The 288,358-nt window shown below is 39.8% G+C and overlaps 2 protein-coding genes across 8 annotated transcripts; one reads left to right on the top strand and one right to left on the bottom strand.

Annotated features, from left to right (window-relative positions):
• Nucleotides 1–47,547: 47,547 nt before the first annotated feature.
• HTR4 (5-hydroxytryptamine receptor 4) lies at nt 47,548–217,855 on the top strand (the record flags this gene model as incomplete). 4 transcript variants are annotated; one of them, XM_080698408.1, is made up of 6 exons in its annotated part: nt 47,548–47,573; nt 116,605–116,730; nt 118,149–118,349; nt 145,133–145,286; nt 156,075–156,643; nt 217,768–217,855. In XM_080698408.1, 6 exons carry the CDS (start codon nt 47,548–47,550, stop codon nt 217,853–217,855), a joined length of 1,164 nt encoding a protein of 387 aa, XP_080554534.1. The 4 variants fall into 4 exon arrangements, with proteins under 4 accessions (XP_080554534.1, XP_080554536.1, XP_080554535.1 ...); XM_080698410.1 differs by lacking the exon at nt 217,768–217,855 and adding an exon at nt 196,344–196,383; XM_080698409.1 differs by lacking the exon at nt 217,768–217,855 and adding an exon at nt 196,323–196,383.
• An 8,153-nt stretch (nt 217,856–226,008) lies between these two features.
• FBXO38 (F-box protein 38) lies at nt 226,009–276,088 on the bottom strand (the record flags this gene model as incomplete). Of its 4 annotated transcripts, none has more annotated exons than XM_080698924.1 (21): nt 226,009–226,187; nt 227,022–227,135; nt 227,500–227,603; nt 228,365–228,510; nt 230,083–230,249; nt 233,024–233,126; nt 233,360–233,460; nt 237,839–238,573; nt 240,154–240,333; nt 241,812–241,931; nt 243,840–244,047; nt 244,907–245,049; nt 246,727–246,897; nt 254,032–254,162; nt 255,388–255,481; nt 258,085–258,222; nt 262,917–263,054; nt 267,842–268,007; nt 268,212–268,375; nt 271,520–271,653; nt 275,943–276,088. In XM_080698924.1, the coding sequence occupies 21 exons, from the start codon at nt 276,068–276,070 to the stop codon at nt 226,009–226,011; spliced, it is 3,564 nt and encodes a 1,187-aa protein (XP_080555050.1). The 4 variants fall into 4 exon arrangements, with proteins under 4 accessions (XP_080555050.1, XP_080555048.1, XP_080555049.1 ...); XM_080698922.1 differs by having other exon boundaries at nt 237,839–238,576; nt 275,943–276,070; XM_080698923.1 differs by having other exon boundaries at nt 238,064–238,573; nt 275,943–276,070.
• Between the last annotated feature and the right edge of the window lie 12,270 nt (nt 276,089–288,358).

Here is a 288,358-nt window from a genome sequence, read left to right as displayed (position 1 = left end):
GTCCTTTGCAACTCAGTGAGACCTTGTTCCAAAATAAAGAGTAAAATAATAGACCTGGGGGTGTAGCTCGGAGGTAGAATGCCCCTCAGTATCGGGGGAAAAAAAAAGCCTCGATGAGATTTAGTTTTAAGAGTATCTTTTTTGGACCCCAAATCAATGAAGGCCTGGCTATGTTTAAAAAATCTATGTGTAGCTGGGCGTGGTGGCGCACGCTTGTAATCCCCGCACTTGGGAGGCAGAGGCAGGAGGATCACACAGGTTCGAAGCCAACTTCAGCTGGTTTAAGAGACCCTGTTTCCAAATAAAATATAAAATAGGTCTGGGGGTGTATCCCGGAGGTAGAAGGCCCCTGGGTTCCATCCTCAGTACCACCAAAAAAAAAAAGAAAAAGAAAAAAAAATCTATGTGTATGTCAGATGTGGTGGCGCACGCTTGTAATCCCTGCACTTTGGAGATAGAGACAGGAGGATGGCGCAGGTTTGAAGCCAGCCACGCTGGCTTAAGAGACCCTGTTTCCAAATAAAAATGTATAAAAAAATAGGTCTGGGAGTTTAGCCCAGAGGTAGAAGGGCATCCAGGAACCCCAGTACCACACATACACACACACACACACACACACACACACACACACACACATCTGCGTGTATGTATATGTGTGAGGGTTTGTTATGCACGTGCATTTTTACCAATGTGCATGCATATATACATGAAGGGTTTATATACATGAAGTGCATATATACATGAAGGGTTTATGGAATGTAAAAAATGAATAAAAAAGCTGAGTTTAATATCTCAACAAATGATTTTGCAACACAGATAAGGAAACAGAGATTCAGAGCAATGACACAAGTTGTGTAAGGTGAAGCACCAGTTAATGAGAGCAATGAGTTTAGCCCTTGAGCTCTTTGGCTCCATAGCTTGTCCCAGTTTCCTCAGACTTAGCTACAGTTACATTCCTATAGTAATGATAAAGACTGAAAATTTTACTCAGAATTCCCCAGATTTTCATATATTTAGCTATTTAAAAACCAGAAGGATAAATGCCAAATATCCCTGTTTTGCTTTTTCTTTCTTTTCAGCTGAATCTGAAGTTCTGCTGTGGCAGAAAAACAACTTTAGTTCCTAAGTAACATAAAAACCGTGCAGGTCAAGACTGGTGGAAAAGCCGGGCGTGGTGGCGCATGCTTGTAATACCAGCATTTGGGAGGCTGAGATCAGAGGATGGCAGTTTGTGGCCAGCCTCAGCTACTTAGTGAGGCCCTCTGCAACTTAGTGAGATCCTGTTTCAAAATAAAGAATAAAAAACAGGGCAGGGGGTATAACTTGGAGTTCAAATGACCCTGGATTCCATCCCCAGACCCGCAAAAACAAACAAACAAAAATTGGTGGAGACTTTTTGGGATCATCTAACTGTGGTTTTGATTGTTTTCTATTTCTTAAAAGCATTGTGCTAGGTTATTTGCCTTTAAGCGATAAAAACCTGCTCTGCATGTATGCCAGTGAGGAATTTACTGGGAAGATGTGTGGTAACTCACTGACCCCAAAGAAAGTTGACATGCCAGGTCTCAGGAAGGGCAGGTAGGTCAGGATATCTAGGGAGCAATATTCAATAGTCAAGTTATATTCATCTCCCATGGCTGTCAGAACAGAATACCATAGACCTGGAATCTTAAACAACAGACATTTATTGGCTCACAGGCTGGAAACTACAAGTTAAGATGAAGGTACCTGCAGAGCTGGTTCCTAGGGAGGCCTCTCTTCTAGGTCTGCAGATAACTGCCTTCTCCATCCGTCCTCACCTGGTCTTTCTTCTGTGAGCACACAGCCCTGGTGTCTCTTCCTTTGAACAAACAAGCACAGTCCTATTGGCTTAGAATCTCACTTTTATGACTTCAGTTGACTTTAAATACCTCTTCAAAGGCTCCATTTACAAACAGATGTTCTCCAATTACAGTTTGACTTCACTATGGGCAAAAATGATACTCATTCAGTAAAAAAAAATACTTTGGATTTTTTTTTTTGTCTATTCTAAAGCTAGTAATAGGCTGTAATGTACTCTCTCAAGGTGCTGGACAGTGATGTGAAGCGGTAGCTCCTGGTCAGCCACGTGGTCCCCAGTTCACCAATACTCAACAGTGGACCGCGTTGCCATGCTGTGATGGTCAGGAGGTTAGGCGCATTCAGAGCAGTTTTGGCTTATGAGAGTGTATGGTGGGTTATTAGAACTGCGAAGAACATCTGATAGTCACATGGGAAATATGAATATAAATTTGAGGAGGGAGCACAATTCCCAGTTCAGTTCATTACACCAGTCTTTTCAAGTATCTTTTTGGGGGCTAAATAGGCTCCAGTTTTGTTCTCATCTTGACTCCTAGGCTTTGAACTTATGTTTTCAGAGAATCTTTTTGCCCTCACTGACACCCCCACTGAGCCCATGGAAAGTAGAGATGGGAATAGAAAAATAAAGGAGCGTTGTGAAAAGAAAGGGGATTGTGAAGAGGGGAAGGGATTGATGGTAGCTAGGCAAAAGCAACACTTGGCTATTTCTTCAAATGACAATATCATTACAGGTAGTAGAGGTGTTTTGTTTTCCCTGGACACAGAGGACCTTGAAGTTTGCTTACTCTTCCTCTACCTCTTGCCTAATTTGGAAGTAGCCAATAAGCATCTCTGAGACATGGAGCTTAAAATCATATCTTACTACCGTATCCTCACTTCACAAATCAGAAAAGTGGGGTTGAGAGCAGAAAGGAGACATTCCCAAAGCTGCCAAAGCAAGTCTGAGCAGAGTATGGATCACAACCTTGGGCTTCCAACTCCAGTTCTGGGAAGCACCTACTTCTGATATTATGATTGCTGTGTATTCTGTTCCAAACAAGTTTATATTTGGAACTGAACTGCATAGCTTACTAGGGTATTTTTAGGTGCCACGCACTTTTACAAAGATTTCTTATAAAACAACAATATACAGACAGTCAAGAAGAAAAATTGCAAACATTGTGGGTAGAGATTATCATTCGTCAACTGAGATCAGACATCTTGCAAAACTGTGTGGTGTGGGACTGATCTGCTGCCTGATTCCGAATGAGTGAAACCTGGAAGCCTTTACCCATCGCTTCCCCAACTTGGCTCCACGTCAGAGTCAAGTGTGGATTCTGAAAAGTGCTGGCTCTGGAGCTGTTGGGCTTGAGCTGGATCCCAGCTTTGCCACTACCCAGCAGCACACCCATGATAAGGTTGCTTACGGTCTCCAAGCCTCAGTTTGCTCATCTGTAAAGTGGTAACAACTTGACTTGTAACTTGATAAGGTTATTTGGAGAATTAAGCACAAATCTTTGTGAACAGTGTTTAGCATAGTGGCCTGGCAGCTAAGTACACAACTAGATTGGTTTTCCTTTAATGTAGCTCTTTATATATTCAGAAATGCTTTCACATATATGCTTCTAAGCTAGGTAAGCACAATAAGATCTCCCATGCAAGGAAAAATCCCATAAGAACATAAACCAATACTTTCATAAAAGTAGAATTTCAGAAGTAAGTTGATGCACTCTTGGAAATAAAAGTATTTGATACAGAAGGCTCACTATTACATTTAAATCATCAGTGCTTGAAAGAGCAGCAGAATCCCATTAGTGAATGCAATTTTTATGTATCATTTAACACCCCCTCTTCCCCCCCACACACACACTCCAGCAGCAGAGGGCAAAGACAGCCCTTGGGGCTCACAGTACTTGTTCCTCTTTGTGAATGAAGAGTCTACAAAGCTGGAGGCTAAGAAGTAGAACAGAGAGACAATTAATTGTCTTCCTCCTGCTTTCACTGAACCTCCTCCTGTGGCCTCAGGGTGAGAAGAATGGACCAGAAAGGGGACAGAAAGGGAATATGTAGCTGGCAGAAGACACTCCTGAAAGCCAGGTGTGTGAGTCATGCTTGTAATCCCAGTACTCAAGAGGCTGAGAAAGGAGGATTACAGGTTCATGGCCAGCTACTTAGTGAGGCCCTCTGTAACTTCGTGAGACCCTGTTTCAAAATAAATAATAAAAAAAATAGGGCTGCAGTTATAGCTCAGAGGTAGAATACTCCTGGGTTCAATTTCTAGTACTGCAAGGAAGAAGAAGAAGAAGAAGAAGAAGAAGAAGAAGAAGGAGGAGGAGGAGGAGGAGGAGGAGGAGGAGGAGGAGGAGGAGGAGGAGGAGGAGGAGGAGGAGGAAAAGGAGGAGGAAAAGGAGGAGGAAAAGGAGGAGGAAAAGGAGGAGGAAAAGGAGGAGGAAAAGGAGGAGGAAAAGGAGGAGGAGGAGACACCCCTGGAACAATTCCCAGCCAGTACTTGGAGAAACCTTAAAATTGATCTCAAACTTCCTGCTATTCCAGTAGGGAACTGTTTCCAAGAAAACAGGTTATGATGAGTAAGATAGCAGTTTCTGATCAAATTTGCATACAGATTGGAATGTGAATCATGCTAGGGTTTGGGAGAAAATGACAATCTGTGGACAGGTGTTCCTTTCTACTGACTTTTTTCTTTTTCTAGATAGGTAAAACTATATATTTTCATATAATATTCATTTCTTTTTTAAAATTTCCATGGGTACTAACCATGATTTGCCTTGCCAGATTTCTTTCATCCCTTCTTAAAGCACCTCTACCTCTGAAAAGAAGAAAGATAAAATTATAAATTCTGTTAAAATGCCTGTTCAAATGCCCTTCTAGGTTATGCTTTGAGTTTATAGTTTATAGTAGAAGGAGTAAGTCTATTGCAGTGGAATTAGTGATGTTGGGGAGGGGTTCTCATGTTAGGCCTGAAGAGGGTCCTAAATGGTTAGGTTAAATACCAAACGGGAGCCGGGCATGGTGGTGCATGCCTATGATCTTAGTACTTGGGAGTCTGAGACAGAAGAATCGCAGTTCAAGACCAGTCTTAGCAATATAGAGAAACTCTCAGCAACTTAGCAAGAACCTATTTCAAAATAAAAAATAACTCAAAAGGAAGAGCTGAAGGTGTAACAGCTCAGAGGTAGAATGCCCCTGGGTTTAATCTCCTGTGACACACACACACACACACACACACACACACACACACACACACACCACAAAGGAGAAGTCTTATCAGTTTGTAGTCTAAGAAATAAATAAAAGAACAATGTTAGAGAAAACACATGTTCCTTTTTCTGTGCTTGGCTTATCTCACTTAACATAATGTTCTCCAGGTCTTTCCATCTTCTTGTGAATGGCATGATTCTGTTCTTTTTTTTAATGCTGAGTAGAATTCCATTGTGTGTATTTCCCATAATTTTGCAATCCATTCATCTATTGATGGAGACCTAGGTTGGTCTCATAATTTTGGCTATTGCGAATTATGCTGCTATGAACATGGGTATGCATATATTACTGTAGTTCTCTGATTTCAACCCCTTTGGAAAAATACCCTGGCGTGGTATAAGTGGGTCCATTCCCAGTTTTCTAAGGAATCTCCACACTGATCTCCATAGCGGCTGAACTACATTGTACCCCCACCAACAGTGTAAAAGGGACATATGTTTTCTCTAATATGCTCAAGTTAGGGAGTGTTAGGGATAGCTGAAGGACTCCAGATAATGGAGGGGAAACCTCAGCAAAGCCACAAAGGAGGGGTAGGGGAGGAGGAAGGCTGAGGTTAATTAATGGAAATGCTACATTGGAATATGTGTATACATGTGAATATAACATTGTTAACCTGGACACAGTATTGGGAGGGAGGGAAAAAGGAGAAGTGGTGGTGGGGGGACTAAGTACTGCGTGAATACCTATCGTTGTCATCATAATCCACATTATGATGTGAGACTATAGTGCACCGATAAAAGAAACAATAACAAAAAAGAACAATGTTGATAAGAATGAGTTTTAGAAAACTTAGATTTTTAGGTGTTTAGCCTCTTGTTCTGGTTATCTGTTGCTATATATTTGAATTTCGTGTCCTCCCCAACCCCCTAGCAAACTAGTGGCAGAAAATGCCACGGACCATTTTATTGTGCTCATGGATTCCGTGGGTCAGGAAGTCAGGGGACCCTTGCCCCTGCTTCACAAAGTCTTGACCTTGAGCTGGGAACCCTGGAGGTCTGGAAGCAACTCAGCAACTGCGGCTGGGCTCTCTCGAGGCTTGCCCACTCCCGGGGCTGCAGTTAGTGTCTGCTGTCCCCTGGAGCCTCCTTGGGCAGCACATCTTACGTGGCTTCTCCACGTGGCACCACCCCCTCCTCAGATTGGGTTGCAAGCACAAGATCCTAGCAATCTCTTTCTGTAGTTCAGTCTAGAAATTCAGGTGGCATCAAATTACAGTCACAGCCAGATTCAAGAAGAGGAAATACAGACCCCATCTCGCAGTGGAGGAGACTCTATTTCACAATGAGAGAAGGGTGATCGGTCCTAACTCCTACGGGCAAAGATGATTAAGGTCAATGTCCTCACGGGGCCCAGCACAGCCTGCCTGCAGCTCCTCTCTGACCTCCTTTGGCTCCTTGTGGGAACTCCAGCCACATCAGCCTCCGCTCTTCAGCACGTCAAGCATGCTGTACCCTCTGCCTGGGATGCTCTTCCCCTCTCAGTGCTGTTCCTCCCAGAGGGAGGACAGAAGCAGTGCTGCTTTCTGTGTTAACACTTCCCTTCCCTATTTCTGGAAGCTGTCAGTTTCTCATGGAGGAAGCGGTCAGCCAAGCATGTACTCTTTCATTGCTCACACCCCACACCTGTGAGCCAATGATCCTAAGAAAGGAGCAGAAAGAGTTTTTAAAGGCCAAATAACACATCCTTCTTTTACCTCTTCCTACATCTGTGCAGCAGGAGAGAAACAAGGACCGGAGATGCCTTGGTGTTTCAGATGCTGGGTGGGTGTTTGCTCTGCTCAGATGGCATGTCCCCAAGACTGTTTTTTTGTTTGTTTGTTTGTTTGTTTTGTTTTTGATAGCAAGGTCTCTGTAACTGGGGCCCAAATGATCCCATCCTTGAGGCTGTCTCATTTTGGTAGGTGCAAAGTGGCTGTGTTACGTGGATTTGAAGGCTTGCGCAGAAGCCCCAGTTATCTCTTAGGGACATCTGGAGCCACTTAGGAATTTTAAAGACAAGATTCCTGGAACCAGCATAATTCCACTACTCTAAATATTTAGATTCTTCAGTCGCCACTGTACCTCGTCTTCTCTAAAGAAGTAGGTTTCTATAATCCAGAGGTGGGAAACTTTCTGTGAAGGGTCAGATAGTGAATATTTTTCGGCTTCACGGGTCTGTGTCACTGGGCCTCAATTCTCTGCTAGGGCAGGAAGAGAGCCAGCCAGGAACATTACACAAAGGAATGGCTACATCACTAGCTACATTAGGTACTGCAGTAGAAATTTGCCCATGTTGTTTACAAGTTTCATTTGTCATGAAGTGTTACTTGTTTGATTTTTTTTCCCTAATGATTTAAAATGTACAAAAACAAAATCAGGCAGCAAGACTAGATTTAAGTGGTTGGCCTAAGAAATTTAACTTATTACTTCCCTCTAGTTCACAGTTTAAATCATCAAGTCACAGGATTTGCCTCGTGTTATTTTTTGTTTGGTTGGTTGTTGATTTTTTTTTTTTTTATTGTGGCGCTCGGGGTTGAATTCAGGGGCATTCCACCTCAGAGCTACATCGCCTAGCCCTTTTTATTTTGAAACAGGGTCTCACTAAGTTGCCGAGGCTGGCCTTGAACCTGCCATCCTCCTGTCTCAGCTTCCTAAGTACTAGAGTTACAGGTGAGCTCCACCATGCTTGGCTGGGGCTGTTGGTTTTTGCAGTGTGGCTATTAGGGCATCATTGTTCTCTGCTTTGTTAGTTATTATATATTCTTGAAATATCAGCGTGAATTTCAATCCTGAGGTATGCTTTTTTAAGAAACTTAAATGGAATTATGTTCTTTAATAATTTCCTGTACATTTTAGTACTCATCGTTTGTGTTCAGACCTTTGTTTGATCATGTGATCACTGTCCACCTCTCCTACCTGACTGTAAGCCTCAGTAGGGCAGAAATGAGGTCCCTCCCATCCTCCCCTGTAACTTCAGCTCTAGCCACGTGCCTCAGACATAGAGGAAATTCCATAAATCTAGATTTTCTTTGTCTGTTTTTGTTCTTGCTCTGAAGAGGAGAACCCCCTAGGAAAATGGCATGCAAAAGTAGAGGTAGCAGAATTAAATACTCTCTAGGGTTTTAATATGGAAGCATCTAAACTGAACTCAGAGCTCCAGCATAGAGAAACACATGAATGGTGACCGATCTGAAAGCTAGACTTGGATTCAGGACAGATATCATGGATGCTCAGTTCACGTGCTCCACGTGACTCACCTCTTTTATAATTATGCATTTATTTGTATGATCACTTGACCACTTGACTATTATTTGTCTCCCCCCACCCCATGATTGGAGAGGCTATGTACCTTTTATCTAAAAGCTGTCATAGGAAGATTTTTAAAGACAGACATAGAATTAGGAAATTGCATGAGATAAGACAAATGAGGTGAAAAAATAGTTCATTGGGCACCTTCATTTGGAGTACAGGTTTTGGTCAAGTTAACTTTTAAGCTCTTAATTTTGTCTAGTTCTTGAATTTTTTTTCCTTTTTTTCTTTTGTGGTACTGGGAGTGGAATCCAGGGGCTTTCTACCAGTGGGCTATACTCCCAGGCCAATTTTATAATTTATTTGGAAACAGAGTTTAGCTAAGTTGCTGAGAGCCTCACTAAGTAGCTGAGGCTGGCTTTGAACCTGTGTGATCCTCCTGTCTCAGCCTCCCAAGCGCGGGGATTACAAGCGTGCGCTACCTCGCCTAGCCTGAAATTTTTTTTTTTTTCATATGGTGTATTTTAAGAAGCCTCTGGGCAGGGGTTTCTGTGTGTGTTAATACATTATTTAAGGGTAATGCCAGAGAAAGGCTAAGGATTTATTCAGTTATTCAACAAATATTTAATAAAAAATATACCCCTTTCCTGAAGGAAGCACAGTGTAAAATGTGCTCAGCCTTTCCTTTTTCTTCCTTCTTTTCTTCCCTTCCAGTCTGTAGCTTTCTTTTCATTTTACAAATTGGCCTTTTGGTTTGACCTCATCTCGACTAATCCAGGAAGACAATGACCAGTCAGGGAGTTTGCCTGGTTCCTGCCCATCCTGCCATACCCAGAGGAGTGAGAGTGGATGAGAGGTGCTGCCTTTGCCTTCGTTTTTGCATACTTGAGAATCTCCCTTCTCTGCCCACATATGGAATGAGATTACAACCATAACACTGCGCTTCCACTTTTTCTGAGGATCTTTTGCCAGCAGAGAAAGGAAATCTGAGGGGCACTGAACTGGGGCTTGGAAACCTTGGCTCAGCCAAAACATCTCCACAAAACCCCAGGCAAGTTGCTTCTTCGTTCCACAGCTTAATTTCCCAAAAGAAAAGAAAAATTGAAAAGTTGGATTAAATGACCTCTAGGGTATTTTTCAGGAACCACATTCTTATCATTGTACACCCGCAGTTAGGAAATAGCACAGTAAGATGTATGATCCTGAGTTTAATAACCATCCTTTGTTGTGAAAATTTTCAGTGTTTCAACGAAAATGTTCAGCTTCTTCAAAGAATCGTTGACTGGAAACAACTCAAAACTAATTGCCTCTAAGGTGTCAAATGTCAATGAATTATTTCAAAGGGGAATGTTTCACCTTGACTTTGAGGATAATTTTTTGGGGGCTTCTCATTGAGTGGACCCCATCAGGTACTAGGTAGTGGGAGAAAGCCTTTATAGTTCAGGACGGTTATCATTTATTGAGCATCTGTTAATTACTAGGCACTGTCTTAATTGCCCTGCATGTGTTACCCTGCTTAATCTTCTCTATGACGAGATCCTACTCAAACTGAATATTAAATGACTTTTCTTCTAGTAGGCCAGCTCAGAGCAGGATGTTTGGCATAAGGATGAAAGTGTGAAGGGAGTGATTAAGGATGCATTTTTATTAGTGCATGGCTCTGTAATTAAATGCTAGCGTTTATTTTACTCACTGAAGACTTTCTAGCAGCCTTCTTGGCCCAAAGGAAAACTACTAGTTCTCCCATGTCAGTGCAGCTTAAATTCCATGTTTAATTATAAGAAACAATGGGAAGGAATGAGACAGGACTGCTAAGGAGGGAGAAGCAAGCCTGAACTCTGTGTGGAGAGGATTATGTGTTTGGTGTAGATTTGTTAGTCCAAGTGATAGTTCATGGAGTTATAGATGCATGGATAATTTGTGATGGGGAAAATTTGTAGACAGATTTATTCTAGGATAAGGTCACTGTTTTGTTTTTCAGGTGATCCAGAAACCAGATTCTAGTGACAGTCATAAGCAGATGCAAGAGCTGTTGGTGGGAAACAAGAAAAAGAGATGGGACAGTGTACTCGCCAGGGAGCAGGGTGGAGCTGGGAGCTGGCTTCAGAATGGGGATGGCACAGGGGAGCACATGGTAGAGGGAGGGTGCAGAAAGGACCAGATCAATGAACAAATCTCCTGTCTCTGTAGCTGTTCTACTGAGGTCTCTCAGTGTCCTCCAAATCAGTGTTCTCACTTTCTTGAAAAACAAGTTCAACTCCATTTTATTCTGAACACTCACTTTATCATAGAATAAAATGGAATTGAACTGTTTTTATTATACAATAAAATTATTTCTCTTCCAGATTTGCCCATCTCATAAACATTATTTATTATTATTATTATTATTATTATTATTATTATTATTATTATTTTGCAATCCTGAGAATTGACCCTCTTGCATGTGAGGTCAGAGCTCTGCCATTGGGCTATATCCTCAGCCACCCCCCAAATGGCCTAAATATTTGTGACTGAAACCTACAAGCCATCCTTGATTTTCCCCCTTATCCCCTCACTTAAAATACAGTTTGTTGAGCTGCTACCATGTCCCAGGTTTTGTTCCATATTCTAAGGATCTCATGGGAGTTGCCCATTCAGGTGTAAAAAGTCAGACAGTGGGCAAAATTCAAAGCTACCACAGCATGTTGGAAGGTGGTTAGTGTTAGGAATGAAGGCGGGAAGAGTTGCAGGATTTCTGGGGTGAAAGATTCAAAGAATAGGATTGTTAAGGTACATCTAGGCCAACTCGAAGAGTTGAGGGGATGAACTTCTTGAGAATCTCCTGTTTGGCTTTCCCAGTTTTTCATTTGCCCTTTTCAAACTGATCTCTTGCAGCAGGCAGGGGAAGCTTTGAAATATACATTGGACCATTACACATCCCTGTTTAAAAAGCTCTAGTGAGTTCTGATTGCACCTTGAGCAAAATCTAAATTCCTCACCATCATCTGCAGTCCACCTCCTCCTGTTCTGGTCTGCCACAGCCTCCATCCCTCAAGCCCTGGCTCTCTCTGCCTTAGGCTCTCTGTAACTTGTAGTTCTTTTTTTTTCTCTGGAGCAGACAGACCTTCCTCCTGCTTTTCACGGAGCAGCCAGGCTCTTCCCTGAGGTCTCATGCCTGATGCCTCTTGCTGCCGATTGCCCTTCCTAGCCTTCTTTCTACAAGTCTCCATTATGGAGCCTTGCAAGTTCCTGTAGGTTATATGCACAACTCATAAGACTAATTTTTGTTGTTTGCTTTTTAAGTTTTCTGTTTCTCCTTCTAGACAGTGTATACTATGCAGGAAAGAATATCCTGGCTCTCTTAGTCATAGTTGTATCCCCGGAGCTTAGACAGGTTCCTGCCATATTTTTCTTGGCCCTCAGTAAAAATGACTAAAGGGATAAATCAAAGGAAGAGGGAGGATCATAGATATATCTAGACCCTGAAGTGATTATATATATGAATTGCATTATTAGAGTCTATGAGGGAGCTTTGTAATTAACAAAGAACCATGAATTTATAAGATCTTTTAAACATTCTTATAACAGAAAGGGCAGCAGGTATAATATGAATACTTAAAATGGTGACATTCTTTCACTTTGTAAAATGATATTTTTAGTGTATTCATTTCTCCTCTAATTGTTGCTGCATTTCAGTTCCCATGGGAACCTAGAGAAGGCTGTTCCCTGTTTTTCCCGCACCTCTGGGCTTCTGGGAAGGAAAATGGACCATAAGGGAGTCTTTGCGAGCTGCTTCAGAATGTGCCATTCATCAGGTGGTCTGGCCCAGCAAGTCTCCCTGGGACTTGCCCTGAGACAGGCCCTGCCCTCAGCATCAAGGAGAAGGAAGTGAATGAGGAGTGTGCTCACCTCGGAGGAGAGGTGGCCACAGAGCGTCACTTCAAGGCAGGTGATGCCTGGAGTGATGGGCTTTGTCTTGGGGTTTATTGGGGTAGAGACAGAAGTGAAGCCACTTCCTGGAGAGATAATGACTCAACTGTGTTTAAAAATTGTTCTGGAGAGAGGGGTAGGAAGAGTGGTAAGAAATGAAACGTGTGCTCAATTATCTTATTCAATTCAAAAAATAAAAAAGAGTTGAAACACAAAAGAAAAAATAAGAGAGGAATTAAACTTTAAAAAGTAAAGATACATACATAGACATATAAGATACATACATATGTATACATATATATCACACACAGTCTGTCCTCTTCTTATGTCCATGTGTTAAGAATGAATGTGAGTCTAGATAAAGGAAGCTGTAAACTATGGAAGAAAAGGAAATTCTACACTGTTGTCATCTGGCTTTTCCGAGGCATCAGGAGTCACATATTCATGGGAGGGATCTATTCAGTGTAATCATGCAAGTGATTTTATCTGGACATGTGCACATGGGGTGCTGGGGAGCATGTAAAAGAGGCATGCCAATCTGGAAGGGAATGAGCCTGACCACGTGGCTGATTGGCGTCTGCCACCAACGGACACTGATGAAGCCACAGTCCACCTGGCTGGTCTAGGAATGGTATTTTCATTGAAAGAACACAGTCCAGCAATCTGTGGACATAGCTATTTCAAAATAACCCAAATCACCAGGAGTAGTAGTAGTGCATGCTTCAAATCCCAGTATTTGGGAGGCTGAGACAGAAGGATCACCGGTTTGAGGCCAGTCTCAGCAACTTAGACAGACCTTTAGCAACTTAGTGAGACCCTGTTTCAGAATAAAAAATAAATAAAAAGACTGAGGATGTGGCTCAAAGGTAAAACACCCCTGACTTCATTCCCCAGTAACAAACGAAAACAAAAAAAATCCCCTTAAGTCCTTTCTAATTATATCTCAAAAGGAAGAAGAGAAACAGAATTCCTAGGAAGAAACTCTCTGTCCTTTTCTGCCTCCACCCGCCCGCCTATTTGTCTGCAGGTGTCCCCTCAGTTTCTCCTCATAACTCTCCTCATTTCTGTCACTCTCACCCACAGCATTTCTTTTTATCCTAAATCTTACTGTCCCAAGAATTGCAGGGAGGCTTTTTCTTCTAGGTTGGGGGAAGATCCTCAAGCCCTATTTTAATTTTGTCACACGCTCAATAATAAAATGATTGGGGCCGATAGTGCGACAGTCAGAGAGCCCTAGGATGTGAGACACAGAAAGAAATTGGGTGTCTTAGATCAGTGCTGTCACTTGACAGATTAAGGATGCGAAGTGCAGAGGAGGGAGGCAGGGCAGCTTCTCAGCACGGGATCTGCCCAGTAAGGAAAGAGGGATGTTCACATTTTAATAGTTAAAGTCCCTCAAAGGAAGCTCAGGACTTAATTTCCTTCTATTAAATTCCTGCTCCAGAAAATTCTATTGTATCCCAGCAGGATCACAGTGCTACCTCAAAAACTCTCCTCCTGAAATTGGAACACAGTTTTCCCTTCGATTTAAAAATTGTCCTTCTTGTTGGTATTTTTATTGATTTTTCCCTCCAACCACACAAAATAATTAAACGTGTGATGTGAAGCAAAAATGTTTGGAATCATCTGAATGCTTATTCTTAGTTATGCTCTACCAAGTTAAACAAACTTTCTTTTGGCAAAACTAAATCCTCAGGAAGAAAGTTTAGAAATAATCATGATGAAAAAGTGCCCTGCACTGAGCCAGGCAGCCTATATGTACCACCTAATGTCATCCTCGCGTGTTCTGACAATGAGAGAACTTTGGTTTCCCCTTTGCAAATGGAAGATTGCAGAGGTTAGGCTCCGGGGCACACGGTGGAGCCAGACCCATGCCCAGCTGTGGTAGAATTAAAGTCTGAGCTCCAAATCTCTCACCTCATCAGAAGACAAAACAAATTGATTTAAAAGTGTGGTCATTCACATCCTTACTTCCATAGTCCAGCCATCGACGGATGCATTGAGAAGAAGCAATTTCCATTGTCTTGTGGAAAGACTTCGCAGCCTCAGAAAGATTTCATTTCACGTCAGCACTCCTTGGCTAGGCTAGATCAACCAAGGAGCCACCTATGTCAGTTCTGACAGCTTATTTATTATCAGTTACTGACCTGCAATATCATATCTGCTAGTTCTTTTCTCCTTTCAAAATCTTTTTGAGTTCCAGAGAAAGAGCTAGGTTAGTTATTCCTTATATTATGTGGCTTCACTGGTCTGCCCGGTGTATTTCTTTCTTTCCTTTCTCTCTTTCTTTCTTTCTTTCTTTCTTTCTCTCTCTCTCTCTCTCTCTCTCTCTCTCTCTCTCTCTCTCTCTCTCACACACACACACACACACACACACACACTAATTTTCTTGTCTTTCAGGCTTAACTACTAGCATAAACCTATTGCTGCTGGAGATTGAACCCGGGGCCCCGGGGCAATTTACCTTTGAGCTATATATCCAGCCTAATTTTATTTCTTATTTCAAAACAGGATTTCAGCAAGTTGCTAAGGGTCTTGCTAAGTTTCTGAGGTTGGCCTCAAACCTGCGACCCTCCTGCCTCAGCCTCCAAAATGCTGAAAATAGGTGTGTGCCTTGCCCAGCTCTGTCAATTAGCTTTAAACCACTGTTGTAAGTTGTAACTAAAACTACAGTCAGTATTAATTGACTTCTCCTTATTCAGGAACAAAAACATAATGTAATTTCTCTGGCTCTCTCATAGATTTATAGAAAAACAAATATAATGTTAAGAATTATCTATTTGAGGTAATTTATTTTCCTGTAAATCCTTTCTGGACATAGTGCCAAAACCCAAAAATAGCTCCCTAGGGAAGATTCCTATCTTGGTGTCAGCCACTCATTCAATGGTATTAACAATGCAAATCACTCCTTCATCTCCATATCTGATCCAGATCTCTTACCCCAAATCTAAATGCTTAACTTCCAAGTGCTTTTGAGGTGGTACTTTTTGGATAGCCTTCTGCTAAAGCAAACTGAATGTTTTAACCCAAACTGGTCCTTCTAGTACTGTGCTGTTTAATACGGTGGCCAAGAGCCAAAAGCAGCTACTGGGCACAAGAAACAGCTAGTCCAAATTATATGTGTTGTATATGTAACAGATGCTCTGCTTCACAGATTTAATACAAAAAAGGAGCTGTACTTATGGTGATGTAGCCTAGCGTTTTACACATATTATGCCATTTAATCTTCACTACAATCTTATGAAGAGAGGAACTCTAGTTCTACCCAGGAGGGGAAGCGTGTGTCCAATCTACATAGCTAGTAGCTTAGCTATTCTGGACAGCATCAATTACTATGAATGATGTAATACACAGATATAGCCCAAGACACAGGTACTGCGTGTATGGCTCCCTGGTTTTCTCTCTCTCTGAGTCTCCTTTCCTCTGGCAGTCACAGGACCATGAACTTACTTCCCAAATACCCTCCACTCCACCTCAGATGTCATTTTCTCTTTGAAATAAAGTTTGCAAAATTTAAAGAAAAGGTCATTTTGTTGGAACAGTGGCCTCAAAATTATTGCAAAATCTATTTTCTTAACTACAAAGGCAAGAGAAAGTGGTGAAAACAAAGTTCTACAATGAAAAGCAAATTTCCATTCTTCCTGAAGCTACATTTCTGTCATGTCAACATATATGTGAAAAATCACTCTCTCCAGACTCTGCATATATGGGCAGTGCAAGTCCATCTTAAACTGGATCTCACAAGTGAGGTAAAAGGGAGGATAACCATGGACAAAGATTATGGTCTCAGTACATTTTCCTAAAAGGGATGATTCTGGAAACCACTCCGCCACTTTGAAATAAATCCAACTTAGCTGATTTCTAGCTTGGAATGTATTTTTATTTCTTTGGTTGTGGGAAAAGGATAGCACTAGATTGTATATGGAGGCAATGTTATATGAAAGGTGCGCTGCCTGAGAGACTGGGATCACACTCAGCTCGGTGACACGCTTACATCAGGACAAACACGTGAAACCTGGAGCCAATGAAGGAAAACAAACTTAATCTTCCCATATGCTAATCTAGGGCTTATAGTCAGTGAATGGAATAAAGAACTGAATTGCCCCTACTATCTGAATTAATTTTATCTGTATATCATTTGACAAAGATGTATGATTGAATTTGTAAAAGTTAAGTAAAAATGCCTATTGCTCTGCAACCTCCAAGTCCCTCTGATAAATATTAGTTTCTTAAGACTTACCATGTATGACTTTTTCCAAGAAAGAAGATTTTGTGATAGTAAGGTGTAAAGCATTTGTCTTTGGTCGACTTGAAGGATTATTTGCTCATTCATTTATTCTTAGAACAGCAACTGGGTGTCCTTTAGGTACCAGACGCTGTCCCAGGTGCTGATGAATCAAGACAGGGACTAAGACACCATTCTCATTCCTTTTTTTTTTTTTTTTTTTTTTTTTTTTTTTGGTGGTACTGGGGTTCCTGGAAACCCTTTTATCTCTGGGCTATACTCCCAGACCTATTTATATTTTTATTTGGAAACAGGGTCTCTTAAGCCAGCACTGCTGGCTTCAAACCTGCACGATCCTTCTGTCTCCGCCTCCCAAGCTCGGGGATTACAAGCGTGTGCCACCACGCCCCGCTCCATTCTCATTCTTAAGCCACTCTGAAATGTTAGAGGATTTGTCCATTAAAAAAAAATAAAGCCCCACTGGGCATGGTGGCGCATGCTTGTAATGCCAGCGCTTGGGAGGCTGAGACAGGAGGATCACACTGGTTCAAAGCCAGCCTCAGCTACTTAGTGAGGCTCTCAGCAACTTAATGAGACCCTGTTTCCAAATGAAGTATAAAATAGGTCTGGGAGTGTAGCCCGGAGGTAGAAAAGCCCCTGGTTTCTACCCCCAGTATCACAAAAAAAAAATGCCCCCAAACCTTATAGACATCATCAAAGGGTCAGAGGAAACATCTACATCTATATCTATTTATTCTAGAATATAAATAGCTAAGGGTTGGACCTAGGGTCATTTTACTTCTAAGCTATATCCCCAGCTCTTTTTATTTTGAAATATGGTCTTGCTTAGTTGCTGAGCCTGGCCTGGAACCTGAGATCCTCTTCTCTCAGCCTCCCACATACTGGCATTATAGGGATACACTACCATGACTAGCTAATAGTTTATATAGTCATCAGCATCACTTTTGTCAACATCATCATTATGAAAAAATGAAGGAGAATGAGGCTAAGAGGAAAAGGAAGGTTAAATGATTGCAGAACTTCTTCATCTGATGATCTCACTTTAGAAGGCAATGTGGCAGAGTGGAAATAAGTTTCAGCTTCAGAAAAGACATGAAACATACTGTGGATACTCGAGTGCAAAAGAGAGGCTGGAATGGTAAAACGTTGCTTTTCATCATTTAAAGCATCTCTGAAACTGCAACGAACAGATGCAAACAAGAGGTTTAATCTGCTAATCAAATAGTGTGAATCTTATACCAGAATCTTGCTCATTTGGCAATTCTACTGTTTATCTTTCCAAAGTATTACAACCATTGATCTTGTCCACCTATCTTATTTTTAAGCTCAGAGAAGGGACATGGAATGTTTAGTTCTTTTGTCACATAAATGTTTACCTTTTGTTTGATTTTGCTGTTTTTGTTCTCCCCTAAGATTGTGACATTTTTCTTAGTCTTTAAAAGCTGATGGCATAACTCATTTCAAAGGTATCTTTTTTACTTTATATTCCTCATCCAGAATTTATTATATTTACTAATGCCAACCCGAGAGGCTCTATTTACATCCACTTTGTACCTTTTCATTTTTCTCCCCTTCAAGTTACTTTGTGACCTGGACAGCTTTCTGGGTCCAAAGTATACTGGCAGTTGTAAAACTCACACAAAGCCAGTCTTTGTTATCACCTGAATACACTGAAGAGCACTTGCTCAGGGCACATGGCCTCTCGAGCCTGCACCCCATGCTCCTCCAGTTTCTCCACTTTTCTTTTCTGAACCCACTCTGCCATAGAGGATGGAAGAAACCAGAATGAAACCTGGATGCTGGGGGACCCAACTGCTGTCCCTGGAGGTGAGTTCCTGTGTTCCCACAGAGTGTTTGTTTGGAGTGTGTGGATAACTCTTCGCTTTAGCAGGTGTTCTCCCAGGCCACACCTGCCGCTCTGAGCCTTGAGTGTACAGCCCTTGGAAGGGCTGTGAGGCCAGCACAGTGTGCTCCTGACCCAGGTGCTCCCGTCCCATCCCTTTGCTGAGCCAGTGTGGCTTTATCCTCTGCTCTGGAGGTCTCTCAACACAGCTGACATTAACTACTGTCCCCAAATAGCTGTGCTATTGATGACCAGTATTCATTTTTTTCAATTAAAAATTGTATAGAAATATTCAATAAAGTATATTGCTTTTTTCCTGATTGTGAAGAAAAACATACTCTATGTAGAAAAATTGAAAAATACTAAAATGTATACATAAAAAGTAGCTGTGACCTATGATGTTACCACTCAGAGACAAGCGCTGACAGTATCTTGTGAAATTCTTCTTAGATTATTCAATATTACAGGTATTTCTACAATTGGAATACTATTAAATGTTTTAATAGGCATTCCAATTTTTACTCTTTTTTTGAGGTAATGAGAATGGAACCTAGGGCATAGTACCTCTGAGGTACACCTTCATCCCTATTTTTTAGGCTTTTTAGTTTTGAAACAGGGCCTCCCTGAGTTGCAAAGGGCCTTGCTAAGTAGCTGAAGTTGCCTGAGAACCATAAGCATGTGCCACCACACCTGGCTTCCCACTTTTTACTCTTAGTAATATATATTTTTTGTGGTACTGGGGATTGAACACAGGGGAGTTTTACCTCTGCCCTACACCCAGTCATATTTTATCTTTTTATTTTGAAACAGAATCTCACTAAGTTGCTGAGGCTGGCCTTGAGCCTGCAATCATCCAGTGTCAGCCTCCTAAGTACTGGGATTACAGGTGCGTACCACCACATCTGGCTTTTAGTATTTTTGTTAATATTGCTTCATATCATTAAATTATCTATAGGACTCCATTCAGATGTGTTTGTGTTGCATATACACGATGCCCTCTAGCATTTCCCTCCATTGTTTACAGTTGTTCTTAGGGAATTTTTTTCCTAGATAAGGAAATTAACTCCTCTTTCTATGTAATATATTTACATAGCTATTTCTTCATTTGTTGTTTAGTGATCTCCTAACTAAGTTGTTCATGTTTATAGCAATATATTGTTTCTTTCTCAGATCACTTGTGTAACTTTACTTAGGACAGTTAGACCTTTATTTTCTTGTTCACTCAAAGAGGATGGACACATCCTGACTTCTGTTTGGTGTGATGAGGACATTAACGTTCTTTCATCCACCCATCACACTTTTCTACTTTTACTTCCCGATTACATTTGCGAGTTATACCACTATTTTTATAAATTGTGACTGAGAATTATATGTTCTGTTCTGCTGTACTAGTTACATTTTTTTAAATATCCATGAACTGATTCTGAAAGTTCAAAATTGGGAACTGACATTTAAATCATTATGACATTATAAATATTGTTCCTTTGAAGACCCAAATAGTTATCCTTCCCTTGCAGGTGATCATAGACACGAGACTGTGCCACCCAAGTTTAAATGGCCTCTTTCTTTTGTTTTATCTGGTACTTGGGGTTGAATCTAGGGGCATTTAACTCTGAGCTACACCTCCAGCCCGTTTTTATTTTTTTTTATTTTGAAACAGGGTTCTCTAAGTTGCCAAGGGTCTCACTAAGTTGATGGGTTGCCTCAAACCTATGATTCTCCTTTCTCAGGGTCTGAAATACCTGGGATTACAGGCTGGCCATTACACCCAGCTGGTCTCTCTGTTTTTAAGCACCATTAAATACCTTTAGCATTCTGTAAGTGTTTTAAGACCCTAGTTAAACTGATTCAACTCTTTCTCTCTCCCTCTTTCCTTCTTTTTATTCTTTCTTTTCCTAGGAACCTCGTCCAGACTGAGTTAACCAGGTAATTCTGTAACCAGCAGCATGGACATCTTATATCCAAGAGGTATATCTAGGGCTCAAAAAAAGTACTGCTGGTCCACAGTGCAAAATGTGGGACTCATTAGCATATAGATGATAATTAAAGTAATCATCATGAATGTAATAAATGGGATTCTACACAGTAAAAGAGAAAAGGGAGTCCTTGACATTTTAGCATTAGCAACGAATTAGCTGGCAAATGAGGCTGAGCTTTTCAAATCCCAGCTTCTGAGAATCAAGGAGATGGGGGAGAGCAGAGGTACTGTTGAACCTCTCACCTGGATCAGAGATTCTGCTTCTGCGTTCCTGGCAGGTGGTGCCCAGCCTGTGCTTTGGTACCTGTGGTGCTAGACAGCTCCAAATGTTGAGACAGTGTTACACCAAGCTGTATTCTGTTTCTCCGTAATATCCTGGCCTCAGTTCTACCTTCTCATGCATCAGAAACCCAACCTCACTGCATCAGTTCTCTTTCCATAAAAGCTCTTCAAATAGTCTGAGATGGTTAAGTGCCCAATCCACTTAATGTAATCAACCATTAATGTTGTTTTGCATTGTTGTTATTGTAGAAACTTTTATTTCATGGTTGCTCACACTATGACAGCCTGGATTCTAATCCTGGCTCTGCTTCTTTCCCGCTATGCCATCTTAATACAAAGTTCACTACTCTTTCAGTTTATCCCTTTAAACTTTGTGAAATCATAATAGTTTCTCCTTCACAGAGTTGCTATGAGATTTACTTACAATAATGCATGTAAAGTGTTTAGTGCATGGACTAGAAAATAGAATGAGCTCAATAAATATCTGTTTTGTAATAATAAGATAGTAACAATAATGAGCTTCATTTGCCATGGATGCTTATGTCATTAACCTTCACAATGTGTTGAAATTATATACCCAGCCTCATCTCTTCTGGTTGACTCTGAGTGCTTTGAAAAGTGGGCTCCCATCTTCTTATGCTTCATTTTCCTGGCATTAAACATAGGGACTATCACATAGAAAAGTAGTAAAACGATTGTAGGATACTGACTAATGTATCTTCCTTCCTTCATTCCTTCCTTCTTGGTACTCAGGATTGAACCCGGGGTGATCTGCATCGAAGCTACATCTCCAGCAGTATTTATTCTTTACTTTGAAGCAAGGTCTCACTAAGTTATCATATACTGCTGGCCTTGAACCCACAGTCCTCCTGTCTTAGTCTCCCAAGTACTTGGATTACAGGTGTGTGCCACCACACCTGGCTTGCCTATCTTTAAACATAAAATGATAGCTCTAACCATCCCATTGGAAGTTTCTTTTGTCAACTGTGGGAGATCCCATAGGGATCAACAAGCATCCATGGCTGGAATGTCAGCAGCACTCACTTTGTCCCTCCATGCTCTCAGCATCACCGTTGCCCACCATGCTGCCTGCTCCACTACCCACAAGGCACCAGTGTCTGGGTGAAGGTGTTGAGTGAGCTGGCTGAAGGCCTGCTCCAGACCTCTGCCCTGAGTCTAAGCCCTGCCTCACCACTTGGGCCCTGGACACTTGACTTGTTCCTCTTGACCACTGCTATTGATTTTTGTTCTCCTTCTGTCTATAGCTCAAACCAGCCCAACAGATCTTCTGGGGCCAGAGTCCATTCCTTACCCACTTTTCTTTCCTCTCCACTGTAGCCCATCTTTCTTTGGGGTTTTATTGCCTTACTACATGACAAAAATGTCCACTTTTTTTTTTGAAAGGGATCAAATGAAATGGGAAAAGGGGCAAAGGAGCAGCATAGAGAAGGAATTTGTATATACCAGCTAGAGCCAGTCAAAAGTGCTCCTCGAAGTGTATTATTTAAAACTTACCTCCAAATGCGCTTTCATGGTAAAGTTTAGTTTTGCTGTATCTTGAATATGGTGGCAATTCTCTATGTGTCAGTTCTTATGGAGTTATTTTACCAAAAAGAGTAAATTTCACTGCATATAAATTTAAAAATAAATCGTAAAGTTCCAGGTGGGTAAGTATTATTCCCAGCACGTCATTCTCCTGATGTCTGTCTCCTTGACTTGTATGCTTTTGTCTGGAAGGGCTGACCTAGGACATTTGTTTTCTAAGTTTCTTTTCTGATAGACTAAATATTTATTTACGTGATTTTTCTTGCTAATAAAATATTAGTTTATTAATTAGTTAACTGCCATTTTAACATCGATTAAACCAAACTACATTAGGAAAACTAGAGGACAAAGAACAGCTAGGTAGAAGGGGTCAGGAAGCTCTTATCTGGATTGAGATAACTCTGATTTACTGCCCTGTATCTGCCTTGATTCCTTATAGCTTTAGGGAGTTAGCTTTTCTGTACTCCAAGAGCAGACGAACACAGAATACATCAGATAGTAAGTTAAGAACACACTATATGGTATTGTGATGCCTCAGGTAGGCATAGTTCTTGTTGGTGAAAATTGCTTTGGCTATTCTGGGTTTGTTGTTTTTCCATATAAATTTTGGGACTGATTCCTCTAGATCTGTGAAGAATGGTTATGACATTTCAATAGAGTTTGGATTGACTATGTGGATCTCTTTTGGTACCTGATTTCAAATTATAGTACAGACCAATATTAATAAAAGAACATGGTATTGGCACAAGACAGATATATCGACAAATGAAACAGAACAAAAGACTCAGAAACAAAGCGTCATATTTATGACCAGGTGAATTTTGATAAAGGTACTAAAAGCATATGCTGGAGAGAATACAGCCTTTACAACAAATAGTGTCGAAGAAAATGATTATTCATATGTAGAAGAGTGGAATTAAATCCTATCCTTCTACCCCGCACAAGAGTCATCAACTCAAGATGTGCCAAAGACCTGTAAATTATACTTTAAACTGTTAGAAGAGGGCATAGGACCAACACTCTAACATATAGGTACTGGTAGACACTTCCTAACTCAGACCTTAAATCTCAGGAAATTAAAACAAGAATTAATAAATGGAATGGTTTACTTTTAAAGCTTCTCTGCAGCAAAGTAAACTATCAAGAATCCACTGAAAGAACCTACAGAATGGGAGAAGATCTTTGTCACCTATTCCTCTGATAAAGGACAAATATCTAGAATATACAAAGAACTTAAAAATATTAACAATAAATACCAAATAGCCCAATAAAAATGGGCAACGGAACTGAATAATCACTTCTCACAAGAAATAAAAATGGCCAGTAAATATATGAAAATATGTTCAACATCATTAGCAATCAGGAAATGCAAATAAAAACTACACTGAGATTTCACCTAACTCCACTTAGAATGACAATCATCAGGAACACAAATAATAATAAATGCTAGCAAGGACGTGGGAAAATAGGAACTGTAATACACTGTTGGTGGGACAGTAGATTAGTACAGCCACTGTGGAGATCAATGTGGGGGGTTCTCAGAAGATTGGGAATGAAACTACTATATGACCCAGTGAAACTCCTATATTCCCACTCTTGGGAATCTTTCCAAAGGAACTGAAATCAGAATATTATAGCAATATTCACACATCCATATTGATAGCTGCACAATTTATAAAAGCCTAAGTATGGAACCAGCCTAGATGTCCACCAGCAGATGAAGGGATCACAAAACTTTGGTATATACACACAATGGAATTTTACTCAGCCATAAAGAAGAACAAAATCATGTCATTTGCAAGAAAATGGATGGAACTTGAGAATATTATACTAAACAAGATTAACCAGGCTCAAAAAACAAATAGTTGTATATTTTCTCTTATATGCAGAAGCTAGATAGAAATTTGGAAACAAGGGTAACACCAAGAATGATAGAGGGGGTTTAGAGAAGGGAGGAGGGGGATAGAGACATAAAGAATGTGACAGTTGAAATAATGCTACATTATTGGTAACGGAAAATTACCGATTCCAATCTCAAAGACACGTATGGGAACAGGGAGGAAGGAGGGTGGGCCATGGAGGGATGTGCTCCAAGAACATGCCCCCCTGGTACGAGGCCAGCCTCAGCAACTTAGCGAGACTCTGTTTTGAAATAAAAAATAAAAAGGCCTGGGGGTATAGTCTGGAGCTAGAATGCCTATAGGTTCAATCCTCCTTAGTACCAAGAAAGAAACACCCTGCTGTCTTGGTCTGATGTGGTCTCCCGCTCTTTTGCTCATTCCCACTGATTTCTGTTGCAGTGGTCAGACCTCTGGGAAGCTGTCTCCTGCTGGAGGCAGCCTGCAGCTCCTCTCCTCCTCTCCTCCTCCCCTGGCTCCTCACCAACCTCTCACTTGGAGACACGTGATTTCACTGCACCTGAGCCACCTGTTCTATTTACATCTCCTCCTGCGCATGGGTCTATTTCTTCCCAAGTCACGTCTTCCTGGAGAACTGAGTGGTCATACCTCCATCCCCCGGATGTGGCTTTCTTTGGCCTCTCAGGGCCCTTGCTTCCTGGGTGACTCTGATCTCCAGGTGAGGACGGATCCTCTGAAGCCAAATCCAATTGTCCACATGTCCATATTTCCAATCATTTGACTCTGGGTGTACACTCAAAGCCAATCACCTCTTGGAGGGGGAAATCTCTCACCTTCAGAAGTTTATGTTTTAGCGAGGGAGGTAGAGGGTAAGGAAGTAGAAAATACATTAATGAGTTAATTAAACAGAAGTAAGTGCTGTGGATGCTGAGCAGAGTGCTAGGACAGAAAATAATGGAAGGGGATAAGTGGTCAGGGGAAATTTCTCTGTAATAAGAGATATTCAAGTAGAGCCAGAAAAGCAAGCATTTCAGATACAGGGAACAGCAAGGGCAAAGGTCCAGAGATCAGAAAGAACCGTGAGTGACTAGAAGCCTAAAGCCCAGCATGGCTTGGGCACAGCAGGTGAGGAAGGTGCTGATGGGGAAGGAGAGGAAGTAGAGATCAGGACCTGAGCTCCCTGAGGCCCAGGTGCCACGTGATTGCAGCAAGACTGGCTCATTTGGTCTGATTTGGCTCTGGGGGAGTGGGAGATAATCATTCCAAGACAAGTTGCAAAGGTTTGACATGAAAATAACAAACTGCAAAGTCTCCACTTGCCACCTTATTTGGAGGAGATTTTGAAAGAAGTTATTTGCTGACTGAGGATGATGGTCTATAATGTAACACAAAGTATTTGGGAATGATCCACGTGCCCATATGTGACACAGTGTCTTCTTCCAATATCTTAGTTATTCTGTGGAATTACTTAAGATCCATCCATCCATCCATCCTGAATTTATGATAGGAAAAGTGTTCACAGTTTGGTTTCTGTTTTTCTGAAGCTGCATTAAAAATATTTGTCCAACTGTTTAAATTTTTAGCAGCTCTTAAGTGGATGGAAGGTACGTAGGCTTCCAGCTTGTGTGTTCAAGAGAAGCATTGATTTATTTCAGTAATTTAGATGTGAGATTTAATTTCCATCTTCTTTGTTCCTTTCTCTTTGTTCTTCTCTCTCTCTCTTTCTCTCTCTCTCTCTCTCTCTCACACACACACACACACACACACACACACACACACACACATCTATTTTGTAGCTAAGGCACCCCCTAACTAAAACAAGTTTAAAATAAGCTTTGAGACTTTCAAGATAACCCCATGACTTGATGCTGATAACATGCTTTGGTCTGCTAGGTAGTAAGTACATGACAGGATATTTGTGCCTGTTAAGCAGTATTTAACCAAACGGAAGTGCAGTACTTGCTTTTGTGGATCAGAAAAGAAACTAGAGATAGAAAATCTTAACATGTTCAACTTATAAATGAAATGATAGAATCAAAGAGCTCCATCTCCCCTGAGCAGTGCCTCTGGCCCTGTGGATCGGCTTAGCTGGTCCTAGAGGAGGCTCCTGGCAGAGAAGCTGGCCTGAAAGCTGAGCAGCAGGATCTCTGACATGTCTATGGGGCTTGCAGTGGACATTTACTCCTTTCGGGCTGCCAGGTTCTATTTTATCTTTCTAACAGCATCCCAAATTTGCTGGGGAAATAAAATAGCTCCCACTAGGTGTATCCTTGGTGGCAGAATCAGGTCCTCTCCCTCCTCAAACTCTCATTCAGAATGCAAAGAGGGAGACACATAGCCAACCCTGGCCACCTGGAGTGTCCTCCGGCAACCGTGAGCATAGGTAAGAGACCCATCCAAGAGCAGAGGACTGGTGAGGCCGTCCCCTGTGCCAGGAGTGATGGAGGCATTTGGACTCATTGCCGTGTTGTGCTTTCTGTTCTCTTGGTTTTCCAGGGCTCTCTTGGTACCTGCTTTTCTAAGCCTGGCTTCAGGCATGTCAGTGGTTCTGTGAGCCCCTAAGATCAGCCCAATAATTTCTTGTTGATTGAGCTAGCTAGAGTTCACTTTTGTTGTTTTCTGTCATAGGCTTTAATGGAGATAGGGTATGGTAGTATTTCTAGAGGAAATGAATTAATGAAAATAGGCCCAGATTTTATTTCAAGTCTTTTTTGACTTCTTTAATCATAATTTATTTTATTTATTTATTTATTTTGGTGGTACTGGAGGTAGAACCCAGAGGCTTTCTACCTCCGGGCTATACTCCCAGACCTATTTTATATTTCATTTAGAAACAGGGTCTCACTAAGTTGCTAAGAGCCTCACTAAGTAGCTGAGGCTGGCTTTGAACCCGTGCGATCCTCCTGTCTCAGCCTCCCAAGCGCGGGGATTACAAGCGTGCGCCACCACACCCGGCTTTAATCATAATTTAAACATTGAATCTCATCTGTAGATGGGTTTTCTTGGAAGTTGCATATGTAGTACATAATACATATTTTTGAAGGCAAAGTGGTTTTTAAAAATATTTGGAAATCATTTAAAATACATGTTTACTGTATGCTGGTTAAAATTTGGAGAAGCATAAAAAGAATGTAAACATCTTCACACATGTCATCCTGTATAATAAAAAATTGTGCTTAATGTCTGAGTGGTATCTTCTGGGAGGGACAGTACAGTTTATGCAGCTAATCCCTTCTTGTTAGGCATTTGGGCTCTTTCCAATCATTCACTCTTATAAATTACCCTGCACTGAACAGTGTGCTAGTTTAATCCTTTGTTATATATGAAATATATCCTACAGATATGGTTCAAGAAGTAAAATTGTTGGGCCTAAGAGATTGCATGTTTTTAATGCTTTTACTAATGAGAATAGCCCTTTTAAAAGGTGGACCAAGAAAAATGAAGAAGCTAGGCACAATGGTGATGCCTATAATTCCAGTACTTGGGCGGCCAACACAGGAGGAACCCAGGCTCAAGGCCTCCATGTGGTTAAGAGCCTGTTCTAAGATAAGAAAAATAAAAAGGCTGGGGTGTAGCTAAGTTGTAGAAAATTTCTGGGTTCAATCTCTAGTACAGAAAAAAGAGGAGGAGGAAGAGAAGGAGGAGGAGGAGAGGAGGAGGAAGAGGAGGAGGAGAAGGAGGAAGAGGAGGACGAGGGCCATATTTTTATTGTAGGCCTCTTAAAAAATCAACAACAACAAAACAAAACAAAAGCTAAAAAGGCCTATGCTTCAAGGTATGCTTCATATAAAACCATATTGCATTAACTGAGGTGCTCAACTGATCAGTTCAACTACACAGAAACAGATGGTTTGAGAAAAAATTATTAATAGCCCTTTCTGTTCAATACAAACAGACATTGCACCTGCTCTCTTCATCCTTTTTTTGTTCAAAAATTACTTATAGAATCCCTACCGTATGCCTGGCATGGTTCTAGGGGCTGTAGTTGTATAAAGGAAGATGATACCTGGTTTTCACCTTTGAGATACAATCCAGTATATACGGCCATGTGGACCCATAACTGCCAACACGGTGTAGTGGTCACTGCCACAACAAAGGTGGGAACACAGCATTTTGAGGGCAGGGAGGCAGGAGCACTCTTGACTTGAGCATTTGAGTCCTCCTGCTCTTTCTCTCCCATTAGAAACACCATTTAAAGTAGGAATAGGAAATGCACCTTGAGAAATACATACAATGGGTTCTGCAGAATCAAAGAAAGGAGAACTCAAGAATACCTCTGAGAAGTCAACGGGCATTGGTAAGTGTCAGGGTTGGCAGCATTTCGAGGTGGCCTTCTGGAGGAGAGAACATTGTGAACACTGGCACAGAGGAGAAGCTGTGCTCAGAGAATGGGTTGCTTCAAACACTAGGTTTAGGTTTAGGAAAATGGCTGATCTGGGCCACCCTGATCACTGTTAATGAGAAAGAAGGCATTGGTGTAAAACTTCTTAGGTAAAAGAAAAGTGTTGTATTAGTTTTCTATTGCTATTGCAGCTTATTTGGTGGCTTTAACATGACACAAATTTATTATCTCATAATCCTCTACATTAGAAATCTGGCATGGATCTCACTTTATTAAAGTCAAGGTATCTGCAGGCTACATTCCTTTCTGGAGGCTGGAGGAAAGAATCTGTCTCCTTACCTTCTCCTGCTTCCAGAAGCCATCTGTATTCTTTCTCCCCCTTTTTCCATCACGAAGCCAGAAACAGCTGCTCATGTGTCTCTTGTGTCCTTTCATTCTGAGCTCCTCTTCTGCCTTCTTCTACTTTTGAGGGTCTTTTGAAGAACCCATGTATATAATCCATAATACTCTTACCACATCTGGTCTTATTTACATCTGCAGAATTCTTTGGGCCATGGAAGACAGCATATTCACAGGTTCTCGGGATTAGCACAGATGTCTTGGGAATTTGTTCTGTCTTCCACAGGCATTCAGGTTATAGAGCAGGAGAGTGACAACACTGGGGCTGCCTGATGCAGACTACAGTGACATCAGTATGAAGGGAAGAGAACAGTTAGAAGACTTTTGATGAGTCCAGAAAAAACACAACTAAGTGCAGTGGGAATAAGAAGGAAGAGACAGATGCAAATGACAGCCTGGATATAGCCTCCCTGGGGACTGGTAAATGGCTCCGTGGAGAGTGAGGGGAAGGGGCACAGAGATGGCGCTGTCAGTCAAGATCTGGGCTCAAATTATCCACACCTGTGAGGCCCGGGGGCCACTTAGCAGAAGTATTTGGTTTAGGAGAGTGGGGTCATGGTAAATTGAAGTTTGGATCTTATTGTTAGAAAAAATAAACTAAAGCTTCTATTTTAAAATATTGGAGAGGGGGTATAAGAGGAACACAGATTTAAGATATATAATCACACTAGGGAGAGAGGTTTATAGATGGGAATGGCCGACTGTGAGATCATGAGAGAGACAGGCACAGTGACCATGAGGAAGAGGTACAGGGGATGAGGACAGAAGGAGATGGGAGAGGGCAGGAGAAGAAAGAGGAAAGAGTAAAATGAGAAAGAGACACGGGCCGTGAGAAAGACAGGGCCCTGCAAAAGAAAGGAAGTGAGAGATGAAGCTATCAACAGAGAGAAAATGATAAATGAACCAGCTCAGAGGTTTCTGGTATAAAATGGGTTAGCCAATTTATTTTAGTGTGTGTGTGTGTGTGTGTGTGTGTAGTACTGGGGACTGAACTCAGGAGCTACATCTGAGTTATACCTGCAGTCTTCTCTTTCTTTCTCTCTTTCTTTCTTTCTTTCTTTCTTTCTTTCTTTCTTTCTTCCTTTCTTTCCTTATTTGTGGTACTGGGGATGGAGTCCAGGGGCATTCTACCTCTGAGCTACATCACCAGCCCTATATTTTTTTATCCTTTATTTTGAAACAGGGTCTCACTGAGTTGCAAAGGGACTCACTATGTAGCTGAGGCTGTATGGGAACTGTGATCCTCCTGTCTCCGCCTCCCGCCTCCCAAATGCAGGGATTACAAGTACTCACCACCATGCCCAGCGATTTTCTTTTATTTTGAAACAGGGTCTTGCTAAGTTGCTGCGGGGCTTGTTAAGTTGCTGAGGCTGGCCTCGAAACTTCAGTCTCAGCTTTTCAAGTCCTGGGATTACAGGCATGTACCACCCACCAACACTCAGCTGGGTTGGTCAATTTAAATTTTGGGTTCACTTGAGTTGTGTTCACAATTGTAAGTTAAGAATTTTTTTTAACACTGTCGTGGAAGATGCATTTGTTTTCCGAGATCAAGCACAATGCACAGCTTCTGTTCTGCCAGGCTCCAGGTAGCCTCAGTGGTCCTTGATGGGTGAATTACTTACTCAGCAGGCCCTCACCTGTCTGACTGGAGGAAGGCTCTGCTCTCCCTGACCCCTCCCAACATGCCTCCTTTAACTCAGATTGTTCTGCCCTCGGAGTCTGGGGCCGAGCTAAAGCGACTCGCTGGTGCTCAGTCGGGAGCTCTGGGAAAGCTCTATACAGCTGCGCATTTACAGCCCCATTTTACAGATGGGTGCACTGGGCCTTGGCTCCGGTGCAGCCATACCTTCAAGGTCACAGCGAGGCACAGCTGAGATATCAGGCCACCTTGGGCCAGAGAAGCAGAGGTAGACTAACAAATACGGTCTGGGCCACGTCTCTACAGAGCCCCCTATTCAAGGTGCTAGGCTCACTCTGAACCCTGCTCCCCAGACTACCCCTGCCCTGGCAAAGCCCAGCCAGAAAGGGAAGTGTAAGTAAGGTGATAGGATTTTCCTTGGCCCAAACCCCACAAAGGCTTTCCCATTTATTATCTCTGAGTAGAGGAAGCGGGTACGCAGAGAGGTTAACCAACTTGCCAAGGTCACCCAGGAGCCCGCAAGGAGGCCAGCGCTAGTACCTGGCCTCCTTGGGATGCGCAGCGCTCTGGCCAGGGCGAGCGCAAGCCGGCCAGGCGGAGGGGCTGAGGCTCCTGCGCTCGGGCCAGGGCTGCGCCCCCGGGTCTCCTTGACAGCGACAGCGGGCAGGGCAGCGGGGACTGCCCGGCTGGGGGCTACTGAAGCCGGGTTGCTGAGCTCAGCCTGGAGGACGACGATGCCCTGCGCGCCCAGGTGAGCCGGGGCCGGGGTCCTGAGCCAGCGCCCGCAGCCCGCGCCAGGCGCCCGCGGGCCCCCAACGCGGGGGCTGGAGCCCGCACCCGAGGGGGCGGCGGGGAGGGCGCCGGCAGCGGCGGGGAGCGCGGCGGCAGCGGCGGCGGCAGAAGCTCGGCTCCGCGCAGGGGGCGGCCGCTCCAGTCTGCCAGGGCGCCTGGCTCCCGCGCCTCGGGCAGCCGAGAGTGCGGTAAGTGCGGCGGGATCCGGATCCGGATCCGGGATCGCACGCGAGCGGTGCGGACGCGGAGGGGCGGGGCGGCGCGACCCGGCCGGGGGCTTCGGGCTCTGTCGCAGGGATGGATTGCGTGGCGGCTCCGGCGGTTGGGGGCTGGCCGGGGGGTGTAGGACTCGTCCCCGGCGTGGGAACACTAGGTTGGGGGCTGCTGCCTGGCACTTGTGAAACTGCATGTGTGTTCACTGATTATAGAAGGTGTGTGTGTGTGTGTGTGTGTGTGTGTGTGTGTGTGTGTAAGAAAGAACCCAGGCTGCACACCCCTAGCGGTGTGTGTAACTCCATGCTGTGTGCACACTATGGTGGTCCTCAGAGCGAACCAAGAGTGTGTTCTGCGTGACAAGATGTGTGTCTTGAGCATAGAAGTGAGTGTGTGGATTCGCGGTGCTGCATGAAGCTCTAGCGGTCACCGCCTCCTGCAGTTCCCTTTTACAGAATCCCAGTCCCCATCTCAGAACCTTTTTTTTTTTTCCTCTCTCTCAGCTGGCTACCCTGTGTGTGCACCACGCTGTTAGGTGCCTTTGGTAGCGGTGGCTGTTGATAGGCTAGCCAGGCGTGAAGAAGTCAAGGTACTAGCTTCTCTTCCTAGAGTTCAACGTTAAGAGGAAATCCGTGGCTTGATTTCCTCTTCGGTCCGTGAAAAGGAGCAGCAAATGTTTCTCAAAATTCAGGTTTGACATGAATCGAAGGTGGCTTTTGATGGAGGGACCCTGGAACAAGTTTGCCCCCTCTGTTTCAGTGTTGCTGGGATGAATTCTCTGGGTCATAAAGCTGTCACCCTGGCTTGTATAGACCATGTTTTCCTGATCTCCTGGGTGAAACTTGAGCATCACTGACCGAGGGAGAAGCCGCTGTGCGCTGGTGGTGATGGGAAAGGACGTGGATGATAGATGTGGTATCCCAGAAACAAGAAAAAAGCTCAACAGGGTAAAAGGCCCACAGAGTTCTGAGAAGCAGCTCCCATCCGGGAAATAGATGAGTAAAAAGTAAGGTGCTACAGCTTCGGCAAGTCATTTTTCGTTTGCATCTTATGTTTACTTTAAATTCTCCCCTATCTTTGCATCCCTCTCTGGGAAATATCTTTAAATTTTAGAATTGCAGTACATCCCAGCTCTCAGGAGCTTTGGGGAGAATTTAAGTCCAGCTCCTATGAGCAGATGGAGGTCTCTGGGCTCAGAGGCCAAAATGGATGTAACAGGAGCAGTGGTACCTTTGGTCCTTCTGTTATCTGGGTTTCATGCCTGATGCTCTCACTTCTCGGAGTCACGGTGGCCTTGTTGTCAACAACAAATCAGAAGTGTTTTCTTCCACCCTCTTGCCCCAGAACGTCCCTGATTCTGTTCATGCCCTGGTTTCCTTCTCCAACTCCACAGACTAAAGGATAGCACCTGAGAATTGTCATGAGCACCTGAGAACTGTCATGAGCAACTTGCTATCCCAAACCACATCCTGATTTTTCCATCTGTTGTTGAACACATCATCCTCTAAGTGACCCAGGTTGGGAATTGGAGTTACCTTTTATTTCTTCTCTGGGAAATATCTTTATTACTATCCACTAGAGTGATAATCATCATTTAAATTCCTTCATCAGCAGCTGCTACAATTTAATCAATTGTCAGGTTTTGCCAGTTTTCTCTTAATAACTCCTGAAACTAGTACCCCCCTCATTTTTTTTTCTCAATTCCCACTGTCACTATTCTGTTCAGTAAGACCCATATTTAGGGATTTCCAGAAAACACCCATAGAATGTAATCACACACATACACACACACTCACACACACATACACAGACACACACAATATATGTATATGTTATGATCACCTGTCACATTAAGGATTTAAATCAGCTCTTGGGAAGAATCCAGACCTTTTGATGGTTACAGCATTCTGTGACCTATATCAAGTCTCTTTGCCTTTTTAAGTCCCAGTTTCTTTGCCTGTGAAAGGTGATTAAGTATTTCAACTAAAATCTAGTCACTGGATCATTTCTAAGGTTGTCTCAGCTCTTAAATTCTCTGGCCGTCACTGATGTTTTTGTTTTGGCAAGAAACTTTCCGCCTAATGCCATATGTTTACCTTCTGACATTTACCCATCTCTTTTAAAACTTCAGTTTGTCTTTAAGAAAAAGGTATAGATAAAGAGGGAAAGAGTGAAATGCACTATTGACTTGGGTGTGAGGTTGAGGGTTAACTGCACTCCTCAAAGCAGGGTCAGAGGAACTTTAGAGATCACTCATTCTCACCTCCCATGAAGTGTCATCATCTTCTTTGTTGAGGTAACTTCGTATTATGTTGTAATTCAGGATTTTCAAGTCCTGGTACCACTGACATTGGGGATAGATTGTGAAGAACTGTCCTATGCACTGGTAGGATGTTTGGCAGCATCCATGGCACCCACGAGATGCCAGTAGCAACCCTTCATTATGGCAACAAAATGACCCCAGGCGTTGCTACATGCTTCCTCTGAGGGGCGAAGTTCCCCCATTCCAATTGAGAATCACTGCAGAGATTCAGACACAAGCCCTGTAGCCTCCCTTAGAAACACTTTACAACAAAAAGATTGCTGTGGAGCCGGCCGTGGGGCGCACGCTTGTAATCCCCGCGCTTGGGAGGCTGAGACAGGAGGATTGCGCAGGTTCGAAGCCAGCCTCAGCTATTTAGTGAGGCTCTCGGCAACTTAGTGAGACCCTGTTTCAAAATAAAATATAAAACAGGGCTGGGAGTATAGCCCAGAGGTAGAAAGCCTCTGAGTTCTACCCTCAGTACCACACACACACACACACACACACACACACAAAGATTGCTGTGTTACTAGCTGCCTTTCCACACCCTTCCAAAGTGGCTACCTCACGCATTTACCTTTATTTTTTTCTGGCTTTGCAGAGCTTTGTTCCTGTGCCTGGAAATGCTCAAGATGCTGCTGAAGGCTGAGAAGCATTTCAGAGGCAATATAATAATCATCTTAATAACTCACATTAATCCAGCCCTTGATGTGTGCCAGGCACAGTTCTAAATGCTTTATGTGGATGATTTCATTTAATCTTTATTAAGAATCCTATGAGGAAGACCTTCCCATTACTCTCATTTTTGATATATGGCGACTCAAACTTAGGTGAAGTAATGCGCTCAAGCTCTCTCAGCTGTTGGGTAGTAGACCTAGGGTTGGTTTGTATATTGTCTTATTCCGGAGTCCATGTTTTGAGCCTCCCCACTAAACAGGGTCTTATATACTCTTTAGCCTAATTGCAGAGCAAAGACTGCCTCTAAGAAGGAGGCTACAGACTAGACTATGAGCTGTATTCTGTTGAAATAATATAAGTTCTTTTCTCTTTAAAATGCCTTCTCTTTCTTTCTTACTCAGAAATAGCTCGAATGCATGTGTAGAGTAAGGGGATGCAGCAGAGTTATGGAAGAGGTGATGCACAGGGGAAAGGAAGAGTGGTCATAAGGACCACATGGTGAATAAGACATTATTTTTCCGTTAACTCTATCTTGTATTTTCTTTATGGACTCTATTTTTTGGTCTACCATTGTTTCCTTCACTCTGCATGTGATTGAATATTTTTCTAGAAAAAGTCAGTAGAAAGGGGTCACATTTGGACCCAGGGAAATATAAGTAAAATGTAAATGGCTTTCAAATAGGCTAATTGATAAGACTAGCTTTAAATACAGCCCAGGTAAGAAGGACTATCTTAACAATTACTAACAAGCTTGAAAATTCAAGGCATGTCTAAGAAGGTTGACTATTTTCTTTAAGACCTTACATTAATAAAATCTATATGTTTGGTAGCTACCGGTGAATATACCTTGTGGGTTGGTTAAGACAGTAGCTCTCAAACATTGATGAGTCAACAATGAGGATAATCTGTAGGATGGTTAAAGCAGATTGCTGGACTTCACCCCCAGAGTTTCCAATTTGGTGCATCCAGGTTGAGGTTTGAGAATTTTCTAACAGGCTCTAAGTTGATACTGATGCTGCAGTAGTCTGAGGACTACTGTTTGAGAATTACTAAATAACCAAAAAGAAAGCCCAGATCTAGTCATCTGATACCATGTCTTTATGATATTTAAAATTTTGAATTAATGAGTATTAACGAGTGGGGCAAGACTGAAAGATAACTACTTACAGATAAACTGACATCTCTCACCAAGAATCTAAGTTTTGCCTCCCACTTTGAATTTCAGACAAATCTTTGCCTTTTCTTAGCAATTGTATTTCCATGCTGCATTCATTCCCTGTCTTTACCTACCTCCCAATTACCTCAATTTGGATAATAAAATCCCTCAATATTCACAGGATAATCCAAATAAAAATTCTTAATATCCTGTCTAGTGTCAAATAAATTTGGATGAAAATTCTGATGAGTTTCTGGAAGGTTGGGAAAAATATAATATCTATCGACCTGGCTTTTCTTTTTCTTCTGTGAAGCTGCTTTGTACTTCTTTCCCTTTCAAATATATATCAGCACAATGAATTAACCCAACAGAAATTTAAGTCTGCACATTTATGTGTAACTGATTAAAGTTTTGAAGTTCCAATCAGAAAGTTCTTTTTAAAACCAAATTTTGAACACAATTTAACTCCTTCCTTCCTCTTGACTATCAGAATCAGATTTTGTTTCTGTTTTTGAATGATCGCACATCCTTTATCCAATCAAGGTGACTCCAAGTACTTGCTTGTAAAGATCTAGCTATTTTGAAAAACTTAGATTCAATTAAGTAATGTTTATTTGCTATTGAATGTTTATAATATGCTATGAAGTTTTATATACTTAGCCTTCTTGGATTTTTTTATCATGCCCTTAGTATTGTTTTTCTCATTTGTAGATAAGGAACCAAAACCTACAAACTTAAAAAAAATGTTTGTATTATTTAGAAGGTTGTGTTGAGCATGGTGGTGCATGCTTGTATCCCAGCATTCTGGAGGCTGAGACAGGAGGATTTGGATTCACACCCAGGCTCAGCTACTTAGTGAGGCCCTCTGCAACTTAGTGAGACCCTGTTTCAAAATAAAAAATAAAAAATAGGGCTGGGGGGTGTAGTTTGGAGGTAGAAAACTCGTGGGTCCAAGCCCTAGTACCATGGGGAGGGGGAGGTTATATTGGCAAAAATACTTTATTTTGGCTATACACAATGAAAACCAATGCTGGTTTAAGTGAAAGTTGGAATTTATTGGAAGGACAATGGGGTCTTTCTTATGAGTTTGAGTCAGACCACAGGAAAGATGGGGGAAAGGCCGTTTTCAGAGAACTCGGCTTCAAGAGCTTATGGCTCTTTCCCCAGTGCAAAGATGCTGTTTCTTTTATTTTTGTAATGGGGAAAATGAAACCAGAACACATCTGATATGACTTTCTCAAGGTAATTCATGAGGAGGTGATGGAGTTGGGATTGAATTCTGTCATTCTGACTCTGCAAATCACCCTGCATCTCTGTCTCCCCTGGAAGGGAAAGGGAAAAATACATTCCAGGTGAGGTAGTGCAAGGTAATGGCAAACATCCAGGTCATGTGATCCTCAGGCTTCTACATTTCTATTACATCAAGTCACCTACTAAATACAAGTAGTCTTTCCTAACTCCCCAGGGTTTGGTAACTTCCAACCTACCACAGATCTCTGGAAAATCTGAGTTTTGACATACTGACTTTATGAAGCCAATATGCTTTTTCTTTTGTCTCTCCACATTTTATGAGAATTTATGAAAATTTCAGGCTGGGAAATGACTATTATAGATAACATTTTATAATCTCTGGAAGACTTTCACATATTATCTTATTTGAATTTCATGAGTAATAGCAGATCTGCAAGATAGGTGGGCTGGGTATCTTAACCACATGGAACAACTGGAAACCTGAGGCTTTACAGAAAAAAAGTGAGGAACTCAAAATTATATGATGCCAAGACAAAAGTTGAGCTTTGGTTAAAGATATGCCCTCTTTCAAGTGCCAGTAGACGTTGGAGGCTTGTGGACCTATTCAAATATAAATGAGTAAAATTAAGCTGGGATAATTGAGGTAGAGTCAGAGAGATCTGGGTCCTTTGCGGGGTAGTTAGTGGGCCAAGGTCTGGAGTCTAAAGCCACGACCTGGTGTGGTCTTGGACAATTCGTTTTATACTTCTGTTTCTCCATTTACAAAATGGGAATGACTGTAGTGTTCTCCCACAAGGTGATGTGAAGATGAAGTGCGGCAGGTTTGGTACTTAGTGTCACCTGTCAAAATGCGTTGTTAAGCTTCTCCCGCATATTTCCCAAGACTCTTCTCCTTTGGGTTAGATGGGTCCCTCTGCCATCTATTGCTTTAGTTTCATTTTCTTTCAAGTTTTTTTTTCCCCCCCCAGAAACTGTCAGGAGGAGATTGCGGACAGCCGCTTTTATGATGTGACATTTTATTTTTCTAGAATGTGGAACCAGCTCAAGAATTTCCATCTAAGAAGCCGTAAATAAGTCTATGTCCTTTGCTGTTGCACTAACATGTTTAATTAGTTTTGGCTATAAGCACATGATTTCTAAGGTAGGGAATTCCATATGAACAAGTTTCCGATCCAGGAGGTTCAGAAGAAATAGAGGGCTGGGGATGGAAGAGAGAAACATGTTATGAAGACCTTTCTCTTGGCATGCACAGCAAATACTGAAATATAGCTCTCCCAGGCAATAAGGCATTTAAACAAGTATGAAAAACCTATTAAAGAGAATATCAGCAGGGTGTGGTCACCTGGGTGGATTGCGTGCCACCCCTGCAGCATTTCCTGAGCTGCTCCACTCCCCAGTCCCCACTGCACTGATGCCACGTATCATCTGTAGCAGATTCCTGGATCTACTGGATCTACATATTTGCAAGTGATTTTTAGATATACTACTGCTTGAGAAATACTGTCATCAGCCACATAATTCTGCAAGGTTCAAACCACCAATTTTAAGGACTTAATTTAAACGGGATGCACATTTTGTGTTGAACTGCTGTCAATCCTAGGCCTCTGAAATCAAAAGACCCTTTGGGCATGTCAGGCTCAGCCTTCAGGACCTATTCTGTGGAGAAGAGGACTGATTCCTCAACTACCTCTGTGAGTAGGGAAGGTGGGTCCCCAGATGCTACCTTTGAGGATAAGCAGAGTAGGAAATACTCTACCCTTAACAGTTGAGACCCTGACAAGGTAGAGATCACCTTGCTATGACAGCTGGGTAACATCTCATTGTAAACTCACTGAAAACTGCTTTAAAAGTATTCATTTTCAGGATTTTTTTGCATTAATCTTGTGAAAGTGATATCATGTATGGCCCCATTATGGAGATGAGGCCACTGAGGCTTAGAAAAGTTAAATAACTTGCCCAGGATCATATTGGTGATTGAGAGAATGAGGCCAGATTCCAAGGTTGTGCTTGGAGTCAGGGACTGGAAAACTCTGGCGGACTGCCTGTTTTGCTGTGGACTGCAAGCTAAGAACCATTTATGTATTTTTAATTGTTGGAAAAATATCAAAATGAGAATATTTTATGACAAGTGAAAATTATATGAAATTCAAATTTCAATGTCCATAAATAAAGATTTGCTGGAACACAGCCATATCCATTCATTTGTGTATTGTCAATAGCTGTTTTCACACTATAGCATCAGAACTGAGTAGTTGTGACACTGACCTTGTGCTCCTCCCAAAAGCCTAAAATATCTGCTAAGTGACCCTTTATGGAAAATCAAATTGTGCTGACCCCGGCTTTAAACCACTATGCCGTTGTTCCCCAAGTTTTGATGATTTGGGTACACCCCTTCATGATTCTTGTCACTTTCTTGTGCCATCTGGAGTATTATCTGTATAGCATTTTTTCTTTAGATTAATTAATCTTCCTTAAATACATTATTTTGTAAAGAAACAAAAATGCAAGTGGAAATCAGTACCAGTTGCAAGAAATAGAAGACTACTGTAAAAACAAATGCAGCATACACAAAATGGTATAATAGATTTCAGATAAATATCTGACACAAGCAATATTCCATCTTCCTATAGATTCCTTCACCATTTCTGTGTAAATTGTCTGGCTTCCAATGGCAAGCCTGATCATTTTTGGAAGGCTACTCTCATTCTGCTGGAATCCCTTTTGCCAACAAACACAACAGATTAGAGGAGCCTGGGAATGCACATACCCTAGCACACAGCCATAACTAATATATTCTGAGTATGGGAGTATCAATACCTAAGTCCCCTCCTTTGCTTGGAACAATTTGAGAGTATGTGTTTTACCCCATTTCCAAAGCTTCCTGGCTGAGGAACACATTTCTCAGTGGTTGCTTCACATTCTTCTTTTTGTATTAAAATCTCTCCCACCCCTCAACCTGCACCTGACAAATTAACCATGTGTATTTAATCCTTGCCTCAGGATCTGCCTTTTGGAAGCCCAATTAAGACACTAGTCTTTCTTTCCAGAGACTGTGAACTTTAAATCTGTGTTTCTTTACTATAAAGGAGAACTTAGCAAATAACATGATGGCTTTCAAAGATAAGCTAGAACCCGTGTAAGTCCTTTTCATCAATGTAAATTTAAACATCAACGATTAAAATAGAAAATGAAGAGAATACACTTTCCACCACATTGTCTGATAGCACTTAATGTTAGACATCTATTACCTAATACCATATTCTTTTTCCACTAGTAAAAGAACCACACTTGAGGACCTGATGTTTTACTACATTGGTTCTCAAAGAGTGGTTCGTCAGCAATAGCTAAGAACTTATTAGAAATTGAAGCATCCTAGGAGTCTTTCACCTCCTGAATGGATAAAGAAATTCTTGTTCTAACAAGGTTCCAGGTGGTTCTTACTCATTCTTAAACTTGAGAACCACTGCTCTTCAATACATAGCCAAGATCTTATTTAGTTCGGCGCACATTGCATTCCCAGATTTCACCAGAATTGCTTCCCCCTCGAATGTGAATGACTGATGGTTTTCTGGCCTCTGCCTGAGCCTCCACAGAGGCCAATTCTTGCCTGGCCTCACAGGCCAATACTGGAACAGCTTTGGTAATTGGAACGACCTACCTTAGGGTGAGTCTCAAACTCCTCTCTAGACCTCTACCCATCAGTCCCTTGGAGTCACAGCAACAGGGCTGATTCCTACCCCAATTATCAAATAACACTTTCACACGATGCCATGTAATTCACTCAACAAATGCTTGCTGATCTAATACATGATTATTCTCTGAAGAAAATGATATAGCAATGGTCCTTATAGAATCTGTAGTCACATAGGGTCAAGCTATTACAAAAGTTCATAAATGAATGATTTGGAATGTTCTTTTATTCTTCATAAAATTCTCAGATTCATACTGACTTGGATCTGGTTTCCTGTAACCTCACCATCCTCATTACATTCTTTGGGTGTGAGGAGGAGGAGACTCTCTGCCCTTAAACAATTCTGGTTTCTAGAGATACTCTAGGTACCTTCCATTCAGTGATACATGAAATTGAAGATCATTTTTTTTTGTTTTTCTGCAATTTCTTTTTCCCAAAAGGCATACTGAGTATGCCTATTAAATATTCTTCCATTAGTTATGGATGGGATGTTTTAAGTACCATTTTTTTCACAAAGGTGCTAAAATTCCCAGCTGAGAAGTGTTTATTTACTCAGGAAGAATATTTTCCTTAGTTATGTTGAAGAAGAGTTAAAAGGTATTTTGCATCTTAGCACAGTGGTGCCTGAAATGTAATAAAATCAGCTTCTGTGTGGAATTACAGTTATGGAAATCAACTGGTTACAGGTTTTCTGTTTAGGACTAAATCTTTCTAGCTGACTCAGCTTAAGTGGCATTTTAAAGGTTAACCCTAAGAATATCCAGCTCATGGAACACAGGCTCTTGTATTTGTTATTGTTGTTAAATAGGTTGTGTACATTTTTGCCTCTACACTGCAATAGATGTCTAGATAAACTAATAAGACAGTTTAAAAAAACGAACCTACAGAAGAAATTTCTTTTAAAGAGCACATATCATCTTATTTCGGTTCAAAAGAAATTGCCAAGATGGCATCCTACAAATTCAGAATGTTTTCCAGGAAACAAAGACCCAGTGGAGAGGAGTTTTTCTTCCATTTAATGAGAATTTACACAGTTGCTATTTTTCAGATGACTCTGTAATTTTTCCACAGGAGAAGTGAAGAGAATTTGCACTACTAGGAAATCACAACCAATGTGGAATTTTTGAGACTGCTCTTAGGTTGCCTGTTTGTGTGCTTCTGGTGGGTTTGTGTGTTTTGGTGCAAACAGATGTTAGTAGGTTAGGGCAGGAAGATGAGGAGGCCAACAGCAAACATTAATTCTCATCAAAGATCTGCACTTATTTTTCTTTTGCTTACTAGGTAGTCTCTCTGAGATGTGTATGAATTTCTTTGAACTTTTGGGAACTCCTAAGTACTTAAAATATTTCCCTGTGTTCATGCTGCCCAAGACTCTCCGTTCCTTTCCATTCTAAAGCTGTGGAAATTGAGACTGAGATTAGTGAATAGACACAATTAAGACTAGGAACACTGAGTTAGTAGCAAATCCAGGCTGAGGATGCAGGTCCAGGCACTTCTTTGTTCATTGCTCCCTCCCTTATTTCAGCCTTTCACCTCTGATATAGCTATTAAGATAAATAATGCTTTACTTATTCCTGTCCCTTGTCTAAAACAAAGGTATTGGGCTATGCCCTATGTTGTAGAAATTTAACCCACATAGGCATATTCAGTAAAGAAGCATGGTCAATCCAAGCATAGTTATGCATAAATATCTGCCCAAGCAGTCCAAACCAAACAAAGTGCAGGAAAGTAAACTTGGGTTATGACATAGCTGCAGCTCACCAGATGTTGGCACTGCACCAAACTACATCAATCTTTCATTCTGGTAGGTGAGGATTATTTACAGGGGAATCCTGTGTGTGCACTTACTGTTATAGAGATGCAACTACACACCTTCTCTTAACCATTAACAACTGTTTCCACAGCAGTATTTCAGACTTTTCTGAATAAACAAAACAAAACAACAACAACAAAAAAAACAAGGGTAATGACTGGGTGCACGCACCTTTTGGGTTTGCCCTTGAGTTATTTAAACCTTTTTTGTGTGTGTGGTACTGGGGATGGAACCCAGGGGCATTCTGCCTCCAAATTACACCCCCAGCCCTATTTTTTATTCTTTATTTTGAAACAGGGTCTCACTGAGTTGCAAAGGGCCACGCTAAGTAGCTGAGGCTGACCGTGAACACACGATCCTCCTATCTCAGCCTTCTAAATGCTGGGATTATAAGAGTGTGCCACCATGCCTGGCTTTATTGAAAACTTTTAAAACAGAAAATTGAGAGTTTGAATCAGCATTGGGTGGCATAAACAAGATGATCTCTTTTTCCTCTTCTTAATGTGTGTGTGTGTGTGTGTGTGTGTGTGTGTGTGTGTGTGTGTGTGTGTGTGTTTTACTGGAGATAGAACCCAGGAATATTCTGCCTCTGAGCTTCACCCTCAGCCCATTTTACTTATTATTTTGAAACAGGATCTTGCTAAGTTGCTGAGGGCCTAGCTAAGTAGCTGAGCTAAGTTGCCTTCAACCTGTGATCTTGTCTAGTCTTCCAAGTCCTGGGATTACAGACATGCACCACCATACCAGGCCTCTTAATTCTTTTAAGGAAAGATCAGAGCCTGAATATATCCATCAGAGAGAAGAAGGTCAGGGGACTCTGATAGATTGTATACTGCTGTAGTTTTATGACAGATGAAGCATCTTGAGTAACTTATAAGCAGGCTTGAGCTTATCATGGTCCTGAAGGAAGAGTGAGTCATTCATTTGTTCCTCAGATGAATGGGAAAAGGGACTCTTGACTCAGCTCCAGCCTTTTCCCAGGACTTGCCAGGTTATAATGATCAGGCGTGTCTCCCTCAAAGAGATTTGTTTGGAGGATATAGTTTCTTGTCCCTTAGGTTAGGTGATGGGATACAGCATAACTGTCATTAATCCCCTTCCCCCACACAAATATACTCCACAGCCAGTCTTATTGAATTTCAAATTGGCACAATGTTTAGAAATGACACAAATTATGTGTGAGCAAAAGAGATCCTCTGGGTCATTTTTGTTTTTAACTAATTAGGTAGTTAAAGTTTTTTTAAGAAGCCAGAAATATAAGGGTGCAAGATAGAAGTACTGTTTTCTCCCACACCCCCTCATCACATGCAATCTTTCCTATAAGAGATGTCACTGCAGCTACAGTGCTCATTAGTTCCCCCTGGAGAATGCCACAGAAAATAATGGACCATAATTGATTAATCAAATCAGGATCGGTACTAATCACCAATTCCTATTTTGCTACTATTCCTTTCCTTCTGATAAAATGTATACCATCTCACTGGTTTGTGGAGTGACAACATTTTAAATTTCAATGAGCAAAATATACCAGTTTATATTGCCATAAATATATAATGTTTTCTTTGAGTTGTATCATTTTTCAAATGCAGTTTCAATGAAATGAATTTCTAGATTTTGATTGATTTTCTTCCTTCTAACCTGTATACAAACCCAATATTGATTTTCTTTTATATTACTTAGGATTCTTTGGTTTCAAATGATAGCTAAAACTCAACTAAAACTAACTTTAGGAGAGGAAAAAAGAAGTTTGTTGGCTCACATAATTAGGAAGTCAAGTGTAAAACTGGATCCTAAGCCTCTGATTATATAATCAGGACATTGCCATTTTTGTGTGGAAACTGTTTCATTTGGGTTAGTGCCATTGTCAGATAAGCTTTTCCATCAGGTAGCAACGACAGCCACCGGCAGCTTCACATGGCTTCACGATGCCAGGGGAAAGAGAGACTCTTTCTAGCAAAATCCCAGGGCTGGTTTCTGTTGGTTGAGCCAGTGAGCTGATAAAGCCTATGACCAGGGATGGGCTGCTCTGATTGGCCAGCCCCGCTGATGTGCTCATCAGGGAAGGAAAGGTTCCTCAAATAAAAATCCAGACACAGTTCCTAGAAAAAAGTGACATAGATTTTTAGCATAAAGTTAGAGCAGATGTCTATTTCATCCAGAGTCGCCCTTGCTGTAGTGGGAAGACGAAGTTTGAGCCCTGGAACTCACATCCCTGGGTTCTATCCCTGAGTTGGTCCACTATGACTTTGGCAAGTCACTTAACCTCTCTCATCTTAGTCTCCTTATCTGTAAACAGAGATAAAGATTCAGAGGTTAGAGGAAGAGGGGAAATACAATGCCTGGCAAACTCTACCACTTATAGTAAAGAACAGTGAACTTAAATGAAATGGGTTGGGCTACTTTTTAACTACAATACTGAATTCTAGGATGCCATCTTTTAATTCCCAGTGAGAAAGTTACAAACTTCCAACCCTTAGTTTTCACATTTGAACTCCTTGGCGGACTCCACAAATATTTATGGAGACAGTACAATCTGCCAAGCCTTTCCCTAGGCACTAAGGATATAACAACCATCTAGAGTGTCCTATTCCCTCTTGAAGCACATGTGTTAATGAAGGAGACAGGCCACAAATAGAGAAACAGTTGTACTAGGATGAAAAATTAGAGCAAACTAAAAGGATGGACATTTAAAAAAAATGAGGACCTGCATGAGATTTTTTAAATGAGGGCAAGTGAAAGAGCCCTGAGCTGACACCACCCTCATGGTTAAATAAAGTAGTGACATCAGTGAGCTGGTGGGCAGTGAGGAAGGGGCATGACCAAGGGAGATTGGAGAGGACAAATCATGTGGGGGCTGGTTGACCATAATGAGAAGTCTGGATTTTAACCTAGGTGTGCAGGAAGCCATTGCAACCTTATGCAGACAAGATATGATGAGACATCTATTTTACAAATCGTTTTCTGGCCACTGAGGGTGAGAAAAACTGAGAGTGGGTGAGCAGGAGGCCTGCTCAGGGGATGTGGTAGTATTCCGGGGACAGAAGATGGCACCTTGGGCTAAGGTGAGCTGGTTCTGGAGGGAATGAGAAAGGTGAGATGAAGGAGTCATTCTCAAGCTTGAGAGAGTGAGTGTGCTGATGGTTTTATTGATGGATTAGAGGGAAACACATGTTTTGGTCTCGGTCATTGGGTAAATGGTGGGGTCATCGACTGAGATGGAGAACTTTGGGAGAGAAGCAGGTTTCATGTTGAAGGTGGGGAAAAAGAATTTCAGTTTTAAATGCTTTTTATCATGCAACTTGAGATAGTAGGTGAACAGTCTGAGTCTGGGAAAGGCCCCGGTTTAGAGATAAAACTTTGGGAGTCTTTGGTAAATAGTCTATATTGTAAGCCACCCAAATGGATGGAATCAACTTAGGAATGATTTTAGAGAGAGGAAGAGAAAATAAAGCCATGCCAATGCAAGTTAGAGCTCTGTATTTCAAATAAAATGTTATTCTGAATTTGATATGTAAGATAGATGTTGAAAGAGCTACTTTGCTTGAGATCTGGGGAGGGGGATCAGACTCCTGCAGGCTGAGCCTTCCCCTCACCTACCGCAACCCCAGAAATCCCCAAAGAAGTTCAGGTTATACTTAGAGGCCCTAAAAACAAACATGAAAACCATGAAGCATGCCCTGCATTCTTTCCATCTCTGGTTATTGGTTATTCTCTTCCTGGCTGCAGGCATCACATATGTGCTCCTTCTTGGCCAAGGGATTTAATGGCCCAGGGTGTTTCATGGGTCTGTTACATGGATTACCAGATTGAGAGTTTCTTCTCGGTAAGATCCAATGAGCAACTAGATCTTATAAACTACGAGGGCTGGAAGTGAACTCAGAGATGATCTCTTCTAACCTCTTCCATTTACTAAAGAGTGAATGACGATACTCAGAAGGAAAAGGGGCTTAGTCAAGATTGCCCCTGCCTCCTTTGATTTGCCATGTTGAAGAGCATATGTGATGGAAAACGTAGCAATTCTTTTTGAAGAAAAATCAAAGAAAGAGGAAGAAGGAAAGAAGGAAGGGAAGAAGGAAGGAAGGAAAGTATACACTGCATAATTAATAAAGAGAGCCAGTTTTCCGGGCATGGTGGCGCACACTTGTAATCTCAGTTTCTGGGAGGCTGAGACAGGAGGATCGTGCAGGTTCAAAGCTACTTAGTGAGGCCTCTGTAACTTAGTGAGACTCTGTTTCCAAATAAAATATAAAATAGGCATGGGGGTGTAGCCTGGAGGTAGAAAAGCCCCTGGGTTCCATCCTCAGTACTACGTACACACAGAAATAAATACATAAATAAATGAAAAGAAAAAGAAGAGGGCCAGTTTGTTGAGATCACTGGGTGCCTGCTCAGCAAGGAGTGTGCCGCCCTCTGAGGGTCTATGCTACTTTCTGCAACCACGAGAGTGAGCTCTCTCTCAGGGCCCTTTCACTGGCCTCCTCTCCCTGGGGTGCTACCACACACACACAACCATTCTCTCACTTCCTTAGGAACACAGCAGCTCAAATGTCACTACCTCTCATCCCCTAACTAAAATCGCAGGCAGGCTCTCATTTTCTCAAAATTCTCATTCTTTCTTATTTGCTGTTTTTTTTTTTTTAATCCAAGTACATATTACTTTGAGTAATTTTGAGAGTACTCTCCCTCACTTGTGATTTCTTAGTCTGAGGTTCCTGGATGCGCCCAGGATTCCTGGGTTCAAGGAAGCACAGACTCCTTAGGGAGCAGAGAGTTCTCAAGAGTTTACTAGCTTCTCAGAGTAGTCTATGATTACCCACCCTCAAAATAGTTTGAATCAAGCCTGAAAATCTTCATAGAAAACAAACTAGCTGACCATTTTAGGCAATGAACTATGTTAATCATGAGAATATAATTATCTACTTTTACTAGTTAGTGTCTTTATTCAGATCATAGAATTGAGCTATGCTTCTAGAAAGAACAAAAATAGATTAACAAAAAATTAAAAGTTTTAATCTCCTGAAGATCATTACAATATAAAGAGACATTTTGTAACACTCTGCTGTCCCATACATACTTTAATATGCCAAGAGCTCTGTGCTATAGTGCTACTTACTAAATATTTGTATGAAACAGAATAATAAATAGAAAGCAATGCTTATGTGACATGTTTTCCTTCATCAAAGACTTACATTTTCCTATATTATTTTTTTCTGACATCTCTGAATTCCTCCATTTTAGGACCCTGTGGGCACTGAAATCCCGCTCACTCATGCCTATTTCCTGTAATGGACAAACTTGATGCTAATGTGAGGTAGGTTACATTTCTGCATATATCGTGCTGTAAATTGTGAACTTGGAAGCCTCTAAAAATCTGTTGTAGTAGAGTTATAAAGCTAATGAGTATATTTTGCTATGCTGTTTCATCTATAAAAATGATACCATTTGATCATTCATATTTTATCATTTCTGCATAAATGATAAATGTATTATGGCTGTGTTTCCAGCTGCTTATACCAAAAGTCTTAATTATGGAAGTGCCAATTGAAAATAGGTATTCACCTTTCTGTAGTAGGAAAAAAGCTGTATTTAAGTAGGAGTAAAGTGGCATTAGAATACTTATCCGTATATCTAAAGTTTAGCTATAATTTCAGGCAGCTTTCCTAGCAGGTTTTAGTGTGTCTACTTCCTTTTATCAACTAAAGCATCAGATTATGTGACATGGTAATGTGACATCAGATGGTTGCATGGTATAGTTACATAAAGTTAAATGGTTTTTGTTTTGTGTTATTTTCCTATAATGTCCTCTGAACTTTGGAGATGAAATTGTAGGATGGTTCCTAGTGAAATTTTTTTCTTAAGGCTTACTGCATTTTATTTGGCTTGACCAAATGATGTAAAATTTTGTATTAAAAAGCTTAAGTGGTATATATATTTTTTAGTATTTGAGACTGTGATTATCCATAGACATCAGTAGTAGCTCTAAAATGAGCTGTCAAATATCCTGACAGAAACTCTAGTGTAATACAACTTGAGTTTCAGAGAGGTACTAGCACCCCTGCCAGGGAGTTTCTTGAGGGCAGTAATGTGTCTCATGATGCCAGGCATAATTCCTGGCATATGATGGTATTTCATAAAGATTCACTGATGCTTTGCATACATTTCAAACAAGGTTGTATTCTAGCACACCTACATATTTAAAAATACTGTATGCGTACCAATGAAACACTTAACACTGTCAATAGAAAGTGTTGTGGACTTCGTGGTTTACCCATTGTTCTGACTTGGTATAGTATCTTGGGCTTTTTTTTTTTAATCTTTTAGATTTTTTTAGGCTAGTAGCATGTGCTTAATTTTACTCTAAAAGCTTGTAAAATTATTGTACAGAGAAGTCACAGTGGAATCCAGCTAATTTCAATTTTATTTTTGTTAATTAAAAGTCCAAAGTGAGCAATATAAGTGGTGATATGTTATGAAATTGTTAAGATACAGACGCTATGTCAAATGAGTTGTAAAAATGCATGTTTTGGGGGCAGATAATTCAGGTATTATGATCTCTCACATTGCTGGCTTTTAAACATTTATCTATATCAGCGTTAGAGTCTAACGACAGACTACAATTCAATTAGCCATTCTCCCGGAGTACTAGAACAATGGCACAGGATACAGGATGATATCACACCCCAGAATCTTGTCTCTGGACCATCTTCTTTGTCAATTTTCTAACCGGATCCATCAACATATGTTCATCCTCACCCACTCCTCCTTTCTACCCACAATATTAAAACAGGCAAATGTCACAGACTTGCCATTCATTTCCTCTTCAGTACAGCCTCTGAGTGTCTGTCCATATAAAGGATGTCCTGGCTCACATATACCAAATTGTGATGCATATATCATTAGACATACATAATTTAGGTGATATACCATTGGCATTTTTATTTTAAAATTACATATTTATTTTAAGGTTAATTTCTTATTATGGGGAGTAATATTTTGCCTGTATAGTACTGAAATATTTTTCCTTTTAATATGAATATAGTGAGAGTCTAAGAAACTGCGGGTCTAGGTAAAACTAGTAAATTGCATTCTTTTGTGAGCAAGAACCAGGGACTCTTCTTTGTGTAAGAGATTGTGAAAAAATGTTTATAAGATATGAGCTAAGCACCCAGTTCCCTGGCACAGAGGAATCCTTTGACTTGTTCTTAAGACAGAGGGAAATGAAGGATCAGAAAAGGGAGAAGATTGGAAAAAGAAGATCCAGAGAAGGAGAGATGTGCTTGAAAGGGGGCAAAATAACCAATGGTATAGTGGCTATTACGGACTTGGAGAGTAGTTAGAAACACCACACACACACACACACACACACACACACACACACACACACACACACATTTAGTGGTATGTGTGCTGACCTCTCCCAGGACTAAGTTCTTCAATGAAATTTTCTAGGTTGTCTATGAATTGGGTGATGAATGCTTACTATGCTGAACGTACAAGGCTATTGTGGGCTTTAACTTGACTCACATTATCTAGTTTGATTTTTAAAACTATGAGCCCATTATTATCCTTCATTTTGCAGTGTGTGGCAACTAAGACACAGAGGTTAAATAACCCGTTCAATATCACATAACTACTCTTTTTCCTATATATAAATATAATATAAATATTTTGTCCGTGTGCGTGCATTTGTGTGAACACATCTGTGGACAAGTTGAAGTGACGGGCTACCGTTTCTGTTTGGGTGAATGTGGTTTAGAAGAGGATAATGGACCCCCAAAAGAAACAGGGTGGTGGAGACTTTAAGAGCAACAGGAAAACATCAGAAATTTGAGTGAAGACCTCATATTTCCACGGGCTGTAATCTTGAGGAGCTCCAATTTTTCTCAGATACCAAGAGACAGAGAAGTCTTGGTTGACACTTAATCTAAATAAAATGTCTTCCTTTAAGTATTTTTTCAGACTATAACGACCACTTTATTTCTTTGTTTGTCTTTATTTAAATTAGTTCCCTGATTTGGCTGATCCTTGCTATTATATATCTTTCAACATTCTTGATCAGAGAATCAAAACCTGCCTCTATCTTAACCAAAAAGTATGAGGGGAAACTATCACGGATAGGCTCAAAGAATTAAAGTGAAGGAGAACCTTGTTTGGAAATAAACAAAGACTTTGAGAGCTAGTACATAGGACAGTGGCTGACCCCAGGAAGAAGTACTCAGTATGTGTCTTTCATTCATTTAATATACATTAATTAAATGCCTAAACCATGCATCAAGGCTAAAAGATAAGTTCCCATTCTTAGGATCTTATATAATCACCCCAATAGAGGCTTAACACAATGATACAAGAGTCATGGTAGTGAGATGTACAATGAGCTGTGTTCTTTGTGAACTATAAGATTTTTGGTTTTTTCCATAAAAGACCAGTCCTGTGTGTGTGTGTGTGTGTGTGTGTGTGTGTGTGTGTGTGTGTGTGTGTGTGGTACTAGGGATTGAACCCAACCTAAGAGATTTCTACCTCCAAGCTACATCACAAACTATTTTCTTTTTGTTTTTGAAACAGTGTCTTGCTAGTTTGCTGAAAGTCTCACTAAGGTTCTGAAGCTGGTCTCGAAGCTATGATCCACTGGTCTCAACCTCCTGAGTACTGGGATTACAGGGGTGCACCACCATCTTATAGAAATCTGAGGTGTATTATAAGCATCTTCCTTTAAAGGGTCCCCACCAGAGAGAGAGCAATGGATGTAGGATAGTTTGAGTCATGATGAAAAGCCAGCAGTGAATCAGACTGTAGCTGGAGAGGCAGGTTCCCAATCAGTTCTGTCCTTTGGTAAATAGCATCTCACAAACCCAGTCCTTAACAGGCTGCTATTTCAGAATAATCCAACACCCATCTGATTGATTTGTTCAGTCTGTTTTCTCCTTGTCGAGGCTCTGGAGAAGACAGCTGCCTTCTTTTTGAAATGGAAGCTGTGGCTTTGATGACTTTGCTGAGCTACCCTTGCAGAACGATTGGCTTGGGCTTGGGGATCAGCTTGCTGAGGCACCCCACCATCCCAGTACTGTGGCCTGAGGTCATCCATTGCCCAGCTTCAGACAGATCCCACATTTTGCTTCAATTAGCTATCAAATTCTTCCATTGAATGTGGTCTTCCTCACCTTAAGTGTGATTGCTAGAAGCAGCACAGGTCTCTGTCCCTTTCTCCTTGCTGTCTATTACAATTAAAATATTTCTGATTTCTAAGAAGTTTTTCTATCAGTTTCTAGTTTCAGAAAGTACAGGGTTTAGGCAGGACATGAATAGGTGAGAAAAGTCTATATATGTATACCTACGTATATGCATACACACACATACCTTTGCACTCTGGAGTTATCTCAAGATAACTCCAGATTTTTAATTTATTCTTTTTATTGGTGCATTACAATTGCTCATTATAGATTCACAGTGACAATTCATATATGCACATAACATTATTGGTTCTGTTTACTTTCTCAAAACTTCCCTTTACCCTCCTTCAATCTCCTAAACTTGGACTTTCCAAGCCAACAGCAAACTAGAAACGACCCCAGACATTGAGCAAAGAAGGTTTTGTATCTTCTTTGCTTGATTCCTTTTGATATAGCTTCCTCCCACCCTTGACTCACCCCTCACCTGCTGGGCTCTCTCCACACCCCTACTTCACTGCTCCAGAGTCTCTGGGGTTTTTTCCTTCTTCAGTAAGGAGACCCTCATTTAAGATTCTCTTTCTTCTCTACAAAACAATTCAATACTTTCTTATTAATATTTATCATTAGCAACCAAGAAAGCATAGTACAGGAATCATGAATCATATAAATGGCAGTATTTTCTGCCTTTCTCTGGGGTTCTAGGAAACTGGAAACCAAATTTGTAGATACTACTAGCAAGGGTAGATGATGTCTAGGTGGGAATTATGACTCTGATATGCCTTTATTTTAGTATCCCAATTCTTTGTCTCTCTTTTGCTTTCTTGATCATATCTTGTTCAGTTTTGCAATCTGCATTACAGAAGAAAGGAAAGAAAGGGGAGGATAGAAGGAAGAAATCCAAGAAAAGATAACACTTTTCCAGGGGAATAACATTTCTTTATTCTCTCATTGGTGAGGCACAATGGCAGGTCCTACCTAGAAAGTCACTAAATATTTTATATTATGATCATAAGATAAAAATGGAAAACTTTCACATATAACACAGAAAATCTGAGTAAATACCTAAAGTAGAATATTTTACATATAAAACACATAATCTTTCCAAGCATGATGGCACATCCTTGTAATCCCAGTACTTAGGAGACTGAGACAGGGAGATCACAAGTTTGAGGCCAATGTGCAGTAATTTAGCAAGGTTCTGTTTAAAAATAAAATTAAATAAATTAAAAAAAGGCTGTGGGGCATAGCTCAGAGGAAGAACTTCTCTGGGCTCAATCCCTAGTTCCACAAAGAAGAAAACACATAATCTAGCTATAAAAGCAGCTCTTTGCTCTATATATGTGACAATATTAATTAAGAACTATAACAAAAGTGAATTACTGGCTTCAAATTAATTACCCAGTTACCTTCATTCTGTCATGACATTAAGTTGCATTATTACTTCAAATCAAGAAAATAATTAGGCTAATTAGGTAGCAGTGTGACTACAACACTTTACTGAAATTATCTAATCTTATTCAAGAGAAAAATAGTCATTTTGAAAGTAGAAAAGCTGACTTTCGGATTGATTATTCATATTGGCAACAATACATATCATGTTTCATTAAAGTCTGAGAATAGGGTTGGAATTTTTATTGCTAAATAGTCCAAAGTTGTGAAATAATTCACTTAACTTAAAATCAAGGTGTACAGGTTGTTGGCCTTAAAGATGTCTCAGTACGGAACTGATTTGGAACCAGAATTAACTCGTATTTGTAACCTGGCAATTGCAATCGTGAACAGGTGCAACTTTAAGGCGGTGAAATGTTGTGCAGAAAATCTTTCTTCAGGCTCTGAAATTGTGACATGCATTAGCATATAAGGAGAAACTGAGTGGGTACCGTTTTAAAAGGGTTATTTTTATGTTACTTTAGAAATGTAAATGAGAATAATACTCAACTTTATTGCTTGAATGACAAAAATGGTAATTATGCAGTTAAGTCTTCTGATTTTCTGATTAGATTGAGAACACATGAATATGAGCCGGAACTCACCCCCTGCTGAAAACCCCTGTGCCTCATGGGGTCACAGGGGCCTTCAAGCTAGAGATGGCACAGACTACCAGAGCCATGAAGGACATGTTTATATTTTCATAGCCATGGTCTCCTGCAATGTGTAAAAGGTGCTGGTGGAATTTAGCCAGCCAACTTGTACATGCATGCGACACTAGGTAGCTTGCAAAGTGCTGCTGCCAGGCAATCTAACCAGCAGCACCGCGGGATGCTGGGAGAGCTGGCCGATGGAAACATGGCAACTGGCTTAGGTCTTGACTTTTCCACTCACTGGCTGAGTGACCTTGGATAAGTTACCTAATCTCTCAGCAGCTTCTGTTTCAGCAACTACAATGGGATTTAGTGTGTGTGTGTGTGTGTGTGTGTGTGTGTGTGTGTGTGTGTATGTTACTGGAGATTGAACCCATGAGCATTCTACTCTGAGCTAAACCCCCCCAAGCCCTTATTTTTTTACTATTTATTTTGAAACAGGGTCTCACTAAGTTGGGGAGGACCTTATTAAGTAAGTAGGTGAGGCTGGCCACAAACCTAGATCCTCCTGTCTCAGCCTCCCAAGTACAGGGATTACAAGTGTGAAAATGGAAACTTTATAGGGATTTTAAGTAACATACATAGAGTCTTGAAGATCTTGAACATAGTATGTATAGAGTAAATGGTAGATGGTTTCTTGAATCATTACAAAAATCATGAGAAGTGGGACTGATATTTAGTTGCTATGTTCTTTAAGTTTCTTGATTGCTTAAATTCACTGTCCATTTAACTGGTTGACATTATTAATCAGATGATGAGTCTTTTTAAACATTTGTCTATGATTAAGCCCATTAGCCTATTCTCTAGTGAGGAAATCAAGGATCCCAAAGGTGATAGAAGACCCCAATCTTGAGGTTAATCAGTGACTCAGAATAAGACCATTGGTGGTAGTCTTTTTCTTCCTTCCTCCTGCTCCTCCTTCTCCTGTTCCTCCTCTTCTTCCTCCTCCTCTTTTCCATCCTTCCATCCTTCCTCTTCTCTTCACACTAAAAATTGAACCCAGGGGCTTTCTACCTCTCAGCTAAATCCCCAGTCCCACTTAATTTTTTTATCTTCAAACACGACCTTGCTAAATTGCTGAAGCTGCTTTGATCCTCCTGTCTTAGCCTCCTAAGTACTGGGTTTGCAGGTGTGACCCACCCCACCCAGCATCACAGGTCTTCTATGCCCTATTCAGCAGTAATTTCTCTTTATTCTGTAGTATCCATGGACTTGAGCACATTTTTGTTTGGAAATTAAAAGATCTAGAATTAAATTCTGTCTTTTTCGCTTCTAGTCTTGTGGCCTGTTCAGTGCAGCCAGCTCTTCTATATTTACAGTTAATCCCTGGTTGACTCTGTTCAGAGAAAAGTACCTCGAACTCGGTTGTTTCTGTTTTACTATCAGTGCCCAGTCAAAAAAATGGATACCATTGTATGTATTTCAAGCAAAGGGAGATTTAATTTAGGGATTTGATCAAAAAGCTCTCAGAAAGGAAAAGAAGAAGGGGATGTTAACCAGAGGCTGGGATGCCTCATGCACCCCGCTGCTGCCATGGCTCTGCTGGGGGGAAGGGGGCTGCCATATTCCAGTTCTTACTTCTGGAACCATCTACACTACTCTCACTTCTGAAAACACCTCCCGCTACCAAAACAAAGTGATTCTTTTTTCTTTTCTTACTCACCACGTTTTCCCCCCAAAATGTCTAGAAAATGTAGCTTTCAAGCTTCCAGCCTTCTCTGAGATGAGTATGTGAAAAGAATGGTGACTATCAGGTAGAGTGTGACCTTGGTTCCTCCTGAAAGGTATAGCTGTGGAACTTGATGTATTTGGTTTCATGAGCCTGAGTGCTCACATAGGATCTCATTAACATATACCTCTTGATCTTAGTCAAGCTCGATCTTTTGCCCAGTTCACCTTGACCACATGTTCTTTTTTTTTGTGTGTGTGGGTCTGGGGATGGAACCCAGGGGCATTTGGCCTCCAAGCTACACCCCCTGCCCTATTTTTTCATTCTTTATTTTTGAAACCGAGTCTCACTGAGTTGCAGAGGGCCTCACTAGGTAGCTGAGGCTGTCTGCGAACCACGGTCCTCTGGTCTCAGCCTCCCGAATGCTGGGATTACAAGCATGAGCCACCACGCCTGGCTCACATGTTCTTAGATATTTGAATAATATGTGAAAGGGGTGCTTAGAAGTGCTTTCTGAGTGTATTCTGCTTGTCAAGTTGAACTTCTGTGCCTCTAGACTATAGGTCCGCCTAAGCCATACTTTGAATTACAGCTGCTGAATGACTGGTTCCTAAGTCTGGTGGGTTGCACCTTGACTTTGGTAATACAGAAACTTCTTGATAATGAAAGCCCAATTGCTTCACAAGGGAAGTGAGAAGAACCTGGCTCTGTGCAATACCTGATCAAAGCAGGCCCCATGCCAAACTTGTTTGGGATGGAATTATTTAAGAAACCAATATGGCAGAATTTCCAATTCTCTGACCTAATCTCCTTTCTCCTGGGGCATCCAGAGGGGCTGGGTTGATGTATTTTGGTATCAACAATTACATGTCCTCATGATCACCACTCATATGCACAATTCTGGGCTACTGCTCAGTCAACCTTGGCTCCTATTTTTATGATGCCTCCTTATCCCTCCCTCCAATTTGGTTCTAGTGGAGATTTGCCAAATTACAAGAAGATTTCTCTAGATAGTTGCTGAGGAACTGTATTAATCAGTGAAGGCAAAAAGCTTGATGAGAATGGAGTTAATTCCTAATTTGCTTGTTTGTTTGTGGTGCTGGGGATTGAACCCAGGAAGATTCTACCTCCAAGCTATGTCTCAGAACTTTATATTTTTTGTTTGAAGCAAGGTCTCACTAAGTTGCTGAGGCTGGACTTGAACCTGCAATTCTCCTGTCTCAGCTTCCCAAGTACTGACTGAGATTATGGGTGTGTACTACCATGTTTGGCTAATGCCCAAATTTACCAAACATTTTATATGGCTTACATATGATTCTCAGCTCTCACTCAGTGAGATGTTTTTCTATGCTTAACAAGATTAGAGCATAATCTGTACTGAAGCATCTCCTGGATTTCAAAAAGACAGAATCTTTTTGTCCTTTTAAAGAATAAGCTGTTAGGAGACCCAAGAAGTATGTTAGTTGAAATATCACACTATACTCATAAATATGTATAATTATTAAATGCTAATCAAAAATCCAAAAGTATTAGACAACGAAATGTTAACTAACTAACCTGATTTGATTATTACACATGGTAAATATGTATTGGATCACCAGATAGTACTTCATAAGTTTGTATAATTAAAATAATTATACACACATCATTTTTAAAGACACATATAACTGATGTTGAGAATCACTTGAAATTCTTTCCAAGCTCTTTTCTATAACTTGGAGTCTTGCACATGACTTAGTTTCTTGTAGTCCCACAAAGCACAGTACACAAGAGAAATAAAAAGGCTTTCAAAGAGGTTGACTCTTTCTAAGCGCACACAGTTCAGTAGTTAACCTGAAATTAAAATCCAAGTCTTTTCTTCCAAACTCATTGTTTATTTCAAATTATCTTCTATCAAAAGAAAAGTTATGTCCTAAAGAATATATAAATTATGTTAAAATATGGCACAGCCATAAATCATTATAAAAATGAACTTGAACAATAAAAAAACAATATCAGACTGGGCATAGTGATGCATGCTTGTGATACCAGTACTTGGAGGCTGAGAAGGGAGAATCATAGGTTCACAGCTTTAGGAACTTAGTGAGGCCCTCCATAATTTAGTGAGATCCTCTTTTAAAGTAAAAGAATAAAATAGAGCTGGAAACATAGCTTGGAGGTAGAATACACCTGGTTTCAATCCATAGTAATCAATCAATAAATACATAAAAAAGAAAAATAAAATTTCAAATCACTTGTTATTCACTTTCTTGAACATTTGGCAAGAACCACCTTTGATGGTTCAGACACTTTGCCAAATGTAAACCAATTTAATTCTGACAACCCTGGGCCTTTCTTACCAATGAAGTAACTAAGGTAGAGAGCCATCACTATTGCTCATAGCTACTTTGTTTAGGAGGAAGCAACACCAGTATTTTCACCCAAGTTTTCTTGATGATCAAGTCTATCCTTGAGATTTGTAGTTTACTTTTTTAAAATTTTTTGCTATTGAGAATCTATCATTTGACATTTTAGGTTTGGATTCCCAAACTAAAGTCCTGGTGAATTCATTAGTTTGACTTTTCTGGCATTTTAAAAATTGATAAAAAAAAATTCTTTTAGGAAGGATGGGCATTCTCCAACTGAACAGAGTAACTATGATTCCCCACTGTCTGAAAAAATTCCACTTTGAACTATTATAGTGTCTTCCATAGCTACAGGGTATAGTTTGGTTAGGACTGGTAGCCTTCCTGCCTGGCCACTGAGGGCTTTTTAATCACTTAAGTTTGGAAAGCAGTGGTGAGAATTATCTCCAAGCTTATAGAGTCATTTCATGACATTTAGTGCCTACTGTGTTTTTTAAAATATTGTTTTATTATCATTTAGCAAATAGGTTTTTGTTGAATTAAGATCTTTTTTTCAATTAAGAAATTGGAACAGGTTTCTAAATAAGTATCTGTTAAGCGATTACCATTTTTATCAGTCAGGTAATAATGTTCGGGCAATGTTCTTATTTGCATTTCTAAAGAACTGTAAGAATAATCTTTTTCTTCTTCTTCTCGCCCACTCACTTGCTCCTTAAGTTATAATGGCTTTGTTAATTTCAGTGCTCGCGAAAGTTTCATACAAAGTACTCATTTTTCATTGTTCAGTACTACCATGCCTTTGTGCTTATCAGATATAGATGCATATTTACTAAAAGCCCTCTCTCTTAATGATGTAACTGATATTTCTATCCTTATCTCAAATGTCATCATTCTTCATTGAGTATAATTACTAGGGTTCAAATCCTCAAAAGATGAATTTTAGAAAAATTGCATGTATAGATATATACAACTATAGAGTCACTTTTTTATGTTAAGGAAACCCCAGACTTTTAAACTTCTTAGCATTTAAATATATTGGTAATAATAAGTATAAAGATATTGTAGCAAACTAGATTGAAAGATCTGGAAATATGATAAGTCTGCACAGAAGAGGGAAGAGTCATGGCAGACATTTTGGAAGGATGATGTTGATGAAGCCCAGGTTGGGTTACTGTGGGTGAGAGGAGGTAGGGGCTGGGAAGGCTCAGAGGCTACAATGCTAGTCCAAGGGAGATAGAATGAGGACCAGAAGAATGATTCAAAAAAGAGCATAACTTATGAATCAGAATTCCTCATAGAAGGTGATCAATTGCATGAGAAAGAAGAGGAAAACATTTTGGAGGTGACTGTGGAGAAGGAGTACACAGAAAGCAGAGCTTAGTTGTAGAGGTAGCTGAGATGAAGAATCCTGTGCCACATTCAGGTAAAAAATGTCTAATAGAAAGTTGGTTAGATTAGTGGGGATCTCATGGGAAAATGTTTGGGGGAAGGTTCTGATCACATCTACTATAGTATGCCTGGAAAAGAGGTTGATTTTCAAAAGGGCTAATGATCTTCTAGACCAGTAAAAGATGAATATAGTTCTTCAAGTATTGATAGCAATTAAGACTGCCCTTATATGAAGCCTTTTTTGTTTTTCTTGAGACATCAGGGATCATTTTATTCCCTAACATGTAATGACTCAGGGTGTTCTGCCCAATTAGGATATGTAAAAAAGCCAGATCTTTGGTCCTTCTAATCTAAACTCTTTTCCCATCGAGAACAGGTAGTTCGCTGAAGTTGAGAGCTTATGGAAGTAAATCATAAGGAATCTTGGAATTACTGAACTGTTTCCTTTGGACTTTTATTTCTACCTGTGTAATTGTGAGATTGAGTCCAATACTTTACATAGTAAATAAATTCTTTATGACTCATGAGGTCTATGCTGTAAGAAATATACAAGTATTTGGAAAATAAATAGTGCATTGAGTTAGTGTGATTTTTTAAAAATATGACAATAAAGGGTTTTAACTAATCTAGTACTTTAGTAAAGGGTAACCTAAAGTCCTCTCTCCAAAAAGGAAATGTTTTGATGGTTTGTCCTGGGATTGAACTGAATTTTATAATTGCACTATTTTGCAAAACAAAATAGAGAATTCTGAGAATCGGGAAAACTGTGGCTGATTTCTGTTTGTAATTTCAAACATTATTTTCTACGGTGGTGCTACTGGCAAGTTATCACTCAGTTTGATGCTCCTCATTGAGAGTGAGAGATGTTAACCAACCAGTCTTCTATAATTGAAAAATTTTAAGGTTGCTCAGACCAGTTCTCTGGATAGGCAATTAGCCTGAAGCCAGGGTTATAACTTCCTACTCTACTGAAAGGAGATTTGAGACCAGACAGAGAATCTAGGTAGACTGTTTGTGTAAGCAAAATCAGAAGGGGCAAAGTGCAATGCTCTTCAGTAAACACAAACAAAAACTTCACCTCTAAGAATTTCATCTTAGTTGTTTGCAGAAAAAGCACTGTTGCTTGCTAACTAAGATAGGGAAATTGACAAGTATTTAAAATATCTCATCTTGTCAAAAATAGTCCTAAGCACTTAGTCATATTTTAAAAAAATTTTGTAATTCATATTTCATTAATTTTGACATGCTTCTAACCAATTATGTTCAACTGATGAGATTTTACTCTCTCTAAAAAAAACTAATATCCTTTTTACACCAGCTTAATTTTAGCAGTGTTTTATCTAGAATTATGTAACATCGACTCTGCCATCCTCTTGTCATTGCTGTCCTTAGGCTTGAGTATCTCTTTCCCAAGTGCTTGGAATCATCTCCAAACTCTTCTCTTGTCCACCGCCCCCTCTACTCCAATTCATTTTGCATATGAATGACTAGCCATCTTCCTAGAGCCCAGAGTCCAATCCCATCTTTCCCCCTCCTTCTTTTGTCAGCCTCCTCTCCTGCTCATACTTCAGATGTGAACTCCTCTGTCACCTACAAGCTTCCAAGATGCCCTGCTTCCCCTCAAGCCCCCCTGAGCTTTGCTTAAATATTGCTGTTACCAACTGCAATGATCACAACAGTTTGTAATTACTTTTATTTTTTTTTCAGTACTGGGGATTGAACCCAGGAAAAATCTACCTCCAAGCTACACCCCCTGACCTATTTTTTCTCTTTCTTTCTTTCCTTCTTTCTTTCTCTCTTTCTTCCTTCCTTCCTTCCTTCCTTCCTTCCTTCCTTCCTTCCTTTCTTTCTTTCTTTCTTTCTTTCTTTCTTTCTTTCTTCTTTTCTTTCTTTTTATTTTTTTTGGTGGTACTGGGGATGGAACCCAGGGGCCTTCTACCTCCAGGATACACTCCCAGACCTCTTTTATATTTTATTTGGAAACAGGGTCTCTTAAGCCAACACAGGTGGCTTCAAACCTGTGCGATCCTCCTGTCTCCACCTTCCAAGTGCAGGGATTACTAGCATCCGCCACCACGCCTGGCTTATTCTTTATTTTGAAATGGGGTCTCACTGAGTTGTGGAGGGCCTCTTAGTGAGGCCCTCTTAGCTGAGGCTGTCTGCGAACTACAATCCTCCTGTCTCAGCTTCCCAAATGCTGGGATTACAAGCGTGCATCACCACACCCGGCTGTAATTACTTTTTCAATATATGCATCTTCTCTATTTAATGTCATATGCCCAGGATGTAGTACACTATCAGGTATGTCATAGTACTGGAGGAATTTAAGTAAAATTGAAACAAGTCTTTATTTCAACTATTTTTCAACTCTTTCGGCAATATCTCATCATTGAAGGTCCATCATAGAAAGGTTTGTGCTTTGATGAATATTAAAAACCTCTCTCTCTCTCTCTTTCTCTCTCTCCACACACATACACATACACACACACTCACACAGACACACATTGAAATAGCCATGAATTCTGAGGCTAAAGGGATTAAAGGATGAAAAGAATACAAGTTCTTGAGCCGGGCGTGGTGGCCCACGCTTATAATCCCAGCACTTGGGAGGCTGGGACAAGAGGATCGCGCAGGTTCGAAGCCAGCTTTAGCTACTGACTGAGTTTCTCAGCAACTTAGTGAGATCCTATTTCCAAATAAAATATAAAATAGGTCTGGGAGTATAGCCCGGAGGTAGAAAAGTCCCTGAGTTCCACCCCCAGTATCAAAGTATCAAAAAAAAAAATACAAGTTCTCTACTTGAAGTTAAAAATGCCTCATCCTCTGGGGATGATTTCAGATTTCATGGCATGTGACCTCTAGTGACAGGTTCATGGTACCCTTTATTTTGTATCTTTATGATAATGATTTTTTTCTTTTTTTTAATGGTACTGGGGATGGGGATTGAACCCAGAGATATTCTATCTGTGAACTATATCTCCAGCCTTGTTTTATTTTTTATTTGAAACAGGGTCTCATGAAGTTATCACATGCTGGCCTTGAACATGTCCTCCTCCTGTGTCTGCCTCCCAAGTACTGGAATGACAGGTGTGTGGCGCCAGGCCCAGCTTGGTATTGATTTCTTTGCTAGTGCTGCCACCCCTAACTCCTGCTATTATTACCTAACAAGTAGTGAGTACTCAGTAAGTGTAGGTGCTTTGTTCAATACTTCACAAGTATTTTCTCATGTGACAAGTCTGTAAAGGGCGTGTTCCTATTATGTGCAATATTTATTGAGGCATAGAAAAGTTATTAACTTTTCCAGATTCAGACAGTTTAGGGATGAAGCCAAACCTCCAAATCTAAAAAGTCTGAGTGCACAGCTCAGACCCTTGATTACTACACTACAGCCACACTCCTGCAGTATTTGTGGATGCTGGCATTATTCTACCAAACCTGACACCACTATTACTCATTTTACGTCCATAACCACTGCTGCTGCTGCTGCTGCTGCTACTACTACTACTACTACTACTACTACTACTACTACTACTACATTATAACTATTAGTTATATTAAGTTTACTTTCAGCTGGGCTTGATGGCACACACTGTAATCCCAGTACTTGGGAGGCTGAGACAGGAGAATCACAGGTTTGAGAGCAGCCTCAGCAGCTTGTGAGGCTCTCTGCAACTTCATGAAACCCTGCTTTGAAATAAAGAATAAGATAGGACTAGGGATATAGCTCAGAGGTAGCATGCTCCTGGGTTGGATTTTCAGTACCATACATACACTAAAGTTAATTGCCTTTACTACCATGACTGAGTTCCTAAGCTTTTTTTTTGTTCCAAGTACTATGTTTAGGGTTTTACAGAGAGTTCCTCCTGTGACTGAGTCAGCAGTTCAAATAGCTCACTCTGAAAGGATGCCTGTGACCTCTGAGATAGGTGAAATCTTGTGCTCTGTAATTCAAAACCTCCTTAGAGTGGGGTCCTTACCAGTAGCCTGTTTATCTTTGACTCACTCATTTTCCAGGAATTCTTCCCCCTTTCTGATCAGAAATCCTTCAGGGGCTGTTATTACTCCATCTTCTCTTACCATCCTTGCAGGTGCCTGTGCTCAGCCAAGCACCTGGGATGTCAGCACAGAAGCCTCCACAAGAGGCTGAATCCTTCCTGTGCACTGAGATCCCCTTGCAGTCTCCTACAGAGCTGACACCCTGGCTCTGCTTGAGAATCACTGTTCTCTTTTTTAAGTATTTTCAGGTAATTGATTGAATTGGAATTAATATAAACTAAACTCTGACTGTTCAGCATTTCAGTGTGTGTACGTAGGGGAGCAATAACAAAGCCGGGCGTGGTGGTGCACACTTGTAATCCCAGCATTCGGGAGGCTGAGACTGGAGGATCACGGTTCGCGGACAGCCTCAGCTACTTAGTGAGGCCCTCTGCAACTCAGTGAGACCCAGGTTTCAAAATACAGAATAAAAAACAGGGCAGGGGGTGTAGCTTGGAGGTCGCATGCTCCTGGGTTCCATCCCCACACCCACAAAACAAAAACAAAAACAAAAAGAGTAAGAGTGTGTTAGATTATGTGATAGGCTTTGTTTTAAAGACTAAGTTCATCCTCTGGCCCTTTTCCCCGTCTCTCATTTTCTGGGGTGGTTGTCCTTGCGTTTTGTTTGTGCGGTATCCTCCTCGTCTCTTCCTATGGAGAAGGCATTGTCAGCCTTTGTGGACAAGGGACAGCCATTGATTTTTCAGGGTGGCTGGGCTTTCCATAAGACAAGATCGAGTGCTCAGTTCTTTACCTGACTGAGGTCCACTGGGGATCAAAGCTTGAGTACCACCTCAGTCCCTCAATGTTTTCCAAGCAGATGCTTGGCTTCAGAACAACCGATGTTTCTCATGTTTCTTGTTCCCTGCTATCTTCTCTTTCTCTATTGCACTTGTCCTGGTCATCCTGTGTCTTATTTGCCTGGGCTTCCCTGGTTTGCTTCCCCTCTTGCCTTTCCACTCTGCCCAACACTCCCCTCATCCCCTCCCTCTTTTCTGTCTCTTCTCTTCTTTTCTTAATTTCTATCTATCTATCTAGCTATATCTATCAATCTATCATCTATCTATTTAATCTTCTTTTTTTTCTTTCTTGTTGGTACTGGAGATTGAACCCAGGAATGCTCTCCCACTAAGCTACACCCCAGCCCTTTCAATTTTTTTTTTTTTTATTTTGAGAGAGTCTTGCTAAATTCCCTGGCTGTCCTTGAATTTGTGATCATCTGATCTCAACATTTTTCAACCAATTTTTTCTCTACATATTTATCTTCCTCACCCTTCACTGAGTTCATTGGAAAACATTTCCCTTTTGTTTTACAAAATTTTTTTCAGGAGTAATTTCATATATATGTATGAATCGGCAAAGTTTTCTCAACCACAAAATGGTTGGCTATTTGTGTTTGAAGGAAATATGAAATAAAAGTCTGGCTAATAAAGCATCAAATTAATAATTTATATATATATGGTATTTCAACATTTATAATGTGCTTTTACTTGCACTGTTAGAGAATCCTCACAATATACAGCAACACAATGCAAGTATTTTTTATTTATTTATTTATTTATTTATATTTATTTATTTATTTACTTATTTATTTTTGTGGAGCTGGTAATTCAGCCCAGGGCCTCACTCATGCTAAATAGGGTTCTGTCATTTAACTATACCCCTAGACTGGGGTAAATATTGTTAATCCAACATATAGATATAGAAAAAGGCAAATCTGAGAGATTATGAAAGAGATCTTTTCTCATTTAGATCCACACTGTTAGTAAAAAAAAAAAAAAAAAGAAAATCCAGATGTTTTGATTCTTAGTCCAGTGTTTTCTTATCATACAAGTGTCAGCAGGTGAATAGAGGAGCATTATTAGAATGTTAGAAGGACAACAGTGGTGCCATAAGACACTAAACCATTCATGGAGAGACACACTGGTTTTATGGTGTTTGTTCTCAGTTGGGATATACAGAAAGGTTAATTAAGGTTTGATGAGAAGTAATTGGAATCTGAAGACAAATTCAGGGATGGCTATGGAAAAATCATTAGGTGATGTTGTTACAAGAAGTGGTCATCAGGCAAATTCAGGAAATAGAAATATTCTGCCCAGAGCAATGGGTAATCTAGAAGCTGAAAAACTTAAACCATAAAGAAATTTCTTAATTTCTTTACAAAAGTGTCTCAAAAATGTACGAGAGACTGATCCTTAGTTCCTAAATTGGGAGGAATGATCAGGGAGACTCCTGATCCTGAAGTTTGGAGCAATTATTACAAGAGGCAGACAAAACTGTAAGCATGCATTTGGATACCAGTCAAAGTTGGAATGCAAATTGGCATCTGGGTTGTAGGATCCACACAGAAGCCAAGAGCCTAGAGCTAGGATATAATCCAAATGAGTCGCAAGGATGACTTGATGCTGAGTGCTGTCAGTAATGCAGCATGAAGCATTGGATTAACCTTTGGATTCCCTTATTATGGGTAGACCAGATCTCCACAGCAAATTCCAATAATGACAACTATGCCCTACAGATCATTTTTGAAAAGAACAATGAAACACAAAATTTCAGGGTGAACTTACATCATCAGGAAAGACTTCATGAGAACTGACTCACTGAAGAATAGGAAAAATATGGGATTATGTATCCATGGAGTGAGTAAATATTTGAGGAGTTCTGTTAGTCAGGATTCTTCCAGTTTGAATGAAGAAGAAATAAATTCTACATATTTCAAGTGACAATGATAATTTATTAGCTCACCTAATTGAAAAGTTTAGTAGCACAGTTTGCTGGCCCAGGGACCCCATCCTCTTAGGCAAAGCCTTCTCCTGTGACGATGCCTTAAAATACCAAGATTATATCCTATCAGCTCCCTAATATAGGTAAAACACAGGTCTTGCCAATAGTTTCAACAAAGTCCCAGATTGCACCTATGCAATTATATATGAATTAAGACAATTGCAAAAAAAAAAAAAAAAGAATCAGTTCCACTAGGACCACAGGGACTAGAAATAGGGGCAAGATAGTTCAGGGTTAGGGGCAGGTGAATGCTTGACAGCCTAAAATGTGTATATCCAATACAGGGGCCAAATCCTTACACAGAGGAGACTCACTTCAACATTTGGTACTTTGAAGTTCAGTTGCGGTAGAAACCTTTGTTAGCTTATGTAAGCTTTGCAATGGGCACAGTGGTATATACAGTACTTGAGAGGTGCATTCCAGTACTTGAGAGGCTGAGACAGGAGGATGCAGGTTCAAGGCACAGCGATTTAGTGAGACCCTATTTCAAAAAAAGGGGGACTGGGAGCTGGGCATGGTGGCCTATACTCATAATCCTAGTACTTTGGAGGCTGAGACAGGAGGATTAAAAATTCTATGACAGTTTTAGCATCTTTACCAGATCCTGTTTCAAAATAAAAAATAAAAAGGGCTGGGGTATGGCGTGGAGGGGGAAATGAATACTCCTGGGTTCAAACCCCAGTTCCAAAAGATTGGGGATTTAGCTCAATGGTAGAACACCCCTGGGTTCAATTCTCACTGAGTACCACAGTAACTTGCACACACATTTGATTTGTAACATCATTATGAAAAATTATTGTTTCACCATGGTTTGACCAATCTGCAGCTGCAGTTTGATGCAACAAGCAGATACTGAGAGATACGTGCACTAGGTGGTAGATCCTGGAGAAACTAACATGTCAGGAAGAATCAGGTGGTGTTCAAAGTGTAGAAAGTACAGAAGACCAACAAAGATAGCTCAGAGAGTGGGCCTGTGCTGCTTGGCAAATTACACGAGAGAGTTTGAACTGGAGGCAAAAGCTTAGTTTTTACTCGCTGTTAGCACTGGCCGCCTTGGGATCTTAATGACAGGTAGGAGCCTTAGGCTACAGTCAACTCTGAGCTAAATGGTTTCTTGTTAGGAAATGGAAGACATGAAGTTGAAATACTCTCAAATTTCAAAGAATCTCTTTTTCTAATTAACAAACACTAATGACTCTCCCTAGTTCAAACAAATGATTACAGTTGACAGTAGAAATGTAAATTTCGCTGTAACAAATGACTCTGCTAATATTCTTTCCCTATTTATGGGTATTATTCTGACACATACAAATTGGTTGTGTGCATACATGGTAAGTGGGTGTACATGTGAGGAGGCGGTGCTGACTGTTCTCCTAAGTGAGAGTGCATTCCCAAGTGGGTGTGAGTTCTCGTGTGGATATAGCAGCTGTTGAACCTCAATGTAGTTCTCTTTCAGTCATATGAAACCAGGATCTGCTTGACATGGGAAAGACAGTGAGGTCAAGTCTTTCTAGTGTATAACATTGCAGGAGCTTAGAGATAAGAAAAGGCATTTCAAAGAGAAGTTCTGTCCAACAGAATTATAATATAAACCACAAATGTAAGCCACAAAGTTGATTTAAGTGTGTGTGTGTGTGTGTGTGTGTGTGTGTGTGTGTGTGGCACTGAGGGTGGAACCCAGGGGTTCTTCTACCTCCAGTCTATCCTCCCAGACCTATTTTATACTTTATTTGGAAACAGGGTCTCACTAAGTTGCTGAGAGCCTCACTAAGTAGCTGAGGCCGACTTTGAACCTACGTGATCCTCCTGTCTCAGCCTCCTAAGTACTGGGATTACAAGCGTGTGCCACCAAGCAAATTTTTGCATATTTTAACATAGTTACTAAAAAAAAACTTTAGTGGGGCTTGGCTTGAGACCCTGTTTCCAAATAAAATATAAAATAAGTCTGGTAGTGTAGCCCAGAGGTAGAAGACCCTGGGTTCCATTCCTGATACCACAAAAATATGCAAAATAAGACAGGTAAAATTAATATTAAGAATTTATATGATTTAATTCAACATATCTAAAATATCATTTATGCATATAATCAATATAAAACTTATTATCAAGCTAATGCATACAGCACAGTTGCTCACCTGTGGCTTTCTCTCCATGTCCTCCCGTCCTTTGCTTTGGGGTGGCTGAGCTCTCCCCAGGTTCTGGAGTAGGCACATGCTTTACCTGCCCCAAGTGAACATGAAGTCCTTGGGTGCAGAGGCCCCACCCACTACGTTATCACTCTTCTCTCTCAGTATGCCCACAGTTTCCCAAACTCAGTTTGTCTATTGCCTGTTCTTCTACCTTGGCTAATTGTCATCATCATGGGCATTTTCAGCAGGACATATCTCAGAGCCCCCCTTTTTTTTTTTCATCCTTTTTAATCCTATCGGTTGTCTCATTTCAGAGCAAACCAGCTACATTTTCCAAGCTTCTTCTTTGGACCTGATATGGTTCATGCTTTTCTGTTTTCTTCTGTGACTCTGTCAAGTTACAGCTCATTTCCTGCCTCGGTCCCTGTTTTGATCTTCCTCCTCCAGCTTCCACGATGGTGGCCGGACCCAACAAGCACACAGGGAAGTGCCGAGACTCCTTCCTCTGCGGGATCTCAGCCTCGGTTCCAGCCTCGCATCACGCCCAGGCCAGGCTGCGTGGGCTCCTGCTGCTTCATTACTGCTTTTCTTGGGCATCACTGCAGATCCCTATTGATAGCCTCACGCTGTCTCTACATAAAACTTAGTCTGCGGCAAGCATCTGAACAAAAACAATTTTGTCTTGAATTGAGGACAGTACCTTCGCTTTCCATTCCATTATTAATTTAAATTATTGCCTAGTTTTTCAGAAAGAGTTTGCATCTTTAGGAGACACATTTTATCCAATTTAGTAAAATATCTCTATTTTCTTCAAACTGGTGGTGTTTTTAAGTGCATTTTTTGCAGGCATCATTAGAGTGGATCGTTAGAACTTAATAGATTATTGAAGTTGGAAGGAACTTAACAATAATGTAGTCTAATCCCAGAGTTTTATAGATGAGGACAATGAGGTCTAAGGAAAAATGGAAGATGTTCCAAGAACAACTTCAGTGCTGGACTGAGTTCCCAAGGTTCTGTGACTCCAAGGTCAAAGTTCTGTCCTTTTTTTATTCTTTTTCTCTCCCTTTCTCTCTCTCTCTTTTTTCTTTTTTCCCTTTGTTTCTCCTTTTCATTTTCTTTTTAAATCCTACTAGGGAATCTGAATGAACTGCATAAAAGAATAAGCTTCATGGGGCATATACCACATGCAGCCTACTAAATTAATAAAAAATAAAAGCAGTTGAGATAAATGTTATAATCATCAGTATACCTTTATGATCACCAAAGGTTGGGTCATAGTGACTGGTAATTTGCATTAAATTAAAAAGATTCTTAGCCTTGAACTTTCAATATTCACCTCCATTCTTTTGAATGAGCATGTTAATGGCTAACCAGAAGCATGTTTGACATGAAGGAACATTGATAAGTTGAGTGGCCTGTTAGGTACCATAAGAAAGTACCATAAGAAAGAGCCAGCACAGACACGAAGAGTAAAGGTGTATGCAAGGTTAAAACCAACACATGGTGGTGGAGCACCCTGGACTAGCAGTACCGCTGAGCCAATACCACCCCTATGCTCTAGTTTAAATCTCTTGCCCTATGAAGGGGGCAAAGGGAAGAGAGTTATTATTAGAACCCAAGGCTGTAGCTGGTTGTAGAAGTTCACTCAACAGGAACAGTGGGCTTCATTACAGGAATACAGCTGCAGTCAACCTGTTTCCTACCCAGGAGAGAGATGGAGGTATAGTCTGACCTTGCATCTACTGATGTTTCTTGTTGATTAAATACAGCTAGTAACCAGAGAGAATGGAGTGGTGGATATGGTCCTTACCCTGAGCCTGGAGCAGGGAGGGGAGTGAAAGAAGGAGCAGATGGAGCACATGCCAATGGTAGTGAAATGGTAGCCAATGGTAAATGAACTATTGCTTTTCCTGTCCTCATATATGTTTTCCCTCCTTGGCTCTTGGGTCTTGTGTTTTGGGTGGAGTAAATTGTTTCCCAGGCTCCAGAGAAGGCATGTTCCCCTGGCTCTGATCCCAATCTAAGCACCTGGCTCCAGCCACAGTGAAAAGTTCAGGTGCACTCAGAGTGAATTCCAGGACTGAATCAGACTAATACTTTTTCTCCTAGAGTTCTTGAGAAAAGAAGGGCTTAGAGATGCTGATTGCTCTATCCTCACATTTAGGAGAGGGTTTGTCCAAGAATGAAGCCAACACAGAAAAGGAAACTGCTGAGGGATGAAGGGAGTGAAGCTAAGTCCCACTGATGTTGCCTCTGTGGTTCTCACTATGCATTTAGCCAGCCCTTCCTCTGGAAGCTTCAGCATTCAGCCACACATTGGCTTTTGCTGAACCACTTTGAGTTTGTGACATTTAAAACCATGGTTTTCTACTTAATTTATTAGTCTAAAAGGCCAGATAATAAGTTTGAACTAGGGATAGATTCCTAAAAATGAAAAGAAAACAATTATGTAAGACAGGAATGAATAAGGTTAGCTAGTTATGATTAGGTTTAGAGGATGAACAGAAAAATGTATTATGGTTGGTGAAATGATCTTACAATTGATCACTTATCCTGATATTCATTCATCCAGTTTTTATGGAAATACTTAAATATTTCTGGTATAGTATAAAAGTGATTAAATTAAGTTTTCTGTTGTTAAGTTTATAAGGCAAGTTATAACTTTATGTATATAGGTAATATAAGAAAAAAACCGATTTGTCTATTTATAGAAAACAATCTAGAGTGATATGAACCATGGTATTTACATTGCTTGTCCCTAAAGAACTAGATAATAGATATTGAAATTTAGTAATCCATCTCTATTATTCAGGTTTCTTTTTAGATGAATGACCATCATTGTTTTTTAACAAGAACAAAATAAGACTTATAGTCAATAATGCTCTATATGTTTTACAGCATCTAAAGAGAATAAATGCTGATTATGGCATATAGGAGTTGCTCACAAGTTGCTCACAAAATACCCTTGTAATTAATCAGATAGGTGGATGGACTAGCGGGGGAGGGGTGGACTCAGCAGGCTACAGATAATGAAGCCCGGAAATGGGAAATAGCGACCATTTGCAGCTACTTTCCCCTCTTGAGGTGATGACTACTGTAACATACCATGTCAGCTTTCCACGCAGAAAATATAAACCACCGGAGAGATTTAAAGTAAGTGTGCCTTTCCCTTCTTGGGCAAATTCAGGAGCCTATGTGTGTAGAAATGCTAACCCTGAGGTTATCGAGACAGTTCACTGGCCAGCACCTTGTATTCCTTCTTTGCGCAGATGCCCAGAATCCTCTCATGGAGCTCATACATGGCCCTTGTTGCCTAGCAACATGAGTGGAATTGCTAGGTATGCTTCTTAATCACTGTAAATTTTTGTCCTTTATTTCACATTAAAAAATAGCTAATGGAGGGAGGGAGGGATGGAGGGAGGGAGAGAGAGAGAGAGAGAGAGAGAGAGCGAGAAAACTCTTATTTTTAATTGCAAATTAAAGTCACAACACTTGAGTAAATTTAAGCAGAGAACACATTCCCCCAAAAATATTTTTTTTGGTTCCACTTGAGGAATTGATTGAAAAATGAAAGTCCTAAGTCAGCATTTGACATGAGCAGTCTGGAAGAAAGGACTTCCCAGGAATTTAACCATTTTTAAGAACTTTTCATTAACTAGCACATGGGTGCTGGAGAAAGCCCTCGATTGTCTCAGGTTGTTATGATGAGCGTTGTTTTGCTGGAAGGACAGCATCATGTTCAGGTTCTCCTCAAACCCCTCAGACTTCCATTATATCCTTCCTGAAATTTACAAAATTTGTATTCTCAAGGTTTTATAACTTCCAGGAATCTGAATTCCATTACATTTCTTCTCCTTTCATGCAAATATCCTTTCTTCTTCTTTATTCTTTTGGGGTGTGTGTGTGTGTGTGTGTGTGTGTGTTACTGAGTTACTGGGGACAGAACCAGAAGTGTCCTATCTCTAAACTACAACCCCAGCCCTAATATATATATATATATATATATATATATATATATAATTTTTTTACATATATTTTTATATGATATATATATATATTTATTTATTTATTGGTTTTTTTTTTTTTGCAGGTTTGGGGATGGAACCCAGGGGCATTCAGCCTCAGAGATACAACCCCTGTCCTATTTCTTATTCTTTATTTTGAAACCGGGTCTCACTGAGTTGCAGAGGGCCTCACTAAGTAGCTGAGGCTGTCCGCGAACTGTGATCCTCCAGTCTCAGCCTCCTGAATGCTGGGATTACAAGCGTGGGTCACCACGCCTGGCATACATACATATATATATATATATATATATATATATATATATATATATATGGTCTCACTGAATTACCCCACACTGGCCTTGAACCTGTGAGTCTCCTATTTCAGCCTCTCAAGTACTGGGGTCACAGGCGTGGGCTAACCCCACTAGGTCTCATTGAAGAATTTCTGAGATTAAAACCTAAAGTGATTTCCACATAGTCAAAATTCAAAATAACCATTGGAAGTTTCCTAAACTGTATGCATGTAGTATATACAAATGGAAACTCATATGACCTCTCTCAATAAATCTACATCACTATCTTTCCAATATAAGAACAGATCCCTACTGCTTCTTTTGAGAGCTAGGCAATGTAGTTGGTTTATATTTGGGGGAGGCGTGATGTTATAAATTCAAAAGTGCAAATCTTTGATCACCAGAATTACGAGCTGAGTACCAAGCAAGGACGGTAGGAACTGAGCTGACTGAAGGAGCGGTGGATGCCAGCTCCCATCCCTTGTGTACCTGGGAACATGTGATCATTCAGGGGGACAGCGGCAGAACTTCCTGCAGTGTTCAACTGGCTCTTCTCTGCCTCTCGCAGACTTGGTTAACTGAGTATACAATGCAACATGATTATGAGTATTGATGTATTTGTATTTCCAATATTTCACCAATTGTTAGACATGAAGGAGTTCCTACTTTTATTACTTAAGAAATCAGTGAGTAAATAATCGTTCATTTTTTCCATATCTTCAGCACAGTATCAAAGTTCTGCAGACAGACTTAAAGTGGATCCTAAGTGTTATGAACCAGTCCTGTGTGTGAGCCAAGGATCCCTTATAAAGTGTGTGTATGTGTATAAAATATTGATTAGCCATCTAGAAGTTGGTGGGTGGAAATTAGGCAATCTCAAAAATCAATAAAATGTTGAATGCTACTGCTTCTACCTCTTTAATCCCTTTGAAGTCATTTTTACATGTCTCAGAACACAATCATCTCTCTCACTTGGGTTACTATGATGTCCTCCTCGTAGGTCACACTGAGACTGACGGAAGGGTTCTCCTTATTTATGCCCCTCTAATCCGTCCTGTACATTAATCTGGAGTGATGACTCTAAAATGTCAATCATGTTATACTATTAGCATGGCCCCTGCTCAAGGGTGACACATAAATTCATGAAGTGTTCCATATTTCTTGCTTTCTGATGTTTATGTGCAGAGGAGGCATGCTTTAGCTTATTGAGGAACCTTTGGGCTTTAAATCCCATCTCAAGCTCATCCTCTAAAAAAAGATATACGAAGACAGGCACTGTTTTATTTTACTCAATTTCTTCATACAGTATATGCTCAATAAATATTCAATGAATGATTGTGAAGATAAGCCAAGCTTTCACTTTTGGCTCCAAAACAGCCTTACTTACCTCTCTATAGGACAGCTCTTTATCCATACAAAACAATAATTTTTCTACAGACCATAGATCTTGGGTATGGTCCATACTATTTTCCAGTTACAGTTAGTCCAGAGTAAGGGTTTAATCTTCTGGATAATTCTTCATCTTAGCCGTCACCCTCTGATATTCTGATTGGAATCCTCTAGGGAGTATATGTAGCAGTATTGTATTTTGCCATGCTAACTTTGTAAGTTGGAACAAATAGCTTCCATGATTTCTGCATCTCCACATTGACTGGCCTGAAAACTAGTCAGTGGGTAAAGTGGAACTTAGTCTACAGGACCACATTCATCTTGTTCACTACTAAATTTTTAGCGCTTGGATGAAGGATGGCTAGATCTATATAGCAGGTGGAAATGCTCACAGAGTTAATGCCCAACAAACAAGTTTGTTTAAAGAAGCGTAATTCAGTTTGTTTAAAGTAGTGATTCTCAACAGAGAACTACTCACCATCACCACCAGGGAATATTTAGGAATGTTTAGACACACTGGGAATTGTTAAAATGAGGTGGGGGGGGTGGGGATAATGGTGAGGGGCCAGGGATGTTGTGAAACATCCTACAATGCACAGGTCACCCCTCCAACAAGGCAACAACAACGACAGCGACAATAAATACCACCCCAAATGTCAATTACGCCAAAACCAGGAAACCCTGGGCTAGAGACAAAATAAACGGGAGGGCAATAAGTGGAACATGTCTCCTGGTTGGCTAATATGGAATTTTGAAGGCCCAAGGAAGAACTGTAAACTTTGATTGGTACATAGTGGGAATGGATTAAGAGTTGTAGTCAGGAGTGACTGAGTTTCAACTTTGCTTTAAGGAGATGAGTGAAGATTACTGGTTAATAATCATTTTACCATTTCAATTAAAAGAGAGTGGGAAACAGAGACTGATTCCCAGGACACAGAGGCCAGTTGTAAGCCATTATCACATCCTAAGGCTTTTGCAAGCCTATTTCCACACAGGTTGAGCTTGTTCACAGTCCATACATTCTTGGAATGTTAGACCGATCATCCACCATTTGCTTAATTACTGTGTCCTCAGCTGCTGCTCTGGGTTGTAATAGAAGCACAGATGCCATATGCTGCAATTGATTTACAGCCACAGACTTCGATCGGAAGTCTGTGGGCTGCTGATTGGTGTCTGAAGCAACTGATCTTCTGTACTATATTTTTAACTAACTTGGAGGGAGAAAAACATGATGTTGCAGTGGTTATTAGTCATCAGAGTAAGTAAGTGTGTCACTATAACTCCTCGAGCAGCCCACAGGTTTATGGGTTGCCATCCCTACAATTGAGTTGCATCATTTTTAGAATTTATATCCTTTAAATTGGAAAAGATTTTCAACATGACTTTTTTTTTGAGGATCCTGGGGGTGAAACATAGAGATGTTATTGGAAACCTAAAAACCATCTCTCACATGTCACATAAAGAAAAAGGAAAGAAATATTGAGTTATTTGTTACATTTAGAATCAATATAAATTTCTTGTAGGAAGCTGTTTTACCTATAATGGTCAGTGTATCAATCTTATAATGTCAGTAATAAATTCACCTAAATTAGAGCAACAAAAATATATGAAGAGTTTTTCTGTTTACAAATGTTTGTCGTTGAATTATTGAATCTGTAAACATCCTTCCCATATTAGGGTATTTTTTGCTCCTTGTGGGTAGGGCAAGTCCTGTGACCTACATACAGAAGGGAGATTTACATTTGGAAAAAGAAAATATAGTGGCTCAGATGCTTTGGGAAATCTTTTGCCTGGCCTTAGGGGCAGTAGAGAATACCACTCTGGGATAGTGAAAATGGTGTTGGCTTTGTCATCTATCCCAGAGTCCAAAGTGTGAATCTTCTCACCCAGTCCGAGGGGTGGTAGTGGTGCTGGAATTTCACTGGAGGAGTCTTGTGATGTGGTTGGAGTATTTTTTTTGTTTGTTTATTTGTTTAGATTATGACTCTGACCTTCCTAAGGAGTCTGGAACTGCCTAAGGTCCTTTATTAAATGTCTTTTCTACCTGAATTAGCTAAAGAGCATTTTTCTATTTGCAACTATAAATTCTGACTAATACCCCTTGTATGATCACATTTGTTTAAAAAGAAATGATTTTTGCATGGAAGAAAAATACACCACTGGCTATTTATTCCAGGTTGGATTTCTTTTTTTCTTTTCTTTTTCTACGTTTCTTCCTTTTAGTGATCTTTAAACTTGGCTCTGTATAACCTCTGCAATTGCTGGTGGAGGAGAGAAAGATTGCTTAACTTAACTCTAAATTAAGCCCAAAGAGATTCAAATGTACCTGTCTCACGTGGTGGAATTCAAAACTTTTCTTTGAACCAGGAATTTTGATACACATATGTAATACTAGCTGCTCAAGAGGTGATGCAGGAGGATCACAAGTCTCAACAAGTTAGTGAGACCAGATCTCAAAATAAAAATAAAAGGACTAGGACTAGGGATGGAGTTCAGTGGCAAAGCACCAAGCTCAGGAAAAAAAAGAAAAGACATTTTCTTTGAAACATAGTTCTCTAATTAGTAATGGAATTGAGAAACTATGGAAATATATTATGTTTAAGGTCTTTTTAAATTCGAATATATTTGATGACTGCATTACTTTACCCAGTGATTTGTGCTTAACTATCATACTTATTATGTGCCTGCAAACACACACACACACACACACACACACACACACACACACTCATGCACACACACGCATGCCATATCTAAGAAAAACAGAATTATAGAATCCTCAATGGTAAAAGATCTTTTGACCCTGCACTTTTACTCTTATAATTTCTAAGCATATTATCTAAGAATCTAGTTCTCCTTCAAGAGCTCGCCTGTCTTAAGTATCTGTCTTTCTGTGAGGGTTCTATTATTATAGTTGTCAATGGCAATGTGTTAAAAGACATAATATATATTATTAGTAGGAATACATAGTACACTGTGACTGAAATATAAAAGTAATTTCACTAGCACTTTAAAAATAGAGTATTGTTGCTTACTATAATTTAATATGTTTCACTATTAAGCATAATAAAGAATAACAGTTTTACCACTAGAAAAGATGTGATAATAATACACGCAGAGAAGCTTACTCCTGTACTTTATTGTTTAGCTCATTGATATTTGTAGAATATTAAAAATATTCTGTGAAAATCAAGCAGATTGAAAACTTAGTATGGTTGAAGTATTTGTCATTTGGTGGCATTGAGGGAATTGATGAGAGATAAACACCAGAGAGATCAGATTATCAGTGGCCTTGAGTTTTGTATTGGAATCCTTGAGTTTTGTATTGGAATCATGAGTTCTAATTTGAAGTCAATAGAAGGCAGTATAGATTTTTAGAGTGATACGATTAGACTTGAATTTCAGAAATAATAGGTCTTGGCTGCAGTGCAGATAATAAAGTAGAGGAGGGTAGGGCTTATAGCAGAGGCAATAACTAGAAGGTTTATTTCAGGTATGTGACTGAAGAACTGAGTAGCATTAAAGGTGGAAAGAAGTAGATGAGTCCAGAGGTGGGTCAAATAGTAGAGCTACAGGCTACAGGGCTCAGGTGTTTCTCTGTATAGTAAAGTATGTGACACCAAGGATGATGCCCCTTTCTGGGTCAGGGTACTGGAGCAGAGTTGAAGTGAGTGCGTCTCAGGACAAGTGAGGAAAATATCTATCTTGTACGGCACATAAAAGATTTAAATTCATACTCCTCTCATGGTCTAGAAGCTCACAAGACAAAAAAATGCAGAGTTGGACCTGGTAGTTCTCCTGCCTGAAGAAAATTCAAAACTCCTCTAGATGGACACGTCCTGAACTTCTGTTGTCCAGTTCTCACAAAGTTCCACTAAAAATGTACTTACATACAAAACTGAAAAATATTTGAGGGAAGAAAATCTGCTTTTGGTTAAAGTCAGTAGACCTCAACCAGCAGGATTTTAACATGAACTTCAGATGGTAAACCAACTTGATAGAGGCTGAAAAATAATGATTTAAAACTAATCAAGAATCCAAAGAAAGAATTGGAAGCATAAGATCATCATTTGACACTACAATGAAGATCAATCCCACATGGTTAAATAAAAATGTTAAGGAGAAAAATATATTAACTGAAATTTAAAAAACACAAAGGAAGAGTAAAGGTGAAATGCATTACAGTAGAAGGGAGAATTAATTAATTGAAAGACCAAAGGTATGGAATTAGAAAAATTGCAACACAGAGAGTGAGAATATCAGAAAGTTTAAAAGACAGCAGACAAAGAAAAAAAAAAACAGCATACATTTTGTATGGAACCTAAGAAGTCACATAGAATATGAATAGTAGAGAATCAACGTTGGAAAAAGTCAAGGCTGAAAGTGTTCCAGAAGTGATTAAGGAGATGAACACTAATGTAAGGCAATCACAATAATTCCTAAGTAGAATCCATAATGCAAAACCATATGAAACACATCGCTGAAGCTGTACTCCATCAAAGGCACAGAAGACACAAAGTTATCAGAGGGAAGAATTGGCAGAGCAACAACAAATTCTCAGCAGCTGGAAGATGCAGCCTTGTTATCTTCCAAAAAACTATGAAGGCAGAATTATTACTATAGGCATCTGTACCCAGTCAAAAATATTTTCATATCAAGCCAGGCATGGTGGCACACAACTGTAATCCCAGAAGCTGAGAGGCTGAGACAGAAGAATCAAAGGGTTAAGGCCAGCCTTAGTGACTTAGTAAGACTTTTGGAAACCTAGTGAGACCCTGTTTCAAAATAAAAACAGAAAAGAAAAAAAAGAATGGGGTGTAGCTCAGAGGTAGATACCCTTGGGTTCAATCTTCAGTACAGTTTTTTTTTAATTTAATATCATTGTTAAAATAAAGACACTTTCAAACAAGATGCCTTTACATAGCAGCCTCTCACTTAAAGTATTAAGGGTGGAAGTTAGGAGGAAGGAAATTTAACCATAAAGTAGAAATACAAGAGTCAGAATTAAACAAAGATCTTGATGAACATGTGAATAGTGTTCTGCCATTCTATAAAAATAAAATAAAACTAATACATTTTGAGAAAATAAAAAACAAGATAGAAACAAAAGGCTGGGAAGAGAGTAGTATTTTAGATTAGAAAGTGGTATTACAAAACATCTTTAATAAAACACAAAATTCACAATCCAATAATCAGAGATCAATATGTAATGACATTAAAATGAAAGCTTCTGGCCGGGGAAAGCTTCTAGCATGCTTGTAATCCCTGTGCTTGGGAGGCAGAAACAGGAGGATCTTGCAGGTTCGAAGCCAGCCTCGCTGGCTTAAGAGACCCTGTTTCCAAATTTAAAAAAATATAAAATAGGTCTGGGAGTGTAGCCCGGAGGTAGGAGGGTTTCCAGGAACCCCAGTACCACCACCAAAATAAATAAATAAATAAATAAATAAATAAATAAATAAATAATAAAATGAAAGCTTCTGAAAATTAAGTTCATAGAAGCAGAAATTGAAATGGCTGTTTCCAGAAGCTGAGGAGGAGTGGGGAATGGGCGTTGCTGGTCAAAACTTCCAGATATAGTTAGACAGGATGAACAAGTAGTTCTGGAGATGTGTTGTACAGCAGGGCAAGTAGTTAGTAATGATGTACTGCATACTTGAAACTTGCTAAGAGAGTAGATCTTAAATACTCTCACAAAAAAAATAAGTATGTGCGGTGAAAGATATATTCATTAGGTGAATTTAATCATGTGTGTTAGTGTATCAAAATATCACCTTGTACAGCGTAAGTATTTATTACTTTCACTTGTAAGTTTACAATTTCATAAAGCTGAGGAGGATAAAATTAAAACCTCTGTAAAATAAACTGTACCAAATGCGAAACACAAACCAAACTAGATACATTTGTTGTAAGCCCTATAACCAGCAAAGTGTTAGAGGATATAAAAAGATTTCCTACAAAACAATATGAGAAAGTAAACAAATGAACAACCCAACCAGAAAATGATATATAAGACAGTTCTATTTTAAAGCTTTTTATTTTTTTTTAATTTTATTTATTTATTTATTTTTGGTGGTACTGGGGTTCCTGGAAACCCTTCTACTTCCGGGCTACACTCACAGACCTATTTTTATACTTTTTAAATTTGGAAACAGGTCTCCTAAGCCAGCGCGGCTGGCTTCGAACCTGCGCCTTCCTCCTGTCTCAGCCTCCCAAGTGCGGGGATTACAAGCGTGCGCCACCACGCCCGGCAAGACAGTTCTTAAGGAAGGAAACTGAACGACCTCTAAGCAAATGAAAAAGCTTCACAATATCACAAGAAAGTAGGAAAATGCCAACTGTTTACAATGAGATTCCATTGGCAAAAACAAAGAACTCAGAAACAGGAATGATGGCAAAATGTGAGGAAACCTTTCCATGAGAGGACTAAACGCTAAAATTATTTTGAAGAGCACTTTGGCAACATGTTCACTAATTATCTATTTATTTTTCATTCATTCATTTTTGCAGGTTTGGGGATGGAACCCAGGGACATTCGACTTCCGATCCATACCCCCTGCCTTATTTTTTTTTTTTTTTTAATTTTGAAACAGGGTTTCACTAAGTTGTGGAGGGTCTCAGTAAGTAGTTGAGGCTGGCTTTGAACCTGTGTGATCCTCCTGTCTCAGTCTCCCAAGTGCTGGCATTACAAGCGTGCGCACCACGCCGGCTTCACTAAGCACTTAACAAAACTTTTTCATAAAGCAGTAGGATGAAGAAGCACATACCCAATAACCTAGCAGCTCCCCTTTTAGATTTCTGCCCCCAGAAAACTCTTGAACTTTCACTAAAGGATGTTGACAGTAGCTTGTTTATGATAGCAAAACCTTGCAAACAGATTATCTGCTCTCTCATAGGACAAAGGGTAAATTGTGGCTTATTCATACCTATACATATTCTTGTGGTTTATTCATAGCTATAATCTTAATTAATCAGTCTACATGCATAATACAGATAATCTCAGTAGAATGAGGTTGAATAAGAATCAACTTTTGCCAGATGTGGAAGTACATGCCTAAGTGTCTTCCAGAATTTAACCTTCCAGGAGAGTGATTCCTGGGTAGACACTGTCCAGGTTTATCTGTGTGGTTATTCTGTCCTTGTTTGTTCAATGTAATATATGACTTTCTGTACTTTTGGAATGTTTCATAATTAGAAATATTTTCCAAAAATTTTCAAGAAGAGCTTTGTCAACAATGCCAAATGTTGCAGAGATTAAATCAGACAAATGCTAAAAAAAAAAAAAAGAAAAAGAAAAAAGAAAAATCTGTCAGTCCTGCAGTCACAGATCTGATTGATGGTTCGGTAGGAGACCCAGAGCTGGCTGCGGGTTGGTGGCACGAGCAAAACTCTATTGAAAGCTTTGGGGTCCTGGTGTTTTCATTTCTCCATTGCTTCCCTTTGTGGTTGAGATTATTTCACTGGTCCCTAAGTCTAGTTAGAAGAGCGAGAGAGAGGAGAATTTAAAGGTGGTGGTGCCCTTGGCGAGGCAGGTGTGGAGAGAAGGAAGGTGGGTGGGAGTGCAGAAAGATCTTGGCACCTGTCGGACATGGCTTCTTATTATTAAAATATCTGTTTTTTAATTTTATTGGTGCACTATAGTCTCATATCATAAAGTGGGTCATGTTGACAGTGGCATGCATTCACACAGTACTTGCTGCCCTTCCCCACCCCTCCCCCGCTTCCCCTTCTCCTCCCTCCCAATATTGAGTCCAGGTTAACAATGTTATATCCACATGTATATACATATTCGAATGTAGCTTTTCCATCAATCAACCTCAGCCTTCTTCCTCCCCTACTCTTCCTTTCCGGCTTTGCTGAGGTTTCCCCTCCATTATCTGGAGTCCCTTGGTATCCCTAACAGCTTTGATATCTGCTGAGATGCTGAGTTCAGGTTCCTGGTGTTCACTTTGCACTGGAGCTTCCCCAGATACAAAATGGAAGGATGCGGGGCCCTAGCAAGGAAAGAGAAGACAATTCCGCAGCCCAAGCTTCCCTTTGTTCTGTCTGTCTTGTTTCTTTAACAACTTCCTTAAAAGAACGTCATTCTCTCCCACAGTTTGAATCCCCACACAACCTGCTTGGAAAGAGTAAACAGTAATTAGTTATATAAAGTGACAAGATACAGATACAAATTAGTGAAGGAGGATGAAGACATAAATGTATCATTATGCAGGAGGAGCTGCATCCACCTTTGCGAGTTCTGCTGGGAGCAGACGCTTGAGAAAGGTGGGCTCTGCCCAGGCAGAATCGTTATGATGTTTTGGGATCCTGCCACCCACCACCCTGGCTCCCTCCCACCCTCACCAGATCAAAGCCTCCCTGCCTGCACCAGACTACCAGCCATGTCTGAGTTCCAATCCCACATCGAGCTTGCACTGTGACCTTGAGCACACCACTTACCATTTCTAAGCCTCTGTTTCCTCACTTACCAATGAAAGCAGTGCGCCTAGACTAATTCCTGTTCCCTCTACCTGTGATATCCCATGCAATCACAAGCATATTCAAGATGTTTCCTCCATCCTAAAAAGTAGCTCTGGATTATCCAGTCATGGTCAGTATAATCTCCTACCAACAGCTAAATACATTGCATCTTAACCCTAATACAAAGATGGTATTCAGGGACCAGGGAGGTGATACACGTTTCCGAGCAGGAAGTTTCGACACAGTAGACAACTGAAGGGTACAGGAGGTGGAGAATGCCTGCCTCACCCAAAGGTGCACACTCAGGAAATCTCAGAACGCTGGGCTGTTGGGGACCTTCCATGTGCAGCCCCTGAATAAAGAAAGGGGAAATCTGTGATGGAATTTCAGAAGTCCGTCACAAAAGGTTTAGTAAGAAGGGTGGCAGGAGGGAGTGAGAGGCGAGAGCCAGGCATAGTATAGCCCACTCATTTAGTATTTCTTCCAACAGCTAGAGTGGCAGCCTGAGATTGACTTTAGGCCTAACCTCATATCCCCCAACTTTGTACATATTGGTTGAATATAGTCACCTGGGTCTCTGGGCAAATGTGGGTCTTCACTTTCCCCTTATTTCATATTAAAGGGTTTCAGTAGCTTTGCTCCAAGATACCATCTGCATTTTCTAGCCAATGAAACTAAATGTGAAATGGCTTCAGAAGGAATTCATTCACTTATTTATTCATTCAACCTAAATTGCCAAACATAGCTCACAGATGTTTATCAATGGTTCTAGAAGCCTAGAGTTCTAGAGCTAATGGCATCACTGCACATTTGACAGATGTTTATTGGGTTCCAGTTGTGGTTCTAACTAGTGCACTGAGCTCAGGAAAGCCTCAACGAGCAAGTCAGAAGTCTCTCCCCTCCTACAGAGCAGCAACAAGCTTGTGAGAATAAAACACATTAGTACAATAATATTAGTTGGTTATAAAGGAAATGAGAGAATAGGGAACGCTGTCTATTAGGGACATTTAGAAAAGGAGTAGCTTTCCAGCTGAGGCCTAAACGATGCAAGAATTTCACCCAGATGAAACTAGGGAGGAAGAACCACAAAACAGAGGGCTAGTTAACATTAAATTTCGGCACAAGGTACAAGTTTAGCCAGTTTGAGGTAATAAGTGAAGCCTACACTTTCTGGAGCACAGGAGGATAGAGGGAGCTTAGGAATCACATCTTGTTGTCAGGTGTCAAGGTAGACAGTAAAGAAAACCTTGTGATGGTATATAAAATTTAAATCGGAACGAGGATAGAGACAAAAGACCAGCACGGTGCAAGTCAGAAGTATGAACTTTAGCCCGGTCCCTGTCACTAACTGCCATGAAACATAGGTATGTCTGCAAGTCTCTTAACCTCCCTGGGCTTCAATTTCTTCTGCTGTAAAATGAAGGCAGCGATATTAGCTGCACTTCAGGAAATGCCTCCACTAGGAGAGAGACACTGTGAGAACCAGGATCTGATTTCACTTATATATTCATACATTTGCAGGAACTAGCATGGTTTTAAGCACACATTTGGCACTCAGTAAATAGTTTTTGGAGACAGGTGTGGTGCTGCATGTACTTGGGAGGTTGAGACAGGAGGAGAGCAGGTTCGAGGCAAACCTTAGCCACTTAGTGAGGCCCTTTTGCAACTTAGTGAGAACCTGTTTCAAAATAAAAATAAAATAGAACTGGGAATGTAGGTCAGAGGCAGAATGCTCCTGGGTTCAATCCCCAATATTTAAAAAAATAAATATAAAAATATGAACAATTTTTCTAGCTTTAGTACTCTAGGATTGTAAAGCAATCTATTATATATTCATTAGCCTTGTTTTGATAATTTCTGTCTTCTCTGACCAATCCAGATATAAAATTGAAAATGTAATACATTTTATTTCCTAGTCAATTACATGGATTCTGCACATATCCCTTGGATATATGTTGGGCAATAATATAATAGGTCCAGAGATAGGTTTCTAAACTGAGGCAGGTTACTATTTACTGAAGTTTGGCAATGTTCCTGGCACAAGTAGAAGCACTTTAAATGTTTTATTTTATTTAATCGTTAAACTAATCTTATGAGTTGAGAAGACTGATATTCAGAGAATCTCTGTCAGGCAACTATCTCAATGCCAGGCAGTCAGCCAGAACTCAAAACCAGGTTAATCTCAGGCAGAGACGTTAGGCTATAGCATAGTGATTTCCAGATGATTGTTTCTTGTCCTGAATAAGAAAAACAAATAGCTCAAATAGTTGGATCGATCAGTGATATCAACCGCCCACATTTCTTCTAGCCTTCCATTTTATTGTCCTTTATGTATAGTCTCAAGATAGCTGCTGTTGCTCTAGACACCAAATTCAAATTCAAGGGGAAGGAAGTGGAAGAGACAACACCAGAAACATCCATCCTTCTACTCAGGAGAGCTTAACTCTTCCGTAAACACCCCTAAGTCACTGGCCCAAAGTAATTAACTCAATGGCCCAAACTTTACTAACTCACTGGCCAAAATTATATCTTGTCACTAAGGGTAGTAAGAGATGTTAAATAGAGAGCAGCTTGACGGAGCTGAGAATATTGGTGCCTCCAAAAAAATATGGAGTTCCATTATCCAGGAAGAAGGCAAAAATGGCTACTGAGAAAAGTAGTTGCCTGAATGTACAGTACTTGCGCGGCACTTGAGTATTCACAGAATCTCTGATTGCTCGGGAATGCCTTATGGGCTGATGAGCTATTTTCATTTTATGATTACTTGTTTGGGTGTTTATATGTAAACACACACATAGAAATTGAAGGAAGTTAGTCACTAAGCAGAGCTTTGGAGAATGTAAACCAGACGCCTAGTGGAGTCATGGAACTAGAAAGGTCATGGCACTGGGTGAGCGGGCTCCTGACGTCCATCTAGCCCTGGCTCTGCCCCTACCTCATGACTTTGAGCAAATTCTTTCCCTTCAGCTTACTCATCAGTCAGGTGAGGTGTTTGTACCAGAAAACGTCTACAGCTTCTTTGAGTACCACTCTTCACTGACACTATGTGTACCAATTACGGATTGACATTTGAAAAGTAGAAGAATATTACTTTAACGGGCATGAAATGTTGTATAGGCTATTATAAGATTTGAGAGTGCTTCCAATTTCTACTTGTCTTTACTAAAAGCTGGGTAAGATGAAGTGAAAGCTTTAAAATAAATAACAGCTAAAACTGGATAAAGGAAGCTGAAGAACCAGTAAACAAAGATCAAATGTAAATGTTAAAAGGGCTGCATATTGCACTATTCAGTGCCAATTCCACCATCAAGTTGGTGTTAAGAGACTGAACAGCAGCTGGGCATGGTGGTGCACACTTGTAATCCCAGCATTTGGGAGGCGGAGACCGGAGGATGGCAGTTCACAGACAGCATCGGCTACTTAGCAAGGCCCTGAGACCCTGTTTCAAAAAATAAAAAGATGAAAAAATAGGATTAGGGGTGTAGCTTGGAGGTATAAATGACCCTGGGTTTTATCGAGAGAGAGAGAGAGAGAGAGAGAGAGAGAGAGAGAGAGAGAGAGAGAGAGCGCGCGCGAGCCTGGACATTTCTGGATTCTGACATTGTCAGTTTCAGAACTAGAGCTTCAATAGCTCTTCCTCAGGTTTCAAAATTACAACAGAGAAATAACCTGCCAGCTTTTCATGAAATGCCAGCCTCTTAAAAATGCCCTGCAGAATGCTTACAATCTGTATGAGGTTTGCATGACCCTGGTGACAAGTAAATTTGTGCTAGGTGCTACTGAAGACTTTTTTGGTTTTCTCCTTTCCAATATGTTGTTAATGATGATGATGTTAGTAACTGGCACTTATGAGTATTTAATGTGTGCCAGAGTCTGTCACAGATACTTTACACATATTATCTATAGGTCTCATTTTCTTTTTTCTTTTCTTTTCATTCCTTTTTTCTTTTCCTTTCTTTTCTTTTCTTTTTTTGTTCAGTGCCAGAAATGGAACCCAGGGACATTGTGTCTCCGATCTACACCCCCAGCCCTATTTTTTAGTCTTTTTTTTTTTTTGAAACAGGGTCTCACTGAGTTGAGAAGGGCCTTGCTAAGTAGCTGAGGCTGTCTGCAAACCATGATCCTCCGGTCTCTGCCTCCCAAATGCTGGGATTACAAGCATGCACCACCACACCCAGCTCTGTTTTTTCATCTATAAAATGTGGATAATGCTAGCCTTTGCCTCACTCATTTATATAATGAATTATTATTGAGAGTGTAATCAGCAGCATCAGTCACCAAAGGAAGCACTGTACAAGTTTCACTTCAAAAGGGCAGCGGAGCATGACATAATATGTAGAAAACTCTTAAGGGCCTCCCTCAAAAATAGGATGAATAAATGATTTCAGAATACAAAGTAAAGTTATGGATACAAAATTAATAAAAAAGGCAGTCATGTTTCTATACATCAGCAATGAATGGTCAAGGAGCAAATTAAGAAAACAATCGCATTTATAGTAGGACCCAAAAGAATAAAATGCTTAAGAATAAACCTAGCCAAAGAGATAAAATACTTGTTTGTACACTGAAAATTATAAAACATGAATGAAAGAAATTAAACACTATATCTGTTTTTCTGTGCTTCACCTGGAAAAACAGTACTTGTTCATGGGTTAGAAGCATTGATATTGTTAAAATCAATAGTGCTCAAATGAATCTATAGAGTCAGTGGCATTTTTATCAAATTCTGAGAGGTATTTTTTTAGATATAGAAAAAAATAGCCCTAAAATGTTTGTGGAATTACTAAAGATTCCAACCAATCAAAGCAATTTTGATTAAAAACAAAGTGGAAACATCACATTTCAAAATATATCCTAAAGCTACAGTAAGCAAAACAGTCAGGGACTAGCATAAAAATAGACACACAGATCAATGGGACAGTACAGGGTCTAGAAACAAGCTTAGCTGATCTTCAACAAGGGCACCAAAGGGAAAATAGTCGCCTTAATAAATGGTTTTGGGAAAACTGGTTATCCACATCTAAAAGAATGAAATTCTATCATTTACCATACTCAAAATTTAGTTTAAAATAGATAAAATATCTTAACATAAGATCTGATTCTATAAAGTATGGGAAGAGAATAGAGGGGAAGGACGCTGGTCTTGGGAGTGACTTCTTGGGTTCTGGCATGAAATGCACAGGCAGCAAAGCAAAACTGTTCCATGCAACTACTCAAACTAAAAAACTGCAAAGTGAAAGAAACAACAGAGTGAAAAATCACCCTGTGGAATGGGAGAAAATATTTGCTAGCCAGGTAGCTGATATTAGGTTAACTTTCACTCCTACAACTCAACAGCAAAAAGCAGAATACTCCAGTTTAAAAAATGGGCGGGTTCATTCCCATTCTTCTGAGGATCCTCCACAGTTTTCCAAAGTGGTTGCACTAAATTGTGATCCCACCAACGATGTATTAGAGTTTTTACTTTCCCCCACATCCTCACCATAATTTATTATTACTTGCGTTTTTAATGATGGTCATTCACCAGCTAAGATGTCCAACAACAGATGAATGCATTACAAAGCTATGGTATATGTATACAGTAGAATTATAGTCACAAAGAAGAACAAAATGATGTCATTTGCAGGGAAATGGGTGAAACTGGAGAACGTTATGCTAAGTGAGTTCAGATAGTCATAAAGATGAAAAGTCAAATGTTCTCTCCAATATGCAGAAGCTGGGGAGAAAATGGGAGATAGGATGGGCTCCAGCCAAAGGAGAAATCTTAGCTGAGTGAAGAAGGCATCTAACTGCAGGAGAAGGAAGGAGGGAAGAGATAAACACCTAAATGGACATGGTGTACATACACAAACTTATCAGTCACTATGCTGAGCACAGGAAGAAGGGAAGGGGGAGGAAATAGAGTGGGAACTGGAGGAGGGCTAAATGAATGCTGTGTGCATGTGTGCCTCTACCACCTTCAACTCCATCGAGATATATAATTACAATGTACCGATTAAAAAAAGGGCAAAGGATCTAAATTGACATTTTTCAAAAAGAGACGTATAAATGGCCAACAAGCATATGAAAATATGTTAAATCAATAACATTATAGAGGACTTCCGGGAAGATGGCGACCGAGAAAAGCGGGGCTTAAGAGTCCCGCTAACAACCAATCTCCATTACCACAAAAAGAGCGCCTTTCATAGCCAGAAAACACCATCACCAGAAAAACAAAAAAACCACCAGGCTCCAGAGAGAAAGCGGACTGAGAACAGAGCTCAGGGCCACAGAGGAGACACACGCGCCCGAGGACGCGGCAGCAGCGCCATATTGCCGGCGGCAGCGGCGAACTCAGCGGACGGCTACAGCAAGCCGAGGTGAGCCAATGCGGAACAGCCAGGCGGGATCTTTCGGCGCAGACAGCATTTAAAGCTCCCAGTGGCTGAGCTCAGAACACGCTGCAGGAATTCAGAGTGGAAATCAAAACCAGAGAAGAAAAAATACGCCAGCCTCATGGCCGAGGGCGTGGCAGAGGTGCCATATTGCCACCGGCGGCGGCAGCAGCAGTGAATTCACCGAGTCCAGTACAGCTACATCTACGTACTCAAGAACAGTGAGTCAAATTGCGGGCCACAGAGGAGAAATCCCAGTATTGTGCCTCCTGGGACTTGACCCAGTGAGGGAGTGGTGGTGGCAGAGATATCACACCATAGGAGAGCGTGCAACCTGGCACCCCCCATAGTTTAAAGCAGCCTCTATCGACTCCCTGGGTCAGAGACTCTGTGATACAACCCAGTAAAGGAGTAGTAGGGTCTGAGATAATACAGACTCGAGATCCAGAGCACCTTAAGTGAAGCCATAGTGACCCAAGGGAAGAACCCAGAGAAGGCACAAACCTCCGAAATCATGGGAAAGAGGAATAACACTGAAGTAATAAATGTGCACAACCCCACAACATCAGAACCTGATAAAACAGAAAATCAGAGATTTCTAGAAGATCAAATCAGGAAAATAACTGTAGAAATAATAGAGGTGCTTCGAAAAGAACTCAGAGAGAGCCAAAAAGAGATAAAGGATGCAATTAATGAAGTAAAGGCCTCAATTCAAAGCACAAACAACCGATTAGACCACATGGAGAACAGAATCTCGCTCTTAGAAGATGAGCAATCCAAAAATGAATGCATAGTTTCTAATCTAGAAAAAGATATCCAACAGCAGGAATCTGACATTGAAGAAATATGGGCCCATCTTAAGAGAGCTAACCTAAGAATAATTGGAATAGAGGAGGGAAAAGAAAGTGATACCAAAGGGATCAACAAACTCTTCAAGGAAGTAATAGCAGAAAATTTTCCAAATATAGAGCAAGAGGTTGATACACAGATCCAGGAAACTTATAGAACTCCCTTTAGACAGGATCCGAGAAGAGGATCCCCACGCCATATAATTGTCAAAATGACCAATGTGGAAGCCAAGCAGAGAATCTTAAAGGCAACAAAAACAAAGGGCCAAGTGACATTCAGAGGCAAACCAATTAGAATCACTCCAGACTTCCCAAACCAAGTCATGAGAGCCAGAAGGGCTTGGAGTAACATATTCCAAACTCTGAAAGAAAACAACTTCCAGCCAAAAATTTCCTATCCAGCAAAACTTTCTATCAAATTAGATGGAGAAATAAGAAGCTTCCATGACAAAGAGAAACTGAAGGAATTTATGTCTTCAAAACCAGCGCTAGAGAAAATACTCAAAGAGATTAACTACAAAGAAGAAATAGGTAACACTCACCAGAACCAGAGAAACAAGAGTTTCCATCCAACAGACAACTAAGATTGGTTATCTGTGGAGATTCATTATTTATGTTAGTCTTTTACCTATCTCTAAATTGTATTGTTTGCCTTTATTGTTGTTAATTTTTAGGATTTCTAGTTGGAATATTAATATACCTTCAGATATAGCATTTGGAAATATTTTATCCAATTCTATTAGTAACTTTTAACTCTGTTTACATTGTCTTTGGATATACAATATTTTCTTTTATTTTTTAGGGAGTTTGTATATTCTTCTGTTGCCTGTGCCATTGAAATCATATCCAAGAAATCACTGCCAATTTCAATGTTGTGAGGTTTTATGACCCAGATTTTCTCCTAAAAGTTTATAGCCTTAAGATTTATATTTAGGTCTTTTATCTAGTTTGAGTTAATACTTATATGTGGGATTAGGTAAGGGTCCAATTTTATTCTTTTCCATGTAATTATTATTTTTCAACAATATTTAGTTAAAAGATTATTATTTCCACCACCAAATCTTCGTGGAAACCTTGTCAAAAATAACTTGACAATATAGGGAAGAAGTTAGCTCTAGGCTTGTATTTAACTCCAATGGTCTATATATCTGCCTTTAGAACAGTACTACACTGTTTCAATTGTTGTAGCTTTATATGGTTTGAAATCAGAAAATATACATCTTCTAGCTTTGTTTTTGCTTCGAGATTGTTTTGGGTATCTAGAGTCCATATTCCATATCAGGATAGATTTTTTTCTGAAAAATAAATATATGATAGTTTCACCTAAAAAAAAGAAAAAAATATTCTCTGGTAAGAAAGAAAGCAAAAAGAAATATTGAAATGTTATCTTTAAGTCATCAAAAGCTTGGTATCAGACAAATGAAACTGTTATGTGAGATTATCATTTTTAATTTTTGATAAATTGCTATAATACTAGATGTCAACCACTAAGCCAAGCATGGGAGGGAGGGATGGGGAGAGAACGGGGTGGGGATCGGGTGGGGGCTGACTGGGCGATGTGTGCATGTATGTCTACAAAAGTTTGTATCCCACTATGATGTATGAATACAGTGCACCAATAAAATAAAATTAAAAAAAAAAAAAAAAAAAAAAAAAAAAAAAAAAATAACATTATAGAAATACAAATCAAAACTACAGTAACATATCACCTACCACCTGTTAGGATGGCTATTATCAAAACAAAGACAAGGATACAGAAAAAGATAATGAGTATTGGTGAGGTGGTGAAGTTGGAGCCCTAATATACTGTTTTTGAGAATGCAAATATTACTAAGGCAATATAGAAGTTTCTTCAAAATATTAAAAAATAGGATTTCCATGTGATCCAACAATATTGCTTTTGGGTAAACAACCCAAAGAATTGAAATCAGGATCTTGAAGTAGCTAATTGCACTTTCATGTCCATTGAGCATTATTTGCAATAGCCAAAATAGGGAAATATGCCAAATGCCCATCAGTAGTTAATTGGGCAAAGAACATTTGGCATATACATACAATGGAATACTAATCCATCTTAAAAAAATAAATTCTACCATTTGCAACAATCTATATGAGCTTGCAATAATTATGTTAAATGGACTAAGTCAGTCATAAAAGGACAAATTCTGTATATTTCCTTTTATAAGAGGCAGCTAAAATAGTCAAAACTATGAAAGCAGACAGTAAAATTGTGGTTGCTTACCAGGAGTTGGGAAAGACACTTGGAAAAGTTGTTGTTCAATGGATATAAAGTTAGTTATGCAAGACAACTACATTCCAAAAATTTGCTGTACAAATGGTGCCTATAGTTAACAACCAATTGTGCCTATAGGTGTGGTGTACTTACACATCTCTTAATAGGCTAGATCTTGTTAGATAAGACAAAGGTGCTCTTAGAGGCGTGGATATGTTGATTGCCTAGATTGTGATGATGGTAATGTTAATGTAAGCATATAACCAGCATATGACTAGTTATGTGCAGGGTATTTGTTTGTTTGCTTGCTTGTTTGCTTGTGTACCAATTATACCTCAATAAAGCCAAAAAGGAAAAAACAATGGGTGACAAGGATAAATGAATTAACAAAAACCGAGACCCTAATCCTGCATATTGTTAGTACTTGGGAACATTCATTATCTCATCATATCAACTGGCCTTTTCTCTGTACTGAGCATGATTGTTTCCTTGCATAGCTAGCTGAGGCTCATGCAGCCAGAGTGACTTACCAAGAGTGGCAGACTTTTGAGATATCCCCCATGATTTCTTGCTCCTTGGAGTGTACACTCCTTTTCCTAATTATTCACACATTGAACTAGGTACTATATGAAGGGATTTTTGCACATATAATTAGGATTCCAAATCAGCTGATCTTAAAATAGGACAGACAGGTCGGCTTGACCAGATTACATGAGCCTGTTCAATCTGGGACTAGAGTTAAGAGACAGGAAGATGTGGTCTGAAGCACAGAAGGATTTGATATAAGAGGGACTCTCTGGACAGCTTTGAAGATGGAAAGGGCCACACAGCAAGGAATGCAGCAGCCTCTGCAAGCTGAGTGGCCCAGTTGACAGCATCAGTAAAATAGGGGCCTCAGAGTTACAACATCAAGAGACGGAATTCTGCCAACTATGCGAGCTAAAGTGAGGATCCCAATCTTCAGAAGAAGTCGGCAATATGCTCTGCCTACACCTTGGTGATAGCCCCAAGCAGAGAACCCAGTCACTATGCCCAGATTTCTGATCTGTAGAACTGTGAGCTAATGACTGGGTACTGTGTTAACCCATTATGTCTATTGTTCACTGTATAAAACACCTAACAAAAAATAAGAAATCCGATGCCCTCCCTAATATGCAGAAGCTAGGGAAAATGGTTCATAGGAGGAACTCTAGATGAAGAAGAAGATACTATAGATGAGCAAATAAGTTGACCTAACTAAGGGGATGGGAGGAGGGAAGAGGAAAATTCTCTAATGCACATGATATACTTTAACAAATATATCAATGTTAATCACTAAGCCAAACATGAGAAGGAGAGAGGGGGAGGGAATGGGGCAAGAATTGGGAAAGGGTGATGTGTGCATGTATACCTCCACTATCTTGTACCCCATTAAAATATATGACTACAATGCACCAATAAAAAGTTTTAAAATACTCTAAAATTTTATAGGACAACTATACATTGTTTGATTTATGTATAAAAATCAAATCATCTATAAATTGCTTGATTTCTATAAGTATCCTGTATATAAGATGATGAGACATAATGGATACCACCACATTTGACATGATTTGTTTTGGTAGTACTGGGGTAGGACTCAGAGGCTTTCTACCTCTGGGCTATACTCCCTACTCCCAGACCTATTTTTATATATTTATTTGGAAACAGGGTCTCACTAAGTTGCTGAGAGCCTCACTAAGTAGCTGAGGCTGGCTTCAAACCTGTGCGATCTTCCTATCTCTGCCTCCCAAGTACGGGGATTACAATCGTGCGCCACCATGCCTGGCTTTACATTGCTTTTTTTTTTTTTTTGTGGTACTGGGGTTCCTGGAAGCCCTTCTACCTCCGGGCTACACTTCCAGACTTATTTTACATTTTCATTTGGAAACAGGGTCTCTTAAGCCAGTGTGGCTGGCTTCAAACCTGCATGATCCTCCTGTCTCCGCCTCCCAAGTGCAGGGATTACAAGCATGCGCCACCTCGCCCGGCTTACATTGCTCTTTAACCTTGGTATTATATGTATTATGTGATGTACATATGTGTGTATGTGATTGATGTTTATCTATTTTAAAGTTTTTCTGTTTTGTGTAGTAGTTTTCTTAATTGTAGATTCTCTTGTTGATATCCATGTGAATGATTCCCAGTGTTTTGTAAATACATAAAATCACTCCCTAAGTAGACCCATCACTTTGGGTTCCCGTGTAAATGTCCTTAGGTTCTCTAGGGAGGGGCACATACACACTAGGAGGTAGTGATGATGCCCTCTCCAGTGTGGCTGTGCTCCCCGTGGCAGTGTGTGAGAAGTCCCATTGTTACAGATCTCTGCCAGCATGTGGTCAAGCCAGACATTAGCTACTACTAATCCAATTTTGTTAACAATAGGAGAGTGTGTTCATGTTTTACCCATGTCATTTAAAAAGAAAGGGAGACAAGAGGGAAGGAAAGAAGAGAAGAGAGAAGGAGAAAAATGTTATCCAGGAAACAAATCTGCATGTATGTATGTATGTATGTATGTATGTATGTATTTATTTATTTATTTATTTATTTTTGTCAGTGTGTGGATCTGGGGATTTAACCCAGGGGTACTCTACCTCTGAGCTACGTCCCCAGCCTTATTTTATTTTTATTTTGAAACAGGGTCTTCTCACTAGATTGATGAGAGTATCGCTACCTGCTAAGACTGTCCTTGAATCTACAATCCTCCTGTTTCAGCCTCCCAAATCCTAGGATTACAGGAATGTACCATCACACTCAGGCTTGAGAAGGTCCTAATTGTTGAACTAGTGTGCAACTTCAGTGTGGTAAACAGGGCCAAAACCTAGAGTTACCGGAAGGTGGAACTGAGAGGTAGACCTCTTTGTAAATGACCAGTGGCTGCTTACCTCTTCTAGTAAGAACAACACTAGCCTCAGAACTGGAGATTGGGAGGAGCCTGCAGTGGCTCCAAGCTGGGAAGAAAAGACAGAGCCTATACTCAGAAGTGATCCTATAATGCTTGCTTTCTCTCGGAATAGTTTAATCAATTCTACCATAGGACACTTTCACCTCAGGGGGGAAAAAAACATATCTTATGGCACTTAACAATAGAAAAATAAAATGAATTCTGTGGTTGAAGTTCCACTTAATGTGGAATGTCATAGGATTTCCTGAGAACATAGAAGTGCCATGTATTAGAGGAGCCATGGTCTCTCACGCCCAGCGTTCCATCACCAGCCTAGCAAGGGGAAGTGATGGTGTGATTAAACCTATTTTGAAGGAACAAGAGTCAGTGTTGGTGTATATCCATGAGAGACACCTTCCTCTCCAACACAGATATGAACCACTTAGATAAGGAGTGAATGGAATTAATCTTTTGAATCTGAGTTTATCTGGAAATATCAGTAAAAGTAATAATGGCAACCTCTCTGAACTGTGTAACCTAAACAGGTATAGCTCCTAAAGCTTTTGGCACCTGAAAGCTAAATGTGTGTGTGTGTGTGTGTGTGTGTGTGTGTGTGTGTGTGTGTGTGTGTGTGTGAGAGAGAGAGAGAGAGAGAGAGAGCAAGAGCACTTCACAATCTGTGTGCCCTTTATCTGACTTTGATTAGTGTAACTGACTGCTAATGGCTCTGAGTGATTAACTATGCATCTTCTCAACGCACTATTTGCTGTGTGTCTGTAGTTGACTAGGGAGGCTGATAGGTACTGTCTTTTTATGAAGAAATATTTAGCCCCCCAGATTTCTATCTAGAGGCTTTCACCTAAGGAAAGCCTTTGCCTTGATTTGTATTTGATATTGCAATCATCTTCTTTTGTTGGGGAGATTGTGAACATGACCAGCTCTCTTGTGGGTGAGAGAACAATGATGCGGCTGTGGTGATCAGCCTGTTTTTGTCTCAGATGAGTATGATGTACCCCAGTACTTGTCTATTTGCCTACTTTGAGAACTAATTATCTCTAAATTCCTGGCACAGGCAGTAGAAGAATTCTGTAATGTCTAATTTCTTTTGTTTCATTGCCCCAAGGGAGCCATGAAGAAATTGAGAACTGTGGGCCTCCTTACTGTCCTTTGGATCTACTAAATACAGAAATAGCCTCTGTATGATCATTAACCTGCAGTCCTCTTGCCTTGGCTTGCAACCCTCAGATATTGGAGAGCTCGCCACCTTGTGAAACTCTGCAGGACAGCCCTGGTGCTTAGGGCAGAGACAAGAGGTGCCAACATAAATTCCAGAGCACCTCACCTGGAGCTCCTCCCCGCTCACTCTGCTAGTCATGGTGTGCATTGTGATGTTCACTCATCTCTCCTTCTGGATACATCATAGGTTTGAATGTTTTCACTCCCCTATGGCTGGGCCTGGTTCTGACTCGTTCTGGCCAATTAATGGTAGAGTAGAAGTGAGATAAGTCACTTCCTGGCTGGAGTATTTTATTCCCAGTCTGTGGCACACACTCCCCCACTCTCTGAGTCCTGTTTTACTCTAGCAACGTTTGGGAGGGTGGTCCTCCATCTGCCCGGGTCCCTGAGTAAATGTAAAGAGTAGACCCTCCCTAGCCACCCACAGTGGACAGGTGCAGTGAGCAAAATGTACACCTGTGCTGTCTCCAACTACTGAGGGAGGACTGGGGCTCTGTCTTGGCACAGTGTGGCCTAACCCATAGTTCCCATATGGTGATACCATACCCTGGACGGTGCTGCAATGAAATATAGATAAAATAACAGAATGAATTTGTCACTACATCTTTCTGTTTATTCACTTAAAGAAGGTGGATCTCCAGGGAAATGCTGAATAAATTTATTTTTTAAAAGGGAGGCAGTAAGCCAAATAAATTTGGAAATCTATGAAACCTGTTCTCAATATCACAATAATGGCTGAAAACCCATTCTTAGAAACCCATTCAATGTAAGCAATTCAGTTGTATAATCAGATTGAAGTTGTAATATGAGAAGAAAAGTGTTTTGGACTTTTCTTAGTTGGAGCTGAAGTCTACCTTCCAATACCTTTCCTGACTGTGCCCGGTCACACTCTTTAGACCTGCGTGACAGTTTAGAGCTTGGATCCCGCTACCACGGCACCTCTGAGCAATTTGGGCTCTAGGCTGAAATCTGCGTTTCCTCCAGTGCTATACTTGTGATGCTCGGAATAACTCTTAAATCCCTTTTTGTTCTGGTTAACTCTGTCTGAGTGTCTCTGTATTCGCTCTAACCAGGATGATTCCCAGGGCATCCTCTAGTATTCATGGTATCTTTAAGATCCCACCACCTGCAGAGTATGCATTTTTCTTCCAAGGTGAGGAGGGTGAGGGACAGTGAAAAAATGTTGGGATCAAAGGAATGAATCTAGTGAGAAGGTCAAAGACTTCCCAGAGTCAAGAGTGTGACAGGAAAGAGTTGTAGCTAGGAATGGAGGGCTGGAGACTAGAGCATTTTGTTTTTTATTTTATTTTATTTATTTTTTAGTATGGGGATTGAACTCATGGGCATTCTACTTCTGACCTATACCTCCAGCACTATTTTATTTCTTATCTTGAAACAAGGTCTTAAGTTGCTGAGTATCTCGGTAATTAAAGAGGCCATCGTGAAACCTGTGATCCTCCTGTCTCAGCCTCCCAAGCACTAAGATTACAAGCTTGTACCACCATACCTAGTTTGAAAACTGGGATATTTTAGATTGAAATTATTACAGTTATAACTACTGGTGATGAGCCAGGAGTGATGGCATAGGATTGTAATTCCAGTACTTGGAAGGCTGAGATAGGAGGCTGCATGTTCTTAGACAGCCTCAGATACTTCTTTGAGGCCCTCTGTAACTTAGTGAGACCCTGTTTATAAAAAAACAATAAAAATTAGAGTTGGGGTATAGCTCAGAGGTAGAATACCCCAGGTTCAATCACCAGTACTGAAAATAAAAAAAAAAAAACAAGACAACAACAAAAACAAAAAACAAAAAACTACTGGTGACAAGTTCACGCTTCGAAAATTGGTGTGAAGTAACTGAGGAAATATGCAGCAACAGTTCATATGAGGGATACAGGTCCAGATATTTATAGTTTTCATAGGAGTTACCAGAAAAAAATTTGTCAGAGGTAAGAATTTACGTTTATCTGTATTTCAGGTAGCATATTTTAACTTTTAGATTATCTTTATAAATTATATCACTGATCAATAAGCTAGTATTAATTTAGTTCATTATAGAGATTGAGAGATAAGGTCCTTGAGTTAGGAAGACCTATGTTCAAATCCTGAATCTACTATTCACTACTTATGTGGCACTCAGACACATCATTTCAAGTTTCTGAGTCTCCGATTTTTTATCTTTAAATTGGATATGGTAAAATGCTGGCAAGGATGTGGGGTAAAAGAATTACTTATGCATTGTTGGTGAGATTGTAAATCAGTAAAACCACTATTCTTTGAAAGACTAGAAATGGAACCACATGTGACTCAGCAATGCCACTCTTTGGTATCTTTCCAAAAGAATTAAAATCAGAATACTACAATGGTATGTGTATACCTATGTTTATAGCAACACAATTCATAATATCCAAGTTATGAAATGATTTTAGGTGTTTGTCCAGAGATGAAAGAATAAAGATGTGTTATATGCACACATGGATTTTACTCAGCCATTAAAGAACAAATATGCCCTTTAAAAAAATGGCTGTAGCTAGAAAACATGCTAATTGAGATTAGCCAGACCCAGAACATCTTCTCTCATGTGGAAGCTAGAGAGAAAATAAGAAAGAAAAGGTACTTCATAGAAATTAGGATAGAGACTGGTAGAGTAGTGGAAAGGGGTGAGGGAAGGGAAGAGAGGAAACAGCCAAATAATGGTTGTGCAAAAATGAATGTATCACCACGTATCTCGCTATCATGTATAATTACATTGCACCAATAACATTTTTTAAAAATTAAATTGAACGTACTAGTAATCTATCTCTGTAGGCTTGTTGTGACAAAAAATGAGTTAATGCCTGAAAAGCCGCACATGCTAACGTTCAGATAATGAGAGTAACTATTCTTTATTCCATTATTATTAAGAACGGAAGCCAAAGAGGCCTGGAGGACTGGGAAGTGTTCACAATCAAGTCTGAGGAGATGCTCCTATCATATCATATTATAATTACAGCCCAGCATTGATTTCCAAGCTAACTGCAAAATTAATTTTTCTATCTCAGCAGTTTCTAGCACATGGAAGGATTTCTACCCCATAAATTATTCTGAGAAAGAACAATTACACAAATGCACACACATTCACATCGTCACTCAAACACACCAGAATTCTCCAAATTCAATTTGCAAATACTGACAAATTAGATATTCACAAGATAATAAAATACAGCTTCTTATGGGAGATGTGTGGTGCAGCTGCTAAAAGAGCAGATTCCTCTAACTTTCTTCATAGGGAGAGGCGTGCAGCTCTGCCTCTGCTCTGTTCTTTGCAAGTCTCCACAGCCACAGAGCTTCTTTCCCTGCATATGTCCAGGACTGATAAACCAGGAGCGCTTCAGTGCATTCGCTTTAGTTAAAACACCTGAACTTCATCAAATAATACCTGCCAACCTCTTGAAAGACGCTATGATTTTCTATTGCAGTGATTTTCAGTCACCTCCCATCAACCACCACCCTCCCCTTGCTTAAAACAAGTATTTTTAGCACCCTTTTATTATAGTGGGGTGAAATTCTTGGGTACTCTAACTTTATCTGTGCATAATTAAACATTAATAGCATAATGCCTTAACTTGAACACCAAAAAAAAAATACAAAGGAGGTATTTCATAATAAAATAATATATATTTCAGTCTGTAGATGTTCAGGTTCATTTGCACAGGAAACATAATAAAGCAGTCATACATGTGCACTTAGTTGTAGATTAAATCATCATGAGTATAACAACTACCAACAAAGTCTAAAACAGGAATGTTGTGTTAACAACTCTAATACAGTGAGCTGCTACAGGAGACATGGCAAATACTTGTTCTGAACAAAATGAAAACCATAATCTCTTCATTTAGTGTGCAGAAATCACCGTGCAAAAGATTCTTTGTACTTACTAGTACAAGGAGTTCAATTTTAGATTGGGTAATTAAAAACAAATTTTTCTTTACACAAAGGGCTGGTGGGACATGCTGAACTGATGGAGAAAGTGGGACTGCATCTTTTGCAGGAGTGATTCTTCATCAGGTTGTAGTTTGTTACCTGTCCTCCCCCTAATGGTCTGCAATGGTCCCCAACCATCAGCACCATGATCCAGTGCCCCAGGAGTATCTCCTGCAGCCCCTGGGGGTGGTGCCATTTCCACTAAGAACCAGTTGACTGGCATACATACAAGGATTGTGTTTTAAATATCTAAGGGCTAACCTCACAACTAAAAAATGAAATAAGTCCACCATTGTCTCATCATCTTTATACATTGGAAAGGCCAAAATGCAAATCTGGTCATGTTAACCCCAGTGCCAACATTCTTAGGACAGTTTTGTAATTTCCTCTTGGAATTGATATGACATAAAAACTCAGCAGCACCTCCAGCCCTTTCCTGATCTGCACCTGACTGGCCTCATCGAGGGCGGTGCCTCTCCTCACTCTGCCTCCATTTCAATGCTTCTTCTTTCAGCTGTAGGACTAAAACACATGGTTCTCACTGCAGCACGTCCAGCCTTGCTCTGTTTTTTTGTCCTCTTCTCAGTAACTCCTGCTGTTCCAGCTCAATGATCACGTCCTTAGGAAAAGTGATTTCTGATCTCCCATCTGGACAATGAACCTCCTCGGTTAGCATCCTCTGTAGCAGCAATTTGATATGTATGCAGGTGTTTGTATTCATTTCTGTCTTCTTTCATAGCCTCTGAGTTCCCTGAAGAGAAGGAACTATGCCTTCTTTCTCTGCTAGGTGCCTAGAGTTTATTATCAAATATTCTATCGGGAGCATGTGCAAATGATTGTGTAGACAGATAAATGGTTGAATAAACAAGTGGATAAACATATGCCTGAAACTAACCTGGCATTTCTTGGCCAAGTCTCTTTTGCAGTGAGTGAGTCTGTTTGTTTGCTTAAGAGCAAAACTTGTACCCAGTTGCTTAGAGAAATTAATATTTTTACGTATGTCCCATTTGGCAAGGATAGTATGTTAATCTTCTAGCATAAATGGAGCCTTGTGAGTGCACCAAAAAATGCAGGAGAAGAGGAGAGTCCCAGGTTAGAGAGTCTTCTTATTCTTCAGATGAACAAGTAACACATTAACATAAGAATTCTTATAAAGTTCAAACTATACTCCAAATGAAAAAAATCTCCTCCTGCCTTCCACTTTTCTGCCAAAATGTTTATAATTAATAATTGGGTGTACATTTTTATGACCATGATCTCTAAATTATATATATACATATATATGTACATACACACATATATGTTTTGATATACATATGCACACATGTCTCCCTCTCTTCCTCATTCTTTCAGACATATCATATGTATTGAGCCATATTTTTATCTACTCATGTGTCTTGAAGATATCTTATTATGTATACATGTGTGGATGTATATTTTTATTTTAGAAATAAAATGTTTCAGATATAGCAAAAGGCCATGAGCAAAGTGAAGAACATTTGTGTTCCCATGAGTACAGTATAAAGAATTAAAAATATAGATGAACCCTGCTAAATCAAAGCTACTTTTCTCTCTATCCTCAAACCACAACTATTCCTCTGGTTTCACCATTTATCAACACAGTTGCATGTCTTCATACCTTTTTGTTGTTGTTGTTGTTGTTGTTGTTGTTGTTGTTGTTGGTAGTGTGTGTGTGTATGTGTGTGTGTGATACCTTTTTTGTTGGTGGTGGTAGTGTGTGTGTGTGTGTGTGTGTGTGTGTGTGTGTGTGTGTGTGTGTTACAGGGAACTAAACCAGGAAAATTCTATCACTAATCCACACCCTTAGTCTTTTTTATTTTTTATTTTGAAACAAAGTCTTGGTAAATTTCTGTTTGCTGGCCTGGAACCTGTAATCCTCCTATCTTATCCTCCAAGTACTGAGATTCCAGGTGTGTGGTACCATGCCTTGCTTGTGCTTTTTATTACGTGTATATGGATTTTTTCTCATTACTTTTGATATTTTCATAGTATTTAAAACACCATGATTAAATTAATCACCCACAGATTTGTGGATATTTATACTAACTCCAAAGGTTCATTTTTGCAAACAACATAAAAGCAAATATACTTCTACTTGTACCTTTGAAAAGTTTAGCAATCATTGGAGCATTTTCCTAGATCACACATGTGGAAACTACATTCAGAATGTTCAAAGATCCTCCAAATTAACATCCAAAATGTCTTGCCAAGGTGTTCTCTCATAGCCAGTCCACACATTCTCATCAACTGGAAAGATTACCAAGGGGGAACTTCTCCAGTCTGATGGGTGAGAACTATATCTTATTGTTTTAAGTTACATTTTCCTAACTACTTACAACTGTATGCATCTTTAGATAAGTACATGGATTATTTTTAAAAAATGAGACAGTGACTTTATAGTATATAAAGTCTACCACATGCCCTGTGAGGACAGAGGCCACATCTGTCTTATTTTGCACTGCAGCCCCAAGGCCAGGCATCATAGATGTGTATTAAATACTGATTAATTTGTTAGTTGACTTGACGATTAATTATCAGACCCTCATACTTAAAAACTTTCTAAAAGGTAGGAGAAACATAACTAGAAATATTTAGTGAAAAATGTATCCTGAAAAGTTTATGGTATGATATATTTTGTTGTGGGACAAACAATGGGGCTCAGGTGGCTAAAATCTCAACTTTGAAAAATGAACACTTAAGGGTTTTTTGTTTGTTTGTTTTTTGTTTTTGGTGGTACCGGGGTTCCTGGAAACCCTTCTACCTCCAGACTACACTCCAAGACCTATTTTTATATTTTTATTTGGAAACAGGGTCTCTTAAGCCAGCAAGGCTAGCTTCAAAACTGCGGGATCCTCCTGTCTCCACCTCCCAAGCGAGGGGATTACAAGTGTGCACCACCACACCTGGCTAACACTTAAGTTTTGGTAAAGACAATGGAACTGAAGAGGACAGACTTATTGTGGTCTCTGTGCTGTGTAATATGCATAGTCTTGTGAAAATGGTAGCATGGCTGATTTCCAAGTAGATGATAGAAGTACCTGAAAGCAATACTTTGATCAAAATGGATATATTCACACATTGTTATAGCAGGTGATGGACCATATTTTGAAGATAGGCTATAATGGCATCCTTTATTGCATAATTTATTCAAACAAAATTTGTTGGATGGTTACCATGTGCTAAAAGAACTGAAAAAGCCCCGCTTTCATATCATTTATTATTAAACACAGGGGCACTCTATGTCTGAGCTACACTTCCAGCCCTATTTTTTTTATTCTTTATTTTAAAATAGGGTTTCACTAAGTTTCAGAAGTCTCACTAAGTAGCTGAGGCTGGCCAAGAACCTGGGATGCTCCTTTCTCAGCCTCCTAAGTACTAGGATTGCAAGCGTGTGCCACCACGCCTGGCTTTGATGTCACTTTTTATTGATTGGGAGGAGGCAGTCAATGGATACTAAAATACAAAGGAATATACATTGTGTTATATAAATGCCGCGGAAAAAACTATAGCACTAGAGAGACCATGAGAGTGACAGAGTATGCTGCATTAGTTAGAATGGCCAAGAAAGACCTCTTTGATGAGGCTATCTTTGGATGAAAGCCTGATTGGATGCAAGAAGGGAATCCCGTGGAAATTTGGGGGTTAGTATCCCAGGAAGTGCACACAACATGTGCAAAGGTCACCTGCACTTGACATATTGGAGAAGAGTGGGAAGCTTTGTGAATGGAGCAGCTGGAGAAGTGGTAGCTCAGAGGGCAGCTGGTGCCAGTTTCCATAGCCATCTAGAGGCCATTGTAGGGATTTGGGGTGTTGTGTGTAAACTAGGAAGCCATCAAAGAACTTTGAGCAGGGAAGACTCATTGTCTGCCTTAGGTTTCAGAGATTAAAGTCTGACTTTTGTATGGAGGATAGGCCATAACGGCTGGGAATTTAAGACAGAAGTTTACTATAAGAAATAAACTTGTAAGAAATAAATTATAGGTGATGGTGGCTTGGACAGATATTATTTGTGCCACTGATGAGGAGTGGTCAGATTCAGGATGAAATTTTAATTGTAAAATGTCATAGGAGGGTAAAATATGCAAAAGTATTAAAGTTATTATTTCCCTCTAGCAGCTTCAGTTGAATAGGCAAAAACTGGGAATCTGTTTCTTTAAGCTCCACAGCTTAAACCTACATTTATAATTTAAAAAATTAAAATCAAGAGCACCAATTACTAAGATAATAACTGTTTGGAGAAATAATACTTTCAGCTTTAATATAGTTATCAAGACAATTTTGTGAGCAAACCTAGATATAGACAATGCATTTTATGAAAATAACTTTTGTGCATTAGAAATGGAATATATGTTTCATGTGAAAATTATAGAAAGGTGTAAAGAAGTAATTCAAAATTTTCAGGAACAACATCATTTAGAGATAATAATATTGTATGTATATAACTGAATATATGGTTATACTATAAGTGTGTTATGTATATAAATATCAGGTACCATGTATGTATCATTTACTTGCACATATATATGTGACTATTTCCAGGTACATATATATTTTATGTATACCACATGCATGTGCCAAGCCCGCATTTAAGTTTTATTCCATAATATTCAGATAGAAGAAATAGCACATTCAACTTAATTTTCTATGAATCCTTCAAGGGGGTCTCAAGAGAAAATCCAATTGCAGATATTTTGTGGATCTCTTTTTTTTTAGAAGCCAAACTGGATCTTTTGCTTTTCCGTCTGCCCTGCTCACCAGCACCTCTACCTGGTCCCTTCAAGGCGGGAGGCTCTGCTGCTCTCACATCAAGCTGGATACTTGGATCTTCCATCATCATGGTCACTTTCTGTCGGCAGTGAGAGAGAGTGTAGAGTTCCTCCCTATTGCTCTTGAAATCTGCAAGCCCCCCACCCCCACCCTTCTGCAAGTCATGGCTCTTTGAACTTCCCTTCTTCCGTGGTTGGCTATTTCTGAGTATAGAACAGGTGCTTTGCTCCAGTGCCAGGAACCTTTGCTTTCAGCTCTGCAACTTGAAAAACCCATAACTCAACTTGCTGGGAATCCAAACACCCAAATATTTCTTATCTTTTCGGGGTAGAGGAAAAAGATAACCACTCATTTTTCTGAAGATTTTGTTGTTTTAAGAAAAAGATTACAATATTAACCTCTCAATCATTCTTATTCTTTCTGGACCAATTCAAATATGCATATTTTTCATAGAAAACAGATCTTGTGCTTTATTGCTGCATACCTACTTCTAGCATTGAACATTATTTATGAAAATTTCCCCCATCATTAAATATTTTTTCAAACCTGGATTTCGATGGCTGTGTAAATTTTTTATGCAATATATACCCAAATTTAGAAATTTAGGTTGTTTCCAATTTTCCCAATTATAAACAATATAGTCATTAGTAGTGTAAATAAACCTTTATGAACAGCTCTAATAATTTTTTTAGGATATATTCTTAGAAGTAGAATTTTTAGAGCATGAATGTTTTCAAGGGTTTTCTTGACATTTGTCACAAGCATCATCTGGGCATGCTAACATACAGTTCACAGGCTGGCCAGGCTGGAATGCCACAACAGACATTTTAATGAGCCTGTCATGTAGGATTCTGTCCTTGGCTTTCGAGAAGCCTAATAGCATGGTGCAGGAGGAGGGGTGAGTGAAGGTTCTGATCCAGGTGGGCAATCTAAACTTGGAGCTGTCTTCCCTCGAGTGAGCCGCCATTGCTGTCTGGCTTTCTCCCTCCATCCCCATTGCTCCCCAGCCTTCTCTTATGGGATGTGTGTGTGTGTGATGGTACACGTACGTGTGAGCAAGTTAACACATGTTGGTAGTGAACTTTAATGCAGGGACTCTCTCTTCAAAAGCCTATGCCCCATTGAGATATTGGATACTCTCTCCTTCCCCTCTGGTTGTGGCGGCTCCGTATGCCCCGAGTTCTTCCCACATCTGTTTAATGCCACCTTCTCAGCTTCACTCCTGTCTTATGAACTTCCAGCACATTTTTTTCCCCATTCTCCTCTATCACATTTGCTTTTCTACCAGTTATGTCTGGAAAATCTCCAAAATATTCTTACTCACTAACTAGCTCTTTTCTCATGATGCTGTTTGTACTTGTCATTTCAACAGCCCCCAGCCAAATTACAACATCTGACACAATGATCAGTCATCAACCAGGCTGAGTTTTTTGCTATATACTGTGAAATAGAGGACCGGGACAAAAATGAATACCATGTGTATCTATTTGATATTAACAGAAAAGATGAAAAATGGGAGCTACCATTTACTAAACTAAACATATACTAGACATCAGACAATATTCTAAATGTTTTATATGTATTTGTATTTCCTTAATCCTCGCAACAATTTCAGTACCCCCAGGACAGTAGAAAACAGACTTTGAAACATTGTTAACTTTCAGAATATGTTTTGTGAGGGGCTTCTGATATGTTCTGGAGAAATTAGTCAGCCCTTTAGATGTCTGTATATAATATCAATAACTGAAAGCTGACACTCACATACATGATTGGTGGTCACAATGCACCTAACTCAGGGAGTGAAATTTAGACACAGGATTAACTAGGACTATTGAGTTGAATAAAAAGGACAAAAACGCCTTATGTTGATGACTAGAGTTTAAATTTTCAAGTGACCCCTACCTTGTACATCTCTTTATTTGTTTAATCGATAAGTGCCGTATTAGTCACTGCCAGGACCAAATAAGTAAGACTGGCTGGGGGGGGGCATCTTTAAGTAAATAATTAAATATAGTGTAATAAATGCTCTGAAATGTAATTATAGGGGACCATAGAAGCATATAGAAAGAGAGCAGAATTGGGGGACAAGGTTGGCTGCCCAGAGATATTTAACTGGATATTTAAGCTGAGTAACAAAGGATGTATAAGGACTTACCAGGTTAAGAAGAGAAACAATGGAATGGGTTAACAGGTGTGTGACAGCTACCTGAGTAGGAATGTGAGCAGTTCTCTGGGGTATAGTTGGCAATGGAGTAGTGTCAGAAATTAAGCTGGAGGGATAAGCAGGGGTAAGGTCAATGCAGTGAGCTGACTGTCTCACTGGCCATTGTTTGGCTGGAATAAAATAACATTAAGCAGTTTCTTCCTTCATTTAGACGTGGCTTTTTCCATTATCAGAGGCAAGACTGAGAAGCCAAAGCATAATACTTTTCAACAGCAAGCCAAGATCCTGTCTAAGTATGCAGAGCTGGATGCCTTAGCAACTTGGTCCAGCAACAAGCCAGCACCACAAAGGGCCAGGGAGCAGTTTATTGTCTGAGTGTGGGAAATTCTGCTCTTCCAGGAGCAATAGTCTTTAGAGTAGATGGCTGGCCATGGAGGTGGGGCATTTGATCTTCTGAGGTCCATACTTATTTGCTGAACTGGATTTCTCACCCTCACAGGAAGAATTTTGAGGAAATGACCTAATACTGAAACACATATGACATGTGTTCTAGTATAAAAGAAGGCATTTCTATGCCTTTTGGGGATGTTGTTTCTCAATAATTGTGAGTGAAAAATTGTTTAAAGAACAAACTGGAGACCTTGCCAGAAATGGTGGTGCATGCATGTAATCTGAATACTTGGGAGGCTGAGACAAGAGGGTTGCAGGTTCAAGGACAGCTTCAGCAAGTAGTGAGATGGGCTGGGGATGTAGCTGAAAGGTAGGATGCCCCTGAGTTCAATACTCAGGAAGAAGAAGAAGGAGTAGGAAGAGGAGGAGGAAGAGGAGGAGGAGGAGGAGGAGGAGGAGGAGGAACCTATATGTAATCCACAAAAATACAAAGGAAAATATCTTTATAACTGCTCAGTTTCAATGTTGGAAGAATGAGTTTTATTAAAGTGGTATCTACCTCTAGAGTCTAATTTATTGGCACTTTCATTTAGCATTTTATTTTCAAGAAAAAAGAGAAACCTTGTTAGTCAACACACCATGTAAGGATCTTCCCAAGTGCAGATGTCACCTCGTCACATCAGTTCTATCTTGGCTTTACATTCAGCAATGGCCGCAGAAAACAGTGTCTTTGATCCTGATATCCTTTGTAATTTTTTTGGTAGCTTTTAACTCCATTATGCTCTGTACAGACAGATTCTCTTTAGACTTTGAAGTTTTTCTCATGTTCAATATGTGTGATCTTTGGATCCTCTAAAACTCTATTAAGAACTTGTCTCAAGAATTTTACTCCACGTGTTTGGAGTTCAGAATTACTTAACTTCACTGTACCAAATATCTCCCCGTTGCTCTCCAATAAGGTCTTCGAAAACAATAACAAGAATTCTTTTTAAATGACATAGAAATTTCATTTTGCATAATTTCTACCATATGGGACTTACTGCCCCTCTTCCCTATTAAGTTATTTAGCCAGAATATTTTCATGAGGCATATTATGCTATCATCAACAACCTTTTAGATCTTAAGTTTCCAATGAAAAGTTAAATTTATAGTATGTCTTTTACAAAGAAATTTATTCAGTTCAAAGTTAGCATATTTAAAATTTAATAGATATAGCACTGGACATGGAATCAGAATGTATAAATGTATGAGTTTAAATCCCAGCTTCACTGATTGATAGTTGTAGGATATTGACCATGGTTAACCATACCATGGGCCAGATTCCGGAAAAAACAAAACAAAACAAAACAAAACATCATGATGTTAGATCACATGATAATTGTGAAGATGACAGGAGCCAACACAAAAACCTCCTGAGCACACTGTTTGACATAAGGAAGGTGCTCAGTAAATCAGTGTTAGAATCCAGCTACTTCCAAGCAGGAGCTCTAAACTGAGGAATAAACGCACATCATTTGCAATGTGAGAATGCATATTAAGATTAAGGTCAACCTGTACAAGGTTCTAGGTCAGTGGTCCTCAAACATCAGTTCCTAGACCAAAACATCATCATCACCTGGGAACCTGTTATAAATGTAAAACTTTGAGCTTCTTCACTGATGTACCAAATTTAAAATCACTTAGGTGAGTCCAGTAATCTATTTTTAACCAAGCCCCTGGGTGATTCTGAAGCTCACTGGTAAGTCTGAAGCGATGCTGCTATGGTGCTTCTTGTAGTGGAAAAAGTATTTACAAGTCATTCAATCCTTCTGTAAAAAAAAAAAATACATGTTGGAGAAAAAAACATACTGTTAAAAGATTAACTAGAAGCTGGGCGTGGTGACGCACACTTGTAATCCTAGCATTTGGGAGGCTGAGACGGGAGGATCAGTTCGTGGCCAGCCTCAGATACTTAGTGAGGCTCTTTGCAACTCAGTGAGATCCTGTTTCAAAATAAAGAATAAAAAGTAGTGCAGAGGTGTAGCTCAGCGGTAGAATGCCCCCAGGTCCCACCCCTGGTACAAAAAAAAAAAATTAACTAGGAGAACTGCCTAAAAATTTCCTGAGAGAACCCAAGTAAATGAGATCAATAATAAGAAGCCTTCTCTCCCACAGAAAATGTATTTTATCTAATTTAAACGAGAGGGTACTAAATAAATATGACATCCAGACATATTTAGAATGTGGAAATAAATGAAGATAATACAAATAAGAACAAATATATGCTAACTTTTCAGAGTATGCTACAGCAGGAGGGTCAGCTACAATTTCTTTCGTTTACCAGAGCCTCAAAGAAAAGTGGGAGAGGGAGGCAGAAAGCCTTATAATGACAGCCTTATAATGACACAGCCGTCAGTGCACCCTCCCTCACTGGCCGTGTTGGCGCGGGGGAGGAGGAGGTGTACTAAGCAGTGGGCCCCTTATGTAACTGCTTCGGGAGCCTACTTGTCTTCCTGTGGCTGGTCCTGTGTTGGAAGTAAGTAGGAGGAGAGAGAATAGGGGAGCTGCTAGTCACTGAACAAGTCTTAACCACTCTAGGTTGGTTACTGCCAATTGCCAGTCAGAGTGTTGCTGTTATATATCGTCTGGATATTGTCCATTTGTATGTTCAAGTCTCTCAAGTAACCTTGGGGAGGGTGCATATATATAAAGGAAATGACATATACTTTTAAAAGGTTACAGTTAAACATTCCTGCTTGACTTATTGGTTATAGTTGAAAGAATTAGTATATTCATGGGCTGTGGTATTCTTAATGCATTTTAAGTATACATCATAGCAAGGTTCGAAGTGATACACAAAAGTGTGTGTGTGTGTGTGTGTGTGTGTATGTATGTGTACGTATATGTATATAAGTATGTATACACATATAGGTACATATATTTTTTCTGTGTGTATGTGTGTGTGTGTGTGTGTGTGTGTGTGTGTGTGTGCACAATGGGGGATTGAACCCAGCAGCGTTCTACCTCAGAGTCTAGCCATCCTATTTTATTTTCAAACAGGGTCTCGCTAAGCTGCTGAGGCTGTTCTCAAATCTGCAGTCCTCCTGTCTCAGCCTTCCAAGTACTGAGATTTCAGGTTTGTGCCACCATGCATAGCTCACAAAGGTATTTTTTAAAAGTAATTTTGATGAGCATGAGACTGAGAATGTAGCTCAGTTGTAGAACACTTGCCCAGTATATGCAAAACTACGGGTTCAACCTGTAGCACCACACAATTAAATTTACCCGAGAAATATTATCAATGAAAATATCATGAGTTTAACTCTCATATATGTAGCCCAATCGTTATAGATTTTATTGATGGTAAGTAATAAATAATGAAGAAAGTACATGCATGACATAAGTTGTAACAATGATGTATACTATCAAAGCAAAATGTTCTCTGGATGTACAGCAGATAAGGATAACTGCTTTCAAAGCTGTGATAAGAGGGACAGGAGGGATGCAGTTTGAACTCAGTGCCACTGGAATAAAGGAAAGGAGAATTTTTAGGGGATGGAGTGTGTGATAGGGGAAGAGAAGGCGAATCATAAGCCATGTGTGTTTTCTAATTGGCCTTACCCAAAGGAAAGGTAAACTTTCTAATACCTTCTTGACAGGAGTTCCCTTTACAGTTTGGAGCAAGGTGCAAATTAGTTTCCTACCTGCCCATAGAGTCTAAAGGTTAGGGGCATTATCTTCCTTGATGATTACATCTCAAGATGTAATTCTTGAGAAAGGTAGCCTTTTCTTATAAAACTATCTATCGAAGAGGCTTTAGGAAAGATTTGCATCTCAAAGGGTCAGAGAAAGATTTCAATTATGAGTTTTCTAAAGTAAGTGCCCAAAGAAGAGGACATTCAAAGCCAAGTTTAGTTGAGCTGAGCTGAACTTTCGGGCCATCTTGGTTAATACCTGATCTTTATCAGTATAGAAAACACCAAAGACCTTACACTTAAGGTTAATAAAATTCACACTAGAAAAAAAGTACTCTAATTTTAGGCTTACTTTCTCTTTTAAGTGAGAGTACCTTTTGCTTTTACTATTAGCTAGTAAGAGGATGAAATACGTTTTCTCTAACTTGCATGCAATTTGTTCATAAGGAGTGCATCCCTTTGGGCAGGATGAGTAGAGGAGCGCTTCCCACAGGAGCATTTGAGCTGCCTGGGATCTTTTGTGGATGTGCTGTGTTTTCAAGGAGATATCCTGTGCAGATGGCTTACAAAAGCAGGACAGAGATGAGGTACTTCTGTAGAAACCTTGGTCCAGTCATGGGGCCTTCTTGTCTACACTATTTTATTGAAATGTTCAATATATAAAAACAAAAAAGGAATTGCTCAGTTGCCCTGCCTCCTTGCCTCTTGTTATTCCGAGAAATAGTTCCCCGGTAGTTCTGGCAAACTATCAAGGAACACATTTAAAAAACATACTTTTGCCGGGCGTGGCGGCCCACGCTTGTAATCCCCGCACTTGGGAGGTGGAGACAGGAGGATCGAGCAGGTTCGAAGCCAGCTGCGCTGGCTTAAGAGACCCTGTTTCCAAATAAAAAAGTATAAAAATAGGTCTGGGAGTGTAGCCCAGAGGTAGAAGGGCTTCCAGAAACCCCAGTACCACAAAAAAAATAATAAAATAAAATAAAAAATAAAAAACATATTTTTATTGGTGCATTGTAACCATACATTGAATTGAGGTTTCTTGTGATGGAAATTGCATGCACAAGCCGGGCATGGTGGTGGCACACGCTTGTAATCTCAGCGCATGGAAGGAGGATCTCACAGGTTTGAAGCCAGCCTCAGCTACATAGTGAGGCTCTTAGCAACTTGGTAAGACCCTGTTTCCAAATAAAGTAAAAATTAGATCTGAGAGTATAGCCCGGAGGTAGAAAAGCCCCTGGGTTCCACCCCCAGTACCACAAAAATAAATAAATAAATAAACAAAAAAACAAATAAACATACACATAGCACCTGGTGCATTTCCCTCCCATCCTGCCCTGCTCCCTCCCCTTCCCCAATAGTAATATTATATCGCAAGTGGTATTGAAAACTTCATGAATGTGCCCAGGATGTTAGAAGTCTTTACTCCATTAGGGCCCCCCTCTTGCATCCCCAACTCCCCTTCTACTCATGTATTTTTTTCCTGTCACTTCAAAGTTTCTTTTCTTTCCACAATAACACACTCCTCTGTTGTTGCTCAGACCTTCTAAACATCCTTGGTATCCTCTGCTGGTTCCTCCTTCTCCATTGCGGTTCTCAGTAACAGAGGAGTTCTCCCAAACTCTGACCCTCTACTTGGGCGATCACATCCCACTCCCAAACCCTAAATCCCATAGAAATGGCCGTCCATCTCTTCCGAGCTCGGGATATGTGTGCCCAGTTGCCTATTTGACATCTCCTTTACTCGCCCACTTCTGTGCATTCCCACCAGCATAGTCTAAGCCACTGTCCTCTTTCACCTGGTTCCCTGTGAGGATTCCTGGAAGTTTTGCTTTTTTGCTCTCATATGTTCATTCTCCAGGGTCATTGCTCTGTTTACATCATTTTTGTATCTTCTCAGTTACTTTCTGATAGAACCTCGGCTTCTCTCGGGAGAATAATGAAGCCCTTGAAGTCTAGCTGCTGACGACTCTGTGAGCTCATTTGAGACGTTTTTCTTCTTGCTCATTCTCTCTAAGCACGAACCCAAGAAGCCTTCTCTGCCTCAGGGCCTTTGCACTTGGTTGTCTTGCCTCCTGGCTCCTTTTACTCCTGAATCCTCTGCACAGATCAGAACTCCACTGGATGTCACCTAATGTTTGCCTTTAACCCGATTGTTCTCCATTACACCATTGCATTGAGTTTAGGCCTTTTATAACCTGGCTACTGCAAATGTGAATCAGGAACCAGCCGCCTCAACATTATTTAGGGGCTGAATAAAAATACAGAATTTCAGACTTTAACCCACACCTAAAAAAATCAGAGTCTGTATTTCAGTAAGAAAAATCCTTAGTGGACTGATATTAACATGAAAGTTAGAGAGGTACATTTTTTTTTTCAAAACAACCCATACTATGGGCTAGCAACTTTATTTTTATTTTTGTTTTTTTTAGAGATAAGTTATTATTTTTTATTTTATCATTTTAACATACATTTTTTTTAATTGGTGCACTGTATAGAGAGGTACATTTTTGAAGGCTGATCCCAAATGCATTTTTTCCCTTCACTGTGCATTGCCGACTGCCTGCTTCCATCCCCAGTGTGAGTTCCATGGCTAAGGCCTTCGTCAACTCTCAACATACGGCCTGGCATCTCATTGGAACCAATTACACATTTGATGAATGAGGGATTTATCCTAATTTTCTCAATTGGTTCATGAAGAAACTGAGGTTCAAAGATTTTGTTTTGAGTCATATAGCTTATTGTTAACAAATCCAGTGCAAAATCAAACAGAACTATATCTTCAACTCTGATGAAAAGTGTATGTTTGTGTGTATATAATAAAGTATAACTTCCTTTGCTATTGTGCCTGGATGGGCTTTTGATATCAGTAATGATAATTACTTGTCATTTACGGTCTAGTTTCACCTACAGTAACCTATGTGGCATTTTACCCAGACTTAGTGTCTTTATGTGTTCTTTTGTTAAAAAGAGAGAAAATGGTAAGCACAGCCAGCACATTTGTGAAATTTCTTTATTAATGGATCAAAAGATCACTGTAAAAGCCAAATATAAAAGAGAAAAAGTAAATTTTTTTTCATAAAATTAACTGTCAAAAACCAGCTTAGTGCAGTGGACAGATTTTTTGGCCAGAAGAGCATGGGCTGGTGATAGATGACAGTGTTCCAGGGGTGCAGGGGGGTGTGTGTCAGAGGCAATCCAAGGGTCTAATGTGAAGTTCGTAGGAGTGATGTGCAATTTATTTTAATTATTGTTACTAGACTTGCATTGAGTTCAGTGGACAGTCCTGCCTAATTATCAAAGCTCTTTCTATGGTTAAATCTTGTTTGCCATTCGCTCCTAATTGGCATGTCACAAATGAACCATGGCATCCATGGCATTGAACTTGGGGCGCTCTGACCCTGCCGTGCTGCTTGATTTGAAATGCACGCTCTCTGGAGCTGGAGATGCTCACTACAGACACTCTACTTTTCTTCTCTTACCAGGGGAAGAATTTAAAAATTCTTCCCCTTCCTCTGGTAAGAAAAGAAAAGCAGCTGGTGGAATAAATGATCCCAGTGGTGTGGGTGTACTCAGTGGAGAATCTGTGTTTAAATCACCAATCATAGACAACAAAGGGACTGGGAATTACCCAGCCTGGCCTGACCCTAATACAGGATACTGTATAATATCTCAACATATGGTTATCCATATACTTTTTATGGTAATAAAATATTAGTTACATGCTGGGCATGGTGGTGCACGCTTGTAATCCCCGCGCTTGGGAGGTGGAGACAAGAGGATCACACAGGTTCGAAGTCAGCCTTGCTGGCTTAAGAGACATTGTTTCCAAATAAAATATAAAAGAATAGGTCTGAGAGTGTAGCCTGGAGGTAGAAGGGTTCCCTCCCCAGTACCACCAAAATATTCATGTATATATGTAACATAAAATATACTAGTATGATATAAAATGACCATTTTAAGTGCACACTTCAGCAATATTAAGCACAGCCATAAGGATGTGAAATTATCATTACTCCCCACTTCCAGAATTTACCCTTCACCATCACCCTAATCAGAAATTTAAAAAACTTGCTGGCTGTGCTTGCCATTGTGTGTGTGTGTGTGTGTGTGTGTGTGTGTGTGTGTGTGTGTGTATTACTGGATATGGAACCCAGTGTCCAGATAATGGACACTTGGGTTGTTTCCACCTTTGGGCTCTGGTGGAAGATGCTTCTATGAACATTGTTATATATCAGTTTGTATCCCTGCTTTAAGTTCTTTTGGATATATACCTAGGATTGAATTGTTGGTTCATATATTTATTCTATACCTAGCTTTTGAGAAACCAAGCTGTTTCTATTTATCTGAATACTCTCTCTCTCTCTCCTCCCTCCTTTCCTCCCTCCCTCCCTTCCTATCATTGTATGGGGAAGGAACCCAGGAGTATTCTACCTTTGAGCTATATATGCAGCCTATTTTACTTTTAGTATTCTTTTATTGGTATATTATGGTCTCACATCATAATATAGTTCAGAGTGTAGTTCACATGCACACAGCACTTAGTAGTCAATGTCCATCTTGATGTTTCAGTCTAAGGAGTTCAGTAAAGACAGATGATTCTTGATTTGGGGGACTGAGTGTGTGCTAACAGGACCAAGAGCCTCTTTCAGAACAGCATTAATGTCTTCTTGGACTCAGTTTCCCTGGTTAATCCCTACTAAAAGATGAAGTTTGGATTTGGGAATTTTAAAATTCTTTGAAGTTTTATTTAAAAGACCATTCTATTATGCTATAAAAAATAAAGTGCAATGACACACGCTTTGTAATCCCTGTACTTGGGAGGTTTCCACAACAGGAGGATCCCAGATTAGAGCAAGTCTCAGCAACTCAGTGAGACCTGTTTCAAATGTTAGAAAAAAAAAGAAAGAAAACTGGGGATATAGCTCCAAGGTAGAATGTTTCTGGGTTCAACCTTCAATATCAAAAAACAAAAATAATTATTTTCTGTAGTTTCTGAGTAACTTGCTCATATGCTTTTATGGATAGGGAACACACACTTCTAGTTAATAAAACAAAATTCTGGATTACACCGGAAGGATAGCATTTGTAGAATCAAATTGTAAACTAAACTTGGCAAGCACATAAAATTTGCCCTGAGAAGATGTGAAAATATGTTGGGAACCAATAGAAGTGAGGTTGAGGGCAGAGAAGGAATCCCTAAGCTCGTTGCTTGGCTGTACTCTCTCCTGTGCATTTCACAAAATCTGAGATCAAGAGCAACCTCCAATCTGGGCATGATGGTGCATGATGGGAGGCTGAGACAGGGAGATAGCAGGTTCAAGACGATCCTCGGCAACCTAGTGAGACTCTTTTTCACAATAAAAAAATAAAACTGAAAAGGGCTAGAGGTATAGCTCAGAGGTAGAACACCCCTTGGCCCAATCCCTAGTACTATTAAAAAAAAAAAAGCAGCCTTGCATTCTGATCCTGCCTCTGTGGCTCAACCACCTGTAATCAACTGCTTCTGCATTGGCTGAAATGGAGTACCAAAAACCCATGGCCCTTGTCTTCACAAAGACCCTGGTTCTAGTAACTGACACTCATTTACCTAACACCATTTTTTCTTCATTTGATAAATGAGAATGACACATTGAGTGTACCGCACTGAATAAAACAGCTGCGGTCCCCATGGCGCCTACAGTGTCTTTGGGTAAAGAAATCAACCAGATACATTTCTGACTCCACGCAGAGGTAAGGTCTCTGGAGGAAAGCCATGGATTCTCTGATGGTGAACAACTGGACAACCTGGGGCTAACAAGTATACCTCCCTGAGTGTCATCTTCTAATTACATAGGAGCTAAGCAGGATAGCACATCAAGCCATGGGCACCGGCCTCGGCCTATATCAGGTGCATAGTTTTTGTGTATCGTAACTGCTGCTGCTGAAGGTATCTTCTTGAAGGTCAGTGAGGGAAAGAGGAGTTGTCTTTCCCGTGCCTCTGAATTCCCTGCAATTCCTTGTGTCTCTGTGTGCCTATGTCTTCCAGTTCCAAGGAGGGCTTCAGGTCAGTGGAGAAGGTCGTGCTGCTCACGTTCCTCTCGGCGGTTATCCTGATGGCCATCCTGGGCAACCTGCTGGTGATGGTGGCTGTGTGCAGGGACAGGCAGCTCAGGTGAGCAGAACCTCCTGAGGAAGCATGGAAGGAGTCCGGGGCTCTCCCAGGAGAGTTAGGTCTGAACATTTTTATTGTAATTTGTAATTAAAAGAAAATATTCATGAGAACAATTTTTGAGAAATAGAAAAGGGAAGGAAGGATTTCACATCATCCTACGACTCCAACATAACCAGTGTAAGGATCTTAAATGTATTTCCTATGTAATGATGTAATGTCCTGTGGCATATTTTTAGTAATGTGGTCACCATATATATAATTGTTGGGGGGACACATTGAATCTAACCTCATTTTATCAGTGGTTCAGGGAAGATCTGGCAAATAAGTGTCAGATCTTGGAACAAAAGCCAAATCTTACCCTCTTGCTCTTTGTAACTCATCATTCCCATCTCTGCCTACAATTGGAATCATGTGAAGTGCTTTGTAAAACTACTGCTGCTAGGTGCAGTGCCCCACGCCTATGATCCCAGTACTTGGGAGGCCTGAGACAGGAAGATTGGAGGTTTGAGGCCAGTCTGTGGTAACTTAGCAAGACTCTGTTTCAAAGTAAAAAAATGAAAAGGCCTGAGGAGCGTCTCAGACTTAGAATACCCCTGGGTTCAATCTTCAGCAACACACACACACACACACACACACACACACACACACACACACACTGAATGGTGCCAATATGTCCCACACAATATTTTGGGTATAGTTAATACTGATTTATTTTCATTATTAAAATCCAAATTTGTATTGGATGCAAAGATTTGACCATCTTTGGGGGAAAGGAGGTGTTAACCTCCCAAGGTTTTTGTTCTGGGGTAAAACCTGGCACAGCCACAATTATTAAAATTTACTCTAGGGTGCAGCCTGGATAAAGTCTCTGGGTCATAAAAGGGGATACAAGATGCAGGTCCTCTGTAAGCAGGACATGCACTCATCCAATGATGGCACAAAAGAAAGTGTATAAACACAGCTCTGATCAGTGTCACAAATGTGAGACACACAGCCAGCTGTCTAAGAGAGTGACATGGTGGCATTTGACGTTTGTGAGAGGAGCTCTGAGGGAGAGGGAGGGTTCCTGAAGATGCCCAGCCAAGAACGGGTATGGGGGGGAGACGTAATGAGGCTAGTATTTGGAAGAAAGGACACCTATGTAAAGATTCTCAGGAGGTAGGGTGCACAGGGCATTTCAGATCAGGCCAGAGTGGCCAGAAGAAAGAAGAAGACAGATGGGTCTGGAGAAGCCAGAAGAGGCAGAGCATTCTTCTCAGCCATTTGACAGAACCAGAACAATGAATTCCACAGAATATGTTAACTATATGATGTATTTTCTTTTCCTCCTTCCCTTCTTTTCCACTTCCTTTGATTCCCCTCTCTCTTTTGCTCTCTTTTCCCTCCTTTGGCCCACCTTTATCCCATTTCACTCACAGGAAAATAAAAACCAATTACTTCATTGTCTCCCTGGCCTTTGCGGACCTGCTGGTTTCAGTGCTGGTGATGCCCTTTGGTGCCATTGAGCTCGTTCAAGACATCTGGATATATGGGGAGATGTTTTGCCTTGTCCGGACATCTCTAGACGTCCTTCTTACTACAGCATCGATTTTTCACCTGTGCTGCATTTCCCTGGATAGGTAAGGACAGAGTGTGGTGCTGGAGACAATGACCTGATGAATATTGTGCACTGTCTTTTATTTCCTCCCCTAAATCATGGCAAGAAATGAGCCTGAGAGGGGCAAATATTGAAAATGTACTTATTCACTTTGCAGAAGACCCTCTTTAGCTAGGTAATCCCAAAGATCCTGCAGACCTAGTGATTAAGAAGACCCAGAGCCTGCAGAGAGATTACACCAATAGACTAGATAACAACAGATACCCACAGTCAAGTTTACTAGAGAACTTTAAATTGTGTGGCAATAACATAAACAAAATTCTAAGAGCATCAAAAGGCAAGGAATAGCACATCTGCCCAGTGAGCAGCAGGGCTGGTTCAGAATGGCAATGCCTTATGTTTGAACATAACCTTTTCCTAAAATATGTCTGTCAAATAATTTAAATTCCTAAGTATATACGTGTAAATACTTGTGGAGAGTTTTCCAGAGATTTAAACATGATAGTAAATGCTCCAATAATCATTTGTCTACAATTTCATTCCTGTGGTGTAATTTTGTGCCTTTCTCTATTTGACTTTGATAACTTCAATTTTCATTTCTACCTTGTTTGTTGGAAACGTATGTTAATCAGTTACATCAGCACTTTCCATTTTCCAATTTCTGTTTATTTTTATTGAATAATAAAGGGAGAACACATTTTAAAAGTCAGATCAATCCAGGAATATATGCTGCTGTCAGTACAGGCATGTCTTCAGGATTAGTTCCCAAAGGAAAGTGTGGAGTACAAATGCTATGAAATCAGTGACCAGGTAGTTTCTTACTGTCTTTGGAGAAGTACCATAGACCCAAATTTTCCCCCTGTCTTGGGGAAATCTGGGTCCAGAGAAGACTTGGAAAAGTTATTGGCTAGAAATTAGAAATTGCTGTATATCTAAATATTTACCATGGTTTGTTTAAATATTTATCAATTAGAAGATATTTGGGTAGTTTCCATTCTTTGCTTATTATGAATAAAATTTCTGTGAACATTTAAACATTTTTACCTACTTACAGTAAAATCATAGTCTTCTCAAAGAATTACTAACACTGGAGGAAGCCCTGGGAAACTGAAACCAACTGAGAAATCCATAGATCCATCCCCTACCTCACAAGCCAGGTGCTCACTGGGTGAAATGGCAGGTGTAGTAGTCTGCTCAGTTTATTTTGCTTTCTCTTCACTTTGCCAAGAACATAGAGTTGAATGTTCCTAAGTTACATGCATGCATAATGAGATTCCACTATATAGCTAAACAATGGCAAAATCAAAATGGTGGCCAGAAGTCAAACCCATTATGCATCAGAGTTTGACATTTGTTTTTATTTACTAGTCTATAGCAATCTGACTTTAGACAATAAAAGGAGTCTTTTTAAAGAGAGTCGGCATAAAAATTCATATAAGTGATCATGAAACAATGTGGATTGGTCATTAAAACCATTTGTTTTCTGGGTGCAGTGGTTCAAGCCTGTAATCCCAGTACTTAGGAGGCTGAGACAGGAAAATTGCAAGTTTGAGGTTAACCATGGGCAACTTTAGCAAGACCTGTTTCAAAAAATAAAAAAGAAAATAAATGTCTGGAGTGAAACTCAATGATAGACTCTCACCTGGGCTTCACCACTTGTACCATACAATCAAACACACACACACACACACACACACACACACACACACACACACACACCTGCTTTAGCATTTAAATTTCAATTCTACCAATTTTTAGCTCTGAGAAAGGTGATGAGTTAACAAGCCTTTCTCAGTCTCAATTTTCTAATCTCTAAAAATCGGAAAGAAATCACCTATTTAATAGGACTGCGGTTAGACAATTCATCCAGAGCACAGCATTGGCCCAGATGGACAGCACCCATGCTGTGGATGTCATTAGTTTCAGTTTCTTATAGCTATCTGTGTCTCATGATCTTTCCTACCAAACCCAGACCTTCTCAGAGAATAGCTGCTCTGGTAGCTGCAACATCCAGAAACCAGATAGTTATTTTGTAGTGTGGTCTTTCTTCATCTCCTAAAATTAATAACAAATCCTATTGATTTTTTCTTAAATAGATCAGTCTATTTCTACCCATTTCTGTCATCCTGGTCAAAACTAATATTGTATAGAGCACTGTAATGTCCTAATTGTTCTCTCCAAGTCCGTTTTATCCCTCTTCGATTGGCTTGCCATTCACACAATCAAATAGCATCTTTTAAGAATGCAACTCTGAGACCATTGCTCACAGCACTGAGGATCAAGACTAAGCTTCTTGGTATACAGGATTTTTCACTCTCTTTTCTGTCCACATCCCCAGCATCACTCCAAGCCTTCCACCAGCCTCATCTCTAGGTTCCAGTCATCTTGCCTATCTTTCTATTTTTCCAGTGTTCTATGCTTGGGTGTTGGCTCCCCCCCCCACCCCCCTGTCTGGAAAGGTCCTTGTCTCTCCCCTTCTGTGTATATTTCAGATTAAGCTCAGTTCAGTATTCCTTACAAAATTCTTCTCTGGCCCTATCAAACCCATTCTTTTCCTCTGTAGAATTCAGTGCAGTTGTGATTAGACTCAGTTCTGTACCTTTTTTTTCAAGTGTCTCTTCTTCCCCATTGGAAGGAAGCTAATGGCAATGAACAAGGATAAATGATCTCTGCCATCTGGAACTTGCATTTCAATGGGAATGCTGATAATTAACCAGTAATTATATAAATGCTTGCTTAGATATTTGACAAATACTCTTAAACAGAGCAGTCAGCACATTTTCTTTCTGAGCAGTGCTGCCCCAAATTCCATATTTTTCTCTGATAGCAAACATCAAAACTTTCAATACTATTTAAATAAAATTATGACCTTACATGAAAGTATCAGCACCAATCTCAGGGAGTGAGGAGGGAGAATCAGGGTGAGATGCAGAGGAAAACACACCAAGTGCTGTGTGCCTGCATGTTTGTTTCACCTTGAATCTCACTATGATTTATTAGTTACAATGCACAAATCAAAGTATAAAAAAATAGAGTACACACAAATGTTTGTTAAAAACAAATAAACACTCCAATACTACAAGCACGATGAGGTCAGGGGATTTGTTTTGTTTTTGTTTTGCTTTGGTTGTCTGGGAACTAGTCCTTTGTTTGCAGTGCTCCATGCCCCAGAGTGACACTGCCATTGAGCTGGGGTGTTCATCCTAAACATGGCAGGGAAGTGTTTCAGCCTGAAAGAGTACGGGTGTATTTGTCATCTAGCTTCTGCTTTTGCTGTGTCCCTTCTAGTGTAACAGCTGGGCTAGGCCAGGCTGGGCTAAGCAAAAGCAAGTGTCTCAGTGAGGTGCGATGTACTCTCTAGCCGTGTGGTTCCTGGCAAGATGCCCCGGCCTCCTCCTCAGAGCTGCTGTGAGTCTTCTGGGATGTCTGATACAGGAGAGTACCTACTGAGCAAGAATGCTCACTGTGATTCCTAATTTCCTCCAGATGAGACTCCAGGATCAAAGCAAAATACACAGCTCTTTTAATACCAGACAGCACAGGTCTCCAACTACGGTTAACACTCCATTGTGCTTCCTGGTGCTTTGAGGATTGAATCCTGCTAATGAAAGTTTATTACCTTCTTAGACATAATTTCCAAACTATAATTAAAATAAATGCTTCATATAGTATGGGTCACAGGAGGTCAGGAACTGCATTAAAAACTTCATAATAGTGCTGATGTTTTAACATCTGAAGTTCTGTGATGAATGGAAAACACCCAAGTAGCTATAATAGAACACCGTTTTTAAGGTGCAATATAATGAAGCCATTCGAAATCATGAGGAATAGTGTGTGCTGAATGACATCACTGGTGCCTTATGTGGGAAAAAGCAAGTTTCTGATTTAAATGTTTAGCATAACTTCACTTTTGTAAAATATATGGATGATGTATCTGAGCATATAGGAGAGGGAACAGATGGAGACAGAGAGAGAAAAAGAGAACAAAAAGAAAAAGAATAAGGAGAAGGAGAAGCGAAGAGAAGAGAAGAAAGGAGAAAGAGAACATGAATTTGCACCAGTCCCTTGAGAGCTATTTCCCAGGGGCAGAGCTTAGGGCATGGTGCGAGCTACTTGGATGATCAGGTAGATTAAGGCTAATTGCTTTTACATTTTTTTTTTTTTTTTTTTTGCGGTACTGGGGATAGAACCCAGGGGCATTCTACTTCCGAGCAACACCCCCAGCCCTATTTTTTGTTCTTAATTTTGAAACAGGGTCTCACTGAGTTGAAAAGGGCCTCACTAAGTAGCTGAGGCTGTCCACGAACCATGACCCCCCTGTCTCAGCCTCCCAAATGCTGGGATTACAAGTGTATGCCACCACGCCCAGCTTTCTTACTAATTTTTAAAATATATAACTTCCTTTGCTAGAAGTTAATCTTCTCCAATGCAAAATACAAAGACACCAGCCTTTCATCTGGGTGCTCCTGGACATCACATGCCTGTTTCTTGAGAGCACCCAGACTTCGGTGCTAGGAGTCCCAGTGAGGTCAGAGTAAGGCGGGGAGCATGGGATGTTTCTGACCAGTGTTCTCTCTCTGAACATGCTGCACTTTGTCTTTTGTCTTATATTTATAACCAAATGCAATTGCCTTTAAAATGTTGATTTCATTTCATTGAACATGTCATTCTCTGTATGCACGGCAAGATTTTCTCCTGGATATGTCCAACTGAATCATTTTCTGATTGTCCAAAAATCATCACTTTTTTGCGCAGTTCAGAAACTTGATGTATTGTATCTGCAAAATACCCAACAGTTTCTTCAGTCACATATTTTTCTTTTAAGTCAGGTTTACTTATAAAACATAAGATTCTGGCTCCAAGGTTGCATATTTTATTCTGTGTTGGAGATGAGTTCTTCTGCATTTCTTAATGATCTCTCTAGAGTGTAGCTCAGTTTTGTAATGTATAAATGAAAAGTGTCAGTCATTGTGAACTGGTATCACACAATTGTTCCCCCAGTAGAATTGACTGAATTTCTGTAATGGAAGCATGTTAAAAAGTTTCTCCTCACACACTTTTTGCAGGCAGGTTCATACTTTGAGCATAATAGTAATATTTGTTGAGTTGAATTTCATGCCAGAGGATATGAACTGTTATTTTTATATTCATCTCATCAAATATTTATGGAGTGTTTACTAATTGCTAGGAGCTCTTCTAGCCACTGGAAATACAGCAATGAGTGATCAGAAAAATCTCTGAATCATAGAGCTTTTAGTCTAGTGGGGAATACAGAAATAGAAAATATATAATTACAGTAAGATTGCTGATCATTGGAATAGAATAAGGAGAAGTTAAAAAAAAAAAAAACTGTTGGAGCATGTCATCTTTACAGGAGGGAAGGCTCCTGAGGAAGTCATACTGAATCTGAGATCTTTAGATAATATAGTATCTGCAAGGGAAAAGGACGGGGTTAATTATAGAGAGTTCCAAAAAAATAGCATGGGAAAGCACCATGAGCCCTAGAGGTCTTTTAGTCACACCGTATCTTGAGCTAAATGCTTAGCTTGTCTTCCTGAACCTTTCCCAAAGTGTCCTCACTCTTCCTTTCTGGCCTCAGTCCCCATCCACATGTGTGATCTGTTGTCATCCCCTGAGTATTTCTTCATAACTCCAAGTTGCTACATGTATCTCTAGTCCCTTTTTCTCTTCCTGAGTGTCCTTTATGGACACTCAAATGTGTTGCCTTCAGCAATGACTGAAGGGCTCCCTCTCAGGAATTTGTTGACTCTTCCTCTGAGCTCCAGCAGAGTGTTGATTATAAGCACAACAGCTCCACTTTATCACTAGTTTATTTGCCTGTCCCGTTCAAGAATATGAGGTCCTTGAGAGCAAGCCCCATCTCATTCTTAACTGTAATCTTACTATAGGCACACAGTAGCTGCTCCATGCCTGCTGGACATCAAAGGCCCTGAGATGTGCCTTGTGATTATTTAATATGGCTTTGGTTTAGTTTCTCTGTCCTCAGAACTCTCTATAAGGAAAATGGTTGAGAATAAGACCTAGGGTTCTAGACTACTTAGATTCAATTCCAGCTTGGCCATTTGCTGATGGTATGGTCTTTGAAAAGTTACTTATATTTTCTGGTTTCATCTAATCTACAAAATCAGGTTATTTATAGTGTTCTTTCCTTAGGATTCCTGAGGAATAAATAAGTGAATGTATGCAAACTACATAGACCAGAGCATAACACCTAGTAACCATCTGATTAACCTTAGCTGCAAATATTATTACATTACTATTTTCTTTTCCAAATGAAAATTCCTACTGCCTGCTGTGAGTGCCTTCCAAGTCACTATTCTTCCTGCCTCAAAGCTGTGCCCTTGAAATGGCTCCTCAGCTTTCCAGCCTTGTGCAATTCTCTCCTCTCTCTTCTGGAGAACTCATTCATTAGGTGGCTTACCTGGACTTCTGCTCTTGGTCTCTCCAGTTTTGTTCTACATTGGGCTCCAAGGTCCTAACTCTACCTGCCTGTTGAACATTTTACCTTCAGCATCTTTCTGTTTTCTTAAGCCCACTCTCCTCAAAGTGGAAACTTCCATTGCAAATTAATAGCTTCTTCCACTCTGTGCATCAAAGATACACCTATTAGTCATCCTTTAGTCATTTAAATGCAATTATGTGAGGTCATCTTTTACTTGTTTACCATGATCAGCTAGATGCCAAATAGTAGCTATCTTTCCATGAATATCTTTCACATGCATCTTCTTTCCCTTTATTCCTTTTTCTTATTTCTGAAATACTGCAGTACCTTCTTAGCTATCATTCCTGAGTATGATCTGATCATCCAGATTCATCTTAAATATGCCCTTTTTAATGTGTGTTCTCAGCCCAAAAGCTCCTTGGGTATTACATAGTTCACCTCCTCTTCGTAGGATGGAGTTGCTGTTATCTGGCCTTGCCCCCACTCACCAGCATTACTGGGGCAGGGACTTAGGCAATTGTGGTTAAGATCCAGTTCGATCTCATCCTGGTTGCATGAACTTGAGCTAGTGGATTAAAGTCTCCAAGCCTCCCTCTCCTTATGTTGGAAAAGAGTGTGCTGGGAGCTGCCTCACAGAGTTGGCCTAGGAATTGTATATGGCAGAGAACACATTTCCTGCAACACAGTGTGCCTGCAGTAAGTGGACAGTGTGTATAGTAGGAATGGTGGTAGTTTTAGAAATAGAAGTTTTCTTGCCATGAATGTACAGAAGAATATTTAACAGAGGAGCAGCATCAGCATTAAATCTGAAGATTTAAGGTTACATCTGGGGAAATGAACTCTGCAAAGATCCAACCTGATGTCTTTCAGATCTATGACAAAAAGTATTCTGTCCCATTTCCCCATTCCTACAGTTTTTCCTTCCTGGAACCCAAGCTCCTGCCTCTGCTCTTGGCTACATTCTCAGCCCTACTTCCTGTCCCAGGCTTCTGATGAATATCCCTACTTACTGGGTTATTCTCTCTGATCTTTCAGATCACTGGCAGCTCCCCATGCCTGCAGACCACAGGGAAGCCTTTAGTTCTTTCTTAATCCTACTGCTGCTTTTCTCTATTCTCTACCTCCTCAAAGGTGGACAAGAGGAAATAAAATGTAATAAAAGCAATTACTAAGAGCAGAAAGGCAGGTCTCTTCATGCAGAGATCTGCCAACGAACAGGGCTGGACCACCTCCTAAAGGGAGGGCAGCTAGCCCCACAATTACCCCACACTGTATTTGACCCGTTTTCCCCAGAAGCTGCTATCCATCATTATATAACAGCATCCCAAAACTCAGGGGTGTATATAGTGTGTATGAGTTTCACATCTTGTTTGTAGTCAACTCCATTGCATACAGGGACCAACTGCTTCATCTTTTCCTTTCTTAGAATCAACTACCCAGTGATTTCAATATTATTTGTTAAATAATTTAGAACCCCTAGTGCCAAAATGTACTTAAATTTATAATGCTATTTACTAGAATATGTATATATTGCATATATATATGTATGTGTATGTATATATATATATATATATATATATATATATATATATATATATACAGAGAGAGAGAGAGAGAGAGAGAGAAATGATTCATATTATCAATTCTCTAAAAGAATCAATGAGGTAGGCATCGTTATCTCTACAAATGAGGAAACTGTGTCTTGGGGAGCTAATCAGTTGGTTAAGCAGAGAGACAACATGAAGTTGGCTGCAGGAGTCTCTGCCAGTTCTGACAGTCTAGGATTCTAGGTTTTCTGGTGGCTGGGAGGGCAGGAAGTGAAGAGGTAGAATTTTCCTTAATTGCAGAATGAACAGGGAAAGGATTAGCATGGAGCTTAAAATACTCAGCTGTCTTCTGAGAGTTGTCAAAGTAAATTGTGTCTCCAGAGAAATTTAAAAGTCAGGGAAACTGGTAGCCAGTCTACCAAAGGGGGTTTTAATGGATTTCTCTGAGCAACACCTTGAAAAGTTTTTGCATAAGAAATCACTCTGTAAATACCCTTGTTACATTCTAGTTACTCCTGGCCATCTGGAAGCTCACTTGTTACTTGAACATTCATTTAACCACTTTGTAAAAGGTTTTTAGTTAAAGAAGAATGGAAAATGTCTCAGGGAAACTTGGAGACTATGCCTAGAAGATCAATCTATTCCTGAGATGAGACATAGTTGCTTTATTTGATGAATACATTTATTAAATACATTTAGCCCGTGAATCAACGGTCTTTTCTGTTGAATTTGTTGTAATTCAGCTCCTTTAAAACAGGCAGAAGTGTTGATTGTGATGGATATTTTCCAGTTCAAAAAACACGTGAGCTGAGTATGAAGGTGCATGCCTGTAATCCCAGTACTTGGAAGGCTGAGACAGGTTCCAGGACAGTTTTGGCAATGTAGCAAGACTCTCAGGAACCTATCAAGACCCTGTGTCAAAACAAAAAACTAAAAGGTACTAGGGATGTATCTCAGGGATAGACTGCCTCTGGGTTCATCCCACAGTACCACAGAAAGGAAGAAAGGAAGGAAGGAAGGAAGGAAGGAAGGAAGGAAGGAAGGAAGGAAGGAAGGAAGGAAGTGAAGACAGGCAGGCAGGCAGGCAGGCTTCTCTAATCCTAGATTTGAAAACCCAAAGACAGCATTGGATGTGGTGTTGCACACTTTTAATCGCAGTACTTGGGAGGTTGAGACAGGAGAATTGCAAGTTTGACCAGCCTCAGCAACTTAGTGAGGCCCTCTAAACTTAGCGAGAATTTTTTTCAAAATAAAAAATAAAATAGGTCTGGGGTTGTAGCTCAGAGATAGAATACCCCTGAGATCAATTGCAGGTACAAAAAAAACAAAAACAAAAACAAAAAAACCCTCAAAGACCATGGGCTTCCAAGTATTATGTCCAATCTACCCATGATGATATCACCTGGGAGCATATTAGAAGTACAAATTATTTGGCTCTAGTTCAGACCTACCAGCAATCTGTATTTCTAAAAATGCTCCTAGTGAGTCTGATGCACATTAAGGAACCACAGCTCTAAGACTTGCCCCACTGCCCTTTTAGGATTATTTCCTTACAAACACCCTAGGATCCATCTAACTTATACTCCTTTATGTTCATATAGCCATGAGGATATATGGTTAAATTTTATATATATATATAATATATATATATATTATATATAATAAATATATGTGTGTATGTATATATATTCCATGTATATAATTTCTTTCTCCAAGCCTTTCTTCTGTCTAAAACACAGATTATGTGCCCTTCCTCACCATCTTTACCCAGTTTTTGTTGTTGTTGTTGTTGTTTGTTTGTTTGTATTTTTATGGGTCTGGGGGATGGAAGCCAGGGGCATTTGACCTCCGAGCTACACCCCTGCCTTGTTTTTTATTCTTTATTTTGAAACGGGGTCTCACTAAATTGTGGAGGTCCTAAGTAGCTGAGGCTTTCCATGAACCACAATCCTCTGGTCTCAGCCTCCCAAATGCTGGGATTACAAGCGTACACCACCATGCCCAGCTTTACCCAGTTTTTAAAATACAACTTAAAAAACATTTATTGGAGAAAGCCTTTTCTGATCCTATGTGGTAGATGTGATCTGGTAGATGTGGGAAAGAGGAACTCTTTTACACTGTTGGTGGGAGTGCAAAGTATTTCAGCCACTATGGAGATCAGTGTGGAGATTCCTTAGAAAACTGGAATAGATCCACCATTTGATCCGGTTATACCACTACTGGGTATCTTTCCAAAGGGGCTGAAATCAGAGAACTACATTAACATATGCATACCCATGTTCCTAGCAGCAGTTTGTAATAGCAAAACTATGGAACCAACCGAGATCTCCATCAACAGATGAATGGATTGCAAAATTATGGGAAATACACACAATGGAATTCTATTCAGCTATAAAGAAGAATAAAATAATAGCATTTGCAAGAAGATGAAAGAAACTGGAGAACCTTATGTTGAACCTTATGTTAAGTGAAATTAGTCAAGCACAGAAAGAGAAGGGAGATTTGTTTTCTCTAATATGCCCAAACTAGGAAGTATTGGTAATACCAGAGGGACTCCAGATGATGGAGGGGAAATCTCAGCAAAGCTAGAATGGAAGGATAGGAGAGGAAGAAGGCTGAGGTTGTTCAATGGAGGAGCTACATACGAATATGTGTAATAGTATAAATATGGCATGGTTAACCTGGACACTCTTTATTGGGAGGGCGGGAGGGCATGAAGCACAATCTAAATGTACACCATTTTCAATATGTTCCTCTTATAAATAAAATAAAATAGGGAAAAAAACTTTGCAGAGGATTCACATATTGTTATACTAAGCAAGCATTAAATAAAATATCTCTATAATAGTGAAAAAAATAAAATAAAATACAACTTAAAAAACATTTATTGGAGAAAGCCTTTTCTGATCATCTGGTAGATGTGACCATTCACATCTTCAGAACTTGGTAGCATATTTTAATATAATTTATTTTAATTGATTATTATTGAAGCTTTATTCTTTATTCAACCCAGTTTGTGAACTAGCACTCTAAGTAGGAACTACAATACAGCGGTAAATAAGGCAAACGTCTCTGCACTCACGGAGTGTTGGGGTCGGCCTTTTCCACCTCCTGTTCTATATTATAAGCTCCTGAAGGGCACAGGCATCATGTGCTTCTGGGTGTTCCACTGTGGAGAGCATGGTAGAAGGGGATACAGCAGTCAGACTTCCCTGGTCCTTAATAGGATGCCTCAGAGTATTGCGCTGTACTGTGTCACGCCACTCTTAAGAGGTAATGATACATTGGAGAGCATTTCGAGGATAAAGGGCCTCTACTATTGGTGAAAATCACCTTGTGTAAATCAGAGATTTTAAATCTCAGTGCTATTGACCTGGTAGACGAAATAATCCTTTGTGGAGGGGAGCTGTCCTAGGTGCTATAGAATGTTCAGCAACTGCCCTGACCTCTGTTCACTGGATTCCAGCAGCACCTGGTTTACAGTTGTGAGAAGAGTAAACTATCTGTAGACATTACCAAGTCTCCCCTGATAAGTAATATCACCCATGGCTGATATTTTTATTTGCAGAAAGTTAGACTTCAGAGGAATGTACAAGCTTTCTTCAGAGGGCTGTGAGAAACCATGTAGAAAAAATACAGATAGAAATTTAAAATTCAGCCAGAGGGTAAAGCTGAAAGTTATAGTAAATCAATTTCAGAGAGAATTTTTTCTTTTAATTTGGTCTTCATTATCTTATAGTGCTTTATTTATTTTATTTGGTGCATAGTTTTATATGATATTGGGGTTTAGAGTGACAGAAAAATACATACATACAGCTCTTGGTGCCCTTGCTGGCGGGTCCCTCCCCTCAACCTCCCCTTACATGATTTTTGAGACTAAAACTGGTAATTTCTTATACATTTGTAGCATTATTTTCCTTTATAACTTTACTCTGCCTCCTCCCTTCCCTAATTACCCTCAATAACTCCATTGGAGTCTGCTCTTCTATTTGATATTACCCTTACTTTCAAAGATCTCTCTAGTTTCCACATAAGAGAAAATATAAATATACTTATTTTTTGAGACTGACTATACTTAGTATAATATTCTCATATTCTGTCCCTTTTCCTGTACTTGGCATGACTGTTATTCTTTAATGGCTGTGTAATATTCCATTGTGTGTATATACCAAGGTTTTGTGGTCCATTCATCTGTTGATAGATACCTAGGCTGTTTCCATAATTTGACTATTGTAAATTGTGCTGCTATGAACATGGCCATGAAAATATCACTACAATATTCTGGTTTTTATTCCTTTGGGAAGATTTCCAGAAATTCTATCACTGTGTCATGTGATTGTTTCATTTCCAACCTTCTGAGAAACTTCTGATCTACCTAGTGGCTATACTACCAATACCCACCAACAATGTAATAGCATTCTATTTCCCCACACCTTTACTAGCATTTATTATTGTTTGTGTTCTTGCTGATTGCCATTCTAAGCGGAGTTGAATGGAATTTCAGTGTAATTTTTATTTACATTTCCTGTATTGTTAAAGATGTTGAACATATTCAACTTGGTTGCCTATTTTCGCTTGGGTTTTTTTAGTGTTAGGCATTTTAAATTCTTTGTATATTGTAAATATTAGACCTTTGTCAAATGGGTAGGTGTCAAAGATCTCCAATTCTGTAAGCTCTTTCTGTAGATTATTGATGGTTTTTGCTACTGCACAGAAGGGACATTCTACCTCTGAGCTACATCTTCAGCCCTATTTTTTATTTTATTTTATTTTTTTGTGTGTGTGGGTCTGGGGATGGAACCCAGGGTCATTCGACCTCCGAGCTACACCCCCTGCCCTATTTTTTTATTATTTATTTTAAAACAGGCTCTCACTAAGTTGCAGAGGGCCTCATTAAGTAGTAGCTGAGGCTGTCCGTGAACTATGATCCTCCGGTCTCAGCCTCCCAAATGCTGGGATTACAAGCATGCGCCACCACACCCAGCTCCATTTTTTATTTTATATTTTTTATTTTACGACAGAGTCTCACTAAGTTGTGGAGATTCTTAAATATCTTGGTATGGGCAACTATGCCTTTTTCAATGTCATCCCATAATTCTTGAACTTTTTTTTTTTTTTTTTTGGTGGTGGTACTGGGGTTCCTGGAAGCCCTTCTACCTCCGGACTACACTCCCAGACATATATATATATATATATATATATATAATTTTTTTTTTAAAATTTGGAAACAGGGTCTCTTAAGCCAGAGTAAGTGGCTGGCTTTGAACCTGCACTATCCTCCTGTCTCCGCCTACCAAGTGCAGGGATTACAAGCGTGCGCCACCACGCCCGGTTTCTTGAATGTTTTAATCCTGCTGTTGTGTTGCTTTTTTTCTATATTCATAATTATTTGTTCAGTTTTGAATGTACTATTTTCTAATACTGAGACCATTTTCCATGTGGTCCAGTCTGTTGGTGATAACTTCAATGGATTTCATTATTTAGTCTTTCAATTCATTCAAGGTTTCATTATTTCCTTCACTGGCATAGTTCTTCATATCCTGATTTTTTTTATGATTTCCTTTTTGGAGTCATTCATTATATTGAAAATAAAAATTCTGAATTTTCTATCTGGCATCTTCTGCACCTCTATTTTGATGAGTTACATTGTTAAGGGGGTTCTGAGGATTTGTTGTAGTTTTGGTGGACTTTTTTCACATGGTTCCAGGGATCTTAGTTTTGTAGTTATGTTTCTGGAGTTGCTACTTTCTCTGCAAGTGTATTCTGTGTTGAAATTATCTTTTTATAATGAAATCTGAGATAGAATAAAAATTAGTCTCTTCACGTCTGATTCTTCAATCGGGTGATTAAACTTAGCCCTCACTGCCTCTTTATGTTGGCATATGATCTGGGGTGAATAAAATATTTCCATTGTGTCCACTTTTCCTAGTTATCTCCTCTAGGCTTCTCTGTATGCTGGGCAGGAATTTTTGTCTATTCAGGAAGATCTTCCACCTTCAGTTTGGATGTTTTGTTAATACTTGGAGTGCTGTCTGGAGCTCCTGCTTTATTCAGACTTCTTTCCAGTTTGTGGGGAGTTGAGTCTCTTCTCTCAGTGCTCCCTGTCAGTATACTAGGAGTGTCTGATGGGAGATGATGGCTGATTAGTCTACTCAGTATTTGGTGAAACTAGCTGCAAAGTATTTACTTCATTGAGTCCTGGCTTTGGAGTTCAGAGTCTTCACTCCAGGTTGGGATATTTATGATCAGGTGGATACTTTATTATTTTGTGAAATGAGGGTTAGGGAGAAGGTAGTGGAACAGTAGCAGCCCAAAACAGAAAAACCAGAAGGGGCAAGAAAAAGAAGAGAGACTCTGGTGATATTAATAAAGTAGCAAATGCTCAAGAAGAGAGGAAGAAAAAGAGATAAAACAACGTTTTAAAAAAGTATAGACCCAGATGAAACCAAACTGCAGATTAACCTATAGGTAGACACATCTATATGAACAAAGGGCCAAACTTATAAAGCGATGAAACACCAAAAATATTAATAGTATATAAAAAATAAAAACAAGCAAAACTGACCCTAAAATGCAAAATTAATTAAACAGATTAAAAGTGAATGTTAAGTAAAAATAAAAGAAAGTGGAAAAGAACAAAGCAAGATAAAGAACAAAGAAAATAATGAAAACAGCAACAAAGAAATAAAAATAAGAATTAGAAAGATAAAATTAAAAAGTTAAATGTAAAAAGTTAAAAATTTTTAATTAATGAAGAATTTTAAGCAGAATAATTCTTTTTTTAATCTTCTACTTAGAGTGAGGACTTAGTTTTGTTGGTAGTGAAGTTTCAAGGTAGGAATCCTCTTCTGCTGTATAAAAACTGTGTTTCCTTTGCCCTTTAGTAAGCTGGGTCTAGAAGGATCAAATTAAGATCATTTTTTCAACATTTGTGGAGTCTTCCTTTCACCAGATAGCTTTGATGTTATATTGGATGGATGTGGGGGAATATCCTCTCCTGTCCATAGACCCTGTAATCTTGGTTGCATGACCCAAGAGCACTTTGGGGGATTGTGCTTATGGTGGGTTCCACTCTCCCTTTGTTATATCCAGGAAGGGAATGTTAGAGACACTAATGGTATCTATGGTGGGTTTGGGTCTTATTGTTCTGATGTTCCTCAGACTTTTCTCAACCTAAGCTTGCACCCTTGAAGCTTGGGGACTTGCTGCTATCACTGAGTCTATAGAGGAAGCTGTATCATTTTGCAAAGAGAGCCTGCTAATGTTTCCAGATGACAGTGCCCCTTGATCTGCAATCCGGCTACCTCTGGGGCAGATGCAGCCTCCCATACTACCTCTGGGGGTGATCCCTGACCTATGCTAGTCTATCACAGCTGTGGGCAGACTATAACAGTGGTAATGCTTGCTAGCTTCAACTTCTCCCAACAGTCTGAGATCTGGTCTGTATGGGCTGGTATCCAGAGCTGTGTGCAGGGGGAAGTGGGACTAAGCTTAGCATCCCACTCAAGGAGGTTTAACACTGGTACTGGATCAGTGGGAGAAAAGGGCCCCTAGCTTATCATGGGGAACACTGGTGCTGGGATGTGTACTTTATGTGGTTGCCAGCCAGTCAGCCTGAGGAGACCTGTGTTACTCTGTTCAGCCCAGATGGCACAATGGTATAGGGCCACCTCACTGGCTCTAGCACAGGCCACTTGTGCAAGCACCAGATCCTGGGAGAGGAAGGGGATCTTCACTACACTCAGAGACCATCAAAGCAGGTGTGAGCAGCTTCTATGGATCCCAAGTGGGTGGGAAGGGAAGGGGCTCCACACAGCACTGTTCACAGGACACCTGTACTGGGCAGGTCACCTGGGAAACTGGCACTGGTACAAGCTACTTCTGTGCCTGGGAAACAGTGCATATGTTCCTATGGTGTTGAGGGGGAGGGCCGGGACGTGCACATGGCCTTTGCCTGCCCCACTCGACAGCACACTCACTTAGGCTGTGATTGTAGAGGTCAGTGTCCCTGATTATGATTGAGAGAAAGTTCTGTATCTGCCGCACAGTCAAGCCCTGCCAGGAAGCCGCTTTGCTGTTGTCTGCTCAGTGTATATAAACAAGCTGTTTGTAGGGATCAGAGACTGTTAGCTTGGTTCTTGAATAATTCCAAAGTTGTTCACTGTTCCCACCTTGCACACTTTTCCTCAGAAAGGCCCTTCTTACCGCAGAAGGACAATCCTTTTTTTTTTTTTTTTATTGGTGGTGGTACTGGGGTTTCTGGAAGCCCTTCTACGCTCCAGGCTACACTCCCAGACCTATTTTATATTTTTATTTGGAAACAGGGTCTCTTAAGCCAGCGCGGCTGGCTTCGAACCAGCGCGGTCCTCCTGTCTCCGCCTCCCAAGCATGGGGATTACAAGCGTGCGCCACTGCGCCTGGCTAGAAGGACAATTCTTTACACCAATTTATTTGCAGATCTTCAGGCTTCGCGTCTGTCCTTTCTGCCATCAGACCACCTGAGATTCTTTTAACTTTAGGGCACCCTTAGGTTTAGACTATACTTGATAAGGCTTGGTGATTTACCAAGCTTTAGAAAATACCAGCAGGCTTGAATACACGCCTCATTTTAATGGGCATTTGGGCATTGCATGATTCTGAGCATCCTTCAAGTCCTGATATTCAGTATCTTTGTTGTGAGTCTTTTTAAATTAGCTTGTCAATTTTGAGGCAGCCAAAGTAAATCTCTTGAGGGCTAGGGAGTGGCAATGGAATGAAGAGATAGTGGTCAGGTGTGTTCTGGAGCTCAGTGCCAGCTCAGCTCTTACTATCTGTGGGATCTGGCCAAATTCCTGACTCTGCCGATTTCATCTCTTTGTTTGTAAAAGAGAGCCATTTTTAGTTCATCCAACAAAAGTAGATGTGAAGACTGAATGAGGTAATGCAGAAGAGCCTTTGGTAAGGAAATCAAGAGTAGTTCTTTTTTTTTTTTTTTTTTTTTTTTTGCAGTAGTGGGGATTGAACCCAGAAGCATTCTACCTCCAAGCTAAACCCCCAGCCCTATTTTTTACTCTTTATGTTTTTTTTTTAAACAGGGTCTCACTGAGTTGTAAAGGGCCTCGCTAAGTAGCTGAGGCTGTCCTCTAACTGCCATCTTCTGGTCTCTGCCTCCCAAATGTGGGGATTAGAAGCATGCACCACCATGCCTGGGCAGTAGCTCTTTTTTATTATTATTAACTCACCAGTGTACTTGGGTTTACCTCCCAAAACTTGCAGATTTTACTAGCAACTTATGCCTAGTGGTATGTTCATGATAGGGCATCTTTAGTGTGTGATGAAAAACAGGTTGAATATAAGCCAAATGCAAGAATTAAAAAGCAACTATGATGTATAAAAATCAAGCTGTCAAATTTCTACCCAGTACTAGTTCTATGGACAAATATTAGTATTTTAAGGAAGCTTCATTAGCCAGTTACTTAAATGAAACTCAATTCTTATCAATTTTATTCAGTGATTTTTATTTTTACCTATTTAATTTAAATGAGTGCAGCCTTCAGGAAGATGTCTGCTTTTTCAGATTCTCTGCTTGAAAGCAAAGATTGGAAATATATAAGGAAAGAAACAAAGATATGAAGTGGCTTATTCAAGTGTGCTGCCTTCAGGTACCAGAGTCTTGGTAAAAATACAGAGCACTTAAGTGGACACTATAACTTGGGCTTCAACTAGGAACCTTTTTTTTTTTTGTACTGTAAGCCACTTAAAATCATATTATGTTTCTTATAAGACAGAGCAACAGGATGAAAAAGGCATAGAGGAAAAACTTTAAGTAAAACATCTACTTGGATACAATTACACATTTTTCATATGCATATCCTAAACTAGAAATCATAATTTGGCCAATCTAATCAAAATATAATTTTTTTATGGTACTGGGGTAGAACTCAGAGGAATTCTACTTTTGAGCTACACTCCCAGTTCTATTTTTTATTTTTTATTTTGAAACAGGGTCTCACTGAGTTGCAAAGGGCCTCACTAAGTAGATGAAGCTGTCCATGTATCGCGATCCTCCTGTCCCAAATTCTGGGATTACAAGAGTGCACCACCACACCAGGTGATTACAGCTGATTTTTAAAGACAGAGATAATGGAATTTTGCCCAACCACTCTAGATCTTGCAAGAGTAACTTTCTACAACTGTCTGTGTAAGGGACTGTCACCGCATGCCAACTAAGTCTCCTAAGAAAGGAGCTGTCCAGGCAACTTTATTTCATTGTCCAGAGAAATGAGTGCATATGTAAAAGATATAGGGGGTTGATAAGCTCTATAATACAATCCATAGCATCCCCTCAACGTTGAATTCAAAAAGAAAACATTACCACTAGTTATTTCTCAGTAACAGTGGCTTCTAGTAATATAGAACAATGCAGGTAGGAGTACAGGGCATCTGGGCAGCAGAATGCTGAGGGCTCTTATTGTTCACAGGATGTGCATCGTGCCATGGGGAAATCAGGCAACAACCCTGGACAAACTACACTTAGAAAATAAAGGATTTCTGTTTCAGTCAGTGTCCTCACTGCTGTGACCCTATAAGCCTGACTACTCAACACTTAGAGGAAGGAAGGTTTATTTGCTTGCAATTTTTGGAGATTTCAAGGTTCAGTCCATGTCAGGTTGTATCTGCAGAGCTCAAGATATGGGGGTGGGAATCAAAGAAAGGGGAGAGAAAGGATCTCTTTTCACAGAGACAGCAAGGGAGGAGGAACCATATATAATTTCTATTATTTTTTAGTAAAATATAAATTTATTTAGTGATTTAATTTTATATATATTTTTATTTATTATTTTTTGTAATCATACATCACTTTGGAATACAAGACTTGAGAGGATATACAAGCACATATCATCCAATAAGCCCTCATCCAATCCCCATCCCATTCCTTCCCCCTTCGTCGATCCCATGCTTAATTGGTAATTATCTTTCATATATTTGTTTATGTACCTCATGAGTTTTAAAGAGATTCCATCCTCCCCCATACCCTCCCCTCTGATTGGTCACCTTAATTGCTTCTCAATAGGTCCTTTTCTACTACTCAATCTCCTCCTGTTACCCCTTTCCTCCTAGTTCTTGCTAATTAGGGGAAGCATCTGGATTTTATTTTCTGTGCTATTTCTATGTGCATGCCACATTGCAAGTTCCGATCCCACTCTTGATGGCCCCAGTAGTGGCCTGGCCACCCACCCAGGGGACTTTTATCCCGACCTCGCTGGCTCCAGCACTGGCTTTGCCTCATGGGAGGCCCCGATCCTGGCCTCGCTGGCCTCCGCACAGAACTGACCCCTTGGCTGGCTCCACTCCCAGCCTCAGAGGCCCCAGCACTGGCTTAGCCTCATGACAGGCTCCAATCCCGGCCTCGCTGACCCTGGCACCGGCCTAACCGCTCGGCAGGCTCCTATCCTGGTCTTGCATGTCCCAGCTCCATCCTTGCCTCACAGCAGTTTCCAATCCCGGCCTCGCTGGCCCTGGTACCAGCTTTACCCCTTGGCAGAGTCCGATCCCAGCCTTGGAGGTCCCAGCACCAGTCTTGCCTCATGGCAGGCTCCAATCCAGACCTTGCTGGCCCCAGCACCAGCCTTACCCCCCAGCTGGTGCTGATCCCTGCCTTGGAGGCCTCAGTAGTGGCCTTGCCTCACAGCAGGCTCCAAACCCAGCCTGGTTGGCCCCGTGACTGACTTCACCCCTTGGCAGGCTCCAATCCCAGCCTTAGAGGCCCCAGCACTTGCCATATCTCAAGACAGGCTCCAATCCCGGCCTCGCTGGCCCCAGCACCGGTCTAACCACTCGGCAGGCTCCTATCTAGGCCTCAGAGGCCCTGGCACCAGCCTTGCCTCACAGCAGGCTCCGATCCCAGCCTCAATGGCCCCGGTATTGGTCTAAACCCTTGTCAGGCTCCAATCCTGGCCTCGGAGGCCTCAGCACTGGCCTTGCCTCGCAGCAGGCTTCGATCCCGGCCTCACTGGCTCCAGCACTGGCCTAATGCATCAGCTGGCTCCGATCCCAACCTCGGAGGCCCCAGCACTAGCCTTGTCTCATGGCAGGCTCTGATCCTGGCCTTACTGGCCCCGGCACTGGCCTAAACCCTTGGCAGGCTCCAAACCTGGCCTTGGAGGCCCCAGCACTGGCCTTGCCTCACGGCATGCTCTGATCCTGGCCTCGCTGGCCCTGGCACCGACCTAACCCCTCGGGAGGCTTCGATACCGACCTCGGAGGCCCCATCACCTGCCTTGCCTCACGGCAGGCTCTGATCCAAGCCCCCTCTTCACCCAGCAGATTGTCCCACGTTGCCGAGGTGCGTGGTGGTAGTATTCCACCTCTGAGGTAAATCTTCAAAAGTTCCAGGTGTATTACGTCAGATCTCTGCCTCCCCTGAGTACTTGCCGCTGCCAGTGCGACTGTCTCCACCATTTCAAATCTTTCCCAAGCTCTTTTCCCATACCGCACAATGTCCAGTGTTCCAAAGCATGCGCAACGGTAGCATTCGACCTTTGGGGTAATTTCTTCAGAGGATCAGGGTGGGTTGGATCAGATATATGCCTTTCCCAAAGACAAGTCTCCACCGCCATCTCGGCCACTACTGCCACCACCACGTTCCTCCTAGGTCTCCTCTAGACTCTCTCCTTACAGATGATGTCCAGGATTCTTAAAGATGTAGAGAAGCCTCAGTCCTCCTTCGCGGGGAATTTTTCCAAAAGCTCCAGTTCAGATGTATATGTTTTGTCTGCATCTCCAATATTCTAGCTGCCGCCTCGGCCATCTTAACCCCTCTCAAATTATTTTTCTTTTTTCTTTTCCCTTTTATTTGTAAAAAAGAGAGAAGAGAGTATGTGTGGTTTGGGGAGGATGTGGGTTCAGGCACTTGGTAACGATGGAAATTTTTTTTCATTCCGGGTGTGTGGGGTGGGGGTTGCCTAAGGGTGCCCGCCCATGCCCGCCCACACGCCCAGGGTCAGGGCCTGGCGGCCGGACCTCAGGGTCCTTCCGGGTGGTGAGGGAGTCGCCTAAGAGTGCCCCGCCAGCGCCTGCCCATCCACCCAGGGTCAGGGCCAGGCAGCCCAGCCATATATAATTTCTAAGGTCACATCCCCAGGGACCCATTTTTTTCCAGAAACACCCTACCTGTCCAGCTTATCACCCAGTAAATTTATCAACATGGATTTATATACTGATGAGATTACAACTCATGACTTAGTTATATCAGCTCTAAACATTAGCACATGAGTACTTCAGAGGACATTCTATATCTACCTATAATATTCTTCCCCCAGCCCCTGAAGAATGCATGCGCTTTTCAGAAGGAAGAAGACCATAGAAAGAAGAAATGGGACCAAAACAGGATCAGAATCCAAAAGGGCAAGCATTTAATCTCGGAGGTCTCTTTCTGGCATCTGGGGCACATGGTGAGATGCGATCTCCATGGGGCACTGGCAGCCTATGGCCTCGATGATGGCAGTGGACATTCTACTTTCTCTTTCAGCCTGCCTTCATGAATCAGAGCTTGTTTTCTTTCTTCACAGTCATCCCGTGTTTCTGGCACTTCTAAATCTCAGGGATTTTTTTTTTTTCAATCTTGACTTTACGCTCATAGTTGCACAAACTGCAGTTCCCATTTGGGCCTGCTTACAAGGATTCCAACCCAACTACACATATTTCCTGGCTTCCCAGGCCTTCCTTTGAAATGTGGGGGGAAGACTCCATGATTCCTTTTTTTCCAGCAAAACCAGTATTATGTGAGTGTGGACTTTGACCGCACAAACAGGAAACATAGCCACACTCTCTTTCATCACTGCATCTGAGCCCCTTTAAATCACAGCCACTGGGCTCACCTTCATCATGACCACTGCTGGGCTCACCTCCATCTGGACCAGTGCTTGCCCTGCCTCTGCCTTAATTATATCAACTAAATTATACCCTTGTGACCGAATTATATCAACTCTGACCATTAATATATGACTTTTCAGGGGAAATTCTCTATCTAACCATGACACCTTTCTTTTAAAATCCTCTTCTATAAATTACACTCCCTACCCAAGATAATCCTCTAAATGTGGACCCCTGAACATCTGCTTGAAATCAAAATAATCTCAAGTAAGACAGCTTTCTTCCTTAAATTAGCCAGTTGTCCTGCAACAGGTTTAATTTGGCCTTGTCTCTTTGAAGTTTTGGATTTTTGTGACACTGGAGGACCAACCACACTTCCTGCTTTCTGCTCTTTACTCAACTTCCTGGCACTTGGGTCCAAGCCTCAAATATCATAAGTCACAAGGTAGATAACCTATTTCTTACTTATCCCTCTGTTGCCTTCGTGGGGTGATAGTTGCAGGGGGGCTGCACCTTGAGCTATGAGCTGGAAGTGTGAATAAAACAAGATCTTCCTACTTGAACAAAGTGCATTTTTAAAGGACATCTGCCCTTAAAAGTCATTGAGACTGCTCTATGCGAGGTGGGACTTTGGTTACAAACAACACAGACTGCCTTTACACAACTGTATTAGTTTGCTGAAGCTGTCATAGCAATAGCAGGTACAACAGCCCGGATGATTTAGAACAGAAATGTATTCTTTCAGTTAAGGTAGAAGTCATAAATGAAGGTGTCACCAGGGCCATGTTCTTGCTGAGAACTCTAGTGGAAGGATTCTTCTCTACCTCTCCTTAGTTTCTGGTATTCCTTAGGTTGTTAAGACATTCCTTTCTTCATCTGTTCATCTCCCCATGCACAACTGTCTCCATGTTTAACTTTTCCTTTTGATGAAGGTACTGGTCATATTGGATTAGGGCTCACCCTAAGAATCTCATTTTAATTGCATACCTCTGTATAGTCTCTACTTCCAAATAAGGTCACATTACAGGATAACTGAGGGCTAGGACTTCAACAAGACTTTTGTGGCTAGGAGGACATAATTCAACCCATAACACCAATTAAAGCAAAAATGGGGTTCGTTGGTAAGATATGATGTGGTTGACTTAATAGAAAAAGGTCAAAAGAATGAGGGCCTGAAGACACATATTATAGCATCCCAACGATCTCAGGAACAGGAGCTCAGCCCCAGGCTGCCTGGAGGCTGCAGCTGGGGTTAAGGAGCCTCCATTGGCTGCCCGTCTTTGCATTGCTTCCTATGATGTTGAATTCCAGAAGCGCATTTGATTATATCACATTTTGGGTAGAAAAGTTAGAGTACCATCATTTGCTTTCCCAGTAATGTTACAACAAAAGAAAAATATAAAATTTCCAAAGAATATGACATGCTACTACCTGGAGAAAGGAAGAATGTTAATTGGGAAAAAATACATCCCCTATAGAAGGAAATGAGGAAAAGAGCAAAAATGTTTTAGAAAGCATATTTGATCCATTCCAAATTTATTAGTAACTGTATGTTAATAACATCTAATGATTATTAATGTCACCCTCTAGAAAAATTAACCACTCATCTATAATTTGTCTTTGTTTTAAATCAAGACTACATAGGGAAGTATAGCTAATCATGGTCCTTTCCATTCCTGAGATAGCTTTAGTTTAATTTATGGTTATGTCAATTTTATGTTGAAAAAATAAACTCCTGAGGGAGCCCCTCATCCATTCTTTGGTCTTTTGTTACTCTGCCGTGGTCCAGACCAGCACACCCCACAGGCCTCGCTGGGCACAGGAGGCTTCCTGGCACAGCATGGTAGGCTGCCCCTCATTGCCGTGGATGGAAGGGTGTGTGCTTCTCCCATCCCAGTTCCCAGTGCATCCAGTTCTCTTCTGGGCTGTCCTCATTCCACCCTTTCTCCCTACTTGTCCTACCACCACCGCTTCAGAGGATATAGACATTGTTATGTTAGTTAATGCTTTGAATTAAGAAAAAAAAAGAAGAGGTGGGAGAAATTAACAAAGAGAACTGTAGAAAATTAGGGGCACAAGGAGGAGGCTTATTATTAAATAGCATAAAAATCTTAAAGAATAGACTTTTTGGAATGATCATCTTCTAAGAGCGAGATTCTGTTCTCCATGTGGTCTAATCAGTTGTTCATGCTTTGAATTGAGGCCTTTACTTCATTAATTGCATCCTTTATCTCTTTTTGGCTCTCTCTGAATTCTTTTCGAAGCACCTCTATTATTTCTACAGTTATTTTCCTGATTTGATATTCTAGAAATCTCTGATTTTCTGTTTTATCGGGTTCTGATGTTGTGGGGTTGTGGGCATTTATTGCTCCAGTGTTATTCCTCTTTCCCATGATTTTGGAAGTTTGTGCCTTCTCTGGGTTCTTTCTTTGGGTCACTATGACTTTGCATAAGGTGCTCTGCATCTCGAGTCTGTAGTATCTCTGACCCCACTACTCCTTTACTGGGTTGTTTCAGAGAGTCTCCGACCCAGGGAGTCGATAGAGGCTGCTTTAGACTATGGGGGGTGCCAGGTTGCACGTTCTCCTATGGTGTGATATCTCTGCCACCGCCACTCCCCCACTGGGTTTAGTTAAAAGATTATTATTTCCACCACCAAATGTTCGTGGAAACCTTGTCAAAAATAACTTGACAATATAGGGAAGAATTTAGCTCTAGGCTTTTATTTAACTCCAATAGTTTATATATCTGCCTTTAGAACAGTACTACACTGTTTCAATTATTGTAGCTTTATATGGTTTGAAATCAGAAAATATATATCTTCTAGCTTTGTTCTTTTTCAAGATCGTTTTGGGTATCTAGAATCCATATTCCATATTAGGATAGATTTTTTTCTGAAAAATAAATATATAAATATATGATAGTTTCACCTAAAAAAAAGAAAAAAAATATTCTCTGGTAAGAAAGAAAGCAAAAAGAAATATTGAAATGTTATCTTTAAGTCATCAAAAGCTTGGTATCAGACAAATGAAACTGTTATGTGAAATTATCATTTTTAATTTTGGATAAATTGCTATAATACTAGATGTCAACCACTAAGCCAAGCATGGGAAGGAGGGATGGGGAGGGAATGGGGTGGGGGTTGGGGGGGGGTTGACTGGGCGATGTGTGCATGTATGTCTACAAAAGTTTGTATCCCACTATGATGTATGAATACAGTGCACCAATAAAAAAAAATAAAAATAAGAAGTCTTTAGAAAACCATAAAAAAAAGAATAGACTTAGCCTCCAGCTTGTCTTTTTGTACTTATTTTATTATTCTTCCAAAGATTCAGTTGGTAGACCTACTGTCGAATTTTTGCCTGTTGTTGAATTCTGTGCCATGCCTGGGCACAGATCGGGTGATTTCTAAGGCTGGAATAACATGCAGGAATGGTATGAGAGTTAGGGACTAGGCTCTTAGTACAGCAGGTAGTACCTCTACCTAGAGCTAGAAAGAAAGTTGGTACCGTGCAGAACACAGAAGCAAAGGACAGTGAGCAGTGAGTTCCAAGAGGGAGCTCAGACCTGATAGATAGGGGCATGTGCTCTCAGCATGGGGGAGGAAATATTTGGAAATTAATTTTCTTGGCATCAGAGAAATAATTAAATGGTCTGTCCTAAAGTAATGCATGTGAATTCTGTTCATAAATCTCTGGCTCATATCACTCACTTGGTCCTATCCGACTTAAGGCAGGAAGTGCAAGTGCCCCTATGTGGGACATTGGACATGACATGCTTATCAAACAGCAGTGGTAACTGACTTCAGGAAACTTCAGGTCTCTACAGCAGGCTCTGATTCAGAAAATCCTTGACAGCTGCATTTTAAAAGGGCTTCAAGCTGGGTAGGTGGTGTACGCTTGTAATCCCAGTACTTGGGAAGCTGAGACAGGAGAATCGCGGTTCATGGACAGCCTCAGCTACTTAGTGAGGCCTTCTGCAACTTAGTGAGACCTTGTTTTAAAATAAAAAATGAAGCCAGGCATGGTGGCGCACGCTTGTAATCCCTGCTTTGTGAGGCTGAGACAGGAGGATCACACAGGTTCGAAGCCAGCTTCAGCTACTTAGTGAGGCTCTCAGCAAATTAGTGAGACCCTGTTTCCAAATAAAATATAAAAATAAGTCTGGGAGTATAGCTCGGAGGTAGAAAGCCTCTGGGTTCCACCCCCAGTACCACAAAAAAAAAAAAAAAGAATGAAAAATAGGGCTGGGTATAGCTCAGAGGTAGAATGACCCTAGGTTTCATCCCCAGTACCACAAAATAAACAAATAAATAAATAAATAGGCTTTAAATGAGTCTGATGCAGGAGGATGGAGAGGAATCCCTTTGGGTCACATTTAAAGAGCATAAATACAAATCCCCACCTCAATACAGGCCAATGATTAAGAAAAAAGGACACATTTGAGCTAATAGAGAGCCCGGGTCACCTCAAGTTGTAGTCAGAGTCTCTCCAGGGGCCTGGGGATTGTGGCCCAGAAAGCTGGACAGAAGCTACTAACTGCCCAGGCATGGAGGGGACATTGGAACTATGCCTGATATTGAGAATGAGAAGATTCTCAGGGATGTCCTTCAGACAATGAGATGACCAAAAGGCAGTTATTTTCAGATGAGATCAACAGCATGTTTTTATATTAACAAAAACTCATTGGCCACATGTTAAGGTATGTTATTGTATAATTACTGTTTTCTTTTCTCTGTTCCTTTTTCCCTTTCTCTACCGCCTGCTCTTCCATTTCTCATTATTTTTTCTTTTCTTCCTTTCTTATTATTTAATTCTCTACTTCCTCTCTCATTCTTCTCTTCTCCTCCTCTACATCCTTCTCTGCCCTTCTCCTTCTTATGTTGCTCTCCCCCCTCCTATTCCCCTTGTCCATGACCCCACCCCTCCATTGTCTCCCCAGGTATTATGCCATCTGCTGCCAGCCTTTGGTTTACAGGAACAAGATGACCCCTCTGCGCATCGCATTAATGCTAGGAGGCTGCTGGGTCATTCCCATGTTTATCTCTTTTCTCCCTATAATGCAAGGCTGGAATAACATTGGCATAGTTGATTTGGTGAGTATTCACACAAACCTCACAGGTTTACTGACTTATCAACTTTGCTTGTAATTCTAAATAAATAATAGTAAGCTGTGTGAATATTTCAAGAAAAATTCTGATAGTGGTCTAAGTGACAATTATTTAGAAAGTGTGTGTGTGTGTGTGTGTGTGTGTGTGTGTGTGTGTGTGTAGGATTTGAACCTAGGGGTGGCCTACCTCTGAGCTATGACCTCAGACCTATTTTATTTTTTGTTTTGATCAGAGTTTTGCTAAGTAAATGTTGAAGGTCTTGCTAATTTGCTGAGACTGTCCTTGAACCTACGATTCTCCTGTGTCCGCAGGTACTGGGATTATAGATGTGAGTCACCATGCCTAGCTAGAAAGCTAAAACTTCTGAATGTCTACTGACAGTGTCTTTCCTTCACTGAACTTTAGTCAGAGTCCTCTCAACTCTCTTCCCAATGGGGGCTCAAATGTTGAACTTCCATATACATCTTCACAGTGCTCCATTTTAGCAATAGCCTTGCTAAGTTGGTTTAGCTAGGATCCTCTCTCCTCAGTATCTGATCAAATTCTCATCTTTAGCATCCTAAGGGGCATGTCTGATCACCCTGGTCTGTCTTCAAGAAGATTCCTGCCAGTTTGGTTTTGCCAAGATCCCTCTTTACACTGACGTTTCCTCTTAATAATTTTTCATCCACTTATCCCCAGCATGCTCCTTGTCTAGAAATTCCCACTTTTCCCTGATATATTTCAGAGTTAAGCACAATCTATTGTCCCCTACTGCAAAACCCATCAGAGCAGCCCTTAAACTGATTGTCATAGTACTTTAAAATCTGCCTGACCCCACCCCCTACCACGACCACCTTTTTTGTTGTTGAGATCCCAGGGATGGGACCCAGAGGCACTCTACCATTGAGCTACATCCCCACTCTTGAATTCTGATCATGTTCTATAGGCCCCTGAAAAATCTATGGTGAAAAAAAAATTTAACCCTGATGACATTTAAATCTAATGAGGAGAAAATAAAATGTCTTTTAGGTATTAAACTTTGTTTAAAACAAAACCCAGTAAACAGATAATGAATGATGGAAAGGTGTTATTGTTTTTCATGTGAATTTCACCTTCTTTGGCAAGATATTGCTAAAGCAGCGACCTGCAGGAAATAATAGAATGAACCATGTAAGCATCATAGAGAAAGCATTTCAGGCTAGGCTGCAATTACAAGTTCAAAAGCTCCTGATGGGAAGATGCATGGCCAGTTCAGAGAATACTAGAAACTTCTAAGCAATTAGTAGGAAAAAATATATGTATAAGAGCAGAGGTCAGAGGGTATGCCCAGGGCCAGATTACAATTTTTATTCTAAATGATGGAAGAAACTGAAGAGTTTGTGGCAGAGGAATGAGATTATCTACCCAATATTTCAAGATAATCTCTGTAAAGAATGAATGTGGAGTGGCAGAAAGTAGGGAAAACACCTGGGAGAAAATTGCACCAATCCCAGCAAGTGATTATGGTAACTTGTACTAGGATAATAGTAATCAGAAGTGTTGAGAAACCATCAGATTTCATATATCTTCTCACCTTACAGTTATTTATTGAGCACCTTGCATGTTCAGAAACCACTCAGATGTGTGGATACATTATTGTATAGAATAAATAACAATCCATATCCATGTACAGTTCATAATTCTAGCAAAAAGAGGCAGAGAATAAATGATGCGATAAAAATAAGTAGCCATCTAATTGTTAGGAGATAATTACCATGAACAAAAGGTGGGTGGAAAGTAGACTGCAAAACTAAGGTGTTAGCATTAGCTTTACTGAAGTGACATTTGAGTGAAGCTTTTAAGGGGTGAGGGAATTGGACTTGTGGATATTGCAAAGAAGCATACAGGAGGCAGTAGGAATAGCTTGTGCAAAGGCAAAGAGAAAGAGAGTGCCTAACAGGTTAGTGTGCCTGCTGCAGAAAAAAATGAGGAGGAGAGAAAGCAAAAGTAAAAAATAAATAAATAAAATGGAATGATAATGTAGGGCTTATGGACTACTTTAAGGACATTGGCTTTAATATAAGTGAATTTGGAGCTATTGCAGATGACAAGAATTTAATTGTATTTTAAAATAATCTTCATGTGGGTTTTTCTGTTAAGTAAAAACAAAACAAAACAAAAAAACACAACAGAAAGACAGGAGAGAAATCAGTTACGGTAATCTGACAGGTAAAGGACAGTGGTTCTCCAGCCTCGAAGATAGCAATTTATATTGTGATTTAGAATCTGGGTGTATTTTGAAAATATAACCAACTGGGTTTTCTGTAAGACTGAAAGAAGAGTGTAAAAGGGAAATCTGGGTCAAATATGAGTTGAAGGTTTTGGTCAGAGAAACCAGGCAATTGAAGTGAATGACTATTAATCCAGATGACAAATACCATGGTTGAAGAGACTGATGGAGTGTGGAGAGTTGAATGCTGGGTTTGTAAAACATAAATTTAAGCAAGACATGTAGGTGGAGCAGTTGAGAAAGCAGCTTTATATCAAGTCATGAAGTTTATGGAAGGTCTCAGTTGAACACAAATTAAGAAGGTCTTCTCAGAAATTATCTGCTACTTGAAGCCAGGCATGGTGGCACACACTTACAATCCCAGTACTTGGGAGGCTGAAAGAGGAGGATCACGTGAGTTCGAAACTAGCCTCAGCTGCTTAGTGAGGCTCTCAGCAACTTAGTGAGACTCTGTTTCCAAATTTTAAAAAAATATAAAATAAGTCTGGGAGTGTAGCCTGGAGGTAGAAAGTGCCCTGGGTTTTATCCCCAGTACCACAAAAGAAAAAAAGAAAGAAAAAAGGAAGGAAGGAAGGAAGGAAGGAAGGAAGAAAGGAAGGAAGGAAGGAAGGAAGGGAAAAAGAGAGAAAGAAGAAAAGAATTAGATGCTATTTTAAATCATTGACTAGATGAGGGTCACCTAGGGAATACAAGAGAGTTCTAAGGAATGAAGAGACCATGCATGATGTTTGGAAGGAACAAACCATGAGGAAGAAAACACAAGATTTCTTAAAAGCCAAGTTAGAAACATAATAATTAAGGAGGAGTATTATATTTCTGAATATGATGGAAACTATCATAATCATGACTATAAAGCAGAATGAAATACACTAAATTAAAAACAAAATACGAAGATACAATAAAATACCATTTGGTGGCACTGGAAAATAGCCTCAACAAATAATATTTAAGTAGCTATAATTCCAAAGAGAAACCAAAAGACATCTACTACTTTTCTTTGGGGTTTTTACTGATTTGTGGATAGAAAGCAAGAGCCTTGAGCTTGTGGCTATTTCAGTGAACTAGGAGAATATTCAGAAGGTTGAGGGTGCCAAGATGCCTAGGATTTATGAGACTGAGGTCCTAGAGTGGTGGAAAGTTTAGGGATATGAACTTGGGATTCAGGAGTTTTTTTTTTTTTTCTTAAAGCAGTTGCTTATTCCTAAAGTGAGGATGTATTAGTCTAGAAAAACCAAAAACAAACACACAATTGACTTGGAAGCAGCTGCTGGGAGGTGAAAGCACTGGGCAGTGACTTTAGATGTCTCCTCATGCTGGGAAGGTCTGAGGGCTTGTTGAGGCAGAGCATTCTGGTGAGCACTCCTGGTACTCTAATTGATATGTCCAATAAACCAATTCACAGGAAAAAAGAGAAAACAAAACAAAAAAGGACTAGCTTTAAAAAGGCAGAAAACAGAGCCTACATATGATTGAGGTGTTCTGTCCAGATTCCATCTGCAAGAAGACAATTAAATTCTCTCTGGTGTAGGCTACTGTCAACCAAAACATTGTCATTTGTTGGACCTAATGCCTTCCATTTAATCAAAAGTTACCAGACAGCCGGGCGTGGTGGCACATGCTTATAATCCCTGCGCTTGGGAGGCTGAGACAGGAGGATCGCGCAAGTTCGAAGCCAGCCTCAGCTACTTAGTGAGGCTCTCAGCAACTTAGTGAGACCCTGTTTCCAAATAAAGTATAAAATGGGTCTGGGAGTGTAGCCCGGAAGTAGAAAGCCTCTGGGTTCCACCCCCGGTACCAACAAAAACAACAACAACAACAACAACAAAAAGTTACCAGACATTGCAAACAAACAAACAAACAAACAGGAAGGAAGAGCTGAAACTCAAGAATGTGAGCATAAAACAACAACAGAAATAGTCCCTTAGGCAATCCAAATAATAGAATTCTTAGACAAGAACTTTCAAGTAACTATAGTGGTACTAGGTATTTAACCCAAGGTCTCACATGTGCTAGGCAAGAATGTGGGAAATATAGAGAATTTCATTAGGGGACTAGAATAAAAGAAATAAAGGAAGAAAGAAAGAAAAGAAGAAAGAAAGAAGGAAAGAAAGAAGAAAGAATTCTGTAGCTAAAAACTATATTAAGTAAATATAATGCTAAATTTAATAGATTCAACACAACTGAAAAAAACATCTATAAACTGAAATACAGGTGTGTAGAAAACATCCAGATATACATGCAGGAATAAATGGAAAAAATTAAAATTATGTCATATTTTTCTAGAAGGAGAAAAGAGAATAGTACATTAGTAATATTTGATGGAATAGTGGCTAAGAGTTTTTCAAATAAAATGAAAACCATTAGTAACAGATTGAAGAAATTTTATGAAATCCCAGTGGGTTAAGCAGAGGGAGAGAGGAGGGAGGGAGGAAGAGAGGGAGGGAGGGAGGGAGGGAGGGAGGGAGGGAGGGAGGGAGAGAGAGAGAGAGAGAGAGAGAGAGAGAGAGAGAGAGAGAGAGAGAGAACACTATATCCAGGAGATTTTTTTTTCTTTTTATGATACTGAGGATGGAACCCAGGGGCATTCTGCCTCCAAGCTACATCCTCAGCCATTTTAAAATTTTGTTTTGTTTTGAAACAGGGTTTCTCTAGTTGCTAAGAAAGTTGCTAAGTTGCGGAGGCTGACCTTGGACTTACAATCCATCCTCCTGTCTCAGCCTCCCAAGCACACTGGGGTTAGAGGTGCATGCCACCACACCCAGCTGCTATTCATTTTCTTAAAATGCTAAAATAAAAATAAAAATAGAAAAGAGATAAATCTCAAAAGCAATTAGAGAAAAATTCCAGTTAAATTTAAAGTATAAGTTAAGAGTTAGAGCTGACCCTGCAATCAAATGATGAGAGCAAGAAGACAATAGAGTGACACTGTAGAAAGGCTGAAAACGTCTACAACTTAGATTTCTGTAGCCGATGAAAATGCTCTTCAAAACGAAGACAAACTAAAGGCATTCTCAGGTAAACAAAGACTGAGGGAAGTTTACAGCAGCAAGTTAATACTAAACACTTCTTAAAGGGAGAAACACACACACACACACACACACACACACACACACACACACACACACACACAATCCCAGATTAAAATCTCACAGCAGGAAAGAATGCAGAGAAGCAGAACTGGTAAATATGTGGATATGGGTGGGGATAGAATGAAAGAATATTGGCTATTTTTTTGTGTGTGTGGTACCTGGGATGGAACCCAAGGGGCATTCTACCTCTGAGCTACACCCCCAGCCCTATTTTTTAGTCTTTTTTAAATTTTTGATACAGTATCTCACTGAATTGGGAGAGTCTCCCTAAGTAGCTGAGGCTGTCCGCGAAATGTGATCCTCCAGTGTCCGCCTCCCGAATGCTGGCTTAAGAGACCCTGTTTCCCCAAATAAACAGGTCTGGGAGTGTAGCCCTGAGGTAGAAGGTCTTCCAGGAACCCCAGTACCACCAAAAAAAAAAAAAAAAAAAAAAAAAAAAAAAAAAACCGAAAACAATATAAAAGGCAGGAATGAGATATAAAATGGTGATACGGCGTTTAAGAGCTTTGCATTGCCAGTGAAGTGGTAAATTTGTTAAACTGACTGAATTAAGATATAGTCTCTAAAATTGTAAAATATTTTGTAATCAATAAACTAGAAGAGAGAGAAATAATGGGACAATATTCTAAAAACTGATTGTTTTAGCCAGGCATGGTGGTGCATGCCTGTAATCCCAGTACTTGGGATCCTGAGAGAGGAGAATTGCAGATTTGAGGCCATTCTCGGCAACTTAGTAAGACTCTGTTTCACAAATAAAAAATAAATAAATAAATAAATAAATAAATAAATAAATAAATAAATGAAGCCTCAAGGTAGAACACACTTGAGTTCATTCCCCATTACCACCAAAAAAATTTTTTTGATTGCTTCCAAATTAAACAGTCAGGGAGGAAAAAGGAAACACCATGAGGGATAAACAGAAAACAGTAAGATGACAGACAAATTCAAACCATGACTACAAGAAATAGTAAATGAGTAAATTCTTCAAAGAAAAGCTGCTAAAAGATAAATACTGTCAGACTGCATCAAAAGAAAATGCAAATTATGCTACTTAAAGTAGCATGTAATCATATAAAGTGACAGGTAAAAAATAAATTAATACAGAAGTATATGCCATGCAAATACTAATTAAAAAAAGTCTGGCATAGATCTACCATTGTAAGTGATCAAATTTAAGGCATCTAGTATTACTTGAGATGGAGATATTTTATCATGATAAAATATCAATTCAATAGGAAGAAAAACTAACTTTATAATACACTAAAAGATATAACACTTAAATGTGCAAAATTAATAACATTACATATTTGCATGTATATAATATATATATGTACATGTGCATGTACATATATATGTGTATATATTGCATGTGTGTATATTTCACATGTTTATTCATGTGTATATTCACACTGAGTGCAGGCTGACTCCAAGAAGAAGAGATGTTAGAAGCAACCCTTTTTAGTCAAGGGCTATGAATAAAAAAGTTTGATGATGTACAGTTATCAGCAGGGAATGTTCACCGCTTGGTCAAAAGTCCTAGTAATCTAGTATAATACAATACCCAGGACAAGTGACATTTATTTCAAGGATATGATGCAGTCAGTGTAATTTTCTGTAGTAATTAAAGGAAGGAAGAAACCCACATGAACTGCCCCAAATGGAAAAATTCAATATCCATTCATGATTAATTTTTTAAATCCTCATAAAACTAAAAATAAAAGGGAACATGGTCAATTAAATTGACAAAACTTATAGCAATTGTCATAACCAGTAGTAAAATTTTGAAGGCTCGCTTCCCTGAACTGGAAAAGAAACAAGAATGTCCATAATTATTACTTTTTTCAAAATTATAGTAGCAGCATTTTAAAGTTCAATAAAGCAAGATAAAATAATATTATGATTGAAAAGGCAAGTCGTGTTACTTGAGGTGAAGATATTTCTCAATCATGTGCAGATCACATGAGTATTCATAAGAAAATTCACAAGAAGCTAGAGATAGAATATTAATTAATAACTTACTTAGCAAAATTACTGGATATATAGCCAATATACAAAAAAAAATTCTCAGGGTTCCATGTACCAGTAGCAAAGAACTCAGAATAATAATTTTAATAATGTACCACTTACAATGGAATAAAACATAAAATATTTAGAAGCAACTTAACAAAAAATGTACAAGATGTTTTTACAGAAAATTATAAAATATTACTGAAATAGACATAAAAATATTTAAATAAGAGGGAGTAATTACTGTGTTTGTGAACCAGAAAACTTATTGCAAAGATGAAAAGTTTCCTAATTTTATTACAACTCAAATCAAAATCTTTGGAGATTTTTATGGAAATTGATAAGTTACTTCTAAATTGAATATGGAAATCCTGAGATATAAGAATAGCTAAAGCAGTCTTTAAGAAGATAACTCATATTCATAGACTTTTACTACCCAGTATTCAAAATTACTAAAGTTTCAGAAATTAAAATAGTATCATGAAAATATAAACAAACCAAGATTACAAAACAGAAAATTCAAAAGAGAGCTATGCCTATAAAGTTTCCTGATTTCTCACCAAAAATAGAGTATAGTATAGCCAGGAAATCGTGGTCTTTTCAGTACCTGCTGCCAGGTCAATTGGCTGTTCATAAGTTAAAATTTTAATCTTGTCTCCTACATCACAACATACAGAAAAACTAATTCAAAGTGGACTAAAATATTAAATGTAAAAACTAATAAAGATTTGCTAAAATAGTATATAATTGTCTTTAAATACTTATATATGAGAATAGCTGTATACTGAAGGATAAACAAAGATTGCTTAAGTGGGTCACAAGGGATACTAACTGAATGTATAGGTTTGTAATGTTAAGAACTTTCTATCACCAGATACTAGTAAGAGAATGAAAAAATTTAACAAGATAAAGAATTGAAAATCCATAAGAGAGGTACAACCCAGTTCTTAAAATGGGAAAATACTCAATCACAAGAGAAGATATCTAAATGGTAAAGCACTAATTAATATAAAGTCAACAATAAATGAATAATAAAACCACCATAAGAACCTGATTCAAGAGCCAGGCATGGTGGCTCACACTTGTAATTCCAGCATTCAGGAGGCTGAGACAGGAGGATCACTGTTCTTGGCCAGCTTCAGCTTCTTACTGAGGTCCTTTGTAATTCACTGAGATCCTGTTTCAAAAAATAAATAATTAAAAATAAGGCTGGGGTATAGCTCAGAGATAGAAAGCCTTGGATTCCATTCCCAATACCGCAAACATCAACAACAACAACAACAACAACAACACCTGATTCAGGTTTATTTGATTTGGTTGAAAATTTTGACCAAGCATGGTAAATATGAAAGAGGTTGCTGGAGCAGGGCACACAGAAGACACACTTGAATTGAGGCTGATGATACAGTTTAACAATTTAATAATTCTATGTATTTATAACAATTCATATATATGTGTATATACATATACTTAATATATGTACTTTACAGGTATTTTACTTTAATTAAATATTTATCCAAAAAAGAAGGATGGAGGGCTGAGGTGTGTTAAAGGATGGCGTATTTAAAATGAGGACTGAGCTGGGTGTGGTGATGCATGCCAGTAATCCCAGTGCATGGGATGCTGAGACAAGAGGATCACAGGTTCAAGACCAGCCTCAGCAAATTAGAAAGACTCATAGCAAACTAACAAGATCCTGTTTCAATTAATTAATTAATTAATTAATTAATTAATAGGATTGGAGGTGCAGCTTGGTGGTAGTAGGATACTCCTGTGTTCAACCCTCAGTATAACTATATAAATAAAAATTTAAAAATAAGTAAAATGAAGTGAGGACTGGACTTGGCATATGGAGATCATTAAAAGCCGTGACTGGAGCAGTTTCAGCAGAGTGATTGGGATGAACACTTAAATGGGGTGGAGTCAGGAGAGAAGGGAGGCAGTGAGCATAGCCCAGGTCCCAACTCTGGTTGGGCCCCAAGTTCTCTCCTGATCTTGCCCCATTCAATTTGTAGACAGTGTAGACAGTAGTGCCTCATTTGCCACAGAGAATCCACTCTGAGTCACCTGGTAGATGCCTGAAATGGATAATACTCAACTGGATCATACACTGTGCTTTTCCTAGACATACATGCCTATGGCACATTTTGTTAAGTTAGGCATGGTAATAGATTAGCATCAACAACTAATCATAAAATGGAACATAACTTTATACTGTAATAATAGTGCCAGCCTCATTGTTCTTGTAACTTGGGGGCCACTGTGAAGTAAAATAAGGGTTATGTGGACACAAGCTCTGTGAAACTACAAGAGTCAAGTCTGATAACCAAGGTGCTTACTCAGTAACTAACGGGCAGTGGAACAAACAGTGTGGGTATGCTGGATGAAGGGAAGATTCACATCCTAGATGGGCCAGAATGGGACGGTCTGAAATTTCATCAAGCTATTCAAGAATGGCTTGAGGACTTGAAACTTATGAATTATTTATGTCTGCATTTTTTGAACAGTGGTTGCCAATGGGTGACTGAAACCTTGGAAAGCGAAGCCACGGATTGGGGGAGTGGTACTGTGTTCTTATCTTCCATGATTCTAAAATAGCTATTATTTTCTTCTCTCAAATCATTGGCTATTACTCTGTATCAATTATTAGAATATTGCTTTGTGTAAATAAGAAAAAAGCTTAGTCAGGGGCCTCAGAGGAATGAGTCTAGAAAAGTGCCCCACAGCCTCTCCCAAAGATCTGGGCTTAGAATGATGTGGAGCAAGGTTCTTAAATATCAATGTGCTTTAAGATTGTTACAAAAAGGCTTGCTAAAAGGCAGAGCTCTGGGCCTCCCTGCTTGGAAATTGAGATCCAGTTAACCTAGGTGTGTGTCTGTGTGTGGGCAGGGGGTCAGAAATTTGTACTTACCATAAATGCACTAGGTGATTCTGGGTCTCTCTTCTATATACATCCTGTGAAGAGACTCTGACCAATGAAGTGCAAGCAGACCAGGAGCCAAGAGCAGAGGCAGAGCTCCTTTATTGGCAGGGTAGATAGAATGAAGAAGGATGTCTCCATTTTATTTCCAATCTTTCCTGAGATTACTTCAAGCCCCTTTTCTGTGGAAAAGCTCTCTCGGCCCTAGGATATGTTCATGCTCTTTATCCTCAAGTTTCTATATGCTCTAGGATTATAAAAGACAAAACAATAGTAATAAAAAAACAAAGTTTTGCTAATAATCCTTCTTCTTTCTTTTCTTTTTTCTTTTATTCTTTTTCCTTCTCTTTCCCTGATTGTGTCTCTTTCATCCTCTCTTCCTATTTCCATCTTTCTTGTTTCATTTTCCATTTCTTTTCTTACATTTTTTCTTTCTTTCCTACTTCTTCACTTTTCCCTTTCTTTTCTCACCCCTTCCTTATTTCCTTTCTCCTTCCAACTCTCAGATAGAAAAAAGAAAATTCCAGCAGAACTCTAACTCTACGTACTGTATCTTCATGGTCAACAAGCCCTACGCCATCACCTGCTCTGTGGTGGCCTTCTACATCCCATTCTTCCTCATGGTGCTGGCCTACTATCGCATCTATATCACTGCTAAGGAGCACGCCCACCAGATCCAGATGTTACAGCGGGCAGGAGCCCCTTCAGAGGCCAGGCCCCAGCCAGCAGACCAGCACAGTACTCATCGCATGAGGACAGAGACCAAAGCAGCCAAGACCCTGTGTATCATCATGGGTTGTTTCTGCCTCTGCTGGGCTCCATTCTTTGTCACCAATATTGTGGATCCTTTCATAGACTACACTGTCCCTGGACAGGTGTGGACTGCTTTCCTCTGGCTCGGCTATATCAATTCTGGGTTGAACCCCTTTCTCTATGCCTTCTTGAATAAGTCCTTTAGACGTGCCTTCCTCATCGTCCTCTGCTGTGATGATGAACGCTACAGAAGACCTTCCATTCTGGGACAGACTGTTCCTTGTTCAACCACAACCATTAATGGATCCACACATGTACTAAGGTGAGTTTCAAAGAGAGCTGGTCAATTTGGTTAGTTTTAATTACTCAGAGGGGGTGATACTACTATTTTCTGTTTCCAGAAGGGTTTCTGAAAACCTTTAAAGTGTGTGAGAAGATTAAAAAAGAGTCTACCATCTGATCATGAACTAGAGTAGTGCACAGGCTTTGGAGGGAGACTGAACTGCATTCAAATCCAGTTTCCATAGTTCTATTACCTTTATCAGGTTATTGAACCACACTGATCCATAATTGTAATTACAAAAAAAAATAAAAAAAACACTGAAGCCGGGCGTGGTGGTGCATGCTTGTAATCCCAGTATGTGGAAGGCTGAGACAAGAGGATCACAGGTTCACAGCCAGCCTCAGCTGTGAATGGAAAAAAAATTAAGAAAGAAAGAAAGAAAGAACAAAAGAAAGAAAGAAAGAAAGAAAGAAAGAAAGAAAGAAAGAAAGAGAAAGGAAGAAAGAAAGGAAGAAAGAAAGAAAGAAAGAAAGAAAGAAAGAAAGAAAGAAAGAAAGGAAAGAAACTGGGATTATAGCCACTATCTCTATGTCACAGAGTTTTTGTGAAAATCAAATAAGCTAACATGTAACATGTGTCAAACGCATAGTACAGAGCCTGATGCTTAATACTAAGTAAGTACTATCTATATTTGTTAATTTTTTTTTTGCAATAAGGGGAATAGATCCCAGGGGCATTCTGCCTCTAAGTGACACCCCCTGTCCTAATTTTTATTCTTTATTTTGAAACAAGGTCTCACTGAGTTGCAAAGGGCCTCACTAAGTACCTATGGTTGGCTTTGAACCTGCACCATCCTCCTGTCTCAGCCTCCCAAATGCTGGTACTACAAGTGTGCGCCACCATGCCCAGAATATTCTATATTTACTATCTAATGATACTATTTTAGGATAGTAATTAAAAGCATGAGCTGTAAAGCAGAATGGACTTATCTCAAGTCTCAGTGTTCCTACTAACCATCTGTATAATGTTTCTTACATGTACTTTCCTGGACCATAAAAGTGGTAATAATATCACCATTCTCTTAGGGGTTTTGTGACATTTAGAAATAAGATTTCATATGGTGGTGATAATTTTATTAATATTAGGATTAGTAGTGAAATGCATGTTGCCTGATGACCTAAGATGGCCCTAAAATAATGTGATAAACTAGAATAAATATAATAATGAGCTGGGCTAGGGGGTGTAGCTCAGAGGTAGAATGTTCCTGGGTTTAATCCCAGAGCTTGGGAGGCTGAGACAGGAGGATAGCACAGGTTCGAAGCCAGCCTCATCTACTTAGTGAGGCTCTCAGCAATGTAGTGAGACCCTGTTTCCAAATAAAGTATAAAATAGGTCTGGGAATATAGCCCAGAGGCAAAACGCCCATGGGTTCCACCCTCAGTAACACACACACACACACACACACACACACACACACACACACGAATATTCCTGGGTTCCCCGGTACCAGAAAAGAAAAAGAATAATGAATGGACAATAGTGATACCACATGATAAAATACATGGTAAAGATATGAATTATCTTCAGTGGAGGCATGAATAGGAAGGAAGCTGATTTGGATTAAGGAATTGAAGGAAAGGGGAATAGGGAATCCATAGACGAACACTTTGTAAGAATTTGAGACAAGGAGGAAGCCATTCCAGCCAACGCAGGCACATAATAAGAGAAATGGAAGATGAAAGAGAACAGAGAGAGCAAGTGATTTACCGAAGGTCACATCGGCTGGTAAAGGTGTAAATGGCTTTGGTGTTGACTGTTCAGTGTCTAGTCTTCATGTGTATTTCCAGCCTCTGAGAACTTTCTGGTCATCCTGGGCTAGAATTGTCTTCAACTGTGAAAAGCCATGTGCCATAAGTACATCCATCCTGTAGCAAAAATGGATTATCAATAACACTTTTTCTTTGCCCTGAAATACATATGAATTCCTAAAGAGTAGTTCCTTCTTGGTCATGAGCATTTAATTTTTCTGATAATGACAACAATTTTTGGCTGTCAGAATTTTCACTTACATGTGTGAGAGAAGGAAGAGAAGGAGGAGGAGAAGGAGGAGAAGGAGGAGGAGGAGGAGAAGGAGGAGGAGGAGGAGGAGGAGGAGGAGGAGGAGGAGGAGGAGGAGGAGAAGGAGAAGGAGAAGGAAAAAGAAGGAGAAGGAGAAAAAGAAACAGGACTGGCCAGGATATATAAACACTGTGCCTCTGAGGCTGCTTAGAAGCATGAATACAACTTCCAGCCCCCAGTGTGGGCAGGCGTGCAGCTAAAGCCAATAAAGGTGTTGAGGTTCCAGCTGGTGTTAGGGTTCAAGGGACACTTCTAGACTCTGACATTCTCTCTTGATTATTATGCCTTAGTGAGCATCATCAAAAGGATCCAACCACAGAGTGTGTGTACAAGAACTTCTGTGTGGATGCCAGAGAGTTTTTAGCTATTGAAGCTAGCAGTTACCTAAGTACAGGCTATTGACAACTTACAAACAGCATGTGCCCCAGCAATACACTTGCTAAGCTAGTTCTTTAGAAGTTGGTGGCTTTTCCCCACAGACACTGACATGGAAAGAATTTGGACACTTTTAGGAAAGTCCAAGAAAAATCTGTTTTACTAATACTACACTGTTTCTTTTTTCCCCTTGATGCTTGTGGTAATCTGCAGTATGATTGTCAAGCAAAATGACAGCAGGCTAGAGATAGTTTATGGATGTATTCTCCATACTTTATACCTTGTACTTCTTCATGAGGTAGTAAAAGTCCAGAGAGCTGGTTGGAGTTATTTTTAGGTGAAATGGGGAATCTTATAAGAATGAAGACAGTCTACACAGAGAAGAAAAGACCATTCCAAGCCGAATTCTTCTATAACGTAAGCCTTATAAGAGTTCTGTTTATTTGATTCAGTGCTATGTATCACATTTCCAACATATCCAAAAGCTAATTTTATAAATTTAAACTCTTGATGAATAAATGAGTAAATCATAAAAATTAGTTCTCTAGATCAATTGTTTTAAATTAATGTAACTTAAAATTCTGCACTTAAAAATCTTACAAGTAAAACATTAATGAATTCAGGTAAATTAAAAAATGCATATATAACTAAACAATGAAAAGTGAAATTTGCTTTTATCCTGCTAATGGTATATCTATCTCCAGAGATAATAATTATTATTAGTCTGGCAATTATAAAACAATATAAAATCATAGTTTTTTAATCCAATTTATAATATAAAGGAAACCACCATTACATATGTACTTTTCTGTATATTTAAAAATTTTAACAATACAGTTAGAGGTAATTATACTGGAGAACTTATAGACATGACTCTTTTTTAACTGTTCAATAATCTTATGTACTTAAAATACATATTAAAATTTATCTAATTATTTCCCATTAGTGGGCATGTAGGTGTTTCCAATTTTTTTTGCTATCACAGACTGTACTATTTATAAAGCCCTTGAACACATTTCTTTGTGCATATGCCAATATTTCAGATAGCTACCAAAAATTAAACTGTTTTATTAACATGCATGACCATTTAGGATTTTTATTATGCTATAATATTGATTTTCTAGAACACTGTAGTAATTTTGTATGTTCATCAATGGAATATGAGAGTATTCTTACTCTTTCTCCTCAACCAGTACCAAACATTATGTATCTTTTATTGTTTTGCTAAACACTGTCTCATTTAAGTTTCTCAGATGATTTGTTAGGTTGAAACCACTTAAAATGAATTCTTGATTACATTTCTTCTTATATGAAGTACATCTTATTATTATTGGCCCTTTTTGTATAAAGAGTATGTGTGTAGGGAGGTGGTAGAACCCAGGATTGTACTACCTCTGAACCACACTCCCAGCCCTATTTTATTTTGAAACAAGATCTTGCTAAGTTATCTTACACTGGCCTCGAACTTGGCATTCTCCTATCTCAGCCTCCCAACTACTGGGATACAGGTGTGCACCACCTTGCCTGGCTTTGTGGCAACTTTGTTGTATTTTTTCTTACTAATTTTTTGTGTTCTTTGGCATATTCTGAATATTCATCCTTTCTTTACAAATACACTTTACAAATCCATCCTCCCATCTTCTGCTTGGATTTTAATTTCAGTTCACTTTTTTTCTTCTAAAAGTTTTGAGTTTGGGAAACAATATTTTTATCTGAGTTCTCATGGTCAGCCCAGCTTCCTTCTTGAACCTCTTCTCTCATGAATTTTCTTAATCAGTGAACGTTGCTGGTTTTCCTCCTAACTCTCCAGTGCTCTCTCTCAGTCCCTCTCACAGGCTCTTCCTCCTCCTGGTGACCTCTGGCTTTTGGAGTTCTTTACTCTTCAAGCCACACCCTCACGTTTTACATGACTGTACCATCCATTACTTTACCAGAAGGTCCAATTTGCTTCTCATACCAACTCATGTAGTTATCTCTTATAAATCTCACGATAAATGCAACCAATCAGAATTCTTATTTCTATATTCCTCCCCCACCCCAACTATGGCCACATGTCTCCTGAGTCTCCCCAATCTCCATAAATGGAATAACTTTCTACCATGTTACTACCTTTTATGTGGCTCAGAGGGAGAACTAACAAAGAGCCAATTAAATGATCAAGAGGCCATTTGCACCAGAATCACCTGGGAGCTCATTAAAACACCCGGATTCTTGAGCCCCACTCACTGACTCAGGGCTGGGCCAGTAAAATGACATTTTTAACAAGACAAAACTTATGCATGTTTAACTTCCAGAACCACAGTCCTAGATTTTGATGATCAGAACTCCTGACATATGTTGGCATTGACTGTGATTCAGTTTTGCCTCATATTTTTAATTCTCAGGGTTCACATGAAGTCTCTTGAAAGACTTGGATCTGAAGTTAACTGGTAAAATATAGGAGAAAATTCCTTTTGAGAGCTTGCCTCTGTTCAGCCATGCCTAAAGCCCCATGACTCGTCCCAGTTGGGAGACTGAGTATGACCACAGAGCCTTGCCTTGTGACCGCAATTAGGTGACATGTCATATAGATTTGATTTGGAAACCTTGGGTGTTACGGTTTGGGTGTAACTGTTCCTGGGGACCTCTGTTAGGCTCCCGGAGACTATTCCCGTAACCGCGGGTTCTTGTTCAGACTTAGGATGGATATATACTAGTCCGGACTCTTGCTGAAGAGTTAAGTGAGTTATTATTACAGAGGTAGAAATACAAGTTGTAACTATTATGGTGCCATTAGAAAGAGGAAAAGCTAGAGCTTATAGTAAAGCACTGCGCCACAAAGTGACTTTAGTGGGATGACCCAAAACGAAGTTACTGGAGTTCAAAATATAAAGCAGCCTTTTATAGATACAAAGTCCCCCATCTTGCTCTACCACTTAATCCAATGATCTAGGTGTATGTCTGCCCCTTAACTTCCCACCTAACTGCTGGTATACACCCAGGTTTCTTTGTTCAGACCAGAGTGATTCACATGTGGTATCTGCTCTCTTTTCACAAAGGTCAGTCCCCTCCTCCCAATACTCTTGTGGACTTCTTAGCTACTTCCTAGATGTCATTTATTATGCAAGCCTGTTTTTAGAATGTGAAAGTTCTAGGTCCCACCTCCTCTATCAACTTGCTAATTACTTTTAGTGAGGGTACTTTGCATTATACCAGCTACTGGAGTTGTGGCAGTAACCAGGCCCTAACTGCCCTTCTCCTTTATAGATCTGAGCTCCATTTTCTATAACCTAATATATATTTTAATAATGACAACTTCTTCTTTGAATATTTTTAGGCCATTTCCTAATACTGGTATATCGGGGATTTGATTTTAGGGATTCTGCCTACTGAACAAGTACCAAGGACCCTTGCCTGTCTTGCTCACTGCTATATCCCCTGAGCCTAGCTAGTTCAGGGCCTGGGACACTGTGAGACTTCACAGGGTTGATGGAGTGCCCTTCTCCACTGATCTCACTTCTGTTTAACTATCTCTGATTCTTAGCACATACAATTCAGGGCAGAGTAGGGATCAATGGTGCTGTTACTTTAGAACAGAGATTTTTCTCTTGTGTGAAACCTACTAAGGATTCCAGTGTTAGCTTCTTGGATAAATAATCCCTATTCTCCTATCTCTACTTTATTATGAAAATCAATAAAATAGTGGTGTGAAATCACTTTACTAACTTCAAAGATATGTCCACATGAGAGAGATAACTATAAGAACAGGCTACTTTTAAATTAGGCGGAGAAAGCAGAAATGGCTTGCACAGGATAGCTTTGGAGATTTGGATTTCTCTGTTCTCTTCCCCAGCTGCCAGTTAAGATCTTACTCAAACTTAAGACTTAACCAGTTCACATGTAGGCTGGGAACTTCTGCAAGTACTTTTCAAACAACTTGCTGTCTATCTAACTTTATTCTTGGTGGTCATCCTCCAATATATACTCTTAACCTTCCCACCCTCACAAACAAATTTCCCATTGACTTGGAGATCTCCAGAGCTGTGCTGTCCAATAGGGTAATACTAGCCATATGTGGCTGCTGACATTTTACTTTAGCCAAAATAAAATAAAACTAAAAGTTCAATTACTTGGTCACCCTTGCCACATTCAAACTGCTAAATAGCCCCTGGGGTAAACTGGCTCCTGGATTATACAGCACATTTCTAACCCTATAGAAAGTTCTATTAGACCAAAAGGCCCTAGGGCTCTTTGAGTACTTTCTTTGAAAGGAAGCAATATGATTTTCCTTCAAATTTCCAAAATCTTGCTATCAACCAAAGCCCAACAATAAGGAAACCAATTCTAGTCAGTGTGCTGTAGATACTTGTCATTTCCATGCACAAGATTAGTACATCCATATTTATGCATGGAATCAACAAGAAAAAAAATATGAGGATAGAGAAAGGGTGAACAAAGAATGAACTTCTCTGCTCCCCAGAAAAAAAGGGAAAAAATTCTTCTGGGCTATTGCTCTTGTTATTTCCATTTTAAATAGCTATCAGAATTTACAATTGTATTTTGTAAGGGCATTCTATCTCTGAGCTACACTCCTAGCCCTACTTTATTTTTAATTTTGAAACAGGATCTCACTAAGTCGCTAAGGGCCTCATTAAGTTGCAGAGACTAGCCTTGAACCTGTACTCTTTCTGTCTCAGCTGCCCAAGTACTGGGATTACAGGTATGCACCACTATATCGGACTACAATTGTATTTTTTATTAACTTAGTTATTACCCTTCTTCCCAGCCAGACTGCCAGTACGTGAGGGCAGAAACATGTTTCTTTTATTACTGAAAGTTTCTCCATAGTGTAGACATTGCTCACTTCATATAATTGCTGAAAGAATTAATGAACAAATATCATACTACTTATGTGGACTATATGCTGAAATTCATTTTTACTACTTCAAAAAATACATTATGCATATTTTATACCTATATATTTTTATTTTTTTTATTTTATTTTTATGTGGATCATATTGAAAATGGCATACATTCAGACTGTGCTTGGTGCCCTCTCCCATCCCCCACTTCCTTTCCTCCCCTCCCAACAATGAATGTCCAGGTTAACCATGCTACATTCATACTTCTACACATATTCGGATGTAGCTCCTCCATTAATCAACCTCAGCCTTCTTTGTCTCCTACCCTTCTATTTTAGCTTTGCTGAGGTTTCCCCTCCATTATCTAGAGTCCCTCTGGTATTCCTAATACTTCCTAGTTTGGGCATATTAGAGAAAACATATGTCCCTTCTCTTTCTGTGTCTGGCTGATCTCACTTAATATAATGTTCTCCAGGTCTTTTCATCTTTCTTGAGAATGACATGATTTTCTTCTTCTTTATAGCTGAGTAGAATTCCATTGTGTGTATTTCCCATAATTTTGAAATCTATTCATCTGTTGATGGAGACTTAGGTTGGTTCCATATTTTGGGTATTATGAATTGTGCTGCTATGAACATGGGTATGCATATGTTACTGTAGTTCTCTGATTTCAACCCCTTTGGAAAGATACACAGAAGAGGTATAGCCGGATCATATGGTAGGTCCATTCCCAATTTTCTAAGGAATCTCCACACTGATCTCCATAGTGGCTGAACCATTTTGCACTCCCTATGTGGTGATTTAATATCTCATTTTTCACTGTAAAAATACTTGTCAACTTTTAACCTGAACACACCTGAATTCCTCTTTTAAATAAAGGTCTTCAAACTGTGAATTGGATGAAATAATTTAGGTTTGATTTGCTTCAGATCCTTACAAGTTTCTACTGATGATGGAAATTTTTTGACATTTAAAAGACATTTTTATGACCTTTACCTTGAACTTTGGAGGTTACAGCTGGATTCAATATTTACCTCATTGTTTTGAGCCAAAGCAGAAAGCAGACTTAATCTAGGCAAATCAAAGATGGATGAGGATGACCTTGCCCTATCTCCCTTGATCTCCTCCAGGGTCAGCTACATAATTTGCAGGCTCAATACAAAATGAAAATATGGGCTGCTGGTTGGAAAGGCAATGATGTAAAGAATTCCTCCTTTATCCACTATATCTTTCTCAACTTGGTGGTTTTTATTTCTATTTACCTTTGTTCAGAAGAAAATGATAAATTATTACCATAAAATTTACAATTTGTCTTCATGCTGGTTTTAAATACAAACGTGAAACATTAACTTCTATGTACAATCACCAGTGTTACACAAGTCATATTTTGTGCTATATACATGCTTACATATTTTGTTTATACCAAAGCAGTGTATAAAACTAACTAAACTGTTTTTGGTTTTTTGGGTTTTTTTTTTTTTTTTTTTTTTTTTGGTACTGGGGATGGAACCCAGGGATGTTCTACCTCTGAACTACACCCTTAGCCCTATTTTTTATTCTTTATTTTGAAACAAGGTCTCAGTGAGTTGCAAAGGTTCTCACTAAGTAGCTGAGGGTGTCCTCAAACCGTGATCTTCCTGTATCAGCCTCCCAAATGCTGGGATTACAAGCATGAGCCACCACACCCAGCTATCAACTGCTTTTTTTTTTTTATCATGTGCACATTCTACTGATTTTCACAATTTTAAAGATACGGTTACTGAGAATCTCAAGATAGTGACAGCACTGAATCCCCATATGGCTGCCCTGATCACAAAACTGGCCTTGTCCCTGTCCCCCATCCTGCCCCAATCCCAATGTGAAATAGCTTCTCAGAAACATTGATCTTGAGATGACACCAGGAAAATCGTGAGAATAACAATTTCAAAAGAGATTCACAGGCCTTTGTTGTCCTCAAAATGTACCCACCCTTAAGAACTTCACTAATCAGGTAGCCTAAGCTACTCTCCAGAATAAATACAATGTGCTGAAACTAAAACATCATCCCCTCATTGAGATGCTTGGGGAGGGAGAGTTCTTGCTTTTGACATAGTGGAAGGTGGGCTTGGTATATAAGCAAAAGCACATCCCGCCCTGCAGAACATTAAGGGCTACAGATGCTGCAATTTGGCAGACCTGGCAGTCAGTCCTATCTGGCATCTACAGTTTGGCCTCAGTATCACTTGGAGCATGTGAGCAAATATCCCTGGTTTGTCTTCTCATTTGTTAAAGTGGGATAATATTGGAACCCATCTCATGGGGCATTCATTAATATTAACTATGATAACATATGTACAGGGCCAGGGCCAGCCCCTGTGGCACAGAGATTACTCAGTGCATGGAAACTGTTATGATTATTATAATTATATGTGTAATATCATTCAGATCCTGATAAAAACACACTTCTCAAGATCTAGTTATTTTCTCAGCTTCCTAATAAGTGTCTCCTAAAGAATGAGCCAATAAAATTCTCTATGTTCTAAACACTGCTCCATAAATGAGGAATGCAGTGCTCCCTTTGCTAAAAGAAAAGCCAGAAGTTAATTAAATGAATTACACTGTTTATAAATAATTGCTTAAGCAACACGAGACAAAAACTTGTTTCCTGGGTACATAGTGCCCTGTGCTGAACAGTTGGGGCTGTTTTTTTCATATATGCCTTCTGGATTTTATATTACCTGTAGGCAGTTTTTTGACCCAACATAAAACATGCTAACTATGTCAAGCAAGCTGAGTACATTCTGTGCGTGTTTGTTTTTCCTCTTTTACTCTGCAGGTGCACATGCCCTCAGGGTGCTAGATTTCTGTGTACCAGCTCTCCAAAGTTGATGTCCACAATAAGGAAGGATTGAGCACGCTACTCTTGTACAGGGAAAACCCCCACATAACACCTAGATCTCGAAATGTCCCGATTGTTTTATCTTATCCCCAGTACCACACACACACACACACACACACACACACACACACACACACACACACAGAACGGAAACAGCATGATATGGTGCCCTGGCCCTTGATCCTGCCTGCCTCTTGGAACCACCTGGAAACCCTTAAACAGTATCTGAGCTTGGGCTCCATGCATGAAGATACTATTTTAATTGGTCAGGTGGGGACGAGAAATTCATAGTTTTTAAGAGCTCTATTGTGCAGCAGCATGAAGAAGGACTGATACACTGGGAAGGGCAGGAAGCCTGTCTTCTAATTCCTTACTGATCCCCGATCAGCCATCATCCTCTCTCGGCACTAATAAAATTAGGAAATTGAACTAGACAATGCTCTAGGATTAGGCCTACATTCATATCATAGAGGACTGAGCTTCTGTGACTTTAAGCCAGCAGTTTTCGGTTGGCATAATTTGGCTTACCAGGTCAATTCCTGGTAATGTCTGGAGGCACTTTTGGTTGTCCTGGAAGTGGGTAAGCAGGTGCTTCTAGCATCTGGGGTTTGAAGGCTAGGGATGCAGCTGAACATCAGGCGTTGCATAAGGCAGCTCTCCACAGGAACTGTCTGACCCCAATTCCCAAGACTGTACAAAGGGTGAAACCCTCTCATTTAAACTAGTCCTCTGGGCTTTACAACAGAGCACCGCCTGGTCACTTCCAGGGGCCAGCAGGCGAGGTTTTTCAATAATGCTAGGAAGTATAGCCCCTATACCATTTGCTGTTTTTTTTTTTTTAATCCTATACTATTCTTATCATCACAGGACAAAAAAGAAGACAAAAAGCCTCATAGAAGATGACTGTTCTGGGAGGAAGGGTTGTGAACTTCCATAGTTAGTGAGTTGGCAGTAACCTTGCAGATAAGCCCTTTCCACAAGGCAGGCTCCACGAGCTTGTTCTCTTACAGCGTGTACTTGGCAAGGACGCAGGCCTCCCGATTTAGTCAGAGCAGCTGTTCAGGAAGGAATCGCCTCCAAACACACTAAGAGACCCACTGGAAAACCATATCTCACGGAAATGTGTGCTTAGTCCATAGTTGAATGATACAGGTCCCTGACCCATGGAAATGGTAGAAGCCTCATTTGGGGATTGACACATTAGATTGACACAAATGGGGACTGACACATTGGAGTGTGCTCAGAAGAGAGTAAATACCAGGGATTTCCCTGTAGGATTTATGACATATGAATGACAGTGGAAGATACTAGGGATACGTTTAGAGCAAAGAAGATTACGTTCAGACGTGTTATTTTTACATATCTAAAGGGCTGCTATGGAAAAAAGGAAATTGACTTGTCCTGCATGATTCTGTGTGATAGAAGTAGGAGACAAAGGACTAAAGTTGTGAGACTAGGAATGTCAGCACAAAATAGAATCACTTGCCTTACATAGGGAGGTAATTATGTGCCATCTAGTAAAGCAGAAGGAGAAAATTGGTAGGGGATTGCATGCGATGTTCTTGGACACTGTCTTTGTCATTCTGTGAGTTCCAGAATTATAGGCATCTTCTCACAATGTTGCTAAAATACCCGAGATAGCAAACCTTACTTCAGCTTCCTTGTTTAGTTGAAGCTGGAGAACATCTGGAAAGATCAGTGGTGAGATGTATTGACAATGATATTTTCAATCTTGGGTGCTGTCCTGTTTTCCTTTAGTGATTCTCCTGGCAGTCTGAGGCAGGAAGAAAATTTAGACATCTCTAAGGGAGGCATTCATCCCCGAGTTCTGTAGATGCCCAGTAGTATTCAATTGGTGTGATGCCTGGGATCGCATTTGTGGAAAATACTGCTTATATCCATGGGTCAGGATAAGTTTCTGTTGTATGAAGCTTTAAGTAATTAGGATTGCTGTTTAAAGATCTGCAAAGAGAAGGGGCTCCAGGCTGGGATGAAAGAGATCACCCACCCCGCCTTCCAATCCGGTGTTTATCTGGTGCTTATTTTTTCACATAGATTTTTGGACCAGAACTTCAACCTCTGGGAAAAATAAGGCAGAACCAACTTAAGGGGAACCTAGTTCCATTGATATAGGTTAGTGTTATGGTTAAAAGGACAGGAGCTGGTATTCTACAGTCCTTAGTTTGACTTCTGGTCTTGCTACTTTGAAGCTATGTGATTCTGGGCAAGTTAAATTGCCTCTCAGTATCTCCCTTTCTTCCGAACCAAAATAAAAAAGCTAAGGTGGCCCTCTCTTCATAAGACTGTTGTGAGGCTTGTAGGAGATACCGTACATACAGAGCCTGGTATGCAGGAAGCTGTTGATACATCAGATTCCCATTATTGTGATCATCATCTTACTAGGCAAAAAAGTAGGGAGACTGGTTAGTAGGGCATGAATTGTATTTTTGGAACACTGGTCAACTGTCAGAACAGTATCAGAAAAGAAATGCCCTGGTGTCAACAATCACCACGAAGTCCTCCTAATAAGGAACGGAATAATCTATGCCAATGGGGCTCATAAAAAGAAGGGATAAGTGAGCAACGGGGAAAAGAGAGGTGTAGAGAGTTCTGTCTGCTGTTCTACTGGGGATGCTACAAAGTCCTCTGCAAGCCCTGAACAAGGAGCTCCATTGGATGGCCTCTGCTTACATAAACAACTCAGCACACTCTGGGTTATAGTCAACCAAAGAGAACATATATTTCACAAAATTATTTCTAAATTGCTTTTTCTCATTTCTGTGCCTTTTTAGGTTATTTTTAACAAGATTCTTAGAAGCATTTCACAGTTAGAATGGCTCCTGGAAAAAAATTTAATTCTCTGTAAAATGAGTGAACCCATATTTTGATAAACCTGACAAACAAATATATTTCGTGTCTGTTCATGTTCCTTTTATGAGCAGATTTTCGTTTTCTTGGCTGGCTGGTACAATTTTATTTTTCCCTCTGTTTATATACAGAATTGCCTTCTTTGAGTATCTGGCTTTGGGGAAAGAAGTATGGGTGTTGTTTAAAGAAAACACACACACACACACACACACACACACACACACACACACACAGTTATCAGTTTATCCTGGAAAACTCCTGTGTTTGGTTGTTTTTCCAGGACTTTCCGAAAGAGTGGCAAACTCAAGACTATTCATATATTTTGACAATTTTAGGAAGCCCTTTCCTTGACAGGGTTGCAAATTATAATTTACTTTTTTCTGCCCCTGTTTTTCTTGGGGATTGTATATAGCCTAACCGCGGAGAAGAGAAATTGTTCCACATTCAGGAAAGTCATTTAGAAATGTAAGATTTAAACTGCAAATGTCAGCTGGACTGGTTGTAATAGAATGACCCTGAGTGCTATAGTGTGACCTGCAGTGGGCTGCTCGTGAAGGGCTGCCAAGCCCCTCCCTGCCTGACCCTGCTCTTTTCACCCTAACTCTTTATGCAATAAGCACACACAAAATTGTCCTGTGTTCCCCAAATAATGAATTCTCCTGCCACCAGACCATCTTGGCTACCTCAAAATCTCTGTCTCGCCATCATGCCTGGCACAAGCCTAATCTTCTCTCCAGGAAGAGTTCCAATATAAACTCTCTAAACTTTCCTGATCCCAGCCCCGTTGATCTCTGAGCAATAATTAATTGCTTTCTCCTCTAGGCTCTTTTACCACCTGCTTTTTCTTCTTTCAGAAGTCCAGCTCAGCCCATGAGATCGTAAGCATTCTTTATGGACCTGACACACCCTAATGCACTTGGACAGCTCCTGAGAACGGTGTCTATGGGCCTCGGTGCCTGGTTGAGACAGTCCACTGCTGGTTCAGTGAGGCTCTGAGTCCAGGTCTCAGCTCCATTGCTCCCCAAATGTTTACCTGGGCCAGGCTAGTTGGCCTCATTACACTCAGTGATAGCCTACAAATAATAAATTTTATGGGATAGGATTGTTGTAAAGATTCTATGAGATCTTCTATCATTTGCTTAGAGGAGTAATCAGCATATAATCCATACTCAGTGAATGTTGGCTGTTTTTATATGAATTTGTCATTTAAAGACATTTTATGTTAGATATTTTTAGGTTAGCCTCTATTGCAATGGTTTGAGGGGGAATAAAAAGGCAGACACACAGTTTGACCTGCGCAAAGCCTTTGTTATTTAGGAACTGTGGTAGGTAGTGAGAAAAAATTTTCAAGGACATGGGTTGACCTCTTAGTTATATGAGCATATTGGGAAATAGGGAAAGAGATGTATCAGCCACACCTGATTTGATCTTCCATGTAGGCGTGTTGAAACATAAACATATCTGAGGCTGGTGATGGAAAGAACCCCTAGGAATATATTTTTGTCCAGAGACCACCAGGATTGGTATTTGAAATGGTGCAAGTTAAGTATCTGGAGTCTTTGCTGCAAGGTGCACAGAATAATAAAAAAAGAGTAGGGCCTAAAATGTTCAAGTACCCACCCTGCGGATGCTGCGCTCTCTATACAGTTCAGTTTTCTCATCTGTCTGATAGGACCTCTGTCCCTTAAATTCTACTTTAATAGTTTTAAACTGTTATCAGCAGTATTATACACATGCTATTGTTTATTTACTATTTGTCTTCAAATATTTTTTTGTACTGGGAATTGAACCCAGGAGCATTCTGTCTTTGAGCTACACCTCTAGCCCTTTATTCTTTATTTTTTGAAATGGAATCTGGATATATTCCTATGGGTCTTGCCAAATTGCTGACGCTGATCTCAAACCTGCAGTCCTCCTATCTCAGCCTCCCAAGTATTGGGGATTATAGGCCTGTGCCTATCACCATCTATCTTTAAATGCATTTTAAATCTAAATGGAAATATTTGAAAAGGAAACTGTATTATGCATAAGAGCTAAACTATGTAGACAAGATGATTTTAAAAGTAGAAGCAATGAAAACAAAACAGTTATTAAAACTCAATTTGATCCTGTTGCTTGCCAAAGTCTGAGACTAAGTCTTGATCCTCCCTCTTCGAAGAATTTGTTGCCATTGAAACTAGAACAAGACTGAACTGAATATTTCTCTATTTTCTAAAATAATAAAAATAGGCAGAAGGAGTAAAAGAAATCATTTGAATTCCCTTGCAGTGATTCAAGCCACTTAATACTATACTACTGTCTGGTACCCTCATGGATCACATCCATGTTGAGAAACACCTGACTGTCCGGCATCAGTAGTCTATTATGATATTATTCACTATCATGATAGTGAATATAAAGTCAATGTGACTTTATGACATATATTTATATAATGTGACATATATTCACTACTTTGATAGTGAATTTAAAGTCAAACGAAGGAACTGACCTGGGACATTGCCCCTTTTTTTGTGTGTGTGGTTCTGGGGATGTAACCCAGGGACATTCTACCTCTGAGCAACACCCCCAGCCCTAGTTTTTACTCTTTATTTTGAAACAGGGTCTCACTGAGTTGCAAAGGGCCTCACTGAGTAGCCGAGGCTGTTTGTGAACCACAATCCTCCTGTCTCAGCCTCCCGAATGCTGGGATTACAAGCATGTGCTGCCATGCCCGGTTTGGGGATTGCCTTCGAACACAGAAACTTGCTGATGATTTGTTACCAATCTATGTGCTCAAAATTTGTAGACAACTCAGTTTTTTTGTGTGTGGGTCTAGAGATTGAACCCAGGGGCATTCGATCTCTGAGCTACACCCCCTGCCCTATTTTTTATTTTTTATTTTGAAACCGGGTCTCACTGAGTTGTAGAGGGCCTAAGTAGCTGAGGCTGTCTGCGAACCATGATCCTCCGGGCTCAGCCTCCGGAATGCTGGGATTACAAGCCTGTGCCACCACACCCGGCTGACAACTCAGTTTGTAATCAGCAAGTGGTATTTAAGTATTCTATTTATCATCACATGCAAAACACCTAAAATATCGTTTTGTAAATGTATCTTAACATATTTTTACTTTCTTATTATGACTTTTTACCAAGTATTTACTTATCTCTGCTCTTCAGTGTCATAAAACCATAAATATCCCCTTGCACACTTTGCTAACATGAATGCTTCTATCTCATTTTATTGCTTTCATTCCAGTCCTTTTGGGAGCATCACTGATTGTCCCATACTTCTAGATCTGGCCCTTCAACCCCACCTCTATTTCCTCTCTGTGTTAAATCCCTATCTCTAAGCTCCCCTCAGGCATGAGTTGAATAGCTGTATATCTACTTGCTTGAGGAATTTCATACTCCTATGTGCATAAGAGTCAGTGGAGAACAATTTTATTTTATTTATTTTATTTTTTATTTATTTTTTATTTTTTGGTGGTACTGGGGTTCCTGGAAGCCCTTCTACCTCCGGGCTACACTCCCAGACCTATTTTATATTTTTGAAACAGGGTCTCTTAACGCCAGCGCGGCTCGCTTTGAACCTGCGCGATCCTCCTGTCTCCGCCTCCCAAGCACGGGGATCACAAGCGTGCGCCACCACGCCCGGCAGAGCGATTTTATAAAATGCAGATTTCGGCCGGGCGTGGTGGCGCATGCTTGTGATCCCAGCGCTTGGGAGGCGGAGACAGGAGGATCGCACTGGTTCGAAGCCAGCCTCAGCTACTTAATGAGACCCTGTTTCCAAATAAAATATAAAATAGGTCTGGGAGTATAGCCCGGAGGTAGAAAGCCTCTGGGTTCCACCCCCAGTATCACAAAATAATAAATAAATAAATAAATAAATAAATAAATAAATAAATAAATAAAATGCAGATTTCTTCTCTTTCTCCCTATTCTTGTCCTCCTGCCTCTTCTATCCGAAGGCTGGTGTGGTTCTTGGGAACCTGTATTTGTTACAGATAACTGATATTATCCTCATGCACATAGTCTTGGACCTTTTGGAAAGATGACTTAGCTAGTGACTCTTCTTCTTATAGAACATGGCCGATTGTGCCTGTTTCATTAACCATTAATACTAAATCCCATCAAAAATCTCTTCCATGATTTCCATGTTTTCCAATGAATCGAATTCTCTGTTTGTGGGCAGTATTAGGCAGATGTACCCCTTTCTAGCACTGGATCCTCCACTCACCGTCAATCAATCCCTGCTGCTACACTGCACTTTTGTTTTCTGATATGGAAATAATACTGTATATATTTCTTCTCTACAGACTTTTGTTGAATATCAAATGTAGAAAGAGATGTGAGAATGTGTTGTAAATTATAAGGATTTCGCCAAAACTAATAGAACAAGAAACTACACTTAAAAAACTCATCTGTTAGAATGCTGGAGAAAAATTATTTTTAAATGATGTTTTGCATCAGGGATTTTTGAGTAGCTCTGCCAATGTTTTTGATCAAGCATATGTTTGAGGAGAGACAGTTGTGATCTCACTGCATTTTAAGTTGTAGCATCTCAGCCCCACCCTGTCCTATCCTACTCACATTTAACAGTTTTGCAATGTAATTTCACAGATTCAGAAATTGAGGTCTTTCTTATTCTTTAGTACAAATGCAAAAATTTCCCTCTCTGTGTTTCCAGCAAAACCTCATCTCCCTACATGGAATATAAAGTATCAGATACTAACAATAGAATATTAAAAGCCAAATTTGAAGCAATTACCCGCAGCTTTGGAGAACAGTCCCACACACAGCTGCCACCCAATCAGAAGGCCTGTGTCTGTCACCCACCATCCCTGCTACTCACAGAATCAGAATGTCAGAGCTGCAAATGATCTTGTAGATGATCCTCCCCCTCACTTAACAAATGGGAAAGTGAGGCCCAGGAGAGGGACCGTGTCAGCAGAGTCACTCAACTGGAGACCAAAGAGCATTAGGACCCAGATCTCTGGGGTCTGGTTTACTGCGCACACTGCTGTATTCTGCTACTTCATCTGCTGAGTTAGTTAAGTGACCTTGGGGCGGGAGTGAAAGGGACGCCCCGAGTATTAAAGCTGTGTGCAGAGTGTGATGTGGTGCACTGAAGGCAGCCTCTCATGGTTAGTATAATACATTTTTCATCTTGAATGAAGGCCTGAAAGGTGGATGACAGTGACAACTGTTAAGAATTATGTCAGTAGAATAATGTAAACTGAGACTATTCTGTACCAGCGGGGACACAAAAGCACTTTGTAATTATTCTCAAGTCCCTACTTGTCCTGTGGAGAGGGAGGTGAGTGTGAGTCCTCTATGGAGTTAGACAGAGCCCTCATCCTTCGTGGCTTCTTTCTGGATATGTTGATGTAGCTGGAATAAAAGACATCAAATAACAAGTGTGGAATACTTTCTATCTTTATATGACTCCCAGAAAGAATGGCATAAGAAATGCAATGAAACCTAGAGAACAGCCTCTTGCTCTCTCCAGTGATCCGGATCATCCCGCACAGCCAGCTGCACAGCTTTCCTCAGCCTGGGGCTTCCTGCCGTGCGTTGCTCTCTTCTCGTCCTCATTCATTAGAATGGTGGCTCACTTGTCCCCCCTCTCTGTTCTCCTTTTCAGGGTCCCCTCCACACACAGTTTTTTCTCCAGTTGTACATCAGATAAATAAAGAGACTCACCTAACCATGACCCTTATTTAGTAAGCAGAAGAGTCCCATGTAACATTCCAGGCTCATTATATTATAATAAAAGAGGAAACCATGCCAGGACTCCCATAGGTGGAACAGATTCAACATGCACCCCTGTACGTATTCATTTCACTCTGCAGTCCACTGCAATGAAACAAAGGAATGCCAGAGACCTGAGCACTAGACTTACTGGGGATAGTTCACAATTTGATGACAAGATAGCAAAACAATTAAAACCATAACAATAATTTCTGGATAACAGTATAGATTATCTGATCTTCTTATCTACTTGAACAATTCTCCGTCTTATGAAATATGACCCAAATATAAGGTCTGAATATCTCATGTATTAACTGGATACTTAAATAATTAGCCTCAGCAAATTAAACTCTTTGAAACTATGTTTTCTCATCTGATAAATGGGTATAAAATAATTAATTAATACATATAATGCATCCTGCTTAGTTCCTGGTACAAGGGTGCTTCTTTAATGGGCAGTTATCTTTATTGCTGCTAATTATATTAGTAAATATGATACAAATAGAATTTGGCTAATAAGAAATGACTAAGCTCTCCTTACCTTATTATTTTATTCCCTCTTCCCTTCTATTCATCCTTTCCCCCTCTTAATAAATATCTTCAACAAATGAGATAGATAAAAATACAAGATAGATAAAAATATAAAAAATATGAGAGCACATCTTGAGCTATCCAGATAATTCATACTTTAAAATGGCATGTGGAAAATCTGGAATCTTTTGATTCAGGGATGAATCCAAAGCTATGTTCAGAGTAAGCAGCAAACCCAGAAATAGTTAGGTCTCATTACTTAGGGAGGAAATCTTGCATATTCTGCTGCAGTAAGAATATACTTCCAATTGTAAAGACACCACTATAGGGAGAAAGTTACTGTCCATAACTGATGGAAAGCATTGACTGTCTCCGAGCCAAGGGGTACTGTATCTCAAGGACTTGAAGGCTGGTTAATCTGAATTCACACTTCTGAATGGCATTCTTCTAGGACTGGGGAAATGGTGGGAGACTGAAGACTGGGTTTTAGGATTTGGATGTGAAATGCTCCCAGAAAAGTTCATGTGTTGGCAGTGCAGCAATATTCATAGGTGAAATGATTGAACCATGAGGATTGTCATCTCAGCTCCTCAGCTAAATTCATTTGATAGTAGAGTAATTTGAGCACATTTACTGGGTGGTAATTGAAGGCAGACAGGGTGCTGGAGGAGATAGGTCACTAGAAGTGTGGTCTTGATATCTATTCCTCACCTCTTTCCCTCTCCCCCCTCTCTTCTCTGCTTCTGGCTGCCATAAGCTGAGCAGGTTCCCCCACCCTGCCTTTCCTCCATGTTTCTGCCTTAGAGCCATCCATTCATGTACTGACCTCTGAAACCATGAGCCAAAAGTAAGAACTATTAAATCCCTGAGCACATAACAGAAGATCTGAGACCACTGACTCAATAAAGGCGAGAGGCATTATTAGCCGCGGCATCTGTTGTTCTCCAAGAAAGCAGAAAAGGCAGCCCCAATCACAGAAATTTTCCCTTTTTGAGGGCAGGCTAACCGATTTCCCAGGCTTCCTCAGTTTCGCAGGCTTTCCTCTACTTGGCAATCTCCCCGTTGCTATATGTGGCTAGGGAATGATTCAGCAGTCATTGGCTTCGGTGGGGCACAGTACCACAAAACGTTTCTGCCTCTAAGTTGTCTGTATCTGGTATCTTGGTCACAGGAAAAAAAAAATCTAACTAACAGATTGGTAAACATCACCTCAATTTTTCAAAAAAAGACAAAAGCTAGACTCCAGAAACGAAAGACTCTTAGCTTCAAGTAGACTTTACTAAAGTTCTAAGGCACTAATTACACAAGTGACTTGTCAGCAAGAATCAGTGTTGTTTCATTAAAAATAATTCATCCTTTGGAGGAGACATTTTGGCAAGGCACTGGACAGTCTACCGTGGGCAAGTTTGTTCTCAGGCAGTGTTATGTGTTTGAAGAAAGTATGTAATAGTGTATAATGCTCCTCTGTTTTATTCCTTCAATGTTTTCACTTTGACTGAAAACCAAAAAGGTAGATGGTACTAAACTGAAAGGCCTAGGTAGCTCTATAGATTATCTGACCTTTCTATTTGCTTATAATATCCTTAAAGTCAAGTTTAAGTCTTAAACTTGGAATTTAATAACCATCTTAAATGTCAAAACTACTGTCATTTAGAATGACCTCAACTGACCAAGCCCATAAAACAAAAGTTAACCGAGACAAATGCAATGTCTAATATTTGGCTCAAAAATATAGGTTGTCACCAGCTGTAACAACATAGTAAAGAAATTGGCAGCTATTGTGTCCAAAGAAAAAAGCTGGCAATGAATTCCCTATCACCCAATAGTCTGTCACCCTTGTTAGAAATAAAATGATATTGACCACAGTCCCTCAAATGACCTAAACTGATGGCGAAAAATACACGCTATGTCATATGTCAGGCTCACTGTAAAGATTTGTGCTTCTTCCCAGTACCATATTTGAAGAGAGAGCATCATAATATGAATTGCGTTCAGAAGACCGTGCTCATTATGGGAAATAATCTGGAAACCATACTATATAATGAGCTATTAACTAGAATGGGAATGTGTAGCCTGAAGAAAACTTGGGAGATAGAATCATCAGAGGTTAGAGTTCTGAGCAGGCCTGGATAGCACAGTAGACCCACTGCTAAAAGTTGTGGGAAGGCAGATTAGGGCTGAACCTTAATGGACTATTATTAGTTGAAGTTGCTCAAAAATGATTACAGGCTGGCCTGCCCCTGGGGGTTTTCAAGAAGAAGCAAAACCACCACCCATCTGCTGGGCACAAAGGGCCTCCTGCACTGAGAGTCCTTTCACAAGATGCTCCTTGATGTCCATTCCAATACTGAGGTTCTCTAATCTTCTCCCCCTCCAGGGATGCAGTGGAGTGTGGTGGCCAGTGGGAGAGTCAGTGCCACCCCCCAGCAACTTCTCCTTTGGTGTCTGCTCAGCCCAGTGACACTTAGGCCCCGGGGACAATGAGCCAGAAGACAGCTCCGGAAAGGCCCAGGTCCTGAGCAGCTGCTTGTGCGTGACCATGCCTGGCATTCCCCCAACTGAGGTCTTCACCGGGCTTTTCCTTCGCGATTCGATTCCAGCAGGTGGCGTTGGAAGGAGTCAGGGCACAGGATGGCCCCCTCTTTCACTTTTCGTTTCCCAGCATTCTCACCCCCTGAAGTCTCTGCTCTTGCTTGACAGTCTCTGGTGTTCCCGACGTGTTCCCCTTGCTGTGCCTGGTCTGTCACACTTACGTTCCAAACACGATTGCTCACTGTGTCCTATCTCAGTCGTAGCTGTTTCCAAATATGCCTTCTTCGCTGTGTCTGCTCACAGACCTTGTCAAAACACATCCTCTCTGTGATCATCTTGCCACAGTTGTGTTCCAGGAGCTTGCGTTTTTAGCTTGGTCACATCCATCACAGCCACACTGAAACTACTTGCCGTCCCTCCTCTGTCTTGTTCCGTAGCCGACGCTAATACGCTCCCTCTCCTCTCTGGGCCCAAACATGTATCCTCTTGGTGGATCCCTGTGTCGGTCATAGACTTTTACTTACTCTTTCCTATGACCAATGTAAGTCCATCTGTTCAGAACATGTTCTATGTATTTTTCATGAAAGACACAGGAACAGAGAGATTTGTCCCTGAAGATGGTTTCTGCAGCCATCTTGGGGGCAAGCCATAGACACACACCTTTTCCTGATGCTTGGGCCACAAGGAAGTCTGTTCTGTGGCACCAGAACAGGACATCTTCTCTTATAGAGCCTGAGCTAGGGCTGGCAGGATTGTACATGTTTACTAAGAGACTTTGGAATCTTTTCTGGGAACCCGTGGTGAAGCCCGCGGTACCGACTGAAAACCTTTGAGTCTGGCCTCGTTCCTCCCACAGAAGGAACTGTTGCTGGATGTTACTGCTGTGTGTTCTCATCGCCCATAGTCTCCCAGGTGGGGGAGCACAGATCTCAAAAGTGCTGGGAGCAAGGACACAGCGACTAATACTTGGAAGACTTGGGTTGCTTTTCATATCTGCCAATGGGAGCTTGCACTAGAGGATCAATAAGATTTCTTTCCATTTCTAGGACAACACGACATTGATACAGCCTTTTGCTACCTCAAAAAACCATGGCCAGCCTGCCTTTGGCTTTGTTTCAAAGGAATTGCCCTCCTCATTTGGGCCTCAGACCCCCGACCTTAGCAGTTTTGCTCTTCTGATGAACCTGGATGTCTTTCGATCGAAGTTGACCCCTGACTTTTGCCACTGCCCAGCGCAAAGGTCCCAGGGAGGAAAATGCAGCTTCCCAGAAGCACGCGGGGCACTTGCTTCCCTCCTGGCCATGGCTGAAGGCACCTCAGGATCGCTCATCCTGCTCTCTCTTCTCTTGCTGCTCGTGAAGTATCACTCACCATTTCTGTCAATGTTTACGTTAGTTCTGGAATCAAACTTGACAGGAAAGAACTTTGGGATGAGGAAGAAAAGACCTGCCAATAAGAATCTCTGCCTTGTGGAGGCCTAATTTTATTGGGGAGAAAGCTGTACCTTCAGAAAGGGAAGGGAAACGGTCTCTGGAGGGGCAGTGTTATTTAGGATGCCTGACTGCTGCTGAACAATATCGCTCCATGTTGAAACCCTCCTTGTCAAGCCCGGAGCCGGAACTTTCAGCCCAGCAGTTTCAACTTAGGGTCTGTGATTGTCAAATATGAAGAGAGTTTAAGTTCCAATCTGCGCCCTGACCCTAGCTGGAGTCTCCAAGCCACTGTTCTCCAGCAATCACTAGGCTCAGAAACCATTTTTTTTTTAATAATACAAAGAAGGGAGATGTTTCTGAGACCAGGACTCTGGACTCTAACCAATCTGCGATGGCCGCCCTTGCACCCTACCTCCCCGGCATGTCTAGGAGCACATGGGCAAGGAAGAGTAGGACAGAAGTTGCAGGTTCCCTTGAGTCAGTCACTGGCTGAGTAAATCAAGCTAATCGCTGAACCTTCAGGCCCCAGAGAGAATCTCTTCTGCATCAGGTTGTTGAGATAAATAATTTTGTGTGAAAACATTCTGTAAATCATAAAATGGTATCCCATATGTTCATTAGTACTCTGGATATTTTGAATCGCTATGGTTGTATCTGAGCTCTCAGGGGCTAAGAATATATTCAGCTTAGAGAAGGAACTTTTATGTTGAAAATGATACCTATGCCAGTCTTTAGGTATCAGTGCTTCCAAATCTGCCCCACCTCGTTTGATCTCTCCACATTGCCCAAGACAGAAATTCTTACATTACAAACACTCTCATTTAAAGGGATTTTGCTGTTCTCAAACTGAAGGGGTGGATGGAGACTATATGCTAATTTGGGTGAGAATGAGTCTATCTTTTCTTGTAATTTTAAATCACATAGATTAAATTCATATGCTTGTTTGCCATGTAAAAATGTACTTAGGGAAAAAATATGTGGGCCATCAAAACTATTCTCACCTTGTAAATTCAATATATATATATAAAAATTTTATGAGAAAATTAAACATGGACCAGACTGTGAATGACTAGAGGGCAAGAATGGTACATAATCTACCAAGATACTGAATCAGATAATTTTAGACTTTTTTCCTGACCTAATAGTCTATGTAAATGATCATTAACTATGGTTTAATGTTCCTTTATCTAATATCATAATTTTGTTTACATTTTCAATAAAATAGAATTAAAAATGGGGCCATTTGTATGTTTGTAATGCACTGAGCCCCCTGTTATCAGCATATAAAATGTATGTGTGCCCATTACATAAAACATGAAATTTAATTTTATAATTTCAAAAGATAACAAATTTTGATGATGTTGTATCTTTGGTTTTATGAGAGTGCTTATTATATTCATGATTTATTTGTAGCTAAGGCTTCGAAGGTACTAGGATTCCAATTCTAACTTTGCTTCCATAGAAAGCACCCTTGGCTTTATGACCTACTCTTTGATGCAATTTCCAGGAATGTGTTCTTAGAAAAACAGGAGCCTACACAGATTTTTTATTAATAAATTCTATTTATTGATAAACATTGGTAAACTATACATATGTTTATATGAATGCATTCTGTACATGTTTATAGATGTTATATATTAAAGGAAATCTTGATTTCTAAACTAATAATTGAATTTTGAATCTGCAATAAAATGCCAAAGTCTCCCATGCCTCAACACTGTGGAGCTTCTCTGTCACCCCAGGAGTCCAGTGCATTCCTCAGAAGCTACTGTCATTTATTTGAATCAGGAGAATTTTCTGTCTCCAGCATCAAACTCTTCTTAAAGCAAAGCCAGAAGCCCAGGACCCCCAGATAATGTGATTCTACCTGTCTATTCAACACCTTCCTCAGGGCCACAGTACTAGGACAGACCTCGGTGACATAGTCACCCCTGAGCAGAAGAGAGAGATCCAGCCCGGCCACTGAGGACACAAAGCACAGGGAGCCCTTCACAGGAGTGCTGGTGTGACAACAGTATATTCAGAGGCCGTAAACTGAGTAATTAAACACGTGCCTCCATGCTGAAAACTTGCTGTTGTTGTTGTTGTTCATGTCATGAGCCACGGGAGCCTGGAGTCCAGCTCTAGTAAGCTCAGATTATGTGACAATGAAATTCAGGTCCCATCTGTTCTGAGTATGGGACAGGAAATAGACTGTGGCCAACAGTCAAGGGGCAGACAGTCCCCGCTCTTCTCTTTAACTCTTGGGACCTCTCTCTTCTCACATGTAAAATGTAGGGTAGACAGTAACTCAGTTTCAAATCAGAATCCTTTCTTTGTGCACAAATTTTCAAAAAATCTCATTGCATAAGACATTCAATCAGAATGGGGAAGAGTTAGGTCTGGGTCTCCTGTCTCTGCTCATTACAAACCAGTCACTGGCAGGAGCCTTCCTAGAAGCTGAGAGCCCTGAACATCTGGGCCAGGGAATCTCCTCTACAGGTCGGTAATAGTGCTCCTCCCCCCACCCCCATCACTAGTTTCTCAGAGTCATGTCCATAATACTGCTGAAAGTTGTTTTTACAGGTGACAAACTTTTCTTCTGAATCATCCTTCTCATTTACTTGGGAACCTCTTCCTCCATACAGAAGGCACCCCATCTCCTGAATCTTCTTTCCTAGAATAAAACCTGAGCTTACACCAGCTGCAAAGAACCTGCTATGTCTAGGCAGAGTACTAGAGCCCAGAAACCTCCTGCAGAAGCAGCTCCCCAACTAGCCTACCTTGGAAGACTGTCATTTTTCTTGTTTTCTTTCAAAATTGTCTATCTTCACTTTGGAATAGCATCTCCATACACATCCAAAGGCAGAAACTAGCATCATGTGTCTTTTCTTTTTATATTTTAATTCTTTCCACAGCACTACAGTACTCAGAGAAAGAGATATTTTTTGAATGCACAATGTGCCAGAGATCTAATAATGAACAATATTGACAAGGTCTCTGCTCTCTCTAAAAACCAGAAAATAAACATGGAGACATGAATATATGAATTAGGCAAGTTGAGGTACTGACATGGGCTGTGAAGAACAGAAATAAAAAGTGGATCTTGGCAAGGGGGTGGTGGTGTACTATCACCTGGAATACTTAGGGAAGGTGTGCAGGAAGGGGTGAGTATTGTGTCTGGGGATATGTATGTATTCAAGACAGAGGAATATTGTGTTGGACAAATGGCACAGCAAGTGAAAATGCTTTGAGGCACAAGTGGACTTTCTATGAGAGGCTGGAGCTCAGTGAAAGTAGGGAAAGAGGCAGCGGGTGGGATCAGGGCAGCACGGAAGGGCTGATGCTCATTCAGGAGCGTCTGATACCATTCACCAGTTACTGTGTGTCCAGCTGGGTGAGTGAAAGCTTCGTGCTCCGTCATTTAGTGCTATAAGGTAAATATCATTTTCCCACCGTAGGGATGAAGAAACCAAACCGAATAGCAGTAATGTTAACCTGGAATTTGCCCAAGGATGCAGACAATTCCTGGAGTTGAAAAAGGAATTCAGGTCCTATCAAATCAAGCCTCCTGCCCTACATCATTTACGGAAGGGACTTGATGCCCCCTTGGCCTAGTCTTTCAGTAGCAAGGACTATCCTTGAAGAGGGTGGATTCTCTTCTTGTACACCTTTTTCTTTTGCCTACCTTCTTTCTCCATGGAGTACTCGCTGCTATAAAAAATATGGATGCAGTTCCACAGTAATTCTCCATTGATTTTATGTTAGCTAATTCCAAATAGCATCTGGTCAGAAGAAAAAATGCTTAGCCAACCAGGGAAGTGGTTTTCTACTAACACTATTAATTTTATCAGAAGTAAAGGGAAACCCATCTGGTTATGTAATCAGTAGATTTTTCTCTAGCATTTATCTCCATTCTTATTGGAAAATATCCTTCTACCATTGACATTATCTTTCATCTGGACCGGGGCATTAGGCTCTAAAGTAAAACTTTGAGTGTAGCATGACCCCATTAAAACCCCTCAGGGACTCTTCATTGCCTGCCAAATTGTAGGCTTTCAATTTTTCTAAGTCTAGTGTTTACAATTGTGCCTCTAGTTGTCGCTCTTCATCTCTGCAAAGCAAACAATATGCTTTGTGTTCCACACACTCTGCACGTTCACACTCAGGCTGCTGATCCAGCTGTCCTCTCCATCGGCCCCACTTCCCCTGGCATCTCTTACATGGCACATCTCAAATGCCACCTTCTACTCAAAGCCCTCCCCAGCCTCCAGGACAGTGAGAGGCTTTTTTTTTTTTTTTCCTGTTTCAATCACCAAACACTGATTCATTCTCCTATGACATTTTGATAAGCTTTTCAGTGTGGCTTCTTAATGATGCCCTTTCTGAGCTCCCCTACCACTTAAGAGCTCCTCCAGAATTGGCCATGTCTTCTTGCTCATCTTTTCTTTTTTCTTCTGAGTGTCCAATGCAGATTTTTGCACACTGGAGCTACCCTGTGCATTCATTAAAAATGCTTGCTGAGGAGAATTCCGGCTTTTCATTGTTTATGGCATCTGCACTACACCAATCTACCTCATTCTTTCAGCCCCAAAGCTTACTGCTACCCTGACACTTAATATTCCACCCACTGCAAAAGCTGTAGCCTTCTGATAAGAGGAAAATACATCTCTGACAATTTTAAATAAAATCAAGATGTTTATCATATTTCTCTCAAATAGCAAAATGATTCAAATTTTAAAATATTTTGGTTTCCCTGACTTATTGAAAGTTTATTTTCTTTTTTGGTTCATGCCTGTCTATTGAAAAAGAACTTAAGCTTAAAGTTTTTTTTATTTATAGAGCACAATGATGAATCAGACTGAAGTTGTGTGGGTTACTTGACATTGCATAATCCCAGAGGACTTTGGCCATCATCTCACCAATAATAGTATTTATTGGGAAGACATGGAGTGAACAAAAGGTGGATTGGGCCATGATATAGGCCATCCATGAGTGAGTTGCTCAACTAGGCACAGGATGGCAGAAAATGTCTACTTTCCCTCAGATTCTTACTACCTTGCTGTATGACTGAGCACATTTCTTCTCCATTTAATTTTAGTTTTGCCATCTATAAGTTGAGGAATTTTCCAATGAATGGGTTAAAAAATCATGGAATATACATACAATGGAATTTTACTCATCAATAAAGAATAACAAAATGGTGTTATTTACAGGAAAATGGATCGACCTGGAGAAGATTATGTTAAGTGAGATTAGCCAGTCGAAGTGAAGGTTCATATGTTTTCTCTTCATATGCGGAAGCTATGGAGAAATCAGAATACCAGATACTTTAGATAATGAAGGAGAAATTCCAGTAGACCAAGGAGATGGTCTAGGGGAAGAGGGTTGGGAAAGGTATAATAAATAAAGGAAGAATTTCCATTGACATTGTATACATATATGTGAGAATACCAATGCCAATCTCAATACCCTGTATGGGGAAGGGGGAATGGGGAGGAAGCCGGGGAAAAGCCCATCAAGAGCTTGTACAGTCGCTATCACCATGAACTACATTATGATGTGGGACTTTAATGCACCAATAAAAGTATAAAAAAGAACTTTAGCCTTGGCACTAGATAGACATGAATTGAGATACAGACTCTACTCAATACTGATGTGTGGCTGCAGACAAGTTCCTTAACTATCTGAGCTTCAGTTTTTGTTTTGTTTTGTTTTTGTTTTGTTTTTTTGTTTTTCACAGATGGGATACTGATGGCACAGTTCCAGACTTTTGTTATAAGGTTTCAGTGGTTTAAAGAAGATAAATAGTGGCTCATAATCTCTGGCATACAGAAAGCTTTCACTGAGGTGTAGCAGTTGCTATTATTACTCTGGATTCCATGGCATTTGAAATTCATAAACAGCATGCAGAGTCACATGGGGAGATTGAGAAATCAGCAGAGGACTTGTGGAAGCCGCAGGCAATGACTGTTTCTATGCCAGGTGTCTAAATGGCAAGGTGCAGGCTGAGAAAACTATTCAGGAGAGGATGAAGATGATAAGGGATTTGGCTCTGGAGACAGAGAAGAAAGATAGACATAATAATAAGCACGTGTAGGAAACGGAGTCTAGCTGTTATTCAGTGTCTTTTACAGAGCATCTTTAAAAAATGTTTCAATCTCCTCCAATCCATGTGTCTCATAAGCGACATAAGCCTTCTTTTAGAAGGCACAGGCATCAGAGAAATGTCAGAACCACATAGACACTTTATATCTTATAACATTTAATTCTCAAAAAAGTAAGTATTGACTGGATTGAATCCCAGCCTTCCAAGTTGTCATTTGTGTTTCTTTGGGCAAGTTAATTAATTTCTCTAAGCTTGAGTTTCTTGGCAAAAGTTGATAAAAAAAAAATAGACATGTAAACACTACCTAACTCTGGGGATTGTATAATTTAAATAAAAATATATGTGTCACTGCAATCATGATACTGCCAAGAAGATAATTCGTGGTTTCTATTATATTTGTATTGTTATTTTATATTACTCTCGTTTTATAGAAAACTAAAATGAGGCTTCAGAAGACTTAAGTTTTGGACTCAAAGTCATACAAATAATATTACGCTGTTTCAGACTCAAAGTCATACAAATAATATTACGCTGAACAAACTTAGACTTGACTACTTTGAGAATCTATACTTTGCTTTTCTACTTGCCTAGAAGGTGAGAGATAGAAGCTATAGCATCAAGCTTTGAAAGCACACCCCTTCGGAAATTATAAGACATTTTATAATATGTGCAAATATCTAGTAGCTTGGAAGGATGACTATTTAAACTGGCACAGAGACTTGAATAAAAGGGAAGACATTTTTATTTTCAAAAAATTTAGTTGAGATCAGATCATTTAATTTCAATGGAATCTTAGTATTGAATGTCATAGGCAATCATATCATTTCATTATAGTCTCCTGAATTAGCATGACAATCAATATATGGTCTTCTTGTCAACAGGGTTTAAATGGGGGCTCATATACCAGTGCTTAATGATGAAATTCTTGGCCAAAACACATACCCCGCTAATACCAAACTCTTCCTCTGAAGAATTACAGCAACCTCTATCATCTTCAAAAACTTGTCACAAGGAGACTCTGAGTCATCTCTTAATAAGGCTCAATAAAAGGGAATACAAGCCAGAGTTTTATAATTCCAAGTGATAAGCTCCTGGCTGGCTGAGCTAAGGCTTCATTTCTGGTAGGACCACTTGTCCCAGCCAGCTAGAGAGTGGGCAGCTGGTCTAGAGGATGTGAGTCAGTGGAAGGAACCAGAAAAGAGTAGTTATATCAAGGTCACCCTTATTACTGGACCTCCTTTCCTGAACACAATGCCTTTGGAAACACTGAGCTGGTAAAGCCAAAAAGCCAAAATGATTCTTGAATTATGCCTCATCTAATAGTAGCCCTCTCAGTGGAAAGTCTTCTCTATTCTCTAATTTCCTTTTAGTCGAATCTTTCAATTACAACAGATGGTTTCACGGTGGTTCTGAATTTGGGGAAAAAACATGGATTCAAATTCCACCTTGCATTCTGCTGTTCACCAGCTGAGAGAATTCTGGGGATCCACATGCCCTTCTGGGGCCTCAAATTTCTCATGAAACACATGCCCTAGGGTACCTCACCAAGTTTTATTCATTCGAATGATAAATATTTTTGTGCCGTTAGGGGATAGATACAGAAATCAATGTTGTCCAGTGGTCTTTAACTGTCTCTGTGTTAATGGTGGGAGAATGTATATAGTCACAAAAACCAGAAAGTCGGGCAAAAAACAGTTAATTAATACGCTATATTCTAAAATGCATAGAACTGAATGACAAACTTAAAATATTACTATTATTATTGTTATTTAATATTCCAAGTAGAAACTCATCTCTGATTTTTATACTTTTGAAGCCTTTTCCTAACATTTAGTCTACACACTCTCTTCCTCCAAAAGGACTTACCTGATCATGTCTCTCTGGTTTGCACTGCCCCATCTGAGAACTTGTTCCTTATCATTTAATACCAGAACAACTATCACTACCTTCTGTCTCTTTTCCATTCACACCTCTATACACACCGTCTAGCTAATTTTTTTGTGTGGTATTAGGGATTGAACCCAGGAGCATTTTGCTTCTGAGTTAAACCTCCAGTCCTATTTTATTTTCATTTTAAAACAAGTTCTTGCTAAGTTGAGGAGGATGGCCTTGAACCTACAAACCTCCTGTCTCAGTCTCCTAAGTAGTGAGATTATAAGTGTGCATCATTGCACCTAGTTAGGCTAATATATATATTGGTGGTACTTGGGGTTGAACCCAGAGGCTTTCTACCTTCGAGCTATACTCCCAGACCTATTTTATATTTTATTTGGAAACAAGGTCTCAATACATTGCTGAGAGCCTCACTAAGTAGCTGAGGCTGGCTTTGATCCTCCTGTCGCAGCCTCCCAAGCACGGGGATTACAAGTGTGCGCCACCACACCCGGCTAGGTCAATATATTTTTAAAATAACACATTAATATACAACAACAATTAACAAAAATAATATTGCCCCTCAAAAATTCTCCATTTTCAACTATTCTACTCCAAAACTTCAAGTGGGTCCCCAGTTACTTGTTGATGTGCTGTCTATAACCACAACACAGTGCTCAATTAAGAGTAACATAAGTAAAGTTAGGCCAAGTCCTACATCTTTTTCCAGCTCTCAGGACAATCTGTGACCTCTTCCTTCCCTGCTGCTGTTGCTAACCAGGCATTTCTACTATCATTTGCCAGTGAAGGCCAAGGCCTACTTCATAAAATACTGGCCTGCTCTGATGTTTTGTTTTATTTTGCTTTCGTGTGTGTGTGTGTGTGTGTGTGTGTGTGTGTGTGTATGTGTGTGTTACCGAGAATTGAACCCAGGAGCATTCTACTTCCGAGCTACACAACCTGCCTTATTTATTTATTTTTTATTTTGATTTGTTATTTGGAAACTGGCTCTTACTATGTTGATAAGTCTCACTACTTGCCAAGGCTGTCCTCAAACCTACAATTCTGTCTCAGCCTTCCAAGTACTGAGATTACAGGTGTGCATCACCATGTCTGGTTTCTGATGTATTTAATAAATTTTCTATACAATCCAGTTTCCTGAATCAATAACCATAAACTCTCGTGGGATTTCTTAGGCCCACACACCAAAGAGAAACATCCAAATTAGATATCTCAACATAAACCAACCACCAACAACAACAATAGTACAAGCTAAAAGCCACTCTATAAGTGACATAGTTTCATATAGAAATGCAAATCAAAACTATGCTGAGATTCCATCTAACCCTAATCAAAGTGGCAAGCATAAAGAAATTAACAAAAAATGCTGGTGAGAATGTAGGGAAAGAGAAACTCTTTTCCACTGCTAGTGGGAGTGCAAACTAGTTCAGCCACTATGGAGATCAGTGTAGAGATTCCTTAGAAAACTGGGAATGGATCCACCATATGATCCAGCAATACCACTCCTGAGTATTTGTCCAAAGGGGTTGAAATCAGAGAACTACAGTAATATATGCATACCCATGTTCATAGCAGCACAATTCATAATAGCCAAAATATGGAACCAACCTAGGTCTCTTGTCAACAGATGAATGGATTTCAAAATTATGGGAAAGACACACAATGGAATTCTACTCAGCTATAAAAAAAGAACAAAATCATGTCATTTGCAAGAAGATGGAAAGACCTGGAGAACATTATGTTAAGCGAGATCAGCCAGACACAGAAAGAGAAGGGACATATGTTTTCTCTAATATGCCCAAATTAGGGAGTATTAGGAATACCAGAGGGACTCCAGATAATGGAGGGGAAACCTCAGCAAAGTTAGAATGGAAGGATCGGAGGCTGAGGTTAATTAATGGAGGAGCTACATCCTAATATGTGTAAAAGTATGAATATAGCATAGTTACCCTGAACACTCACTTTTGGGAGGGGGGAAGGGGAAGCAGGGGGGTTTGAGAGGGCACCAAGCACAGTCTGATGTATAATGTATGCCATTTTTAATAAGTTCTACATAAACATAAAAAATTAAAAAGAGTATTCAGGAGATAATAAAAATGAAACATTCTTTTAAACCATCTCAGGAATGTAAGAAATAGCTGTCATCAATTTTATCATTATGATTTTCTTAATGTAAGCAAAGTTTCATTAAATGGTAGGCATTGTGTGAAGTACTAATATGACAAAACAGTAGACTTGGGGCTTGTTACAGTGGCCTCTGTGTGCCTGATTTGTAGCTAAAGACCTAAAAATAATTTAGGGCTGGGTGTGTAGTTCGAAGGTACAATGTTCCTGGGTTGAATCCCCAGCATTACATAGAAAAAAATGTCTAATGAGATATATAGCCTTTTCCCTATAAATATAGAGACATAGACAAAAATTTCAGTATATTTCCAAAAATTTCATTTATTACCTGAAGTAAAAACTGAGAATTAAATAAAAACTAAAATTTTCACTTTAACATGAGGCTTTACTTGGTGGGTGTTATTTATGATGGAATCACAAAGTCCTTCCTACTGTTCTGCCTCTGGTTAGTGATATATTTATTTCAAAGTCATAAGTGCAGTCTCTTAGTACCAATTTTGTTAACAGAATGATTCATTGTAGATGACATAATATTTCTTTACATAAAAATGTTTTTTCCAAATAGATCCATGTAAGTTGTTGTTGTTGCTTTTGTGGTGGTGGTAGTGGTGGTGATGGGGATGAAATCCAGGGGCCTGGATTTTCCTTTGGAAACAGGGTCTCACTAAGTTGCTGAAAGCCTCACTAAGTGGCTGAGGCTGGCTTCAAACCTGTGCGATCCTCCTGTCTCAGCTTCCCAAGAGCCACCACGCCAGACTCTAGATCCATGCAAATTATTTCATAAATGGTTATAAATTCTATATGATCTGGATAAAAGCATGCATTATCATCTTCATTTGTCACTCAGTCACTAAGTACAGAAGATTCTGAATAAATGCTCGAGATCTTTGAGAAAAGCTAAAGGCAGAATTATTTCACTCAGTAGAGATGTATTTGTTATATGCCTACTATTTGTCAGACAGCATAGTAGGCACTGGGACTGCTAACTCCACCTACTGTCTTGTCCTCAAATCCATTACAACAGGAGAAACCATATTCTGTTTGGAAATTGGGGCAAATACACCATCCCATTTCAGTGGTAATGTCTTATATTTTAACAGCATACATAGAGACAAGGAAGTATGGGTTTATATTGTTCCTCAAAGTAGACAAACTGGATTCACATCTTGATTTAGAACTTATTGAATGACATAGGAAATTGTTTTAGCTCTTTATCTTTAGTTTCTTTATCTGTAAAACTAAAATTATTATTAGAGTAATTTTTAGCAAACTACAGATATGTGGGCCAAGTTCAGCTATCAGCCTGTTTGGGAGGGGGGTTGTAAAATGGCACTGGCATTTGTAAAGAAATAAAACATATAACAAGAGTGAGGAGGACATCAGTAGCAACAGCAACTACAATGAAAAATAACCACAGAAACAACAGAGAAGATGCATAGAAGTATCTATATGTAGCCCCAAGCCTAAAGTGCATCGTTCCCTTCATAAGAAAAGTGTACTGATGCTAGAAAAAAGTTGGTAATTTCTGCTACAGAGTCAGAATGCCTGTGTATGAATCCTTGCCCTTACCAGAAACATGATCTTAAGCAAATTATTTAACTTCTATCTCTAATTTTCTTCATGTGTCAAGTAGAGATAACAATAGTACTCATCATAATTTCAGATGACATAAGGTTACATATGTCAATATACATAAAAATGTTCAGACTGCAGGCTGGCATGTGGCAAACATTTAAGAAATGTTCATTATTCTTGTGGCATCATTCCCATCATCACAGAATCTTCAAGAGCATTAACTGAGAGAGCACACATTAAACACCTAGACGGTGCCCTTGTCAGGACAGGCACTCAACAAATGTCAGCTCTCACTGCTCGCCTCATCGCCATCATTATTATAACTTCCAAAGCTCTTTCACATACGTTATCTCATTAGATACTTCCAAAAGCCCAGTGGTTGGTGCTGTGATCTCCCTCTAATAAATAAGAAACTGAAGCTCAGAGAAGTAAAGAGACATTGAGCCACAAAGATGGGGAATGTGAGCTCGCCAGAGAGATTTTGCTCTCTGGACCGGTGAGTCCTCTTTCCCCACCAGGCTACCTCTCCATCAAAATATCTGAGGATCAGTTGTTTGTTAGTTTTCTCCAAATGATATACTTTGAGTCCTGGGAGCCTGATGAGGCAGGCAAATATGACAGTGTTCCTCCCTGGCAGGGCTCTGCAGACAGGAAGCTGGAATAATTGGATTGCAGCCATTTGGTCTCAGGATTGCATTTGTAACCAGCCAAATGCTGATGACCAAGCCTAATGGAAAAAGTCCTGACCAAACAAACGCAGCTCCCCTACAGGAACTCATTGTTTATGCTGCAGTGAGAGATTCATCAACAGAAGCCAACAGCCTTCTAAAGGTTCCAGCCCAGGGCAGAGTTGGCATCGCAATGTGTCAGACCTTATCCTGTCACTAGAAACAAACAGATGTACCTGGAGTAAGGGAGTGTTTGCATGAGGAGCCAGGACCCTTTTGATAGCAGAGCTGATGTGGTCAAATCAGAACTATTTTTTATTTGGTTTGGGCCAAAGACAATGGAAAAGCTCATTTTAGCCAAGCACTCAGAGTGATATTTACAGAAAGTTAAAAGTACAGTGGAATAGCCATACAGTGGATTGGTGACTATAAAAACATACAACATCTCAAAGTTAATTTATGAGGAGAGTCCTTATATCTACATATTACACTGTTGTTTCATGTAGTACTTAAACCAGCTTTAGCTCTGATGATTTTTTAAGGTAGTAGATTCAAATAGGCTCTATTTCGAGGCAGTATATATATATATATATATATATATATATATATATATATATAATTTGTGTTTTATGATAAGTTGCTGCAACAGTAATGAAAAATTACCTAGGAAGCTTCATCACTAATCCTGATATACAGGGCTGAGTAAATGAACCATGTTTTGTAGATGAGGACTCACCACGCTACAGAAAGCAGCTGACATCTGCCTCTGATGAAGGCAATACATTTTACCTAGAAACAGTTCTGGGACTTGTTCTCCAACTGTTGTCCCAAAGACATAGAGCACTCAGTCCACAAACAAGAGGATGAACTGATCTCCCTGTGGAGGAGAACATGTCCCTGCGGTGGCCAGGTAGTCCTTTCTTTTGGAAGGGTGTTGTTGGCAAGAAGGCCTTAACTGAGTGTTCATGGATAAGACTCTTTTAAGTGGTGAAGAGTTTCTCCAAGGATAAAGGGCCTGGAGTAGCAAGGGAAGTCAGGGTTCTTAGAATGTGAAGAGTCCAGGCGCTACCCAGACATTTGAAGCACCTGTGTCGCAATTCTAAGATTCTTGCTCTCCGCCTGGCCTCTTCCCTCTGCCATGTAAGCCTTGTCTTTTTGGCTTTGAGTTTTCCTAGCACCTGCTGCCAGGCAGTTGGCTAGCCACCAGCCAATCACTGGCCATGTCTCATCCCCATCTGAGCAACAGCAGGGCCAGCTGGCTGCCGCTTGTGCTGCTTGCTGGGTCTGTGACCTCCCTCAGCTCTGCCCCAGGCTGGCAGGCACAGGGCCTGCTTGTACCAAACATGCCCGAGCTTAAGAAAGGTAAGACTGACCAGTTAGCTGGGCATAGTGTAGGTATCGAATGTTTTATAGGGAAAGGGGGGGGAATGTTGCTGTTCAAACCTTGAAAACACCAACCAAGTAGGACTATGGAGAAAAGAAAGTAATAGATGTCAGAGGCTTTGGTAAAATAGTTTGTAATAGAAATAGAAGGGGTAATTTCTCTATGTAAAAGCATGGATTCAGCTTGATGTGCTGTTACATGCTCACTTCACCCAAGGAAATGCAAATGGTCTGAGATCAGAGGAAAACTATACTTAATCCAATAAGAGTGACATGGACTCTGGATAACAATTTCTTATACAAATTGTACAGTTTCTCCAGATATAAATGTTTATGTTATACTCATATTTAAATTCTACCTTAACATTTCTTCAATATGAAACATTAAGTCTTCCATTTTTAAGTGTACTACAGAAAGGCTTGTGAACATTTTATTCTTTTCTGTGATTTTCATGAGAAAAAAATATTTTTGCCAGATTTCCTCCAGAAATCTTGCACTGAAAAGTTCAGTCACTGGATTTTTTAAGGTTATGTCCAAAAAAAGCAACATCATTATTTAAATATAAAAGGAAATATAGGAATAAGTTTGTGCCAGGCGTGGTGGTGCACACTTGTAATCCCAGCATTCGGGAGGCTGAGACAGAGGAATTGAGGTTCACAGCCAGCCTCAGCTACTTAGTGAGGCCCTCCACAACTTAGTGAGACCCTATTTCAAAAATGAAGAAAAAAAAGAGGGCTGAGGTATAACTCAGAGGTAGAATGCCCCTGGGTTAAATCCCCAGTTCTGCAAAAAATAAAGAAGGAAGGAAGGAAGGAAGGAAGGAAGGAAGGAAGGAAGGAAGGAAGGAAGGAGAAGAAAGAAAATATATGAATAAGTTTGTAAATGTTGTTGAAGTTTAATGTAATTATTATTAAGATCTAATAAAATAAAGTATATATGTACCAAATTTTAGTTATTTGCTTGTAGTAGTATCATTTCATTCATAACCCCAGATACACTGAATGTTTAAATCCCATTAATTGTGGAAAATCTAGAGTGAAGGGGTGGTTTCAAGCAAACCCTTTATGCAATAAAACTCTATGCTCCTGATGTGTGCGTTGCTGGTCCTTACTTCCTTGAAGTTGGATTTCCACGAAAGCATGTTATGTAAACAGATACATAGATAGTAAATCCTCAGCAGGCCGGGCGTGGTGGCGCAGGTTTGTAATCCCAGGGCTTGGGAGGGTGAGACGGGAGGATCGCACGGGTTCGAATCCAGCCTCAGCTACTTAGTGAGGCTCTCAATAATTTAGAAAGACCCTGTTTCCAAATAAAATATAAAAATAGGTCTGGGAGGATAGCCCGGAGATAGAAAAGCCCCTGGGTTCCACCCCCAGTAACACACACACACACACACACACACACACACACACATCCTCAACTGATTATTCAGAGCTATTGCAAGTTTATTAAATTCTCAAAATTTCAAATAGTTTCATGAATTATTGAAATTGGACAATTTCGGTCAAATAAGATTTTGCTGATAATCCTTAGAAAGTTTTGTCAGTTAAGGATACAAAGCTAAATTAAGGATATCTGGCTAATTAAAGATTAGAGAGAGCCAGTAAGAGGCAGAAAACCAGGGGAGTCCAAATCACCATGTAATCACGTAATTAACTTAAAATTCAACTAGCTAACATTTATGAAAGCTATGCCAGGCAGTGTGCGAGTGATGAACATGCCTTACTTGGTTTATTACTTGCCACAGCTCACAAGGAAGTATTGTTACTTTCTCTCTCTAACAAATGTGGAGACTGAACCATGGGGAGCCCCAGAGTCACAAAGCTACTAAATAATGGAGCTGAGATTAGAATTCTGGACATTTGACTCTCCAACACCATTGCTCATTTAATGGTCAAACACTTAACTGTGCTAGATGAACAAATCATGGCTCCTTTACCCCAAAAGCTTCTCATTATCTGGAAATGGGCTGCCTAAGTGCATTTACAGTTGCATTTAACAAGCTACAGCAAGGGCTGTCACCAGGCAGTTTATATTGTCAGACTAATTACAGAGGCAGAAAATGATGTTTATTTAAGAGGCGTGGTGGTGCATGCCTGTAATACCAGTCTTTGGAAGGCTCAGACAGGAGGATTATATATTTGAGGCCAGCCTCAGTAACTTAGCAAGACCTTTGGCAACTTAGACCCTGTTTCAAAATAAAAAGGACTGAGGGGTGAGCTCAGAGATACAGTGCTCCCCCAAAAAGCCAAAATTAAAACTAAAAGAGGAAAGGAAATATCATTATGGAGGTGGTCATAAATGATTATGTGGGTACTGCCATATATAGCCAACTATTTTTCTAATATTTTCCAACACAGATGTATAATAGAAGGTTAAGTAAAGAAGAAGAGCCTATGTCTCCTTATTGGCTAAAACCTGTCCTGCACATGCTCCAGGTTGTTGCAAGATTCATGTGAAATACTACCTATAAAATTGCTTTTGAGATAAGCAGTATGGCATAACCATGCCACGCAATAATCATGCTCCCTTCCTTACTCTCCCCTAAAAGCAACTTTGGGAACACTGGAATACTTAGGCTAAGATCACATCTACTAACCTCTTTCTTTTCTTTTTTCTTTCTCAACTCCTGCTTGGCTGTCCCTCTTCTGTGGCTGTTTTCTGTTTCAACTAAAAGTGGCTGTTCCTCTATGTCCAGCTTCTTCCTGCTCTTCTGCAATAGACCGGTTCCTGTCTAACTGTGACCAAGCTCTGTAAGTTTGTCCTCGCCTGTGTTGTGAGTCTGCCGCTGTCAATGTCTGTCCATTTATTTCTTCATACAAAATGTCTGTGGTTTACATTCATCCTTCTGTCCTCCCTGGACGAGGCTGGGGGCACACCTGGAAATATGGCAGTTGGTGGCAGAGACCTGTGGAGCCTGGGGTTCCTTCTGGACCTTAATTGCAGTTGACTTAAAGGCTAAAGAATTCATATGGTTTGTGAGGTTTATTTTATTTCCTTTTTGTGTGTGTGTGTTACTGGGGACAGAACCCCGGGGCATTCTACCTCCAAGCTACACCCCCAGCCCTATTTTTTATTCTTTATTTTGAAACAGGGTCTCACTGAGTTGCAAAGGGCCTCACTAAGTAGCTGAGGCTGTCCTCGAACCGTGATCTTCCTGTCTCAGCCTCCCAAATGCTGGGATTACAAGCGTGCACCACCACACCTGGTTTTATTTCCTATTTTTTAACCTCTTAATGATTCTTTTGACTTCTTCCTTGATATAGAAGCATAACCTCCCCAAGTCTCACAGGAGATGGGCACTCTGATGGATTCACCCAGTGTGAAAGTGGCCCCTGAGGTTCCCTTATCTGGATTATCCTCTGGGCCCCAATTGACCTTTTTTTTTTCTCTCCTTGGTTATAAATAGTAGACCCTTTCATGTTTATTTTTCCTTTTGTTTTGGTACTAGAATTTTAACCCAAGGGCATTCTACCTCTGAGCTACACCTCTAGCTCTTTTTTATTTTTTATTTTGAAACAGGGTCCTACTAAGTTGCTAAGGGTGGCCTTGAACCTGCTGTCCTCCTGTCTAAGACTCCCAAGTCCTGATATTACACACATGTGCTACCATGCCCAGCTTATAGATATTGCTTGTTAAGTTGAAGAAGTCCTCTATAACTATTTTGGAGGGAATTTTAAGTGATAAATGGGTGATGTCTTTTGTCAAATTTTTCATATATCTCCTAATATTATTTTGCTGTTTTTTTTCTTTTTTTAGTCTATTAATTTTTAGTTTTATTAATAATTGATTTTTTAAAAATATTGAATTTGCTTTGAATACCTGAGATAGCAGTATACCAATCATCTGGTGGTGTATAATTCTTTTTATATATTGTAAGAGATGATTTGCAAATATGCTGTTAAGAATTATTGCACCTGTGTTCATAAGTGATCACTAGGGCTTGGATGTGGATTTTCCTCTAGAGGCTCATGTGTTAGAGGTGTGGTCCCCGGTGCAATGATATAGAGAGGTCCTGATGGAGGTGGGGCCTAATGGAAATTTACTGATGAAGAGAAGAGGAGCCTAACCGATGGTGATTAGGTGGGGCATCACCCTCTTGTGTTAGTGGGATAGATCTTGGGACCAGTTTAATTCCTGAGAGAATGGACTACTATATATTGGTTCAGTTCTGCTTCTCTTACCATGTGAGCTATTCCATATATACCACTTACTATATTGTGATGCAACCAGAAGGCCCTCAGACACCAGTGAAATGCTGCCTGTACTTTCTAGCCACCAGAACCATGATCCAACTCATTTTTTTTCCTTATAAGTTACCTGTCCTCAATTATCTTGTTATGATAATAAAAAATTGACTAAGACAATGATATTGGTTTACAGGTTTTTTTTTCTTGTGATATCTCCAGGGGCATTCTACCTCCAAGCTACACCCCAGCCCTATTTTTTATTTTGAAACAAGGTCTCACTGATTTGCAAAGGACCTCACTATGTAGCCAAGGCCATCTGTGAACCACGATCCTCCTGTCTCAGTCTCCCAAATGCTGGGATTACACATGTGCACCACCACGCCCAGCTTTACAGTTTTCTTTTTGTATTGTTGTTATTTGCCTTTAGTATTGGGGTAATTCTGACCTCATAGAATGGGTTAAGACACTTTCCCTCTACTTCCATGATGTCGTAAAGAATTGATATAATTTCTTCCTTCAGTGTTTGGTAGAATTCACCTTTGAACACATCTGAGCCTGATGCTTTATATTTCTGAAGGCTATTAAATAAGGATTCAATTGCTTTAGTAAATATTGGCCTATTAGGTTTCTTCTTCCTTTGTAAATTTTGATAGATTATATTCATTTTTTTTTTGTGGTGGTGGTGGTACTGGGGTTCCTGGAAGCCCTCCTACCTGCAGGCTACACTCCCAGACCTATTTTGTATATTTTTGAAACAGGGTCTCTTAAGTCAGCACAGCTGGCTTGGAACCTGCGCGATCCTCCTGTCTCCGCCTCCCAAGCGCGGGGATTATAAGCGTGCGCCACCACGCCCAGCTGATTATGTCCATTTTAATCTAGGTTACCCAATTTGTGGGCATAGAGTTCTTTCTTTGATCATACTTTTAATGCCCATGGGATCTGTAGCAATCTCATTTCTGATATTAGTAATTTGTGTCCTCATTCTTGTTTTCTTAGACTAGCTACAAGCTTATCCATCTTATTGACCTTGTCAGAGAGCTACTTTTTGGTCCCATGGATCTTTTCTATTGATTTCTTATTCTCAATTACATTGAGTTCTGTTCTAATGTTTATCTTGCTATACTTACTTTAGATTTTTCCCCTCCTCTTATTCCTGAAGTAGAACCTTGGATTATTGATTTTAGAGCTCTGTTATTTTCTAAGTATGCTTTCAATGCTCTTAATGTCCCTCCAAACATTGCTTCCACTGTGTCCCATGAATTTTAATAAATGGTGTTGCTATTTTCATTTGGTACAGAATATTTTTTAAATTTCTCTTGAGATTTCTTCTTTGATCTATGAGTTATTTAAGGTTTTCAATCTCTAAGTTTTGGGGGGTGGTTTTAGCTATCTTTCTATTACTGATTTCTACTTTAATTCCACTTTAGTCTGAGAGAAACCATTATATAATCTCTATTATTTTAAATTTATTAAGTTGTTTTGTTAAGTTGCCTCTGACCTGTGAACAAAAATGAAGCCACTCTCACACAAACAAAAGTACAGGATGGTTTAATATGAGAAAATAATCAAAATGCAAGAAAATCTCAATATATGAAATCAGTAATATATGCATATATATATATATGAATTATAAAATCAGTATTCTAAATGAGTAATATTAAAGGAACACATCTACGAAAATTTTCCTACACTGGAGATAGTGTTAACAATATTGATTAATCCAGGTGTGGTGGAGCACACTTGTAATCCTAGTACTTGGAAAGCTGAGATAGGATGATTACAGGTTCGATGCCAGACTCAGCTACATAGTGAGGCCCTCCACAACTTCATAAAACCCTGTTTCACAATAAAGAATAAAAAATAGGGCTGAGGGCATAGCTCAGAGGTAGAATGCCCCTGAGTTCAATCTCTAGTAACACACACACACACACACACACCCAAAAATCCCAACATCAATTAAAAGCATAGAGTAATAATAATAATAATAATAATAACCAAAAAAATGACAAAGAGCACCAAACCAGGGGGCACTGCAGCATCCAGAGCAGAATGAGAGAGCTGAGGACTTCCCTCAGCAGCCTCTCTGGCTGGAAAGATAACCCTGAACAGTGCATCTACTTCATGGCTGAGATTTCAAAGAGATACCTTGATATGTCTCTTTTATTGGGGGTGGGAGGTCTGCATGAACTTTGTGTGGATTCACTAGGATAAGTCTTTTTTTTAATATGCATGTATTTTTATTGGTGCATTGTAGTCATACATCACAATGGAATACAAGACTTGTGAGGATATATAAACACATATCATCCAATTAGCCTTTATCCAATCCCCATCCCATTCCCTCAACCCCCCCTCGATCTTATGCTTGATTGGTGATTAACTTTGATACATTTGTTTATGTACATCATGAGTTTTAAAGAGATTCCATCCTCCCCCATCCCATCACCTCTGATTAGTCACCTTAATTGCTCCTCTATAGAGCCCTTTCTTCAACTAGATCTCCTCCTATTACCCATTTCTTCCTAGTTTTTCATATTAGGGAAAGCATCTGGTTTTTTATTTTCTGTGATATTTCTCTGTGTATGCTGCATTGCAAGTTCTGATCCCACTCTTGACAGCCCTGGCACTGGCCTGGCCACCCGGCAGACTCTGATCCCGGTCTCGCTGGCTCCAGCACCAGCCTTGCCTCATGGCAGACCCCGATCCCGGCCTCGCTGGCCCCGACACTGGCCTCACCCCTCAGCAGTCTCCGACCCCGGCCTCGGAGGCCCCAACACTGGCCTTGCCTCATGGTGGGCTCCGATCCCAGCCTCACTGGCCCCAGCACCAGCCTAACCCGTTGGCAGGCTCCAATCCTGGCTTCAGAGGCCCCAGCACTGGCCTTGGCTCATGGCGGGTTCCGATCCTGGCCTCACTGGCTCTGGCACTGGCCTGACCCCTCGGCAGGCTCCAATCTCAGCCTCAGAGGCCCCAGCACCGGTCTTGCCTCATGGTAAGCTCTGATCCTGGTCTCGCTGGTCCCGGCACAGGACAGGGCTTACCCCTCGGCATGCTCCGATCCCAACCTCAGAGGCCCCAGCACCAGCCTCACCCCTCGGCAGGCTCCGATCCCAGCCTCGGAGGTCCCAGCACCAGCCTTGCTTCACGGTGGACCCCAATCCCGATCAGACTGGCCCTGGCACCAGCCTCACCCTTCACTAGGCTCCGATCCCAGCCTCGGAGGCCCCAGCTCTGGCCTTGCCTCACGGTAAGCCCCAATCCCAGCCTCTCTGGCCCCGGCACCGGCCTAACCCCTCAGCAGGCTCCGATACCAGCCTTGGAGGCCCCTGCACTGGCCTTGCCTCATAACAGGCTCCGATCCTGGCCTCGCTGTTTCCAGCACCAGCCTTACCCCTTGGCAGGCTTCAATCTGAGCACCCTCTTCACACATTATGTTGCCCCAAGTTCCTGAGTGTACGCGATGGTAGTGTTCTGCCTCTGGGGTTATTTCTTCAAAAGTCCAGGTGTTTGCGGCAGATCTCTGCCTCTCCTAAGTACTGGCTACTGCCATTGCCGCTGCCTCCACCATCTCAATTCTTTCCCAAACTCTTTTCCCACACTGCATGTTGTCCAGTATTCCTGAGCATGCATGATGGTAGCATTCCACCTTTGGGGAAATTCCTTCAGAAGATCAGGGTGGGTTGGATCAGATCTCTGCCTCTCCCAAATACAAGCCTCTAACACCACTACAGCTGCCGCTGCCAACACAGCCTTCCTCCTAGGTCTCCACTGTGCTCCCTCCTTACAGATGATGTCCAGGATTCTTAAGCATGTAAGGAAGAAGCAGTCCTCTTTCACAGGGAATTTTTCCAAAAGTTCTAGGTCATTTGGATATGTTTTGTCTGCATCTCCAGAATCCTGGCTGCGGCCGTGGCCATCTTGACCCCTCTCCATTATTCTTTCCTTTCTTCTTTCTCTTTTTCTCTTCTTTTATTTATTTATTTCTTTTTTTTGAGTAAGAGAAGACAGTATGTGTGTTTTGAAGAGGTTGTGGGGTATGGCACTTGGTAGCAATGAATTTTTTCTCCCTTCCAAGAGCGGAGTCCCACAGCCTCACCGTGCAGAGCAGGATCAGCTGTTCTAAGTGCATCATGGCCAGGTGCAGCACAGCAGTGCTGAGTTCCTCCATACATGCGGCTCGGCCTCCCACCTGGCACCGGGCCTTCCCAGGAGTGTGCCAGGCTGCCCGCCCCCAGCCCGGCTCTGGGCCTTCTGGGGAGCAGGTAGGGATGCCCACCCCCAGCCCGGTACTGGGCCTTCCCAGGAGTGGGCTGGGCCAATCACCCCCAGCCTGGCACCAGACCTTCCGGCCACTAGGATAAGTCTTTTGGCAGTTGGGCCAGGGACCAAATATCCCCTTAAGCCAATTTTTCCTGGTATGTTGGCCTCCTGAAGTTCAGTAAGCATAATACTACATGAAAGAAGACAATGAGTGTCCCAATTCCTGGGAAACAAGCCAAGAAAAACAGGTGAGCAGCTTGAGGTCAGAGGAGGGACATGGAGGGAAGACACACACCCACGTGCTCTATGGTTGTTTTTATTTCAATCATGCTTTGCATGTTTATTTAAAAATTCAGTACAGCTGGACATGGTGGCACACGCTTGTAATCCCAGCATTTGGGAGCCTGAGACCAGAGGATTGCAGTTCGCAGACAGCCTCAGCTACTTAGTGAGGTCCTCTACAACTTAGTGAGACCCTGCTTCAAAATAAAGAATAAAGCCGGGCGTGGTGATGCATGCTTGTAATCCCAGCATTCGGGAGGCTGAGATCTGGAGGATTGCGGTTCACGGACAGCCTCAGCTACTTAGTGAGGCCCTCTGCAACTCAGTGAGACCCGGTTTCAAAATAAAGAATAAAAAATAGGGCAGGGGGTGTAGCTCGGAGGTCAAATGCCCCTGGGTTCCATCCCCAGACCTGCAAAAAAAAAAATAAATAAAAAATAAAGAAAGAATAAAAAAATAGGGCAGGGTGTAGCTCAGAGGTTGAATGCTCCTGGGTTCTATCCCCAGACTAGAAAAAAAAAAAGAATTCAATACAAATTTTCATATATTTTCGACAATAGTTCATAATAATTTATTACAAGTATGTATTTATTGGTGCATTGTAATTATACATTATAGTGAGGCTCAGAGTGATAGAAACAGACACGCACACAGTATTTATTGTGCATTCCCCTCTGGGTACCTCCTAGTTCCTCCATCCCATAGATAATATTTACATTGATACAGATAACTTCATGTATGAATAAGGGATTATTTAAATGTTTTCATCACCAGATCTCCTCTTTCTCCTACCTATCTCTCTCCCCAGATCCTCCTCCCCACTTCACTAGTGCCTCCTCTCATTTATTTGAAGTCCTGTTTCCCGGTTTCTCTTTAGCTTGCACATATGAGTGAAAACATATGACTCTTCCCTTTCCGTGACTGCCTATCTCATTTAGCATGACATTCTCCATTACCCTATGCACTTACTCGCTTATGTAAGATGTGGTTTATCATAGTGCATGGTTCACAGGAGCTGAAGAATGTCTATTATGTTGTGGCTAGGTGAAGTAGTAAGGAGATATATAGTTTATTAATTAACAGTGCTATCGAGCTCAACTATGACCTTACTAATGAATTCTCTGACTTCTGGATCTGTTTATTTCTGATAGAGGGGTATGGTAGTCTACAGCTCTAAGAGTGCATGAACCCACTTCTTGCACTCCTACCGGGTCCTGCCTCCTGTATTTCAATGACATGTTGTTAGGTACACATATGTCAAGGATTGTTATATCATCTTGCAAGTATTGTCCCTTTATCATTATGTAATATCCTTCTTTATTCTTGATAAGTTTCCTTGCACCGAAGTCTGCTCTGTATGAGGCTAGTACATATAATGTACCACATATATAAGGTATGTGGTACATACCACAAACATATATAATGTACCACATATAATGTATTCCCACTTAATTTTTATTAGTGTCAACATGGTTTATCTTTCCCCATTCTTGTACTTCTAATCTACACGTGCCTTTATATTCAAAGTGGATTTCATATAAAGAATATATGGTTGGGTATTATTTTTACACATCCTGGTGTTTGCTTTTAATTGGTGTATTAAAATAATAATCAAAGTGATTATTAATATATTTGGATTCATATCTGCCATGTGTTATTGTTTCTATTTTTGCCCTTGGTTCCTACTGTTGCCTTTAGAACTTTTCATGCCTTTTGTGTGTACAGTTAAGCATATTTTTTTTAATGGTGCTTGGGACTGAACCCAGGAGGGCGTCTACCATTGAGCTACAACCCCAGCTTTTTTATTTTCATTTTCTGTTATGAAACAAAGTCTCGCTAAGTTACTACTTGCTGGTCTCAAACCTGCAATCCTGTCTCAGCCTCCCAAATATTGAGTATTTTATACCACTTAATTTTCTCTACTTTCTAGTACCAGATTTTTAATGGTTACCTTAGAGGTTTCAGTACACATTTAAAACTAATCCAATTCTACTTTCAAATAATACTTCTCTGCTTCATGGGTAGCATGAGTACCTTATAACCACAAAAGATTCCCAATTCGTCTCTCCTATCCTTGTATAATAACTGCCATCTAATTTATACATAGCCATACATATATACAAACATAGAATATACCACATTGTTGCTGTTATTTCGAACAAACTCTTATCTGTTAAATAAATTGAAAAATAAAAGTTTTTGTTTTACTTTAACCTTTTTTTTTTTTCTCTGATACTGTCCTTTCTCTGAGTAGATCTGAGATTCGGGTCTGTATTATTTTCTCTGTCTCTAGAAAAAAATTTTATTAACATTTCTTGCAAGATAGATATACTGGCAGCAGATACTCTCATGTTTTATCTGACAAAGTCTTTATTTCTTCTTCATTTATGGAGTATAATTTCACAGGGTCAGAATTCCAGATCGGTGAGTCTTTTTCTTCTCCCAATACATTAGGTATTCCAATCCACTCTCTTCTTGCTTGCATCATTTTTCAAAAATCGTATGTAATTCTTATCTTTGCTTCTCTATATTCAGAGGTGTTTTTTTCCACTGGATTCTTTCAGAATTTTTTCTTTATCATTGATTTTCTTAATTGAATACTATATGCTTAGGTGTAATTTTATTGGCATTTATCCTGTTTATTATTCTCTCAGATTCCTGGGCCTGTGGCTTGGTGTATAATATCAGTTTAGGATAAATTTTTATTATTATTGTTTTAAATATTCTCTCATTTTTTATTATTTATTTTTTTCTCCTGGTAGTCTGTTATGCATTTAAACACTTTGTAGCCAGGCGTGGTGGCGCGCGCTTGTAATCCCTGCGCTTGGGAGGCTGAGACAGGAGGATCACACAGGTTCAAAACCAGCCTCAGCTATTTAATGAGGCTCTCTGAAACTTGGTGAGACCCTGTTTCCAAATAAAATAAAAAATAGGACTGGGAGTGTAGCCCAGAGGTAGAAGGCCCCTGGTTTCCACCTTCAGTACCACCAAAAATAAATGAATAAACTCTTTGTAGTTAGTTATTGCATAGTCATTGGATGCTCTATTATTTTTTTTTTAGTCTTTTATATTTTTTGCCTTTATTTAAAATTTCTATGAGGTTATTCTTAACTCCAGACTCTTTCCTTAGTTGTACCCAGTCTACTAATAAATCCATCAAGGACTTCATTCATTTCTGTTATACTGTTTTTCATCTCTATAATTTCTATTTGGTTCTCTTAGAATTTCCACTTCTATGCTTACATTGCTTTTCTGTCTTTTTGTTGTCTACTTTATCCACGAGAGCCCTTAGCATGGTACTCATAGCTGGTTTAAATTCCCAGTCTGATAATTCGAATATCCCTTCCACCTCTGAACCTGGTTCTGATGCTTGACCAGGCTTTTTCATCTGTGTTTTCTACCATCTAGCACACCTTGTAATTATTATTATTATTATTATTATTATTATTATTATTATTATTGTGGTACTGGGGTTCCTGGAAGCCCTTCTACCTCCGGGCTACACTCCCAGACCTATTTTTACATTTTTATTTGGAAACAGGGTCTCCTAAGCCAGCGCACACGGCTGGCTTCGAACCTGCGCGATCCTCCTGTCTCTGCCTCCCAAGCGCGGGGATTACAAGCGTGCGCCACCACGCACGGCACCTTGTAATTATTTTATCTGCTAACAAAACGATGAGCTAGACCAAAGGCCTGCCTTTAGTGATGTGGTGCTGAGGCGCTAGGGGAGTGGAAGTGTTCTACAGTGCTGCGAGCAGATCTCAAGTCTGTGCCTCTAGCAAGTGCCCTTCATCAGGACTTCTCAGGCTCCTCCTATGCCCCACCACCGCCACACAGGCACCTCTGGTGGAATAAAATGGCTTGAGGGGCTGGGGTCGTGCATTTCCCCTCCCTACCTCAGTGGAGCTCTGAGGAAGATCCAGTATTAGGTTCTATGGAGTAGATTTTCCTGAAGGCAAATATTCTTACAAAGAACAGAATATTCTGTAGTATTTCAAAATAGTTGCTTCCCCCCTCTTCTGGCCAGAGGCACAAGGGGAATTTTCTCTATTTACTGTGAGAACCTCGTTGAACTCTTGGAGGTAAAACTCACAAAAGTATGGGAGTCCCTGTTACCAGGTCCCCCTGGGAGTTTTCTCTCTCTGACTTGTCTACTCTGAGGTCCAGCAGCTTGTCTTTTACAGTTTATGGATTCCTACCCCAGCACTGTTTCCCAGGAAGGTTTCTGCTTCAATGAGTTCTGATTCTCTGTATTTTTCAGTGGTTTGTCCTCTGACCTTGCATCTCAAACAGATCTAAGAAGAGTTGTCCATTTTTTCAATTTGTTCAGCTTTTTGCTTATTGTTAGCAAAAAAAAAAAAAGAAAAAAAAAAAAACAACTGAACAAACTAGATGGAATGGTGACTTACAATCCAGATTAGAAAATTCCTTTTTTTCAGTTTTATACAAATGTTTTATTTGGAAGAAATTATATATCTAGAGAATATAAATAGTTCAGAAAACCTGTAGACCTTCCACTCCACCTAATACTACTAACTGAACTGTAGGCCTTATTTGGATTTACCCAGTATCAAATAGTATCAAGTCAATTTCAAAACAACTTTGTTCAAAATCCTCATTTTGAATTTCCATGAAACAATTCTGTTAAAGTGATGAACTCAAAAGATGTCAGGAGCCAGACATGGTGGTGCACACTTGTAATCCCCGTGCTTGGGAGGGGAAGACTGGAGGACCACGTAGGTTCGAAGCCAGCCGCGCTGACTTAAGAGACCCTGTTTCCAAATAATGTGTGTGTGTGTGTGTGTGTGTGTGTGTGTGTGTGTGTGTGTATGTGTCTGGGAGTGTAGCTCAGAGGTAGAAGGGTTTCCAGGAACCCCATTACTACCAAAAAAAAAAAAAATGTCCAGAATAATTCCTAAAGTATCTAGAAAATTTTTCTGAAATACACTTGAAAAGCCCCAGTTGGTTTTTCTGTGCAGATTTTTGTTGACTTTCTTAAGTCTCTTTGCTCTTTGCTACATGTCAGCTGTCACTTCCTGCATCAGTTCATTGATGATAAGCCTGGTATATCTCCCATCCCCTTCTAATTTCCCATCTCCATTCCTCTGTGCATGGCAGAAGAGTTTCTAGAGTGATATGCAAACTAAATTTAAATATGTACTGAGAGAAAAAAAACTCAAGATGACAACAAGAAAAATTCACATCTTTGTGACAATTCTGGTGACTCAGAGACAAAAACAAAACAGAAGAGAAAGCCACGGCAACCTCAGTGCAGTCTCTGGAGCGTGGAGTCCACTAGTAACTGACCTTTGGATGAAGTGCTGCTACACAGAAACATGCACAACGCACCGCAGCTTCTCGGCTACAGGGAATGGCCCCACTCATGATTTGGGATGCTGGGAAGATTTTTCCAGTCTCTTTCATAGAGGAATACTAAAGTCTAGAAGTTTCCACATCAGGTCTATTTCTGAAAGAAGAAATATTTGGAGGGATTTGTACCTCCCCCTGCACCCACCCAAAAAGATATGACATTGAACATAGAGGCAATACAAATGCAAGACTTTCTGAGTGTGCGCCAATAGGCTTCCAGTGAAGACCAACAGGACAATGGTTGCCAATGTCCTTTGCAACTAGCTGAAGTGCCAGGTAATACTAGAGGATGGTTTCATCCAGTTAACCATTCAATAAATATTTTCATGGATTTTGTGATATCATTCAAATTGCATAAGATATTAAGAGCTGTATATATAAACTATTAAAAATAATTGATTGGGAAGTACTTGTGGTATACAGGTCTCTAGATTCTAGCATGCACGGGTTCCCATCCTGGCTCTACCAATCACTGGCTCTGTGACCTTTGGCAAGCCCTAACCTCCCTGAGTTTCAGATTTTACATCTGTGGAATGCAAATATACAAACTACTACTAGTTCTGACATCACGGGCAATGTAAGTATTAAATACAATATTTAAAGAGCACCGAGTGCAGGCTCAGACAGAGGGCTGGAAGATTGTTGCCTCTTACAACATGAGAAGATGTTGACCATGCCCTATAGGAGTATGGGAAGGCCAAACATACCTGACCAGACACCTAACATTAGCAGATAAAATTTGTGTTTTTACCACAAATAAATGCTGAAGGATTCGTAGGTAGGCTTCTGTAAGGAGGTGGACATTGAGCTGGGTCTTAAAGAGTAGGTAGGATTTGAGTGTGGCAGAATATTAGAAGACCTGGATGTCCAGGTAGTGTGCCATTTAGAACACTTTGGCAGCCAAGCATTAGAAGGCCTCCTTAAAATTAACTTAGACAAGATGGGTGCAGTGCATACACCTGTAAACCCAGTTTACAGGCTGAACATGAGGATTGCAAGTTCACAGCCAACCTCAACAACTTAGTGAGGCCCTTTTCAACTTATTGAGACCCTATTTTAAAATAAAATTGGACTAGAGGCATAGCTCAGAGGTAGAATGCTTTTGGGTTCCATCCCTAATAAGCGCGCGTGTGCACGCACGTGCGCGCGCGCGCACACACACACACACACACACACACACACACACACACACACACACATTAACTTAGGCAATGAGGTCAGTGATTTACAAAATAGAAAATCTAGCCAGGCATGGTAGTGGCACACACAAGTAATCCCAGCTACTGAAAGAGGCTGAAGCAGAAGGATCACAAGTTGAAGGTCAGCCTAGGCAATTTAGTGAGACCCTATCTTACAGTAAAAATAAAAATATCTGAGATATAGAGTACCCCTGGGTTCTATCTTCAGTAACACACACACACACACACACACACACACACACACACACCCTGTGGCCCTGTGGTAGATGAAATAATAGCTACCAAAAGAGATCCCCATCCTTACCTTTAGTATCTGTGAAAATGTTACCTTATAAGGCAAAAGGAACTCATAGATTAAGCTAAACCTCTTGAAATGAAATTATTCCAGATTATCCGGTGGGTTCAAGGTAATCAAAGCATCCTTATGAGTAAGAGGCAGGAGAATCAAAGTTAGAGAGGGAGACCCGGAGAGGGAATCGAGGTTGGAGCAACAAGGCTCTAAGTCATGGAGGGTGGCAGTGTCTAAATGTGTGAAAAGGATGAATCCTTCCATGGAGAGTCCAGAAAGAAGAGAGCTCTGCCAACACCTTGATTTTAGCTCCATGAGCTCCATTTTGAACTTCTAAGCTCCAGAACTTTAGGGCAATAAATTGCTATTGCTATAAGCCACTAAGTTTATGGTAAGAGGCTACAGCAGCAACAGGAAGCTCATGCACCTCTGGATTTATCGTGGGCTTCCACTGCACCCCAGTCCAACCTGCACACCACATTCAAGTGAGCCTACAAAACTGCACCTCCGGAGCCCACTCTGCCTGGGGACAGCCTTGGCCCGCTTCCCCACCACGCTCGGGACTACAGTCCTCGGCATGGTGGCTTCTACTAACTCTGTACCTCATCGTGGACTGATGCCCACTCTGTTCTGCCCCCAGCCCCGTCCACTGTGGACCTCGGCTCTCGCCAGTCCTTTTGCCCGTATCTTCCTCTCTGTGGCCAGGTTACGCACCTTACAGTTCTTATCTCCTGCGTTCTCATCTCTGTGCCGTGCTGTCACATCACCACCAAATACCTCTCACTCTGAAACTTCTCATGACTGTAATTTTACACCAGAGTGTGGTTCTCTCACACCACACTGTGATCTCCATGAGCACAGCAGCTCCGTCAATATTCCATGGTGCCTGAACCATGGATTATTGTACGTACTCAAAATACATTTTATTTCTTTTTCTTATCTTCCCTTCTTTAATTTATTTTTAATTAGGGAGTATGGTACTGAGAATTAAATCCAGGAGCATCCTACCACTGATCTACCCCCAGCTCCTTTTGTTTTGAGGTAGGGTCTCACTAAGTTGCTCAAATTGGCCTCAAATTTGTGATTTTTTTCTTCTCAATCTCCCAAGTAATTTGGATTACAGGTGTGCACCCACACATCACGCTAAAAGTACATTATTTTTTGTGGTACTAGGGATGAAACTCAGGGGCATTATACCTCTGTGCTACACCCCAGCTCTATTTTATCTTTTTACTTTGAAATAGGATCTCGCTAATTGGCTGAGGGTCTTCCTAAGTTGCTGAAGGCTGGCCAAGAACCTGTGATTCTCGTGTCTCAGGCTCCCAAGTTCCGGGATTACAGGTATGCACCATACACCTGGCTTCAAAATATATTTTTCAATAAGTGGCTGAATACATAAGGGTCTAGGACTTAAGAGTCTTATTCTTCCCTAAACAAAAAGTACACACTGAAATCTTCATTTCCAGGTATTAGAATTCCAGCTTTTGTGAATTTTTGCCTGAGGATTGGATCTCTTGAAGCTGAGCGATCTTATTTCAATAATTAAAACATCTTCCAAGAGCCCCCAGTGTGAGCGAGCCCTGCCATGCAGGGGAGGGCTGGGGTGGTGCGTAATAAAATCTAATGATTTCCTAATAACGTTGGGCTGGGCAGCAGAGGGGGCTATTGTTACACTAGTAATTAACAGGCATCCAGGCTACTCTGAGTGATGCTAATTGCTCAGTGAATGAATTGTAGACTCGGGTAATTACCAAACCTAATGCGGCTCCCATCATGTTTGAGTAAATGAACGCAAAGGGGAGAGCTGTCTCTTGTGGTACTGTTGCTTGGGAAACAGCAGTGCTTTTTCATCAGGATGTGAAACCCCTCCAGGTACTTAGGTGGGGTCTGCTTCCCACCAGGACTGCCAGCCACCAAGTCAGATCTTGCACTAAATAGGAGACTTTTTACCAGTCCAACAGATGGTGGGCTCTGTTTGGGGGTGTTTCTTTACAAAACTATCTCAAGGGCTTTTATTCGGCTGCATGATCAATTAACAGTGAAACAACCACTGGATCGATTACTGAGAAATGGATTTCTGCACTGAATCAGGAATTAAGTCCAGGTTCAAATCCTACCTCCATCATCAGACAAGGGCACTAATGGAAGCTTATTGCCTACTACTTGGCTGTTTTGGTTCTAATAAGCATTTTAAATACCTTATCTCATGCCCACATTGACTGGAACATCTGGGATAATTCACAACTTATGTATTCTACTTCAGGAGCTCATTCTCTCTCTCTCTCTCTCTCTCTCTCTCTCTCTCTCTCTCTCTCTTTATCTCTTTTCTTTTCTTTTCTTTTCTTTTTGGTAGTACTGTGGATTGAACCTAAGAGTTCCACAGAGCTATACCCCAATACTTTCCATTTTATTTATTTAGTTAGTTATTTCTGTGGTGCCAGGGATTGAATCCAGGAGAATTCTACCTCTGGGCTACACTCCCAACTCTATTTTATTTTTTATTTGAAGCAGTCTCACTAAGTTGCTGAGGCTGGCCATGAACCCACGACCCTCCTGTCTGTGCCACTCAAGTACTGGAATTACAGGCGTGTGCCACTGCACCCAGCTGAGCACACACTCTTAACCATTCCACACTAACCTACTCCTTTGACTCCAGGGGAATCACTTTTTCTGAATCTTGGTTTCCTCACCTGTGACTGGATACTCCCCAAGTCTCCGTGATTAGATATTTTCCTCCCCAGTGAGCGTTCAGCTTTTCCCCTCAGGCCTTTTCCAGTGTTCCTCACTTGAGGATGGCAGGTGCCCATGAACATGTCCATAGACGGCTGGGGTACCAGGCACCCTTCTCAGAGAAACACTGCGGAAAATCAGCCACCATCACTGCTGCATCGAGGTGGATCTATATTCACTGAAGCTCCAAACCCAGACAGTGTGAATTTAGAGGGTGGCCATCCAGATGATCCTAAGTCTGCTCATGTTTATTTATTGACTCTCAAAGTAATTAAAAAGTATCATAAAAAGTATACTAAAAAAGCATCTTGGGGAATGGCCAATCCCAGGAAGTCCCTTGCATTTGAGATGCTACCCTCTGCTCGACTTCTGCCGAAGGAAGCTCAGATCAGTCACTCCTTTCTGTGTTTGTCACCTCCCATCGATGGGTAAGAGGACCCTCTCAAATATAGCAAGTAGAAAATGTGCCCATCTGCTCATACCTACTCTGCAGAGAGTGGCTGCCTTTGAGCTGGCCTCTGGTTAAAGAGAACCTCTATTCGGAGTATCCGCTCCAGTCCTATACCTCTCTCCTAGTTATTCTGACAAGTGGCTCCTTAGCACACAGGAAGCAGATGCTTAGACAAGATGTGTGGAAGGTGTTAAGTGCTGAAAGGCTTCCTGAATTCTGTGGCAGCCGTCTCCCTTGGTGATCATACATACAGGTTTGCCTTCTCAGCCAAGAGGCCCTCTTTGTGTGAACTCTGGGGAGGAGGAGGTGCCATTGACCATCCAGGAAAGTGATCTCCTAGCCAGAGCAAGGCAGAATCTGGAAAAGTGTTCTGAAATTTAGAGCATGTGCATCATGCACACAGTAACCTTGATAAACTGCTTAACTCCTCTAAGACTCAGCTTCTCATCTATAAAATAGATCTAATGAGAGTTTCTACCACTTACAGCTGTAAAAAACAAATAAATAATATACCTAATAACTAAAAAAAATTGCACCTGAAATACTGTGCAGTGGAATCAATACTGTGACTGAGCTGTGTGATTTCTTATGACCAGCATTCAAGTTTTCCTGCATAAAAGTACCTACTGCAGGGATATCACTACGCCTCAGAGACCAGAGTACAGCCCCATTTTGCAAGGGTGTTTGTCTTTGTGCCCCTTTTTGAAGCCCCATATTTAAGTCATCAAGCATGCTGCTCAGGGGCAGGAGCAAGGAATGGGAGTCTGACCAGGCCCTGCCACTAGCCGTGACGCTCAGGATCCTCACTCAGCACACTTTTTTCCTCCTCTAACACTGGTCTTTCCACCTGCCTGGCTTGTCTTGCAGATACTGTGACCATAAAAGGACTCCACAGATGGAAACATCAGTGGTTGCTTCTCTAACATGTGTATTTGACAACGAGAGCTTGTAATTCTGATCAAGGAGGAAGGAAACTCAAACGAAGGGAAACTTCTATGTCATGAAACCTTGTCAGTCTTACCAAAAGGAAATAAAGAAGAAAAACAATTTTAATTAGTTAAGAGATGTGTATGTATTGCCATCATTATTCCATATTCTTAACTAAAGGACGTAGTGCAGAGAAAGCATAGAATAATTTTAGCTTTACTCCATTGAGCTTCTCCTGTGTGCCACACCCTCTCTTTAGATTTCCCCTACATTATGCTATTAAATTCGTACAGGAGTACTGTGGGATAGGTATCATTACCCTCAGTTACAGAGGAGGAAGGAAAGGTGTCGAGAAACTAAAAGACTTTCCAAATACCATGAGCCTGCAGCTGCAGGACCCTGGCAAGGAGTGCCCCTGCATAGTGCAGTCCTCTCCTTGGTGAGACAAGGCAAGAGAAACACAGATCATACATGACAGACAGTCCAAGAAAAGTGAGAGGCTAAACCTACTGGTGGAATTAACGGCAACACTGCTGAGGGTTATGTGTATATATCCAGAGTTGACCGCTTCTCATCACCTTTACAGCTACCACCTGGACCAATGTTCTGTCTTCTCTCACCAGGCTACTGATGTAAATTCCTAATTGGTTTTGTTGACTCACTTCAATTTCATCTAAATCTATGCACAACAAAATGACATTTTTATTAGTGACAGAACATGTGTATGATGGTGGTGGTTCCATAAAATTAGAATAAAGCTGAGCATGGTGGTGCACGCCTGTACTCCCAGTACTTGGGAGGCTGAGACAGGAGAATCACGGGTTTGAGAACAGCCTCAGCAATGTAGGGATCCTCTAAGCAACCTAGTGAGACCCTGTTTCAAATTAAAAAATTTAAAAAAGGGCTGGAAGTGTAGCTCAGAGGTAGGATTCCCTGTAATCCTCTGTACCCCTCCCCACCCTCATGATTATAATAGAGACGAAAAGTTCCCATCACCTAGGGATGTTGTCCTTACTGTACCAGTATTGGGAATGGCCTAGGAAGACTTGAGAACGTTCTGATTATTAATATATTTCAAAAATTGGGTGAGGGGCAGATCTGTGAAAGGCTTGGTTTCTGCCTAGAAGCAGGCAACTATTCCAATGTAAATTAATCTAGCTAAAGGTAATTAGCAAGTCTATAGGAGAGGGGAACTAGGACTTCCTCATCCTCATTCTAAAGACAGGTTTACATAATTGGATAATCTAGCTAGGATGGAAGGAGGGGGTCGACCTTCCTGAAAGAAGACACCTTGGCGGGAAAGTAAGGAGGAACCTTACAGGGACTTTTACTACGTCGTCAGAATTACGTGAAATAACATGGAGGTCATGTGTATAAAAAGTCTGTTCCATGTTTTGTTCTTCAGTGATTTTGTTCAAAGCACCCCCTCATGTTACCTCTGGGTAACATGAGGCTGTAACTGTGTTCTGTATTTCTATTTTTTAAATAAACTTCTTTAAATCTTCAGCAAGAGTCAGGGCTATTGCATATTTATCCTTAGTTCAGGACAAGAACCTGCTGTTTTTGTGGTTTTCTTTGTGTTGTTTTTTTTGGGAAATTATTCCCAGGGGTCTAACAAAGGTCCCTGGGGACAGTTCCCCTAACCTGTAACCCTCACCCCCAAACTGTAACACTTACCATTGTGTTATAACTGACAACTGTATTAAGTATGTACCATACAGGTTTGCAGCCTAGAAGCAATGGCTGGCCATAGAAACTGGGTGTGAATTATAAGATGTACTATCTAGGTTTGTGCAGGTATGCTCTTTGATGGTCACGTAATGGCAACATCACCTAATGATGCATTTCTCGGGATACATCTCTGGTACTAAGCAATGCACAACTCCACTCTCAATCAAGCAGCCAGGAGTCTACTGTAGGTCATTTGGACTCAGACTACTCACATGTACTAAAAGCCAAAGCCTTAGAGGGAGTTGCAAAGACACCCCCCCACCTTTGCGCTGGCCTGGCTACCTTGCTGACCCCAACTTCTTCTACTCCTCCTCTTCATCCTCCTCCTTCTTCTGCCTCTGGCCCCATCCTTGCTGTTCTGGAGAAATGCTAGGCAGGATCTAGACACAGAGCCTCTGCATTTGCTGTTCCCTTCCTGGAATGTCTGGCTTCCAGATTTGCACATGTACCATCCCTCACCACATAGCACAGGGCTCAGATCGGAGACAGAAAGAAACCACTCTAGCCAGCTTCACACTGAGTTGATGTGGTGTGCATCCCTGTGACCCTAACTTAGGAGGCTGAGACTGGAGAATTAGAGGTTAGAGGCCATCCTTAGCAACTTAGTAAGACCTTCTTTCAAAATTAACAACAACAAAAATAGGGCTGGGATTTTAGCTCAGAGGTAGAATGCCCTTAGGTTCAATCCTCAAGACCAAAAAGAAAACACACAAACACACACACACACACACACACACACACACACACACACACACAATTACACAATGTACTTAAACATATCGAAGTCAACCACTAAGCCAAGCAAGGGAAGGATGGATGGGGAGGGAATGGGGTGGGAATTGGGTAGGGGTTAAATCAATGATGTGTACAGGTATGTACACACAAGTTTTTTATCCCAATATGATGTATAAATATAATGCACCAATAAAAACTGAAAAAATTAAAAAATAAAAATAAAAATTAATAAAAACAGAAACAAAGATTAACCACACCACCAGATATTTAAACAATATTTTAGCATAAAAGGGTGTCAACTAATCACATAGTTGTTAACTACTGAAAGGGCAAGAAAACGACACTCAAAAGTACTATGGAGGTACCAAATGCAGGAAGCAGCTACCTGCTCCAGGGCTGAGGGGGTAAAAGGAACAATCATCACAACTTAGAAGCTTAGAGCAGAGAGCCCACTGAGTAGAATCTTGGAGCCCTGAGGAGGAGGCACCAACCAGCTGGTGTCTCTGAGGGACTAAACAGCTGGTTACACCTGCACCAGCTCAGCAGCTGTGCCAAGAATGCTGAGCCTCTGTGGGATCAACCAGCAGGCAGGAGCCCTCAGGGAAGAGCCCTTTTCCTCCTCCAGCCCCCATGTGAAGGGTTTGACAAGAAGCCAGCCAACCAAGCAGACGTGGGATTTTCAGAATGCAAATACCCAGGATAGAAGGGTGGTTCTGAGGGGAGCGTGTAGGACTCGATAGCTGCAGTGCTGACTCCCCTAGTGTCTGATGCCTCTCACTGGGATCACCATCTGACCCTTTCTGCTTTCCTGTTTTGCCTTTCCCTGACACCCATCCCTCTGACTAGCAGTAGCAGGTACTTTTGTTCCCTTATGTCTCATTCCCTTGGCTCACCTCTGCCTCAGCCCCAGCTACTGAGGACAGTCCCAGGGGAGCTTAGACTCACACCCTTTGGCATGTCTGTGCTCCTCAGCTAACAACTCCGACTCAGCTAAGAGCACTACTGATTTTAGATTAGCGGTTCTTGATCTAAGTACTATTGAGATTTGGGGCCGTATTTCTTTGTTGTGGGAGACTATGCACGTATTGTATAATGTTTAGCAGCATCCCTCTTCTCTATCCTATAGGTACCAGTAGCACCATCCACTCAGTGACCACCAGAAATGCCTCCCACATGGCCCCTGGCAGACAAGAAGCACCCTGTGTTCTAGACTAATCTAGACCCCTCTTCTAGACTTATGTGTGGGCCATGGCTGTGTGAGAATCAGTTAAGCATACTGGTATTGGTGTCAGAAAGAGTAGATTTGATTTGACATGTACTCACATACTTCTTGTGTTTCTTTAAGCAAGTCCAGTTGTAAAAGGAAAATAATACCTTATCTTAAAGGCAATTAACATATCGAATGCAACTGTGTGGCACTACAGAAAAATAATAAACACTGTCAAGTCCTACATTTCCCTGTGATGCTTACCATTAGCTTGCTGTTTGATCTGTCTAATTGATTTACTGTTAAAAAGGCACAGAAAGAATCAAAGTAACAAATACAATTACGTTGCAAGTCAGGCCCTGCAGGGTTTATTTATCTGAATCAGCACACTGATATTCCTGAATACAAGGCTAGGGCTAGTAGAGGGGACTTGGCTCATTCAGGTACAGCTTAAGGTGGTACCCAAGCGCATCCTGAGGAGTAGTGCAGGAGTCCCATACCTTAGTGGGAGGAAAGAAATCTGTGTCTTTGTTCTAGCTCTGCCACTCACTTTAGGATCCAGTTTCTTTGTCTTTACCATGAGCAATCTAGCTGAGTTCTTTGGCGTCCCCTCTCTGTGAAGCTCCATCCCGCCCACTCTTCCATCACCTCAGAAGCATGCCAAGGATGTCAAGCATGTAGGTTAAAAGAAGGTAGAGAGTGAATGGTGTTAGTGGATTCTCATGCCTTTTCATCTCTCCTTCTTCCCTAGGTACACAGTTCTGCACAGTGGACTTCACCAGGAACTCGAGAAACTGCCCATACACAACGACCCAGAGTCCCTGGAATCATGCTTCTGATTGAGGACGTGGCTCTGCACCTAGCCATTCATTCCCACTCATGTTTGCATGAATGTGATGCCATGGCTCCGCTCCCCATCCTCCTCACCACATGTGACGTGAGGCAGTTGGGTTGAGGACCCAGTGAAGGCTCACGGAGGCCAGTGTTGGGCAAGACCCGAGGCCTGAGTGTCGAGGGCCCCAGTGCTCTAAAGGGGCTTCTGGCATCTTCAGATCCAGCCTCCCTGTCAAAATAGGAGTAGCACCTTCCATTGCTTTCCTGAAAGCTGAGCAGTCTCTGCTTGTATGTCTCTAGGGACAGTTGCTCACAGCCTCCCAAACCAGTCCCTTCTGGCAGGGGGGAACTTTAATTACGGAGAAATTCTGTCCTTTGCTAGAACACAGCTCCATCGCTTCTCCAGCCTCCATCTGGGACCATGCATTTGCCCCCCTCTTTCTTCTGAAAGCCCTTAGATACAGTGACCTGCCATCCACCCACCCCTTTCATTCTAGACATCTCAGATCTCCTCTCCATACTGGCCATCTTCTTCTAGGCGTGCTCTGGTGAGTGAATTAGCCAGGGCTATGTGAATGCAGTTAGGATGATATCAGTGTAAGGATGTCTCTCTGGAGGCACTGGAGTCTTGATTTACAGCCATGAGCATTTTTCTTTTCCCTCTTCCCACCCCCACCCTTTGGAGACTCTGCTTAAGTTTTGGCTTTCAAGTAACAAAAGCTATCTTTACAGTGGTGTGTGTGTGTGTGTGTGTGTGTGTGTGTGTGTGTGTGTGTTGTTGCTATTTAAAAGTGATTGGATCATTTGGAATGAAACTTGATTCTCTTCCTTTCCACAATAATGGGAAATCCATCTTTTTCTGAGAACATTAATTGAGGATGGGGGAACTGAGCTGCTCCCCTAGACTGCTGGGCTGCACTTTCAGGTGCATTCAGGGGCCTGTCCGGGCAGGGCCTGTTCCAACCAGGGCATTTTTCTTTAGGCAAAGGCATAACCATCAGGAAAACACCTAGAACCCTGGCTAGGAAGCTCCTGGGCTCCATTCTCTACACCATTTATCAGCATCCTGTTCCTGTTACGTTCCCAAGAAGACATTCCCCTTTCAATATTAAAGCTATCGCCAACTTACTTTACCTTTGGTAAATTATACTCCCTATTGGGATGGTGAGGGAAATTTTCTTTTTATTCTTTCTTCTTTTTTTCTGCTTCCTTTATCTTGGCTGCTGACAAAACCTTATTGGAAAGATTCATTGCCGGTCCTTACAGTGAAACAGAGAGGACAGGGAAGGTGGGTGATGCTGGGGGCACATGTAGTCCTAAGTCGTACCCTTCCTCAAGTTGATTCCTTTTCTTCAGCTTTTCATACAAAAGAGAATAGTGAATTTGTAGGTTCAGAGTTCTCTATGTGCTGTCTGAACGTGATCTCTTTTCTTCTCCTAGCACAGACACTTTTTAGAGAAGGACTGACACAGAGATAAGAAAAACCAGATTATCTGGAGGAGGAATATGTTCGGTGTTTTGAGGCAGCTGGTAAATTTTGTTTGCCCCTCCACCCTTCTGCCAGAATAACAGGCTCTACTTTTTTGTGTGTGTGTGTGGGGGAAGTCTGGGGATGGAACCCAGAGGCATTCGATCTCCGATCTACACCCCCTGACCTATTTTGAATTTGTTATTTTGAAACAGTGTCTCACTAAGTTATAGAGAGCCTCACTAAGAAGCTAGGTTGTCCGAGAACAGAACCTCAATCCTTTGGTCTCAGCCTCCCGAATGCTGGATTACAAGCGTGTGCCACCACACCTGGCTTAGCTCTACTTTTTAATACAGGCATGCACATGTATAGACATAAAAGCAGTAGGATCTTTCTCTCTATGAAATGCTTCTCTCCCCAGGAGCTTAGTGGCATATATAAAATATTATCCCACAGTGGCAGGTCTCCCATATTAATTGGTGACTTGAACTTAACAGGTGTCTAAAGATTACACCATAGTTTAGGAAAATGACCCTTCCTGACCCTCTAGACGTGCTTCTAGGAGCTGGCTCATGCTTGTTGTCTAGCGAGGTCACAGAAAACCTAGACTAGGAAAAGACAGCAATTACAGAGATAGGAACACTTGTCTTTGTCAGGAAAGTGTTCTTCTTTGCAGAAGATAGCTTCGGAAATATGTTTCGCTGTCTCTTTTGATGAGGTTTGGGAAAAGAGGTTAATAAACCAACTACCCTTGTTGGAGATTCACAAGACAGGGTCAGATTTATACTGTCACACAGATGCTAGCCTAGCATTAGTTAAAACCATGTATTCCTAGAATCCAGGTAATATATCATGTGTATGGAAGACTTGAAAGGAGAAGACACTTGTAGCTGTCCAAAGATGGAGGGGATCTATGTCTTGTCTTCTTGTCTAAGAAGGTCCTCCTGTTCCAGGAAACCTGCAATGTCAAGAAAAGATGCTCTTGGATCCGAGATGCTCCATATCTCCAGGTTGGCCTTGACAGTCACTGGAATAAGGGACCTTGCAGTCAGCCTATCTCTATGCTAGAATAATGGGGTTCTCTGTACTTCCTCTCCACTTGATTCTCTGGTCCACAGGCCTGCCCAGCCCCGAGGCTCCCATTCCAGCCCTCACCATTAGCAACTAGGAAGAAAAAGACACAACAAGCACTCCTTTAGATGATATCAGCATGCCTGTGTGGGAACCCTTTTCCTTCTGAGATTTTACCTCCTCATATCACCCATGTTTTCATTTCATGCTGCTACTTTGCTCGTCCATAAGCAAAACCTTGTCGAGGTGGAGGATGGGAGGTTGGCATGGAGCTGAATGATGGAGGGGACCCGGGAAAGGGCCTGGGAGTGGAGATACCTAAATGGCCTTCCATATGGTCTTGAACTATGAACAAAATACCATCTTCTCTGTGTAGTGTTGTCTATCTGTTTATCTCTTTGGTACTGCGGCTCTTTGGTGAGAGATCAGCGTTGCTTTCTCTTTTTTGCTATTACTCCTGCTGTGCTCTGGCCAAACTCTGTCCTATGACACTTAGTCTAGGAAGAAAACAAAGACTAGTGGATTTGCCTCTCCTAGCCAGAATTTGCCGTCTCTTTTCAACCTAGATGAGGTAGAGTATTTGGTTTGAATTTAAACAACCCAGGCAGGGGTGAATTCGAATGTGAAATGCCATGTTCCTTTGGGATTTACCCAGCACCCACCTCACCAGTCTCATCTGCACGATGGAGACAAGCTCTGTGCTGGAAGGGTCATCACAGGTGTTCCCACACAGGTCACCGTGGGCCACCAGTGGGAATTGTGCCAAATATGTGCTCTGCCTGTACTGGTAGTTATTTAATATCTTTACGTGACTTCGAGTTTATACTTAAACAAATTTATTTTAGAAGGGAAGGTTATATCAGTATCCAAAATAGAAAGCAGCCATAGAGAGAAGCAAATGAAAACAAAAGAAGGCTATTAAGTTCTAGCTGGATGCCAGCACTCAGACCTTGTCCTCTGCTTCTGTGTTCATAAGGGAGACAAGCTGCTGTCAAGCATCAGGGAGCTGTCACCCTATGCGACCTGTAGAGACACCCTAGAAACACACCCTATGTACCTTGTGATACCCTTTCAGCTAATTGGAAGGATTCAAAGAATTTATAAGAAAATGAATTTCAAAACTTTAGGAGTCCCTATGATTTAATAATGAATTGCAACCCATGCTTTTGGAAACGTAGAGAGAAGGGAATGGAAACTGCTCACATCTTGAACTACTATTATATTCAAGTCAGAGTAATAGTAATAATAATAATAATGATGATGATAAAGCAACAATAAGAGATGCTAACATTTATTTATTTATTATTTATATATTGTGGTACTGAGGAATGAACTCAGGAATGCTCTACCACTGAGCTACACCCTCATCTCTATTTGTTTGTTTATTTATCTATCTATTTTAATTTAAGACAGGGTCTCACTAAGTTGCTGAGACTGGTTTTGAACTTATGATTCTCTTGCCTTGGCTTCCTAAGTTGCTAGGATTACAGGAATGTGCCACCAGGCTTGGCAGAAAAGCTAACATTTAATAAGCTCCTTTCTACTACTAGGTACTGTGGTTAAGTGCTTTACATGAATTGTCTCATTTAATTCTCAACAAATCCTCTTAAAGATAGGTACCAAAATTGCCCTAATTTCACAGTTGAGCAATCCTCAACTGAGACATCTGGTAACAGACCTGAGAACTATGGATTTGGAATGCAAATTTAGGCAGGCTGATTCTGAAGCCCACAGCCCTCACCATGTCCAATGATGTCCATGGAAAGGATAGATTCACTCCGCATGAGTCGAACCTCATGCTAGCAGAGAACTGTGAACACTTGCTTTCCTCATGTTGCTGAGGTATTTCCCTTTCATCAGCGTGGGGCCTGGAGAGTGACCCTGATTGTGCTTATTCCACTCTGAACTCTGCCACGTACTTGCTCCATTATTTGCATCCCTGAAACTCAGTTTCCATATTTAAATGATGGAAGGATCTAGTACATAATTGATCAACAAGAAAAGAAGAAAAGAAGTACTCCACACTGGTCTTTCAGAGTTTTTATAGTATTCGGCATTACTGATCAGCAACATACCATGAAAACCAGATAGATGTATGAGGCAAAGACAGCACCAGCTCTTGTTGTTGCAGACAATCACCGAGGCCGCTCAGACCAAAAGTGGCTCTGAAAGAATGCTGAACTTACTTCTTGGTTGGAACCTAGAATGCTATTTGGATGTGTGTCATACCATTTGGCCAAGTAAGTATCAGCTCACCACTACGGGCAGTTCACAGTATCTCTGCACTTTCACAAGGTCTTTGAGCCTCTCAGAGCAGCCTCTTAAAACAGTGGGAAGCAATCACTCATTTTATAAAAGAGGAAAAGACTTTGTCAGGGAAAGCAGTTTACCCAGAAGTAGGATAGAAAACATTTTAGGTTTCTCCATCACAATCAACTGTTTTCTTCTTCCACTTCTTTAAATTTATTTCTAAATATACAAGAATACACTATATTTTGCACATAACACTATATTTTGCACAAATGATGCATTTATACAATCCATCTATTAAAAAGTTCCAGTTATACAAATACAGCAAAATACCCCCTCGACCCTGCTCAAGCCCACACACCTCCCCAGAAATAATTGCTTGTATCACTTGGCTTATATAATCAAGTATTTTTCTAGCTTTTATGTATAAATGTGTATCTAAATGCATGTAATTATGTTATTAGATGATGCTATGTAAAATCTGCAACTTTCTCGTCCAACAGTGTACCATGAACACTTGATACCAACAAAAATAGTTTTTTCAGCTGCTGTGTATACTATAAACATGACATAGTTTGCCGTGCATTTTTCCTAAGTTTTAGATATATCAATGTCTGAGTGGTGCATCTGAGGCCTGCATCAGAAAATTAGCAGCCTGTTTTTCTGGAATCGCGCTAATCTTATGAAGGTCAGCTGAAGTAGTTTCAAACTTGAGTGGCAGCAGCAATTCTCACTGGCAGCTTCCCTCCTGAGGAGGGCTTAAATGACCTCACCAAGCCTCCACCCACTTTGAGGACTTGTGGAAATTATCCAAGTCCCACAGGCTTTGGTATTGGCTGGGGCATCCTGTTTCCACTACTTCCTAGATGTATGATTTTGAACAAATTGTTTACTGCCAAACTCTACTTTCTTTCACAGGAAAGGCGTACAGGGTGTACTTTGCAGAGTTAGTGTGGAGAGATATAGAAAGCACTTGGAAATCACTTCTAAAAATGCTAGCTTTCACTCACACCGTCATAATTTCCTCTTGCTTGATGCCTCACCGGTTCTCTGCTTCCTACCGTCCACCTGGGGATATGACCGAGGGGAAAGATCAGTCCAAACATCCTATGCTTTTCAAAATAAGGGTAATTGTATGGAAGCAATACTACCTCCATTTGTATCCCATTGTCTAGTTGACTCTACATCCCCATTGAATTTTCACCGCTGTCCTGTGGTGGGTAATACTATTAGTTGTTGCTGTTTTATAGATGAGATTGAAATTCAAAGGTAGGGGTTCCAGCAATTGAGTCAGTCAGAACCTAGGTCTTCTGATTCTAAAAAGTCACTCTAAGAATTATGGTGCCAGCTCTTTTAGAGTATTAGACCCACACACTTAGCAGTGTGAGATACAAGATCGTCTCTGATATTGACATTCAATCCTATTAACCATTAACTCAGTCGCATATACTCAGAAGTGTTTCTTTTTGAAACATGCCAGACACTGTACCACGAGCTGGTGACCAGATCTGCTGGTCTCCAAGTGTTCAGAATAGTTTCTTCTTTTATGACCCCCGGGGAAAAAATTCAAGAGTAATATTTTGTGATGTGAAAATTACATGGAATTCAAATTTTTGTTCATAAATAAAGTTTTATTGGAACATATCCATTCATCTGTATTGTTTGGTTTTCATGCTGCAGCAATTAAGTAATTGCCCCAGAGAATGTGGCCCATTAGATTAGATGGTTAAATCAGGTTGAGAAGCAGCGGCCTCTTGTGGCCAATAGAAGCATTATATAGATGATTTAATGATGGTTACAGTGAAAACGGGGTTAGACTGGGATTTTGCTGAGGGTTGGGATTTGTTTTGAGATATTAGTATATTCTGTACTTTTCTGCTTCTGACTAGTGGAAATACATTTTTTTTAATTAAAAAGGACACTAGCCAAGTTAAATACAATGCAGTAAAGATGAAAGGAGGATCCAAATGAATTGTATTTCCTAAAGTAATGGGAAGAATTTCACAACCATTGAAAAAGGCAGAGCTCTGAAGGTCACTATTATCAGAGTACTATAGTATTAGAAAAACCTGCTGGCATCCTGCATCCCTACCATTCACAATCAAGGTAGTGTAGTGGAATCCAACACTTGGCTTCTGTTCTATCTACCCAGTCCTCACCAGGCATTGATCATGGGTGAGAGTGTTTCTTGTTTCCTGAGCTTCAAGTAATCTCCCATAAAAGGGCTTATTAATTTTTTCCAAAGACCTTCTGTTCACGACATTTCCTAAGGTCACTCAGCCCCCAAGTGGCAAAAGGCATGACTGGAACACAGGTGTTGCTCTAAACCTTTGTCCCTCACCCGACCCTGCAATGCAACACTTGCTATTGCCACACAGGACGTCTCTCCTGGAGAAAGGCCGCCTCCTGTTGATGACTAGGTCACTGGAAGTTCAGCTGGTCTCAATGTTACTCAGAGTTCCGAGTTGAATATCTTGCAGCCACAGAACCTTAAAAAAAGGTCACTCTGAAATACATTATGATGTGAAACTACAATGTGCCAACACAGTATATAAATTAGTTAAAAAGTCAGAAATTAGTTAACATGGATTTAGACACAACATTCTCTAAACTGGTTTTCTGTGCAGTATTTGCTACTCTGGCTTTAAAAAGAGGGATTCAGGTCTGAGGCAAAAAAAAAGTTTTTAATAAACTTTTATTTTTATATTCAAGATAAAGCATATACACAGTTGAATGTGGAAATAAATAACTAGAAATACTTTGGGAACTTTTCTATTTCCCCCTCAAATTCATTTTTTTTAAGTTCATAAGTCTTTATTTAAAGAAATATGGCAACTATGATACCAAGGAAAAAAGGAACCACGTCCTTGTACAGAAACATAAGCTTTCTCTGACTACACAGTTTAGTTGGTATTTTAATAACAAAAGAAAGCACACAAGACACAAACACTCTTGAACAGATTTACTCAAACAGCTTTGCTCGAGAAGAAAAAGGCACAGATTTAAGGGGGTGATAGTGATTATTAAGAATATAGTAAATGAGGGCTCAGTCAAAAAATGGTACTTTATGAACTAAGTCAGGAAAAAATGAACAAAATGTACTCTCAAATTATCTGCCTTCATTAAAGTGAATTTTTAAATTAAATTGTATAAACATATGATATAAAGCTGGTACTTTAGGAAGCATTTTTGTATATTTCCTCTATGTACAAATCTTTGTATACAATTTCAAGGTTCCTTATATATTTCCTATATACCAAACTGAGCCAGGGCCTCCCAATTCCATTCCCCAAATCCCTGCGAAACATTCTGGCAGCTGGATGGCCCAGTTGCTTTCTGCCAGAATAGCTGAAGAGGAGGAGGGACCCATCAAATGTAGTCATCTTCAACTGGCTCTCCATTGACATCGCAATAGTGGATGAAAATTGCCACAACTCGCTGAAACACACCCTTCTTCATCTGACGCATCTCTGAGATTTCTTCTCCTATTGTTTCCATACAGAGATCTGCAGACAACTGTCCTTTCCTTCGAGGAGCATAGATAGTACCTTGGAAATGAGAAAGAGAAGGGGAGACACATGATAATCAGAGTCACTTAGGAGGTCCACCTGTTAAGCCTGTCCATGAAATATACTCATACGCTGTAGAGTGGCCAATAGTTCACAGAATGAGTCCCCATCATACTATATACCATGAATGATGCTTAGGATCCCAGGGAAAAATGATACACTGGAGAGGTAAGCCATATACACGTTCATAAAAAACTCATTTCCTCGTAAACTATTTCTTCAGAAACTTTAACTCAAATGAATATTTAAGAGTACTAATATTTGGAAAAATGTCATTAAAAGTTCCTCTCCAGGTTTTTATACCCAAATCATGACACATTTCCACATGTCACACAACAAATAGCTCATCAATAGCCAGAGAGGTTAGTACAACTGTAACAATTTTAAAACAGTTGTTGATGAATTCTTCAGTGAAAAGTAACAATATTTTAAGTACTTAGGTAACTGGCTAGGAGTGAAGCAGAGTGGTAGAGTACATGTTTAACATGTGCAATACCCTGGATTCAATCTCCCCTACCAGGAAAAAAAAAAAAAAAAAAAAAAAAGGAAGGAAGGAAAGAAGGACGGAAGGATATTAGGCAAAACAAAAAAATCCAATAGGAAAATCTGTTTGAAGGACTCCTTCCCACCATCATATACCCTATACCCTACTGAGCATCTACTCGACACATTCAGAGCTGGTTTTATTTGGGGGGGGGTAAAATTATTGGAAACCATCTGAACACAGTACTGTTTCTAATTCTTAAGATATTAACAATTTAACATAGGATATACTCAAACTGGAGAATACAAATCAAGTCAGGTTATAATTACTTTCTTCATCATCTTCAAAATCGTATCGAGCAAAGCTGTTGGGCTCTGCTGCCCGAAGTGACCTCAGCCAAGGGAAGTCAGAAATCATGGAATACGGAGCTCCATCCACAACACCTAAAATAAGAAGTCAGATGTAAAATTGCTACTGGTGTGAAAGTGGCAATAGGGCTAAACTCTAGTCTTCCTAATCAGAATGTACAATGTAGAGGGAGCCAGGTGCCCCCAAGTCTTTCCAACTCTCAAAATCGAGTAATTTTCAACTTTCACTTACTTTTTGTCTTTCAATGCTGTTTCTGATTATTCCCGGGCTAGCAAAGACTCATACAAGTAGAGTAATGCTGATGGGGTCTCTCCTTACGGGTATTCCAACCACTCATTATTTTGACAAATGACATGACTCCCAGTCATATCCGCAAGGCATATCTATCCTCCACCCAACACACATCTATTTGTTTTCCAATTATTGCTAACTACTCACCCTCTAATGTATAGATTTCTCTGCCCCATGGATACTTGGGATACTTCTTTAAGTCTTCTTCAGTTCGAGTAGCTTCAGGGAAAAATTCATACTTAATGAGTTCTCTGAAAAAAAGTTAAGTAAAAATTACAAAACTTAAAATGTTAGGGTGTGGGATATAAAGGAATGCCAAAATGTTTCAGGCGCAGATTCTACGAACATCTCAGACTAAATCTAAAAAGCCCACTAGAGAATTCAAACTAGAGAATGTAAGTCTAGTCAGGTCAACATTACTTTATTTATATCTTCAAAGTCATGCAAGTGAAAGAAACAAGTCATTTTCTAAGCAAATGTCTTATGTATATAAGATGCTTTATATAACAAATTCATAAAAAGTTCAATTTTCTAATAATGTAAAACACTTTTTTATTTTGTAGAACTGGAAGTTGACCCTAGGAGCATTCTATCTTCCAGCTACACACCCAGCCTATTTTTTATTCTTTATTTTGAAACAGGGTCTCAACTAAGTAGCTGAGGTTGTCTGCGAACCTACAATCCTCCTGTCTCAGCCTCCCAAGTACTGGGATTACAAGCATGCACCACCATGCCTGGCTTCTAAAACACTATTGAAGAAATAAACTCAAATATACATGTATAGTCTGTTCTTGAAATTTGTTCCTAAGTTTGAAAATAAAAAGCTACATATATGCATGCTTAATTTTAGATTCTCATTTCCCTCAGTTTTTCACACATAAAAATTTCATGACAAGGCTTCCTGAAAAGCTCAGGTGAAATAATTTAAAAGAAAGAATAAATGGGATTTGCTTCTGGGAGTCCCCACTACGAGAAATGACTAAAAAGATCTCTCAGGGCCAGAGTCACTTACTGATTGATGTTTGCTATAGTGTCCATCCAGCTGCGAATGCGCACCTTGTTCCGCACGTTTGGAGGGTTACTGAACTCATGGATGATACAGATGTGATAGGGATAGGGACCACTAAACAGCTTCTGCTCCAGCGTTAGTGTGTCCACCTATGGAAGCCATATAAAGAGGACTTTGTACCAAAATGGTCTCAGGATCCTGTCTCCTAGAGCTCGAACAAGCTTTCTTTGATTCCCTTAGTTTTTAAATCTTTGTCTGACTTGAAAAATCAGTTACATTCAGCCCTGAACATAACTTGGCATGCTAGAATTAAGATTTTGCAAAGATTCTGATGAGTAGACTTGGGGATTTGTCTCTTACTGTTTATGTAAGTACCTGTTAAGCCAGAGAATACTGGAATCAGGTAACTAATCCACTCTGGAGGACAACTCTTAAAGGTTTCAGTACTGACTGCATTACAGAACTGTAAATGTTACTACACTCTATTTAACCCAGATCACTCCCTTTTTAAGGACAGAACAGTTCTTTCTTACTTTATTTAAGTTTTAGTGGTACCAGAGATTAAACCCAGGGGTGTTTTATCTCTGAGCTATACCTCCAGCCCTGTTTTTAAAATTCTGAAACACGGTCTCACTAAGTTACTTGCACTGAGATCCTCCTGTCTCAGCCTCCCGAGTACTGGGATTACAGGTGTGCACCATGATGCCCGGCCAGAGCACAGTTCTTGCCTCCTGGTAGCCGCTGTTCACAGGCCCTCTTGCGTATTCCTATCTCTAGTTATGAAATTCTACCCTGCCATCTCAGCACACATGTTTATTCCTTTTTTTGAAGGATAATGTTCTTTGTATGCTAATACACACATGCATGCAGCAAATTTTGAGTACTGAGACCTCAATTAAAGAATTTGTTGAACTGATTCTTTTGGAGTTTGGTGCATACAGTGACTCCAAAGATCATTTAATATTTCCTTTAAATTATATTTTGGCATCATAAGTACAATCTCATATACAAAGTTTACTCTTAATAATAAACATAATAATTGGAGCATACCAGCAAATGTTTTAGCATGTCACATATGTTAGTTGAAACATTACAAGAACCTTATGTGTATTATTTTATTTTAATTTTGTAGATAAGGAAAAAGAAATTAAGACACAGGGTTAAGGAATCTGCTGCTGGCTAGAAATTCAGAATTTGAATCAGGTAGTTTGAAATCATTGTGTTATTCACAGGCAAGTGTGTGTGTGTGCGTGCGTGTGTGGCGGGGGTACTGGGGATGGAATCCAAAAGCATTCTGTCTCCAAGCTATACCTAGGGCCAGATATTTTATTTATTTGGAAACAGGGTCTCCCTAGATTGCTGAGAGCCTCACTAAGTTGAAAAGACTAGCTTTGAACCTGTGACCTTCATGCCTCGGCCTCCCAAATACTAGGATTAACCGCACACACCACTATGTCTAGCTTATAGGCAATTTATAATAAATATAAAAAACTTGTTTAGTGACACCCTGATAACACTTGCTAAAAATTTATAAAAGTCTAGTAGAGAAACATTAATAAAGAAACAAGATGGTCTAGTTTGATTAAAAAAAAAACTCTGTAAAAATCTAAAAAATCATTATTGCGGGTTGAGCAAATCAGCAACTGCCAGGTTCAAAAGGTTGAATTGTAATAAACATCAACACAGCATGTGTCCCATCAGAGAGGAGCGGGGCTGGTTACCTGCTGCATCGGGCGTAGGTATATGATGCGATTTCTCTCAGGAGGCATCCTTAGTATCTGGTCTAGTACCTGATCCATGTTCAGTTTCTTGCATTGTGCATAGTCAAATCGGTTTACAATTGGTGCATGTTCTACTTTTAAATGTTTTAATACCCTACATCTGGTAGCTGCAAAAAAAAATGATAAACTTTATAATTTATATAAGACAGTAACATATAGTCCATTTGGAAGTATTTTTGGAGGACAGGCCCAACTTTTATTAGCACAAGATATTGCAGTTGTAAACATCTTAACGTTAAGTCAAGTATACTATCATATAGTATAATTAACAGTAAACAAAAAGATTTAAAGATGTAATTCTGTTCAGTTCAAAAGAAGCTGGTTGTCCTCATGCCAGAGGGATATTGAGGTACCTTCTTCTTCACAGATTTTATTGTCGAGGAAACCAAATTCCAAAAATCGTTTTCCCAAACAGATGTTTAGAATATATTTATTAAATAGAATGAATGATAATCATTAAATTATATAACTTTAATGGCCAAAAGTCAAATCTGAAATAACTATTATATATTATCTTGCATTCACTCACAGGAAATGTACAGAGTGGGTTTTAATTCTAAGTATAAAGACAGAAACTTGAAATAAACGGCTTAGGAATATTTGTGTACTTTAAGGCTGAATAGTACAATGTGGTAGCCACTAGCTACCTGGAGTCATTTAAATTTAAGTGAATGAAAATATAATAAAATTAACAATCCAATTCTTCAGATACCAGCCACAGTTCAAGTATTCAAGTCAACATGTAGTAGTGGTTACCATATTGAACAATCTACAGAACATGTCCATCGCTGCAGAAAGTTCTATTAAAGCTGGGTGTGGTGGTACACACTTGTAATTCCAATACTTGGGAGGTTGAGATATGAGAATTGCAGGTTCAAGGCCAGTCTCACTAACCTAGCAAGACTTTTTATTAAAAAAACAAAAAACCAAAGTCTAGGAGTATACGGAGTTCAGAGGTAGAGCATCCCTGGGTTTTCCCACAAGGAAAAAATAAAATAAAATAAAATAAAATAAAATAAAATAAAATAAAATGCTACTAAAAACACTGGCCTTGAACATGAGCAAACAGCCTTCTTGTTTGTCATATAAAACATGAGGTTATAGAGAAAAGTACCTGTGATATAATAAAGGTATGAGTGTATTAACTGTACTAGCATACTAATTTAGGAAAAACACTACCCTCCCCACCTTTAAGGTGCTGGGTTCAAATCCAGAGTCTTGCATATACTAGGCAGGTGCTTTGCTACTAGGCTACATCCCTAGCCTCCATTAGCATTCATTCATTCTACTGGGAATTTTATCCAGGGGCATTCTACCTCTGAGCTATCCTTCCAACCCTCTTTTATTTTATTTACTTTGGAACTGGGGATTTCACTAAGGGGCAGTGTACATCTTAGTTACAACCCTATCCCTATTTTGTTTTTTATTTTGAAACAGGATCTCACTAGGTTGCTGAGAACCTGGCTAAGTTGCTGAGGCTTGCTACAAACCTGTGATCCTCCTATCTCAGCCTCCCAAGTACTTGGATTACAGATGTATGCTACCGCACCTGGCTTTCTGTTCTCTTTTTAGATCACAAACTTCAACCTGGTCCAATGCAAGAGATAGTAGCAAATGAAAGAGATTGTGAATCATAAGGCTGATTGGTCTGCTCTTTTTAACATTTCTAAAAGCATCTCAACACTAGTATCTTCTTCCAGAGCAAGCTATAACTTTGTTGTTTAAAAACTCAGCCAGTGTCCTGCCTTTCAGGATCACTTTCCTCTGTGTCATGGTGGAAAGACGACAGGAAGGGGGAAAAGGAGAAAACGAGATGTTGATAAAGACTGAACACTGCTGCTGTAATACCAGACACAGCTGTGGTCAGCTCTAATTTCATTTAGTCATTTCATCTGCCATTAACGTAGTTAGTTAGCTGGTGTCTGCAGAATTCAAGAGAGAGGTAGTATACAAATCTGTTTCATCTTTCCTTTCTGGGATTCTCTCAGTTTATGATAAAATGTTTAGTAAGTATCTTTTAGTGGCATTTTTTGTTACTATTATAGGAGATGTAAAAAAAATGCCTTTACAAATTAATATAACACAAATTACTAGGCATCCATTAGCTGTACTGTGTGTATATGTATGTGTGCGTATGCATGTATGTAAACATGTGCAGATAGATATATCAATTACACATTTAATTTTCGTGAGTGCATGAGTTAAGCATAATTATGCACATTTTAGAGACTAAAGAAAATGAACACAGAATATATACCTTGCCCATGATTGAATAAGCAGGTCAGATCATAATTTTACACGAGTAGATATCACAAAGATAATTTGAGTGAAAAAGGAAAAAAATATAAGTGAATGGACATTTTATGTATCTAAATCTTTAAAAGCTCACACAAAGTTAGCATCCTACATTTGAAGTAGAAATGTAAGTAAAGACTTGAAAGGTATACTGGAAAGAACATAATAAATACACAAGTCCAGATGAAGGGAACAGACAGCATTTACAAGACACTACTGAGAGTGAAGAGTGAGCTTGGACTAACGATGCTGTGCCATGAAGTAAGAGTAAATATACGACTGATCATCTCAACCAAATACAAAAGTTACACTCCCCCTGAAAAACGTTTACACAAAAACATATCCAAATCACACAGCAAGGAGACTGCTGAACCATGATTCAAACTCTGTATCTGACTTCAGAGCTTATTCATGCGGTAACTCCTTCCACCAGATCAGGGAGCAACTATCTTTTGGAGGAGATACTACGTGAAAAATGAATCAAACTTTGATATATGGACCCATGTTATGGAGCAATTATTTGAGGACTATCAAACAAAGTCAAGAATTAAAGATAATTCAACACATTCTTTAAAAATATACATACCATGGATGAACATCATTTTGGGGCAGTCTTTCAGCACTAGATCTGTGATCCCACAATTGGTCATAGTGACTCCAACAAGATTTTTGGATTTTAATACAAGAACCTACATGGAGAAAAAAATTAAAATTTACACCCAAGTGCACCTTTCTGTTCTTTATTATCATTTTTTAAAAACTTAAATGTTTTCTTTGGAACAACTGAGAAGCAGCTGCTTCTTTCTCATTGGGGCAAAGAAACTAAAAGGACAGAAACTTCAGTTTCTTTGTATTGCTCAAGAACTGAAGAGCTGGGCTGGGCTGGGCTGTGAAAGGTTAAGTGAGGGCTTCTTTTTTTTACCTGCACATGGTCATCCTCGATCACAGGATCACTGGTACTAGTGGACTTATCTGCCGTCCTCTTCCGTTTCATGGCATGACGTGGCTTTGTTTTGGCAACCTCTAGAAAAGGAAATAAAAACAAAAACAACGCCCCCCTTGAAATTTTAGCCTTTTTTTTTCCCCCCTGACAGAGCATATTTAAATCATAGTATTGAACTCCATTAAGGCAACTCCCAAATCTCAACTTGGTTCCAAACGGAATACAGTTTGATGAGTATGTCTAAGGGCCTGCTCCAAATGAGCGTCGCCCTCCAGTACCTCCAACACACCGACATCACACCTAGCAGCCCTTTCTGTAGCTGGGTCTTTCCAACAATCTAATCAACATTTCCAATCTTTAGTCTCTCTGACTCACCTATACTAAATACTACTGGTATTTAAAATACATTTTAAACTCATGACTTATCTGCTTACATTTCAAATTGTTGACTCCTGTTTAGTGAATATATTTCGACGGCTGATATTGGGAATATGCTTTAGCTCCACTCTTCCCAATTTCATTTCCTGCCATATCCTAGTCATGTCCCTTTGCCAACACCTCTGAAGACACTAACCACTTCTGATCCTTCTACCCCTTCTGTCTTTTCTACCTTCACCTTCTGAAATACTACCCCAGTATCCTGAATGGTCCAGCTGAACGGTCACTGGCTCTGTACCCCCAAACATAATGTAATGTTCTGTAGCTCCTATGTACTTGTTTGCCTTCACATTTAAAGAGTTCCTTGAAGGCAACAACACCGTCTTATTTAATTTGTTTCAATGCTAGTCACTAGCACCCAGTTAAAGTGAACATTTATTGAACGATTCGTCACTCAACATTTGCAGGATGAATGTATCTCAGGTACATGGAAGAGTCTTTACTGAGCACTTACTATGTGTCAGACACTATTCTTAGGGTTTTACTTGTATTAACTCATTTAATTATCACAGTCCTCTGAAATGGAGATTTTTTTATTCTCATTTAATATATGAGGAAGCTGAAGCCTGGGAATGTAAAACCGCCTGCCAAGATGTGAAGTGAGAAGCAGAAGCAAATGCAGGAAATAGGGCACCAGTCACTATGCTAGAAAATTTGCAATCTTTTTTTTCCTAAGGCCCTAACTAATTTACTACCACTGTACTATAAAACATTATAATTATAAATGCAAATATCCTGATGTCATTTAAAACAAATTCTAAAATTTGCATCTAAAACATATATATTCTATTTTGAGAAAAGACATTTAAAAGTCATTATCCTTATTTCTAGTACTTAATCAGACTAGCAGAGCATATAATAATATAGTTGACCTTTATGAATTAAATCCGAGAAGGGGGGGGATGCAAATACTGCCAACTCCCCAAAGACGAAGGATGAGACGGAATCAAGAAATCCAGTTCAGGTACTTTTTTTTTTTATACATCACAACCTTTTACTCCACCACACTGAATCTTTGTGAAATAGCACTACTATCCAAAAACAACTGGAAATAACTGCTTTTGTCGAAGGCGAAATGGAAATTCTACCCATCAAATGTTTCCCCAAGACCCTGAAACACAAAATTCTGGGGTTCTGAAAAAACACGAAACTACTGACTCAGGCAGCCCAAGGATGACTTTCTTCCAGTGTCTTGAAGATATTTCATATAAAACCTAATTATCTTTATGACAAAGAAACTATCTCAGGCAGCACATTTTACCCTATAACCAAAATTCACCAATTTGTTACAACCTCCTTACATAGGTCCTGGTTCTCTCTCCTAGTACTACAAAAATCAAAACAAACAAAAACCAGGTCTGTTTCCACTCTTCCAAGTCAGCATTATAATAAGTATTCTACTTTTGTAATCTGATTTCCAAATTTCTATCTTCTGAACTGTTCTCCACTTTTAATTGCTCCAAATATGGGGTTCAAAGTTATGCTTCTTGTTCTCCACAATATAATATAAAATGAAGTCATATTACGTGTGGATGACTTGAAAAGCGTTTGCTGTATGTGTTAACCTTTCACGCTGCCCCACTCTGCTTAGGAACAGTTCATTTTGTTTAGAGAAAATTCTTAATGATATGGTGTATCCTCTAGCATCAATATACCTCACATAATGGTTTCTACACTTACTAAGCTCATAATTATTCACTGATCCCCATACTGTGTGTGAGAAATGGTGCTAGAAGCTGGCATATAATGGTGAAAAAGTAGACACCGCCCCTGCCCTCATGGAACTCATAGTCTACTGCAATGACAGACAGTAAAAACCACAGAATTACAACGTAAGTGTGGCTCACATTAGTGTCAAAGATGCTACCGAAACCAGAGAAGCAAACAAAACAAGTCTTTGGGTGCCAGAAAAAGTTTAGTATTTAGGAGGATGATATTAATCATAAATGCTATTCTTTGTCAACCAAAGTAGATATTTTGGTGACACTTATAAAATCACACAAAAATAATTAACTTCTAACATGGTTTTAACACTTCACAAGGATATAAAAAACTCAAATAAAGAACTCAAATGTTATATTTTAACTGATCAAAAAATCCATAATGAATTCCTTTATCGGATTTCTCTCTTTAAAACTTTAAAACAGAATGACTTTAATAGCAAAACTATCAAAAAACTATAGTTTTTTTTTTTTAAAACTATGCCACTTTAAAGAAAACTTGTAAGCCACTCAAATAACTTGCTGTTTCCAAGAGAACTGAAAAATACCAAAACCCATACCTTAACATTTCCCCCAAAAAAGTGTTATGGAAAACAAATGTTCATTTCTATGGTGTTTAAAAAAGTTAAATAATTTACCTACTAAAACACATTATAGACAAAGTCTTTTCAAACTGAAAAACAAAAAGCAATGGGCACAATAGTTAAAAAGTATTACAGAAATGAGACATTCTTTTTTAATATAAGGAATTATTTAACCTAAGAAAAACTTCTATTTATGCAATAAGGAGCTCATGGTGAGAACAAAATGGTAAACATAAAGCAAAAAATAAAAATACCAAAACCTCGACAATTAAAATGAAGAATCTCTATTAAAAACAAAACAAACAAAAAGCCTACAAAACATTACCAAAAGACATAGGACAAGTAAAATAAAATATTTCCTGGGTCAGTGTTTTAAAAATGACCATTTCCCTTTTCAGTTAAATAAAATAAACAGATGAACAAGAGAATGAGAAGAGATAAGTGTTTATCTGAATCAGGTAGGTGGGCCTTTCACGGCATAAAAAAAACAAAAGAAAACAGGTCTGACTTTTAAAATATGAAGAAGAAAACAAATAAGCAAACAAGTGACAAAAGGTCTCGGCAAGGAGTTGCTGTTTAAAAGGTAGAATTTCTGTTTGGGATCTGGGTGGGGATCACAGCTGCACAATACCATCACTGCATTTAATACCACTGAACTGTAAACTTCAAAATAATAAATTTCATGTTATGTACATTTTGCCACAATTTTTAAAAAGGTATCATAAAACATTTAAATTTGAAGCTGGGAAAGTATTATATACTTTTATAGGAGCTTACAGTATAAAGATGACTTGCACATCATTAAGGTCTCCTATTCATCTTTTGAAGGTTCCTTTTTTGTTAGGTTACTCCACATGATCCACCCAGCTCTATTTAGTGTGTGTGTGTGTGTGTGTGTGTGTGTGTGTGTGTGTGTGTGTGTATAATATATATATATATATATATATATATCACTGTCTCTGCCTATGTTCTAGAGATGATTTTAAGACATTAACATTGTGATTACTTGAAGAAAATTAAAATCCATTGTTATTTACTGGCAGGTATTTATAACTTAAGAGTCAGATATAGAAAAAGAAGTCTGATTAAGAAACATACTTACTCTTGTTCAACCTAATACCATGGCATTATTGGCATATACATTATTAATACTAACAAAATTAATCATATCTGTTTTGAGTATATCTTCACCCAAATGCTTTTCAGCATGCTAATTACTTACCTGTTTATCTCCTGGCAAACCTGCAAAACTGCATTTCAGAAAAAATTATGAAGTGCTGCAAAGCAGGACCAGGGTATGCACCCAGGCGGCTGCACTGCACAGTTTCTCCAGCCCTAGCAACTTTACATCCTTACCTTAGGCTAAGTTTTAACACTTTTCTCAGACTTCCCTAAATGTTGCATAGATGCAGAGTTCATCTACTGGGGTATACACATGAGACTTAGTACTGTATTTAAAGTAAATACACACAGTTATATATATATATTTTTTAAAAAATCGAAATATGTTAACATTTCTGGATTGAATACTTTACAGACTGATTTACATTCCTACCCACCAAAACATTCCTGAAAGTTAATTAAAAATCTGAAAGATTCACAGAACCCAAAATATAATTTTCCAAACTGACTCTTTAAAAGTAAACTCATGGAACAAGCTCATGCCTTTCTCCAGCCCTACCCTGCAGTTGCTAATCCTGGGAGCATTGTCATACCTGACTCAGATACCAGCGGTACATGGGACAGTCTGCTCCTGGCCCTGGTTAGGGGCCTCCGAGGGTAGTCTTCATTAGACTGCACGTCACAGCTCTCAGGCTGGGAGCTCCCCCTCCTGTCCTCACCTGAAGCCCCAGAGCCACTCACATTAGTCCTCTCATCATGTGCTGGGCCTGAAGACCCCCCTTGTGGCAGAGTCCTAAAGGAAAAGGCGGATCTCGTACCATCCGGGCCATTCACAACACAGGCTCGGCTGGTTGAAGGACGTTCCTCATCAGAACACCTGCTAGTTCTCCTTTGGGATTCCTGGGGCCTGTGACAGCAGCATCTGGGGCAGACAGAACTCTCTGCATCTCCCTCCTCTACGGCCTCCGAGTCCTCTGACCCAGCAGGGGAGCAGACACACTGCCTGGACACATCCACTTCTGCAGGGCTAGGCTCGGAAGAACCGCCGCTGTTCACCGTCCTTACAAAGTCAGGGCTTTGAGAAGCAGTGCTGTGTGAGCTGGAGTTTCCCACTGTGCTGGCGGTGGTGCTGCTGCAGCTGGGATAAACATCCTTGTTTTTTTTCTTTTCAGGAATATCCCTAGCTGCTTTCATATCGGCTTTGATCTGCTCACTGGTGACCTGACAGCCTTTCTCACAGCTGCTCTCCTCCAGGGGAAACTGCTTCGACTGGCCCACGTGATGGGAGTTGTACCTCTTTCGAAGTGGAGTCTTGCCTTTTCCACTTACTGCTTACAGAAAAAGAAGAATGGCCCAAGGGGGGGAAAATAAGATTTCAGCATACATTCTGAATACAAGGCAAGAGTAAATTTGAAACAGAAAACAATATACACTTATTTTCCTGAATTATTGCTGTATAACATCATCGTACTACTACAAAATTCTCAACGGCTCTCCAGAGCCTACCTGGTTTATTTATACTTCTTACTTAGTTCAGCCTTCAAGGCTTGGCATTATCTGACTCCAAACTATTTCTCCACTTGGTCCACTCTATGTATATTCTATACTCCAGTCCGAACTCTTCTCCCATCTCAGTTTACCTCTGCTTTACTACCCATGGCCTGGTTCTCACCAATTCATGGCTGTGGACCTCTGCTCAGTCTCTACTGCACACCCATCCCAAAGCCACTGAAGTGTATGTCCCCAGTACTGTTATCTATGTTTTAAACCTGACTCCTTGACTTCTATAGATATAGTTCTATATTTATCTCTACCTCTACAAAGCCTAGCACAGTACCTGGGGCACAGTAAGGTTCAATGAATACAGAAAGGAATAAAGAAAATAAGGCTTTGTCTGGCCAACAGAGACTATAAATTGCTAATTTTAGAAAGTAAACTTTCTAGGAAACATTAATCAGCTGTTCACACTGTTTTTCCTAAGTTTTGATAAAAGCTTTTTTCAACCATGGTACAATTATCTAAATTTCTTAAAAGTAAACTAAAAATTGAACAATCTGCCAATTGTTAGCAATAATTTAGAATTTGTGTTAGCAAATTATTCTAAATTCAAAATAACTTAACATTTCAATACATACAAATGTATAAATATTTCAGGTATAGAGTTAACTATATACTGAACATTTAAGTATATTACATAGTGAGGAGGGTGCCCAACAAAAAATAGTTAACAACCAAAAAAATCCTTTGCTAAAAGTGGTAAGCTCATTGTTCTGAGAAATAAAAGGGAAAACAGGGGCTGGGATGTAGCTCAGTGGCAAAGCGCCTGCTTTGCAGGAGTGGCACTCTGGGTTTGATCCCCGGTTCCAAAAAAAAAAAGAAAAAGAAAAAGAAAAGAAATAAAAGGGAAAACAATACAAAGAAATATCAACCTAAAAGAGAATAGTAGTTCTAAATGAGACAAAAGGCATAAACTGTTGCCTCCATTTAAAGGGAGAGAAAGATTATAAAACCTAACTTTAGAATTCCCTCAAGCACAATTACCACCAGCATTCACTAAGCCCAACTGAACGAGTAGCAGCTCAGGAATGGTTCTCAACCACTGCTCTGAATAACTCAGGATCCATCTCTTCCACTAGGTTCAGGCTCTGCTGAAGCCCTGATGCCAAGCCTCTGCTGTGGGATTCCTACTTTTTTTGCTTCTCTTCCCTGAGACCTCACTGCACATTTCTGTGTCCTACACTTGCCCAAGCACCACCACCCGGACCTACCTTGGCTGGACAGGTGCATCTCTTGCTTCCTATTGCATCTCACAAGGACTATGTCCAGTGCTCGAGGAGCTGTGGTAGGTACACATTGGACCAGTTCTCATGGTGACTCTCACCAAGAGTTCAAGGTCAACATCTCTTACCTGATGATTCCCTGGAATGCACCGACTCTCCGGTTTTTTCTTCACGTTCAGAGTAACGCCGAGAACTACTCTTAGGAATCCAGACTTCTTGAAGTTCTAGACTGTCTTCTTCATCATCGCTCTCGGAATCATGGACAGTAATTGGGGTTGGTTTCACTACACGCTGGAGACCACTGGGTCCTACAACAAAAAGCACAGGCCTGAGAGTTACTTTGCTCAAAAGTTCTCTCACAAACTACTATTTCCAGGGATCTGGGATCACAGAGATGCCTTTTGCTGTGTGGCTTCCCTTGTCATTCACTTTAATAAAATATATACTTGAGTGAGATATAATGAGAACATTTAAACTCTAAAGCATTATGTCAACAGTAAGTATGACTAATATGCCAGTCAACTTTATATATTTCTAAAGCCAACCACCCTGACAATAATCAAAATAACAGCCGCAATAATTTAAAAGAACTAGCTAAATATTTCCCCAATTTTGTAAATGAGCCAAGGCAAAGCAAATGAAGATAAACCTTGGAAACTTATGGAGCTGACAGGCAATGCTCTGCCATCTTTCACTGAGCACAGTTCAACCTGAAGGTCAGACGCACATTACATTTTAATTGTCTGGGTTTTTTTTTTTTTGGTAAAAAATGCCTTATCTGCTTGTCAGGACAGCTTTCAAACCTTTAGCTCTTCTGATGCAATTCTCTCTAACAAGCAACTAATATTAGCTCCATCAATAAAACCTAAGCTCCAAGGAACCTATCCTGTCTTTTTCCTGTCAGACTACAGTGACTGGCAAAGTCAGTATTCAGTAAGCACCAGTTGAATAAGTGACTGCATCTGTAAGACACTGATAACAAGGTAAAGAGATTTTTCAATTCAAACACAACGTAACATTGTGAAGAAAAAGTTATAACCTGAATTGATGCCTCTGTCATTGGTTGAGTAGTATTGAGCATACCACTTCAACCTTTAAAAGACTATCAGGTTCCCCAATCATATTATTAGGCAAACTTGAACAGTCACTCAACAGAGATTCCTAAAGTTAGGGGATATAGCACTGGGGAGGGGGAAAGGAAATGCTTAACTGATTCAGGGGGCACAGGTAGCCTTGGGTATAACTGGAGGGCACTAAATAAACACTTCCTGGGAGGAAATGTGCATGTGTGTGTGGGAGGGAGGAAGGGAGCAATGAATTTGGGAATCTGCTCTACTGCCTCCCACAGGTCACCAATGACAAGACTAGATCTGGTCTGTTTACTAAACAAGGTCAACCTCTCCATTACTCCTCTCCACCCTGATATGAGGAGAAGGTACAAACAATATTTAACCAGGTTTATTTTGTTATTGTTTATTTTCCCATCAACTATCTGAGTGCTTTTTCTACATACACACACAGACATAAATGTATAGCTACACAGAAAAAGCAGTCATTGCTATAGTTACAACAACAATAGTAACAGTAGTAATGATAAATCATCTTAGGTAAGATGCATATACATGCGATGAGAAGAATACCAAGTATATATAACAGGTCTCTATAACAAACAGCAAGTAACACATCGGCAGATAAGATCTGCACACTCATTCTTAGTGCCCCACGCTCTTCATGACAGTCATGCTCCAGTGTCAGAGGACAAGTGTGGAAAGAGTCGTGTCATTACCTGCTTGTTCCTCATCAACATCCACTGGAAGAACTGCCTGACTGTGAGCTGGTGTATCATTGCCACTCTCAGACACCACCTCTCCCTCTTCTTGCACCATGTCTTCCATCTCATTCAGTGCTTAAAAAAATAAAGAGAGTCAAAATAAAAGTCAAGAGAAGCACAAAAAAACACAATGGCAGGCAAAATGTGGCTGCCATGAGGGCTAACCAGACTTCTACTTTTTGTACCTGAAAATAAAGTGGTCACTTTCCAAAAGGACAATTAATAAAATAATAACTGGCTTAATTAACATTTTACAAAATTAAATCCAGATTCTCCAAGTCAATATTCAAGACAATCAATCCACCACCTTCTTCTGTCCTAAGTACCTTCAACTGACTTCAGTGTGAGCCAGGACAATACCAGCACTAAAAGGCATCTCCACTCTGTACCTAAAGCCTATGAGCATGAATTTTCCATTGTGATTTACAATCTGTCCTGCACACCAGCTATTTGTCTCTGCAGGATTTGGCCAGTTCTGCACTGCAGTTGTTATAACAGCTTATCATGGATGGTCTACACTCTCTAAAGTCTAGATCTTCATGGAGTCACTCACCTGTTTGTTGTACAAGGATACTTGGCTTTATACCCCTTCTTTTATCCCTAGTGAGCTGGCTCTGTATTTTTGTTTTGGGGTATCAGGGGAGAGATGTAAGCATAACTATAAAATGCCTATGGAAGTAAGAAAGTACAAACTTAATATGCCTCAATTTATTTAAAAAAGATTAAGGGTGGAAATGAAGATTTGGAATTCAAGAACAATGAATGAAAAAGTGAAGTTGGTACAAAGGCAGTGATTATAAGCAAAAACATGTAAATAAAAGATCAAGGACAAGAGTGGAAGAGAGGTGGTCATGCAAACAAAACTAAAAAGGCATGTCAAATGAAGGAGGAGAAACATGAACTGGTTTTTACACCTGCCAAGAAAGTGTCTCAAGAGGGTAGAAGTAGACAAGCATGTCCAATACTGTTAGTAAGTCAGGCAAGATAAAGTAGAGAAATGACTACCAGATTTAATACAACAGTCACGAGTGACTTTGTCAAGAGCCAAAATAGAGTCCTATAGATGACATGTGTGGTGAAAAGGTTAAAGACAATGACTATAGGTGATTCTCTGGTCACGACCTGTGCACTCACAGTATGCCTTTATATAAAAGCATCTATATAATATTAAGGAAATATATCTCTTGTTAATAACTGTGCTCAAGTGAGTGAAAAAAGAAAACATAACAAAAAGATGGTTAGAAAAGGCTTCTTTTCCAGTTCTTAGGGGTGAACTGGAAAATCGGAAAATTGATAAAAAAAAAACAGTATCACTCCATCAATAGAAGCAAGACGGAGAGCCTATTAACACAGAGGTTGGCACACATTAGCTGTTTGGTGGAGATTAAAGAAGTGGACAGATGACTAAACAATTGAAATCTAGAAAGTTTTTATTGGCTCTTGAGCTTATTTTCCTGCATTGCTATAAAGGCTTAATGATTAAAAGTATACAAAGGATAAAAGTATACAAAAGATACCAATGTCTAACAGTAGACAGTTGGTATTTATTTCAGTTCTTGGAATATCCAAAAAAGTCCTCTACATTGTGCTAAATGCATTTATCCACTGGTTAAAAAAACATTAAGAGGGGCTTCTTTACCTAATTCCTGAAAGTAAAATCTCAGTTAAACCAGGCCTCTAAGGCTTCCTATTTTTTTAAAGTAAATTCAGGTATATCCAATGGCACCCATCGGTCATGGCACCTATCAGTCTTACCCATTATGGAAATACTCTTTACAGATTCTGTGGACAGAGATATCTTTGAAAACAAGCAAGCAAATCAGACAACCTCATCCACCCCCCCCATTTTGTCTTGTCAGCTGGCACTCCTCAAAGTGGAAAGTGACAGGTTGAAATAGAGAAAAGGCAACAGAATGGAGTCAGATAAATATGATCCAAAGTAAAAACCATTTCTCTCTGGAGCTCACAAAAGATCTGGGTTACCGTCGGCTGCAAACTGTTGCTCTCCTGCCTGCAGGTCTGGCCGGAAGTCATTGTCTTCATCTGAGTCGTCCGGGTGGTGGTTGTTGTCGTGGATGTTGGCATTGTTATTTGGGGCGTTATCATTATCATTGTTGGAGTTCTGATTGCTCACAAGGGCTGAGGAAACCCCAATTCCTGTGCCTGCACTCAGGCCAACTCGAGCACAGCCCTAAGGCAAATTCAAACCACATGTTTGTTAGTTTGGATTGGCACAGAACACCTCACTTTTGAGGTCCTTCATTTCATCTTTACTCAAGTGCCAGTACTTACATGGCACTGTGTGAATGCTTTACACATTTCCCTCAAGGCTCATGATACTTCAAGCAAGATAAACTATTAATAGCCCGGTTTACAGGTGAGGTACAAAGGAGGAGAGATTTGTCCAATGGCAAAGGATCAGTAAGTGGTATAGCTGAGACTTGAAACCCAAGACTCTAATCTTAAATCCCAAGCTTCCACCATTATACTTCATTGCTTCAACAGTGGAAATGTTAACTGTTAATAGCTGACAGGGGAGAGCCTAATTAGTTGAAAGATTAAGCTTCATTACTGTAGAAAGTATACAGTTCCATCTATTAAGCAGTTTTAAAATAACATTTGTACAACTGGGCAACATCAGATTTCCCAGGATAGAAAAGTTATAAAAACAATAGCAATAAAGTAAAACATTTCCAAATTAAACTCCTAATGTTTATTTACACTTTGAATCCTTACAATCTACTCCAAGGAATATATGCCTTAACTCAAATTTCTAGCTTCGCCCTTCCTTACTTTTGGTTTCTAGAACTGCTGCAAATAGCTTGCACTTATTTTTACCTTTCCCTCTTCCAGAGACCCTTAGTACTCGATCATAAGAGCAATGAGAAATCAAGAATTACAACAAACTTTATACTTCACTGAGGCTTACAGTTACAAGTCCAGTTTTAACACTGTAAAGGGTGTATTATTTAAAAGAACAAAAAAATCACAACTTTCTTTTTCTTTCTTGAGTATTAAAATGAGTAAGTACTCTCCCAAATGTGACTTACCTTGGGTGGTTCACGAAACATCTGGTCCAGTGAAATAAACTCCAGGCTGGGCAACAATTCAATAAACTGACCGAATGAGTCCAGCTTCAAAGCATGGCACCGCACAAGGTTGATATCAACCAATCGAGTCCATCTTGAATGGTCTGTTAAAGAAAAGACATGACAAGAGAGTTCATCTAATACCTCCCCCTCTACTAATGAATTTTGTGATAGTCACAAAGACTTCCAAGTCCTTTTCCTTTAACTTTTCCCTTATTTAATGATCTCTAAATTTGCTCTTTTACATTGCTGTTTCCACACCTAATTCCACTGTGAAAACTAGATGGCCTGGGAAATTTACTTGAAACCCAGTCAATACTGATTTAAATGTGATCTACTCCACAACCTATATGCCTTTCAACTGAAGGACCCTGGAGAAAGAAACAATGGCATATTCATTTAACAGAATATTATGTAGCTATTTCAGAAGAGTGAAAAAGAGCCGAATATGCTTGTTCCTTATAAGAACTCACCAATAAATTCTTAGTGCAAAGAGTAAGGTAGAGGACAGTGTTTTCATAGATCCTTTTGTATATAATAAATCATTTCTAAGTGCTATACGCATATAGGCTGCAATATGCACAAAATAATTTGTCCAGAATAATATACAAGAAACTGTTGATGATGGTTACCTTGAGAAGAGGAGACTTTTCATTTTGTACCTTTCTGTACTGTTTGAAATTTATCAAGTGCATGTATTACTTTATTTTTTTTAAGTGTTAACAGGAGTTCTGATTGATGGGATTATATGCCTTTTTGTTTTCTTCTTTATACACTTCTGTATTCAAGAAAACAAACAAACCAAAAACCCAATAAATGTTATTTTTTTTAAGTGATCTATACCTGCTATATCCTAAAGTCCATGTTTCCCAATAGATTATTGGTTCAGCTCAGAGAATTTAACTTCTGGTAGGTGAGACAGGCCATTCTCCTGAGCCATCTTAGCATGGGCTTCAATCCTAAAACAGGTCTGACCTTGGCTATGAGAGAAGCCGCAGATCCCTGAGATGACTCGATGCAGAGGAGTCGGTTCTGCAGTATCAGTGAGGGGCTTTGTTTGGTTAAAGTAAATTTCACAAGAAAAATACTCCCTAGTTCTGATCTTATTTAAAGGTTTATAAATTTAGATATTTAAGAATCACTAAACGTTAGTATTACTATTTTAGAATGAACACCCACCACTGGAAAAAACATCAAGCACAAAAGTCTTATCTCTCTTTCTCTACACACACACACACACACACACACACACACACACACTCACTCACTCACTCACTCACTCACTCACACATGGGAGATCAGGGTAAAGACAAGAGATCTGAAGCAGAGTATACCAGAAGATTTCCAGTCAACAGAAAACTTCACCTCAGGTTAATGTTTAATATATTACCTAATTAACTTTTTTAGATATACATACTTACTTTGTCCTTTCAGGTGATGTGCCATTTTGAAAGAGAAAACAACTATAATGTCCTAGTTCCTAGGTAATAATTTCTAGCCTTAATTTTATGAGCCTCACCTGAAGAAGTACCTACAAAGATGAGGGTACCTGAGTCAACAACCTGGACAGAGGACCTTTCTAGGCAGAGGACTTCAGGAGTTTAAAGAAGCACTGAATACATATCCGATTCAGTGATCTAAGATTCCCAGACCTTGTATAAACAATCCAAATAAAAAAATCTTTATTTAACATTAGAAATATAATCATATCACATGTAGAAAACAAAGACTTGTTATTTCACTATCAATAAAATACAGCTGAATTTCTAAACCAACAGTACCTGAGATCCAATTGAATGGGTTATGTAGATGAGGGCAATTGTAAATTGCCAGATATTTGATACAGGAAAAAACTTCATTGACTGCCTTCATCCCTATATCGGTGATGATCCCAGGATTTTCTACCACATCAGCCAAACCATACTTCACCAAATCTGCATTAGCCATTCTGCCTAGAAAAAAAAAAAAACAATTTTATAGAAAGTCAAAGTCTTTTAAGTATCATGGAGTGTTGCCAGTTTTACATCTTAATATGCAGTATGACCAGTCCCTATGATCATTCTGTTTCGTCTGTTTATTAACAGGTTCAGGCATAATTTTAAACTAGCTATTCTGAACGTATGGTAGCACTTCTTGTACAAAACAAGAATTTATATTAAAAGGAATAGCTAGTAGGAAAACTATCTTCTTTTCAGTACTGAGGATGGAACCCAGGGGCATTCTACCTCCGAGGTAGACCCCCCTAGCCCTATTTTTTATTCTTTATTACGAAACAGGGTCTCACTGAGTTGCAAAGGGCCTCACTAAGTAGCTGAAGCTGTTCACGAACTGCGATCCTCCTGTCTCAGCCTCCCGAATGCTGGGATTACAAGCATGAAACACAACTGGCTGAAAAATTATTTTTAATTGTTTAGAAAAGGAAAAAGTTCTTAAAGCATAAATATGTATTGGCTCATAACACCATGGAAGTTTCAGTTTTAAAAAGGAAAATAAAATCTTAAATATGCAATTCCCTGATGTATAAAGTTCAAGTGTCTGGAATCTAGTATGGTCATGTGTAGAGAAGGAAAACTCAGAGTTCAGGTTCCACTGTAGAGCCCATAGCAGTACTGGTTAATAAGTATCTACCTATCCCCTGAAGTGGACTTCTATTTCAGACCTACGCCAAGGGGATCTAGCGACTACTGTCTAGTTACAAAAAAGAGAGGTAGATACAAGTAAGAGAGGATCTTCTGTTCAAGACTGAGATCATGCCATTTGGGAATCACACTGCATCGCCTGCGTCCTATCTCTTCCCTCTGCCTGTCCCTCACTCTCCAAGAAGGCACCTACTATGAGAGCTCCCTGAAGGCAACTGGGACCACAGACAAAACTGAATTAACCCAAAGGACAAATGGGAGTACTTACTTAGTTCTATTTTCAGTGTACAGCATAGTGCTGGGAATCTAAGAGCTGAATGCCTTGCACAGTGCTTTGAATCAACTGACACACAACCCAAAGAAAACTCATGTCTAGTGAAACTGTCCTGAACATTATAGCAATTTATAACTTCACTCGGAACATGTTTAAAACAGTATACTCCATACTCTTCCAGTTTCACTTTCCATCTAGTTCACATTCTCTCCTACTACTATCTGACTTTGGTATTTGCTGGTATTTCTTGTAGATTTGACCTTTACAATATAGCTGAGTTTTAACCTCCTCATAAGGACTGTATACCTGTCCTTTGAATTTGAGGTGAAACTGGCCTTTTTCCTTAAGATGGGGCAAATCTTTTGGTTTTTTTTTTTTTTGGTACTGGGGATGGAACCCAAGGTCATTCTACCTCTGAGCTACATCCCCAGCCCTACTTTTTATTATTCTTTATTTTGAAACAGGATCTCACTAAGTTGCAAAGGCCTCACACTAAGTAGCTGAGGCTGGCTACGAATCATGATCCTCCTGTCTCAGCCTCCCAAATGCTGGGATAACAAGGGTGCACCAACACACCCAGCTAAGATGGGGCAAATCTTGAACTGACCCTGCTTCCTGAGTGCAGTGTGCATAATATTGCAGCCTAGCAACAGGTCCACCTAGCTTTAGGTCTCTGTGATTACCAGTCTGTTCTTGCTCTGGGACTTTCCTGCTTGCTACAGTTCCTCAAAATCCTTAAGATATCATCTGGGATTTGCTTTTATCTTTTCTCTTCAACTCACATGACAGCTTAAAAGTACCATTTACTGAATATAACCTAAGTGTCAGATTGTTACCTATCATTACTTTCACTGACTCCTCAGAACCATTCAAGAGAGGAGTGGGAAATATTCTTCTCTTCCACTTCACAAAGGAGAAAACATGGACTCAGTAACTTGCTGAGGTCCTAAGCTGTAGGACCAAAGACTCCATACTGCTTCTAAGGTACTTACTGAGTTTACTTACATTTCTGTCACCTTCATATGAAGGCCTAAGGTAATAAACCCTGTAAACAAGACCTTCTCTAAGTATTCATCTTGGGGTCACTGATTTTCTCACATACATCATCAGCAATTCATGTCAATAACTACTCTATCTCAGCCATTTTACTTTACTCCTAATACATAGCATCTGCCTTTCAGCACATCCATCTCTCTCATCTTGTACTCGCTTTTGACATGTCAGGGAACAAAGGTGATGTTTCTAGTTACCAATTTTGCCAGAGAAAGCAAGCTCGAGTTTTACCAGAAGCCACCCTTCACCTTCTGGGGAGATGCTTCAAAATCTAAGTAACTGAGAAAGGGGAGAAAAGTAAAAGTGTGTGAGTGAGCTATGACCTTTCGTCCCTCTTGCGGTGTTTAGAGGCTTGTGGCCTCTATTCTAAATAGACAACCGCAGGTATTCTCTGAAAGGGGAGGAAGTATGTATATGGGGTAGAGGGTTGAAATGCAGTAAATAAAAGAAAATGATTTATAAAATGGTCAACACTAACAAAATGCGAAATAGGAGATTATAAAATAAGCTATATTGAAAAGTATGAGATAATGGCAGTCAAGAAGGTAAAGTGTTTTTATCTACTGAAAATGTGTGATGAGAAACAAACACTACAGGGAAATAACTGGTTATACAGATAGTAAATATTTGCCCCCTGAAAGTGGACTTCTAATCAAAACACACACACTCAAAGACATCCCTTCAGTAGACCTAAAGGTGGCCACACTAAAGACATAAAAATTTTCAAGTTTTGAGCTTTTCAGAAATCCAGAAAACGAAATTATAGTAAAAAGACCAACGTCCAAGCTATTTTGTTACAGCGTATATTGTAGAAATATAGATGATACTAGCAGCCTCACTCATAACCACAAAAGCTTAATATAACATACACAAATTTTTTATAAAACTATTTTAAAGCTGTTTTGAAAATCATTAATTGCCAAAGCTATCTAAATTTAATGTAATTTCTGTAATAAATTGGCTAGAAAATAATTTGACATTTAAAAATAATCCCATACTTACACTAATGAGAACTGCAATTAAGAACAAAATGAAAACAGACAATAAATAACCATAATAACTACTATATTAGAAATGAAAAAGGAAAAGTCACTGTTTTTTGACCTGCACTGTCCTGATCAGAGGAAGTAAACCTATGTTTTTCTACAGTAAAAATTGAATCCAAAGAAAGAAAATGCCCTACTGTATGGCTGGGAGAGTTCAAGAATTACTGAAAATTACTGGGGAACCAATTTTTGAAAAAATTACATTTTGATGATAAAATTTTCTTGTTTTAGTAATGTCAAGTGGAGAAAAAGTTTGAATAATGAACTGACTGATATGCATTCAAACCCAAAGGAATAAGTTTCCAATTGTAAATGCATACTAGAGCAAGTAGCAATTATCATTAAACAAATGTCCATTTTTGTGTTCATGTTATCTGAAAAATCTAACACACCACAGGGCTTGTTATGGAAATGAGAATTATGGGAGGGAATAGAACCTCATCTGAGAGGCCCATCAAATGCTTTAAGAAGCATGGCAAAATTAAATTCAACAAATGAAACCAAGGATGACATTCTGTGAGGGAAAAAAAAAAAAAAAGGAATATGAAAACTCATTAAGTAAAATGGAGACATGACTTCCGGGAAGATGGTGACCAAGAAAAGCGGGGCTTAAGAGCCCCGCTAACAACAAATCTCCATTACCACAAAATCAGTGCCTTTCATAGCCAGAAAACACCATCACCAGAGAAACAAAAAAATCACCAGGCTCCAGAGAGAAAGCGGACTGAGAACAGAGCTCAGAGGAGATACACCGGCCTCACGCCCGAGGACGCAGCAGACGCGGCAGCAGCGCCATACTGCCGGCGGCACCGGCGAATTCACGGGACAGCTACAGCAGGCAGAGGTGAGCCGCTGCGGAACAGCCAGGTGGGATTTCTCGGCACAGAGGGCATCTAAAGCTCCCAGTGGCCGAGCTCAGCACACGCGGCAGGGATTCAGAGTGGAAATCAAAACCAAGAAGAAAAACTTCAGCCCCACGGCCGAGGGCGTAGCAGCGGCGCCATATTGCCACCGGCGGCAGCAGCAGCGAATTCAGCGAGGCCAGTACAGCTATATCTGCGTACTCAAGAACAGTGAGTCAAATTGCGGGCCACAGAGGAGAAATCCCAGTACTGTACTCCCAGGGACTTGACCCAGTGGGGGAGGGGCAGTGGCAGAGATATCACAACATAGGAGAACATGCAACCTGGCACCCCCCACAGTCTAAAGCAGCCTCTATCGACTCTCTGGGTCGGAGACTCTGTGATAAAACCCAGTAAAGGAGTAGTGGGGTCTGAGATACTACTGACTCGAGATCCAGAACACCTTAAGTGAAGTCATAGTGACCAAAGGGAAGAACCCAGAGAAGGCACAAACATCCGAAATCATGGGAAAGAGGAATAATACTGGATCAATGAATGCCCACAACCCCACAACATCAGAACCCGATAAAACAGAAAATCAGAGATTTCTAGAAGATCAAATCAGGAAAATAACTTTAGAAATAATAGAGGTGCTTCAAAAAGAACTCAGAGAGACCCAAAAAGAGATAAAGGATGCAATTAATGAAGTAAAGGCCTCATTCAAAGCACAAACAACCGATTAGAACACATGGAGAACAGAATCTCGCTCTTAGAAGATGAGCAATCAAAAAATGAACGCATAGTTTCTAATCTAGAAAAAAATATCCAAAAGCAGGAATCTGACATTGAAGAAATATGGGCCCATTTTAAGAGAGCTAACCTAAAAATAATTGGAATAGAGGAGGGAAAAGAAAGTGAAACCAAAGGGATCAACAATCTCTTCAAGGAAGTAATAGCAGAAAATTTTCCAGACATAGAGCAAGAGGTTGATACACAGGTCCAGGAAACTTATAGAACTCCCTTTAGACAGGATCGGAGAAGAGGATCCCCACGCCACATAATTGTCAAAATGACCAATGTGGAAGCCAAGCAGAGAATCTTAAAGGCAACAAAAACAAAGGGCCAAGTGACATTCAGAGGCAAGCCAATTAGAATCACTCCAGACTTCCCAAACCAAGTCATGAGAGCCAGAAGGGCTTGGAGTAACATATTCCAAACTCTGAAAGAAAACAACTTCCAGCCAAAAATTTCCTACCCAGCAAAACTTTCTATCAAATTAGATGGAAATATAAGGAGCTTCCATGACAAACAGAAACTGAAGGAATTTATGTCTTCAAAACCAGCGCTAGAGAAAATACCCAAAGAGATTAACTATAAAGAAGAAATAGGTAACACACACCAGAACTAGAGAAACAAGATTTTCCATCCAACAGACAACTAAGATTGGTTATCTGTGGAGATTCATTATTTATGTTAGTCTTTTACCTATCTCTAAAGGGTATTGTTTGCCTTTATTGTTGTTAATTTTTAGGATTTCTAGATGGAATATTAATATACCTTCAGATATAGCATTTGGAAATATTTTATCCCATTCTATTAGTAACTGTTAACTCTGTTTACATTGTCTTTGGATATACAATATTTTTTTTTATTTTTTAGGGAGTTTGTATACTCTTCTGTTGCCTGTGTCATTGAAATCATAACCAAGAAATCACTGCCAATTTCAATGTTGTGAGGTTTTATGCCCAGATTTTTCTCCTAAAAGTTTATAGTCTTAAGATTTATATTTAGGTCTTTTATCTATTCTGAGTTAATATTTGTATATGGGATTAGGTAAGGGTCCAATTTTATTCTTTTCCATGTAATTATTATTTTTCAACAATATTTAGTTAAAAGATTATTATTTCCACCACCAAATGTTCGTGGAAACCTTGTCAAAAATAACTTGACAGTATAGGGAAGAATTTAGCTCTAGGCTTTTATTTAACTCCAGTGGTTTATATATCTGCCTTTAGAATAGTACTACACTGTTTCAATTATTGTAGCTTTATATGGTTTGAAATCAGAAAATATATATCTTCTAGCTTTGTTCTTTTTCAAGATCGTTTTGGGTACCTAGAGTCCATATTCCATATTAGGATAGATTTTTTTCTGAAAAATAAATATATAAATATATGATAGTTTCACCTAAAAAAAATAGAAAAAAAAATATTCTCTGGTAAGAAAGAAAGCAAAAAGAAATATTGAAATGTTATCTTTAAGTCATCAAAAGCTTGGTATCAGACAAATGAAACTGTTATGTGAGATTATCATTTTTAATTTTGGATAAATTGCCATAATACTAGATGTCAATCACTAAGCCAAGCATGGGAGGGAGGGAAAGGGAGAGAATGGGGTGGGGATCGGGTAGGGGCTGACTGGGCAAAGTGTGCATGTATGTCTACAAAAGTATGTATCCCACTATGATGTATGAATACAGTGCACCAATAAAAATAAATAAATAAATAAAAAATAATAAAAAACAAAACACAGGAGGTACATAAACAAATATATCAAAGTTAACCACCAAACAAGCATGGGATCGAGGGAGGGGGAGGGAATGGAATGGGGGCGGAATGGAATGGGGGCTGCATAGGGCTAATTGGATGATGTGTGCTTGTATATCCTCTCAAGTCTTGTACTCCATTGTGATATATGATTACAATGCACCAATTAAAAAATAAAAAAATAAATAAAATTTTGGGGAAAAAAATGGAGACAGTATCAAATCTAGATAAAGATCATTTTGGTCTGGTAATCACTATATTTTCAATAATACTCTAACATCAAAGGCAAAAGGAAAGAAAATCACTGGCATTTTGAGTCAAAGTTTCTTTTCTAAGCTGGGTGTGGTGGTGCACACCTCTAATCCCAGAATTTGGGAGGCTGAGATCGGAGGATTGCAGTTGTGGACAGCTTAGGGAGGCCATTCACAATGCAGTGAGATCCTGTTTAAAAAAAAAAGAAGAAGACCAAAAAATAGGGCTGGGGGTGTAGCTCGGGGATACTATGCCCCTGGGTTCCATCCGCAGTACTGAAGAAAAAAAATATTTTAAAACAAAAAGAGAGCGCCTAAGATTTTAAGTTATCTTACATAAAAAAAAAAAAAAATTGACACACACTTATTTAGATTTCCATTTTTCAAGTAATTTTCCTATAGCAAATCTAAAGGATAAAATGGGGCACATCTTACTCTGTAGCAAAAACTCGTCTACATATCCCAGATGAAGGGTTTCAAACTGAGGAAACTCCAATTCTGCCATCTTTAGTGCAGAAAAAACACCATCTTTGGTTAGAGAAGGCTGAATCCGAACTTCATGTAACCTACAAAAAGAGAAACACTGATAAAATGAAAGCCATCAGAATCAGATTCCTCCTGAAGTTAGGGTCTGAAAGAAGTTTTCAATTTTATTAAAGTTTTAAGTTATATATTTTTAACTTATAACTTTATAAAGTTATGTTATATATTGAGTGTTATAAATGTCAACAACATTCCCCCCTCCATTAAAAAAGACCAAGAGATGTTTTCTTTATAGGAGTATCTGCAAGTATAGTCACATCTTAGGCAATACATTAAACTAAACATTAAGTAACAGTGGATTATACAATAGGAAACATATCCTTTCTATGTGCTTTCTCAACCCGATTAAGGTTAGAGTTTGCATCTGGGGTTGATATTCCTTTAACATTTTTCTTACGCTAGTTGTTAATGTCCTATTTTAATGAAATAGTTCAATAGTAGGTATAAAAAACTTATTTTTTGTGGTACTGGGGATGGAACCCAGAGGCTTTTCTACCTCCAGGCTATATTCCCAGACCTATTTCATACTTTATTTGGAAACAGGGTCTCACTAAATTGCTGAGAGCCTCACTAAGTAGCTGAGGTTGGCTTCAAACCTGTGTGAACCTCCTGTCTCAGGCTCCCAAGTGCTGGGATTAGAAACATGCGCCACCACGCCCAGCTTATTTATTCTTAATCAAGTCTGTAGATAAAAATGAAAGCTTTCTGTTCTTTACTAAATTGAAAAAATAGTTAATTCAAGTTAAAGAAAATAAAGTAAAAGTAGAGATAGGCTTTTGAAAGGAAAAAGTAAATGTGGTATAAAGTGATGTGAAGACATGGTTATGGAATATAAAGGTGTTAGATGTAACTGGCAAAAGCCAATTTACCCCACTGATTTCTGAATAGAAATATTATTGCCAACTAAAACAATTCAGAAAGACATTTAGAGATTATGATGGTTCCCAAGAGGGTTTCAAATACTAAGTTCCAATGCCAACTTCTGTTGGACACAAGTACTTCTAGTCAACTGCTTTACCCTGATAAGAGACCACACCCTTCCACAGCTGGCAGGATCTACAGTAGAGCTTAATTGGTCACCAGTTCCAATATCCATTAGTTATTTAAATATCTCCTTTATGTTTTAGCATCTAAAGAATGATAAAAACTTTATATACAAACACTTATATACACATTCCCCCTTATTTTTATAAGACAGAAAACAAACAGAATTCTAAGACAAAAGACAGAAGTGAAGAGGAAACATACCTGCGGGCAGCAGTAATGATGAGGTAACCGAGATCTACTTCCAGAGCATTTTTGCAAGCTCCCAAAACAATAGTGTGCAAATTTCTAAAACCACCTAAATGAGAACAGGAACAAAAAATAGCAGTTCTTTTGACTATGGCACCTTTAGTACAGCATTTGTATATATACATTAAAAATAATTGTTCCTTGCCGGGTGTGGTGGCGCACGCTTGTAATCCCCGCGCTTGGGAGGCGGAGACAGGAGAATTGTGCAGGTTGGAAGCCAGCTGTGCTGGTTTAAGAGACCCTGTTTCCAAATAAAAAAGTATAAAAAATAGGTCTGGGAGTGTAGCCTGGAGGTAGAAGGGTTTCCAGGAACCCCAGTACCACACACATACACACACACACAAATTGTTCCTTAAAAAGTAAATGTTTTGTTTTTGCATTCAAATTAGAAATGCAGATACTCAATCTGAAAAGATATTTTGATAGCATCTGAAAACTTGAGAAGATTCAGACCAAGTAAAGAAGAACTGACATTTTCTGGCTAAATTTTGAACCACTAATACATTATATAAAAGCAGATTAGAACTATTAATCTCTTTTCTATGTTTTTGAAACTTGTATTTAGATATAAAATAAAGAGTAGGGTACACAAATTATTAATGTATAGCTTAATACATTTTCAGGAGTGGTTTATTCCATTTGACCTTTTGTAAATAAAATCACAAAGTATGTATACTTTAGCATCTAGTTTCTTTAAACATTGTATTTGGGGTTTATGTACAGTGCTGCTAACAGCTACCAATTTGCTCATTAGTATTGCCACACAATACTGCCGCATTTTAATTACCCATTCTATTACAGATAGGTATTTGGGTGGTTTCCATTTTATGTCAACAGAAACAGTGGTTCTATAAATAAGCTTGAATACACCCTCTTGTGAACACACATATGCACTTTGGTTGGGTTTCAAGCTAGGAATGCAACTGTTGTTTTGTGTATGGCAATGTTAGTAGGTACTACCAAACCAATAATTTCATCACTTTGTCCTTTCTACAGCAATGTGTGAAAGGCCCTCTTGCTCTACTTTCTAGACAACACTATGGTTTCACTATGCATAGACAGTTATTTTAATGCTTATATGTTAAATTGTAGTTTTTTTAAATTTGCATTTTTAATGTTTACCAACCATATGAACAACCTCCACTGTGAAGATTTTTCTACCCAAGTCTTTTCCCATTTTGTTCTGCCAGGTTATATGTCTTTTTCTGAGATCTGTACTGTGGAGATATGTTCTTACTCTGTAGCTTGGCCTTTCACATTTTTAATCGTGCTTTTTGATATACAAAGAGTTTTCATTTCAATTTGTTCCCACTTATCAATTTTTTCAATGGTATGTGCTCTGTGTTAACCTGTTTAAGAATCTCTGCCTACCTAACGTAAGTATGACAGTCTAAAGAAAGTTTTTATTTTTCACATCTGGATCTATGACCCAACTGAAGTTGATTTTTGTGTGAGGAATGCTGATTCAGAGTAAAACATAAGCAGGGTCAGAACTAAATAATGAAAAGAAGAAAAGTCTGCTTATTTCTTGGAACCTCAACACAAACTCTTTAGCTTTTGATACCTCTCTCTAGTTCTTCTTTCTAGTAAAGGCAGCACTATGGCTTCTTTTCTCTTGAGTGATCCTGTTAGTTGCAGCCATGATTAAAAATAATGATGTTCGAGGGAGCCAGTTCCATCCTGTTAACCTAATGTAATGAAGTGCCCTTATACTAGATCTGATTTACTGACAAAATGTCTACAAATATACTGCTTACTCATGATATTTTAGCAGTGGTATGTGGTATAATGCCTATTTATTACCAATGGTACTTAAAATTTTCCATTTTATTTTAGGTACCCAAAGTTAGACTTTTAGTTTTCAACTATTAATTATCTTATCTAGCAACAACCCCTCCTCTTTCTCTCTGCATAAGGTATTTTATGTTACTTCTCATTATTTAGCTATAGAGAAGGGATCTAAATTTTTTCTCTAAGTCATTGTCTGATAGGTGGATCTAATATCCATCCAAATGATAAGCATAAAAACATTTTACATACTGTAATGTAGTAAGCAAACACTGGACATCAACATTGCTTAACATTAGCCTGAGTTCTTCTTGAAGTCTAAAGTATTCAATAAGTCATAAAACATCTCTTATCACTAAAAGGCATGAGAAATCCCTGTTAACATATCTAAGATTCCAAATATAGCATGAGGTACTATATAAACTAATTAATAAGAAATAACAAGCTGGAAAACATGTCATCATTCTACTGTTCGAAAAGGTTTAACATTCATAAAAAAATACTAGTCAATGTTCATGGATACTTATTCTCCATCAAATACACCAGAAAGTGTAATTACTAACAAGCATTTTCTTTCTAAAAGACTCGTAAGATTTGTTAAACAAATGCTTAATGAATTTTCTTTTTCTTTCTTTTTTTTCTTTTTTTTGGGTGGTACTGGGGTTCCTGGAAACTCTTCTACCTCTGGGCTACACTCCCAGACCTATTTTTATATATACATTTTTAATTTGGAAACAGGGTCTCTTAAGCCAGTGCATTTGGCTGCAAACCTGTGTGATCCTCCTGTCTCTGCCTCCCAAATGCGGGGATTACAAGCGTGTGCCACCACGCCCAACCTAATGAATTATCAAATTGAATAAATACCTGATCTCCAACTGTCTTCAACCACATGTTGGATAAGACCTCCAAGGAAAGGAACTCGAACCATTTCTAAGTGCTCCAAGTTTCGGGCAGAGGCTAAGCCTGTTACTAAAGGGACATATTTCAAGGAATTTGTGGGTCCTGGAAAAAAAAAAAAAAAGACAACACAACTTTAATTGAGCAATGTAAATGGCCTTGATGAATTTTGAGATCAGCAACTGAAATGAGTAACACGTAAGGTCTATGTCTAAAATGACAGCCAACCCAGGGACGGTGGTGCATGCTTGCAATGTCAGTACTTGGGAGGCTGAGCCAGGAGGATCATAGGTTTGAAGATAGCCTCAGCTACTTAAATTAGGCCCTGTGCAAGTTAGTGAGACTGTTCCAAAATAAATAATAATGTAAAAAAAGTAGGGCTGGAAAAATAAAGAATATTAAAAAATAGGGCTGGGGATGTAGCCCAGATGTAGAATGCCCCTTGGTTTAATCCCCAGTATCACAAAAAATAAAATAAAAATAAATGACAGCCAAACTGTTGGCTCTGTGCAATCTATAATTATTAAAAATAAAGTGTTAGCCGGGCGTGGAGGCGCATGCTTGTAATCCCCGCACTAGGGAGGCGGAGATAGGAGGATCACACAGGTTCAAAGCCAGCCTCAGCTGGCTTAAGAGACCCTGTTTCCAAATAAAAATATAAAAACTAGAGACTTCCGGGAAGATGGCGACCGAGAAAAGCGGGGCTTAAGAGCCCCGCTAACAACCAATCTCCATTACCACAAAATCAGCGCCTTTCATAGCCAGAAAACACCATCAGCAGAGAAACAAAAAAAATCACCAGGCTCCAGAGAGAAAGCAGACTGAGAACAGAGCTCAGAGCCACAGAGGAGATACACCGGCCTCACGCCCGAGGACTCGGCAGCAGGGCCATACTGCCGGCGGCAGTGGCGAGTTCACCGGACGGCTACAGCAAGCCGAGGTGAGCCGCTGCAAAACAGCCAGGCGGGATTTTTCAGCGCAGGGAACATCTAAAGCTCCCAGTGGCTGAGCTCAGCACACGCTGCAAGGACTCAGAGTGGAATTCAAAACCAAGAAGAAATAAGCCAGCCTCACGGACGAGGGCGTAGCATCAGCGCCATATTGCCACCGGCGGCAGCAGCAGCGAATTCACTGAGTCCAGTACAGCTACATCTGCGAACTCAAGAACAGTGAGTCAAATTGCGGGCCACAGAGGAGAAATCCCAGTACTGTACTTCCTGGGACTTGACCCAGTGGGGAAGTGGCGGTGGCAGAGATATCACACCATAGGAGAACGTGCAACCTGGCACCCCCCACAGTCTAAAGCAGCCTCTATCGACTCTCTGGGTCGGAGACTCTGTGATAAAACCCAGTAAAGGAGTAGTGGGGTCTGAGATACTACTGACTCGAGATCCAGAACACCTTAAGTGAAGTCATAGTGACTGACCCAAGGGAAGAACCCAGAGAAGGCACAAACATCCGAAATCATGGGAAAGAGGAATAATACTGGATCAATGAATGCCCACAACCCCACAACATCAGAACCCGATAAAACAGATAATCAGAGATTTCTAGAAGATCAAATCAGGAAAATAACTGTAGAAATAATAGAGGTGCTTCAAAAAGAACTCAGAGAGACCCAAAAAGAGATAAAGGATGCAATTAATGAAGTAAAGGCCTCATTCAAAGCACAAACAACCGATTAGAACACATGGAGAACAGAATCTCGCTCTTAGAAGATGAGCAATCAAAAAATGAACGCATAGTTTCTAATCTAGAAAAAAATATCCAAAAGCAGGAATCTGACATTGAAGAAATATGGGCCCATTTTAAGAAAGCTAACCTAAGAATAACTGAAATAGAGGAGGGAAAAGAAAGTGAAACCAAAGGGATCAACAATCTCTTCAAGGAAGTAATAGCAGAAAATTTTCCAGACATAGTGCAAGAGGTTGATACACAGGTCCAGGAAACTTATAGAACTCCCTTTAGACAGGATCGGAGAAGAGGATCCCCACGCCACATAATTGTCAAAATGACCAATGTGGAAGCCAAGCAGAGAATCTTAAAGGCAACAAAAAAAAAGGGCCAAGTGACATTCAGAGGCAAGCCAATTAGAATCACTCCAGACTTCCCAAACCAAGTCATGAGAGCCAGAAGGGCTTAGAGTAACATATTCCAAACTCTGAAAGAAAACAACTTCCAGCCCAAAATTTCCTACCCAGCAAAACTTTCTATCAAATTAGATGGAAATATAAGAAGCTTCCATGACAAACAAACTGAAGGAATTTATGTCTTCAAAACCAGCGCTAGAGAAAATACTCAAAGAGATTAACTATAAAGAAGAAATAGGTAACACACACCAGAACTAGAGAAACAAGACTTTCCATAAACAGACAACTAAGATTAGTTATCTGTGGAGATTCATATTTATGTTAGTCTTTTACCTATCTCTAAAGGGTATTGTTTGCCTTTATTGTTGTTAATTTTTAGGATTTCTAGTTGGAATATTAATATACCTTCAGATATAGCATTTGGAAATATTTTATCCCATTCTATTAGTAACTGTTAACTCTGTTTACATTGTCTTTGGATATACATTTTTTTTTATTTTTTAGGGAGTTTGTATACTCTTCTGTTGCCTGTGCCATTGAAATCATATCCAAGAAATCACTGCCAATTTCAATGTTGTGAGGTTTTATGACCCAGATTTTCTTCTAAAAGTTTATAGTCTTAAGATTTATATTTAGGTCTTTTATCTATTATCTAGTTTATAGTCTTAAGATTTATATTTAGGTCTTTTATCTATTTTATCTATTTTATTTATATTTAGGTCTTTTATCTATTTTTGAGTTAATATTTGTATATGGGATTAGGTAAGGGTCCAATTTTATTCTTTTCCATGTAATTATTATTTTTCAATAATATTTAGTTAAAAGATTATTATTTCCACCACCAAATGTTCGTGGAAACCTTGTCAAAAATAACTTGATAATATAAGGAAGAATTTAGCTCTAGGCTTTTATTTAACTCCAATGGTTTATATATCTGCCTTTAGAACAGTACTACACTGTTTCAATTATTGTAGCTTTATATGGTTTGAAATCAGAACTATATATCTTCTAGCTTTGTTCTTTTTCAAGATCGTTTTGGGTATCTAGAATCCATATTCCATATTAGGATAGATTTTTTTCTGAAAAATAAATATATAAATATATGATAGTTTCACCTAAAAAAAATAGAAAAAAAAATATTCTCTGGTAAGAAAGAAAGCAAAAAGAAATATTGAAATGTTATCTTTAAGTCATCAAAAGCTTGGTATCAGACAAATGAAACTGTTATGTGAGATTATCATTTTTAATTTTGGATAAATTGCTATAATACTAGATATCAACCACTAAGCCAAGCATGGGAAGGAGGGATGGGGAGGGAATGGGGTGGGGATTGGGTGGGGGCTTACTGGGTGATGTGTGCATGTATGTCTACAAAAGTTTGTATCCCACTATGATGTATGAATACAGTGCACCAATTAAAAAAAATATATATATATATATGTATATATATATATATATGTGTCCGGGAGTGTAGCCAGGAGGTTGAAGGGTTTCCAGGAAGGAACCCCAGTACCACCAAAAAAAAAAAAAAAAAAAAAAGTGTTAACCTGGTTAACCGTAAGGATTTTTAAATAACCAGGAAGAGATATGTAGTACTTATTTAAAATATTTATTTATTTGTTTGTTTGTTTTTGTGGTACTAGGGATTGGACCCAGGCTGAGCTATATATCCTCAGCCTTATTTTTTATTCTTTATTTTGAAACAGGGTCTCACTGAGTTGCAAACAGCCTAAGTAGCTGAGGCTGTCCTTGAACCACGATCCTCCTGTCTCATACTCCCAAATACTGGGATTACAAGCGTGAGCCACCATGCCTGGCTTGAGACTGTAGTAACACACTGCAGCCTCAATAATTTTGAGCTTAAAATAACTAAGAGGAAGAATACAAGAAAAAAAGTTGATCCTTCAGTCAAGTAAAGAGCTTGACCATTTAAATATCTCTTTATGTGACGAGTGCTATAGCAGATGGCATGAAAGACGACAAAAGACAAGGTCCTGTCCATCAAAGGGCTTAAAATTGACATGGAAATAGAACACAAAAAATTATGGAAAGAAAAGGCAGAAGATATCAAATACCAAAATAAGACCTGCTGTACTACCTAAAAAAGAAAAAACAAAGAGGAAGATAGGTTGAAAAAGCAAACGCCAAAGGATATATATCAGTAAAGAGGAGGAAGAATAAAAACTTTCAGTTGTTTCACAGTGCATAGGCAAACATGCCCAGAAAGGATGATATATCTTGAAAAGGAGTCAGAAAAAAGGGCATTGAGAGGGCCCTGTTATTATGAACTTTGAAACATAGTAATTACCACTTGGGCAACAAAGACACTACAGGCTTTGGCTCAGGAGAGCAATATTATAAAAACAAGGTATTAGGTCAGTCAACTATTTACATGCAGATGATTGAGTCCAGAGAAGCAAACAAGCAGACTGAAATCTATTAAAATAATCGTATGAAATATAAAAAGTGCTTATAAAGAACACATAGAGCCTGTTTTGTTGTTGCTTGCTTTTTTTTTTTTTTGCTAAAGTTAAACACAAATCATGTTTCTAATGTCTTTTAAACAAGAAGTATATTTTATTTATCTCCACAAGTAGACTAGGTTATGAAACAAACAATATAATTTCATTGCAAATGTAGCCATGAAATTTGCTACAGAATATTTTTAGAATAGCATAGTTTAATTTCATCATAACTGTGGACCATTACCTGCACAGTTCCTCATGACAAAAGTTCTTAAGCTGATGCAAAGGAAGTCTTTAAATGGCTGTGGTTTAGTGAGTCTTACCCACTTCATATAAAGGTGCCTTAGCATTGGGATACAAGGAATTTCAGGAACATTCACCCCTAAAGCACATAGACAAAAAAAGAAAAAGAAAATCATAAAAATACTCTACTTTGTATATAAATGCAAGAATTTATTTTTCAAATCAATAACATCCACTTGAAGGGAATTTTTATCAGAATAAATTAGGTAATTAAAGTCCATCAAGTTTGGCTTACTTAAAAGTCTTATAAAAATGATTTATGAAAACTATAAAATTAATCAGGTGACTTTTTAGAAAAAGTATATGGGAAGATTGAATTTAAAAAGCATTAAAAATATTATTCATACTTGTCTTTCTCATAACCCTACAATTATTTAGGATATGTTTGTCCATAATATATATAACAAAAACAGGTTATTGAAAGCAAAATGATGAACATAAAGATGAAATACACAAACTTACTATATGACTATCAATACCCAAAGCCTTACCAGTAAGTAAACTAAATTTCTCAGTACAAAGTCAGGCTAGTTGGGTTTATATAGTGTGGTTTCTAGAAAAGGCTCATGATAGAGTTTGAGAAGTCATTTCTACAAACATGAATCTTGTGGTAGAAGCCAGCCAGCATGGCTCTGAGAATATGAGAAATGTAACATTTATTTATTAACATTATTTATTAACATTATTTCAAATTGTTAAGGATATTTAATGCCTATGATCAATTAGTGGCTTAACAGCAATATAATTATACCGACAGAGGTTATAATTATACCCATAGAGGACGGTATTTCGAAAAAAGTACAGAGTTGGGGGAGGAAAAGTTAGGAGATGTGGAAGAAAAAATACCAATAATTTATAAATCCTAAGTGAAAGGAAGCATTTTGAGGAACTTTCCCCAAGTGTCTAAATACTATAGAGTAGAGAAAAGCCAAGGAACATGAGTCTACAAGAAAAATCCAAGGATCCAGGGTGATGGTATTTAACAAACAGGATCAGGCAAATCAGCTTGATGCAACTTTTAAACTTGAGATAGCAGTTCTGTTAACAAGAGCAACTAGAAGAAGCAAAATTAAAAGTACCTGAATGCCTGTTTCTTTAAAAGCTAAACTAATAAGAATGCTTCTCCTATAAACTTGAAGGACTACTCTTAACCTAGTCCTCTCAAAACAGCATAACTATAGCTTGGACTGTACACATACATTTTATGGAAACAGATGGGAAGTAAACTGGAGACATGATCAAAGAAAAGCAGAAGAAATAAGGTACAGATTAGGAAGCAACATGTAGAACCCACGACTTTGAGATCGGTATATACCATGAAAGAGGTACTACTGGCTGTACTAACAAAGAAACCCAATATGCAAGCATCAGACAGATCCAGACAGTTATGCCCTATGTTCCACCCACATCTGTCTCCAACTCCACTCTATGAACAAAGACACAACCACTCATCCTGTGTTCATGTTCATTCATTTACTCTACACTTCTGTATCACTATCATATAGTATCAAACTGATGATTCAATCACATGAATATACTTCAATACAACTCCCCAAATACTTATATTTAAAATGAAGTGAGACAGACATTATAGAAAATATAAAAATACAGAGAGTCTTTGATCTTAAGGAGCTTATAAGCTTCAGGTATTAGAGAATCCTTCTATTATCTAAATATTCTCTAACTTGATATTCAAGTCTATTATCAGAATATTATCATTGGTTGATCTCGGTCACAGTTAAAGAACATTTCCTAAAGAGTCCATGTATTGATGTTCAGAGGTGCTATAACCATGCCACAAGGTCATAATCTCATCAGTGTGTAGACCTGTTGTGTTTACCGGGCAGTAACATAGGCAGGCAAGGGGAGGCTAGAGAACGTGGGCATGGAGTGTGGCCTTATAGACTGTGCTTTTGTTTTTGAATCCCCTTGCTTCTTGACTCTCTGCTTCCAGCCTTCATGCTGTGAGAGCAGCGACCTTTCTCTCTCTCTCTCTCCTCACTGCCATGCCTTGGAATTCACAGATGTAATCTAGTTTTAAATGATCAAAACTTCAAGATCTTCAAAAAATTGTGCACAAATAAACCTTCCTGCCTCTAAGCTGTATGGTCAGTTGTTTGAATTGTAGCAGTAAGAATGTTGGCAGAGACAGAAACTAATACCAGAGAGGTTCATGGCTATATCTAAGGCTGGCGATGCATTTTGTGAGTCTTTGGAACTGGTTTATGAGAGGAAATTGGAAGGATCTGAATGTGGCTAGAAAGGCGGAGAGTAGAGACTGCTCAGGATATATTGAAGGACAAAGAGGACTACATTGGAAAATGAAGTAAAGGCCACATGTATTACATTCTGGCAAAGAACTTATTGGTGTTTTACCTGCATCCTAAAACTTTCTGTCAGGACAAATTTGGAGACAATGGACTGACTAAACAGGCGGAGGAAATCTCAAAACAGTAAAGTAATACAAACTACACTACAGATAGTGATGTCTACATTCAGTCAACTGTACAGTGAACTTCAGAAGCAGAAAGGAAAGCTCAGAGACTTTATAGATTTGCAGTTTGGCCAGAAAGGTATGTGTAAAGCTAAGGCAATGTTTTGCAAATGAACAAAGAAAGGAATGTGGCCAGGGCAGTTCCAGACCAAGTGTGAAACCATAAAAAAAAAAAAAAAAAAAAACAAAAAAACCCAAGGGCCCAGAAGTGGCATTTGTGACTGAAAAGGGCATGATTATCTTTCCTGCTGGTGATTGATTTGGGTGCTCACTTAATGCTGGCTTTGCTGGAAAAAAAAGGGGGGGTCATGGAGTCTTCCCCCAGATTTCAAAGAAAAGCCTTGGAAGCCAGGCAACCTGTAGTAGGGTGGGAATCCCTGCAAGCAAGCCCAAATGGGGTAATTTATAAAGCTGCAATGAAGACAAAGTTGCAAGAAAAACTCTCATGATTTAGAGATGCCAGACACATGGAATGACCATAAGGAAAGGCTGCAAGCTATGAGCCATGGAGACAGGCTGGAAGAGTTGAGTATGCTGCCCTCTGCAATCAACCAGACCATGGTAGGGCTACCAACTCCCCTTGGAGAGCTCATATCACTACCATGTGCCCCATAAGCCAGAAATGGAGCTGCAGAATTAAATGCTTGTCCTGCTGCATTTCAATCCTGTTCTGGACATATTCCTTCTTTCTAAGGTCCTACTTCTTCCTTTTAAAATACAAACCTTTTTACTTTTTTTTACAGGGCCTCAGAGCCAAGAGTTTACCTTGAGTCTCTGAGGATAGTATGGACTTTAGGACTAGTGAGCAATGCTGGAACTGTTAAAATTTGGGGATCTCTTGGAGATGGGCTAAATGCATTTTGAATTCTGAAATGGGCATGAGCTCTTCAGAAGCCAGAGGTGGAAAGTTATGGTTATATACAAAGTGTCCCAGAAACACCTCATGAACTAATGTTCTGAGTGAGCTGATCTAAGGAGGGTCATAAGCTCATCAGCACACAGATTCCTTGCGATGGCTTTACTGGGCAGTAACATAGGCAGGCAGGATGTGGCTGGAGAGGTGGGTCCCTGGCCTTAGAGACTATACTTTTATCATTGAATCCCCTTGGTTGTTGCCTCTCTCTGCTTCCAACCTCCATGATGTGACAGCAGAGTCCTAGCTCTCTCCTTCTCTCTGCTTCTAATTGCCATGCCCTGAGATTCAGACTTAACCTAACCTGATCTCCAAAAAACTTTGAGCAAATAAGTCTTCCTTCCACTAAGTGGAAGTGGTCAGTTGTTTTGGATTGTATCAGTGAGAATATTGGCTGAGACCATCTTATAATGAAGGCTGCTAGAGATCTTAACTCTTCTTCCATAATTGTGTACACAAATCTTACTTAAGACCAGTTCCTTATCCTCCTTGCTGCCCTCCCTTCACATCTACCAAGTTTCAGAAATTTCAAGGTGTTTGGACCATACTCAAAGGCTAAAATAATGTTTAAGACATAGTATACACTCAATGTGTCTATACCGGATAACACATAAATAATTATTAAAGGTTAGACTATATTAATAAGGATCTCCAAAAATTCTTTTCAGCAATCTAAATCAAAGATATCAATTTAAATTTGAGAAAATGTCTGTCATTATTTGTAAGAATAAAATTATGGAGATATAATTTTTAAAACTACTTAGATGGAAAATACACACTGTATATTACAAAGAAAGTATTTTTTGTAAAAGATGAACCCTCTGACATTTTTCAGGGAAAAAGCCAAGTAGCAAGGTATACTGTTAGTTCTGGGTTGAAGATTACATGGTAATTTTTTTGGGTGGAGAAGAAACAGAAAAACTAACAACTACCTAGAATTTTTAATTCATGTTCTAGACTGAGCTGTGTAATAAAGTAGTCATTGGCTATTTCTGGTCATTTAATTTAAATAAATTAACATAAAAATTCAGTTCTCAGTTTGGCTAACCACAGCATAAACCCTACCCACCCTCCCAGGATAGTTACAAAGAGAGGACACTTTCATTATCTCCAAAAGCTGTCCTGATGAGCCTTCCACTAGAAAGCAGAACTAGAACCAAAAGGTAGATATTAGAAGAAGGGCAGCATTCTAGCTCGATAGTAAAAAATTTAAAAATAAAATAAAACTTTAAAAACTACTCAAAGGATTTTCAAAAGGAAAATAGATTGCTTCTGGAGCAGCATCTCTCATCTGAGAGGTCTTTAATGGAAAATATAAATATACAAATTTCACAAGCATTTATTCTGCCATCATCAATCAACAAACAAATTTCTATAATTCTCTTTATAATGTTTCAACAAATATTCAGTTATACTGCATTTCAAAGAGCAACAAGTGACCCAAGAAATAAGTACTTACCAACTAAATGTAAAGTTTGAATTTTAGCTCCTATAGGAATTTTCAGTTTATTTTCAGGAGGAATTGGAAATGCTCCATTACGATTACGAAATTTCCCCAATATATGAACATGTGGCATATATGTCCAAATGGATTCTACCAATTCCAAATGAGATGTTTCCACACCCTAAAAATAACAACAAAGGAAGTATAAGAAAAGACTTAATTTAGTATGCTTCTGTTTCTGTACCACAACTAAGTACACAATGGAACTAAGAAAAAAGTTTGTTATAGAGAAAATCTGCTTGTGAGTGAACAAATTCTATCATTCTTTTATATCCATTATGTCATTCATCAGTCGATATCAAAATGTTCAACCAGATGCACTCACCACCAAGTTCGGGCATGCCTGTAAAGCTTCTAGAACTCCTGGAATGCTAAAAGCCTCATGGCCCCTTACTCTTCGCCTTTCAAGGTATCGTGGATGAAGGCCATAGAGCTGTTCAACATCTGGCATCTTCTTCAAAAGTGTTAGAAAACTGGAATCTGTGAAGCCTGAGAAGTTTGGAAGCATTTACAGTGAGGTTCACCATTCTGTTTATGAACATTTTCAAAATCTTCACAAGGCTAACACTAATACCAGAGCTAAAGAAATGGTTCCAATAGAAGATATAATGGAGGAAATGTGTCAGAAACTCCATTTACTCTGAACTAACATTCTCTCTCTCCCTCCCTCCCTCCCTCTCCCTCTCTCTCTCTCTCTCTCTCTCTTTCTCTTGCGCGCGCGCGCGAGCGTGGTACTGGGGATGGAACCCAGGGGCATTCTACCTCTGAGCTACACCACTAGCCCTATTTTTTATTCTTTATTTTGAAACAAGGTCTCACTAAGTTACTAAGTTGCAGAGGACCTCACTAAGTAGCTGAGGCTGGCCTGCGATCCTCCTATCTCAGCCTCCCAAGTATTGGGATTACAAGCATGCGTGAGCCACCATAGCCGACTAGCTAAGGCTTTTAATTTATTCCATTTCTTTGTTGTCATTGCTTTTGAAGCACAGAAATCTTTAATACATTTAACTTAAATGATGCGGACCTATTTGATTAGGGGATGAAAGGGATCACCCACCTAATCACCACTACCATCCACCTCCTCTCAAGGTGCTCTCTGGTCTGAAGAACTTTGGGGTTCTGTAGAACACTAAAACTATTAACAGGGTATGATTCCCCACCTTCAGGAAGCTCAGTTCAACCTACTTCCCACCTTAAACTGAGTCTTCTTATTCTACCCATTTGCTAATAATTACTCTGTCCTATGTTTAACTATCACAATCACTCCCTTGAGATTTCAGACAGTTTATTTTTAAACAGACAGATGAAAATAAAGGTGGCTAAGAGAACAACAGTGATATGAACTAAGACGATACTGAGTCAATGGGAAACTCTCTGGGAGGCTCTCTGGGAGGCCAGCAGTGCTCTGTGGTAAGAATCAACCAGATGGGACCAAAGAAAAACAAATGACTTCCACAGCAGGAGCTACTAGTTTAATAAACAGGGAGATAGGAGACATACAGATGTTTTATCTTATTTCTAGGCCTTGGAAGTTTTCTGAAAGCCAACAGAAACCAAATATACTTCCTAATACCAAAAATATTACATCAAAAAATACTAAAGCCCCAGTCTACTTTGGTAATGAAGTACCCAGTGTTGAAGTTTTCAAAAATTAATTTATTTGTACAGGGCTAAAGTAGATATGCTGTTTTAGAGTTATAAGAAGGGATTCTGGAGATTAATTAGTGTCTAATTATATTTCTCATTTTCTTTTAAAGTAGCCTTTACTGAGTAAAATATTAAATTTGTTAACCATTTAACATGTTTTCTCATTTATTCTCACAACCCAGTGAAAAAGGTTATCATACCATTTGCAAATGTAAAACGGAAGCTGTTTACGATGAGCAATCAAGTAACAGTGACAGATTTGGAAGCCAAATCTGAGTGCTACCAATGTATATGACCTTTGTTCATCCATTGCATGCCCTCTTTCACCATAAGTAAAGAAGGTTCTACCTTTACCTTTTTACAGAGTAAAAAGGCATGAGACTCCAAAAAAAAAAAAAAAAATGAGCATACAGAAACCATAATAAACTGGCATTAGTGAGCTCAGTTGGTGTGATCTTATCTTAGGTTAGAGACTATTCCCATTCTCTTTAATACTCCGTGCAGATATGAGTGGTCTTGGGCTCACAGGTATTTATCACAGCCTGAAAGTCAGCAACCTGCATACAAGTTTCTAATTGGATAAGTGGCAAAGATGTTCATACTAAGACTGCATCACATGGAAGCTCTGTCATCCTGCCTCTCAATATAGCTCATTAATCTCTTCTCCAAAATCCCTGCTGGGTTAACCACATCAAAAGCAAATCTAATGTGAAAATGAGAGAGTAACTTTTATTCTGCCCTAAAATTTCCTTTCTTGCTATAAATGATGACTACCCAGAATGAACTGTTATCTGGAACATGATGCATCATTTTTCCCTTTGTTTTTTTTTTTTTCTTTTTTTTTAAGTGTTTTGAGAACAACAGTGGTTTGTCTCCACAGGCAAAGTCCTAGCATCAAATTTCTGCAATGTTTTTCACATTGATAGATTGGTACGAAATCAGTTGACTCTTGAAAGGATTTCATCACTCCAAATTGTACAATATTCTAGCCTTCCAGGGATAGCCTGTTCTGGTTACAGAATAGAACAAGACAATCATCTCCTCAGTCCTCTGCTTCTACTTTGGATTTTGTTTGTTTTTCCCCTCAGCCTCATCCCATTTTCAAAGTCTCATAATATGGAAACCAAACTGCTAAGTGGAGTAACTAATGATTAGTGTAAACTGAAAAGAGGCCTCAATTGGCTTTTCATTTAATACTTTCATTTTAGATGTACTATGCTTAGTCTGCCAACTCTGGGTTACAGGTGAGGAACTCAGACTGAAAAGTGTCTAAGACTTAGTATAGGTCTTAAAACTATGAAAAAAATTAAAGTTCCAAAAGTATAATTTATTTTTTTGGTACTGGAAATGGAACCCAGGAGCATTTTAACACTGAGTTACACCCCAGCCCTATTTTATTATTTTGTTTTTAAACAAGGTCTCATTAAGTTGCAGCAGGCCTCACTATGTTACCCAGGCTGGCTGTGAACTTGCAGTCTTCCTGTCTCAGCCTCTCAAGTACTAAGATCACAAGTGTGCACCATCACACCCAGCTCAAAAGTGTAATTTCTATGGCCTATTTAAGCAGTTTACAAAAACAGGTAAATATTTGCCTACCTAGAAGGTATAGTTAATGTGTAGGGAAAAACTAAGAAAAGTGTCACCATTCACCAGAAAACTACATCACTGAATAAAGGACACACTATCTAATGTAATACATATATACTCAGTAAATCAAGGCTCAGTAAGTGTCCTATCATATACGTGTGAAACAGACTAATGTAGTTCCTTAATGAGCAGGAAATAAAAATAGCAGATCACTACAACAGTAAACTTCAGGCAAAATGCATCTTAATAACCTAAAAGCAACATAATTTAGATAAAATCCTCTCTCATAAATACAATGTGACCCATATTGCCTTTCTCAAGATAAGAGATCACATTTTATGAAATTATTATTATTTTCCAATAGATCTCTATGGTACCTAACAGGCTAAATGTACTTACCACTTGGCATGTATTCCCACCACCGCCCTGCACAGAGATCCACGACCCTCACAACTCTCAGATATAGGGTCACTGCTTCCTTTAGCTTCCGGGAGAGACATTCCATACACATGATATCCTGCAGAGGGAGGTACCTTTGTGAGAGAAAGAAACTCATATTTATCAAGTAGGTAAGTATTTCCTTTCACCATTTATTTTTAACTTCCTCCATTCTCCTACTCCTTAAATGTAATGAGAACTTAGGGACATTCGTAGGACTTCAATAGTCCTTGAAAGTACTATTTTCTCTCCCCAAAATTTCTTTTACAAGACCTTTAAGGTTACACACACTGATAAAAATATTGCATGAGCATTAAGTGACACCTCATCTGAATCATAAATTCTTATTTCCCAATCTTTATTATCTCTTCCTTCCTGAAACTTTTCAATTAACCTCTATTGTTTTCAAACACCAATATGTATTTCAAAAGATCAGAGAATCTCCTTTTTCTCAAAATCCTTTCACATCTATGTAGATTACTTTTTTTTTTTTTAAGTAGAAGCTATCTTTTTTAAGCCTATACTGTGTCATAAACACTATTGTACTTCTTGTTTCACAAGCACATTATAAGGTGAGTAGCTGGTCACTGTGCCACACAACCCTCCCCAGGCCTTTTCTTCCTTGTTCTTCTCGGCTATCTTTCCTGACCAGAGCTCTGGCTAACAGCTGACTTTGGTCAATGGGAGGCATCAGACAGAGGGATAAGTGGCTTTGTTAGCTTTCTGCTGCTGCTGATCTACCTGAATTCCACAACATTACTAATGCATTCATCAACCCTACCCACACTTCCATAAATAGTTCCTTTCTTAAGTTATCTTTAAATCCAGGCATGGAGGCACATGCCCATAATCCCAGTACTTGGGAGGTTGAAATGGGGTCTCACTAAGTTACTATGTACTGGCCTTGAATCTGCGATCCTATTTCAAAATAAAAAATAAAATAGGGGTAGTGGTGTAGATCAGAAATAGAACACCTCTGGATTCAATCCCTAGTACCATAAACAAACACAAAAAACAAAACAAAAACTATCTTTAAGTTCCAGTTGAGTGTATCTTCTATTATTTGCTGGAATCCTTATTGATATAGTAGATGCTGTTATTATGGTATTTTAATTAATTAATTAATTAATTTATAATTTATTGTGTGTGTGTGGTACTGGGGGTGAAACCTGGGGGTTTTTCTACCTCCGGGCTATACTCTCAGACCTATTTTATACTTTATTCGGAAACAGGGTCTCACTAAATTTCAGAGAGCCTAAGTAGCTGAGGCTGGCTTTGAACCTGTACGATCCTCCTGTCTCAGCCTCCTAAGCACTGGGATTACAAGCATGCACCACTACACCCGGCTATTATATTTTATATACTATATATGGGCTCAGAAAAATTAAACCTGCAAAAAGTCAGATAGCTGAGTAAATGTGAGGAAGGGCAGGGATTGTTAACACAGCTTGATCAGACTCTAAATCCTAAAAATGATGTTAATTCTAGGAGGAAAGTCCATCTGTGAACATTGAACACTTCAACGTTCTAGTTTTTTCTATCTTTGGCCTTTCTCCATTCCTCTTTAGTTACTTTTAAAAAAAATCAAATAAAATTTTTTATTAAAAAGTATTACTGCTAGCTTACAACTTAATTTATAATCTCTAAAATGTAGGTATAAGTAGAATATTTTAGAAACTAAATGACAACACATTTTATAAACAATGAAACTCTGAATTTGTTTTCTAAATTGAGTTTTGCCACTCCAATATCTTTTCTAAGTAACTGTTACCCAAAATATTTGCCTGGGTTCATTTTATACTCTTTTTAAATAAAAATATAGCAGTACTAAAAAAAAATCAAGATAATTTTACATCATATTTTCCTTAGGAAGAAAATACACATTTTTTCCTTCATAGACATGAGAGCCAGAACAGTTTAAAGGAAAAATAAAGACTACATTTCACCTTTCTCAAAAGAGAGTTAGTTTGCTTTAGTTTAGTAAAGATTAGTTTTTGTTTAAGTAAGGCTATAAAGTTTTTCTTGTTTCATAAACACATATTAAGAAGTTACTATACTACCAAGTTCAAGAACTCAGCTTAGTTCATACTTGTTTTTATATTCTGCCAATTTGTTGAACAATCATTCAACGTGTTTTCTGTTTTTTGGGTGGTATAGGGGACTAAACCCAGGGGTGTTCTGAGCTATACCCCCATCCCTATTTTATCTTTTATTTGCAAATAAGGTCTCACTAAATTGCTGAGGCTAGCCTGAAACCTGTGATCTTCCTATCTCAGCCTCCTGAGAGTTGGGACTACATGTGTTACCCATGCCCAGGTCTTTTACTGGATTCTACCCCTTCCATTTGATCATTCTGTTGAACTGAAAAATGTTATCTAATCTATTTTCCATTTAATATGATCCAATTTGTTCATAATATATCCTAGCATTTAAAGTTATTAGAACATGATATTTGTATATCTTTATTGGATAGAGTATAGTAATTCAATACATGTATATAGGATGTAATAATTATTCAACCAACACCAAACATCCATCTGTAGATATACTTTTATGTATGCATTCTTTTAGAATGTTAATGGACTCATTAATTCTTTGGTCTGCTTACAATTTAGTTGTAGCTGGGTGTGGCAGCACATGCTTGTAATTCCAGTACTTGGGAAGCTGAGGAGGATCACAGGTTTAAGGATAACCTCAGCAAGTAATGAAACTCTCTCGGCAACCTAGCCAGACACTGTTTCAAAATAAAAATAAAAAATAGGGCTAGGGGTGTAACTCAAGAGGTAGAATACCTCAGAGTTCAATCCCTAGTAGCCCCCCCTAATTTGGTTATAATATGAAGGATGAGCATAAGGACATACCTTGTTTTCTCTAAGTTATTTATAGTTGAAATATCAACACTGAACAACACACTCAGCTTTTCTCCAATGATGTGAATACCAATGTTACTAGAAACTACATCTCCACATGTATTTGGAGCCTATGTTTGCCTGCTGTGACAAACTGGCTCTCTTTGTTAGCACCAAATCTAACTACTATGGATTTTAGAATGTATTTGAACACATGGTAGGACTAGTTTTGTTTTCGAAAAATTCTGGCTATTCTGAAAGATGATTTTTTTCTACTAGATGAACTTTAGTATCACTATGGTAAAAAAAAAATACTGTGTCACAGATTAACAAACTACTAAAGGTAAGATTATACAAATTTTTACTGAAAAGGTATCTATAATTCTTTAAAATAACTCCATTATCACTATTTAAAAACTTCAAAATCTGTAAATATTCAGTATATGTAAAAACTCAGCACATTTCTAACTTCATATGTAGAACTTTTTTTCTAGGTAAATAATCTAATATGAAAAATTCAGATGCTTAGAAAAGTTCATAATAATTATAATTGCAGAAAAGAGAATGTGGAAATAATTTAGATGTCACAGAATAAAGGAAAGGTGCCCTACATACATGAGAAAGCAGTAACTAAAATAGAAAGCAGTAACTAGTTATGAAAACCATGTAGATATGAAAAAAGGCAGAACACACAGTAAGCATTTGCAGTGACCAAGCATTTACACCAAATGTTGTAATGAGTGCTTTAAAGCATTATCTCATGGAACCCTCGTGGCAACACCTTCATATCTATCCTGGTCCACAGCTAGAAAATGATGGAAATAGGATTCTGAGGTGGGTCTAACTCCAGAGTTTATATAAAGCAAATTATATTTTTTACTTGGATGGTGAAATAAAGACAATAATTCAAAATGAGCAATGTTTTCTTTTTTTGCTTACTTGACTGTTGTCATAATGCATTTTGAGAAAAACTATAAATAAAAAAATTTGTTAAAAGAAACTCTGTTATGTAAATCACAAAACATGTGCACAATGCAGAAAATATGTTGGATATTTTTTTCACCAAACTTTTGTTTGTCACTTACATATATGTACATGCTAAGCAAAACCTGCTTCTCGGTGTACATTATAGTAAAAAAGTCAGAAACACTGGCTTATGTTGTATACATATGGTACCTTTATAATGAAATAATAAAAGTCAACCGGCATGTCAATCAATAAAAATTCCTAGAAGCCTAGAAATGTTAACCCAAAGAAGAGTTTTTAACCCACAGAAACTTCTCCAACAGAAGTTTCTGTGACAAAAGAAGCATTTTCTTTTGTCATATGTGGTTAGTGGCGCTTTGCTTTCCTGTATAGCATCCAATAGCTACATAAGGCTAAATGTAGATAATGCAACTGAGAAACTAGGCTTTCATTTTACCTAATTTAAATGCCCCTATAGCAAGTGGTTACTATATTAAACAGAATGGCATTAGGGTTTGCTCTCACTTTTACATTTCAGTTAAGTAGAAATCAGCCAAACAAAATCATACCTAAAAATATGGCAAAGTACTTCGTGCGAAAGTTGATTCATATAGTCCTTTGTTTCATCTGGTAGCATTTCCTCTGGGATTTCACTGTTCATGAGACATGTTTTAACACTTTTCTTTCGTGGCCCCATTGCTGAACTGCTTCCAGTATCAAAGAACAAATCTCTCTTCCTACTTATGAGTTCAAAGCACCTGCACAGCAAGCAAGCAGAGAACAGAGTAAATTTAAGAAGCACACCAAAACCAAATCCAAACGTATTCCCATTCAAGCCTAGACAAAACATTTACTTCTGAATACTATTAAGCAAAGCTAGGATTATTACAATAATATACAGCATATTTAAATTAAGCAAAGTATTAATCTGTTCTCTTCTAAAAGCACAGAATATCTTTTTGAAGAACAGTTGCATTATAAGTAGGCATTATTAACAATGAGCAAAAAACCAGGAATCCAGAGTTTAGTTTTCCAATTTGTAGTCTGTTGCTTCCAAGCTGCTTGCATTAATCTCTTCTTATGTTGAGTTCATTAAACTAAGTAAACAAAACCCATTCTAGCTCCAAAAGCCTGTTATTCTCAACAGGCATTCAGACTAAATGTGTGAAGGCATGTCTGAATTAATGAACACATGAATGAACCTCCTCTCAGCTGTTAACCTGTGCTTTCTCCTCCATCTACCATGCCTTTAGTATTAGTACAGAAACCAGCATTTCATACAAACTGTCTCTAACACAGCAAAGGAATGCAGAGGTGACTTTGGGGTTCTCAAGCTAGATCTGCCACAAATTACTTCTATTAACTTGAAGTAATCTTTTAAATTTTTTATTCTCCCACCTACAAAGTAAAAGAAGAGACTATACTAGTGGGTTATAGAGCTCTTTGTGAATCTAATATATACATTCCTCCCTCTGTGTTCACTCTGGTATATGTATTTAAAATAAGTCTTAAGAGCCAGCCGTGGTGGCGCACGCTTATAATCTCAGCGCTTAGGAGGCTGAGACAGGAGGATCACACAGGTTTGAAGCTAACCTCAGCTACTTAGTGAGGCTCTCAGCAATTAGTGAAACCCTGTTTGCAAATAAAATATAAAATAGGTCTGGGAGAATAGCCCGGAGGTAGAAAAGCCCCTTGGTTCCACCCCCAGTACCACTAAATAAATAAATAAGTCTTAAATTAGATGTGGTGGCACACACCTGTAATCCCAGTACTTAGGAAGTTGAGACAAGACGATCGCAGGTTTAAAGACAGCTTTAGAAACTTAGTGGGACCCTGTTTAAAAAAAAAAAAAAAATAGCGCTGGCGTTGTAGCTTGAAGTTAGAATGATCCTGGGTTCAGTCACTAGCACCACAAAAAAAGAAAAAAAGCCTTAGTAAAGAAGAAAAAAGGAAAAGTAGAAAAGGAAGAAAATAGAAGGGGAAAGAAGAGATAAAGTAGGATGGATGAGCTCCCAGATGTCTGTTTACTGGCACTTGGGAATAACTCCCAAATATCAAATTGGGAATTTTACTCATGGTGATCCAGATCCTGAACAGTTTTTATGAAATGCTGGTCTCCTTAGTACTAAAGGCATTGTAGATGGAGGAGGTGACACACACAAGTTGACAGGTGAAAGGGGGTTCATTTATGTGTTCAACAATGCAGACATGCCTTCACACGTTTATTTTGAATGTCTGTTGTCTAACATTCTGAACAAAGGGCCCTGGGTGCAAGTAAAAAGAGACAATCGAATAACCATGCTGATTAGCTCAGAATTGTAAATTAAGTACTATGAATAAACTAAACACAATTCTAAAACAATATAATGTCAAAGGAACACAAGTCACTGATGGTTTTTCTAAGAAAGGGACAAAGCAGCTGATACCTGAAGGAAAAAGAACTATTTAAAAAGGGAGTAGAAAGGGAAGGCAAGTATTCTTCGGAGGTCTAAATAGAATGCCTGGCCTCTGAAAGGAGCTTGGTTGCTTTAGGAACCAAAACAAAACCAAAGCTTTGTTAAGGTGCAGAGAGTGATAAGTAAAAGGAAGCATGAGGATGAGGCTCAGCTGCTCTGGGGAGGGGACGCCACTGAGGGCTACAGAGGTGAAGAAAGCGCTCTGTGAAGAGCATCAGCTGGGCAGGGATCACAGCCGTGTACGGCGATCCCGGGGTTCCTCTACTTCAGCAGTAATGGGAACAAATGCCTAGGCTAAGTGAGTCTTGTGTTTCTTGTGCTATGAGTGTGTGTGTGTGTGTCCTGCTCTCTTCCTCCCTAAGATGTGTTGTTGCTTCCTGTGGTGTCAGAATGTCCCTGTACCCCACAAATAACCCCTAACATTTTGCTTCTAACCACAGCCTAGGAAGTCAGAGAACTAAGATTTTAGAGTCATATATGGATTCACACCACTAGGACCTACTGTATGGGCCTAAAGAATTCTGTAAGGAATTTGTGACATCTATTTTCACTTCTCAGAGGTTTACTGATAGGTTGTCCACCACATCTTGGCTAATCAACCTCTGGAGAAGTAAAGTTTATTTATACTTAGAAACTGCCTCCCCCAAAGTTACAAATATATTCACCTGCTTATGACCACATCATAACCCACATTTTGCATTAATGCCCCTCTCCAAATGAATCTTCCCATCTTATGACAGTTCCTGGAACTGCACCATGGTTATTCTTTTTTTTTTTTTTTTTTTTTGGTGGTACTGGGCTTCCTGGAAGCCCTTCTACCTCCGGGCTACACTCCCAGACCTTTTTTATTTGGTGGTACTGGGGTTCCTGGAAGCCCTTCTACCTCCGGGCTACACTCCCAGACCTTTTTTATTTGGTGGTACTGGGGTTCCTGGAAGTTCTCCTACCTCCGAGCTACACTCCCAGACCTATTTTTACATTTTTATTTGGAAACAGGGTCTCCTAAGCCAGCGGGCGTGGCTGGCTTCGAACCTGCACCATCCTCCTGTCTCTGCCTCCCAAGTGCGGGGATTACAAGCGTGCGCCACCACGCCCGGCTGCACCATGGTTATTCTGAATTTCAAATATCAATACCTTCTTACCAGTGTCCCCAACTGACCTATCTGCCAAACAGGGTAATGCTGACCATTCCTCTGAAACTCTCTCATCCTTTGGCTCCCAAGATAACATTCTCTTGTCTTCTTCCTTTCTCTATGACCACTCCTTGGTCTCCTTTGCCAATTTACCCAAAAGACTTCTCACTGGTCAACTGTACCCATTCCCAAGGCTGATTCAGATACTACAAATACACCAAAAACGAAAATAAAATAAACTTCACTCTATTTCCTTCCCCTGAACTCTTTATTCCTTCTGTTTATCAGAAATGTTTGACTCAGTATCTTGGACATCCTTCACACATATTACCTCCAAACTGAACTCTCTCCACAACCACAAATCCCCTTCCCCAAAAGACACACACAACGTACACCTGTTTTCCTTATTGTAGTTTGCTAAATTCCTAAGTTATAAGCCTTAGAATCATTCTAAATATAGTCTTATCTCTCAATTTCCATCAAATGTGGCCATTCAATTGCTTATTTTGATCAATAAAAATGATATTAATAATAAAATAAAAATAATCCAGTTCTATTGGCTTTAAGGATCCTATGAGCCCTCATCTACGCTACTGTGGTGATTTCCTAAAAGATGCCCATTACTGCAGCCCCAGAGGTCAAATCAAAGCTGAGCACTGACCAAGCTTACAGGAATTTACTTAACAATCATACTATACTCCATACAGAAGCTAGAGTTATTTCTTAAAAACATTTCTCTGATTCCAAATTAAGTGAAAAAACAGGATACAGAATGTCTGAAGTATGATCCCATTTGTATAAAAGACAAAGGACAAGCCAGGCATCATGGTGCATGCTTATAATCCTAATAAGTGTAACAAAACTTAACTATAAAGAAGAATCAAGATGGGCTCAGTGACCCATGTCTGTAGTCCTGGTACTTGGGAGGCCAAGACAGGAGGATTTGCTGATTCGTGGTCAGCACTTGGTAACTTAGCAAGACGCTGTTGAAAAATAAAAAATAAGCCGGGCGTGGTGGAACACGCTTATAATCCCAGCATTTGGGAGGCTGAGACAGGAGGATCCGGGTTCACAGACAGCCTCAGCTACTTAGTGAGGCCCTTTACAACTCAGCAAGACCTTGTTTCAAAATAAATTTAAAAAAAATATGGCTGAGGGTGTGGCTCAGAGGTAGAATGTCTGTGAGTTCCATCCCCAGTACTGCAAAAAATAAATAAAATAGGGCTGGGATGTAGCTCAGAGACAGAATGCCTCTTAGTTCAATCCCCAGCACCAAAAATAAAAATAAACAAACAAACAAACAAATAAATAAGGCTGCTGATGTAGCTCAGAGGTAAAATGTGCTGGGGTTCAACCCCCAGTGCCACACCCACATGCGTGCACACACACACACACACACACACACACACACACACACACCAGCCTATAAGGTATGCTAGTTCACAGGTAATAAAAAATCTTTCCAATCTAGTCTCAAGCCACCTTCCAGTCTCATCTTTCTACCAGAACCACTTAGTTCATGGTATATTTACTTTGGCAGAACCAGTATCTTCTCAGTCCCTAAACAAATACTAGTCTTCCCTAATATGATACTAACTCAGGCTGGAATGTCATCTTTCTACCAGAACCACTTAGTTCATGGTATATTTACTTTGGCAGAACCAGTATCTTCTCAGTCCCTAAACAAATACTAGTCTTCCCTAATATGATACTAACTCAGGCTGGAATGTCATGTCCTTCCCTTCCTTTTTTTTTCCCTAGAAAACTAATCAGCCTTCAAAATCTAGATTAAATGTTAAGTGTTCTATAAAAATTTCTAAACACTTCTTCACCTGAGCTCCCTGTGGAACTTAACATACGCTTCTACAGCAATATGTCAAGTGTTATTGGTCATGTTTCTGCCAGGAAAAGGACCTCAAGGTGATACTCAGTCCTTGTTCATAATAAATTCTCAAATGTCTGATGTACAAATATCTATCAGTCTTTCCGTTATTCCACATGCATTCAGTAGGTTGAAGGCTGCTGCTAGAAGCATTTCTTGCTCCTCTGGGCACTGTTTGCTACCACAGCGACAAGCCTATAACCCAGGTGGCAATGTACTCAGATTTTATTCCAGTAAGACCATACATAACAAGCAGCTATAGTCTACATGCAAAGCCTCATCAAAACTATCTGGTAGCATAGACCAATCCACCTTTGGATTACCCACACAGTCAAGTTAATCCTCCAGCTATTGTATTTTAGCACAAGCTTCAGCTTTAAGACTCCTAACAACCCTTCAGAGACCATGCTCTTCTTTTGAGCTCTTCTTTCGTTGAACCAAATCCACACCATTTAATAACTAACACTTTCTTCTTACAAGTCCACCTATGATTATTCCTTGTTATATGTAATGTACATGTACATGTAGTTTTGTGTGAGTCATATTTAGTAGCCTCAGTGTAGAATGTACACTTAAAATTTTATACTAAATAGCCTTTATCTTAAATATCACGAACCTTACAAAATTTCAAGTGTCTAGAACTAAAAAAAAAAAAAAATTGCTCAATGAATGATGTTCTGCAACATTATACAGAGGTTAAGCCCCTAGCAAGCTGCATTAACACTACCAAGAAGCCCAAATAAGTAGGACCAACAAAATGTAAAGTATAACTGTATTTGTATCTCCTATATTATGCCTATAATTGAAGGCTTAGTCTTGTAGCTACCTGTTTGGCAGCTGAAGGAGGGACTCATTTACTGTAAACCTTTGCTAGGGAAGGTTTTACAGCAAAGGAGTAAACATCAGAATAAAATAAAATATGGACGCAAAATTGGAATAAAGCAAAAGATCGTCATGCTCCATATAAGAGGCTGACAGATGAGAACTTATAGCCAGGGGGACATCCACCAGCCCTCTTCAGTTCAAGTAGTCATCTCTGGAAATGCTGAGATAAAATCTTCCTCACTAAAAGATTCTTTTATTTTCCGTCACCCTTACTTAGTTTTGACAAAAGACAATGAAGTTGATTCAAATAAAGCTGGCATCACTTTTATCTAAGTAAAATATTCAAAAAGACCATGCTGAGCATTCATCGCAAGCACTATGGAACAGAGGCCTCATTTCCCTGTATGAGAAGAAAACATCATGCAACTCATTCAAAATCCCAAGTGGTGAGGGTCCCTCATGGAAGTATACTCTAATTGCTTCTCCTTTCAGTGAGAAGGCAGCTTAAATCAAGTAAGGCTAGGAGAAAACTGCTATTATTGACCTTCTGTTTTCCTTTCTTCCCAATAAACTAAACACAGTTAGAGAAGGCCCAACACAGAAGCAGTCAAAGAAAGAGTAAAGGAAGGAAATTCCAGTTATTGACAGCATACAAATAACACAAATTGGGGGAAGTCTAGCAGAGTTATAAAGTAGTTTTCTATGGAAATGTCATTCTTACCAAAGTACAGAATCAATCCCAAAATGTTAAAAGCTAACAGAGCCCCTCAGAGACTATCTAATCACATAACTTTTTGTAGGTTACAAACATATATGAAAGTGGGGTATTCTCTCCAGGATCATGCACACAGAAATATAAACATGATTTCAGGGGGTTTGTAGACACCTGAAGATACTTATCCAAGACTGGTTCCCTAAATTTTCACATGAACAAACAGAACCATAGATGATAAGATGGTAAGTCACTTGCTAAAGTCACAGTGTCAGAGCTCAGGCTGGGATTCAGACTCCACAGCCTCCACTACACACCCTATCGTTGAGTCAATCCTTGACCAACAACTGTCTCCCTGCATTCCAGAACTGTGCCCCTATGTTTGGAGATGGGCTTCAGGATGCTTGGACAGAACTACCTCTAAATATCCTCTGTCAAAACTTAAAGTTTGTGGTCCACCTAAGTTAGACTCCCACATAAAAGCCTCCACGTATCTATCTAGGTATCCTATAGTCATTCCATGGCTGTCTATTCAACAGACCCTAACAAAGGAAGCATCACTTGTCCTGACACCACCAGCACATTCTTAAGCCTGAGCTGTGCGCAAGTATCCTTTAAACCAAAGGCCTTTCAAAACCAATTTTCAGTAGGGAGTGCACTTCTCTTTCCATCTTGCCCATGCATACCCTCCTTATCCCAAATGAAACAATAATATTACTACATATTCATTGGGTTGCTCCAAAAATTATATGTCTTTTTTTTTTTGTGTGTGTGTGTGTGTGGTACTGGGAGTGGAACCCAGGGGCTTTCTACCTCCGGGCTATACTCCCAGACCTATTTTTTATATTTTTATTTGGAAACAGGGTCTCACTAAGTTGCTGAGAGCCTCACTAAGTAGCTGAGGCTGGCTTTGAACCTGTGCAATCCTGTCTCAGCCTCCCAAGAGCCGGGATTACAAGTGTGCCCCACACCCGGCTTACATCTGTCTTTAAATCCTTAATGCTTAAAGCTAAATCCACATCATAGAGAATACACTAACTCTTGCTTGCAAAAAAAAAAAAAAGGTTTTTTTCCCCTTTCCTTTTGATCCTCTAGTTCCATCACAAATCTTTTAATACTTAGGGTTCATAATTCTGAAAATCGCCGATACCTATACAAATCTCATTTCTACTTTACCCCATAAACCTATCACGAATAAAAATCTTCCTACGCCTGTCCTATCTTGTCAATAACCACCTCCATTCCTATATTATTCTACTAATAACTTCTTTCCTCAGATCGTACTAGGTTCTCTGAAAAATGTTTGTCTCTTACTACAACTCCATAAGGTAAAGATTAATCAACTTACAATGGGCTAGCAATTCAGGGATCTCCTTTTCTTTAATTTTCACAATTTTAAATCAATTTCTCATTCTATATATAATCAATGACAATTCTCTGGAAAACCTCCTCTTGACTAGTAGCATCTAAACATCCATCCATTTATTCCCTCAATTATTTATTTACTACTAAATAGTAGGTGGTACAGAACTCTTTTTCCCCATGACAATTATAGCTTCAGAGAGGATATGTATTCTACCAAATTTCTTATCGGAGTTACTTAAATTCACTACAACTCATATTACTTCTTATCACCCTCACCAACAAAGTATTCTCCCTCACTTAAAACTTCCCAATATCCTCAATGAGCCTTTTTTTTTTAAGTTCCTACTAGCTCTGGCATGTTACAGCAAAATAATCCTGTATGTCAATTGTTAATAAAATATCTTACACATCTACTGCATAGTACCCTCTTTCCTAAAGAAAAGCCACAACTCACCAAGTAACTTCCTCGGATTTAAAAAACAAAACAAAACAAAACAAAACAAAACAAAAAAAAACATGGTTTAGTGTTGAGAAGGGCCTAAGAGTTAACCAATTCGGCCCATCATTTTACAAATAAGGAAAGTGAGATGGCTTCCCCAAAGTCACAGAGGCAGTCTACCATAGGGCTTCAACACCAGTTCAAGTAAAAATTTTTTTCACTGTACCACTATAATACTGAAACTGTTTTTTTTTCCTTCTATATTAAGCATTAGTATACTGTGGCCAAAGATAAAAGTATACCTCAAGTACATAGTCACTTAAACACACACATACACACACCTATATACTTTGCCCAAAGAAGACGCTAGAATTGTGCCATCATAATTTTATGGAGTGATGGAACCTTAAAGATCATCTAAAGGCTTATTTTTTCTATCTATAACTACATAATTCTTATCCTTCACACCCCAATTTCTCCTTCTCCCAGAAAAATCGTTGCTTTATACAGCCATTATTTTGTTGTACAGTTGTGCTGGGGGGGGGGGGATTAAGTGACCTAATCCAACACCTTCCTTTGACTGAAATTTCAAGTCCAGAGAAAGAAAGGGATTAGCCAAAGTAAACCATCAAGTAAATATTGGCTTAAGGGCAAAATACCGAACCCTATTTTTTTTTTTCACTTTGAAGTGATTTATAGTGCTGTTTTAGGCTTAGAAAACAACATTTTACAGACAGAACTTCCCAGTGCACAGGGACCTCTTTAGTGACCAGCTGCCTTTAGCCTGCTCAGTATCTGGAAAGAAATGCTGTGAAACGCAGCAGTGAACTCCTGGCCGGGCAGTTTACTGGAGGGGCGTGCTTTTCGGGTCTGTCTCTAAACTCCATCAAAGGGGAATTGAGAATATGATTGTCGGAGCGATCCGGGGCTTCAGAAGCACCCATCCCCTTCGTTCGACTGATAGGCAAACGGCGGCACAGAGAAGGCAATGCATTCGCGCAAGGTCACACAGTGAGCCTGGGGACCAGGCAAAACTAGAATTCGGGGTTTCTGATCCCCAGGCGTGGCAGCGTCTCACAGATGGATTCACGGCATCCTGCTCAGGGGCATCCCCTACGGTCGCGGACCACGAAGCCATCCACATTTCCCAGGCCTGGACACCGACTTAACCTCGGAATCCTGGAGCTCGTGACGTCGGGAGCGTGCTGCTGGGGGAGGGGCGACGTCAGAAGTTGACCAGTGCAAACCTGCCATTGCGGCGCGGACGCCGAGGCCCGGACAGGCCCTGCCTGCGGCAATCTCCGGCGCGTTGACCCACGGGCAAGGCCTAAAAGGCAAGGGGCTACACCTTCCACCCGGCTCTGCGGGAGCTCCAGGCCCCAGCGAGGCCAGGGCCCGAGCGCCCAGCCCCGCCTCGGCCGCCAGCCCCGGCTCGCGCCGCCCTGCCCCGCCGCTCCGGCCCGCGGCCGCGCCTCACCTGCGCTGGCCTGGGTCTGTGATTGTGGCTGAGAGGGGGGCAGCTCCGCAACCGACGCTTCCCGCGGCCCCCACGCCCCGGCGCTTCCGCTTCCGCTTCCGCCGCACTCGGGCCTCCGGAGCGGCGTCACCGGTGCTGCGACTGGGCATGCGCGGTGCCTCCATATTGAGTGTGTCTAATGGCGTCCGGGTGTTGCGGCCATGTTGAGCGTGGCGTTACCTTAGGGTTTATATATCTGGTCCGTTTTGTTTAACACCTCAGCGCCAGTCCGGAATCTGTTATGGCTCTGGGGTCTTGGATACGCCTTGGGAACTCATCTTTGTCATTTGCAAAATGGCAAAGTTTCGATCGAATGTTTGCTTCAGAATTCTTTCAACTAAAAACAGTAACTTTCGGGGAATGGGGGTGGAGAAGGGAGCACGCAGTGTTGCTAATGTTAACTCATCCTTTTTGTGATTTGGGGACATTGTCTCTGCAGATAATGAGTACTATTTTATTGTGTAAAGAGCATTCATATCTGTCTCATTAAAAATTTCCCAGGACTCTGACATAAAGGCAAGGATCAACTAAAATTTTTTGGTTGTTTAATGGATAAAGAATCGTCTTCAAGCCGGGTGTGGTGGCGCACAGCATTCGGGAGGCTGAGACAGGAGGATCAGTTCGCGGACAGCCTCAGCTGCTGCTTAGTGAGGCTCTGTGCAACTCGATGAAACCCTGTTTCAAAATAAAGAATAAAAAAAATCATCTTCAGGCGATTCTGAAGATAAGTCAATCTTTGCATAATAACACACAGGATCCAGATATTTACCTTTCAAATCCAATGTTCTTGCCCTTGCATTCATGTAACTAATATAAGCTAAAATATCTAATTTTATGTAGACACAAATAACCCTGAGGGGACTTAGTGTGAATTAAAGGTTATAAGACATAATTCGACCAGATTTCTGACTAGACTGAGTTATTGGAGGAGGAAGAATTAAACATGACTTAGAGGGTCTCCTGTTCCTTTTATTCTTTTCTGAATTGATACCAAGCCTGTTGCTTCTTTCCCTTTCTCCTGATAGTTTGTTGCCCCAGATTTGCACTTGCCTTATGCAGTCGTAGTTCTAGCTATGTACTGCTCTGTGTGTCAAACTACACATCTTCATTTGAGGCTCAGGGTGGAAACACAAAACAACAGAAGCCCGTAGTGTTCATGTACTGTTCAACTTAATCCTAGCTTTCATACTGCATTCTCCTTGTGAGTGAATATAAAATTCTATTTCCATGTTATTTTTTTCTGTCAATATATATTTGAACTCCAATAAATGAGACCGTAAGACCTTGGCTTTTTCTATTTCCTATATTTTTCTGAAAATAAAAAAGAATGGTATATGAAAGTGTAAAGTGTAGGGCCTGTCATATAGGAGACATTCAATAAAGTTTATCTCAGCACAGGTAAATTTTTAATTCAACTGAATATATTCTTTTATTTGATAAATATTCCTTTTTGTCAAAAGAGTTATGGTAGAGCTTGAAATACTCCTGAATAAACTAAGTTTCCCATACTGAGTACAAACTAGGAAACAAAACTATAACAGAACTCATCATAAAACATGTTTAAGAGAGATTTTTTTCCTACAACAACAAACAGTGCACAAAGTTTCCTGTTCCTTCACATCCTCACCCTTGTTTGTTCCTTTTGAGATAATGTTTGTAATCTACTCAGAAAAATGCCAGGCATGCAGCAAATAGTCTACAAAGATAAGCTATTGTTGTTTACTGGTCTCTTTTCCTTCCCCCTTCTCAGTTATTTCTGGGTAGTTGAAGTTGAAAGAGCTGAATTTGTAGCATATGATATTTCCAAGGTTCACTTTCAAAATGCTCTATTTTTTTTCTCATGTTTCACAGAAAATCCAGTAAATGGATGTTGTGTATAGGTATAGGCATAAAGAATTGCAATCTTAAAGCCAACACAGGTGATAGGTTGGGAAGAAACAAAACCTGAATGAGAGGTTTTTATAAATATGAGCTCTGCATAACCATTAAGCAACAACGCCTTATTTTTTAATTTAAACCATACTGCACAAGATCACTGTTATGTGTCAAGAAAGTAAAAGGATGGAATTTGCAAAACACAAGATTTCTTTTTAACAATTAAGCCTTACTTTTTTTTCCTGCCAGTATTTTGAGTTTAGATCTTTTAGCCTGATTTCCAGAGGAAGATGTTTAGAAAATAGTTTGAAATGACAGCTCTAATGCTTACCTCCATCCAGTCAGCAGACATTTCCTAAAAGTCTGTGTGACACCTGAGAGGATGTTAGGCACCAGGGCTGCAGAGATAACTAGAAAACAGTCTCCACTCACAACCTGGTGGAGATAAGCTGTTTTCAAAAAACTCAGTGAAATTTGGGGAGTCCTAGGATAGTGGAATGCTAGGATGTAGAACAGAGAGGAGAGGTGCCAATAAGACCAGGCTTTGCGCAGTTACACTCAAAATAAATGCAAACACCCTCTTTAGCTCAAGTTTCTTTCCCCAGGATCTCCTGTGTCACTACTTCTTAATTCTTTCTGTCTCATCATCATCCTGTTTCTAGCTTCTTTACATTGATTATTGCATTTATCACGCATTTTATGTTTTTGTCTATGCATTCTTTTAATCATGATATCACTCTACCAATCATTTTAAATGCATTATCACATTTAGTGTTTATGAT

The sequence above is a fragment of the Muscardinus avellanarius genome, assembly GCF_963383645.1.
Source record: "Muscardinus avellanarius genome assembly, chromosome: 7".
NCBI lineage: Eukaryota > Metazoa > Chordata > Mammalia > Rodentia > Gliridae > Muscardinus > Muscardinus avellanarius.
Note: the sequence above shows the minus strand (reverse complement) of the source record. Positions and strands in the feature narration are given on the sequence as shown.